We start from the raw sequence: 259,901 nt of genomic DNA on the forward strand, positions 1-259,901 counted from the left end.
AGGGTCAAGTTTCCCCACCATGGCTGTGGGCCAGGGCAGAACTGAGGGGATTATGGACCAGGAGCTCCACATCTGCCAGCCTTTTTGAGGAGCTGCCCACTTGGCCTTCATGGAGAGTGGCATCCTTCCTCCCTGCTCTCCCCCCTCACTGAACTACAGTGAAACTCAAGGGGATGCCTTGAGTTTCTCCCAGGTAGCCAAGGATCAACCTGCTTCTCCTAGTCATGGTCAGTACTTGAACTCAGAGGTCTAGGAACAGGTCTGTGTACTTGTTCCCATGCCCCCAGAAGACAGTCATGTTATTCAGGACCATAGAGGGAAGTTTTGTAAACTGATCCGAAGTGGGGAGGGAGCCCATGTGGGCAGAACTGAGAAGAGGTCATGGAGTGTATTTGTGCTGTGGCACACAGGACACCCATCCATCCTCAGAAATGGCAGCCATGCTTTTTATCCTGGCTGGGGAGGCTCAGTCTGGTCCTGCTGTGCTTCCTGAGTACAGTTGCCTTTTGACTAGCATGGCTGATTGGCCAGAAGCCAGAGGGAGCTCTGCCATGTCAGAGGATGGGGAGATACCTAAACCTCACTTAACAGCCACTAGACTGTGGATTCTGGACTATACAGCTTCCACAAGTAGGCTTTTTATTGTGGTGGGGGCAACTCTACTGCCTCATCCAGGCTTACCCCAGTGGCCTGGGAACTGACACCCCCATTGGGATGACAGTTGGGCAAGACTCTGAGAAGCCTGGATACAGATTTACCTGACCCAGCCCCATCCAGCTTTGTACCCCTATCAGCCTTGGAGGTAGATCCCAAGAAGGGCACCCCTGAGATTTTCAGGGTTCTGCCCAGCTCCTGGAATTTCTGATTGTTTCTTCTAATAGACTAGGGCTGGGCATATGTCCCATTAACAACAGCACACCTAGCCCTCTCCTGCCAGCACCACTTATTGGTAGGGAAGTCAATTTGTACAACCCATTTTATCAATTGCTGGTTCAATTGTACAGTGCTCAGCTGACTCTTACCTGCATGTGCCACCTACTGGTCTAGAGACAAAACTGGACACCCCAATATAATTCTTACTGTTAGAAGCACACAGTGCTAGCGAAAGAGGCAAGAATCCAGAGACCCCTCCTCTTTCTTGGCAGGAGGCAGGAAATCTGCCCACACATATAGTGCATCACCACTACAGCCTACAAATGATCAGCATTCGAGAAAACCACCACACTAAAGCTGTCTATTACTAAGGAATTAACTCAGAACTTTGGCCATCTGAATGCACCCACAAACAAATCCAAAGGTGCTTACCTAATATATACTACAGTAAAACCCTAAAAAGGGGTGAACAAAAGTCCCATCTAAATGAAAGTAAGTCAAAACCAAGAAGTGATAGCTTCTCCAGATGAGAAGGAGTTGGCACAAGATTTCTGGCAGTATGAAGAAACAGAATGTAACAACACTCCTAAAGGTACATACTAGCTCTCTAATAAGGGACCCCAACCACAAGGAAATTATTGAAACATCAGATAATGAACTCAAAATATGGATTGCAAGTAAATTCAATGAGATCCATGAGAAAGTTAAAATCTAACACAAAGAATTTGAAAAAATAATTCAGGACATGAATGGAAAATACACTAAAGAAATAGATTAAAAAAAACAGAACTTCTGGAATTGAGAGATTCATTTAGGGAAATACAAAATACAGTGGGAAGTTTTAATAATAGACTAAACCAAACAAAATAAAGAATTTCAAAGCATAAAGATAAAACTTTTAACCACTTTGGTATGAGTGTCAACTATAGTTGATAGCTACAGATGAACCGAGCGTCGACTTAAGCCGACAGCCATGATATGACTTTTCTAATTTTTATTTATCAAAATAAAATTGTGAACATTTAAATGTAACATAATAAAAACATATATGTATATGTTACCTATTCTGATTTACATTACAAGTAAAGCTGCCTGTAAAGTAAAACAAGCTTTCAGTGCTTTAAAGCTTTCCTCATCACACAAGAACAAAATGAATTCTTTGTCAATGCACAGCACAAACTATCATGCAGTCTATGAGTTCTGGCTGTGGGCAAGCTTTCATGGCCAGTGAGCGCCATACCCAAGTGGTTAAATTAACCCAGTCAGTTAAAAATAAAGAAAAAAGCATAAAAGTAATGAACAAGTCTTCAAGAAATATGGGACTATATAAGATGCCCAAACATAAGAAGTATAGGTATCCATGAGGGAGAAGAAGAAAAGCAAAAAACATGGAAAACATACTTGGTCTTGCTATAGATTGCTATTTGGATATTCACATAAAAGAAGGTAACAAAACTCCTGGCAGATTCATTGCAGGTAGAACATCTCCAAGGCACATAGTCATCAGACTAGTCAAAGTCAAAGTGAAGGAGAAAATAATGTAAGCTGGGAGACAGAAGTATCAAGTAACTTATAATGGAAAACCCATCAGACTAACAGCATACTTCTCAGCAGAAACTTTACAAACCACAAGGGATTGGGGTCCTATCTTTAGTGTTCTTAAATAGAGCAACTTCAGTCAAGAATTTTGTATAGTGCAAAACTAAGTATCATAAATGAAGGAGAAATAGTCTTTTCCAGACAATCAAACACTAAGGAAATTTGTCACCACTAGGCTTGCCCTATAAGAAATGCTGAAAAGTGCTCTAAACATTTTAAAAAAATCTTATACACTGTTGGTGGGAATGAAAATTAGCACAGCTTCTGTGGAAAACAGTATGGAGATTCCTTAAAGAACTAAACATACACTTACCATTCAATCTAGCAATCCCACTATTGGTGTCTACCCAAATGAAAAGAAGCCATCATATCATAAAGACATCTGCACTTGTCCTTTATCACAGCAGAATTCACAATTACAAATACAGAATCAATCTAAGTACTGATGAGTGGATGAAGAATATGTGGTGTGGTATATTTCACACATCATGGAATACTACTCAGCCATAAAAAGCAATGAAATGATGTCTTTTGTAGCAACTTGGAAGAAATTGGAGACCATTATCTTAAGTGAAGTATCTCAGGAACAGAAAAATAAATACCACATGTTCTCACTTATAGGTGGGAGCTAAATGATGAATATTATGGTTATAAAGTAGCATAATGGCCATTGGAAACTAGAAAGGGGAGAGTGGGTGGGGGTTGAGGGATCAAAAATTACCTATCAGGTACAATGTACACTATGTAGGTGATGGGTACACTTAAAACTCTGACTTCAGGCTGGGTGCAGTGGCTCACGCCTGTAATCCTAGCACTCTGGGAGGCTGAGGTGGGCAGATTGCTCGAGGTCAGGAGTTCGAAACCAGCCTGAGCAAGAGTGAGACCCCGTCTCTACTATAAATAGAAAGAAATTAATTGGCTAACTAATATATATAGAAAAAATTAGCTGGGCATGGTAGCACATGCCTGTAGTCCCAGCTACTTGGGAGGCTAAGGCAGAAGGATTGCTTGAGCCCAGGAGTTTGAGGTTGCTGTGAGCTAGGCTGATGCCACAGCACTCACTCTAGCCTGGGCAACAAAAGTGAGACTCTGTCTCAAAAAAACAAAATAATAATAATAAAAAAAACAACACCCTGACTTCACCACTATAAAATTCATCCATTTAACAAAACCAATCTGTACTCCCTAAATCTATTGAAATGAAAAAAAAAAAAATCCAGTCAAAAAATCGGCAGAATACTTGAACTGATATTTGACAAAATGTATTCAAATGGCTAAAAACATATGGGAAAGTACTCATTATCATTATTTGTCAGAGAAATGCAAATAAAAATCACAATAAAATACCACTATGCTCAAATAATAACTAAAATTTAAAAGACAGGCACAAACAAGTGTTGGTGGAAAGTTGGACTTAACTGGGTGGAGTTTAGTCAGTTGAGTATTACAGAGGGACAGAGGCATGGGGATTGATGCTATGGACCAATGACATAGAATCTAAGTAAGGAAGATGAGAATTGAGTACAGGTGGAGAATGACAGGTGAAAACATCCGTGGTAAGACTTCACGTGGTCAAAGAATTTTTGGAGTCTTAACTTACTGCTTGTACTTAGTATTAAAGAAACCTTCACTTCCCCATTTTGCTTCTATGAATTGCAGCTCAGAGAAGCAGACATAGTATAATCAAACTTTTTAGGATGTATGGGAGGAGATAGACATAAAATACTTTCTTGCCTTTGAGGGTACTTTTGTTCCCATTGAGGAGATGCATGCTTTTTCTATGTAAGTTAATCGATGTGAACACAGCCTTAATCTTATTGTACAGTCTTACATTTATGTAAGTTAAAGGCATTCATTTCATAGGAAAGCAGCTATGCAGTAACTTTTTTTTCCTGGTGAAGGTGTGACGAGTTAATGGAGGTGACTTTTGAAATGGCAAACCATCTTTAGTACTCATTTCATATAAGCAAAACATTTACCTGGTGTTAAAAGTGAATGAATAATTAATATAATAAAGAATGAGCTCCTTTCCTTATTGTTCTGAAGAGTCTCATGGTTGCTAGACAAGCTGCCAGGCTAACATATTGGCTTTTAAATTATTTCACCCATTTAGCCAAGAAAATGGTTTTATGTGTTTTTCTCTTCTCCAAATACAATAAAAAAATGAAAGATAGCCAACCTGGCTCATAAATACATAATGAATACTGACTAGAAGAGATGAGTCTGGTAGCACCTCGAAGAGTAAATCAACTGTAAACTATCCCCTCGTTAATTTTCTGTTCAGTAACATGCCATTGCTGTGAATTTTGGACAACATATAAAGACTCTCACTCTTTGGGCAGGATTTGTGCCCTGATAATGTACAGAAGAGAAGCAAATGGTGTTCTCATCTGCTGTGATCTATAGGGGGTACTCCGGCTGTAGTATTTTGCTCATTTACTATTTTCTCAAATTATTTTGTTCTGTCTGTCTAAGAAAAACTGTGTTTTTATTTTTTAGCAATGCAGTTGAAGTCTATTTTCTGTAAAAACATACAGGTTTTAAACATACAGGTCCCACACTATTTCCTTCTCAACATTTCATGCTGTTTTACTCTTTTAACTAAAAATCTATGACTGAGAATTAATCTTTTATAGTTGTTTTATTTCCAGGCTTCAATTTTATACCATTTGATTCTCTGGTTACATTGTAAAATCCTTGAGAGTTAGGGAATTGTCTTGAAACTTCCCCATTGTGCATATATAATGGTGCCTTGTATTCAGTGTCTTTAATAGTAGATACGTGGAAAGATGATGGACAAATGGACGATTGGTTGAATGAATCTATGGATTGCTGTATACTTAGTTTAATGAATGGTGGGTAAAAGAGGACAAAATATTAATTTACCAGGCCATATTCTATTTTCATTTTCACTTTTATGTATGGTAGTACAGTAGCCAATTTCCCAATGAATTAATGTTTTGTATCTAATAAGAGCTGTAAATCAGAAAAAGCAATATTCACAAAACACTAAATATTTTAATAAAAACAAGGCAGCTATCTGTATAGTTTCAATTACTTGGATCTTTGGTAATTCCAAATACCTTGATTCTTTGGTTTTACAATCGAAATTATCAGTTCAGTCAAACTCTCACAGCATAGACTAGTAACTCCTGCCTAAAACATATAAATAATACTCTTAGGAGCTTCAAGTTATTCTATATACTTTAGGAAAAATGAGATAAGCAGCCATAATATTTTATAAAATATTATTATTTTATTATAAAAGGAATACATGTTCATGAAATAAGTTTTAAATAATATAAAAATGTGAAAGAAGAAATAGTCAAGATCTGTAACTCCAAAACTAAAAGATAATTGTTTTAATGACCCCAAAAGCACAGGCAGCAAAAACAAAAATAGACAAATGGGATTGCATCAAACTAAAAAGCTTCCATACAGCAAAGGAAACAATCAACAGAGTGAAGACACAACCTATGGAATAGGAGAAAATATTGCAAACCATACTTGTCATAAGAGGTTAATATCCAAAATATATAAGGAGCCTAAACTACTCAATAGCAAGAACAAATAACCTGAGTAAAAAATGGCCAAAGGACCTTAATAGACATTTCTCCAAGGAAGACATACAAACGGCCAAAAGGTACATGAAAAAATGTTTAACATCTCTAATCAGGGAAATGCAAATCAAAACCACAGTGAGATTTTACCTCATTCCTGTTAGAATGACTATTATCAAAAATGCAAGAGATAATAAGTGTTGGTGAGGATGTGGAGAACAGGTAACTCTTGTACACCATTGATGAGAATGTAAATTAGTACAACCATTATGGAAAAAGTATAGAGGTTCCTCAAAAAACAAAAAATAGAACTGCCATAGATCCAGCAATCTCACTTCTGGATATATATCCAAAGGAAATGAAATCAATATGTCAACATTATTCAAAATAGACAAGATATAGAACCAAGCTAAGCATCTATTGATGGATAAATGGATAAAGAAGATGTAGTATATATGTATGTATACTCATACACAATGAAATACTATTTAGTCTTTAAAAAGATGGAAATCCTGTCATTTGCAACAACATGGATGAACCTAGAAGAAATTCTAAGTGAAATAAGCCAGGCACAGAAAGACAAACACTGCATGATCATACTTTTAAGTAAAATCTAAAAATATAGACCTCACAGAAGGAGAGAATAAATGGTGGTTAGCAGGGGCTGGCCAAGGAGGTGAGGGGGGTTGAGTAGATGTTGATCAAAGGGTATAAAATTTCAGTTAAACAGGATGGGGGAGTTCTGAGATCTATTGTACAGTGTGGTGAGTACAATAATAGTTAATAATAATGTATTGAAACTTGAAAATCATTAAGAGAGTATACCTTAAATGTTTCCACTGCAAAAACATACTCAGTGTGTGAGGTGATGGATATGTTAATTAGCTTGATTCAATCATTTCACAATATGTGTGTGTATATATGTATGTACATGCACAGCATATAAAATCATGCTGTATACCATAAATATGTATTAATACAATTTGTTATCTGTCAATTTTATCCTAATAAAGCTGGGTGAGGGGAAAGGCAAACCACAGCCTGGAAGAAAATATTTACAAATCTGATAAATATCCAAAATACATAAAGAACTATTAATGATAAGAATACAAGCAACGCAATGAAAATGGGCAATTTGAACAGATACTTCGCCAAAGACGACATATGGGTGGCAAAATAGCACATGTTCAACATCACTAATAGTTAGGGAAATAAAAATTAAAACCACAGTGACATGCTACTACATACCTATTTAGTGGCTAGAATTAAATAGATTGAGCATATCAAGTGATAGTGAGGATATGGAGCAATTGGAACAATCATATACTTCTAGTGGGAATGTGAAAAGTACAATTGCTATGGAAAACAACTCGACAGTTTTTTAAATAGTTAAATATATACCCACCATGTGATCCAACCATTACCTTCCTAAGTATTTACCCAGGAGAACTAAAGGCATATGTCTCTAGAAAAACATGAACAGGAATGTTCATAGCAGCTTTATTGTAATAGCCCCAACCTGAAAACAGCTCAAATACCCATCAATGAAATGAATAGGTGAACAGTCTGTGATATACCTATACAATGGAATATTACTCAGTGGTAAAATAGGGCAAACCACAGATTTATTCAGTAACATGAATAAATTTCAAAATTATTATTCTGAGTGTAAGGAGCCAAACTCCCCCCAAAACAAGGGTACAAACAGTACGACTCTATTTACATAAAATTCAAGAAAATACTAACCAAACTATAATGACAGAAAGCAGATCGGTGGTTGCCTGGAGACGGTGGAATGGGAGGATTACAAAAAGACGTGAGAAACCTTTTGGGAGTGCTGGATATGCACACCCTCTTGGTTGTGATGATGGAGTCACAGGGGTATATGTGTTATACATGTCAAAATGTGTCAAATTGTATGCTTTCAATATGTGCAGATTATTGTTTATCAGTCATACTTTGACAAAGCTTTTCAAATAAAACTGAAAAGAGAAAAGATATAAAGATATTGCTCCATATCTGAAAAAATTTTCTCTCTTTCTGAGTGTGCGTGCGTGTGTGTGTGTGTGTGTGTGTGTGAGTGTGTACTATTTTGAAATGGAGGTTGGGTGCAGGGGTTCGAGTCCCTGTAAACTGAACCAGATCAAGGGCTGAGAGCTGAGGCAGAAGGCTTTGCCTCTGCTGTAGGCCTGCAGCAAAGACTGTTTGCAGATGCTGCTCTTTGCACAGTCATCTACTGTCATCTGCCTGCAGTTTTCCCAAAGGGCCCCAAAGGGAGTTTTAAAACTTGTGATTTGCACCTCAGAATTATTGGTGAGGGAACTTTCTCCTTTAGTGTTCTTTGCTGCTTCTCAGAGCCAAGAAGACTGCAGCCTCATTCAAGATCTCTCCTAAATGCACAGCAAGGTCCAAAGACAGAAGATTTCAGACTAAGGTACCCACACTGCCATCTTTCAGAAACCCTGCTTCAGGGAGAATGTCTTCTCTGCTTTTTATCAGGTGGGCTGAGACATTAGTACATTAGTGCCCCTTATCCACAGTTTCAGTTACCTGTGGTCAACCAAGGTCCAAAGATATTAAATGACAAATTCCAGCCAGATGTGGTGGCTCATGCATGTAATTTTAGTGCTTTGGGAGGCTGAGATAGGAAGTTGCTTGAGGCTAGGAGTTCGAGACCAGCCTGGACAACATCATGAGACCCCATTTCTAAAAACATCAGCCCAGATTGTTCACGTATGCATGTGTCTTTTATTTTCTGGATGAATCCTGACAGGTTTTTTTAAACTAGGCTTTTCAAAGCACAAACTTTGATTTTGTTGATCTTATTTATTATGTATTTGTAATTTATTTTACTTATTTCTGATCATGTTTTATTCCATTCCTTCTACCTCATTTAGGCTTTTTCTGTTCTTTCTTTAACTTCTGCTGCTTTTTTCTAATATAAGCAATTGCAACTATATATTTCCCTTTGAAAAGTACTTTTTAAAAGTTTTGCCACATTTGTATTTTGTCTCTTTCTCTCAATGTCTCTTAATTTTTCTTTCTCTCTTTTAATAAATATATATATATATACATACACATACACACACATACATATATGTACACACACAGAGCACACCAGCAGTTCCTCCTTGTTCGACCACAATATGTACAAATGTTACATATCATCTGTCATAGAATCTTTTTTTTTACTTTTGCATTGACATTGGTTGAATTGCTAAGAGCGCATCTGAAACCCTCTTTGAGTTGAGTGTGAGGGTATATGTTCTTCATATAAGCTCACTTCCTTTTATAATGATAAAAATATTTTTGTTTGCTTGCACTGGTTTCAGATTTACTTTTGAGATTGACATTGTTTTGCCAATTTGGATTTTAGAACAGCTTCTGATTTCATCTAAGAATATTTCTAAACATTCACATATTTTCATTTCCTCTAACGATAGTATAGTAAATACTCAAATGGTGGAAAAGCCAGCAAACATTATCAGATAGTATTAAAAAAAAAAAAAAGGTAACATTTGGCTCTCCTAGCAAAGTTAACAGTACTTCACAGAATCATGAGTCAACATTGCCAATTTAAGGACTATTTTGCTACCAAAACTTATTTTTTAGAACACCACTCAGAGAATTTTGTTAGAGTATATTATGCAGATAAATTTATTAGTCTTAATTTTATTTGCAAGATTGAATCATTGCTGGCAGCAGATAGGGATACAAATGCAGGTACAACACAACACTATAACATTTACAAGCAAGACTGAGTGATATAGTGATGACTTCTCCCTACATACTCCTCCACCTGTCAGTGTTTCCTGACCCTGCTTTCAGGATTTTGTGATTTTTTTCACAATATGTGTGTGTGTATATGTATGCACATGTACAGCATGGAAAATCATGCTGTATACCATTTTGTGATTTTTCAGGATTTTTCAAAATTTTTCAGGATTTTGTGGATTCTTTTGAACCTGTAATGTGTTTATATTGATTAAGCTTTAAGCCTCAAAGAATAATTATGATACTTTTTCCCATTTTTTCAATTTCTCCACTGATTTTTCTTGGAATTTGAGATTTGGAAAAACATTCATTTCTCCCAGGAAATGATGCAGTGTTTCCCACATAGAAACTCCTTTTATGTTTATTATTCTTTGCATTCTACGTCATCCTACATTGCTGATCTTCCTTCTGGGGTCATTATTTTTTCTTTGCCCTAGAGCATTCTTTACAAGTTTCTTTAGTTAGGGGCTATAGCTAGTGAAAGATAATTTTAGTGAGTTTCCAATTTTCAATCCCAGTTTGATGACTATTTTCTCTCATCATTTTATGGGCATTATTACTCTGTCTTTGGACTTCTGCTATTGGGAAATCAACTCCTCTTAGTGTTAAGACTTCTCTTGGTAGAGTAACCTGCCCTGGTTTAGACAAAGAAAGGGTTGCAACATAGTTTTAGCTGATTCAAAGAATTACTCTTTCAAGGACTCTGGTTCAGTTCCTGGACATATAAGAAAAATCTCCTGTGTCTCTGACTTTTATCTCATTGTAAGCAGCTAATTGTAGGGGCCCGATATCAAACTTCAAATTGTATGCAAAATTCAAACAATGTAGTTATTTAAAGACAATGCAACTAGTAAGTGCTAGATTTAGATGCTTATAGGAAATTGTATTACTGTTTTTCTATAACTATAGGTACTCATTTATATGTTAGAGAGGGATTTTTATTTGTGTTTCTTTAAAATTTTAAATTCTGTGTTCTTTATTTCTTTAGTCAGAAGTGCATTAAAAAAGGAAAAACCAGAATAAAATTTTGTGTCAAATCAGACAAAACATATAGCAAATGTTCTTAAATTTCCATGTACTTTATTATATTGTATAAAATGTGGATTCAAAGTGAGCTTGGCTTACTGTTATACTATGGCATAATAGATCTAGGAATAGCTCCAACATTTGAATTCAATTATCAAAATACAAGTTGACCAACAGGCTAATAAAACATAACCTTGTCAAAGCAAATTCGCTAAGTATAAATTAAATACCTTCCATCTCTCTATTTTAATCAATTGGCAAGGCTACATTGACTATATTTTAGATAAAACAGTCATTAAATAATACATTAATAACATTTCGTGTGTTAGTACACCATGTGTTAGTCTTATTGTAGCCCTAATACTTTTCAAAATCAATCACTGTTTTCTAGAAAGTATAATTTTCATGTGGGTTTGCAATGGATGTTTGCAGAGTGTGATTTGCTCTATGCTGTATGTTTTATACTTGCTGGGGTATGTTTTATACTTGTTTCTTTTGGTAAGGGTGAAATTTTTAATTTTATTTCACAGTCTATTACAGTTTGTGTGTACGGCATGTGAAAGTATGACATCGATAGTAAGTCATCTAACATTAAAAAAAAAAAGGGAAAAATCACTACACACAACTTCCCCTTTGTTTACTTAACCACCTATGGCTTAACTTGTTTTTTTAAGAGCTTGTTTTACAGAACTGGAACAGTACTCAGCAGATAGACTCTTCCACATCTGCCAGACCACATTTCGAGAAGTCCAATAAAGCCAGCCTAGCAGAGAAAAAGAAACATGTTATCATTTTTCAGCAATAATTACATTTTTACCCTTTATAACCCCAATAAAAAGCCTAAACCCCTCACCCTCCAGGCTGACACTTCTTTTTTCTTTCGTGCCATATCCTTTCCTCTCTTGGAAAGTAAAATAAACTTCTTACTCCAAATCTATCCTAATCTTTGAGTTGAGAATTCTTTCTCATCCTGAGGTACAAATTCCCACCCTAACAGTATGTTTATTATTTATTTGCAGGATAGACTTAGTATCTAAAATGAAAAATACTGGCATTGTAAATGTTTTTAAGATATGGATGATTTTGATCTACGAAAGTAGCAATAATCTTTATTTATAGCACTATAGGAATAGAAACAAGCTATTATTCTGAGGCTATAAAATAGAGTACAATAGCATTAATTTTTTATGTTCAGTCATCCTCTGATTCTTTTTAAAAATAAATATTCAAAGCCTATGTTATCTTAGGTACTTTGGAGGTACAGAAATACATATGATAGAGAATCCCTACCCTCATGAGGTTTGCAGTCTATCAAGGAAGACAGGTAATAAGCATTACCGAATCATTGTATGTGGTCCAGTTGTGTCTTCTATAGTTTGGTATTAGAGTTCTAAATAATCTCACATTCTCATTATACAGAATCACTTAGTTAAACGGGGCTGTATTAGTTATGATAAGCAAAGTTATGAGCTAGCAACAAAAACAACAAGCAATTCCAGTGACTTAAAACAACAATTTGCATTTTTCACTTATACTCCATATCGAGAGTTGATTGGCAAGGACATCTGTTTATCATAGTCTAATAGAGGCAACACTGTCTTATGATACTGCCATTTCAACTGGGGTCTTGTCATTGATGGTCAAACCCCATAGAGGATGAGATTGGCAAGTAAAAGTTGTATATACTTATGGTGTACAACATGATGTTTTGATATATGTATACATTGTGAAATGGCTAAATTGAGCTAATTAACATATATATTACCTCATATACTTATTTTACTTAATTTTTTGTGGTCAGAACACTTAAAATCTAATTTCATAGCAATTTTCATATATATAATATATTATTACTAATTGTAGTCTCCATGATGCACAACAGATCTCTTGAACTTATTTCTTCAGTCTACCTGAAATTATGTGCCTGTTGACATCTCCCCAACCCTCCATTCTCCATCCTCCAGGTTTTCATAACCACCATTTTATTCTCTGTTTATGTGATTTGACCTTTTACATTCCACATATAGAATATACAACTCAATAAGAAGACAAATGACCCAATATAATATGAGCCAAAGATTTGAAGATTATACTTCACAAAAGAAGGTAAACAAATGGTCAATAAGGAGATGAAACAATGTTCACTATCTTTAGTCGTCAAAGAAATGCAAATTAAATTCATGAGATACCACTACATACTAACTTGAATGGCTAAAATTAAAAGACTGACAACACCAAATGTTGGTGAGTATGTGGAGCAACTGGAACTCATATATCTTGCTGGTGGGAAGGTAAAATGTGCAACCATATTGGAAAACTGTTTGGTATTTTCTTTTTAAGGTAAACATAAACATATCCTATGACCAAGCAATTCTACATCTAGATATTTACACAAGGGAAATAAAAACATGTCTAAACAAAGACTCGTATATGATTATTCACAGTAATTTTACTCATAATAGCAAAAAACTAGATACAATTCAAATTTTCACTAACGTATAAACAGCTCAACAAATTGTGGAAGGTTAATACAATAGAATACTACAAATTAGCAAAAGATAAGATGACGACGTTCTGCCACAAATACCAATATGAATAAAATTTTAAAATATAATAAGCAAAAGGAAGCAGAGGACACAGAGGAGTATATACCATGTGATTTTATTATATAAAGTTCTAGGGGAGACATATCTATAGTGACAGAAAGCAGATCAGTTATTGATTGGGGCCAAGGGTGAAGACAGATTAGGAAGGGGTACAAAGGAAACCCTTTGAGGAGATCAAAATGTTCTATATTTTGATTGGATTGATTGGATGGTAGTAACATGCTGTATATATTAGTAGTTGTCAAAACTCATCAAATTGTATATTTAAAATACATACATTTTATTTGTAAATTATATCTCAATAAAGTTGGTTTTAAAAAATATTGTCATTTGTCTCTTAAAGGCATACTCAAGCTTACCTTTTATTCTCCAAGGTCAAGAAAAGGTTGCCATTTAACTCTGTAAGACCCTGAATGTTTTCATATCGCTCTACTTCACTCTACTTTTACTTGCCAACCAGCCAATTCTTTTATAGCTCAATTCTTTTATGTTATACCGTGTGAAATGCAGCCAAACATGAGTAATATCTGCTACTAACATTGCTGCTTGTTCATTAGTGCATAAGCTAACCCCCAGGTTTTTGTAGACAACAGAGTTATCAAGTATTTTGCCATCATGTAACATGGACATTACCCTTTTAGCTTCCATTGTCAGTTTCCTCCTTATCCACAGAACCACCTCTTAGGCCAGTGGCACATATTTTAAGATTTTGTTATGGCATCATCCTACTGCTCATAACAAATTTTATATTAATCAGGTTAGTCCATGAACAATTTCACGGGCTCAAAGGAGAAAATATCAGTGTCTCACATTGCATGCCCAAAATGAGTCCACAGTAGGGCTTTGGTCAGCAGTGTTGCTCAGGGACTCAGGCTGACCTGAGAGACATGGCTTCAAGGTGAGAGAGGGTTAGAAAGTTTTACATTGGCAAGGTGATGGAGAAGTAGGATCCTTTTCTGTACTCAGAGGAAATCTGGATATTGGTGCATTTTAGTATTGTTTTCCTTAAGAGCACAAAGTTAGACATTAAAATTCAATACTTCTTCCCAATCACTAAAAACCTATAGCAACTCTGTAACCTGAGCACCAACAAAAGCAATTAAGAACGCTATTATTACAAGGCCGGGTGTGGTGGCTCACGCCTGAATTCCTAGCACTCTGGGAGGCCGAGGCGGGAAGATGCCTCAAGGTCAGGAGTTTGAAACCAGCCTGAGCAAGAGTGAGACCCCAGCTCTACTAAAAATAGAAAGAAATTAATTGCCCAACTAAAAATATATAGAAAAAAATGAGCCGGGCATGGTGGCGCATGCCTGTAGTCCCAGCTACTTGGGAGGCTGAGGCAGAAGGATTGCTTGAGCCCAGGAGTTTGAGGTTGCTGTGAGCTAGCCCGATGCCACAGCACTCTGGCCCGGGCAACAGAGTGAGACTCTGTCTCAAAAAAAAAAAAAAAAATGGAATGGTATTACAAATTCTTGCACAGATAAAAGGCACAAACAAACTATAAGCTTTTATCTTGAAAAATAAAAAGATAAGTATGGCTTGAGGGAGTCAGGGTAAGGAATTGAATTGAATCAGGGAGACAAAAGCAAAATTCACATAGTTTGGGGAGAATCAATCAATAGCCCTTCCAGGAGAGAACACTTGGCTAAACTGAACCTAAGTTTATGTGTTTGAATGGGTTTCATGTACATTGGCCTTGGTTTTTCAAGGCCAAGCTGCTGTACAGATACATACTCCTTTTTGGCTTGCTATATTCTATATTTTTATTTTCAAAATGCATGTATTTTGTTTTCAGCTGCTATTATTTGTGTAAAACATGAATATACTGGAGAGAGAAGACCATACATGAACCAATGTGATCTCAGTGGTACACTATTCCCTATTTACCAATCACATACATGCTTATTTATATTGCAGAAATATGCATTATGGCAGAAAGGTTGTATTAAATAGAAAGGCAGTAGGATGTCATAGAAGCTACGCCCATCAGCCTTTCATAGTCTAATCTGTAGGAATCAGGGAAAGCTTTCTGGAGGAAGCAATTGAAGCTAACACCTGAGAGGTTTTTCAAGGCCAAGCTGCTGCACAGGATAAGAGGAAAGCATTTCAAACAGACAGAAAATTTTGGAGAAATGCTCAGAGGCAAAAAGACAAAAAGCAAAAGAAAAGAAACAAAAATCCAGGACTTTTGCAAGGAGCTAAAAGAAGTTCAGTGTTTGGGGAGGTGAGAAAGCAACGGGTGTGAGATGAAACTAGAGAGTTGGAACAGGGCCCGATCATGCAGGCGCTCTAGGCTATGTGAGGAATTTTTTCTTTTCTCGGTAAAAATGTAAAGAAGTGACAAGACAAAATTGGGCTAGTAAGCATAAAGAACAGATTATTACAGGGGTAAGAGTGGTAGCAGGGAGACCAATGAGAAGGTTATTGCAGTTGTCTAAGAGAAGTTGGTCATGGATAATTATGGTGAGAACTGGAGCAAATGGATCCAAAAGCTAGCAAGGGGGTAAAACAAGTGACAGTGTTTGAGTGGAGTGGGGTGGGACTACAAAGCATGAAGAATCAAGAACATAAAGTTAGTTTTGGACCTGTTGAGTCTGAAACATCAGAGATACTGTCCAGTGGAGAAATATATGAGTCTGGATTTCAGAAAACCAGTATGGGCTGAGGCATAAATTGATGGTTATTAAAACTATGCAGTGAATATGAGAATTTGAAAAGAGAGTTTATGGGAGGAAAGAAATTGAGCTTGGACTGTGCCTGTTTTATAATTTGTTCTTGCAACTCAGGAAAATTTCTCTGGCTTTCTGCTCTCTCACTAAATATAGCTTAACCCCTGAGGAAACATGGTGGCAGTGGTGGAATGGGTCAAAAGGCAAGTTTTGCTGCAATTAGAAACAGGGCTGCACATTCAGGGATGTTTATCTATACTGGCCGCTCAGTGGTGGAGTGCCAGAAAGAACAGGAGGCAACCAGCATTCTCCCTTTTCAGTCCCCAGGAGACCCAGGTTGGCTAAGCTGCTGTCAGTGGTAACTGTTGGGACCACTCCAAGGCGCTGGGCTACCATAAGTCTCACAAAATAATACATATGCAGTATTATAGGCAAGTGCAAGGAATTGGTTTTACCACTTACTAATCAAGGGAACTTGAGCAACTTCTCGGAGCCTCAGTTTACTTACATCTAAAATGGGTATCATTATTATCCCATTGAGTTATTGTGAGGATTAAATAATTTAATACATGGAAAGTGCTTAGAACAGTGCTTTAAATAAATATAAACTAGCACTCTTACTTGTGTTTAGGTTCGGCATGCACAAAGAGGTAGAGATCCCAGAAAGACCAGTAGGTAAATGGTGGAGGATGGAGTCTGAGTGCTGCCCTCCGTGAGCACCGGCAGGAAACAGTAAGAGGTAGTTGGGTATAATACTAAGTTTGCCCATTCTCCTTTACAGTTATGTAGCCACCTGCTAAGTGGTTTAATGCCTCTAGTGCCAGGCACTGTGCTGAGTGTGCTGCCTACCGTAGCTTACAGAGTGAGTCAGGAACTCCCATGAAATGACCTTTTCTTTAACCACTTTATAGATTACCATTCAGATTGGGAAATTGCAGTTCATGAATCAGTTTTCCTGAGCTGAAAGTAAAACAAATGTTTAATGAGACAGAGTTTACTGAGCTGGATGTTGGCAGGACTCGAATCTCTAATTTGCATTCCTGTTTTAGTCAGTAAGTCTGAAGTCCTATGTACCAAACATAGGTGGAATACCCGCATCATTCATTCAATCAACAACTATTTACTGAGATCCCACATTGTGCGGGGAACCACTCTAGATTCTTGGGATATAGCAGGGATGAAAACATGCCAAAATGCCACCCATTTCTATATTATGAGGCATAGAAAAGGTGTGGATAATTCATGTAAATCAATTTGCACAGATTTTCTGCAAACTAAATTTCCAACCTGAATGGTAAAATTTTTCATGAGTTCATCTTCACTTTCTGACAAACTTCAGTCTTCGTAAGTGCCACTTCTCTCTGGCACCCGCTACATTCACAATTAATACACACTTCAGACCTGTAAGTATACTGGAAACGATCTGATCCAAACTTCTTATTTTATAGATATGACAGCTGAGCCCCCCCACAAATTAAATTAACTTGAGCTTCAGAGTGAGTGGTTGCCTTAGGCAAACATGTGATTATCTGTAATAGCTTTCCCCAGGGAATTAGGTAAAAGGAAATAAATAGTTCAGTGACTCCCCCCACCATCACTCTAATGCATGATGCTTTCACTCTTGAGTCTTCTAAATAATGTTTATTTATAATGTATTTCTATGTAGAAGACATAGTGCTTGGTCAGAAATGGGTTTGATAAAGGCAACAGTAAAGATCAACATAGCAGCGACTTAAATGAGATAGAAGTTGATCTCTCTGTCATGTGAAATAAATATGGACACACGCAGCTCAGGGGTGATGTGGTAGCTCTGCAATCTTCAGGACCCAGGTCCTTGCAGGTCACCTCCCCACCACCCCTGGATGTAGCCATAGTCTTCGTGTCCAGGTTGGTTTCTCTAGCCATCCTATCTGTGTGCTAGACAGCAGGGTAGTGGAAAGGAAAGAAAGGGGCAAAGGATGTGTGTCATTGTATCGGTAACAGGGTGGATCAGAGAAATAGATCCCCTAGAAAGGAAATAGAATAAGGGACTTGATCTTCCACAAATGTGGGTACCAGTTAATTTGTTTATGTTTTCCTGCATCGGTTCTGTGTGTGGTGATAGGCCTGAAAACAGCAGGACAGGCAGGTGGGAAGGAAAGATGGGCATCGTCATGGTCCGTGTTATGTCACCTTGGCTAGGTTATAGCCCCCTGTCATTCAGTCAAACACTAATCTAGGGCTTGCTGTGAAAATATTTTGTAGATGTAATTAAGGAATATGATCAATTTACTTTAAGCAAGGAACAATATCTCAGATGATCTGGGTGGGCCTGACTCCATCAGTTGAAAAACCTTGAATGTAGAACTGGGGCTTCCCAGAAGAAAAAATTTTACTTGTGGACAACAGCGTCAGCTTATTCCTGAGAGTCCCAGTCTGGTCTTTCTGGCAGCCTGCCCTGCAGGTATCAAACTTGCCTAGCCCACCCCCACAATCACATAGCCTATTCTTATCTATCTATCTAGAGATATACACAGGTAGTCAGCCCTCTGTATCCTGGGCTCTGCATCTGTGCATTCAACCAACTGCAGATCAAAAATATTAAAAAAATGGTGGTATCTTACTAAACATGCATAGACTTTTTTTCTTGTCATTATTCTGTAAATAATTCAGTATAACAACTATTTACATAGCATTTATATTATATTAGTAATATAAATAATCTAGAGATGATTTAAAGCATATAGGAGGATATATATAGGCTATATGCAAATATTATGCCATTTTATATAAGGGACTTAAGCAAATCCATAAATGTTGGGTTCTGTGGGGGTATTCTCCAACCAATTCCCCATGGATACCCAGGGATAACTGTATGTGTGTGCACAGATATCCCCTACTGGTTCTGTCTCTCTGGTAGAACCTTGCCTGGCACAGACATGATGCGAGAACCCACAAGGACAAAGTAGAACCTGCATCAATCTCAAACTACCTCCAAGCCTCCAACTCTGGTGATGCTGGTGACCCATAGGAGAGGCTGGCGACTTTCCTCATGAGCTAACATGAGCCTTGTCCAGGAGTTGGAGAAGCTGAAGGAATTGCTGCGAACTGGCTGCGACTTCATGCTGACAATGTGAGCCAGCAGATCTGTGACAAGGTGCACGAGCTGTTGCTTCACTTCTAGCTTCCAATATTGTGCAGATTTCTCTTGTGGCCCGTGCTAATTCAGGACCATATGGGGAAGGTAATTACTGGACATATTGCTCCAGCATAGGCCGACACGGTACAAAGCCATCACAGCCAGGTATCTTTGGAGAGGTTTCTTGGAATCTACCACATGACACTTTCTTTTATAGTTTATAGTTCTATAGCCAGAACATAGTTATATAACCACACCTGGCTGCAAGGCTAAAAATCAGGGGTTTGCTTCTAAAGAAGGGGGGAGTGAATATTGGAGTAGATAAGCAGCCTTCTCTGCTGGTACTACTCTTCACAGAACCCAGTTCATACCTTCTAGAGCCTAATTCTTTAGGAGGAGAAATCAGACACTGTATGAACCAATACTGAGTTTGAGTTTTTAGCTAACTAGAAATATTTCCCCTTCATAGTCCCTTGGAAAACTTCATGGCATGTTTTTATGTTTAAAGAACTTTTCATATATCAAAGTGTTACCCTCAGGACAGCGGTGAGCCACAGTAAGTGTGTGATTCTTTACTGTGGGTGTCAGAGTGTGCTTTATATGGATTAGCAGCAAGACTTTTTTAAGGTCTTGTGAGGAGCTGTTTTCTTTCACTGAGAGAAGAAAATGCAGGGTCAATGACCAGGGGCCTCCCTTACACATGGAATGCCTTCGGGCATCTGCTTTAATACAATGAAAAGGGATTAATTTATAGCATGGATTTACTTAGAGAAAATAGATTTTATTTCATTGCCCCTTTGTCTGTGCAAATTTAGCTAAATCAACTCCATCTCAAATTTGTACAGTAATAATAACATTTAATGTTTATTAAGCTTTACCAGGGGCCAGGCACTAGCCTAAACAATTTATGTAGATTACCACATTGAATCTCACAGGAACTCCATGAGGTGTCTACCATTACTATCATTCACATTTGACAGATAACGAATTGAATGAAGCACAGATAGTAAATTGAACAAGATCACATAAACAGCCCAGGATGAACTCAGGACAAGGGCTCTAGGGCCTTTCCCTTGCGTCTGCCTGATGCATCCTGGGACCCATCCCAGGAACAGTATGTTCAGTAGCCTTTCCTTGCTAGGACAGGAAAGTGCATACAAGGGGAAAGTGCTTCAGCAATGAGGAACTAAACCACAGAGGGCTTCTACCTAGCCTATAGAATGCGGCAAAGCCAAATTAACTAGAACCCCCCACTCTAGGATCATTCTGATTAAACACAGTTAAAGAAATAATAACCTCATACTATATTGGAAGCAGCCCCCAAAAAAACCTGGAGGCTGGAAGGTAGAGGACATGGAAGGAGGGGCGGAGGTGGGCGTCTTAGCACCACTATTCAGACCTTTGGGAATGGGAGTGTCTCTTTGGTGGTCTGCTAGCCTCTACAGCTCCCAGGGGGCCTGCAGGGCCTTTGCACGGCACAGAGGCTCAATACTGTTACAGGAAGGTGTGTTTGAAGGAAGGGGCTTGGGAACAAGGCATCAGTTTGGAAGCTTCCAGTCTGGTACAAGGTGCTCCATTTAATACTGAAGATAAGACTCCAGTGAACAGATTTTGTTTTTTCCTGAGTCACCAGCATCCACTGGGGCGGGGAACCCATGTGTGGCTCTGTACCCAGCCCAATTTCTTTGTGGCTTTGGTGGGAGGTTTGACATAGAGACCACCCAGCTGTGCTTTTCATGCAGACACCCCTGAGACCCCTAGTAAACGGGCAATCAATCAGATGCCAGAGGATGTGGTTTTTCATTGCCCTTGAATTCGCTTGGTACCTCTTTTTGGCCACATGACTGACGGGCCAAACCTCAGGCTGAGTGTTGCAGAGAACGTGAAATGAGCCCGCAGCCAAGTAAATGCATGGAGGATTGTTTTCCTCTTTCAGGCACCTGCTAACAAAGGGGTCCCCAGCATAACAAACAGCCTGTCCGCATTCACCTCTCGTCTCAAAAAGGGCTCCCGTTTTCTGTTTTTTTGTTTTTTTTTTTTTCAACTTGAAAACAGAACGTATGAAAGACAGATTGAACCGTGGCAATCAAAATCCAGAAGGCTAGGGAGACATTTCTGCCATTCACAGAATTTATGAAAATCCCCAGTCTCTGGAAGGCTCCGGGAGCTCGGAACGCTCCGCGCGGCTTGCGAGCTCCCTGCGGCAGCTGGAAGAGGAGCTATAAATAGCGCGGGGCGGGGAGCGCCCTCCGCAGGGGGAGCGGGCGGGAGATTCCGGGCTCTCCCCTCCGCCCGCGCCGGCGTGCGGGGCCGGGGAAGCCTGCGGGCGGGCGGGCGGGCGGGCGCCGCCTTAACCCCTGCCGCGCCGGGCCGCTGCGCGCGGCGGCCGGGAGCGCGCGGCGGAGGACGCGCTGGGCATGGAAACCAAGACTCGTTTCTCACCTTGTATCGGAGCCACCACCGTGTGTGACTTCTCTCCCTCCCTCTCCGGCTCAGGCTGACACCCGAAGTGCGACCTTAAAACATGCACATACACACGAGATGGAATTTGTCCCAAGTCTTTTTCCCTCCTCCCCCTTTGACAGGCTTAAATCGACACCTTAAAATTAAAATCATGCCCACATTTGGTTTCGGGAGTGATGCTGGCTTTCATTCTGCAGCGCCGGGCGTCCTCCCCCGTGCTTTGCTGCTAGGGGACTGTTACTTTCTTCGCGAGGGAACTGCCAAGTGGATCCGCGGGTGTGTGCGCGCGCGCGCGTTTATTTTTGGCGCATGCACACCCCTCGGTAGCCTCAAGGTCGGCAATCCCCCGAGCGTGCGGGGGGGCCCCCGCCCCTGGCCGACAGAGCTCGTTCCTGCCAGCCCAGACCGCAGAAGGAGGGAGTCCCCAGTCCCCGCAGGGCATCCAGTGACTCGGTTCAGTGTTCAGAACGGTCAGTGCCGAGGCGGGGACGGGCAGGTGGGAGCTGGCTTCCCCAGAGGGGGACCCGGACCGGCCGCGGGCGGGCAGCAGGGGCCCGGCTCGCCCCCCGCCGCGCCCGGCCGCTCCCGCCGCTCTGCGCCCCGAGGCCGGGCGGAGGGGGCGCGCGGGGCTCTCCCCGGCCGCGGGCAGTCGCGGAATTTGACACCCGGAGAGGCAGCTGGTCCCGGCCAGGACTCCTGATCCTTCTCAGATGGAAACAGTTTCTGCCAGGGAACCCGCCGGAATTCTCAGTGAAACCGCACTGGGGCTTTGCCCCCCTGGCGCGGTTAACCAAGGCCGCATTTACCACTCAGAGGCAAGGGGAGCTTCAAATGGAGCGGGGCTCCCGGGTGCAGAACAAGGTAAGCTCGCGCGACTAAGGTGACATTGACTGGGGCCACAGATTTAAAAGGGACCAGCCTCCCCCAGGCGAGATGATAAAGTGAAGTTTGCCTGGGTTTCCTCGCCTCCGCTCCCCATTCCCAGGGCCCAGGTCCCTTGCCCCGCCTCTTCCTGCTTACCTTTCCCTGCCCCCACTCAGGCCTAAAAAAGAAAAGCTCCCCTGGGTGGGCACACTCCCTTGTGCTATTTTCAGTGTCCCAACGTTCTGCGCCAGAGGCCAATGCCACAGCGGCGACCGACCTAAAGTTTCCCGTCTCCTCCTTCATCTCTTCCATCTCCATCCTTTCTCCCTCGCTCCTGTTCTCTGTTCCCCTCTTTCCTGATCCAATCTGCTTTTATTTTTTTGCTGCCCATTTTCTAACTTCCCTTTCCCTTCTATGAACATATGAGGCAAAATAAAGGGAGAGAGGGGAGGGTGCGGAGGTTTTGTGTGCATGTGACCCTGGGGTTGCGGGGTGTACGGACTGATGGTTTCCGAGTCATCATTCATCAGGTGTCGTCGAGCACCTTCCCTGCGCTGCTCTTTACCTTCTTCAGGGTTGGGGCGACTAGGCCGTTTTCTAGAAAACAAACTGCCCCAAGAACTTTTTCCTTTGTGCTTCTCTACTTCTTTTGCTAGACTGGGGAAGTGAGTATCTGCTGGAGCAGAGGGACACAGCAGCTGAGGGGCAGGAGGAAGCTCTAGGCCAGGCTGGCTCAGTTTCTTTATGCTTTCAAGCCATGTCGTAGTAAAAACAAAAACCACACCTTAATAGTAATGACACGTTTTTGAGCACTTGTTGTGTTTGTGGTATTGGTCTAAGAACTTTATAACTATTAACTCATTTAAACCATATAACTTAATCCATGAAGTAAGGACTACTATTACCTCCTTTTTACAGATGGAGCAAGTCAGGAACAGATGATTTAGGTCATTTGTTCATGATCATACAGCTAGCAAGTGGGAGAGCTGAGATTGAAACTCAGAGCTTCTGAGTCTAGAGCATAGCTCTTAATGCGGTGTGTACCTCTGTCACTCACGTATTCCATCTGCTCTGTATTGGCACTTGCTGCTGGGCACTGAAGATGGAACCCGTGAACAAGGCGACCAAGATTTTTGGAGCTTGTATTTTATGAAAGTTGAAGGAGACAGACCATGGATCAGTAAACAAACTAGATAATTTCAGGTGGTGGTAGACGCCATAAAGAAAAGAGAACCGAGTAGTGTACTCAAGAGTGGCTACCTTCACAGGGAGAGTGGGCAGGAAGGTTCTCTTGGTGTTGGGGACATTCAGGCTGAGACCCTGAAGAGTTAAGGAGAAAGAAAAATAGCCAAGGAACATATCAAGTGATGGTTGTTACCTTTAGTAATCATGGAAATGCAAATCAAGATCACATTGAGATATCCTTTTACCCACATTTCACACATTTGGTTGGCTCCAAAGGAAAAAGATTGACACTATGAAGTGGTAGAAGAGGATGTAGGGGCCGGCGCGGTGGCTCACGCCTGTAATCCTAGCACTCTGGGAGGCCGAGGTGGGTGGATTGCTCGAGGTCAGGAGTTTGAAACCACCCTGAGCAAGAGCGAGAGCCCATCTCTACTATAAATGGAAAGAAATTAATTGGCCAACTAATATATATAGAAAAAAATGAGCCGGGCATGGTGGCACATGCCTGTAGTCCCAGCTACTCGGGAGGCTGAGGCAGGAGGATCACTTGAGCCCAGGAGTTTGAGGTTGCTGTGAGCTAGGCTGATGCCGCGGCACTCACTCTAGCCTGTGCAACAAAGCGAGACTCTGTCTCAAAAAAACAAAAAAAAAAAAAAAAGAAGAGGATGTAGGTCCAAAGAATCTTCAAATATTGCTGGTGGGAGTATGAATTGGTACAATGACTTTGGAAAACAGTTTGGCATTACATCCCAATTTGAACATTCATACACCTGTGATCTAACACTTCACCTCATTTCTAAGTTTATACCTATAAGAAACTCTTGCACATGTCCTACAAGAGACATGCACATGAATATGCATAACAGTCTGGTTCCCAGTAAGGAACTCCAAGTCATGGTACCTTGAGTGGTTGATAAATAGTGCAGCATTTATCACAGAAGATACAGCAAAGATCAATAAACTAAGTGATGCAACAATTTGATTGCATCTTAGCAATATAATATGTGAAAAATTGTCTAAAAGATTGCATATAGCATGAGAATCTTGAATAGTTTTAAAAACTACTAAAATAAAAAACCCAAAATTATAACATTTAGGAATGTGTAAATGCAATAACATTATATAAATAGGAAAGCAAGAGAATGATGAGCATGAGATTTGTGATTATGGTTATCTTGGGTGGGGATAAACAAGGTCACCATATAGCTCAGGAATGGGGAACCTATGGTGTTAAGGCCACATGTGGCCTTCTAGATCCTTAAGTACTTGCCTTTTGACCAAATCCAAATTTTACAGAACAAATCCTTTTATTTTTATTAATACATTTTGTTCATCTTTCATTTTTAAAATAAACATATTTAAAATACCAATGAATAAAATAAGTTTCAATGAAATCATTCTCCCAGATTGACTGACACAATTAGAACATTAGTAAGCCATAAGGGCTAAATTGATGGCTGCTCATGATTTAGTTCTAACTTCCTCTGCCTGACTGGCACCACTACCGCATGAGGCTAGTTGACAAGAGTTTATGGGGGTCGAGTACACCAGTGTGTTACCAGCTTTTGACAATGGTGCACTGTGTTTCTGTTTGATGTGGGATTTGTGAATAGTTGCACAATTCGACAGTATTTTTAAATTCTGTCTGCTTAACAGCCCATCATCTCAAAGAAAGACCAAGAGAACACTAAAGGAAGAAAACAGATTTTTTAATGAGGATCGGGAATTGCAATATTATCTTGTTTCTGCTAAAGATAAGATGATTTGCTTGCTTTGTGAGACTGGAATATCATCATTAAAGAAATTCAATGCTCATCAGCATTATAACACTCATAAGGACCACAAATATTTTAAATTAGAGAGAGAGAGAGACGCAAAAGGTTGTATTGCAGAGATTAAAAGATGAAAAGCAAAAGGAAAGAATTATTTAAAGCAGCACTAACACCTGGAAATAATGCCACTGAAGCAACTTATAAAATAGCTTATATACTTGGGGGGAAAGGGAAGCCATTAGGTGATGTAGAAATTGTGAAAGAATGCATTGCCAAAGTTGTAGGATGCTTAGATACTGATAATGTTTCAAAGTACGAATGACTGCTTCTTTCAAGGAGAACCATAACCAATTGGCAGCATGAATTAGCTTTCAACTTAACAGAATAATTTCATGCAATACTTCAGAAGGAAAATATATATTATTCAGTCACTTTGGATGGATTAACTGATACTGCTGACTTGATGTAGGCGTTGTACTTCGTTTGGGTCATAACAGAAGATTTTCTTTGCTCTGAAGAGTTATTCGCTTTGGGCACTCTTGTGAACAGAACATGGGGAATAGATATCTTCAACAGCTTTCAAGATACATGTCATGAAGTTAGACTGAATTTTATAAATTTAGTGAGTGTGTGTATAGATGATGCACCTTCCATGACAGGAAAATACAAAGGGTTTATTGTACAGATAAAAAAAGTATTAACAGATCCAGATGTTCTCATTTCTTTTCATTGTATCTTGCATCAGCAAAATCTCCTTGCTAAAGCTACTATTTTGAGTGACACTTTGCAACAAGTTATAAGCATTGTTAACTATATTTTTGCTAATGCAACATGGTATCATCAGTTTTGTAACATGCTGAAGTTGAACTATGATACGAGATATTCAGTGTGGATTTGCCATATCATTCTAAAGTGCATTGGGACAGGTGTGAGCCAAAATTTTATCTCTGTGAGAACAGTAAATTGTATGAAGAACAGAATCAGCAATGTGAATTATTGAAAGAAGATTTCTGTAGGAATGCAGCATTTCTGTGTGATATGCCAAATCAAAACAACTTGAATATTTTTTTGCAAGGTAAAACTAAGTCTATGTGTGAAATGCAGCTAAAAGTCCAAGCATTTTGAAAAAAGCTGTCTTTTTCCAAAACACATCTTCTTCAAAAGGAAATTTCAGGTGAACATTGTCCCTAGTTAGCAAAGGTCACTGATGAGCAGGATGATATATGTGAATCATTTGAAGAATATGCAGCTGTTATAGAACTATTAATTGGAGAATACAGTGACAGGTTTCACTGACTTGGAGAATCACGACATCACACTCAAATTAGCATTTCACCTCACCTAGTTGATATCACCAAGGCTCCTAAAGAACTACAGATGGAATTGATTGAGCTTTCAGTAGATGACATTTCAAAGTCATTGCTCGATGCTAAGGAAGATCCGATAGAAATATGGAAAAATGCAGTAGAATACCCACGCCTTTGGCAACATACCCAAAAAATGCTTTCTTGCTTTTTAACCACTTATTGCTGCAAATCTACATTCTCCTACCTAACCCAAGTGAAGATGCCCTTAAGGTCACAAATGGCTGATACCCATCTAGAGGACCAACTGAAACTGTGGACCTCCATGCTGCAACCAAATATTCAAATGCTTTCCAAAAAAAGGCAGACATAACAAAGTCATTGAAAGGTTAGTTGTCTTTAAAATAACAAATACTTTTCATTTTATTGAAATTATCAATTACATAATAGTTAGATTTTTACAAAATAATGTACATTTTTAAGTGTATCTAATTGAAGTTTCTTGAATGTGGCTTTATTTGATTACAGCTAAATTAAGGCAGTCTTCCAAAATGAAAAGATTCCCCACCCCTGATATAGTTAGAGGCAAGTCAGTGGCTATGTTCTGGCAGGTTCCAGCTGTCTATTGTCTGTTAGGGGCAGGTGTGTTTATCATAGTATTAAAAATAACTAGTAAATAAAATATGACAGGCCATGCATGGACTACTGATGAGAGTATATGATGGACCAATTTTTGTTGTTGTTGTTGTTGTTTGAGACTGGATCTTGCTAAAACTCCTGGACTCAAGTGATCTTCCCATCTTAGCCTCCTGAATAGTTGGGACTAAAGGCATGTGCCACCATGCTTGGATTGATGAACCAAATATTAGGATTAACCCAATTCTTTATACTGTGGTCCAAAGTGGAAGGTAGGAAAGACAAGCAGGTAGACACTACAGTTGGGGAAGGAAGGCTTTCACGGGGGAAAGGAAGGAGCTTGGTGTTTTTAAGGAAGAAAGAGGTGGCCCAGAGTGGAGCTTGGTCTTTTTCAGGAAGGAAGAGGTGGCCCAGAGTGAGGGGTGGGCCAGCAGATCAGAGAGGTGGATTGGCACGAGATCTTGCATGGCCTCATAAGTCAAGGTAAAGGATGGAAGAGTTTTAAGCAGAGAGATGACATGATTGGTTTAGAATTTTAAAATATAGCTCAGGAGCTGCGTGGGGCATGGGCTGTGGGGGGAGGGGCAGTCGGGAAGCCTATGCAGTGGTAGAGGAGAGAAGACCTTGGCTGCACTGTGACTGTGTTTCTGCAGGTCGTTTGCTGCACAGGGTGTCAGCCTGGGGGTCAAATCACTGAAATGCAGTCCATGCTCCTTTTGCCTGCAAATGTCCTGGCGCCAGGCTGTGAAGGCCTGGTGGAAGGCACATTTTCCACACTGCAGAGAGGGCTCTGGGGCCCAGCAGTAGCCCGTCAGTGGATCAGGGGAGGGAGAATGGACTTGAGGAGAAATGGATAGCTTCAGTACATATTTTGGAGGTAGAATGGAAAAGACTTGCTGATGGATTAGGTATAGGCGTTAGTAAGGGAAATAGAAAAATCAAAAGTAACTCCTAGGTTTTTTATTTGACTGCAGGGATATTTATGCTGTGTATAGAGAGGAGGAAGAGCAGAGAAGATTCACATTCAAAGAAGAAAATAACATTTTGGACATATTATTTTAAAAATGCTATTAGACAGCCAAGTACAAATGTTGGCTTGGGCATTAGACATGAGTCTGAAGCTAGAGGTAGATTTTAGGGCAAGAGGCATAACTCTGGGAACTATAAGCATATAGATGGTGTAGTTGAAGGTCCTTCACTTAGTTGTCATTGTCAGATTGTGAATTCCTTTAAGGCAGAACGATTTTAGTTGTCTTTTATTTTATCCCCAGCAAAGTGTAAAGGATAATATGTTGTCAGTAAATATTTGTTGAATAGATGAAATGAACAAGGGGAAGTGGAGGGAATGTCCTAGGTTTCTGACCCTGGTAGTGTCTGAAGGCTGAGGCTGTGTAGTTGTCAATCCTTCTTGAGGCTGAAACAAGTCTAATGGTAGTGTCAGCCCCTTAGGAGGATGTCAGCCAGGGGTCTTGGGGCCAGCATCTCACGTGGATCCCCAGAGCTATTCAGGGCAGCCAGAAATGTCAGGGACTAGAGAGTGCAGGCCCAGCATGGCTGAGAGAGCCCTGTGGGTCAAACAAAGAAGAGGAGGGAGTGCCAATCCAGAAACAGGATACAGCCAAGAACACAGCAGACCTCATGGAGGATGGGAGAGGGTGAAGTCAGCAAGAGAAGACAGGGCTGAGTGGGTGAATGAAAGGGTCCAAGATAGTTGGTAAAAATGGAGCCATGAAGTTCAGTTTGAAGGGCAGGTATTGCAGGCATTTCTGATAGTCACCAGGTAAGTAGCTGGGGTCCGGCTGCAGCATTCCCTCCCAGCCCTCGCCCCACAGTCCCTCAGGCTGTGTGTTGTCCTCTGCAACACCTCATTTAGGAAATGGGTGCCAAGGCCTTCCCACACCAGATATCCCATCCCATCACCCTGCTGTCAGGATGCAGCTCTTGGCCTGCATGTTGGTTTCTAGTGCCTTCACAATACCCTTCTGGTGCCAGGACTGAGGGGCTGGCCCTGCCCTACCACATTTGGGCCAGACAGCGTCCTCCCACGCCATCACCCTGGGGATATCCAGCTTCCCAGCTGCCACCCCTCATCACAGCTCACATCTCTATTGGCCAACTCTTTCCTCAAATGGATGCCCCTTGTTTCTTATTCACTGATGTACCTCTAGTGCCCAGCACAGAGCCTGGAATATGATGTGTGAGCCGTAATGGGGGAGGAAGGGAGAGAGGGAGGTAGGGAGAGAAAAGGAAGAATTATTTTTTTTGCTTGGCTTTGAGATGGCTCAGATGAGACCATCCCATTCTCATGAATGATAAGGGCACAAAAACCTCTCTTTCCTCAGACAGCCGAGTACGGTGTTGCATCAGAATTTAGGCTTTGGAATACAATAGACCTACAGTTCCATTCTGGCTCTACCGCATATTGCTTGGTTAGGTCACTGCATTTTTCTTCTTCTGTAAAGTGTGGACAATAACAAAACCTTCTGTATAGTGTAGTAGTAGTGAGTTTTAAATAAGATAATGATTTGAAGCTTCTATCTAGTGCAGTGCCTGTCATGTAAGAAGGGCAGGGTGAAGTTTAGCTATTATTCTTTTAAAAGGCATTTCATTGTCATTGCTTCCTTGGTTGACCAACTTCAAGGACTGCTTCTAATTCTGAGACTTTAGGCTCTTTGTCCAGTGGAGCCAGTGCTCCGGCAGTGGGGAAGTAGCCACTCTTGGCAGATGGGGAGCTATTCCTGAGCACATGGGCATTTGCTGTTCCATTTCTCACAGTATGCCACATAGTATTCCACTGCACATAATTCACGGCCAGCTGGGAGTCTGAATAATAGTGAGGATTCAGAATTTATTCATTCAACATTCCATAAACAGTGATTGAATGTCTTACTATGCAAATGGAGATGCAATGATGACTAAGACATAGTCCCTGCTTTCAAGGAAATCACGGTCTAGTTAGGGACCGACAAATAAACAGACGATGACAATATACAGATCCATGGGATCACTTCCTGTGGATGCCCCCAACTCCAAGTCACCCCCATTCCCTCCCGATGCTGGGAAGAATGGTATGGACATAGTGATAGTGATGGTCCCTTGTATTTGCAGTTATATTTACAGTTTGCAAATCATGTTCACTTTGAATTATTTCATTTGATTTTCACAACTTTATGACATAAATAGATATTGTTACTCCTATTTTATGATTAAAATATAAGCCTCCATTGAGCAGATGGCTTTCAATAAGGTAAAAGTGAGCTGGGTGCATCTTAGGAAGCTGAGGCGGGAAGATCACTGGAGCCCAGGAGTTCAAGGTTGTAGTGAGCTATGATTGTGTCAGTACACTCCAGCCTGGGCAGTAGAGCAAGACCCCATCTTTAAAGAAAAATAAACAGACAAAAATGTCTCATGCAGGACACTGCCTTGATCTGTCCTTCCAGCCTCTTTGCACATTGTTCCCACTCAGGGGTCTGTCAGGCTTGCCACCCTGTGGGGGTGAGGTTTGATTTTGATTCTGAGCTTTTTCCCCTTGGGCCTGATGGCCAAGTTTAGCTTTCCTGTTGGTTCCTGTGCTCTCTGCGGACACTGACAACTCATCCATTCAGGTGGCTTTGTGCAACCATGTGATCTCTGGGCCTCCATTTCTGTACTGGCAAGAAGGCAAACCCCAGGGTCATGATGGTTCTCCTGAGAAAAGATTAGAAATAGATTAATTATCTATACTTGTGCCACTGGGAAGTGGGAAGTGCAGGAACTGGTAGAAGAACCTTTCAGTTGCTCAGTTTTACAAAGCTTGTCCAGTTAGCTGGATGTTTCTCTTGAACAGGGAAAAAATATGGGAGACACTTTATCCTCCTTATAAAGGGAATGACTTGTTTGCACCTTCCCCAAGATGTTTTAACTGCGTTTGGCCATTAATGAAATACTTCGATGTCTTCTGATACAGAATACATCATCGATTCCAGTCTGCATATGGATATTTACATAAGGAATATGGGTTCTTTTCTTTTTTAAAATTTTGTCAAGGAAAGTAAACCTCATGTATTTGTCATGTGATTGTAACATGAGAAAATGAGTTTATTGTGCAGAACATGTGATTTTTGAAACTACTGTGTTTTTATTTTTGTGGAAAATATTATAATAATAAATATTTTTGCTGCCCACGGAATGTCTGGGCGGGGCAGCTCAGATGCTTCCTGCCAGACCTGCAGTGCAGCAAGAAGATGACTCTGACAGTAGCAGTTCAGGAGTCCTGAAGGTGCACCTCCTTCCACAGAGCCTTCACCTCTACCGTAATAACTCTGATCATATTATCTTATGTAGGAGGATAGGTTAAGTGGTCATTTTCTTTGACTTTAAATATAAGGTTTGAAACACATGAGAAATAAGAGCAATAATTTATCAAAGGTGAGTTTTGAAAAGGGCTTTTTAATTTCCATTTGTTTCAGTTATGTGTTAATTGACTGGTAGAGAAATCATACTAAAATTTTATTCTACATATAGGGAGACAGGTCCGAATTAGTAAAAAGTCTGAATTACAGTATATGTAAGTTTAAGAAATATCTTTGCTTTACTTTCAATTCATGCATTACTATACCAAAAAAGTGTTTTGCATTAGTTTCTTCTTTTATGTATAGATAAGACTCACATATAGTTATTAACATCCTTTGAGTGTAAATAGGTGTATCCTTAAAAAAAAAAAACCCTTTTTTCCTTTTAAGGAAGTTAACATTTTAGAGAATAATTTGCTTGGCAGAACTCTTCAGTGCAGTTAGGTAAACTTCAGCCCAAGCTGGTTCCAAAGAGCATAATTTCCAGATTTTTACTGTAAATTCACATAAAAACCAAGCATCCAGTCAAAGGCAAGGGTTTATTTTCTGCATAACTTTAAGGGAGAGATTATTTTCCTTCCAGGTCAGAGAAAAAATGTATCTGACTTGTACTGAAGGTTTTGCTGTGACTCAAAGAGATGGGCCTTCCCCACTGCAGACAGCTGTGCTCAGCTCAGCCTTCTCTCCACAGTCCAGCTCCAATTGTGGATGGAAAACATTTTTATACAGCCCCTAGATAAATAAATGACTGACAAAAACTAAGCTCCAATATGACGATTATCCTGTGTCTAAAGCTGTGGGCTGCTCTTTGTCAAGGCATCTCTTGGCCAATTAGCATTGATTGACTCTTCTGCTCTGCTTTTGTACCTCTATTGCAAAACAGAAATCTGATTTTGACTTATGTGGGATGCTAGAGACAGATGAAGATGAAAGCATGGCAGGCCAGACCAGTGCTTAAATTCATGCTTTTCAAAACCCAGATGCCTTCGGTCCCACCCCCTGAGACTCTGACTCTGTCTAGGGCAAAATCTCCAAATTTCCATTTCTAACATGCTCCAAGGTATGCTGATGCTGCTGGTCTGTGGAACATAATTCAAGCAACACTGGCCTAGATTGTTAATTTAGAGGAAACTCAGGTGGTGCTTATGGAACTGCATTTTAGGAACAAAAGTCACCAGAACACGACCAGTCTAGCAGAGAGAGAGATGAGGCAATGCGGGGATGACCAGCTGCCCCAGTGTGACCCAGACCTTCCTGGTTTTAGTATTGATAGTCTTGTATCCTGGGAAACCACTCAGTCCCAGATAAACTGGAAAGTTGATCACCCTACAAGGCATACTAAGCTAGTTAATGGCAACTGTGTTGTGCTTTAAAGTGATTGATGTGTAGCTAAAATTTTAAACCCCCAAAACACACTGTGAAATGACAGGTAACCACATTTCATTGAGGCAGGCTAGATCCTTCAGCTTTTCTAAATCTCTTTTCTTACATATTATGCTAGAGTGGAGTTTCCCAGACTTGTCCACAGATTGGAATCACCTGGGGAGCTTACCAAAAAAAAAAAAAAAAAAAAAAAAAGAAAAGAAATGCTTGCTTTCTACCTCTAGAGATTGTGAATTAATTGGTTTTGGGTGTGGCCTGGGCATTTGTGGGTTTAAACAAACCCCAGATGATTCTAATTTGTAGACAGGTTTAGGAACCTCTATGGTAGGTCTTCTCTAAAGATGGCAGCCATTAATAAATACCTCCTACTTTGTGTGGACGTGCTATTCATTGCGTCAAGAAGTGGGTTGTATTTTCCATCCCTCTGAGTCACCCTGCTTTTTGGCTTGCTTTGAACAAAAATGGTGATGTTCTGGGTCTTCGGAGCCCAGGCCTGAAGAGGACTGGTAGTTTTTGTTTCCTCCTCCTGGGAAGCCAGTCTCCATGGTAGAAGACTGACTGTCCTACGTTCACAGCGCTGTGAGGAAGCTCAAGCCAGCCTCAAAGGGAGAGAAACCATATGAAGGAGCAGAAGGCATCAGATCTGTGAGAGAATTTACTTGGCTTTCTTGGACCTTTTAGCCCAGCCTAGCTAATAGCTAAATTTGGCCAAAAGTGACCCTGGGTAGTGACACCAGGAGCAGAACTAAATCATTTAGCTTTGGGGGGGTTTGTTACAGACCGGTACAGAGCTGAAGCACAAGTGGCTTCCTAGCACTCGTTGGTAATAATAATATAAAGAGGGTGTTTTGAAAGGCCATGTATGAATGAGGAATGTTTCGTCATCTTCAACTCCAAGTTCAAAGCAAATTTAACACCATATTGCTGCATATTAGAAGGGCAAAATTATTAATTTTATTAATAAAATTATTAGCAAAGACATAATAGCTTCAACAGTGCCTTCTCTTGCATTGTCTAGAAAGCAAAGCCCAAGGCAGTGCTTAGGGTGTTGTCAATTTATTTGGGCTGTGCAACTCCAGAGCGTGAGGGTGAACAAGGCAAGAGAAAATGTGATGTGATATAATGGAATGCCTTGTATTACCACGCTAGCTACTGTGTAACAACAAGCTGGAATGGACACACTGTGTCACTCTACAGACATGCTTACTTGGCATTTGGGACTTTTCCAGAAGGGTTGCAAGGTGGAACTATATACCTTGGAGTAGTTCATAGGAAAGAAAAAGAAAGAAGGACTTAGCTTCCTAGCTACCTCTTATTTCATTTCCCATTGATGAAGTTTGATCCCATGGGAAGTTAACTCCTCATCTGGCTCCTTAGTGGCTGCTAGAAATCCAGGCACCATGCCATATAATATGCTGTTTACCCAAGCCCAAAAGTGGAAGGGCATCTGTGTGTAGATGAGACACTGATCAAGAGAGACAGAAAGGAAGAAGTTGAGGGAATATGAGAAGGTACATAAGTTTTTGGTGTTTTTTTGTTTACTTGATTATTTATTGGTTTCTGCAAATACAAGCACTGCAGCTATGCCTTAATTTGCTGTTTTTGCCAACTACATTCTAAGGCCAAGAGAATCCATTAGTACAGAATCTTATTCTGCTTTTAGCCATATGCTTAGTATCAATTCCAAAATAAATGCAATATTAGTCTTGACTGGTCTTTTCCCTTTCAATAATTGCACAAAAGAAAACACTTTCCCTGGACATTGCAAAAGTAATAGTAGCAGTTCTGCTTGCATCTTCAGCTCTAAGGGTTTGATTCTTTATTATTTTGCAGAGCCAAGTCTTTTCTGGTATAGGGTAGAATGTGCATGCTTTATGGCCTTGAGAGAGAAGCAAGACACCAATGAGCTGTTGCTCCTGAACATCTGTCGTCTTTGATGAGCCATTAACTCTTCTCCTAGACAGGTCTATTTTTTGCAATGGGGAAAATGATTTTGAGTGTAAACATTATGCCAGGTTTAGTTATTTCTTGAGGCTGGGTGGTACCTAAATGTCAGTGGCTTTATATGACTATCATTATATTTGCAACCCAGTCCCAATCTGATCGTAGGTGCCATAGTATAAGAGAATCAAAAATCTATTTAACATATTGGAAGGTTCCTTGCTCAGTGCCTCATTTTTCTGGAAAAATGTTGTTTGCACTGGTTTGTCAGCAATCTATTGATCAAATTTTTTTCCTTTTAGTTGTCTCGTATAAAAGCAGTGAAGATTGCCTAACTAACTTAGAGAGGGCGGGCAAGAATGAATATATATATATTGCAATTAAGGCCCATGAGTACAATCTGTCCATTGTTTTTCCTGTGGACCAGCTAGCCTTCCCTCCTATTTAATAACTAAGGGGACTGATTGTGGTTATATCCAGTTCTCAATTTTCCTTCCCTACTTGGAGCACTGAGAGGGAGATGGGCTCCTTCTCATTTTTATAAAAATATTCCCAAATAATAAGCATGGAAAGACTATTATGACCAAGAGTGAAATGTAAAGATTTGTAAAACACCTCATGCTTTTGTCCCTCCCCATGTTGTAACATGTGAATGGTCTTTGGAAAAGCAAAGCCATAAGTCTTTGGTATCATTGCTTTCTAGTGACAATTATTAGGTTCACTTTATTCTTTAGTAAAGGAGGTTTTGCATGCAGTTGATGCCCACAAAGTCCTTGTTTCTATGAGCATGGATTTTCTAAATGTCCCCTCAACAAGTAGTAGATCTTTGGACCCAAATGTTACTCTTTTAGAAGAAGGTATACTCTGTATGTGGAGGTATAGAGGTGTGGTTTCATTTAGGTTTCATTTTCCACTTGGCTCAAACAAAAAAGGGACTTGGTTGGCTCATGTTGTGCAAAGGCCGTGGGTAGAACAGCTGTATCCAGGATTCAACAATGATATCTCTCCCTTTATCTTTCTCCATCTCTAATTTTATCTCAATCTTTTGGTTCTTCTTTTGTTCATGATGGCTTTCTTCTCAACCACGTTTTTCTCTTTTGGCTCCATGACACCCATCAACAGCTCTAAGCTTTACTTCTTAGAATAGTTTTGTTTTAACCATAACCCTAGTGTTGAGTTTAAGTGAACAGTCCTGGGGTAAGTGGCCATTTTCAGTTTTAGGAGAAATCTGAGTAATTCCCCAGAGTAAACTCAAGATGCTGTATAAGAAAAATGGAAAAGGATGCCAGGATGCCAGTAATAACATATATACCCTACTATGGGGAAGGGGCTCACTAACTCTCAGTTAAGAGACTTTAGTTTGAGAATGCACATGCCTATCTGGAAATGGACCCATGTTTCAGGGAGTCCAGTTATGTAGGCTCACATAACTGAGCGCAGAGAGCCTGATGTCCAAACTGAGTTCCAATTTATTATTTCACAATGAGGACCTTCAAACAACCTCAACTGCCAACGTTGACAGAACAATGCATTTTCTCCCCTGAGGCAAACCACAGGGAAAGCCAATCATAAGAAATCTGCTAAAAGAGGATGGATGGGAAAAAGAGGAGATAGTGTCAGGGTCCACCGTGGGATCTGCCACAGGGACCAGATGCCTGGGATTCTCTGGGTCAGAGTAACATTGTTCCAAAATGGTATGTGGAGAATTTCTGAAATTTTGATGCTTTTGGGCTTCTCTTTTGGCCGAAATTTATCAAATTGTGGCCCCAACCAGCTGCATTAAAATCTCCTGGGAACTTGATAAAATGCAGATTTCTGGTCTTATCCCAGACTTGTTAAATTGGAATCGATGAAATGAGTCTACACTTTCAACAAGTTTTCCTGGTTTTGCCTCTGTAGTATGAGAGTTATTCCTCTAAGCTAACCAAATCTCTTTGCTCATGCAATCTTTATTCTAACAGGATACAAGTAATTTAGTTTCTGCTTAAATTATTAAATATTTTGCTTTTGAATACCTATCATAGTTCTCAGTGAAGGGTATTTTTAGATTCATTTTAAATATAAAATTATGATTAGGAATTAATATAAATAAATATAAAAAATTTGGAAACAATGGAAATATGTAAGGGATTGATCAAAATCACCTATAAAGTCATGATGATTTGCTTTTTTTAATGTTTTGGGTGTGTGTATCCATACCCACTCATCCCAGAGGGGTCTCTGTGTACTATATATAGAATTTGATTTCTGCTTTATCTGCTCCAATTTAATTTGAGAGCATCTCCTCATATCATTAATCTTCACTTACATGATATTAATGGCTAATCTCAAAATTTCCTTTCATATATTTATAGAATTTTACCCCCATAAATCATTAATCTGATCATGCATACTTTGTGTAGTTTTTTTTTTACAAGTATGGAGAAGAATGGTATGTTGTATTTTACTTTAAAATTAAATGGATAGAGTTACATATTTATTTTGCTAATGAAAACTTTTTCTAGGAGGGAGGCTTTTGGATATGTTCCCCCAAAGGGGATATTATAACAAAATTACAGAAGTCATGGTTGATGGTTAATTGTCACAATATTGGTAAGTGCATTTAACCTCCTGTTACTGACATAGTTAGCAAGTTTAACTGTTAAAATTAATTTCTACACCAAATATTCTAACAAATGCACTTTTCTACAACAGATATACTTAGCCTTAAGGTTATGGGTCAATAGTCCTTGGAAGATATCTATTAAATAAATTTCTGAATATTACAAAAAGGTTTGCCCCTTTTAGGAAACAGATTTGAGCAGAAACTCAACTTTGAGCTTGTAAGATATAGAATAAATATGTGTTTATTAGAAAATTTAGTGGCCACATAAAAATTGTATGGCCACACATGGCCTGCAGTTCTACTGGACCCAGTTGATTCACCACTCCAGGTCAGCTTGGCTCTGCCTGTACCCTGGGCCCCAAATTTACCGCCATACCTGCCCCAGTGACAGCTTGTGTTCTCTCCATAGGTGGAAAGCCCAGGCTGCTGTCACTTCTGCTGACATACGTTTTGGAGTCCCTGCACATAGCACCCACTGACAGGGACAGACTTCTGCACCTGTGCCTGCCTGCACAGCAGAGGCTCTGCCTTTCCGAGTGCTGCCCAGGGGGACCAGGGAACATACTCCAGAGTGCAGGGCATTTACCGCATCATGGAGTGGACTTCGTCAAAGAAAGATAGGAGAGGAAGAGCCAAGCGGTGGCTAAATTGTTTGCCTTTTTTCTTCCACCTGCAGATTATTCCAGGCTGTAGGGGTTTATGCAGCCTACGTGGAGATGGCTTTGAAGACTGAGCAACCGGCTCTGTCTGTGATGGAGCTCTTGCCAGCTCCGTCGCACACTCCTGATATTTGCTGCCCTTCCTTGCCTGACTCGGTCTTGCTTCCCTTGGGATGGCATCCACTACTACCACGCTCCATCAGAAAACACTTGGCATGAATCCTTTTGCTTCTCATCTTTTTATGGTAATGGATAAACTAGTGAATTGCCCTCTCAACAGCACTTGTGCCAACAACATCTCTAGTTTTTTATTAAGTATCATTAAAGCCTAAAACCCTTCAACTATAGATTTCTGAGGCTTTTAAACCATTTGAGACTCATGATAAATTTTTTTTTTTTTTATCACTAGTAAGATTCTAAAGATAGCCTTATTTTGCTTTTCTCTTAAATTCTTGTGGGCCTCCCCACTGGCCAAATGCATCACCAACAATGTCATTTTCCAGGTACAGAGTGAAAATCTCAAAATTAGTGAAGATTATTCTGGAAAGCTGATTGCCTACTTTTGGTTTCCCAGTCCTGCCTCTCGAGGTCTCAAAATACGTTTTGGCTAGACCCCCCTGGGCATCCAGCATGGCCACCTCCTTCTCTCCTGCCTGCCCGATAGAGGCCAGTCTCATCAGGGTCGTCATTCCTTTGTCAGTTAATCTCAGTTAAAAGTCTGAGGGGGAGCAAAGGGAGTGCAGGTGGTATTGAATGTCCCAGGTGTTTATGGGTGTCACAAGGATGCAAGTAAGAAAAAAATTTATTACAGCCGTACTTAATAACTATCTGTAGATTTACTGAAAGTTTAATGTGACCCTGCTTTTCCTACGTATGTTTTCAATTCTGGGCAAATTCTGGGGAGACAGCTCAGACATTTTACATGGCACCCAGATGCCTTTAATTTTCACTGTGTCACTGCTGAATTTTGTAGAGGAGCAATCTGATTAGGCTCTACTACCTTAACCATGTACGCATCTGTTCCTGTTTCTCTCTTCCCCTCTTACTCTGATTGTTCAGGCTGTCACAATGGTAAGTCTGGGCTTAAGTAATTATCTCCTAACTGGTTTCTCTGCCAGTCTTAGCGGTTCCCCACCTCTGGGACATATCTCACCGCTACCATCTTTTAAAATAGGAACCTGGCCATGCACTCTTCTGTTTCAGCCTTTCAAACGGCCCCCTGGGGTCAGTCCTGACTCCCCAGGAGTGGATCTGAGATCTTTCCTGAGCTTTTCATTTGCTGCTCTCTGATGTTCTTCCTTTGTTCACCTAGCATGTTTTTGATGTTTCAGCTATGCTTTATTACTTTCTATTTTTCCAATGAGCCACGCCTTTACCTGTGCTTTTATCTTTCTTATTTCCCTCCATCCTGCTAATGCCCATTATTCAAGCAAGAGCTAGTTCTCTTTTCTCTCACAGAGGCCCGGTCGCTGTCAGGCGGGGTCTCCACAAGTTAACCCGGAGAACTTCCCACCTACCAGGAGGGGGCTCTTGTTTCTGCAGGTCCAGAAACACGTGTTTGGCAAGTGCCCTCAGTGATTGTCAGCATCCTTGGGACTGGCCCAAACTAATCAAACTCATGACTCTTGGAGACAAAGGTTTAAGCCCTAGTGATATTTTATCCATTTTATTTGTGAATTATAATTACGGGAAGTGTGGGGCTACAGATATGTGACACCGATTAAACCAGACCTGAGTTCATGCTCACCAGAATGTGAAGTTGGGCAGTCACCAGAGCTCTCTAAACTTTAGCATATTTATGTGTAGAATTGCGGGAATTATACTTACTGAAGAGTGTGGGGAATTAATGGCCTTTTTAGATTGCATTCATTCACTTACTACTTTACAACTTTCAACATATTTGTGTACAAGCTGTCCTGAATAGTATTCTTTAAATCGACTGCATTTTTTAAAAAAAAACATTGGCTTCATGTAAAGTAATGACTTTTGTGAAATCACAGGGTTCAATGTGTTAGGCACATACATATGTATGTGTGTATTATACATATAAGTAAAGATAATTAGTTGCAAAGAGTGGAATCCGCTGTAGCTAATTTAAGCAGGAAGAATTTTTACTGAAGGATGTTAGGTAATACCTAGAACTTCTGGAAGGGCCAGAGAAGCAGCCTTTGGGTGCAGTAATCCAGGAGCACCGGAAGCTAAGAAGCACACAACCGGGAAAGTGACTCCAAACCACTGAGACTGCTGTGGTTGCACCACGGTGGCCCTGTGACAGCTGCCTCACAAGGGCCTTCACCATCCTCCCCTTGTTCAGGAAATCTGAACTCCTGCTCTCAGCTGCCAGATTGCATTGTTCATTCCTGCAGGGAAATATTGTGAAGGCACATTTCTTTGAAAAAAATTAGGTCACATGCATACACCATAGATACAGGGGGTTTTCAGGAATCCTGTTTGCATTTCCAACCTCTATAGTAGAGGAAGGTGACTATAAGGGGACTGAAATAGCGGTTAAGGCACTGTACAGTATCTGCCACAGGCATTAGAAGTTTTAAAAAGTTCCTTGGTATATCACCGAATGTCTTCACATGTACAGAGTATACGTATCACACTTTGGGAAAAAGAATGCATGGGCGTGTACATGGTGCTAAGTATGTAAAGCTCTCAGTAGGTCTTCCCCCTTGAAGACACAGCGCAAAGGCCCTTACCTGATACTGATGCCATGATCTTGAACTTCCCAGCCTCTGGAACTGTGAGCCAAAAAAATTTCCGTTCATTATAAACGAGTGGCATTCTGTTACAGCAACACAGAATGGACAAAGACACTGTGTATGGCACAGTGATGAAGCACATGGACTTTGGAGCCAAACTGTTTGGTTTCCATTCCTGGATTTACCATTAACTGGCTTTTTGAACTTGGAAAATGTAATGCATTTCTCTGTACCTCAGTTCACGCATCTGTAACATGGAAGTAAGAGTACCCACTTTATAAGATAGCTATGAAGATTCATGCGTTAATATTTTAAAGCATTGAAAAGTAGTACTTTTACTTTGCTTAAAAGTGCTATAGAAATGTTAAATTATCTGCTAATATCTGTTTTTAGATAATATTAACAGCAGTTTTTAATCCCTTGCTTGCCACTTTATGCGTGGATAATGCACAGTGACCATGGTTTACTCTCAGTGATCTTTTTCTGTGGTCACTCATGAACAGGCGGCAACTGTTCTTATAGTTTATGTAGATTGGCTCTCAGGTTTGCCGCGTTATATAAAACTGAAGATTGTATTCGTAGCATCTCTGCTCCTTTATCTAGTGTTACTGCTTTTTCTCTTTTGTGTTCTGGGTGACACTGGTCTCACTGGAACATCCCCATGAGTTGTTTCCTAGAGACTTAGACTGAGGGGCACTGCATACCCTCTCCTGCAGACCCACGGATGAGCCTGTGGATGTCTTTCAGTGGCTTGATAGTATTGTCCATAATTCATTCTCAAAATATCTCTTCCTTTAAGAAACTTCTTACATGCTTGTTCTATTGATGTATTCTCTCTTCCCTTCTAAATCTGTATTCTAGACTTTATCCTGGTTGTTCAGTTAGCATAGACTTTACTGATGGCGCCTTGTTAGTATTATTGCTGTTATAGTTTATTGTTGTAATAATCATCTTTTCAGCACCTGCTTCAGTGTAGATTCCAAAGAGCCTTGTCATTTACAGTCCCACAGTCCTGAATGACACCCTGTGTCTAGAGTTTATGCCTACCCTTACCTCTCCCTCTCCTCATTCCACAGCCTTTTCCCTGGAAAATAAACACACGTGTCAGTGGAACATCACATGTAAGACTGTTTGCAACTTACACTTGTCCTTGAGACCCTTTGAGAGCTGATTCCAAGGCTGTACTCATCATTGTGGTCCTATTGCCTAGCACAGTGCCTGTCTCATGGTAGATGTTTAATAATTATTAAATTGCTACATACAAATAAAGCTATTTCAGGATGAAAGAGAGTGATATTGAGTATCCACCTCAAGTGATAGAAATTAAACTACACTTAATACTTGCTTGAGCAAACAATTAAAAATAGACAAAACATAGTTCCTTCATTTTGTACACTGTAACATAGGGCTTAATATTAATATGTTTGGATGCTAAATGAGTATTTTCTGTACTTCAAGTTTCTCAGGATGGTATTATAACTATTTTTGTTATTGTTGTTGTTTTATTCTTCTTTCAGGGAAGTAGGGCTAAAAATTCTAACTATAAAATCTACAACTTTCAGGGTTTTTCCTGAGACTTACTGGGACTTCTATTCCCTGCCCTCATTTTATTCTATGTGAAAAGTTATCTTCTTATTAAAAAATACTATTTTTGTTTTCATTGAGAATTAAAAGAAAGGAATTTTAAACTGATTAGCCAAACTAGGTAAAACTCTCTTCCTCTGGGCATCTGTGTTGATGAGATCTGTCTTGGAAGTAGGCAAGCTTCACCAAAGTCTCCCTCTTACCATGTCATCTAAAATTTCATCAATAGGGCTGATCTCTTATGAATTCTAAAGGCTGTATGTGTCAGAGAGAGAGAGGGGGAGAGAAAGGGAGAGGGAGAGAGAGGGAGGTAAGATCTTTAAGATAGCCTGTTAAAATGAAACTTTCCACAAGGAGGCAAATTTCAGGAGCTACCCCCATAATTTATGCAGTTAAAGTAGAGAGGAAAACACTTGTACAAGAGGGAACACTTGTACAAGAACAGATCAGTACCAATAGGGTACCTTGCTCATTTCAGATTTGTTGAGGACCAGCCTTTGTGGATTTTTAAAGAAAAGCATCAGTGACAATGAGACTGGCCCCTGTTCAGCCCCTCCACACTGCTCCAGCCCCATGTGGTGGAGCAAGCTTCCTTTGAAGTATTATCTAAGTGAGAGGCTGGTGCTGTGTAAGAGGAAATTGACTTGGACTTTTTTCCAACTGCCCAGAGAGATTAATATCCTTAGAAAGAGCTTGAGGACACTGTCAAAATTAAACATAACTTGGTGACAGTTGAACAATGCAAAGAAGAAACTCACTTTTAAACCTTCTTCAGAGGAGTCAGGCCCTATCAAAATTACAAGTGATCCAAGGGAGGTTATTTAAAAATGCAAAATTCACTTTAGTTTTGAAAGTGATTTGAAGTTCTCGAAATTCATTTCTTGCAAAAGTTACTGGTATATATCCCGCTGAACTACAAGACATAAGAAGACAGCTTCATTTCCTCCCTTCTTCCTTTCCATTCCTTGACATCCGTACCCCTTAGTATGGGGCCCAATACCCAGTTAATTTGTAAAAAATACATATTGAATGAGCGATTGTTGAAAGAATCTGGCATAATGCTCAGTTTAATTGCCAAACACAGATTGGAGATTAGAAGAAATGGTATGCATTTCAGAGATTTAAAAATTTCAACTGTCTGTGATTACTCATGAATTTCTTAAAGGTGTCATTGAGTGACTTGCCTGTAGGCAGGGGAACAGCACAGATGGTTGGGTTTTAGAAGAGCAAGAATAATATATATAAAAGGCACAGTAGCAGACCATCTATGAGGAATTCCCTAAATTCTCATTTCCATGTATAACTTTGGATGAAGTCCCAAAGGTTAAGTGAGGCTAATAATTTGCTAAGCACGAATTTCATTTCTTACTGAAATTTTACTGTAAAATACGATGCTGTATAAAGCGCAAGACCAATTTTACCTATTTACTTGGCAATTTGAACCTAGGAATAAAAATGAGGTCACAGTGACAGGCACAAATATGTGTGTGTCTGTATGGTAGTTTGTAAAATTGGATGCAAATTATTCCCACCCTTCCATTCATACACTTACAAGGGTACATTATAAATCCACTTATCAAGGGGTACAGCCATGTCCTTACCCCTTGAATCTGGGTTGGCCATGTGACTTGCCTTTGAGCGAGAGGGGCATTAGCAAATACATCTCACGCAGAGGGCTGACAAGTGTTTGCACGGTGAGGCTTGTATGTCGCTGCTTCGGAGACCTTTCTGCTACTTCTATGTGAAGAAGCCTGAACTAGCCCACTGGATGTTGGAACAAGGCATGGCCTGGCTGGCAGCCAGAAGTAGAGCCACTTAGCCCAGCACAGGTGCATGGTCGAACCCTTGTGAGGCCAGCGGAAGAAACATCCAGCTGTGCCAGCACAAATTGTGAACAAAATAGTTGTTTTAAGCCACCAGGTATGGAATGATTTGTTATGTAGCAATAGATAACTAATATGCACTGGTACTCCCGTGCAGGGATTCCATCCTTCCTTAGATTCCTCCTCAGTAATTCTAGGAGTCCCAAGTGGATATCGTGGATAGTCTCTGAGGTATGGAACTCTTGGCCTCCAGGCCTCACCTCCCTCCCTCCCTCTTTGGCTCAGGTTCCTGTGCTATTGGTATCTTTGATGGTTGTCGAAACCCAGAGGGGCAGCTCCACTGCTGGTTGTGCTGGATATGACATCCTCCTGCTGTCTACCAGATATGCCCACACTGTCATCTGCAATCCAAGTCATGTGGGATCTTTGCCATAATGAGAACTAACTGACACAATTAGTATGTGGAATGAGTGGAAAGAGAAATAATAACAAAAACAGAAGAGATGTGATTTGAGAGCTGAAGGGACCTTAGAGATCATCTACTCCAACTCTTCATTTTTATAGAAGAGGACCCTTGCACAGAAAACTTATGTCACTGGCCCAAGGTCCCATGATATATGAGTGTCAGATCTAGGACGAGAACAGGATCTCCTCACTCCAAATCTAAGACTTACTTCTATTTCATTTACATCAGTTTTGGTTTTCCTAGGTCACTTAAGATTTTACAAAAGAGAAATGTAGGTTTTTGGAAAACTTAGAGTACTAAAAAAGTCTGGAGTATGATGAATCACCATTAGAAAATAATTTGAATGCAGTGATGAAAAGATGCCCATTTCCCCTTTTAAGTTTGTATCATTCTATTTAAATGGCTCTTTCATTTGAGAAGTGTTTTGCAGACAGAGCTACCACTTAGGCCCTGCAACATTTGGACACCTGAGCATCCTCTTCTCCCAGCCAGCCAAGGTTCCAAGCAACTGGAATGGTACCCTCAGCGGAAATTTACACCAGTGCTGGTGAGATCTGCCTTAGCTCAGATACTGTTGGCTGGAGCACACTAGGAAGGGCCTCAGAACCATTCCAACATTGCTGAGATCTCAGGCTGAGGTGGGGCTCAGTTGGCAGAGAGATGTCTGGGGTGCCAACAGCCACAGTTGCCACGCTGGATCCTATGTTGTGGGGCCAAGGTACTGTAGGGGCAGCAGGCCATACAGGATGTGAGGTGCTAACAACACTGGGTGCTCATCTGCCAGTGTGAAAAGGTGAAAGACATTGTCCTGGGTCTCCAGGGATTGTAGCTCTTCTCTCCTGTTCTGCATATTCTCATTAGGTGACAGGCGGTCCTTTTGTAACTGGCTTTCACTTGCAATGCTGGGGGAATTGCAGACCAGTAGGGAACTGGAACCACACAAAGGACGAAGGACGAGCACAGGCCTGTGCTTTGCAGAAGGCCCCAAGCTCACAGAGTGCTGGGGCAGTGGGGCAGTCACTCCCAGGCAGAGAGAAAGCAAGCCTGTGAAACTTGGAGAACATTTCTCTGCTCCACCTAGGGGGAGGTCTCACTGAGGCAGAGGATCAGAGAAGAGGGCTGGTGAAGGCTTGCTCTCCTCCTCCTCCTCATCCGCCTTATTTGTGCAATTGAGAACAGACCAGGGATAATTTATTTAGTTAGACAAATGTATTTGTCATATATACGTTTTTGAAATATTCCCAAGCTTTTCTTTCTGGGCATATTCTTTGATCTGTGTTATTGGTTTAATAATGTTGCAAAAAAATATGACTTGAAGAAAATGATCAGTGCAGTAACAGAGCACTTCTGAGAAGACCATCCACTGTGCAAATGTAGTACAGAAAAATCAGGGCAGTCTAGTCATAACATTTCAATTTCAAGCTTCTGATGGGTATTAAAAACGATTAAAAGGGATTTAAAAAATAATGAAAAATACCTTGAGGGTGTCACTTTAAATTAGGAAACCCAAATTGAGAATCACATCAATGATTTAAGGTAAATTAGAGTACAGGACACAGATAACCTACAAAGCAATGACCTTGATGGGAAATTGAGAATGAAGAGCTGTCTCATTCTTGTCCTGTTGACACACAAACTAGTGGAGCTTTGTTTCTTGGCTGATTTCCTGTTTATATACATCAGTCCATGGGTTTGATATTTATTCAGTGCCTTTCTTGTGCCATCATTGTGCTCAGGACCAGGACTCTAAGAAGAGAGGACTCCATCCAGGGTCCTTCCACCATGCCCTGAGCCCCAGTGAGCCCCAGTGAGGAGGGAACCAGAAGTGTAACCTTCTCTGACATCAGAGTGGAGGGGCAAACCAATTCCTGTGGGTGTGGCATTTCATATAGGGGAAGGTAGTCTGATTTCTTACGAACTGCTGAAAGGTGGATATATCTCTTACAGGGGACAGGCTGAAGAATGTTTGGAGGCTTAGAGGAATATTTGGAGAGTGGTTTGTTTTCTGTTATGGCTGAAGTGGGAGGAAAAAGGGATGTGGCAGCAAGGGAGGCAAGAAGATGCAGAATTAGGCCATATTGTCAGGTGGTTGGGATTCTAAATCAGGAATTTCAACTTGACACATCATACACCATTACCTACAGTCTGTAGAGCAACTGCTGATATCATGTGCAGATGAGAGATTTACCGGAATTATTAGCAAGAAAAACCAGCACCACATGTACTCACCAGCAAATTGGTATTAACGGATCAACACTTAAGTGGACATATAGGAGTAACATTTATCGGGTGTCGGGAGGGTGGGAAGGGGGGAGGAGGGGATGGGTATATGCAACCACAATGAGTAAGATGTGCAACGTTTGGGGGATATACATGTTTGAAGCTCTTACTCGAGGGGAGAGGGGGGCATGGGCAATATGTGTAAGCTTAACACTTGTACCCCCATAATACGCAAAAATGAAAAAAAAAAGAAAGAATGTGTCATTTGTGTGTGTGTGTGTGTGTATGTGTAAATGTCTATTGACCTTAAGACCTGACCTAAGATGTTCAGTTGGAAGTTCTCTTTGCAGTGTGGAGATTTGGGTTAGGATTTAATTTTTATAACCCAAGTATACTTATTTCTCCCCACTACCTTCAGCCTCCTATATATGCTCAAACCCCTAACAGCTGCTGTAAAAACCTATCCACTCACCAAGTTTCAGGGTAAAGTCAAGGACAGTTACTGTTCTGAATAAAGCTAAGTTTATTTCTACTTCATGAATTGAGGGAAAAAGAGTTTTTAGGATTTTTGCAATTCAGACAATCTAGAAGAATTTTGAATGTATTCTAATAAAAACTTTGAATCCAAAATCAGTCATTCACAAACATAAGCTTATGTTGCAAGGAGTGAATATAATACAGCACTGTTACTCATGGTAAAATATAAATCAATTACTTCACTAGTGAGATATAAAAAAATCAGGATCAAATTAAGCTCTTTCTTAATTAAGCAGCATGGCAGAGTGGAAATATAGCATGAGCTTTGGGGTAGAATAGGCCTAGGCTCAAATGCTAGCTCTTTTCCTTTCTAGCTCTATGAACATCAACAATGTATTTGCTCTCTAAGGCTCAGCTACCTCAGGTATAAGATGAGGATAATGACAGCTAGTGTATAGGGTTGCTCAGGAAGAGTTTTTCTTTTTTAATCCAGCCTATAATGCCTTAGAACATAAACCAATATGTCACAGGGACAAATATCATGCTTGATTTCATTTACTTCAGTGTCTTGCAGCTAGTAGGCTCTCAGTATTTAGTGGAGGGAAGAAGTCTTAAAGATCCTCTACTGTAGCAGTTCCAAAATGTTGCTTACCACAACCAAAAGTCTAAGAGGAAAATCGATGAATAATAAGTATTTAATGTGTATGTGCGTGTATGAGTGAGTGAGTGAGAGAGAGAGAGAAAAGGTGGGGATGGGAGAGAGAAAAATAGGAAATTCTTCTATAACTTAGATTGCCCCACATCCATTCTCTCTTCTCTGATGCATGCACTCATTTCCAGCCTGCTTCCTTCTTGCTCTCCTGAGTTTCATAACTTGGAATTTGCCTATTTTGTGAAGATAAGAGCTAGAAGGAAGGAACTCCAGTGGATTCACACTCACCTGCTGTTGCCTGGAAGTGGTATTGACCATCTCTTCTGAAGTCCTGGGCAGGAAATTATCCAGATGCTGGTCTTTCCTCCTGGCTCTTTTGCACAGTGCCACAATCCAAGCAAGAGTGTTGCACTGGATGGTAGTGGATGAGAAACTTGAAAGCTAGAGAGATAATGCAACTTGTTCAAGCTCATGCATTTAACTGACAGCAGAATGTATTGCACGTTCTTGTTCTGATTTTGCTATCAAGGGAATCCTAGCCACACAAAATGAATTTAAAATTTTTTCTTCCTCATCTGCTTTTTGAAATAATTTGCATGAGATCTTCAACATATGTTTGATAGAATTTACTAGTGAAGCCTTTCTGGCCTGGGGATATTTGTGTGGTAATTTTTTGGTAGCTGTAGGGCTATTAAGATTATCTGTTTATTTTGTGTAAGTTTTTAATCTTTCAAGAAATTTGGTCATTTTGTCTATTTTGACAAATTTATTGGTATAAAATTATAATTATAATTACAATTCAATTGATTTAGGAAAGTATTTGATAACATTCAAAATCCTTTCATGATAAAAATACTCAACAAACTAAGAATAATAGGGAACTACCTCAACATAATAAAAGCCATATCTGAAAAACCCAGTGAATATCATACTCAGTAATGAAAGACTGAAAACTTTTCTTCTAAGATCAGGAACAGGCAAGGAGCTCACTTTAGATACTTCTATTCAACATAGTATTGAAAGTTCTAGTAAGGTCAATTAGGCAAGAAAAGGAAAAAAGGTCATCCAAATTGGAAAGGAATAAGTAAAATTATCACTATTCACAGATAGGATATGCTCTTATATGTAAAAAACCTTAAATATTACATATACACATATACACACAAATCAGAGCAAATAAATGAATTCAGCAGAGTAGTAGGACATGAAGTGAAAATGCAAAAATTAATCGCATTTCTGTATACAACAATGAACGATCTGAAAAGAAATCACAAAAAATAGTTCAATTTACAATAGCATCAAGAAATATAGAAAACTTAGGAATTAACTAATGAGGGAAAGACCTATACGATGAAAGTTACAAATCATGAACTGTGTACTTAGGAATGGTTAAGATTGTAAGGTGTATTTTATCACAATAAAAATTCCAAAAAAATTATTTTTAATATAGTCTCATTGTCCATTTGATTCTGTAGGATCTATAGTAATGTATCCTCTTTTAAAATTCTTAATTCTTAATTAGTCTATCTAAAGATTTTTTTTGAAAAAATGATATTTCATTTCATTGTTTCTTCTCTTATTTTTTATTTTGTTGATTTTTGTGTATCTTTATTATATCTCCTTTCTACTTTGTGTTTAATTTGCCCTAATAGCTTCTTAAGATAGTAGCTTAGATCATTGATTTTAGACATATTTTTCATTTCTTGTATAAGGGTTTAAAGCTGTAAACTTCCCCTTTAGTACTGCTTTAATTGAATCTCTCAAGTTTTGAAATTTTGCATTTTTATTTTCATTCAATTCAGAATATTTTCTAATTTTCTTTATTTCCTTGTTTACTTGAGTTTGGAAGTTGGTTTAAAAAAAATTAAGAGGCTATTTTTTAGAACAATTTTAGGTTTTCAGAAAATTGAATAGATCATACAGAACTCCCATACCCCTCTCTTTCCTACTCATGGTTTCCCCTATTAACATCTTGCATTAAGTGGTACATTTATGTCAGTTGATGAACCAACATTCATAGGTTAATAGTAACTAAAATACGTGGTTTAAATTAGGTTCCACTCTGTTTTATACAGTTCTATAGATTTTAACAAATATATAATGTCATTTTCCCACTATTATAGTATTACACAGAATAGTTTCACTGCTCTAAAAGTCCTCTGTACTCCACCTAGCCATCCCTGTCACTCCACCCCAACCCCTTGGTAACCACATATACAATGTATCGTTGCCTTTTTGAATGTTGAAATTATGTACGTAAGTTTTTAAGTCAGGATTCTTTCACTTAGCAATATGCATTTTAAATTGCTGGTGTGAAAGCCATGCCTTTTCATGGTTTGGTAACACATTTCTTTTTATTGCTGAATAAAACTCATATGGATATACCACAGTCTTCTTAAATCCATTTACCTTATGAAGGATATTTTAGTTGTTTCCTGTTTTTGACAACTGTGAATTAACCTTCATGTGAAGCTTTTTGTGTGAACATATATTTTCAAGTCAGGTGGGTAGATATCTAGGAGCATGATTGCTGGATGGCATTGTATGACTATGCTTAGCTTTAAGAAAAACTGCCAAAATGTCTTTTGGTTTTGCTGTAACATTTTGCACGACACCAGCAATGAATAGGAGTTCTCATTGCTCCACATCCTCATCAGCATTTGGTATTGTCCGTTTTTTATTTTAGCTGTTCTATTATTAGGTACATTGCTTTAATATGCAATTCCCTAGTGGCAAAGGATTTTGAGCTTCTTTACAAGTGCTTATTTGCCATCTGTATATCTCCTTTGGTGAGGGTCAGTTCAGATATTTTTCCCATTTTTTTTTTTATTGGGTTGTTTTCTTACCATTGAGTTTTAAGAGTTCTTTGTATATTTTTGATACAGGTTCTTTATCAAGTATTTTCTCCCAGTGTGTGCTTTCATTTTAATTCATTTAAAAGTGTCATTCAATGAACAGGCAATTTTAATTTTTTTAGATACCGAGTTTTGCTCTGTTGCCTAGGCTGGAGTGTAATAGCGTAATCATAGCTCACTGTAGCCTTGAACTTCTGGGCTCAAGCAGTCTTTCTGCCTCACCCTCCTCAGTAGCTGAGACTACAGGCAATACTTTTAATTTTAATGAAGTGCTACTTACCAAGTTTTTCTATTATGGATCATGTATTTGGGGTTTATCTAAAAAGTTATCACAACATTAGTTCACCTAGATTTTCTCCTATGTTTTCTCTTAGAAGTTTTATAGTTTGGGATTTTTACATCCAAGTCTGTGATCCATTTTGAGTTAATATTTAGGAAAGGTGTAAAGTCTATGTCTAGATTTATTTGTTTTTGCATGCAGATGCCCAATTGTTCTAGCATCATTTTTGAAAAGACCATCTTCTCCATTGAATTGTCTTTGCTCCTTTGTCAATAATCAGTTCACTCTACTTGGGTAGATCTATTTCTGATCTGTTCTATTGACATATGTGTCTGTTCTGTAGCCAATACCATGCTGTCTTTTTTTACTATAGTTTTATAGTAAAGTTTGAAGTCAAATGATGTCTGTGCTCCAGTCTTCTTTTTCCTTCTTCCTCTTTCCTCTACCTCCTCCTTCCTCTTCTCCTTCTTCTTCCTCCTCCTCCTTTTCCCTTCCTCTCTTCCTCTCTTTTCTCTTTTCTTCTCTCTCCTGCCTCCCTGCCTTCCTCCCTCCTCCTTTCTCTTTCTCCTCCTTCTCCTTCTTCCCCTCCCTTCTCCTTCTCCCTTTCTTCTTCTCTTTCTCCTTTTCTTCTTCCTCCTTTCCTTTCTTCCTCTCTTCTTTCTTCTCTCCCTCTCCCTACCTTTCATCCTCTTCCTCCTCTTCTCTTTTCTTCTTCTTCCTGTTTCTTCTCTTTTCTTCTTTCTTCTTTACTGTGCTGGTTACTCTGGGTCTTTTGCCTTTCCATATAAACCTTAGCATCAGTTTGTTGATTTCCACAAAGTAGCTTCCTGGGATTTCGATTTGGATTGTATTGAATCTATGAGACAAGCTAGGAAAAACTGACATCTTAACAATAATGAGTCTTTCTACTAATTTAGATCTTTCATTGCTCCTTTTGGAGGTCTATTGTTTTCTCTATATAGATCTTGTACGTGTTTTATTGGATTTTTGCTTAAGTATTGTTTTTTGGGTGTTTGTTTGCAACTTCAGATTCCAATTGTTCGTTGCTGCTATAGAGGGAAGAGATTGACTTTTGCATATTAAACTTATATCCTGTAACTGTAATATAATTCCAGATTTTAAAAATTGATTCCCAGTCAAATTCTGTTATATAAGAGAACACACTGTAAAATTTCATCCTTTTAAGTTTATGGAGAGATGTTTTATGTTATAAGTTGGTAATTGTTCCAAGTACATTGGAAAATAATTTTATTTTGCAATTATTCTGTAAATGTCAATTAAGTCAGTTGGGTCATAGTGGTTTCTTTTTTTAAGTCTTCTTTATCTTTGTCGATTTATTATGTCTTTGGTTTCATCAATTACAAAAAAAGAATTGTTGAGACCTCTATCAATAGTTATTGATTTATTTGTTCCTGTGTTCAGTTCTGTTTGTTTACTTCATGTATTTTGAAGCACTGTTATCTGGTGCATACACACTGAGGATTCTTACCTATTTTTGATAAATTGATCTTTTTTCAGTATAAATGTCAGTCTTTATCTCTGGTACTATAGTCCTGAAATCTACTTTGTGTGATACTAGTATAGCAACTACAGCTTTACTTTGGTTAGTATTTGCATTGTGTATTCTTTTTTCCTTTTTTTTCTTTCACTCTTTCTCCCTCCTTCTCTTCCTGTTTATTTTTAACCTCTTGCTGTGTTTATATTTAAAGTGTGTTTCTTGTGCTGTGTTTTGCTTTTAAACTTAGTGTAAGAAATGTTCACGTTTTGACTGGAATGATTGGCTTATTCTTATTTACATAATTTTTGGTATGGTTGGGTTTAAGTCTACCACTTTACTTTTTAAAATTCTTATTTTCTATTTCTTTTTTCTTACTTTTGGATTAATTGAATAAATTTAGTATTCCACTTTATCTCCTTTCTTGGCTTAAATTCCTTATTTTATTTTTTAGTGTTGGCTCTAGAGATTATAATATTATCTTTAACTTATTGCAGTCTGCCTTCAAATAATTTTATATTGCTTCTTATATAAGAACCACGCAATAATATACTTTCATTTTTTTCTCATTCCTTGTGCTATTGTAATTATGTATTGTACTTCTGCATAGTTTATAAATCTCATGTTTCTTAAAATTTTTTATTTGTAATTTGAAGATTCTATCTGGTATTTTTTTTTATATAAGTAAGGGCTTCTTTAATCTATCTTTAGTGCAGATCTACTGGCAATGGATTCTTTCAGCTTTTATTTATTTACTTTTTAAATCTTATTTCACTTTCATTTTGAAGGACATTTTCACTAGATATAAAATCTAGGTTTATAGTTTTTATCTTTAAGAATTTTAAAAACATAGTTTCATTGTCTTATGGCTTGCATTGATTCTGAAATTATGTTGTCATTTTTTGTTCCCCTAAAAATATGTCTTGTTTCCCTAGATTATATTAAGATCTTTTTCTATATCATTTATTGTCAGCAATCTCATTATGATGTGCTTTGGTAGTTTTCTTTGTGTTTATCTTGCTTGTGTCTTGTTGACCTTCTTGGATCTATATTTTTAATCAAATTTGGGAAATATTCAGTTATTATTTCTTCCAATATTACTGCCCTAATTTCTCAATTCTATTCTTCTGGTACTTCAATTACATCTGTTAGGTGTCTTGATACTGTCCCACAAGTCACTTAAGCTCTGTCCATTTTGTCAACTTTTTTGTTTCTTTGAAAACATTTGGTTAGTATCTACTATCTTTTTCCAAGCATTCTTTTCATTTCATTTTCAGTGTCTAATCTGCTGTTAGGCTCATCTAGTTCATTTTAAATTTTAAGTATTATAATATCAATTTTTTTTTATTCATCTCACTATACTCAGATTTTCCTATAAATCCTTGAATATACTTATAATAGATGCTTTAAAGTTTTTGTCTGCTAATTCCATCATCTATCATTTTGGGGCCTGCTTTTCCTGGCTGGAATTTGTGTCAGTTATCAGTGATAGTTGTCAGCTGTTTCTCATATCTTGTAATTTTTTATTGGATGCTAGATATTGTAAATGCTGTGATGCCAAGTGTCTGGATTTTGTTATCTTCCTTTCAAAACAGTTGAATTTTTTTCCAGCAGTTAACTACTAGTGGATAAGCTTGATACTTTTGAGGCTTGTCCTTAAGCTTTGTTTGGATGGGTCTAGAATAGCCCTTATCCCAGAGATAGTTTACCTGTGGGATTCTAGTCCTGGTTTAGTTCTTTTTCTAAGATGAGTGCTCCAGGTGCTCAGCATGATCTCTTCATTGTGGCTCACCAACATTGGAATATCTCCCAATTCAGTGGGAGCTCCAGTACTTGTTCAGCTTAAAGCCTAGGTTTTTAAAAATCCATGATTGTTCTTTGGCAGGCTTTATGGAATTTCATCCTACACATATGCAGTTTGGTAGTCAGGCAGAAACTCAGGAGAACTCTTATGCTCTTGTGCAAATTTATAGAACTCTTTTCTTGCAAATTCCAAATTGCCAATTCCAGCTGCCTGTGCCACCCTAAATTTAAATCTCTGTTTCCTTGGCTTAGAGAAATTACTGTTTTATTCTTGTATTTCTCCTCCTTGGAATAGGGTCAGAAAATTGCTTTAGGCAGAAAGATGAGGCAACAATATTTCCAATTTTTATTTTAATCTGTAGCTTGTACTTATTGGGGCATAATATGCATTAAACCACTTGTTCTGGGTAATAGAGTAGTAGAAGACTTTAAGATTGAGAAAAGTCCAGAATTTTTTAACCTTCCCTTTATATACTTTAGGTATAAATCAAAGATCTGAGTATCTTAATTTGTTTAAAATGTTTCTTAATACTTTTGTTGTTTTAATGAATGTCTTACAATATTTTCTATGTGAGGTTTAGGGTTGAATGGACATTTATTCCCATGATTAGGCCTCGGGGAAAACTGGAGGGCTTGAATCATGCCAAATTTCAGAATATGAACTCTCCTATGCTGTCACTCTAAGTATCTTTTCATGTATTTAGAGCAAAGGCAATTTTATAATTTTTAATGACCTAAAATTTAAGAAGTAGTATTTCTTATAGTGCTGTATGACTTGATAAGGACTCAGGAAAATTTCCAAGTAAAGTTTTGTAATCATGAAAAAGCCTTAAGGGTAAGAAAAAATATCAGGATATTTTGATTCTTTTATGGTATCCTTTGTTGGCCTACTCGGATATCACAACAATGAGTTAAAATGCCCAGGAAAAAAAAAGGTATCAGTATATTTAAAACTTAAGAGGGGAAGTGGTTTGGTTCCTTTGCTGAGAATAGAAATGAATAACTATCTCAAATTGGAGGGCTAGACAACCCTTGCCAGGTTTATGAGTTCTACAGGAAAGACCTCGTCTATAATCATTGTTGTATATGTATGTGCCTCCTCTTATCAAGTGTCTTCAATAAAGAAAGTCTAGAATTTATCTTGCTGCTTTTAAACCTTTTCTCAGAAGGAATTCTTTCTTTAGTCAATTAGGGGTAGGGAACTTGTGGCCTTGGCCTTAAGGCAACATGTGGCCTTCTAGGTCCTTAAGTGTGGCATCTAAATTTTATAGAACAAATCCTTTTATTAAAAGAGGGACAGCAGAGAAAGATGAAAGTTTTCTTGCCTCCTTTGGTGCTTAAAAAAGAATAATCTTGAAATCAGAAGGAGGCAGTTTCCCTGAGCCTGTGTCAGGCATTGTGACAAATTAAAAAACTGTCTCATAATATATCTTCCTTTTATGCTACACTTGGTATATCTTTACAGTTTTCGAATGTAGATATACTATATTTAAATTGAACAAGGAACATTTGAATAGAGTTTTATGGCTTGCAAACTACTTTTCACTTTATTATTTTAATCCTCATATTACCATCAGGAGAAAGATACTGTAGCGACAACTCAGTATTTTCTTCTATTCCTGTTCTTCTAATATAGTAACCAACTTCCAGCTTTCCTTGGGGGAATCTCTGCCCTATTCATATGGTTCCAGGAGGGCTATTAATCACAGTCCTTTGTTGTCCCCTGGCTATTGTCCTCTCTGGTGGTCAGTCAAAATTAACATCCTTGCCTGCCTACTCAGTGGTTGGTTCAGAAATTGCTTGTGATCCTAGTGGGCCCTATAAAAGCGGTCCTTGGCAGTTTCCTGCTGAAATTAATGTGGGGAACATGTCCTCTTGCTTTGGGATCCTGTGACTAGAGGGATATAAATTTGGAGCTGCTTGGAATATCCAGTTGTTTAGAGTAGCAGAGAATGAGATTAATATACTGAGATGAGTATAGATGAAATTAAAAAATGAAAGAATTTCCCAGTGGGTTGAACTCCTGGATCCAGCCATACGTCTGTGTTTCATGAGTGGATACATTTCTTTTCCCTTAAGCTAGTTTGCAACCTAAAGAATTTTCCCTATTATAGATATTTTCACTTCAGTTACCAGGTGAAAAACTCAGGTTCTGTGAAGTTATGGACATCTTTATCTATACAGCGTGGGAAAGTTAGATAAAACCTGTTCTCATTGTAGTTAACCATTTTGCCTGCTAATTACCATGCAGTTCAAGAGTAAATATCTGTGATGTTGTGTTTGTTTTGTTTTGGTTTTTGTTTGCTTTGTGTGGTCTTATTTTTTTTGTGGGTGACCTTGTTTTTTTCCTCAAAAAGAATTTGCAGCTCTGACTACATAATCTTTTCTGCTCGCACCCTAGCAGATGGGTATATGTGTGGCTCTTTCCCTGCCCTGCCTCCTTAAGCCCAGATTCCCATGCCTCAGGTCTTCAGCTCAGAATACAGTATCTATAGGACCACACCCACCACACTCGAGTCATTTATTTATTGGGATAGACTACATAATTTTAAAAAATTGTATTTTTTAATTATTATGGGCACATATTAGTATATACTAGTTGGATATATTTATGTGATGTTTTGATATAGGCATACTATGTAAATTAATCAAATCAGGGTAATTGGGGTTCACATCACCTCAGGCATTTATCATTTCTTTGTGTTAACATTCTGATTCTACTCTTTTATTTCAAAGTATACCCTAACTTATTGTTGATTATAGTCACTGTGTTGTGCTATTAAATGTTGTTTATCATGTCTAACTATCTAACTTTTTTTTTTTTGCACTCATTAACTGTCCCCTCTTTACCCTGCCTCACTGCTACTCTTCCCAGCCTCTGGTAACCATCATTTTGCCCTCTGTCTCCATGAGATTAATTATTTTTGATATTTAGCTCCCACGTCTGAGTGAAAAACATGAGAAATTTGCCTTTCTGTCTTGGCTTATTTCACTTCACATAATGTTCTCCAGTTCCATCCATGTTGTTGCAAATGGCAGGATTTCATTCTCCTTTTTTGTGGTTATGTAATATTCCATCATGTGTATGGACCACAATTTCTTTGTTCATCTGCTGATGGACAATGTAGGTTGATTCCGAATATTGGCTATTGTGAATAATGCTTCCATAAATACGGGAGTGCAGATGTCTTTCTGATAAACTAGATTCCCTTCTTTCATATACATACATAGCAGTGGGATTGCAGGGTCATATGGTAGTTCTATTTTTAGTTTTTTGAGTAACCTCTGTACTACTTCCCATAGTGGTTGCACTAACTTACACTCTCACCAACAGTGTATGAGGGTTCCCCTTTCTCCACATCCTTGCCTGGGAATTTATCCATTTCTTCTAGGTTTTCATTTTTGGCATACAGTTGCTCATAGTAGTCTCAAGTCTAATGATTCTTTGGATTTCTGCAGTATCAGTTGTAATGTCTCCTTTTTCATCTCTGATTTTATTTATTTGAGTCTTCTCTCTTTTATTCTTAGTCTTGCTAAAAAGGTGTGTCAATTGTATATCTTTTCATGAAAACCAACTTTTCATTTTGTCGGGTTTTTTTATTTTTGTGGTTTCTATTTATTTCTGCTCTGATCTTCATTATTTTCTTCTACTGATGTTGGGTTTGGTTTTCTTTTGTTTTTCTAGTCCTTTGAGATGCATTGTTAGGTTGTTTATTTGAAGCTTTTCTACTTTTTTGATGTAGCTATACACTTTCCTTTTAGCATTGCTTTCTTCTTATCCCATAGGTTTTGATATGTTGTGTTTTCATTTTCATTTGTTTTGAGAAATTTTTAAATTTCCTTCTTAATCTCTTCATTGACCCCCTGGTCATTCAGAAGCATATTATTTAATTTCCATGTGTTTGTATAATGTCCAATGTTATTCTTGCTATTGATTTCTAGTTTTATTCCATTGTAGTCAGAGAAAATACTGGATATGATTTCATTTTTTTTTTGAAATTTTTAATACTTGTTTTGTGGCCTAATCTATGGTGTATCCTTGACAATGATTCATGGGCTGAGAAGAACATATATTCTGCAGCTGTTAGATGAAATGTTCTGTAAATATCTGTTAATATTGGGTCCATTGGTCTATAGTGCAGATTAAGTCCAATGTTTCTTTGTTGATTTTCTTTCTGGATGATCTGTCTGATACTGCATTAGGGTATATCTCTCTCTAGAATTCTGATAATACTTGCTGCTCCAGTGTTGGGTGTGTATATATTTAGAATTGTTATATCCTCTAGCTGAATCCACCCCTTTATTGTTATATACTGACCTCCTTTATCTCTGTTTATAGTTTTTGCCTAAAATCTATTTTATATGATAGAAGTATAGCTACTCCTGCTCTTTTTTGGTTTCCATTGGCACGGAATAGCTTTTTCCATTCCTTTATTTTCAGTCTATGTGTGTTTTTATAGGTTAAGTGTGTTTTTAGTAGACAATGTACAGTTGAGTCTTGTTTTTGTATCCATTCTGCCACTCTGTCTTTCGATGGGAGAATTTAGTCCATTCACATTCAATGCCATAATTGATAGGTAAGGACTTACTATTGCCACGTTGTTACTTGATTTCTGGTTGTTTTGCAATCCTCTCTTTCTTCCTTCCTTCCTGTCTTCCTTTGTTCAAAGTGATTTTCTCTGGTAGTGTATTTTAATTCCTTGCTTTTTATTTTTTGTGTATCTGTTGTAGGTTTTTTGATTTGAAGTTACCATGAGGCTTGCAAAAAACATTTTATAACCAATTATTATATTTTAAATATAAGACAATTCTGCTTACAGAAAAACAAGCAAATAGAAATTTAATAAAAATTCCACCCTTTAACTCCTCCCCCCCCCCCCGTGTTTTTGGTGTTTCCGTTTACATCTTTTTATCTATCTCTCTCTCCAAAAGTTGTTGTAGTTATTTTTAGTAGTTTTGTCTTTTAGTGTTCCTACTCAAGATAAAAGTCATTTATGGACTGCAGTTACAGCAATAGAGTATTCTATATTTGTGTACTTACTGTTACCAGTGAGTTATATATCTTCAAATGATTTCTTATTATTCATTAATACTTTTTTTTTTCCTACCGAAGAATTCCTTTCAGCATTTCTTATAGGTCTGGTGTTAATGAAATCCCTCAGCTTTTGTTTGTCTTGGAAAGTTTTTATTCCTCCTTCATGTTTGAAGGGTATTTTTGCAGGATATAATATGCTAGGGTTAAGTGTTTTTTTTCCTTCAGTGCTTTGAATATGTCATAACACTGTCTCCTGGCCTGTAAGATTTCCATTGAGAAGTTTGCTGCCAGATGTATCAGAGCTCCTTAGTGTGTTATTTTGCTCTGTTTTTTTCTTCCTTTAGAACCTTTTCTTTATCTGTGACCTTTGGGAGCTTAATTATTAAATGCCTTAAGATAGTCTTGTTTGGGTTAAATCTGCTTGGTGTTCTATGACCTTCTTGTAGTTGAATATTGATATCTTTCTCTAGGTTTGGAAAGTTTGGTGTTATTATTTCTTTTAATAAACTTTCTACCCCAATCTCTATCTCCTCATTAAGGCCAGGAACTCCTAGATGTGCCCTGTTGATGCTGTTTCCTAGATCTCGTAGGCATACTTTATTCTTTTTCATTCTGTTTTTTCCCTGACTGTGTATTTGTAAATGTCCTGTCTTCAAGCTCACTGATTCTTTCTTCTGCATGGTAAATTCTGTTATTGAGAGACTCTGATGCATTTCTCAGTTTGTTAATTGAATTTTTTTAGCTGGAGAATTTCTGATTGACTTTTTTTTATTATTTCAATCTCTTTGTTAAATTTCTCTGATAGTCTTTTGAATTCCTTCTCTATGTTGTTTTGAAGTTCACTGAGCTTCTTCAGTGTAGCTGTTTTGAATTGTTTAAAAAGTTATATGTCTCCCTCACTCTGGGATTGGTCACTGGTTCCTTATTTAGTTCATTTTGTGAGGTCATGTTTTCCTGGATGTTCATTGACGTCTAGCCATTGAAGAGTTCAGTGTTTATTTTAATCTTCATAGTCTGGGCTTGTTTGAACCCATTCTTCTTGAGAAGGTTCTCCAAGTATTCAAAGGGAATTGAGTTTTGTGATATAAGTCTTTGGTCACTATAGCTATTTCATCACCCCAAGCCCAGTAATGCTGTGAGTCTTACAGACTCATGGTATTACTGACTTGGTGGACTTGGATAAGATTCAGGAGAAATTCCCAGGATTACCAGGCGAAGTCTTTCACTCTCATCCCTCACACTCTGTGCTGGGCTGCTGGAGTTGGAGGAGGAGTGGTGTGGGCACTCCCTCATGGTCACTCATGGACTGCTCCAGGTCACACCTGAAGCCTGGCTAGTCTCACCCAAAGCACATGGTGACTGTTGCCTGGCTACCTCTGATGTTTATTCAAAGCCCAGGGGCTGTTTAGTCAGCAGGTGGTGAATCCTGCCAGGACTGTGTCCTTCTCTTCAGAGCAGTGTGTTTCCTTCTGGCCCAGGGTGGCTCTAGAAATCCTCTCCAGAAGTAAGTCCTAGAATCAGGGGCCTCAGGATTCTGCTTGGTACTCTATTTTACTGTGGCTGAGCTGGTGCCCATGTTGCAAAACAAAGTCCTCTGAGCTCTTCCCTGTCCTTTCCCCGAGCTGAAGAAGACTCCCTGAGCTGCACTGCCTAGAGTTGGGGGAGGGGTTACATAGCACTGGCTTGGCCACCCCTCTTTAGTGTCTCACTGGGTCACATGCACCCCAATTCCACTGGCTCTGAGCCAGCACAGCCAAAGGTATTGGCCAAGGGCTACAGCCTTTGTGGCCTGACTGCCTTACAAATTTATTCCAGGCCCCAGGCTGCTTTTTGCCAGGTGGTGTTGGGACTAGCTGGAACTCAGGTTTGGGGGCGGAGGATTTCCCTCTGGTAGGACTGGTGTAAATGCTCCCTTGGTGGGCACCGGCAGCGTTCTGCCCTGTGCTGTGTTCCCCTGTGACAGGCTACACCTGAGTTCCATTGCAAAGTCCTGTAATCATTTCCTTCTCCCTCCCCTGGGCACACAGATTGTCTCTCTATTTGGTGCACTGGTGGGTGTGGCGCTGCCGGGGGACTTCGGAGGGGTGGAATAGGCAATTCTAGATTGTCTTTTCTGCCCTCTTCAGTGCCTCCTCCCTTGATACAGTGCTAAAACCAGGCACTGTGATAAGTCTCCTGATTTTTTTTTTTTGTTTTTGTGAAGGTGCTTCCTTGCATGGATAGTTGTTGAATTTGGTGTTTGTACAGAGAGATGATCGCTGGACGTTTCTGTTCAGCCGTCTTGTTCCCCTGAGTTATTTTATAACTGACTCTGGAAATGACTGGGAAGGATCCAAGCTGAGCATCCCATCTTACACCATGGCAGAACCTTTCAAAAGATACCACGTGGTGGTCTAGTGGCGGGGAGAAAAGGAATCTCCCCATTTGTTTGGTGTGTGTTGGCAGGTCTACACGTCCCTAGACAGGCCCCTGCCCTGGTAGACCAAATGGCAGAGAAATTTGCTTAGAATTTAGGAAGAAAATACTTCCATACTTTGGGAACAATAAGAGAAGAAAAGAAACACATAATGTGATTTTCCAAAGGTTAAATACAGTAACACCTCCCAATTCAGCTTTGCTGGAGAAAGAGCTGCTCCATAAGTGAATTTTGAAGAAACACTTTAAACACCAAAAACTGTTTATAAATACCTATTTTGACTGTTATAAGCGTGAAATCTTTTTAAGATATATTGCATACTGCCCTGCTTTGCTCTTTGAATCAGAGCTCTCCTAATGTAATCTATCTCCTTAGAGACTTAGGGTCCTCAGTGTTGGTTTGGGATGACCACACAATGGAGTACTTTCTGCTTCTTTGTAATCCCATCCTGATTTTTTAATACTCACCTTCCTATACATTTTTTAAATGAAAACTTTTCTCTATCAATTGCTTTTCCTTATGGCTGTTAGTATATTCTTTGCTGTTGTTTTAACTCTTCCGTCTTATTTTATACTTGGTCTGCATGAGGCCTGCCTCCAGCCCTCTCCCACAGAGTAGAGGGTGAAGAATCTGTGGCATCTTCTCTCTAACCACATAGATGTATCTTCCATTTACATCTCTCGTCTCCACGTGGGCTTGAGCACAAAGCATCCCTGGATCCCAGGGAGAGAAAGGAAGCAGAACTTGGTTAAATACCTGCCCAATAGTGATAACTGTCATTTTGCTGACCACTTGTGAGGTCTCTGGCACTGTGCCTCATCTCATTTATACCTCACAACAAGGCTTAGAGGACCTGCATTACAGATTAGGCATTGTGCTAAATGCTTTACGCATACCATCTTATTTAATGCTCATGCACCCCTGTGAACCTCAGGGGAGGAAGATAACATGAACTTAAAACAGGGTGCAGATTTGGTACACTGGATCCTGGGGAAGATTTGCCACCACAGTGGAATTGAAAATAGAACATAAGGTTCTATTTAACAGAACTGCCCAGGGCCACAGAGCAAATGAAAGAACTGAAATTTAATTCTGATTATTCCAGAGGACATGTTCTTACCACCATTCTCTTGGCCTGAGTCTGTACCTTCTGCCTTGTTTTCCTGCTTAGTATAGCAGCCTTCCTCCAGGGAGTGGACTCCTAATGCCTTCTATCTCTTCTTTCCTAGGATGGGATTCTTCTCCCCTTATATTCTACTTACCTATAGACAAATCTCCTTGTGTCCCTAATAACTTCTTCCTGACTTCCAAATCAGGCCCTCTGTATGCACCTGTTGTATCCTTTGTTCACTATGTTGAGAACAGTCCACTTGCCAGGAATTTAAATTTACATTATATGTGTCTGTCTGTTTTCAAGCATGTCAGTACTACATATGTTTGAAAACAGGTTACGTATAAATCTGGCCTATAGAAAATGCAAATATGGATTTGCAGACCTTTTACCATAACTGGATGTCCACGGGTGGAGATCATTGTGTAGGGACAGTGTAACTTCGTGTCAGAGAGTCATGCTCAGCAGTCAAACCGACTTGGATTCGCACCATGACTCTTTCTCTCTAGGCTCAGTGATCTTGCCTGTGAATCTCAACCACCAGCCAGTGTGGCTACTGTTTGTTCAGGCTTGTTGTAATCCTTCAATACATCAGGCATTTAAAGTGCTTAACACATATAATCAAGCCAGCAACTCATTCCTGTATGGGAGGCCCTGGTTTGGAGGTTAAAAAGAAGTAAAACAGAACTATGCATCAGCTTTGACCATGCTGCACTGGGTCCTGGGCTCATTCAGTAACACAGTCTGGGAAATCAAAATATAAGGGCTTGTCTAAGTGGTGAAGAGACTTGTAACCAAGTTATGTGATGATGGCCCATCATCACAGAGTCCTTCTCCTCCCACATGTCTGTCAGGGGCTATGGTGCAGAATCCAGGCCTGGACTTTCAGTTCTTTCCCATCTTCTACAGATCTGGGAAGTATCACTGTAGCCTCAGGGCAATCCCTCTCTCGCCCTCAGTACTGCCCCTGTGTTCTGCTCTTCCCCCACAGACCTTCTCTTCCCCACGGGCTTCATTCTTCTTTGTCAGGAAGTCTCTACCACAGAAACTTTAGGGATCAACCAAGCCTATTGAAAACCATGGATACAGAGGAAGGAAGGCTCAAGGAGACAGAGTATTCATCTTTAATTCTTTAGAGGGTGGCTAAAATAATAGCAACTGTACTAAACAGTCTTTTTATGCCATGTCCTACTTAATCTTTCCATTGCTCCAATAAAACAAGTTCTTCTGTTGCCTACATTCTACAGATGGGCACACTGAGGCAGAGACACCATGTAACTGGCCCAGCGTTACCCAGCTAATAAGTGGAGGAGCAGAGATTTGAACCCAGGTCTATTTGACTCTGAGCTCTAGGCAATTACATCTCTTTCCATAAAGGTATTCTGAAAGTATTAAGTCCAAATAGTAGACCTAAGTTAATGGTTAGACTTAATAGACGTTGTTTTGGCAAAAAGCTTTTTATGAAAGATTTTTCTTCTAGGTGGCATTACAAATTAAATGTAGGTCCAAGCTTAGTTTTTGAATGATGGAAAGTAACCATGGTTGAGCACGTGATTCTCACAGGATTCAGTCAATTTTAGTCTGTTTAGATTACAAACCGTATGACCTGCAAGTGAGTGCCAGTTTTTAAAAGGAGAGTTAGAGCAAAGAGTGTTGTTATATCTGTGCAAATCCATTAGCACTGCTGGAAAACTGTGTCCTATAGTTGGTGAGTCGCTAGTGTCCTGAGTATGTGTTTAGCATTCATTCGTTCATACCTCATGGATTCCAGTAGACCTGAAGCAGCCTGAAGATGGTGCTAAGTTTCATTCACTGTAGCTGGTCCACCGAGCTGAATGCCAGAGATACTAACATACTCTCCTTCTCACAGTCCTGCCACTGTTGAAGGTAGCAACAATTCAAGAGGAATATTTCTTTTTGGTTTCTTGTTTTCTTTTGCTCTTATTTTCTTCAGAGGGCAAACAAAGCACATAAAGTTCCCCATTTCCTTAAAACATTGGAGTACAAACTCTTTGATTAGCACTTGTATTTTATCTTAAGCTCTGAAACTGGCCACTAACTCCACCGAGATTGATCAAGTGAGCTGCCATTGTCAAACACTGGGTCCACCTCTTCCCTGCTACTTCCTCTCAATCCTCTGCTAATTTGTCTCCTGTGCCCTGGGTTTCCTCCAACTTCCTTTTTGTTTTTGTTTTCTTTTGCTGCTATAACAAATAACCACAAACTTAGTGGCTTAAAACTGCATGTTGGTTTTCTTATAGTTCTATTTTTTTTTTGAGACAGAGTCTTGCTTTGTTGCCCAGGCTAGAGTGAGTATCATGGCGTCAGCCTAGCTCACAGCAACCTCAAACTCCTGGGCTCAAGCAATCCTGCTGCTTCAGCCTCCCGAGTAGCTGGGACTACAGGCATGCGCCACCATGCCCCACTAATTTTTTCTATATATATTAGTTGGCCAATTAATTTCTTTCTATTTATAGTAGAGACAGGTCTCACTCTTGCTCAGGCTGGTTTCGAACTCCTGACCTTGAGCAATCCGCCCGCCTCGGCCTCCCAGAGTGCTAGGATTACAAGCGTGAGCCACCGCGCCGGCCTTCTTATAGTTCTTGAGGTCATAGTCTGAAATGAGTTCTGTATGGCTAAAATCAAGGTGTCGGCAGGGCTTTCCCTTCTGCAGGCTCTAGGGGAGAGTCGGTCCCATTGCCTTTTCCAGACTTAAGACGCTGTCCTCATTCCTTAGCTCATCATCTTTTTTTCCCTCTCTTTCTCTCATCAGATGGCCTTCCTCTCTGGCCTTTCTGTGTCCCTATTTTAAAGACCCTTTGGACCCACCTGGATTATCTTCCTATATCAAGGTCCTTAATTTATTCACACCTGCAAAATCCCTTTTACCTTGTAAGGGAACACATTCAAACATTTACACTCTCTCTCACTGGTTCTGGGAATTAGGACTTGGACATGTTTAGGAGCCATTATTCAGTCTACCACCCCTCCTTCTTATGGAGGACTGCTCAAAGAAAAAGAAAGGTTCTATGGTATCATAGAATTGACATGAAGCTTGCAGCAAAGGGATTTTGGTCCAATCTTGACTTAGACATTATGCTCACTGTCAGACCGTGAACCAAGTACTTCACTTCTCTGAGAGAAGGATTAGTCCACCAGTATCCCTCCCAGCTATAAAATTATATAACTTGACAAATATTTTTATAATAACATATAAATGATTTGAAGCAATTTTACCAGGGGTTAGTAAAATTACTTTTCTCCAAAGGATTGACTTTATTCTAAAAATAATAGTTCATCAAATTTGATGTGAGAAGTATTTTCTTCTGGCAAATAAACATATTCAGAACTCCGAGAACCACACCACATAGGCAGCCAGGTTCCTCCTCCAGTATTAAGGGTGTCCAACTTGGGGACAGTCACAGACGTAAATATATAGGCCAAGGTTTCTCAGCATGTGGTCCGTGGACCACCTGCATTAGTGTCATCTGTGACGCTTGTTACAAATGGACATTTCTGGGCTCTATCTCAGACCTATACTATACTGATGATAACTGGCAAATATTGGGTGGCTCGAAGTGAATCATTTAGTGAACAATAAACATAATTACTGATTATACATGTAGCATCATAAAAATCACAAATTGTTAGGAACTGAAAGGGTTACCCTCATTCCTTTTTTCCACCTTAGAAAGCTGAAACTTCTTCTTGCTCAAGTCCCAGCAACTACTTTGAGGCAGAGTCAAGACTATAGAGTCATGTTTTGTTTTTTTTTAGAGATGGGATCTTGCTATGTTGCCCAGGCTGGACTTCAGTGGTTATTCACAGGTGCAATCATGGCAACGGTAACCTTGAACTCCTGGGTTCAAGCGATCCTCTTCCCTCAGCCGCCCAAATAGTTGGAACTGCAGGTGTGTGCCCCCATGCCTGGGTTAGAGTCTTTTGACTTCATGTTTAGAGTTCTTTGGCAGTTATGCTATTTATGTTTTTTTTCTGATGGAAAAAAAATTTTTTTTGAACAGTTTACTTTTCTTTAGATATAGTAGCTCCTACATTTCAAAGGCATCTTAGTCAAAAGGACTGTCCATGGAATGACCATAGATATTATTTTCTAATTGATTTATGTTATTGACATTAGAGAGGTGCTCACACAACAAAGATTTCTTTTAAATAACATATTTAAAGAAAAATTTGACTTATAAAATACTAAAAATAATATTCAAATAAGTCATTAAATTTATTTGTTTTAAAATATAAAGTATCATACTTGAAATGTACTTCTTTGATAGAACTCCAAAGGAAAATGAGATGACCTATGCATTACTTCGCCAATTATAATCTATCATGTTATCTTATTCCTAATTTAAACATCCCTATAAATCTCAATCTTGGAGATTAGAAATTAATAAAATTAATTATATAAAAGCAGTGATGAAAATAGAGTAGAAAGGAATGAGACATCTGAGTGTAGATTTTACTTCTGAACCATGTTAATATTTCACATATTTCAAAAGGAAAAATAAATTTAAAAGGATGGAGCAAAACCCCAAAGTTAAATGGCTCTAATTTTACATCAAATTTATGAAATAATAACAAAGAAGAAAAAAAGATAGTCCAAGTAACTTTTATATATGACACTCTGACTTTATCTTCTTAGTGGGATATATTCTAAAAGCAAAAGGTAAAGGAAGGGGACCCCCACTCCCCCGACCAAAATTGGATCATTTGAATATGGAAAGAATAGTGAAATAATGGATTATCAAACATTTAATAAAAAAGAATATAAGTACACATTGGTATGAAACCTTGCATATAGAATATACATAATTATAAACATATTGATCTTATAGATCTCATCAAAATATTTGTATGATATCCTTATTGTACACATAGCAGAAGTAGCTACTTATATTAAATGCTTTAATAACTACCTTTCACTATTATAACTAATATTTCATACAGTTGGATATTAAAGCTGAGTATGTCTGTAAATTCTAAACTGAATATTATGTGGTATGTGGAAGTAGATGTGATTTACTTGGCAGTTTTTGTAATTTATACCCAACTGTGATCTATTTTTAAAATTTTGTTAGTAGTCGTAGAATTTTAGAATTCGGAAGGATTTTTGAGAATATTTGGCGTAATGGTCATTCATCCCACAAATATTACTCAGATTTTTTACACGTTAGGCACAGTCCTGCACGGGATTGTAGTGGACCTGGTGCGGTTTGTATAATACACGTCTCTAGGTGGCGCCATTCACACAGTTGTTTATGCCAACGGCACCATAAATGGTTTTCAAAGCACTAAGTGCAGCACATTTGTTTGCAACACCCCGATTCCTGGATATACAATAACAAAAAAGACAAACTTCAGGACCTATGAAACTACTCGTTATAGAGAAGAAAGCATACACGTGAATTGGCAAATATACAACAGTGATAACAGCAACGTGACAGGTTGCTATGGGAGCGCATGGGAGGGGCGCCCACCTCAGAACTGGGGGCTGAGGGGAGATTTCCTGAGAATATAAGTTACATTTCTGCTGAAATCTGCATGACAAAGACAGGCTGGTGAAAGGAGGGGAGGGAAAGAGAGGCAGATGAAGAATGTTCAAGCGGGATTCCTTGCAAGTTCTTCAAGGTGAAGAGAGAGGTTGGTGCTCGCTCGGGAAATGGCAATAGTCCTGTTGCAAGAGCAGAAAAGTGCTCAGAAAAGCTGACGGGTCACAAGAGGTTAAGTGGCTTGCCCAGTGTCACCTACTCGATCTTAGTCTTTTGATTCGTTAATGATTGTGTTAAATTGCAACAGATTTATTCATCTCAAGGATGATTATTTACTGTGGAAATGCTCTGTCAATAACTATACTGCAGCATACTCTCAGATAAATCCTCTCCCTGAACTAGAGCTTGTTGGTTCTCAGATGCCAGCAACTATTCCTGCACATCTTTGCACACCCCACAGAGCCAACGTGTTGCCTCGCACACAGTTGAGATTCAGAGAGGATATTTTAGCTGTTGAGGTCTCCATCAATGTAAATAACTGAAATATAAATAACTATTACAGGAAGATGTTTGATCCTGCTATGAGGGTATTTTTATATCCAAAAGCTCAATGCACAAACACATAAAACAGCTTAAGAGCAAAATCATACCAGCTTCTTTGACAGCGTCTGTTTGCTAGTCTCATTGCTTCTGATAGTCTTCCTGTTAGAAGTCAATGCAAGTATCTGTAGGTCAAACAAAATTGAGTTGATAAAATGACATGAGTCAATCTTAAGGGAGTCTTAAAAATAGTAAGATATGCTTTGCTCCCATTTATAGCAATGTTTATGCAATACTACATTCATATATAATCACATTACCTTGTAATTTTATTTTGAAAAATCAAATATATTTCACATTATTTTTTCTGCCAAAATATAAGGGTAATTTGTTGCTAATGGATTATCATATTTGCTTTCTTCTTTCATTAGGTTCATGAAATTTTCAGGAATTAAAGTTAGTCCTGAGAGAAGTTCATGAATGTCTAATGCTGGACTGTGGTAAGTCCTTAGTCTTCAGCTACTTTTGCTTGGCAATATATACTTACTTTCTTTGTCTTGGTTGGTTAAAAGTAGAATTTGTAATTTTTGCTTATATTATGATTTCTTGTTATAGTTATTCTGTGATATATTATTTCTATCAAATATATAATTATTTATCCAATATTTTTCTAACTTATTGTGGTTTTAGTATAATTATTTGACTTATGGTTTTCTTCTAAACTAGTTATGTTGCTGAAATACATCATTAGTTCTAATCTATTTCTCCTACATTTAACTATAAAAATTTTCAAACGTTTTGAAAAGTTGAAAGCATTTTACAGTGAATAGCCATGTACCCAATATCTGGTGCCTACCATTAACAGTTTACTTGTTAATCCTTTTAAGCTAATTTTTCTTGCTTCATTCTCCTGCCATATACTATACCATTGTTTGAATTTTACAGTTTATCCATTCTATAGTCGTAAACGTTTGGGTAGTTTTCAATTTTTGTCTATTCTTAAAAGGGCTATGCTAAACATTGTACAAGTACTTTGTTGCACGTTTACATTCATTGCTGAAACTTATGTATCTAGGAGTGGAATTGCTGGCTCATAGGATTTACATATGTACAGCTTTAGTATATACTGCTGAAGGGTTTTCCAAAAAGTTCTTATATTAATTCTAATATAGTTATATTAATTTAAAGTCACAACAGCAGCATATGAGGGTTATAGTTGCTTCTCATCCTCACTAATACTTGCTATTGTTATTTTTGGTGTTATTTTTGTATGTTTTAATCTATTTTGCTGGGTGTATATCACGTTTTATTATTGCTCTAATTTGGATTTCCCTGAGGACTAATGCCATTGAGGATTTTTACATTTTTTATTAGCCACTTGGATGTCTTTTTCTGTGAAATGCTTGTTGCATACTTTTACTCATTTTTAAAAATTAGGCTGCCTGCTTTTTCTCATTGATTTGCATAAAATCTTTATAAATTCTGTGAGTCTTCTGTCAGTGTATGCATTGAAAACCTGTTCCTCTCAGTGGTTTGTCTTCTTACTGTTTTAATAACTTTTTATGAACAGAAGTTTTACATTTTAATGAAATCCCATTGACCAACCTTTTTGTTTATGCTTGATTCTATGTCTTATTTAAGAAATCTTTGGTAATTGGAAGATCATGAAGATATTCTCCTATGTAATCTTTTACAAGCTTTATAGTTTTACCTTTCTCATTTAAGTCTTTTTTTATAGTCCCATTTTTTTTTTTAAAATTTCAGAATAGTACAGGGGTACACACGTTTTGGTTACATAATTTGCCTTTGTATAGTTTGAACTAAAGTTGTAAGTGTGCCTTTCACCTAGATAGTGTGTATTGTACCCATTAGGTGTGAATTACCCATCCCATCCTCCTTTCCCCCCTACTTGATTTCCCCCCCATTGAGTTGTACTTCCATACATGCACCATGGAGTACTACTCGTTTGAGTCTTGAAGTCACATTAAGTCAATTCATCTGGAACTGATTTTTACGCATCAAGTCTAAGGGTCAAGCTTCTTTTTTTTCCACCTTCCATATGATTATCCAGTTAATTAGCACCATTTATTGAGGAAACTATTATTTCCTACTGTACTATAGTGGCATCTTTATTATAAAGTAGATAACCATACATACAGGCTCACCATACATGTAGGCCATACACCATACATGTGTGAGCCACCAACCATACATACATACATACACCATACATGTGTGAGCCTGCTTCAGAACTCTCTATTTTGTTCCAGGAAGTCTGTTTGTCTATTCTTGTTCTAATACTATGGTACTTTTATTATTGTATCTTTGTAATAAACTTGTTATCTGATAGTGTAAATTTTTCAAGTTTGTTCTCCTTTAAGATGGCCTTTCCTAGTGTTCATTCTAGGAATATCTAGTGGACTTGCTGAAGATTAATGTGTATCTTAACATGTTATCTAAAAATAATGATAGTTTTTTTGTTTCTTACCTTTATATCTTTTATTTCTTTTTCTTGATAAGCTCTCCAGAACAGTGCTGGATAGAACTGGGTTTAGCAGACCTTCACATGTAATGATAGGGGAAAAGCTCAAAGGGAAATATTTCTAAATTTCACAAGTAAAATCTCTACTGTAGGCTTTAAAGTTTTTTTATCTACACTTTATTAGATTCTTCTATTTCTAGTTTGGTAAGAATTTGTTTCCCATAAGATGGAAGAAATTGTTAATTTTATCAAAACTGTCAAATTTATCTTCATAAAATTATTCACGGTGTCTTGTCTTTTTCTTAATTGAGGCAAAATTTATGCACAGTGAATTGCACAGACCTTAACTTTATAATTTGGTAAGTTTTGCCTACATATTTGACAACACTATCAAGATTTAGAATATTTTCATCTCTAAAAATTTTCCTTATGTCCCCTTCTAATCATGCCTTTGACTTCTTTCACATGTAAGTTTTTCTTTTTCTTGAACTTCAACAAAAAAGGAATAATACAATTGTATTTATTGGGAGGGAAAATTCTGACTTCCTTGTCTCAACATGATATCCCTGAGATTCTTACATATTGTTGCATAATATCAGTAATTTGTTTTTATTATTGTTGAGTCATATACCATTGAATGAATAGGCCAACATTTGTGTATCAATCCTATCAGTTGACAGTTGGATTGTTTTCAGTAGGGAGCTTTTATGGTTAAAGTTGCAATAAGGAGTCTTATAAAAGTTATTTTATGGACATATGTGTTCATTTTTCTTGGGAAAGTAGGAGTGGAACTATTGGATCACAAGATGGATGTACACTCAAAGTTATAAGAACTTGCCAAAGCATTTTCCACAGTGGTTTATTTTACATTCCCATTAGCAGTTTATGGGAGTTGTAGTTGCTGCACTTTCTCACCAACATTTGGTGTTGTACCAAGCTAATCTGGGCAGAGATTAATTTAGGGCTCCAGGTGTCACCTAGGGTTGGGGTCTCATTTGCTGCTCGAGTGGGGAAGGATCTGCTTCCAAGCTTGTGGTTGGCAGGATTCAATTCCTTGGGGGTTGTGGGACAGACGGCCTCAGCTCCTTGCTCCAGTTGGCCGACGGCTGCTCTGAGGTCTTCGCCATGCAGCCTTCTCCGTAGGGGAGCTTACTTCATCCAAGCTGGCAACGGAGAGATGTTACACTTCTATGTAACATCATCAGGGAAGTAACTTCTCATCAACTTTGCCTTATTCTCTTGGTTAGAAACAAGTCACAGGTTCTGCCAACATGCCAGGGGAGGGGATTGCAGGATGGCATGGATTCCAGGAGGCTGGCATAAGTAGGGCCATCTGAGCGTTTGTCCCCCACAACTGTTAATAGTTTCAGAGATCCTTTCTCCAGAGGTGCGCATTTCTGTTGTTGTTTTAGCCACGTTACCCTGGAGAGTAATGACATAACTGAATATGACCAAATAAATGTGACAGGGTTTGTAATTAGACTTGTTCATTCATGTGGAGCAGAGACTCTCAGGAAGACGGGTTTGAATAATGGACAACCAACTGGTAACAGTCCAGTTACAGTCCAAGAAGGGGTTCAAAACCGTGCCTCCTCAATGCCCTAACAGCCAGAGAGCACAGGGGTAGGGATCCTGGCAAATAAGGGAGGTTCACCATCGCAAGATTTGTCAGCAGGTGGCATGTCCTTGTCCTGTCAAGGTGTGGGGATTTCTGGCAGTACTCCCGTTCCTGAAAGGGATTTGCAAGAGCACGGGTGATGCTGTGGCGTGAGTGTGTACCCTCCAGATTGCAGGTGTTGCTGATGTGATAGTGTTAAGAGGTGGGGCCTTTTAAAAGAGGCTTCACACAGCATTCATCTCTTGTTCTTCTGCCTTCTGCCAAGGTCAAGACCATCTCAGGTGTGAATCCCTTAGCACTTAGCATCCTTAACTCCATACATTTCTCTTGCCCTCAGACAGGATTGACTCTAGGGAATGGAATTAAATTTATAGCTAGGGAGAGAGAGTTCTAGAAACAGAAAATCTTGCAGGATCTACTGTCAGGGGACTCCTCTGAGGCCTCGGGAGCTGGCAACATAAGCAGCCTTACTTTCAGCTTCCTTTTTTTCTCTCCTCTTTGACATACCATCTCCAGGGCCCAAATATTCCAGCTCTCAAGGATATTTCTATTTTAAGGTTCTTTCTAATAGTGGAATGAAAAGGAATAAAAAGGACTTATACCTCACTCTTGGAATTTCAAATATCCTGGGATAGGTAGAAGTGTTACATAGGGAAGTGGCGTCATGTATCTATGTCTTCCTGAAATCTCACCTACAGATAGCTGCTTATCCTTCGAAAAAGATCATCTGTTCATTCATTTATTGAATGACTATTTGCTGGGGAGTGACTGGTGCTAAGAACTATATACTGTGCTGGAATAAATTTCAAACTTAAAAAAATGCACATTATTCCTGCCTTCAAGATCTTTTAGTCCAGTGAGATGTTAGACTTATTAGAGATTTGCATACATGGTAAAGTTACACCTGTAGTCAGGGCATAGAAAAAGGGCTGCAGAATGTTCTACTCGTGTACATTGTAGAGGAATGGGCTTGGCCTTGAGGATCCTTTTATGTTGGGTTAAGGATTTGGTTTTCTCCTTTTTAAACTTTATCAGAATGGCTGGGGGAATATTTGAGTTTTAAAAGATTACTTTGGTTGCATAGTCAAGAATGGATTGAAGAGGGGCAGGAATGAATTCGGGAAGACCAGTAGGATGAATATTGCAGTGAAGGATTATGTGGCCTGGACTAGGGTGATGCTACTAGAAATACAGGAAATAAATAGATTTTAAAGATACTTTAGGAGGTAAAAGTCGGCAGACCTTAATGAGATGGTGCTTGCACAATTGAATGGATGGTAGTTTCATTCGCGCGGGCAGATAACACTGGAAGAGACCAATTTGTTCTGGGGGAAGGGAATTTAGGAGCAGATGATGACTTTAGATGCGAATCTGTGGATTTTGAGAGGTGTTTGAAATGTTGAAAAGAGAATGTCATGGGCAGTTGCTTCTCAGAGTAAAGGCTTGGGTTAGAGGTAATTCTGATAATAGTTGGCAATTCCTGGTCGTGGATGATATCACCCAGTGAAGGACATAAAATGAGAAATAAAGGGGGAAAGAAAAAAGAAAAAAATGGACCAGAGTGCCATATCTATCTTAAAAAGGCTCCTGGGTCACACATGGGCTTTGGCAAAAACACATTGATCCAATTTGATATTTTTCACCAATTATTTATGTTGACTTTGGCTTGAGATATTTTTCTGGGGATAGTCTGGTAAGTATATAAAGAGAATAAAGCAGTTAATCTCAAAGGGATGTAAATTTAAAGAGCATCTTTTATATTACAAACCTAATTAAAAGCTGAAAATGCAAATAAGTATGTGGGTGGAGAAACAGGAAGTATCTATATTCAATTCTGTTTTATTTTTCAGACTTGATTTAAAATAATTTTAGAGAAGATGAATGACACCAGTTATGCACATGGGGGTGAGGTCATATTACTTTAAGATGTATTATGTCTGTACTTGGTAATGGGATCTTTTTCTGTCTTCTTAGTTCAGAGAGAATAATTCCTTCTATTGAATAATTATTAATATCTGGAAATTTGAAAGGCAGACATTAATTTAATCAAATAGCCAGTGTCTGAATTGCTTCACGTTTTGCCTTCAAATAGTGAGACAGGAATGTACTTATTAAGGACGGATAGTGAATCAGACAAGAACCTTATGAAACCATTAAAGACTCCTTAGAGGATCCATCTCCTTAGAGGATTTTTTAAAACTTCAAGAAAAGTTTTGCTTTCTCTGCTTTCAAGGTCTCTAAATAAGACCACCCTTATTTGGGAGATTTTCAATGTCTAATCAGTCTGGAGTTCTTTCTCGTGTCTAATCAAAATCTCTCTTGCTACACTTCTAGGCTATTTCTTCTTACTCAGGACGATTGGGAGCTGCCTAGAATCTTTCATGTAATTATTTTTCATATGAGTGAAGGAGGGAGTAAAGAAGTCAGGTATCAGCCTCATCATCCAAGTTAAAATCACCAAGTCAAGGAGCAGTGTGAAATTACATACTTAATGTGTAAAAGAAAAGGTAAAAGGGCCGGGCGCTGTGGCTCACGCCTGTAATCCTAGCTCTTGGGAGGCCGAGGCGGGCGGATTGCTCAAGGTCAGGAGTTCAAAACCAGCCTGAGCAAGAGTGAGACCCCATCTCTACTATAAATACAAAGAAATTAATTGGCCAACTGATATATATATAAAAAATTAGCCGGGCATGGTGGCGCATGCCTGTAGTCCCAGCTACCCGGGAGGCTGAGGCAGAAGGATCACTCGAGCCCAGGAGTTTGAGGTTGCTGTGAGCTAGGCTGACGCCACGGCACTCACTCTAGCCTGGGCAACAAAGTGAGACTCTGTCTCAAAAAAAAAAAAAAAAAAAAAAAAGAAAAGGTAAAAGGTGTAGTATGGGGGGGGGGAGAAATACCTTTTCTTCTGCCCTCTTAGGTTTATTAGTTGGAGCCCTGAAAAACAGACTGAGAAATGGCATGCGAATTTTATTCTATGTTAGTTTTTGGTGACCCTTCCTAGAAAAGAAGTGAAGATTCAAAGAAATGCAGAGGCCTGAGATTTTATATACCATTTTTAACAAAGAGTGATAAATTATGGAGACATAAGACAAAGGAATGGATTTTGAGCTTCTGTGGGGTGGCAAATTATGGGAAGGTAGATATATGGGGGAAACTAATGGAAGATGAGGGTTATTTTAGGATGGTTTGTTTACGCAGGTTAATCTCAGTGCCAATTTTGTGTCCCCTTTGTGGCCACAAACTTCCCTGGAAGAGGAGATCTATAGCAGTCCTCATTTCTCAGGAGCCTCTGCTTTTAGCCAGATAAAGGAAGTTCCAGGAAGGCTTCTTTCTATATCTGTTCAATCTCAAATCATTTAGCTCAAAATAATCCTTATGCTAAAATGACACACTTTGGGGTGGCATATTTTGATCCCTTTCAGTAACAGAGACAACCAATGAGTGACAACCCTCAGGGCAAACAACTCTAGCCAACTCTCCCTTTTCTCATAAGTCCCTTTTCCAAACGTTTAATATACATTTTTATTCTTTTGGTTTTTCTATTGAAAACCAATACATTTACACATTTTTATTCTTTTGGTTTTTCTAATTTATTGAGATTGTAAGTGGATCTGTAGAAGGATGGTTCTGTGTGTGAAAAGTTAAATTGATGCAGACTCTTTTTAGCAAATGCTCATTTGCGCCAGGCACTGTTAAAGGTTCTACTGTACAACTGAGAAAATGAAATAAACAACCAAAACTGGCCAGTCTCATGGACCATGAGTAAAATGGAATGATTTCCAGGTTATCCTGGAAATTGAAAACTGGCTTGTTCCTTGCTAATCTGTCTTCAGTCAGCACATCAGTGTTGCTAGTTTTGTAATCAATCATTCAACCAATATTCACTAAGTGTCCACTCCTGCCAAGCATTAGGCTCTCTTGGAGATTATAATCTAGCTAGGACAAGGAAATCAAAAGGGATCATTACATGACAGCCCAAGGCAATCAAAAGATTTCACAAGGCAACATAGGATTAATAGCTTGGCACAGACCATACATGCAATTCTAAGATTTCCGAGGAGGTGTTTGCTAAATGATGCCACAAAGTATTTTCTTTTCCCTTCATGATGTTAGTTGGTGGAATCTACATAATGTAAAAATAATTTGATGTTTGCTTGCATTCCTATCTATTAATAGAATCTTTGTGGTAACATTGTGCAGAGAAGTTCTAATTCTCCTTCATTCTGGGAATCTCTTTGCTCTGAATCAATTTAGTAGGATGCCAGGATTTTGCTAAATTCACTAAACCTAATGATTATTCCCTATGGTTAAGTTTATTAAAAATATGCTTCCGAGCAGCAAAATGCAGACAATAATTTAGATGTTTCAGGAAACTTCCAACTTTTCTAATTTATGCAAAAAAACTTTTCTCCTTGTTAACTTGCCTTTTAGCATTGTATTATACCAACCATTTGGTATTTATATAACTGCTAGAAAACTTGCATAAAGGCATCTGATTATTTAATGCTGGTCGACCTAACAGGGAGAGGCTGTGGCACAAAATATAAATTGAAGAGTTTACCTGAGCCAAAGTGAGGACAGTTGCCTGGAAGACTCAGACCTAAGTAACTCTGGATCTAACATCTGTTCCACCTTTTTTACAAGCAGGTTTGCAAAAACAAAAACGGGGGACAGGGAGTGGGCTGATACAAAGTTGTTTGAAAGGAATTCTCATTGGTTTACAGAAATAAGATCGATTAGTGATTGGCTATACATTGCTAAGCTATAGGGTGTGGGTTGTAAGTGTCTGGTACAGCATTATTAGGTGAATTTATAGCTACTTGGAGTTTCAAGAGATGAATACATAGCTCAAATAGGGGAGTAGGATGTGATTGCTGTCCCATTTTAATGTCTCTGTGAGCCTGATAATTTAAAAGGACTCAGCTTCCTCAGATGAAAGTTCTTTTCTCAGGCTGATGATTTAGTGTTGTGAAAATCCTGCTTTATAATCTGGGTAACTTTCATCACCCTTCATAGAAGAAGATGACACCAATGCCAATAGTGATAGGGCAATGTCAGATTCTCTTTCTAGTAGCTGTTTGCACTCAAACTTCCAAAGTTTTGCAACCCTGTTTGAATCCTGATAAGCTCATTGCACTTGAGAAATGGCTATTCTGGGTGATTTGGGAAATATTGGCTCACTGAGAAGAATAAAGGTATGATTAAAGGGAAGAAAGAGGTTGTAGTAGACAACCTGTAGGGTATCATTTGGCTAAAGAACCTGCCCTTTCCATGGTGTTTGATCCTAGGTTTATGAGGAATGAACCACCCAGCTTTCTACTAATATAAGCTCCTATACTTTTGGCAATAACTTCTTGGTTCCTTGTTAGATAAATATATGCTAGTCAGAATTTCTTTCTTGGGCTTTTGAAATCAGGGTTCAAAGACAACTGGCAGGCATTTAAATAAGAATGGGATTGTAACAACATTTAGGAGCTGTAAATAAAAACTTCTGTCATATGAATAAAGGAGTGGAGAATGCAGGTCTATAGATAATGAGGGGAATGAAGCAAAGCTTTAGAGAATAGGAGAGATAAGAGAGGAGGAGTCTGAGGGGTTCTTGTGCCTCCCAGGTGACTTGGCTGTGGAAGGCAGGAGCCAAGATGGAAAGTTACACTGCCCCAAGCCACAGAGAGAGACAGTGGGAGAGAGGGGGATCTCCATGGGAAAGCCAGAGAGTCATTGCCAGAGGAGGGGAGAATGAGTGTCAGGAAAACAAAACAATGGGGGTTTTCTGCAGTCAAAGAGGCAAAGGGAGCCTGGGTGCGATGGCTCACGCCTGTAATCCTAGTACTCTGGGAGGCCGAGGCGGGAGGATTGCTTGAGGTCAGGAGTTCGAAACCAGCCTGAGCAAGAGCGAGACCCCGTCTCCACTATAAATAGAAAGAAATTAATTGGCCAACTAATACACATAGAAAAAATTAGCTGGGCATGGTGGCGCATGCCTGTAGTCCCAGCTATTCGGGAGGCTGAGGCAGCAGGATTGCTTGAGCCCAGGAGTTTGAGGTTGCTGTGAGCTAGGCTGACGCTGATGGAAGTTACAAATTATATGAGGAATCAGTTATAAAATTTGGATTTAAAAAAAAAATATTGAATGTAATGGATGAATTTTCTTTACCTACATTAACATTGGTTTTGTGATCATTTGACCAGGGTTAGGTTGATATTTGGCTCATGTAGGGTATGAAGAAAGGGTTCTTTCTAATTAGCTGAGGAATTGTATCATAAGAGGGTTGCTGTTTACCCACCTAAGCAAAAGCTTCAGGAGACGGTTTAACAATATTCATTATTTCATGCAACCATTGCTAATGATTACAAATGTGTTTTTTACTGCTCACTTTGAAAGTTAAAACAATGTTTAGAAACTCAAACCTATAGGTGGCATTTCCTTTAGGTATTTGGATTTGGTAAATTTCTACTTGGCCTTCATTCCTTTTTGATTCTCTAGCAAGTTGTAGGAGACTTTGGTTTTGAACAACTGTCAGATAATTTATTTATGGTGTTCAAAGAATTATTCTTGGATTTCGGAGATGAGGACATGTCCTCATCTTTTGCTTCCCTGGACAATTACCCATTTCGATTCATCATAAAATTACCATCTGCTTCCATGAGTATGAAAAGTCATGCAGGAGAGGGGCAGACAGCTCTTGTTTGATAATGGTCTTTTATTGCCTTCTCTGCTGATGAGAAGGTCAGGAGGGCTCTGTGACCTTCACAGTTCTAGACATTCAGCCACAGACACAATGGCGTAGAAAGCATAAGTGCATAGAACCAAGAGGGGAATTTAACTTATGGCTTAATTTTTATAGGCGAGATCAGGACATGACTAAGCATATTGGTAGAGCTTCCATATAAGTAGACCGATAGCTGCACACTCAGGATCCAGCTGGGGGTTTTCTTAGCTGATCACTTTTGACCTTATACTGGTGTGACTACTCTGAGAACCTCAGTAGCTGTTTTTACCCAGGCTTAAGAAGGGAAGCCTGTATCTTATCCCTTCTCCTGCCTAAACCACTCCAACTCTCAGTAATCCTCTGAGTACTGTCAGGTTCATGCATTTCCTGGTTTTTATCTCAGTATCAAGAATAGTTACTGAGACTAAGTTGGTGGAACAAGTGAGCAGGCCAAATGGATGCAAGCAAGCCAAGCACCGAGATTTATTAAGCACTGTACATTCCAGAGAGGGAACGGGTCTATCTCCATGAGTGGAGACGACCCTGGGTTTTTAACACACACATGTTTTTTATATGATAAATGACCTGCCCTTCATTTTTTAGGTGGAGTTCCCCTTTCCTGCCCTGGTGTGATTGACAGGTTTCCTTACATAACTCTTAGTTTGTATGCATTGTCCTCCCAGAACCCTTCACAAAAATCCATTGGGCAGGGGGTGAGTGTGTGTCAAAACTGTAATGCTAATTAGATGGCAGTGAACCCTAGGTCAGTTGAGGACAGCTAAAACCCTCTAATGCACATGCTCTAGTTTACCCCATTTGTGGCATTGATCATATCTCCAGTTTGCAGTTTCTCTACCTCTTTCTCCTTGGTCAGTTCTTATGTCCTCTTATCATAGACAAAACATGTTCCTCTCCCGTCCTCCTTAATCCTACTTAACGGAACTTCAGCCTTCCTTTTCCTAATAAACATAGTAGCTGTCATGGCTTAGTGCCTTACAGGGGTCTTGCCTGAGGGGCCACCTGGGAGTGCCCAGCACCAGGGCCTGGGGCACAATTTCTTCAGCAATGGTAAAATGTACTTGAGGACAAAAATCTGCCTATGAAATGACTGGAGAACAGTGAAGTACTTGAGCCAGTGGACAGTCTGTACGCATGTGTGGACCCAGGGATCCAGAGAAGAGACAGACAAGAGATCTGGAGGAAATAAGACTTGACCTGTTTTGAAAAGAGCAGGGCCATTGAGAGGGAGATCACACAGGAGAGGTGGGAAGAACCGCATGAACCAATACAGAACTGGGAATAGTAACATTATTAATATTCCTTGAGCCCTCATGTCGTGCAAGGCACTGCACCACGCATTCGATGTGCATCATCTCATTTACTCCCCACAGATCGGTACTGCCATCGTTCCCATTCCAGCATGGAGGAAGGAGGCTCAGGGAGGAGAATTGGTTTGCCCAAAGTCACAAAGCTCGTAAGCAGCAAAGGCTGGAGTACATCTAACAGAGGTACAACAAAGAGGAGGAGAGGCTGGCCATGCTGTAGCGATAGTTTGTGTCATATAGAGCTGCTCTGCACTGGCAGCTGGCACAACTGTTCAGCTACAGAAGAGTAGAGCTATAAAAAGAAGGGTTTTCTTTGTAGCATTTCCCCAGCCTGGTGAAAACGCAAATCTTTGACTCTCGTGATTTCCAGGAGCCACAGTGCTATGTTATGAAGCCACTCGAAATTCATTACCCATGCCTTTCCCTAAACAACCACAGCAATAGCAACCTATCAACAATAACACACACATTGACATTCACATGCACACACATTTATTATACTAGAAACATTGATATGTGAGGGAAAGTCACCTATATGTATTAGTATTCCAGAGAAATAAAACCAACGAGATGTGTATGTATGTGTTTATATATGGGGAGAGTTACTGAGAGGGATTGGCTCATACCAATTATGGAGTCTGAGAAGCTCCACGACCTGCCCTCTGTGAGCAGGAGACCCAGGAAAGCCAACGGTGTGGTTCAGTTCAAGTCCAAAGGCCTGAGAATCAGAGGTGTAAATCCCAGTTCAGGGGTGGGGGAAGATGAAATGAGTTTGTCCCAGCTTGACCAGTGAGGCAGGAAAAGTAAGAGGGGGCAAATTCCTCCTTCTTCCATCTTTTGTTCCACTGGGTTCCTCAGTGATGCAATGATGACCGCCCACTTTGGGGAGGGCAGTCTACTGAGTCTACCAATTCACATGCTCACCTCATTTGGAAACACCCTCACAGACATATCCAGAAATGTTCCCTGGGCACCTTGTGCTTCAGTCAAGTTGACACATGAAAACAACCCTAAACTCATATACCTACTGGGTGCCCTTGTTTGGTTACGCAAACCCCAGACTACATTCTCCAGGGCACAGATGGTGGTGTCCCTCTCACTCTCTCACACTCAGGAACATCTGAAGGAGGAGGCACCTCCAGGGACAAGCTGGAGGCAGGGTGGTAGAGAGCATGAGGATACAGGCCATAGGGTCTGAAAGACCCAGGTCTGATCCCAGTGCCTCAGTTTCTTCATATATAAGATGAGGATAATAGTGCTGATCTTGTGGGGTGGTTGTGCTAAGAGTTATAACAAGCAAAACTCCCAGAGGTGTTGATGCCTTGACATGCAGCGCATTAAGTGCTAAGTAAATAGTACTGAAAGCCATATCGGCAGGACAATCAATTTACTCCTCTCTGAGTTTGGTTAGAGTCGTTTTCCAGATTTAGCCAAAGCAATCCCAGTAGGTTGGCCCAGGACCGGTCCCAGAGCTGAGCGTTGCAGACCATTAACTGCTCTCACTGCCTTGTGCTCCATTATTAAAGAGGACCACAGAGGGTTGCTGTGTTCTAACAATCAAATCATATGTAAAGCTGATATATCATATAAAAATCTGATGAATTAGGGAAAGATTATGAATTCTTATTTTACAAACATTTTCTCTTGGCTACCTTTTGATAAAAGGCTTTCTTTGTTTTTTAAAAACAGTTTTTGTGCTTTAAAAACAGTTAAAAAGCTGTTTTTCTACTCAAAGAGCACATGTTTATGCCTACCACTTTCCAAATCTGCCCTCATTCTATCTAAGCCAACGCTATTTTTAACCACTGTTATTTTACACACCGTCTAATGGAGGTAGGCTCCTTATCTGCCAGGCCCCTGTGTTTTCTGTGAAGTTCTTTTATGCCTTTAGCATTCTAATTCCTCCTCTTGGAACACTCTTCTTCCTCTCTGATCACATCCTTCCCTTTTCTTCAAGCCATTGTTTACGATCTGTGTGTTCTAAAAAGCCCTAGTGTGGGCCCCAGTCCTCTCTGCTTGCTCTGGTCTTTGAAAATAAAAATAAATGATCTTTAAATCTATAGAGTTCCAAAAAGCCTTCATCACTAAGATGACTGTAGCCCAAACACTCTGACTGTCTGGGTGGCCACGCAGATAGAAAAAGACTGAGACAGGTTTACTATGCCTTGGTGTCTGGCGTAGGTTTTGAGGACAACTGAGATGCCAGAGACCAGCAGTGTCATGCCATTAGGGAATGGAAAGTCACCAAGAGCAAAAAGACACACACACACACACACACACACACGCAGAATTGTTTATTTACTCAGTGAAGGGCATATAAGAAATATCTGACAAGGAAGGTCATCTATAGTTCTTTTAAAATGAACTTCATTTAGGGGGAGTCCTGCACACGTTGATTGTCATTTATCCAGGAAGGTCTTGATTTTTCTAAAAAAAAAATAAAATAAATATAGCCCTAAATATTATGGAAATGTACCTGTTTTCTGAGGTTTCATTAAATTATACTTAAGTTCATTTTTCATGTGGAAAATGAGCTTCGGGCTTCAGTAAGATGAATCGGTTCCTCTTGTGTGACAGCGGTGGAGGAAGTTAATTTAGTGCTGCTGCCGTGGTCTCGGTTGCCTCCTATTTTATTCTGGGGCTCTTGTGATTAATAGGATTACACTGGAGTGATTACAGCTGCCTGTTTGTTTATCCCCCCCCCCCCGCCCCCCCACGGGGGTCAGCGCTGAGGCTCTTACTCCGGGTTTCTCTGGTTTTGAAACCTAGTCTGTCATGTTCATCATGTAATAAACTTCCGCTGTATTATCTATCGCCCTATGCTGTGTTGAACTAAGTGAGCTCTCAGAGCCATCCGCGCTGTGGGAATTTGGGTCATTTGTTCACAGAGTATTGACTGAGCACCGGTGGTGAGGGATGTCCTGTACTGTGCTCAGAAAATCAAGGCCATTGCCCTCGATGGAGTGGGGGAGGCCACTTCATACTTTGGTAACCCAATCGGTGGCCTCATGTGAGCAGTAAGGGGTGAGGGAGGTGAAATGGCAAGTTATTGATACCTTTCCGGGCTCCAGCATCTTTAATAATTAAGTCAATAATCAGACTAAATGATAAGTATTTTTTATATTTGTGCAGATTGTGGAACATCTGGATGTTTTGTGGGGTGTCAAGAAATACACTTAGTTCCACTATGTAAACTGGGAAACATATTTTGTATGTATGCGTATGCTGTATGATTCCGGGCGTGCCATATGTAGAAATATGAGCTGCTGTGTTTGGGGAGCAGTAGTACTCTTGGGCATGTGGGGCCTCTGCCCTAGGCCTCACGAATTGGGGTGCTGTGTGCCTTGACTGTACCATCCTTGAAATTTTCTAAGTTCCCCTCTAATGCCTGGCATTGTCCAGGGGCTAATATTGCTATCCCGCAGGGTGTCCTGAGCCTGCATTGGGACTTGCATGGGCCCCAGTCCCATTTTCTCCTTTTTGGGGTGTCTGGAGCTTTCCATTCTACATGGCAGATTGACCAGATGTCCTGAGGAACTGTGGAATTTGCTCCTATGGGAGCATCCTGGGCCTCCGTGGCTGGACTCATATGTCTGGACCTTGCATCAAGAAGGGCAGCCTGGTAAGCTGATCACGCCTGCTAGCCCATGCAGTGTTTCTTTTGTGAACTCACACGAGATTGGGCTGCCAGAATGGTGCTCACATAATCACTCTGGGTGACTTTCACACATGTTGTACACAGCATGAGTTCAGGGGTCCTAGGGGCACCCCCAACCCACTATTATCCCTTGGACTCGAGCCATGTATATATATGGACCCGATGTATTGGCTCTGGCTTATCCAAGTTTTTTTTTTTTTCTTTTCTTTTTTTTCTTTTTTATTTATTTATTTTTTATCAAGATTTTGTAAGATATTGAAATTGAGTGTCTTATCCAAGTTGTGACTGCAGGGTCATCTCCAGTTTGTCACACCTGAGGGCAGCAAGATTGGAGGCAGGTGTCCTCTACCCATAATGCCCCTGCAGCTGGCAGCCAAGGCAGTTGCCCTGTCCTCTCCCAGGGCCCATACCTCATATGGGGCTACCCCTGGGAAGGGCTGTGCTTATTTCCTCTCAAGTATTTTTGGACTGTTGCTCTGCAGTGCCAACGGGCTCTCCCAACTGATGTCCTCTCTTGCCTCTGGTCAGTGTGGTGACATCATGCTCTCCCAGCTTGGTCTCAAGGTGTGCTGGATAAGGGAGAGGCAATAATGGGGGAGTGTTCCTTTTATCCTCTGCGCTGGTGGTGGTGTGTGGAAGGCCAGGGTGTGGCAAACACTGAAAGGATCACATTCTAGGAATGCCAGGATTAGGTTCTGAAGAGTTTAAGGGAGACATGGGATTGGAGGATGTGTTGTTTTAATCTTTATACCATACAGTTCTCAACAGTAAATTTAACATGACCAGAAAACAAATTATCATTTATCTTTTTGTACATCCCCTATGGAGCACAATTACAACTTTTGTGAGAGTCACTAGAAACCAGTGTTTATGGGTGGTACAACGAATGATGCAGTGTCAGGAGTAATGATATAGCCAGCATTAAATCAACGGAATCGGGGAACTGAAGAGAGATGAAGGCCTATGTTTTTTAAAAATACAAACAAGTTCTAAAAAGCATTGTGAACAATAATAGCAACGCCACCTTTTTCTTACAGTGGGCAACATGAAATTGGCAGGAATGATGCATATGACAATAAAGAATGTGAACTAATGATTCCTGGACTGGAAGAAATGGTACTTGGACAAGAGAAGAATCTTCACATGCACTGATTGGAAAATCAACCAGTGTATGTCTCTTCTCTACCCATTATCCTATCTGTCCACCAAAAAATCACTCTACCTTATACGAGCCCATGAATTCTATTTTACATTTTAAAGATAAAATTGCTAGTATTAGACAAGGCCCTGCAAAATTATTTGCCAATGGCCCCTCATGCCCTAGAGATGGCCCTATTGGAGAGGGTACTTATTAGTGGTACTCAGGAAATAAGATGCTCTCTGTGCTGCTTGTTGGATTTGTTTGGGGCTCAGACCCGAAGATGGAATTCATTCCCCCGCGTGAAAATGGAGAGGACTGTGAAGCACTCATTTCTCAGCAGAAAAAGAATACGAAGGAGGGAGAGGAGGAGACACATGGAAGAGAAGCCCACTGAGCTGCAGACAGAAAGAGAAATCACTCTCGGAGTGAGGAGTTATTGGGGGGAGATATTTAGTTAAGAACATTGGAGGAAAGCAAATTCTTTTATGAAGAAGATGAAGACCCTGTATTTTAAAACATGTGTGGTATATAGTTGGGGACACAGATATTCAACATTTTCTGCAACTAGTAACCAAGAGCTTTTGGAGAAGGACTTACTCATCCATTCTAGAGCAGGCTGATAGGTGACAGATGACAATGTGAGAGGTGGAATAAGTACGGAAGAAAATGAGCAAGCAGTACAAAGATAAATCCCTATTATAAGTGAACCAGGCACCATTCTCATTGAGGCAATGTTTTCTTTTGTCCAGATACCTGTTATATCTCTAATTCACTTTTCCAAGTAATTACTGACAGGTTCTTTAATCACATTTGCTGCTGTTATTGTATCTTTTTTTTTTTTCTGTGCTCCGAAGTTTGCATTTATTCAAAGCTAGCAAGTGGACCCTTAGTGTATAGCCTCATCTCCTTTGAGTTCTAATACTCTGTGAGGTGCACTTTCTTAATGTTTTTTGTCAGATCAAATTAAAAGTTCCCTCTTGTTGTCTTCAGCCTTTTTCTTAAGCTTCAGCCCATTTTAGACTTTGATCTTCTGGACACTGTTAGGGATTTATGCCACTCCGTTGTATTTTTCCTAGACTATATGCAGCTACTTCCTTTTTAAAAATACATTCCTGTAAAACTTTGTCCCCTCAGGGACCACCTGTGCAGCTACCCTGGTTTCTTGACATTCTTTCTCTTTTTCTTACCAATTGGAATTATTGGCTATACCAGGTCTTGTCAGTCACAAAGATGCATGTTCGTCTTTGTCTGATCTTCACTGCTTTCTTTTCCTTCCCAGGTTTTTGCAATAGGAATGTTCTCTTATATTGAAAAGGCTAAATCTCAATAATCAAGGCATCATGAATACCACGTGCTTGTTGTAGTTTATAAAATATATATTATGGGTACATATTTCAGCGAATTCCCCAATTTTATGCAAGTTTGATCAGACGAGATGTTTGTCATAAAAAGGCAGCACTGAGTCTAGAATAAGTAGATTGAAATTACCAAAGTATCCAAGGTATTGGACATTTCACATGAAAGAAAAAGAGCTTCAGGTGATCTTTCATAAAACAAGTTCTTTCCCAATATCACAAATAATTCTTGAATATTGGTTACTTTTCTTCAGAGATCTAGAAAAGAAAAATCACAGAACAAATGATATGGGTGTTTATAAAACTGGATTCACCGTGGGCAGTGAGGTAAGAGACACTGTGTAGACTTTGGAGAATCTCAGTTATTGCAAGTAGAAACCCTAGCCTCCAAAATATGATCTTCCGCCTGGAATTTACTGTGGGCGGTAAGTGCCATTGTATGTGCCTTGGGAACATCAGCATTGTTACAAGTAGAAACTATGACCTCATTAACTCCCCACCTGCAGTTACCTGTGTGACCGCATCTCCCGTGACTCTCCCCCTTGTCCCTGCTCCAGTCAAGGAGGCCTCTTCCCTGGTCTTTGGAGAACCCTCTGGCCTCAGGATGGTGCAATTGCAGTTTCTGCTGTTCTGAATGTCTATTTTTCTCCCAGAAATCTGCATAGCTTTTGCCTCCTCGCTTCCTTAAAAGTCTTCTATGAGATCTCTTTATCTTGATATGGATTCTTTTCCTGGCTACTTTATATGAATTAGAACACACCTTCAACACACACACACTTTCTATTTTTCTTCTCCCCGCTTTTTTTTCTCAGCATTATCACATCTATTATTATAAATATTTTATTTATTTATCTTGTTAATTTTTCTTTCCCCTTCACCAGCTGTAAGCTTTGGAGGATGAAGAGTTTTTCTGCTGATCATTGCCGTGTCCTCAGCACTACAATAGTGACCGAGACAGAGTAGGCCCTCAGGAAATGTTTGTTGAGTGAATCAATGAAAAGGGACAGTTTGTTACCTGGAATTTTGCTCTAATCTGTATGTATTGCAGAAATAGTATCATAATAGAATACGTTAAACTCAGGGATTTGTTACCAAAAACCATAAACTTTTTATACCCTCATGGTGGGTGTTAGACTAAAACTTTAAACAAAGAACTAAACTGCCAAAAAATCCAGCTTTTAGCCACTTTCTTTAAAAGTCTTGCTGAAAGGATCTAGCACCTTATTTGGAGGGTCAGACTACTTTCCCCTGTGGTCTTGGGGTCTCAGCTGAAATCAAGGTAGAAAATTCCATTATATATCCTGTTGAATTAGCATTAACATATTTTAAAATTCATTCTAACCAGCATTCCTGGTATTAAACTGGATAAAACAGTAAAAATAAAGTTATAGGGAATGTTGCTCCCAAATATATTCTAAAACAAATAGGAAAGATAAATGCAGAGACCCTCAGTGCATGTATGTATGCGTATATGACAAACACTGTTTATCTATAGATGTATAAGGTTTTTATATAGGTCTGTGCACAGCAATCATTCAAGAAGATCGGTGTTTTAATCTGAGTACAACTGCACTCAGTAGCTCAGAGAGTTTAGCCTGAGTCTGGGACAAACTTCAAACTATGGTAAATGAACAAACTTAATTTTCTAGGTCAAAAATAAAATGTGAACATCTAAAAATAAATGGAAAAACCTTTATGGTTTCCCAGGTAGGATTCTTAAAAACGACAGATTCAAATAATCCTAATGCACTTTACTTTTATTTTTATAAAATTAAGGAAAATAGGTATGGATGAGAATACATATAATTTTTAACCTCTAATGTCTTGGTTTATAGAGAAGCATAGACTTCAATGTTTCATAATTATTTTAAATTGTTTTGATGGAGCTTAGCAACATAAATTGAATTGACTGAACGATCACAAAGAAAGCATAATAGTCATTAGTAAAATCATCAAATGCCATAGAAAGTAGTTTTAGGAAAGGTCTTGCTTAACGTTTTTATTTATGCTATAGGTAGGAGAAATGGCTTGCTAGAGAAATTAACCCAAACTGGTGCATTTTGCATCATGAATAAGTATAAGAATTGACCATAACTGCAGAAGGTCAGACTTAATTTATGATCAGACTTAATTTATGTTCTTTCATTCTGAAAGATATTTCCAGATATGAGCACTGATGCTTCATTGTATAAAGGCAGCAGTTAATGCCTGTCCACCTTCCCTGCCCCTCCTTCCCACCAATCAAGTGATGCAATACAAACAGGATTATTGAGTGAGGTAAACACTAAAACATACGGTGCAAAGACTAATAGATAGTTAACTCTGTGGAGTTGGTGATGGTGGATGGTAGATCCATAAAAGACTAATAGTTTTCATTATATGACTTTTAGAATAATTTAATCCTTAAAACTCTGTATATCATTGATTAAAAAAATTAAAAACAGAAGTAGCATGAGATTGGGAATAAGACAAAACTATGCTTCAATCACAAGTCGATTGTTTTCTTACTATGTGACTTAACTTCTCTGAGCCTTTTCTTTCTTCATAAGAAAAAGCATTACTAAAAGTGATAGTTGTTATAAAGCACTTAATTATGCTAAGTGCGAACCTTACATAAGCTCTAGTAAGTGGCAGTCTTCGTTTTATGTGTATTCCAAGCCTCTGATAAGGAAGCTTGGGGTTAGTGAGTTTCAGTACATTATCAAAATCACACGGCTAAACAGCATAAAGGCTACATTTGACTCAGGGAATCTGAGCTCTAATTCCACATTTAACCACCATATTGCCTTCTCTTTCCTATTACTTGTAGGTAGAAACTTCTTCTTTCTTCCTTATCTGAAATATCTAGTACAGTGTCAAACTCATAACAGGCAATCAATCACTATATGGATGAGCACTGTTAGACTGTGTGAGTTAAATAGTCCTCCAGCTCAATTTAATCTTGGCTCTTTTTATTATGTCCAGGTCATGATGTTCACATGTTTTAGTTTACATACTAGAGATAAAAATGTCTCCAATGTGTATTGCAGTACACTTTATTTTTTAAAATAAGTAATTGTCAACCCATCCCAAGCTTGTAAACATATACCAAAAATATTTCTTAAAACTCTATGGCGGGGCCGGGCGTGGTGGCTCACGCCTGTAATCCTAGCACTCTGGGAGGCCGAGGCAGGCGGATTGCTCGAGGTAAGGAGTTCAAAACCAGCCTAGCAAGAGTGAGACTCTGTCTCTACTATAAATAGAAACAAATTAATTGGCCAACTAATATATATAGAAAAAGAAAAAATTAGCCGGGCATGGTGGCGCATGCCTGAGGCAGGAGGATTGCTTGAGCCCAGGAGTTTGAGGTTGCTGTGAGCTGGGCCAACACCATGGTACTCACTCTAGCCTGGGCAACAAAGCGAGACTCTGTCTCAAAAATTAAAAACAAACAAACAAACAAAAACAACTCTATGGCAATTCTTCTTGAGAAAAGGACTCAGAATGGGTCGACCCTCATTCCTCTGTCCCTTCCCTAAGTATATATAGTCCTTCTCACGCACATCACAGAGGGAGGGTATAGTAGATACTCGATACATAATCTTAAGTAGAGTTCACTTGAAATAAACCCATCACATAGACACTATCATGTGTGAGAAAGTTACCAAAAAGGACCTAAGAGAAAATTAAATAATAAAGCACTTTTCATAGCATTATGAAGCCTAAATATGATGATTTGTTTTATATACAAAAGTAGCATGGCACAGGATAGGGTGACAATAATTCTTATCTAAGGCATGGAGAAGTGCAGTTTAGTATGTACTGTTAAATCCTGACTACCTCATTAGCTCTAGAAATCTAAAAGGACTCAGAAAGTAGCGACAAGAATGATAAGTAGCTGGCAAAATGATTTATGAAAAGAACTAAACAAGAATAACTTGGATAAATCGTGACAAGAAACATAATATATATATATATAAAATGGAAATGTTAGAAGAAAAATTGGGGTTAGGACAATAGGAAGAGTAATTACAATGCCAATACACAAGTTTTCGTTTTTTAAATTAGTTGCTATAAATGATATGTGGAAACATGAAAGAACATTTTAAACAGAATAAAGTTAATCTTATAAAGAACAGAATTTTAGGAAAATAACTTATCTAACTTAGACATCTACCAAGTGGTCAAAATTTGCAGTAATCTTTCCAGTTTACTTTTATTACTATTATTATTTTTCACCAGAAGTGGAGAAAATTTTGGATCAACCTTTGAAATTCTGCTGTTTATTGTTAAAAAAAAAAAATACCAAACAGATTCACAGTGAATCCAATGAATGTTCTATTGTTAAATTTATTTAAAGGAATGTTGTTAATGTATTCTCTATCCCTAGAGAATATTCCATAGGTATATGTGTTGTCTTTAGGCAGTTAATATTTTATCCATGACAAAACACAACAAAGAATCTGTGCTCTAGGAGGGCAGGGCACATGTCAATTTTATTTGCCATCCTATTTCCAGCATTTAGCACAATGCTTGGTACCTAGAGGGGTTCAATATTTTTGAGTAAATGAATGAGTTATAATGGTTCTGTAGTTGACATTCCATCTCTGTACATTTTTTATCAATACCTGTAATCCAAATATTTGTACGCCCATAAAAATTTTGAAAAAAAAAATAAATAAAAATTTAATTTAAAAAAGCCAGAAGAAGTTTCATTAAGGTTATATATATTTCTCCTTCAATTAGGTGGAGATCGTAGATTTAGTAGCCATTGTAGAATCCCAATTGCTGTTTCTCTTTGGAGGTAGAAGTTGTTTGTATTTTGTCCTTGAATGCCCAGTGATGCTACTGTTAACTTGATCTATTCATCCAAGCCACCTCCATTTAGAGCAGTGGTTCTCTCAAATGTGAATGAGCAACTGTAACATTTGCTGATACCCATTTCCACTCTGTAGTGAAACAGAATCTCTGGGTGTGGAAACTACGAATCCGTAAAGATGGGAGGGGAATGGAGGTGGGGTAAGAGGAGAGTTACATTGATGAGGCTAAAGCAAAGGCAAAAATGATAAAAATGGATTACAAACTACCAATTTTCAGTTTTCTCTGCAGATTTTCCTTTATGAACTTTGATTTGTTGGAAGTGTTGCTTATTTGATTTCTGGTCACATATCATGACAAGTTGTACTAGTGCTGAGGAGTGGTCCAAAAGTAAAGGAAATAAATATTATAGTTTCTACATCAGAAGTTATGCCTGCCACAATATATTTTATATGCTTTACCTAAGTAATTGGGCTGCTGTATTGTTAATTGATATGTATTTATACAACATCCCATTGTAGAGGGCAGCATAGTTAGTATCTATTCCTTTTACATAGCAAATTCTCTGTTATTTGATCCTTAACTTGTCATTTTCTCTTACCTGGCTGGAATATATGTTAAAATATTTTTCAAGAGGACATGTGGATAGTGCTTTTTCTATGCTCTTTGCTTACTTGAGAATTTTGTGGTGTTTTTTCATATGCATAAGAGATTTGATAGATATGAAATTTGGAGTAGAAACATTTTTACTGAGGACTCTGTAAATTTTTCATTGTATTCTGACATTATTTGTTACACAAAAGTCTGAAACTGGCCTGGCTTTCTCTCCAGCCCCTCCTTTTTTTTTGAAATTTAGAAAGCAAAGGAATACACACATAACACCTCCCCATAAGAAAAGGAAATATATTCATAATTCACACATCTTTTTATAAAACACAGCCCCTAGAGGTTATTATAGAGGGTAAATAGATATTTTAATAATATAATGCATAATATTTATATATTAAATGTAATATATAAAAATAAATATTATGGAGGTTAAATAATACAGTAGTTACTTTTCATTAACTTTCCCTATACTTACATAGACATATCTACATATTTGTACATACACTTGTACATTTTTTTTCAAAAATCAGAGTTGGCTCTATATGTTGATCAACCAGTTATTTTTTAATCTAACAATACATCATAAACTTTGTTTTCTATCAGTTCATATAGCTGTTTATGTAGAATATCTGCAATTAAATGAAAAGTCAATTAACATACTCCTGCTTTCCAACCTGTATCACATTTCTCAGTTATTAAATAAATAGGAAATGAACATACTAATGTTTGTGTTCATGCATTGCTAATATTGTAACTTCATACATAAAATGAAGAAATTAAAATGTCAGACCGGATTTTTTTCATATAGTCAATCAAAGTAACATATTTCAACAGATTTAATGCAGAAACATAAAGAATATATTTTTCTATTAAGCCAGGCATTAGATTTGCAAAACATGAACAACAATGGCACTCTTCTCACCAACTTGTTTTGTTTTACAAAACATTTGTTTTTTCATATAAAGATATAATTATATAATTTGTCTTCATATAACATGGTTTTTATATTATTTTGAAATTAGTACATATTTTAAAATTTTAATTTCCTACATGGTAAATGATGGTAGATATAACCCATATAAACAAAGGCTTTCTTGGGACTCCAAATAATTTTTAAAATTATAAAGGGATCCTGAGATTAAAAGTTTTGAGATTTGTTGGCATACAGTATGAGGCTTATTTTCAAGCAGCCAAACAACAGCTTGGTGCTGTGCTGTTCTGACAGCCTCTTGCGGATTTTGCTGAGTTACGGGCTGTCTTGCATTGCTTTCTACAACTTGTACCCACCTGCTGTTTCTGATCTGTTTGCCTCAGAAGGATACTTTGGAATAATAGCAGTCTATTATGAAGTGGAAATAATCCCTAAAAGATAACTTGAATAATTTGATTCAAATATTTAAGTCATTATTTATATAAATGCATATAGCATTTTACCACCTAAATTTAGATAAAAAATTCTAGTTTGATAACAAGCAAAATGACTCAAGGGAGAATTTTCTACAAAAATAATTCAAATTCTGTACATTGATATTGATTTGCGAGCATTTTAGAATTAGAATTTGTTTTTTTCTGTGTACTTATCAATGGTTTTTTTTTTTAAAAAAAAAAAGACCAAAAAATGTTTTGATTCCTGCAGATTAGTCTGTTGCAAAAAGTGACTGTCATCTTTATTATTATTATTATTGTTTTTAGTGTTTCAAAAAATAAAATTGTATTCACTTCCATTCTTTTGCCTTAAATAGAAAAGTAGAGAAAGTAAAAATGTTTTGTGTTTACAAAGATAAACAAACAGCCTCTTTACCCAGAGAAGAGCCAAACCTCAAGGACAACAGGGAAGACAAAAGTGCCCTCTCTGTACCTCCTGAGCTGACCCTGTCATCCTACAAAAAGCCTTCAGTCCACTGGCCAGAGGCCCTAGATGTGTCCAATTCAAGAGGAGGGCTAAGAAGTCAGACAGACCCACTGGTTCTCATGATATAAAGTCAAACAGAAACTACACCAAGGGTCAAGTACCTGTATTTTACAGGACATAGGAGCCAGGCAGCTACTTATAAAAAAAAAAAAAAACAAAAAAACCCCCAACAAAACAGGATTCCTTTTGGGCACAACTTTTTAATTTGTTTTATTTTTAAACTATCTTCAATATCTTTTAAAACCAAGTATCAGAAACTTTCAAGTGTAAAACACATCTGTTACACTTGGGTAGAGTTGAGAAAAGATGGTTCTTTTGGTGCTCTCTTTCTGGTAATAGAATCACAGAGCTTAGGGGACCTTGGAGTTAATCCTGTCACTTGTGATTTTGATTTTTGGAAACTGACTTAAAGAAAGATTAGCAACAGTCAGGGACAAACCCCAGCTAGGATGACCCGGGCCCCTCCTTTACTCCAGTGTGTGTTTCCTCTGCCCTCCTGTACTCCTGCTCCTTCCCTCCAGCTCCATGGGACAGCAAAGGGGGTCATGGTCAAAAGAGTCACAAAGTCCCTGGTGGGGGGTTGGATTGCTTATCTGCTTTTCCTATCCATGGCAGTTCCTTCCCCTTTCCCTTTCCTTCCCCTTTCCCTTCCCCTTTCCTTCCCTTTCCCCTTTCCTTCCCCTTTTCTTCCCCTTTCCTTCCTCTTTTTTCTCTCCCCTCTTCCTCTCCTCCTCCTTCCTCCTCCCCTCTTCTCTCTTTTCTTTCCCCTCCCTCCCTCCTTTCCTTCCCTCCCTCCCTCCCTCCTTTCCTTCCCTCCCTCCTTCCCTCCCTCCCTTCCTTCCTTCCTTCCTTCCTTTTCTTTTTTTCTCTCTCTCTTCCTCCCCTTCCTCTCCTTCTTCCCCTTCCTTTCCTTTCCTTTCTTTTTAAAACTTCAACCACAACAAAGAAAAATGTAAAAAGAGAGGAATGTCCTGAAAAACAAAATTGGTCAATTCAATGAACAGCCCAATCAAACTGAGCATATACTGTTACATAGACACCCTTTCCTCCAGATAAAACCTTACTGAAACTTTTTTACTTCTCAACTGGTGGGAAAGTTTTCCTAGACTCACTGCCTCAGCTGCTGCTGACACAGACTTAGAGTCTGAAGCAAGGTGGGAAGATGTATTTCCAATTAGTTATCCAGGTGTTTGACTTTGAAATTGGTGAGGCTGTCTAGAAAAATAAACTCTCTGTGTGGTACTATGTGGAATATGCTCTCTATCACATTTCTCAGTTATTAAATAAATAGGAAATGAAAATACTAATGTTTGTGTTCATGCATTCCTAATACTGTAACTTCATAGATAAAAATGAGGAAATTAAAATGTTCTTGTTCTTAGAGTGGTAAGATAGTGAAAGATAAATTATGTTGTGTTTTTACTAATGTGGAGCTAATACTCATTTTTCAGTTTATGCATTTCTTCTTAAATATTAAAAAATATATTAAAACTAGAAAGTCAAAGCTCAGATGTTACAGATGAGAATAAATGCTTTGGCATAGGAGTGAAAATGTCTCAGTTATAGTTCCAATTACCATTTTGTTTCTGCTACATTAATTTAGATTCCAATTTCTTTAGGGAAAACGTTACCCCTCTTTTTGCAAAAGTGGTGTTTTACGATTCAGAAAAATATTAATAAGATATGAAAAATATTTGGAGAGCAAAGCTTCATTTCAGCACAATGAACACTTAAAGGTTATTTTATCTAACCTTACACTATTCTTGAAAGTATTTCTTTGGTTATTTTCCCCTTTTGTTAAAAATCACCAAATAGCTCAAGAAAAAAATTATCTTACCCAATATTATGTTTAGTTATTTGCGCACATGAATATTTGTTAGTCTAGGAGCACCTGTCCAATAGGTGTGCCCTTCACTGGTGTTTTGATTTTGGAAACTGAGTTAAAGAAAGATTAACTGGCAACAGGTCAGGAACAAACCCCAGCTACCACCCCTGCCCCTCCTTTACTCCAGCATTGCGGCTTCTTTATAAATAGCTTCTTTTTTTTTTTTATTTCGGCATATTATGGGGGTACAGATTTTAAGGTTTCAATAAATGCCCATTTCCTCCCCTCCCCCCACAAGTCTGAGTCTCCATCATGACCATCCCCCAGATGGTGCACATCTCACTCTATAAATAGCTTCTTTATCCTACACCTTTCATGGTTTACTCCTGTCTTGAGTGTGCCACCTGTTTCCCATTGAGACCCAGGCTGATACTAAGTCACAGGAGTGGCTGAGATGGCAATGGGAGGCAGTCAGGAGTGGGAAGACCCTGAGATATGCCAGTGTCATGGGATGTGCAGAGAAACTGAGGCACGAAGATTTCAGTGACCACACAAATTTGCCTTTTAGAGATTGTAGTATAGCCTTCCTCTGGAGAGTTTTGACATGGAAGCTATTTCAGGGGTCTGTGTGAGATGGGGAGTGTGCAGTAAAGTGTGGGTGACACTAGAGGACCATCTGCAGAATAAAGACTCAGGTCTCTGTATTGATTTTGTTACTCACCTTGCAGGCTCAGAAATTTGATTTTGCTAGCATACTGCAAGTATGTCTGTTTTTAGAAATGCTGGAAATGCCCATTTACTTATTTTTAGTGAGAAATACTACTGTCATCCAGGTGAAATATATAAATCATCATGCTCTACTTGTAGGCATGTTTCTGGGTCACCAAAAGTTGCTATTTTGGGTTGCTTGTTAAACAAGATGTTTCCTAAGCCAGGCTCCTATGAGCTGGTGATCCATTTCTACTCTCTGGCTCTCATTTAAAAATGATGTCTTTATACCACCTCTTCTTCTGATCATCAAAGATATATTTGTTTTTAGATACATTGCTATATTTGATGAGAGTATGGCAATATTCTTATTTTTCCTGTTCATGGCAATAGGAGTATTTTGCTCTAGGGAATATTCTTGCATATTGGTTTAAAGTCCATTTTGTGTGGACTTTACTATTTACTCCTTTCACTGTTGAGAAACAACAGCCAGGGTTTTAGGGAGTTTGTTTCCTCTTGCACTTCATGGTGGCCCTGGTGTGCGTCTCCTGCTAGCATGGGCAGGCAGGATGTGGGTCCCCTCTTATACATGGTTCATCATGGATACAAGACAACCTATGTGCAGGTCAAAGGTGAAGAGACATATGAAGTGTTTTACAAAATACTTAACATAGGTGAGTGGTTATTAAATGGTTGTTATAACTATTGTTAATATTAATGAAATCATCAGAAGACATATCATTCTGGTAGGATATTAGAAGTTAGCACTTATTTTCTGGTTCTTATTCAGTATGTTTTTATCTTAGTTATGGGCATAGAATATTGAGATCAGAAGAAGATATTTTCATTATCCAAAGTGTGTGTGTGGGGGGGTCCTATCTTCTTTTGAAACTCATGAAATGAAGCTGATTCTTAGAATGAGTGAATTTCCAATTTCTAATGAATTGTGCTATGTTTTACAAAAAGGATTACAGAAGTTCAAAAGGGTACCTGGGCATGACTCTCTTGTGAAATATAATAATTATAATAAATCCAACTTGTAAGTAAGATATATTTAGAATAAATTAGTGGCCCAGAATCACCATTAGTTAGGAAATCTGTTTTTAATGTATATCATTTGGACTAGAATCATCCAAAAATTAAGGTAAGAACTATTTGTACCTTCTGGTATTAAGAGAAGAACTAGGCCGGGTGTGGTGTCTCACGCCTGTACTCCTAGCACTCTCGGAGGCCGAGGCAGGAGGATCGCTCAAGGTCAGGAGTTTGAGACCAGCCTGAGCAAGAGTGAGATCCTGTCTCTACTAAAAATAGAAAGAAATTAATTGGTCAACTAAAAATATATAGAAACAATTAGCTGGGCATGGTGGTGCATGCCTGTAGTCCCAGCTACTCAGGAGGCTGAGGCAGGAGGATCACTTTAGCCCAGGAGTCAGTTTCAATGGCTTATTTATCTTTCTCTGTGCTAATACCATGTTTTATTTTAATAAGGCAAGTCCCCCATCCTTAATCAAATACTTCAAAATGGTCTGGGATATTTTTGCCTAAAAGACACACTACTTTATCTCCTCAAAATTGTAAATCTCCAGTGGATTGAGCATTTCTTCCAATGACTAAGCCAATTCTATCCTTGACAAATCATAAGCCTGTTTCTCAGGCTAATATATTCTTCATGAGGAATAGGCATGAGTTATATCAGCTTGCTCCAGATTCCCTTGTAATAAATTTTGTTGAGAACAACCTAAAAGTATTTATAGTTTTTATTTATATTTGCTTTGTATTTTATTCTGTAGACAGGAATATTTTACTGGCTAAGTTCTGTGTCCTCAGCTTCAATGGTTTGGCACAATGATGTGTTGTGGTCAATTACGGAGTGTGTACGAAAGACCAGTTTCTGTCTCACACTTGCTGAAATTATGCCACTTATTTACAATTAGAATCAGATCTTAATTGATATATGGCCAATGGCCCCAAGAATTATGGCCTTATACACCACCACCATCACTCCTTATTCCCAAAAATATTTCTAGTAGAATTATATATAGAGGTACAAGGAACAATACCCTGTCATTGTCAAAAAGGAACTTTTCATTGGAACTCAGGTCACTCGGGTTGTAAGACAAGGCTAACCTAGAGGCTAAGGGTGGAACTCTGTAGCTCTATCAGACAAAATTCTAAGCCAACATGGAAGCCAGAGACCCAGAGTGGGAAAGAGTAGTATAGGACATACGAAAAAGAACGCTGAACTTACCATATGGAAACAGACATCCTGGCTGCAAAGGATGAAGCAGAGACAAATGGGATAAATGAGTGGACATGATCTGGGGGTTACATCCAGATTTCCTATCTCCTTTGAAGCTTGGGTATGAGATGGGAAGAATGCCAGAGGGCCATATCATGTGCTCTATCCTTTAATGCAGTAGTCCCCAACCTTTTGGGTACCAGGGACCAGTTTCATAGAAGACACTTTTTTCCTCTCCTTCCAGGGGCGGAGTAGGGGGGAGGCAGAGCTCAGGCTGTGATGCCAGTGATGGGGCTGTAAATATGATGGAGCTTGGCTAGCTCTACTGCCACTCACCTCCTGCTGTGCAGCCCCTGTTTTCTAAGTTTCATGGGAGATGGTTTTTCCATGGATGGTGCTTGGGGTTGGGGTCAGCGGAGGTCTGTGGCCCTGTCCCAAACAGGCTACAGACTGATACCACTCTGCAGCCCAGGGCTTGGGAGCCACAGTTTTCTTTTTTTTTAATTTTTAATTTTTTCATATTATGGGGGTACAAATATTGTTAGGGTTACATATATTGCCCCTGCCATTCCTCCCCCGCCCGCCCCCTCCCCCCACCCCCCCTTACCAAAACATCAAGCGTATCCTGCTCTCAGGTGGTGCGCATGGCACCTATTTTGTAAGTGTAAATTCTTCCCCTCCTCCCCCCTCCCATTTGCCCACCACCTGATAAAAGTTTGTTTGTTTGTTTTTTCCCATTTGACCTTTGGGTTACATTGTATATCTTAGCCTTTCCCTTGAAGGGTTAGATGTGTTCCCTCCCCCCCCCATTATGCTCACCACAACCCTAAGATGTGTATCTCCCCCTCCCCCAAACCCTAGTGGGCACTATCCCCATTTGAGCATCATAGTTTTAATCAGCCAGTACCAATTTGATGACGAGTAGATGTGGAGCCCGTTTTCTTGATCTTGTGTCACCTCACTTTGGATAATGGGTTTAAGCTTAATGCAGGATAGCATAAACGGTGCTAGCTCACTGTCATTTCTTAGAATTGAATAGTATTCCATTGTGAGCATATACCAAATTTTAGTTATCCACTCATGAATTGACGGACACTTGGGTTGTTTTCATGATCTTGCAATAGTGAATTATGCTGCCATAAATATTCGAGTGCAGATGTCTTTATAGTAGAATGTCTTATGCTCTTTTGGGTAAATGCCCAACAATGCTATTGCTGGGTCAAATGGTATTTCTATATCTAGCTGTTTGAGGTATCTCCATATTCTTTTCCTCAGAGGTTGCACTAATTTGCAGTCCCACCAGCAGTGTAGGAGTGTTCCTGTCTCTCCACATCCACGCCAGCATTTGTTGTCTGGGGATTTCTTGATACAAGCCATTCTCACTGGTGTTAGATGGTATCTCATTGTGGTTTTGATTTGTATTTCTCTGATGATTAGAGAAGTTGAGCATTTTTTTTATATGTTTGTAGGCCATTATTCTGTCTTCTTTGGAGAAATTTCTGTTCATTTCCATTGCCCATTTCTTGATGGGGTTGTTTGATTTTTTCTTGTTTATTCTTTTAAGTTCTAGATAGATTCTTGTTATTAGGCCTTTATCAGAAATGTAGAGAGCAAATATTTTCTCCCACTCTGTGGGTTGTCTATTTGCTCTAATGATGGTTTCCTTAGCTGTGCAGAAACTTTTTAATTTGATGAGATCCCATTTGTTTATTTTTGATGTAGCGGCAATTGCCTTGGGCCTCTTCCTTAAAAATTCTTTGCCTAGACCAATGTCTGACAGGGTTTTTCCAACGTCTTCTTTTAGGATTCTTAAGGTTTCATGCCTTAGGTTTAAGTCTGTTATCCATCTTGAGTGAATTTTTGTAAGACATGAGAGATATGGATCTTGTTTCAATCTTCTGCATGTAGCTAACCAGTTTTCCCAGCACCATTTATTGAAGAGGGATTCTTTTCCCCATTGTATATTTTTGTCTTCTTTATCAAATATTAGGTTGCCATATACTGATGGTTTCATCTCTGGTATCCCAGATCTATTCTAGATATTGATGCTTCTGTTCTTGTGCCAATACCAGGCTGACTTAAGTATTATTGCTTTATAGTAAAGTTTGAAGTCAGGAAGACTGATGCCACCCAGTTTGTTCTTCTTACTTAAGATTACTTTGGCTATACAAGGTTTTTTCTGGTTCCATACAAAGTGCAGAATTATTTTTTCTAGATCTGTAAAGAATGCTGGTGATATTTAATGGGGATTGCATTAATTCTGTAGATAACTTTAGGTAATATTGACATTTTAATGATATTGATTCTACCAATCCATGAACAAGGTAGATTTTTTCATCTGTTCAAATCTTCTGCAATTTCTTTTTTTAGTGTTTTATAGTTCTCCTTGTATAAATCTTTCGTATCTTTTGTTAAGTATATTCCTAGGTATTTAACTTTCCTTGGGGCTATAGTAAAGGGTATTGCATTTTTGATTTGAGTTTCTGTTTGATGGTTCTTGGCATATATGAATGCTTCTGATTTGTGTATATTGATTTTATGTCCTGAAATTTTACCAAATTTATTTATTAAGTCAAGGAGTCTCTTGGATGACTCCATGGGGTTTTCTAGGTATAATATCATATCATCAGCGAAGAGCGAGAGTTTGATCTCATCTGCCCCCACTTGGATACCCTTAATATCCCTCTCTTGTCTGATTGCTATAGCTAGGACTTCGAGTACTATTTTGAATAGGAGAGGAGACAGTGGGCATCCTTGTCTGGTTCCGGATCGAAGCGGGAATGATTTCAGTTTTTCCCCATTTAGGATGATATTAGCAGTGGGTTTGTCATAAATGGATTTGATAAGTTTAAGGTATGAACTGTCTATGCCTATTTTGTTAAGAGTTTTTATCATAAAGGTGTGTTGGACTTTATCAAATGCTTTTTCTGCATCTATTGTCAGAATCATATGGTTTTTGTTCTTGATTTTATTTATGAAGTGAATTGCATTTATAGACTTGTGTATGTTGAACCAGCCTTGTATCCCTGGAATAAAGCCCGCCTGGTCATGGTGAATTATTTTTTTGATGTGCTGCTGAATTCTGTTCGCTAAATTTTATTTAGGATTTTTGCATCTGTATTCATGAGGGATATTGGTCTATAATTTTCTTTTTTTGTTACGTCCTTTCCTGGCTTTGGTATCAAGGTGATATTGGCTTCGTAGAATAAGTTAGGAAGGATACCATCTTTCTCAGTGGTGTTGAATAGTTTCTGTAGTATAGGTGTGAGTTCATCTTTGTAGGTCTGGTAGAACTCTGAAGTGTAGCCATCGGGTCCGGGACTTTTCCATTTGGGGAGGTTTTTAATTACTGCTTCAATTTCTGAGCTTGAAATTGGTCTATTCAGGAGATCTATTACCTCCTGTGTGAACTTAGGGAGGTTGTATGTATCCAGGAATTTGTCCATTTCATCTTCGTTCTGTAGTTTTTGGGCATATAGATTTTTATGGTAATCAAATATAATGTTTTGTATTTCTGTGGTGTCTGTTGTAGGAGCCATAGTTTTAATGGACTCTAACCTCTCTTCCTTGCAGTATGGCCCGGTAAGAGCCTTGGAATCTGAACGATCATGTTGATTGTTCTGAACAATCTGAACAATCAAGTTTCATGCTCACCCCTCTTGGTGAAAAGTGAGGTAGAAAGAGATGTTAAGCAAGGACATAGATGTTCTCCTTTCCCCTGTTCTGAGAATAGCTGGGTGAAGTTACAGGAGCTTAATGTAGATTCCAGGTTATTGATTTTCTTATAGAACCCACTACTTAGGCCAGGTGCGGTGGCTCATGCCTGTAATCCTAGCACTCTGGGAGGCCGAAGCAGGCGGATTGCTTGAGGTCAGGAGTTCGAAACCAGCCTGACCAAGAGCGAGACCCCGTCTCTACTATAAATAGAAAGAAATTAATTGGCCAACTGATACACATAGAAAAAATTAGCCGGGCATAGAGGTGCATGCCTGTGTTCCCAGCTACTCAGAGGCTGAGGCAGCAGGATTGCTTGAGCCCAGGAGTTTGAGGTTGCTGTGAGCTAGGCTGACACCGCAGCACTCACTCTAGCCTGGGCAACAAAGCGAGACTCTGTCTCAAAAAAAAAAAAAGAAAAAGAAAAAGAACCCATTACTTAATATGTCAAAGAAGACAAAGATTGATGAAATTGTTTCAGATAAGATAATAGTTTTGATCGGTGTGAAACAAGAATATAGTTTAGGCTCCTTTCTTATTAACCAGCATCTAATCAGTGACTTAAATTTTTTCAGAATTGGTTCGACACACACTCTCCTGTTGCTGTGAAAAGAAAGATGATTATTCTTCTTTCCTACTCAGTATATTATATTGTCAGTTACTAGGAATCACCTCAATAGATAATTGATTGTTATTTAGTAGTTGTCAAAAATTTTCCCTTGTGCTCAGCTGTCCTGATTCAAAAGCATCATTTTTGGCAATTATTCTTCATCACTCAATTAACTTACATGTGACACTTTTACAGAGCAGGTCGAGTCATTCATTTACCTGGCAATACTTTTTATAACTAAACGATTTAAAAAGATTCATCTAGAAGCTACTTTGTATCAAATGAGATGTTATATGGGTTTTATTGAAAATGTTTTAAGACAATAGTGGAATCATATTAATGGCCGTATTGAAATTTTCCATGATAAAATCACTTTGGCTAAGCTCTGTGGTATGGAACACTGAGCCTTATTTTCATCTGCTGGAACAGACCAGAACTTTTTTCAAAGGACTGACTTAGCCCTATCTGCAGATGTCTATGTGTCACAACTCTGTATAAAGTTGGGGAGCCACACTTTAAAAGAGGATGCCAACAATATCCAACTGGCCATGTGTTAAAAGTTGAAGCTTATGGTTCCTCTCTCAACTGATAACATAAAATATTTGCAACCAGTGTCTTATCAGAGAATATAAATTCAAAATCTGTCAATTTTTTCTTAAAAACCTAGTTATAGATCTGTATTTATGGATCTTTTTGTAACTTTATATATCTTTTGATGTCCTGAATTACATTCTTAAATTCAGTCAGACCTTTAGAAACCAGCTTACTTGGACTACATTATGGTTCCTTTTATGAAAATCTGCAAAAAATATTTCTCTATTTTTTTTTTTTTAAAGCCAGTCAAAAAAATATTTCTCTATGATCTCAAGCTATGCTTTTCCTGAGAATTAATTTGTTTTGTTTTCATATAGGTACTGTAAGTGTATTTTGCATTTGCTTCAGCCTAGGAAAGTCAAAGCCATATTTGTCACCCAGCTTTACCAATTGAATGAGATTTGTGGTCTAACTTTTGAGTGCTGAATTTCATTCTGACGTTCCATTGGTCTCTAAATTTTCATTTTTTTAAATTTAATATTCTTATATTACATTCATCAGTGACCATGTCTAAAAGTACCAAACAAAAAGCCATTTTTTTTGCAAGGAAGTAAGCACTCTAGTAGCTTTGGCTTCAGCTGGGAAGCTATATCAGGTATGAAAAGATATCAACAACAACTCAAGAAAACCTTTCACAATTCTCTTATAAATGACACACACCCCACAGGGGAAATGATCTCTGAATGGAAGCAGAAACACCCAAATAGTTGATACTTTAATATGTTTCTTATTGCCTTGAAAAATACCAATATTGTTCCTTTGACTAAAATATTTTAGAAAATCAGTAGAGAAATTCAATGAGATTTAATAATTATTAAACTAATAATTACTTTCAAAGAGAGCATTCAGTTCCCCTTTACTTCTTCTTCTCCTTGGGGGCAGAGCACAAACAACCTACAGTATACATTTAGGTCTTTAACACTCTCTTCATTGTATATATGGGCATATACTATTACCACTTATAGGCTTACCTCTCTTTAAATAAAAATTTAAACTTATCTAAAATTGTGGAATTCCAGAGTCTTGCTCTTCTTATATGCTTCTTTTTAGAACCATATTCTCTCTACTTTCATATTTTTTTCCTTGATGCCTAACTCTAATTATGAATTGATGCCTCAAGGGCTACTCACTAATGATTTTGCATGGTGATTATAAATGTACTCTCTGACCTATAGAATGTCATTTCATGGCTGCTTGACCCTGTCTTTATGACTTTGAACTCATGTAGTCAGAAAGTGAGCTAAATGTGTGTGTGTATGGGTGGGAATTTATCAATATAATAATCTCAATTTTCAGGGTGTGATGGGACCTCTAGTTGTGGTAAAATAGTAAAGATGAAAACATGGAAATCTGATCTGGGTTTTAGGAACTCAGGAACTTTTATTGAACCTACCATGCTTTCTCATGCCCAGCCTGACCAAGGGAATGGAACTGTTTACAAAGGCATTATATGTGAGCCCTTGGAGATGACCATGTGGTTTTTCCAAATGATTCAATTTTACACAACCCTTAGTTTCACCCCAACATAACAATTTACACCACAAAGTGAACTACCAGTATTGTTCAGTAATTCAACAATATTTTTTAGTGTCTATTACAGGCAAGATATCATGCAAATCTCTTAATAAATATTAACAAGGAAGGTAGGAGACATATTTCCATTTCTGGAGTTCTTATCTTATTTTTGACACTCTAAGACTTACAATATTACCTATCAAGCCAACATCTTCAATTATTCCAGCCTTCTTATCCCCCACCAACATATTTCAATTCTTAATTCTCCCAATAACCAATATCTATTCATCAAAACCCACAAATTACAAAGGTTATCCTAGAACAGAAAGAGTAGGCTGTACTCTCTCACCTCTATTCTATTTATCACTGGAATGTTGACAAGTTATTAACAATTAGAGAAAGACCCTGGCCTTCTGGAGATCAGGAAAAGTATAGTGTGTGGGAAACTTACATTCCATCATTGCAACTTTTAAGTGGGAAAATATAGAGGGCTGATTCATAATAGTTTCATATATTATACACATATATATTTTACACAGATGTATATTACATATACATAACACAGATATATTACATATACATCACATATTACATATATATCATACATATATTACACATATCACATGTATAACATGTATAATATACATATCACATATATAGTACATATATACACACAGTGCATTTATATGTAATTTCCCACTTAGTAATTTCACTTTGATACATAATATTTTTCTGTGTTGGTACATGTGACTTTACTTAGGCCCTTTACGTGGCTGTTTCAATGACTTTCCAGTTTATGGGTATCATCTATTTAAATATTTTGCTGTTATCATTTGAATTACTTCTATTTTTTCTATTACAAATAGTGCTGCAATTAACAGCTTATACATTCTCTTAGTGAACATGTGCAAAAACATTTCCAGGACTTACAGGTTTAACCAGAAGATTGAAGGCCCATCTACACATACCCTATTTTGTATGAATTTCTTTAGATCTTGCACTGACTGGTCTCTGAAATTACAGCATACTGACTTCCAGAGACTGGTATTTAATATGCCACAAATTTAAAATAGAGACCTTGAAGGATTCCAGTGAAAACATTGTCACCTTCACAGAGGAGAGATTTTTCTTTTCTTTGTGCTACCTTCAAATATTAACACTTCACTTTGTATGGATTGGTGAGCGCTCGGAATGTTATAGAATATTTTTATTAAATTATTCTTCATTTCCCATGAATGACCATGTTTAAAAATACCAAAGCAGAAAATGTCTAAGAAAATCATCTGATGGCAGATTCAATAAAAATTTAGTTATAAAATATTTCTTATTGTAACTCTTCTGAAATGTCTCCATGACAAAGTATGATAACTAAAAAGCATTCACACATATCTGATTTTCACAAATTATAAATGGGTGCATTTTTCCTAAACTGCCTTTTTGGTGAAATTTTTCTTCCAATGCAAATGTGATTCTTCATCTCCTCAAGTGGCTCAAAATTAATTATAGTTAAAATAAAACTGTTGAAAAGAAAATGAATTTAGAAAACCCAAGGACAGCTGGCAAATTTTATAGCCAATGTAGCCTGTTGGTAGAGGTCTGCACAAGATATATGGACTTTGTTGGAGAGTTTCTGCTATCTTAGAAAACAACACAGAAAATGTTTCTGAAGAATTGCCTTCTACGGTAAGCTTGCTTTTTGGCTAAACAGTGACATAAAAGACCTATTACAGATGTGTAATGATTGCTCTATAGAGTTTAGTATTAGTTTAGACATGAGCATTTAGGGTAGACAATGGAAATTGACCTGCCTGTTGTCTCATTTTAACTTTGTAAAGCATACGGTATTCTAGTATTGCTTACTTCACTTCTGAACTGAACTTCGCCTGAAATGGAAGATCCTCTATCCCACAAGACTGGAAGAATTTATTCTGTGTTGCATGTGCTTTGATGTATATTTCAAAGATTTCAGTTACAGTAAGACATGCTGTGTTTGCTCAGGTGCAAGGGAAAACCTCCGCGTTTGGCATACCCTTGTAGATGAATTTGTCTATTTCCCTTCGCAATGAAACAGTATTTCGGTGAAATTTAATTCCTGATTAATTCCAAAAGGCCTGCCTCCTCAGGTTATGGATTAAAATGTAATATTCTATCCTTGAGATCATTTTGGATGCCCTAACAGCTGCAAAATGTCAATTAAATTAACTGGATTCTCTGTCCAAGGCAAGGCAGGAAATGGGAAGTTATTATTTGAGCCCTCAGTATATGTGAAATCAAAGCTTCCTCCGATAGGCTATATGGGCTGTGCTGTGTCCTCACTTCAAGAAATGACTAAAATCCTCAGGAAATAATTAGAATCCTCAGTTTCTGTAGCACTGCTTCACTCTTAACCTCTGATACTATTTATTTGCTGGGGCCTTTTCCTCTTTATTCTTAGCACGTAATGTCAGCTTGGGCATGTTTAGTGAGAGGCAGTTATAAGCTATAGTTTTAGAAGCGTTTTTCTAAAAAGATTAGAATTATTAGCACTGTAATGTTAACAATTGCTATCTCTTTAGGCTAGGATTACGAGGAATTCTTACATTTAATATTCTTCTAACCCCAGGTTATAACCTGACACTTATCTGTATTACAAAGTTTCTTTCCCAGGGTTGGAGGTCTGTTTCTGCCAATAACTACTTATATAGACATTGAATCTCTGCAACATTAAGTTGTGCTTTCTCTGAACATAGAGACTTCTGTTTGTTCTCTTTAAAATGATGTACTCATAAATCTCTGAATAGATTCGTGTACTTCAGGTGTAGATATTAAAGGTGAATAGCATTTATAATCAGATATGGTGGGATCTGCATCATTTTAGAAGGGTGATGATTTTGTTGGTATACTCAAAGAGAAAGTCCTGGTAAAATTCTTTTAAAGAAGAAAACCCCGAAAAAATAGCTCCATTAATAGTTCTATAAGTGAAACAATTTCTGAAATTCTAATAGCAAATGATGGAGAGAGACATAATATATAGGCATACTCAAGGATACATATTTTTCAGAGGGAAAATAGATACTTTGCATAAAATTTCAGATAATAAATAACCAAAAATGAAATTAAATCTATGAACTATTTCATTTCTTTTGAGAGATAACATAGCCCATAAAACTAGTGGCAATTGCCTGTTAGTTGAATTGCTATATAATTTGCCATTTTGCCAATGTTATTGTGAAAAATGAATTTTATATTCTTAATGTTGTACATCAATTCTGAAATGAATTGCAAGTTATATCACCTGAAAATAGTAAATCTCAAAGGTAATTGCTATACTGTTATTTGTTAGATTAAAATAGTATACATATTTTTTATTGGAGAGAACATTTCATCTATAATTGTCTTCCTCTTTGTTTTTGCCTGATAATTTCTCAACTCACATTTCTTTGTTACTAGAGACCAGTGTTTCTCGACGTTAGCACTAGTGAGTGACATTTAAGCTGGATAATTCTTTGTCATTGGGCCTGTCATATGCAATGTAGGATCTTTAGGAGCATCCTTGGTCTCTAGCCACAAGATACCAGTAGCGCCTTCCCTGTAGTTGTGGTAATCAAAAACATCTTCCAACATTGCCAGGTGTCCCCTGGAGGGAAAAATTGATCCTGGTTGAGAATCTCTGCAGCCAAAGCAATAACACCATTTCTGATCCTAATTTTTTTTGTGTGTGTATTACATCCTTAATTCTTTGCAAACAATTATTCACTCATGTCAACAAAATTATAAAATATACATTGAGCCTGCTTTTTCTAGGGCTCAAAAGACTTAGTAAGGTTGAACATCTAAGTTTATAAAGCATTTTACACATAGATCAGAGTTCCTCAAACACTTTACATTCTAATATCATTAAGATAACATCACAAGAATGACCGAGAGGAATAGAATTGCTTTTGATGATGCATTAATAAAGGATGCTATTATCATTATTACTAGAGGCCGTTAGTAATTAGTCATGACTTTCATGCAAATATAAAATAAACACATGCCAAAGATTTTATTCTATATATTAGTTAATGAGGGAATCAGTAAAATGTTAAACTGATCCAAAGAGCATTTGAGAAACTAGGTATTCATAGGCAATTTAATGAAGGAATATTAGACACAGAACTGGTTCATATTTAATGAGGGCAATAAATAATAACTTTTGGGTATTTGCTTTTTGTCAAATGAAATTATTTGCATCTCTACAAGATAAAAATCTATGAGTTAACATAGAATTTTATTAAGTCTTGGACTATTAATTAACATCGTTTATAGTATTTAAACCTTTCCTGTTCATAGAGATATCTATTCTTTTTAAGGTAAACCATTCACTTCTAGTACATCTCTCTCTCTCTCTCTCTCTCTCTCTCTCTCTCTCTCTCTCTCTCTCTTTCTCTCTCACCAATGTATAATCTTTTCTTCATTTTCCCTTTCTTCCTTCTTTAAGGAGAAACAGGGTTTTTTTGAACCATGATTCTCTACCCATCTCTGAAAAACTCACTGAGTAAATGGTCTATAATCACAGCGTCCATTTTTTTTTAAATCAGGCATCCAACATATTTGAGTTATTTAATACTAGATATCAAGTGACAGTGATGACAGTAACACTGCCAACGTTCTGTTTGGTATGTCATAGATCACACAAACAAATTAATATGTATGATATTTTTACCAGGCTTGGAGAACTCATGTAAAATAATCACATACTATTGTTGGTGACCTAAGGTAAAATTTGTTGAGTTGATTAGTTTATATAAAATAAACCATACAAAATATTAATGTAGTTCCTGAAACATAGTCATTTAATAAATATAGCATATTAACAATAAAGATAAGGCTATTTATTCATAAAGTGCTTAAATTAAAATTGTGCTAACTCTATGAACACTTAGAGTTACTCACAAAGTTAAAGTATGAAGTAATTAATCAAGACACAGTAATCCTAGCATTCTGTTTTTTTATATTTTATTTAAAATATCTTCTTCTACATTAAGGAAAAGAGGAAAGACAAGAAAAGAAACAATTCTGATAAATTAGACATTGGATTAAATCAAATAATATAGAAATAGATTTGAGGTCTTTGGAAGACAGCATATGTTATGACCCAAATTCAGAAACCTGTCCATGTTAGATAAGCCTGTCTTAAACTGCCCGTGCAGTTTTAATGCATTGTTTTTCATTCAGTCATGAAAGACAATAATCCTCTCCTTAAATGTGACTTCTTTTGTATTCTTCCTCCTCACTACCCCTTCCCCTCCACCTAGGAAGAAAATGAAGGTAATAAACATGCTAAGATAAATCAGTAAAATGTTATTTATATTTTCATCAGTATTTAAATAGGAAATATATGGACGTTTTGCTGTGTGTGTCTTCTGACTTCTGTAGAGACTCAACTTTCCCCACTACTTGAAAATTATAATAAATAGATGGAAAGAGGCCAAATGACAGTTCCATAAACTATTTGCCATCTGGTAGTTGCTTTCCACTTTGGTCTGATTTGCTTCATCTGGCGGTAGAATGTGTCTATCTGAAGATAAATTCATGCGCAGCACAGCTATTTAATCATATTACACTTCAGGAGAAACTGTATGTGGTCAGGCTTGTTAAAGATAGTTTCTGTGGAAGTACAAAAATGTTTAAATCTGTTGATTATCAGAAACTGTAGGTGACAAATTCCAGACACAATTACCCTTTCCCTCTCCAAAGCCTGATCTGTTTATTTCCCTTGGAGTAGGAACTTCTCCAATGCATAATCTTCCCCCTCCAAGTCATTTAGTCTTTTAGTGAGGTTCCTTTTGGTTTTTTTTTTTTAATTTTTATTTATTTTTTTAATTTCAGCATATTATGGGGAGGGTATAAATGTTTAGGTTATATATTTTGCCTTTGCTTCTTGGTGTTATGTAACACTATTATTTAGATATTTTTAAGTGCTGTTTTTTTAACAGTTCCAGGAATACAGCAGTTAATTTCCCATTGCACTTTATCTCACTCTAAAATTTAGGTTAGTTGCGTTAGGGTTTCATTTGTCATTTTGCTAAGGAGGCCACTTCATGTGGCTATATTCAATTTAGGTTGCACTTTGATGTCTGGGTTGACATATTTTCTCAGTTAAGACCAGAAATACCTAGCAGGTGAATTATCTTTTCTGTGACCTTCCATCTTCTCTAATTCTGGTAATAGTTTAAGAGGGACAGTGGTTATGATTAGCCCTGGAGACTTTGAATGCAAAGACGATAGCATCAGTAGGCTTATAGAGATTCCTCCGAGAGAAATCATTTGAGGAAACATAGACTTGGGGAACTGTATTATTTATCCATTGCTATGCAACATATTGGCCCCAAACTCCGCAGCTTAAAAACACAAGCATTTATTATCTTACAGTTTTTTAGGGTCAGCAGTATGGGCATGGCCTAACTGGGTGATTCTGGCTCAGGTTCTCTCTCAAGGCTTGAGTTAAGCTGTAGGTTGGGGCTGCAGTCTTCCTGTGGCTTAACTGGAGCTAGAAAGTCTATCTGTAAGCTCAGTCAGGTGGTTGTTCTCACGCCTCTGCTCGGTGCTGGGTTTGGCTGGAGACTTCAGTTTCCTTTCATGAGTGCTTCTTCATAGGGCTGGTAACCAGTAAGTAGGGAGCTTACTTCCCCCACAGAGAAACGAGAGAAGAGAGGAGAGAACATGTCCAAGACAGGAGCTAGAGTCTTTTATAACCTAATACTAGAAGTGACATACCATCATTTCTGCCACATGACATTGGTCACACAGACTGACGCTTGTGCAGTGTAGATGGGGGGTGCACAAGGGAAGGGCTCTTTGACATGGACTGAAAATATTATGGCTCTCATTTAACGAATGTCTCCTAAGTGCTCAGTGAAAGTACCTCCTCCTTTCCTTCCCTTGATGCTTTCAAACAGTGGTTAGTATCTGTGTTTAGAAATAGAGGCACAAAGAAGATCAATAACCACTAGCCTGAGTTCACAGAGCCAGTCAGTAGGGAAAGAGCCCATGCTCCTTTCGTTACACTCTACTTTCTTTACCTTGGGAATCTGCCCTGTCTACTTTTAGACAAGCATTGGGACTTCTGAAAGAAAATGTCAAACATTTTTCTCTAAAGCTTTTTTTGGCTTATTTTTACCACCCGTGGCACAATCATCCCTCCTACAGCAACACTAGCCACCCATTTCCTCGCGGTGGAGCATTTAAAACCTTAAAATAAGGCTCAGCCACATAGTAGTTTTTAAAATTTTCATCTTAATTAAACACATTTTTGAAATCAAATACCACATTCTCACACTGTGATGGAGACTGTGCAAAGAAATAGAAAGTATGGATTTCGTCTTCAAGGAGCTTAAAATATTTAGAGAGATAAAACACAAGGAACAGTTATAACCATTCACATTTGTTCATTTTATTAAGCCAAGGTGACCCCCTTTCCTTCCACCTGTTAAATATATTTTTTCAGAAAACCGAATGCGACTTCTACAGGTCAAAGAATATTGGCCGTATGTCTCTTCCCTAAAGCACCAGGGCGGGTGCACTCTGTGGACAAATATAACGAGACCAAATGGAATATAAGTTAAATGTTGACTAAGAAGTGGCAAGATAGTTTGAGTTGACAAATTCATCATACTTATGCCAGTGTTCCCACCTCCCAAACCCATATGGCCCCTTTTTTTCCCCTTTGAATTTCAATTTAAGCTCATGATCTTCTCTACACAGAACTTCGGTCAGTCCCTGCTATGCAAGTCTCATTTTGTGTAAAACTGAAACTTTGCTATATTTAAGATTTAATCTATTCCCTTATTGTCACAATTACAGCTGGCAGTACATTTTGGACAATATTTATAACCCTAACAAATATATTCCTCTTTAAATCCCTTGCTTCTATGTTTATGGCTAACACTATAAAAGCACTGAATTTTGGTTGCTTTGCTATTAATCAAATTCTTTTGTTATTTTGATAGAAATTTAAAAAAGAAAAATATAAGAATACTCTAACTTTTTCTATAAAAGCTGTTTCCTGCAAAAAAATCCCTTTTAATAAGTTATTACTGTGTAAATGTCAAAGGATAATTTGGCTATGTATATACATATGTATGTTGTATATATAATATACACAGACATAGTTCATTTTATTGCCTTTTGCTTTATTGCACTTTGCAGATACTGTGTTTTTTGATAAATTGAATGTTTGTGGCAACCCTGTATTGAGCAAGCTATTGATGTCATTTTTCTAATAGCATGGGATTGCTTCATGTCTGTGCCACATTTTGGTAATTCTCATAATATTTCAAACTTTATTATTATACTTGTTCTAGTGATCTATAATCAGTGATCTTTGATGTTACTATTGTAATTGTTTGGGGTTGCCACGAACTGTGCCTATATAAATTGGCAAACTTAATCAATATAGTTGTGTTTGTTCTGACTGCTTCACTGACCTGCCATTCCACTCTCTCTCCCTCTCTCCTTGGGCCTCCTTATTCCTTCAGACACAACAATACTGAAATGAGGCCAATTAATATCCCTACAATCTCCTCTAAACATTCAGGTGAAAGGAAGAGCCATATATCTCTCACTTCAAATCAAAAGCTAGAAATGTAACTTTTGATTTAAAGTGAGAGATGTGGGATTTCAACTGAATTTTTAATGTTTTATTTCTTAAATTGAATAATGGGTATATAGACCTTCATCATTATACTTTATATCTTTATATGTGATGGAAATATTACACAATAAATTGAAATATATATGTATTACTTAGAGCAATATGTATAGCCATTGTTTTTGATTTTAAATAAGAATGTGTGATAAATTTTGCTAAATGCCCTTTTAATGAAAAACAAACAGAAAATAGAAATGATTAAGCTTAGTGAAGAAGGCATGTCAGAAAAGCTGACACAGGCCAAAAGCTAGGCCTCTTGTGCCAGTTAGCCATGTTATGAATGCAAAGGAAAAGTTCTTGAAGGAAAATTAACATATGAATGATAAGAAAGCAAAACAGCCTTATTGCTAATACAGACAGAGTTTGAGTGGTTTGGATAGATGATTAAATCAGCCACATTTCCTTAAGCCAAAGCCTAATCCAGAGGAAGGCCCTAGCTCTCCTCTGTTCTATGAAGCTGCACAAGAAAAGTGTGAAGCCAGCAGAAGTTGCTTGAGGAGGTTGAAGGAAAGCAGACATCTCCATGACCTAAAAGTGCAAGGTGAAGCAGCAAGTGCTGAAGGAGAAGCTGCACCAGGTTATCCAGAAGATGCAGTTAAGATCAGCAGTGAAGGTGGCTGCACTAAACAATAGATTATCTATGTAGTTGAAACAGCCTTTTTTTTTGGAAGAAAATGTCATTTGGTACTTTTGTAGCTTGAGAAAAGTCAATGCCTGGCTTCAGAGGACAGGATGACTGTCTTGTTAGGGGCTAATGCAGCTGATGATTTTAAGTTGAAGCCAAGTTAATTGAGCATTCTGAAAATCTTAAGGATCCTTAAGAATTATGCTAAATCTACTCTGCCTGTGCTCTATAAATGGAACAAAAGAACCTGGATGACAGCACAACTCTTTACAGTGTGTTTTACTGACTCTTTTCAGCCCACTGTTGAGACCTACTACTCAGAAAAAAAAGATTTCTTTCAAAATATTACTAATCATTTGCAATGCACCTAGTCACCCAAGAGCTCTTACGGAGATGGACAAGGAGTTTGATGTTGTTTTCATGTCTGCTAACACAAAATTCATTCTGTAGCCCAGGGATCAAGGAATAATTTTGAATTTCAGGTCTTATTACTTAAGAAATACATTTTGTAAGGCTATAGCTGCCATAGATAGTGATTCCTTTGATGGATCTGGGCAAGGTAAGTTGAGAACCTTCTGGAAAGGATTCACCATTCAAAATGCCATTAAGGACATTTGTGATACATGGGAGGAGGTCAAAATAGCAACATGAACCGGAGTTTGGAAGAAGTTGATTCCAACACTTCTGAAAGACTTTAAGGGGTTCAAAGACTTCAGTGGAAGATGTAACTGCAGATGTTGTAGAAATAGCAAGAGAACTAGAATTAGAAGTGGAGCCTAAAGATGTGACTGAATTGCTGTGGTCTTGTGATAAAACTTGAATGGGTGAGAAATTGCTTCTTATGGATGAGCAAAGAATGTAGTTTCTTCAGATGGAATCTACTCCTAGTGAAGATGCCATGAACATTGTTAAAATGACAAGAAAGGATTAAGAATAATACATAAACTGAGTTGGTAAAGCAGCGACAGTATTTGAGAGGATTGACTCCAATTTTAAAAGAAGTTCTTTGGGTAAAATGCTATCAAACAGCATCACATGCTACAGAGAAATCTTTCATGGAAGGAAAAGTCTGTCAGTATGGCAGATTGCACTGTTGTCTGTCTTGTTTTACAAATTTGTCACAGCCAGCTCAACCTTCAGCAGTCGCCATCCTGCTTGATCAGCAGCCATCAGTGTCAAGACAAGACCCTCTATCAGCAAAAAGAGTATGATTCGCTGAAGGCTCAGATGATCATTAGCATTTTTTAACAATGAAGTTTTTTTAATTAAGGTATATACATTGACATAAGACTATTGCATTTACTAGACTGTAAATGTACCTTTTATGTGTATTGGGAAATAAACAAATTTGTGTGACTTGCTTTATCGTGATACTGGCAGTATTGCAGTGACCTGGAACCAAACCTGCAGTATCTCTGAGGTTTGCCTGTATATATTTATGTGGCCTCCATCAAAGTTTGAAGGGACAAATCTGTGAAGCAAGCATAGTAAACAGAGTACTTGCATTTGAATCCATCTTTATGGATGAATTTCTCAAAAAAATAATATTGGAGGTTTGGACCAAAAGAAAGATCAGGTTTGAAGTTTTGTTGCAATTGAGAGTCTTTACGGAAAAGTTCTCTGGTATTTACACTTTCCCTGTGCCTCTTAGATCAATCCCTATGGTTGTTTTTAAATGGCTCTCAAGGTTTTTATGATTTTCTTTTCCAGCTGTTCATATTCCAGGTTGAATGATCAGTAAAATGAGTTAACTTGTTGCATAGGAGAAATTTTGTTCACTCCTCTTTATGAAAATGTTCAGAACTCATTAAATAGTATGTGATAGTAGAAAAATTAACATAAATTATAAGGATATAAAATGAACAATTTAGAGCTTTGCATTCCTAAAGGCCTAAGAGGGTGACAGCAGGATTGGTCTGTATGTGGCCAGAGGCCACCTGGTCATTTTCTGGGGACTCTGTGCTGAAGCAGAGAGATGATTGGTATCTGTCCAAATGTGCATGTAGAAATAATAATAAAAGTCTCTTTAATTGATTAGTCTTTGGACAATATTTTTAGTATTTTGGATCAAATCAGAAATTGTTAAAATTATACACTCCAAAAATTATTGCACTCATTGGCCATAGTTAATGTTAGAACATTTTTTACAATTTTAATGAATTTGACACAAATAAATTCTGGAAGGGATTCCCAAACATTAGAACAAAGTTGCTACCAACAGGAATGATTTCTCAGTTAATGATAAAGAAATTGCAAAGAGTTTGCTTTAAGTTCTAAATATATATGCCTGCATCTCTAGATAAAAAAGTAATAATGAGAATATATTCTATCATTATGAGGGAAACATAAAGTCATGATAAAATATTATAATACTAAAATTAATATAAATTACTTTATTAATAGAAAATAGAAATACCATTTTGTTCTAGTCAAAAAGTAAGTTATAGCAAATTTTAATTTCCAGTTTTTGTTTTTTGCTTTTTATAGACGATGAAAACCTTTGTGTTAACTATATTTCTTGATATTTCTATACTTAATGTTGAAATATTGTTAACTTCTAGATAATATGTGGAAAGAGAGAGGGACAAGTGAGTATACCTTCTAGATTTAAAATAGCTTCACATACTTGTGTTTTCTTAAAAAGCCTAAAAATTATATGTAATGTTTTCGCCTCCTTCAGTTTTACCTGACTGCTATGCACACTACTATTATACTTAGTATATATGACAATGTAGGTATTCTTTTTGAAACATGACGTGGAATACCTAGAAAATAATATGTATAAGAGGCTTTTTGATTCAATGAAGGAAAGAACAAATTTTTAATCTTTTTACAAAATGTTTTATATTTCTCTGAATAAATCAATTTAAATAAAATGTTTTGTAATTGTTAGAATAAATTTCATTATATATGTGAATAAAATAAAGTAGGGAAATGAGAAATGTTGAAGAATGTTGAATAAGGTGTGTGTGTGTGTATAATATAGACAGATAATGAAAGCTTTCACATATAGATAATGAAAGTCTTTCCATAAATAAGTCTTAATTGAATTTACAGATTGAGCTAGAAAACTCCAGCTGGGGATGGGGAAAGCTGGTCAGGAAACTCTGAGAAAACTGTGTGAGAGTGATGACACTTTTCAAATATTCAAGTTTTCACATTTATTATTTTATTAAATAGGTATTTCTTTTTGAGATAAAATCTATTTACATTGCAGTGCACAAATATTAGCTTTACAGTTTTAACAAATGGATTCATCCCATTCATTTGAGAAGTTTTTAAATTGGTGAATATGATTTATGATTTTCTTCTTTTACGGTTATTACTTCCTGTGTTTTGACTAGGAAATGTTTTCCTACTTCTCGTTTTCATTTAAAGGCTATATAGGCTTAGTTTTCTCATTTAAGCCTATTATGCACCATGTATTAATATTTTGTGATGGTGTGAGGTAGGGATCAAAGTTTGTTTTTTATCCATATATATTCCAATTGTTCTTACATCATTTGTTGAAAGGACTTTGCTTTGGCTCTTTACTATTAAGTCTGCATGTATGTCTGCACTCTCCTGTTTCATTGATCTTTTTGTCACTCCTCCTATAACTATCCCACTTTTTGATTACTGGCACTTTATAGATAGTTTTGAATTCAAACTGTAAAAGTCCTCCAGTTTTGTTTTTTCTTTTCAAGATTATTTTTAACTTTTTATATCCCTTGAATTTCTATATCCATTTTGAACCAGCTTATTAATTTCCATAGAAAATATCCACTGGGATATTGATTGGGAGGAGTTACATCTGAATAGCATCAAATTTACCAAGCCATGAACATAATGTATTTCTCTATTTATTTATGTCTTCTTTAATTTTTTAACAATGTGTAGAGGTATTGTATTACCTTATTACATTTATTTCTCAGTATTTTATGTTTTTGGTGCTATTCTAAATGGAATGTATTTCTCACTTCATTTGTTAATTGTTACTAGCATGTAGACATACTACTGATTTTTGTACAGTGACCTTATATCCTGTGACTTTGCTATATTCACTTATTTGTTGTATGTTTTTGTAGATTTTGTAGGATCTACATATGTGATCATGTCTTATAAAAATCAAAAAAATAATTTTATTTCTGAAATTATTTTTATGTTGACATGATGCTAAAACTATAATATGATAGAAAAACAGAAGAACCTATGTGAAACATACTTTAAAAAAACAGGCACACTATAAGATATTTAAATAAAAAAGTAAGAGGTGGTATTTTTACAAAAGACTAGAGTTCTAATTAACCAATGGAAGTAAGAGCCTCTGCCTCGCATCCCTTTGTCTATGCTAGTTGCCCCTGATCTTCCAGTGTAAGATTTTGGGCAGAAGATGGAGAAGCACAATTGGCCTAGAGTGGTCCACAGAATATATCTTGAATCCTGAAAGAAGTGGAGATTGGAGGTTTGCTCAGGCTTGCCACGAACTTTGACATTCCTCTACTCCAGTCAGCTTGACCATCCTTCCCTTGGCCCTTGAAGCTAAAGATGTCTCACTGTGGTGTCGGAAGAAGCTAAGGAACATCGACTGGTCTTAGAACTGGGCATAAGATCAGGGAAACATCCCAGATGCTTATCTGTGACCATGAAGAGGTAATTCAATGACTTTTGGCAGCTGGGATTGCTGCAGTTAAAAGGCCTTAGTACTGTGATGATTATGGCTGATGGTGGGTAGGAGAGAGTCATCACAGCCAAAAGGGAAGAATTTTTTTGTTGGAAATCATTCTTGGAGTAACACTTTTGTAGCCTATCTTAGGCTACCCTAGAAAGAGACTCTTAAAGAGACTATGAGATGGAGATTTGCATCCTTATTTACATATTTACATATGCACATTTACAGTATGGCTTGAGAGCAACAGTTTTAAAGGAGTGAGAGAAGAAGGACTAGGCAGGGGGAGAAGTCGAACTTAGATGAGGCTGTAACAGAAGCCAAGCCAATCATGGAGGGGGCACTAATCTGAGCTGACCTTTCAGAATTGTCTCTAATGTAAGTAAGGTGATGAACTTTGTATTCCATCATCAATCATTGAATGCCATGCAAAATAACTATTTGACATGTAATTTCTAATGATGCTGCTACTGCTTAAAGTATTTCACCAAAACTAATGATTTGTTGTTTTTATATAGAAATAATAAGACCTTAACTTTGATGGAAATGTTCTGGACGGAGTACCATTTCATTTTTTTATTTCAAAGTATCTGGTTTTTAAACTACTTCTATCCGTTGCATCATTTTCAATAAAGTCATTGTATATTCCCAAAATATTGTGATTGTTGTTCCCTAAGAAGGTCATTGGGTTATTATCTGGCATCATTCTTTGTTTTATACCCTGAAACATTATCTACAGAATTTGTGGAACCCAAATGGCTGGATATGGGTCATTGATATTTAAATGGAGAAAATCAAATATGTGAACAGGGCTGAAAAATTGAAATTAATACCTGTGCATTCTGAAAGCTGACATCTCTTAATAATTAATGTTACTGTAAATCTTTTGAAGAAAAATTATACTAGGAGATGAAAGAGTTCTTAAAAATTTATCAAATTCATCATTATACCTTCTATGTCAAGTACATCTTAACTATATTTTGTCCAACATTCTCTTAAAATTTTTTCAATTGTAGAGAGAAGTTGACTTTTTCCAGTGAAAACACATTAATTATAAAATTATAATTATACCGCCTTTATCATATAACTATCCATCTATCCATATTTCAATATGTCCATCAATCTAATATATAAAGTAAATACAGACATCAGCACAGCCCCCACCACCATACGTCAGTGTGCTTATTGATACCCTGTCATGGTTCTTTTTTTCTGAAGGTTAAGTTTATATATAATTAAGTGCACAAAGCTTAAGAGTATCAAATGTACATAGTTTAAATGTAGTATTAAATAATTTTCAACAGTGCATGTACCTCTGCCACCAAATCCCTAGTAAGATACAGAATAGTACTATCACCCCAAAAAGTTCCCTCAGACCCCCTCCCAGTCAGTTCTCCCACAGACTTCTCAGAGATAGCCACTGATCTGATTTTGTCCTACTACTCTTACCTAGAACTTCCTATCAATGAAGTCACAGTATCTACTCTTTTGTGTAATGCTCCCTTCACTCCGCATAATGTTTTTAAGATTCATACATGTTACTTGTATCAGTAGTTAGTTCTGTTTTACTCTCGAGTAGTATTCCATTGTGTGAATTTATCAGTTTATCTAATTTCTTATTAATAGAGCCCTTCACTGTTTCCAGTTTTGGATTCTATGAATAAACTTGCTATGAATACTTTGACTCAAGTCTTCTTGTGGACATACGTTTTCTCTTGGGTAAATACTTAGTACTGAAATTGCTTGGTCATAGGGTAGATGTATGTTTAGTTTTCCAGAAACTGCCAACCATTTCTCCAAAGTGGTTGTACCATTTGTATGACAGTTGCAGGTGATCCACTTTGTTGCTAACATTTGATCTTGTGAGTCTTTAATTTTAGACACTCTGGTTATATGTGTTGGTATCTCCTGTGGTTTAAATTTGCATTTCCCTGATGGATAAAGATATTGAGTACTTTTTAATGTGTTTATTAACTATTTATATATCTTTTTTTATGAAGTCTTTCAAATAATTTTTTGTTAGATTGGTTATCTTTGTATTATTGAATTATTATTGAGTTCTTTTACATTCTGAATAGCAGTTGTTTGTGCATTAATTTTCCCTCAGTGTCTGTATTCATTTTCCTTATGATATCTTTTGCTGAGTCAGTTTTTAATTTTATTAAAATATAATTTATCAATTTTTCTTTTATGATTATTATTCTCTGCCTCTGTTTAAGAAATCTTTGCCCAACTCTAAGTTACAAAGATATTCTTCCATGTTTTCTTGAAAATATTTTATAGTTTTAACTTTTATATTTAGGTCTATTATCTACCTCAAATTAATTTTGTATATGTGTGTGGTATGGCATAGAATTGATATATGTTTTTAAAAATATGGATGCCCATTTGTTTCAAGATCCTTTACTGAAAAGACTTTGTTTTCTGCCATTGAACTGCTTGGGAATCATTGTTGAAAATCAAATGTTCTTAGAATTATGGGACTGCTTTTAGGTTCTCTACTTTGTTCCATTGATCTAGTAATTGATCCTACTTATTTATTTGTCTTTATTACTCTAGCTTTATAGTAAGCCTGAAAATTAGGTAGTGTAAATCCTTGAACTTTGTCTTTTTAAATGTGGCTATGATATTTATAGTTCTTTATACTTACATACAAGTTTCAAAATCATGTATTCCATTTTACAAAAATAGCTATAAAATGATTATGGGGATTGTATTAACATTATAGAGAGGGAATTACATCTTAAAAATATTGAGGCTTCCAACAACTAACATTATATATTTCTTCATTTATTTATGTTTACATTAATTTCCTCCAGAAATATTTTTGTAGTTTTTAGTGTAGTGGATTTTAATGCTCTCCCTTAAAATTATTCCTAAATATTGTACGTGTTGTTGCACAATTGTAAGTGGAATTGTTTTTCAAATTTCATAGTCCAACTGTTAGCTACTATTGAATAACAATGCAACTAATTTTTATATATTAGCCTGGTATCTTCCAAACTTCTAAATTCATTTATTAGTTTCTAGTAGTTTTTAAATTCTGTAAAATTTTCTATGTAAACAATTATACTGTATATACTGACAGTTTTACCTCTTTATTTCTGATTGTTATGCTTTTTATTACTTTTTCTTACCTTATTGCAATGGATACAACTTTCAGTACAATGTTGGAGAGATGTTTTGAAAGTGGGTATTATTGCCTAAGTTTCATAACTTAGGAAGAAAGCATAAATATGACACCATTAAATATGATGTTAGCTATAGGTTTTTTGTGGATGCCTTAATCGCATTGAGGAACTTACTTTCTATTCTTAGTTTATTTTTAACCATGAATAGATGACGAATTTGGTGAGATATTTTTTGTCTGTCTATTGAAATGATTATAAAGTTTTTATCCTTTATAATCTTAATGGAGTGAATCATATAGATTTATTTTTAAGTGCTACATCCGTCTGGTATTTCTGGAATAAACCTCACTTGACATGATGTCTTATTTTTATGTATGCTAATATCTTCATCTTCAAGACTTTTTATCACTAAGTTCATGAGTGCTATTGGTCTGTAGTTTTCTTTTTGGAGTTAATTTGTCACTTTTTAGTATTGGGATTATGTTGCCTTTATAAACTAAATTTGGAAATGTTCCCTCCTTCCTTATTTCATGAAGGTGTTTATAACATTATTGTTACATCTTTTTTAAATATTTGAGAAAATTATTGAGTAAAACTATTTTGGCATGGAGTTTTTCTTCTATGGAAAAACTTTTAACTCTGAACCCAATTTTTCATAGATATAAAAATATGCAGATTTTCTGCTTCATCTTTTGTCAATTTTAGTAAGCTGTATTTTTGAATAATCTGTCCATTTCATCTAAGTGTTGAATTTGCTGTATAAAATTGTTCATAATATACTCTTACCATGTTATTTCTTATAGGATCTGGAGTGTTAACTACTTTCATTATTGATGTTGGTAATTTGTTCTTCCCCTTTTTTATTTGGTCAGACTAGTTGGGGATTTAGAATTTTGTTGGTCTTTTCAAAGAACCAACTTTTAGGTTTTTAAACTTTTTCTGTTGTTTTCTTGTTTTTAATTATAGTGATTTTTTTCCTGATTTTTATATTTTTTTCTTCCTACCTATTTTGAATTCACTTTACTCTTCTTTTTTTTTTTATTTCGGCATATTATGGGGGTACAGATTTTAAGGTTTCAATAAATGCCCTTTACCCCCCTCATGCCACAAGTCTGAGTTTCCAGCATGACCATCCCCCAGATGGTGCACATCTCACTCATTATGTATGTATATACCCGCCCCCCTCCACTTTACTCTTCTTTTTATAGATTCCAAGAATGGAAAGTCAACATCATTGATTTTAAGGATTAAGTCCTAGAAAAGTAAAATAACATGCCAAAGGGTATACACCTTGATAATGTGAGAGTTCGGACTTAGACATATGCTAATAGCTTTCAGTCAAGTGTTCCTTTCACAGGATCATATTGTCCACTCCCTCTTCCATATTCTTTTCTACATCATTTTGAGATACTTAGATTTTTAGTTTGCTCCTAAGGATTGTGAAAAGTGAAGTGCTTATCTTAACTATTACCAATGACTCAGTACCATAGTTCTCTCAAAAAAAAAAAATGCCTAGTTGATTAACCAGTGCCATAAGTAAGACTGCCCTAGAGCCCTGGAAATGCTTTGATTGGTGAAGAATTCAAACTGGAGTCCATAACTTAAAACCCCAAAATGTTATCAGATTGGCAGCAATGTTGATAAATTCCTGGCAGTGTTGGGCAAATAAAGTGACTTAGATCAAAATATCATAAATAGATATTTACAAAGAAAAATGGAACCAAATGATGTTTTGATTGCAAATGCTACAGTCATGAATAGAGAAACTATATACCATTTCTTCATAATTATTAATAAAAATTCACCATGCCCATTAAGAGTTATATATTAGTATATTATTGTAGCATGGCTCTCTGCTATGACAGTTTCGTCAGATTTGCCTGTGGCTGTAATGTTAAGAATGCTTGTTCATATTTAAGAAAATATGCTGATGTTTTAAAACTCTAGTCAGAATAGCAAACTAGTGAAGTTATAGTAATTCTCTTTAATTTTAGAATTAACTGAGATAAATGGTACAAAATGTGTACCACTCTCCTGGCACAATGTAGGCATTCAAGAAATGTTAGTTGATTACTCCCTTCCTCCTTACCATGTTAACTTTATTTCTAAGGTTTCAATTATCCCTAAGATAAATCATTCTGGATTTGATTTTATAAGAGGTATTATATTCGTCGGGTATACATTTGTTCTGTTTTTGTATCATGTCTGCGCATCATTTAGCAGTAATCATTTTAGCTCTCTTGTTTACAGCAGAAAGTTTTAATTATAAGGAACCATAAATCTACTCAATTCTAGCAAGGTTGTTTTTGATGTTTAAATTAAGTGATGCAATGTAAGACTTTATTTCAGTTTTTAGAAAGATTAGTGGTTGTCGATGAATAAATACAGCTTTTAACTCTAATGAGCAAGTTGTAATGTCTTCTAGGTGATTCAGAATGCTGAGTTTATAAAGATAAAACAGAAAAAATGGAAAACATGACGCAGTGGGAAAAGTGTAGGACTAGGAGTATGTAGAACTGAGTTCAAGGTCTGCTCTGCAATTGTCTAGATGTATTGTGTTCTAGTGCAAATTATTTAACCTTTCTTGGCTTATATTTCCTGTTTTAAAAAAAGTTAAGCAAAATGTATCAGATCTAAGATTCTATCTATCCTTATATACAAATACTATTATAGAATATATGAAAATCTTGAAACATAAGATAATAAGTGATTTAGTAGGAAGGTGAAACTTGTATTTTATCCATCAACAAAATTTGGATGATTGTGCAGAATTCAAGGAATTTGACTAAGACAAGAAGGAGACAAAGCAAAGGGATCATGTTAACAAATGTTTATCAGCTAGTTTGGTTAAAACACTTGGTTTGATCTGGTTGAACACCATTGTGTGTGAATAGGCTGAAATATAATGGTCATTGGATTAAGAAGACAACTGAAAATTTTGATTTGTGTGTGATAGTTCAGATGAACTCTGTAGGTGATGACTAAGTTTTTAAAGCAGAATGTGTGCAATCTGATTTATGTTGCTTATTTCTCTTTCATGTTATTGATTATTCAGCTACCAAATGTAATGTAAGTTTCCTTCCTCCTGCCTTTGAGTGAGGAATTGCAGAATTTCTGCAGTCTTAAACATTGTCTCTTAGTAGAAAATTATAGTTTAATTCTATGACCAGTTATACTAAATAAGTCCGTATTTATAAACATTTTTTGCCTAACAATTTGGTAGCATCAGATAGTCCTGGTAACATGAGTGCAGTATGACAACCATAGCATATCCAGATATAAAATTGTTGGATTGTACTGGAAAATACTTAGAAAGGTATTTTCTCACATTAGCTCATCAGAAATTAGAATAAAAAGCTGGGGAAAAGTGCTAAAAAACAGAGTAATTATAGAAAAATGAGATGCAGTTTTCTAGTCAATAAAGAAGGGTGACTTGTTACCAGAAGTATCATGTTCCATACATATTAGAGGCTGGATAAAGTAGAATGAATTAATGAATAAATAAATAAGGCATAGCTCAAAATCACAAGATGAAAGATCCTAGGTACAAAAATTATTGCAAAGAGAAGAAGGTGCCTATGCGCTGAAGTTAGAAATTCACAAGAATAATCATATTGGTCTTAGAGCCTGCCCTAAAACTTTATGACAACAATTTTGAAAGTATAAATGAAATGGACCATTGATTTGGAAATTATATATGATAAAAATTGACTTAACAAATTTTGAACCAGTTGCTCTTTCAGCTCCTCCATCAAGCCACCAGGCTCAGGTGGTGTTACGGAATATATTAAACAATCCTTCAAGGGAGCAATGAAATTTATTTTGTACAGACTGACACAAGGAAGCTAAAGTTACCTAACCATTTATAAAGCCGGTATAATCTTAATACCAAACTTGATAGACTACAGAAGTAAAAATCCTAAGACAAACTCCATCTGAACATTGGTAAAGAAGTCCTAAACATAATGTTGGTACAGCACCAGCACCCCAGAAATGCTTCGAATTAAATATTAAGGCTTATCTCAGAAAGGCAAGAGTGATAGAACATTAGAAAAATCTATTCGTGCAGTGGGTTTTTAATATTAATGCTTATTAATTTTATCCTAAATGGTGGATGAAGTATTCTGGATGGGATTTATTATTAATTCCCTTGCAGAAAATAATAAGTGCATTCCTCTCCCCCACTCTTGCCCTGATAAGGGAAACCCCCATCTATTACTTGGTGTACCAGGCACTGGAGACCCCCACTTTTCTGGAAGACCCACATCAGCATAATACTAACCTGTTTCCTGGCCCATCAACTAGTCTATTGCTTGGCATCAGCATAACACTAAATCTAATGCCTGGTGCATCAACATAATATTGACCTATTGGTGACACACCAACTAACCTACACCTGGTACCCCAGCCCTTGGACCACCCCAACTTAATAAAAGTGGGAAAATTGGGTAGAGGGTGCTCAGAATTTGGTGGTGAGCCGAGCCTGCAGCTGATAAACTTTGATTCTCTAACTCTCCGTTTGCCTTTGGGTTTGTCCCGCTGTAACAATTGCCATAACAGCCCCAGGCCTTACCCCTGGGGTGACATAGTTAAAACCAGTTGGAAAAACCTCCTACTTGAGTAGGTAGGCTAGGGATAGAGAACACTGGATTTTTTTTTCTTTTTATTTACAGGAGAGATAGCCACCCTCTTCCTTCCTGAGAGGAGACAAAAATATTTTTACTCATTTGATGGAAAGTATCCTAGATTCTCAGCCTAACATTTGGAATGTATTAATATAAATAAATGTCTTTCTAAGGACTAGATAAATGGCTGGTGTATCTGGCTTTTAAGACTTAGAGAAGTCTTCAAGTTCTGGCCTTCCTACCATTTGAAATGTAAATGCCTCAGGAGATGGTCCTTCCCTCTTGCTGGCACTTTTGGACCTGACTTAGCTTCCTACTCTAGGCTGTAACCATTGGGCCTCTTGAGAACGTAAGAGAAGTTGTATTATTCTTTCAGGTCAAAACAGTTAGACAAATGGGTACAGATTTATTTCTTGTGGTGTGGTCCCATGATTGCTGAAGACAAATATTATCTTTATAGCATGTACATTTCCATGTCTCAAAAGGCTAGAGCATTGGTAATAAGCCAGGATTAAAATATTACTGGAAGTCTTAGACAATGCAAGAAGACAAAAATAATGAAAGCTTGTAGGATTAAAAAAAAAGAGGTAAGCTTGCTATCATCTGCACTCTAAACAATGTATCCAGAACATTCAGAGGACCATATAAATAAATTTTTAACACTAATAAATAATTCAAGCTTTTTGAATACAAGATTCATATGTAAAACCTGAGAGAATTCTTATGCAATGGCAAATTAAAAATGAAATTGTAGGAAAAAGTTTCTTTCATAATGGTGACAAAACTATCTAGCATTGGGAAAAAATGTATACAAATTGTGTAAGTTTATCAGGCTGAAAATTAGATTATTTTATTGAAAAAACTTAAAGACTAAAAAGGGGGGCATATAACCTGTTCATGAAGGGCAGATTCAGTACTGTAAAATCTCAGTTTTCCCAAACCCATGAACTCAATGCATTTCTGATTCAAATCCCCTAGGAGTTTTTAAGGAGTTTGAAAAGCTGATTTCAAATATCATATGAAGGAATGAAGATTCAAGGATGTGCAGAAAATTTTAAAGAAGAGGAGAAACTTGCTGTATCAGAAAGCAAGTATGCAAAGTCTAATCTTTGGAACATTGTGGTGTTGGCAAATGAATAAACATTTATTAATAATGGCTGCCTTAGGGTTCTCCAGAGAAATAGAAGCAATACAGTGTGTGTGTGTGTGTGTGTGTGTGTGTGTGTGTGTGTAAAGATTTATTGTAAGAAATTAGCTTATATGATTGTGCAGGCTGAGAAGTCCCAAGATCTACAGTCTGCAAGCTAGAGACCCAGGAGAGTCAATGGTGTAAATCCATTCTATGTCTGCAGGTCTGAGAACTAGGAGAGCCATTGGTGTCAGTTCCAGTTTGAGCACAGGAGAAGACTGCTGTCCTACTTCAAACAGTCAGGCAGAAGAAGTTCCCTCTTAGCCTTTTTGTTCTATGCATGTCTTCAACTGATTATATGACAGCTACCCACATTAGGGGGGGCAATCTGATTTACTCAGTCTACCATGAATTCAAATGTTCGTCTTGTCCAAAAACAGCTTCACAGACACACCTGGAATAATGTTTTATCAAATGCCTGGACACCCTGCGACCCAATCAAATGAACGCATAAAACTAACCATCACAAAAGCTAACTTGTATATTTTATAACATGTACTATATACCATGCACTGCTCTAAACACTTTGTATATGTTAGTTTATTTAGTTCTCACAGCAACCTATGAAATAGGTATGATCTTGTCTTCATTCTATAAATGGAATGGAGTCTCAATGAGAACCTAAACATTTATACTAATGACAAAGAACAAAGAGCACAGAAAGATACCTACACATACATGAAATCTTGGGCTATGATCAAGATAGCATTGCCAGTCAATTGGGGATAAAATGGTGTTGGGATAATTGCTTATCCAAATTAAAAAAGCTAATATTTTACCTCATAGCACAAACCAAGATAAATTCTATACGAATTAAAGATCTCAAAGTAAAAAGCAAAGGTTCAAAAACTTAGCAAAAGAAAAAGAAAATGTAGGAGAATATCTTTATAACATCATAGTAGGGAAGACTTCTGTAAAATAAGATTAAAAATGGAAAAGATTGATAATTTGGCTTCATTAAAATATAAAATATTTGTAGCCAGCATACCTTGAATGTTTATTAGGCTCTTGCTCCCTGGCATGCATTGCTAATCACTTTAATACATTAACGTACTTAATCCTCAGTAAAGACACTGAAGATATACATACTCTGTTACTTAGCAAGTCCTCTTCTAAGGTAGGTACATTAGAGAAATTCTTGCATATCTTCACTGCTATTATAATAGTCAAAATGGAAAGCAACCTAAATTTAACAACAGAAATCTAAGTAATGAATAGATAAGTAGTGGTGTATTTATATAAAGGAATATTATACATATTTAAAATTAATAAACTTAATCTATATGACTCAACATAGATATAGCCCCATAAATAATGCTGAGTGGAAAAAAGCAAGTTGTAGAGACATATATATGGTATAATATTGTTTATTTACATTTATAAACACACACAACTATTTAGTATATTGTTTATTAATATGTACAATTTTAAAAGGATAAAATATGAAAGAAAATTTAAAGTTGTATATAGTATCTTCTGCATCTTCAGTATATTTTTTAAATGAGACTAAATGTGATCAAATTTTAATGTTTGTTAATTCTGGGAGATATGTGCATAGATTTAAAAAGTTTTATCTTTTATTTGTAGTTTTTAAGTATTTAATAATAATTGAAATAAAATAAAAAACATTTGCATGAACACAAAGAGTAGAATAGTCATACTTTTACACATTTGCAGTGATTTTGATTAGATACTGATTATAAGAAGGTGATAAGTTAAGAACCTGCAATTCTCCATTGCCTCCTTCCACACTCTTAAAACCTAAGGTTATTGACTCTCAAAGTAGCTTATTAGACTATTTTAGGATGAGATTATAAAACTAAGAACAGAGTCCTCATGGAGATTATAGGGTGGAGCTGAAATGGTCTAAACACATCCATCGTGGCAGTTCTTGACTCTTTGAGTGTGAACATATCAAGACATACATGTAAAGAACTTAGCAGAGTATCTGCCACACTATAAATGCTCATTAAGTGTTAGTAATTATTATTATTATATGAGTTATTGGTAAATGCAAATTTTGTTTTATCAGTAGTGTATATAAGGTATGAAGCTTCCATAAGCCTTTGGAGTTTGGGTGAAGGGTGAAGATCAAGAGTTAGAAAAGTTCAGAAACTACTGTTGGAGATGTTTACCTCTCTGCCAGCAGCAATCTGTTGTTTAAGAGGCATTTATTCTTTCACCCAAAGCATTCCCATATCTTATTTATGTCTTGGCATGTCTGCCTGCAATAATTGGAGAACTTAGGCATCTAAAATAAAAAATACTTGTCTAACTCTTCTCTGATAACCTGCTGTTGCCACTTTGTAGTTTTTGACAAGAGCCATTCACAAGAGGTCTGCTTGCAACCAGACAGAAGCTCTTATGTAGCATAAGATGTGTAGGAGGAAGTGGTTCATTTAAGTAATCAAAAAATATATAAGCCACGAGCATTTACAAATGAAACACAGATGGAGATATGGATAATCTGTGTTAAGTATTGGGCCAGTACAGCCATCAGAACACTGGAATATTAGTTCTAGATCCTGAGTTACTGGATAATCCATATTGGACATGCTATTGGCCAAAAGTGGAGGAGCACTGAGCAATGTTATATGAAGACCATATTATGTGAACGTAGGGGATGATTTTGGCCTGGGAACTCTGCGTTTCCATTTGAAGGAGGTAGGCAGTGAACCCAGACACATTGCCCTGGAAAGGCTGCCTGGTTGTCTGGACCAGTGACCAGAGGCTTCCCTGGAGCCATTCACCACAGTCCAGAAGTTGGCCTTCAGCAGTCCAGACTGAGAAACCTGGTTGGTTTATTAATATGGTGAGTGTGGCTGTGCCTCGTAGGGATGGCCTCACATTTGACCAAGCCCACAGGAGCTAAGGTAGTCAATCCAGAAAGTAGGCTATTGACTGACCGGCACATTTGTGCCCTTTCCACAATGCTTGTGGAAAAAAATTTACTAGCCAAATAAATCATAATGCTTCTGTCTGCTTAATCATGATACACAGTTTTAGGACATTGCTCTGTTGGACATGGCCAGCTTTTCCCTTTGAATTTATTTATTCAGGCATCCACGTTTGACAATTCCATTATATTTACATCACTAAGTCACACTAACATTCCATGTCTACTTCTTTAAGATCTTACCCACAACAGAGTTCTTTTGGTCACCCCCTAATGCTTCAGTGACACATTATAAGCTGTATCTTGTTTTACTACCCTCAGTGACAAATCACTCTGAATTAGAGTAGAATGTGCTAGTTTAAGAGCATCCACTCTTATTTCCAAGTTCTTGGGGACGACTCACTCTCTGCATATGCATGGGCAATGCTAGCATTTCCTTTTCTCATTCTCTTGTTTTTGAGAAACTTCAGCTGGCAATGGAAGTATCATTTCTCTTCTGTTTCTTTGAGGAAAATTTCATGGAATAGCTGGATTAGAGATACCTCAGGGTCATTAGAGGTAGGTATGTGGAACATTAGGCTTTTGAGAGGTCCACCAAAAAGTGTCATAATTTTGGAATCTCTGAAGGGAGCTTGTTCTTGCAACTCTTACATATGATCATATGTCAGCCCGGAAATAATCTTCATATGGCTCAGGAAGGTTCCTGAATGTTTACAAGATGTGAAATGTAAAGAAGTGAAATCTCATATTCTTCCTGTAGTGGATATGTATTTTTAATGATTGCTTTACCTGAAGCTACACAACTGAGCTACAAAATCCTCTAAATAGCTTCTGCTGTGGGCCCTTCTATCCTTTACCCTAGCCTTCCTCTTCTTGGAGACTCTCCCTCCCCTGGAACCCCTCCCTGTCTTCCCACTTCTTTTTATTGCTAACTGATTTTCCAGATTTTGTTTTAACTAACTTTGCCTATTGGATCAGAGTTGTCATATTTAGCAAATATAAAAACAAATAAAGATACAAATTTAGCAAATAAAAATACATTTCCTAAAATACTAAAAAAAAAAAAATGTTTGTGGTTTATGTGAAATTCCAATTTAACTGGGTGTCCTGTCTTATCTGGCAAACCTATTTTGGATCCTTCCCCCTTCATCCAGCTTTCCAAATTTCCCCCCTACTTGACTAGCCACATTTTCTGAGATTCTGTGCTCTAGCTCAGCTCAGTATGTGGCCTTTGATGATTCCCCAGAAGACGGAACTGGAATGTTTTGCTCCAAACATGCCCTCATGTTTTGCTCTAACATGAATTGTCTCTGGGCAAATAGAAACAGGCTATGAAGAACGCATCCTGAATACCAAGACACTCAGATACTTAGTACCTACGCTCCTCATCTGTTTTCTTTTGCCCTGAAGTCCTCAACTCACCCCACTCTGTGGAGCGAGAGCCCAGGCGTTCACACAGATAATTGTGTTGCAGCATAACAAGGCAATCCTTTTAGTTAGTGCTGTTCAGATTCCTCTCTTAACAGCATCCCCCGGCTGATTAAAAAGAGTGATGCAAAGTATTTTGAGATCCCTCCAAACCAAAGCTGTAACCAAGGAACTTTCCACAGAAATATGTGGTGTTGTCATTGGTTTTTGTTTGTTTGTTGTTTTTGTCTGTAGTGGAGGAAAATGAGCTTATTCCGTTAAAGATGCACATATCGGTCCCTGAATGTTAAAAACCTAATTCTCCCTCCAGCTACTAGCCTTTCTATTTCAGGTCTGCCCCTGTCCTGGGATCTAAGCTCTAAAAACACAGTAATGAGAGAAGATATTTTGTTTTTAGGAGTGAGTTGCAGCATGCGTGTGTGTGTGTTTAATTTCTTTATAAGATTTTAACAGCTCTGTTGAGATATAATTCACATGCCGTACAATTCACCTGTTTAAAGAGTAAAATTCAATGTTTTTAGTATATCCACAGGGCTGTGTAACCATTACAACAACATAATTTTAGACCATTTTCATCTCCCCTAAAAGAAACCTGTATCTATTAGCAGTCACTCCCCATATATCCCTTTCTTCCCCTTCCCCTGTTCTAGGCAACCACTAATTTACTTTCTGTCTCTATGGATTTGTCTATTCTGGGTATTTCAAATGAATAGAATCATATGATATGTGGCCTTTTGTAACTGGCTCCTTTCCCTTGGCATGATGCTTTCAAGTTGCATTTCTGTTATAGCATATACGAACACTTCATTCCTTTATATGGCCAAATAATATTCCATTGTATGAATATACCACACTTTATTTATTTATTCATCTGTTGATGGTCATTTGGGTGTTTCTACCTTTCAGTTCATATGAATAATACTGCTTTGAGGATTCATGCACAAGTTTTTGTGTAGACCTATGTTTTCATTTCTCTTGGCTTGATACCTAGGAATGGAATGGCTTATAGTAACTCTCTGTTTAATCATTTGAGGACTTGCTAAACTGTTTACCAAAATGTCTGTATCATTTTACATTCCTACCAGCAATGTAGGAAGATTCCTGTTTCTCCACATGTTTACCAACCCTTAATGTTGTATGTCTTTTTTATTATAGTCGTCCTAGTGAAGTGGTATCTCAGTGTAATTTTGATTTGCATTTCTCTGATGATGAATGATGTTGAACATTGTTTCATGTTTAAATGTTGCTGGATTCACTTTGTTATTAGTATTTAGGTTTGGATTTGGATATTTATATTCCCTTCATTTCTTGTTCTATCTTTTACTAATACTAGTATCATAGAAAGAGTTGCAAAGTGTTTCCTCCCAGTTTTTGGAACAGATTATAAAGGATTGGTGTTCATTTTTTAAAAAAATGTTTAGTGGAATTCACCAATGAGCCAAATGAGTATGGACTTTTCTTTTGGGAAGTTTTAAAATTACTAATTTTGCCTTTTAATTTATTATTGGCCTATTAAGATTTTCTCTTTTTTCTGGAGTGATTCCAGAAAATTTGTGTCTTTCTAGGAATTTGTCCATTTCACCTAAGTTATCTGATTTGTTGGCATACAGTTATTCATTGTATTCCCTTATAATCCTTTGTGTTTCAGTAAGGTCGGTAGCAGCATCCTGGTTTTCTTTTTAATTTTAGCAATTTGCATCTACCCTCTTTTTTTGTTTATCATTCCTTGAAAGATTTGTCAATTTTGTTGATCTTTTCAGAGGACCAACTTTTGGGTTTATTGATGTTATCTATTATATTTTTATTTTCTATGTCATTTATTTCTGCTCTAATCTTTATTATTTCCTTCCTTCTGCTTGCTTTATGTTTGTTTTTCCCCCCCCTGGTTTCTTAAATGGAAGGTAAGGTTATTGACTGAGACTTTTCTTTTTTTTTTTTTAATAGAGGCGTTTACAGTTACAAATTTTACTCTGAACGTTGATTTAGCTGCAGCCCATAGTTTTGTTACATTCTATTTCCATTTTCATTCACTGTGAAATATTTTCTAATATCCCTTATGATTTCTTCTTTGGCCAATTTGCTATTAGTGTGTTTCCACTATTTCTAGATATTTGTCTATTTCCCAAATTTCCTTTAGTTATTGATTTCTAATTTAATTCCTTTGTGGCCTTCAAGCATCCTTTCTATTATTTCAATTATTTTAGATGTATTGAGGCTTGTTTTATGGCTTAGCACATTGTCTACCCTGAGCATGTTTATTGTGTTCTGGAGAAGAATGTGTATTCTACTGTTGTTTAATGGAATGTTCTAGAGATATTTATTAGTTCTAGTTGATTTATAGAATTGTTCAAATCTCTTTCGTTGTGGATCTTCTGCCAGGTTTTTTTTTTCCCCTTATTGCAAGTGGGATATTGAAGTCTCCAATTACCATTGTTGAATTGCCCATTTCTCCCTTCAATTCTGTCAGTTTTGTTCCTTCTCACCTTGCCTGTCTCATTGTGAAACTTATATCCTTTGAGTGAGTTGGGGCAGGAGTTATCAGGGTCCCAGTATTTTCAGCCTTCAGCACCTGGGGTAGAGCTTTCTCCCTAAAGTGGCAGCTGGACGGGTGACTACAAATGTGGTCTTTTTGGTTTCACCTGCCTGGAATAAAACTTTTGCAGCATGGGATTGGGAGGCAGAGAAGGGGAGGGGATGAGAAATGCCAGCAGCCTACCCTTCCTGGGGTGAAACTGTAGCTTCAGACTGGCAGCTGCAGGGAGAGGGGCCTCCTGTCTTCTTGCCTGAATGTGTCCGGGATAGATCTGGGAAGCAGGTGTAATGGACGGAGTCATGGCTCAAATGCCACAGACTCTCACTCTTTTTACTGAGATTCCATAGATTTTCTTGAATGAATGTTCCTTCATTTGCTGTATGTATATAGGACAATTTCCAGAGAATATGTGTGATTAATGATCATTTTTTATCATTTCCTCTCAATTCTTATTTTTTTGCTTGGGAGAGGGTCTGCTAAGCTAATTTCCTTCCTCCTCCATTCCCAAAGTCCTGCTCCTTCTTCCCCTTTTTTAAGATCCTGAAATACAATGACTTTTTTTATAGTTTTTTTTCTCTGTAGGATCTGCAGGTGCCATTTCTTAAGTAGTCCATAAATACAGATGGCCTCATTGAGATTTATGTTGAATCTGATAAAAATGTTAGATAACATAATACTTTAGTCTCTTCTGGTTCCTATATAATATTGATATACTACCCTCTAAGAGCTTCTTCAGACAGCACTTTTGGAACAGAATCTTGAAACTGTATTCAGGAAAACCATCACATCCTTTGGTATGCTTGTGCAATGTCTTATTACCATGGTATGAAGTTTCAGCAAACCTAATACTGGCTTCTGATTCTTACCTGGATTTAATACTGGAGCTAAGAAATCACCCTTAATTCAGAACTAGCTTTATAATAGTAGTAACTAACCAATTATATTTCCCTCCAGTAAACATGGCCTCTATGGTCCTGATACAATTAAAATTAAAGCAGAAATCATTCGCATGACAGATTTGATTTCACTGGATACAGGCTTCCCCTATACCATGAGAGTCAAGCAATGACCAGGCTAATTATGCCTCAGATAAAAAGGTATTCTCAACTGTTTTATAAACGTCCAAATTAAGGCAATTTTATGGGTCTTTACTATTAATTCCAGTCATCTTTGACACAGGTTTACATACATTGATATTACGGCAGTAGGCATGATTGAGGGTTGAAACCTAACCAAGAGAAAGAGCTTAATGGAACCCCTTTGCCATTTTATCCTGAGAGTTCTGTAGAATCAACTTGTCACTGTGAGTTGTTGGCATTTTATGTTGTTCAGTTCCGACCCCAAAACACTGAAGAATCTTGGTTTTATTAAACATTGTAACACTTCATGCTTGGTATTAAGAAACCATAAGTATCAGATGAAAATCAAATAAGGAAGATACATTATTCACTTTTCCTATTTATTTTTAGAGAGCTCTAATTGGGTCCAACCTCTAGAATTACCCTTGCTTAACAGAGGAATTCTAATTTTAACAAGAAAGGAAAGCCATTACCGGTTTGCCTTGTCATTCAAGGTTATTTTGCTGGTGGGAAATGCTCCAGAGCAGGGAATGGAGGAGAGAGGAAAGTTTGAAAATGTTTTGGCTCTTTTGGATCTAATGTCCAATTATATTTTAATATTAGACCTCTTTTGCTTATTATTGTAATTCAATTTTTTTTTTTTTTTGAGACAGAGTCTCGCTTTGTTGCCCAGGCTAGAGTGAGTGCCGTGGCGTCAGCCTAGCTCACAGCAACCTCAAACTCCTGGGCTCAAGCAATCCTGCTTCAGCCTCCCAAGTAGCTGGGACTACAGGCATGCGCCACTATGCCTGGCTAATTTTTTCTATATATATTAGTTGGCCAATTACTTTCTATTTATAGTAGAGACGGGTCTCGCTCTTGCTCAGGCTGGTTTCAAACTCCTGACCTTGAGCAATCCACCCTCCTCGGCCTCCTAGAGTGCCAGGATTACAGGCGTGAGCCACCGAGCCTGGCCTAATGTAATTCAATTCTTATAACATGGTGAAACTCACTGTCTAAAGTCTACTGAACTTTGCGTGACAGGACAAAATTCTAATGTCTTAATGTTCCTTGTGGGAAACCCACAATCTCATCTAAATTTCTCATTTTGCATATTCAGACCCAGAAAAGCCAAGTGACTCATTCAAAATGAGACAGATTTCTTGCCTTGAAGTCTGGTGATCTTTTTAGCTCACACTGCTGCCTCCTAGGAGAAGTAACTTCTCCTGACCTAAAGACAGTGCGTGCTGTTCACCACTCCTTTTCCTCTTCCTGCATTTCCCAGAGTGAAAATGAGGGTGAGAGTTCTTCATGTTCTACCTTCCTTGACAGAGCATACCCTGCAGCCACTTTTCTTTTTTTTTTTTGTTCGTCTTGTCCAGTGCAGACTTACAGGTGTTTTTTTTTTTTATTTCAGCATATTCTGGGGGTACAGATGTTTAGGTTATGTGTGTTGCTTTGCTTCCCTCTCCCCCCAAGCAGTCAGAGCTTCAAGCATGTCCATCCCCCAGTTAGTGCACATCGCACTCATTATGTATGTATATACCCATACGCTCCTCCCCCACCCCGCCTGACACCCGATAAATGTTATTCCTATATGTCCACTGAGGTGTTGATCCGTTAATACCAATTTGCTGGTGAGTACATGTGGTGCTTTTTTTCCCCATTCTTGGGATACTTCACTTAGTAGAATGTGCTCCAGCTCTATCCGGGAATATACAAGAGGTGCTATATCACCATTGTCTCTTATAGCTGAATAGTACTCCATGGTATACATATACCACACTTTATTAATCCACTTGTGTATTGATAGGCACTTAGGTTGTTTCCACATCTTTGCAATTGTGAATTATGCTGCTATAAAAATTTGAGTGCAGATGTCTTTTTTATAGAGTGACTTTTGTTCTTTTGGGTAGATGCCCAGTAATGGGATTGCTGGATTAAATGGTAGATCTGCTTGTATCTCTTTAAGGTGTATCTCTGTAGCTCACTGCTATAATCCCAGTACTGTGGGAGGCTGAGGAGGAAGGATTGTTTGAGGCCAGGAGTTTGAGACTAGCCTGGGCAACATAGTGAGACCACAGAGACCACATCTCTACAAAAAAAAAAAAAAATTAGCTGAGTTTGGTGGTGTACTCCTATACTCCCACATTATGGTGTAGAGCCTCCAAAAACCTGAGTGACTTTGTGGAGCAGAGATCTGAGCTGATTGATTTCAGACATATAGGGTGACAAAGATATACTTTGTTGTGTTAATCCATTGAGATTTGGGGCTCCATTTGTTACCACAGCATAACATACCATTTTGTTATTAATATAATTCCCCCAACTCAGTATCAAGAGGTCACATCAAGAGATTGTAGCTTAAAAGACTCACTTTGCAAATGACTTGCTGAATGCCTGGGTAATGAGAACGGAGAAAGACACAGTATGTGTTCAGCCAGCTGATGAATAGTAAGAAGAAGCAAGCTTAAATGAAGCAAAATCACTGGGAAGATTCTTCAGGGTTTTTTCCTCCTAATTCAATAGGTCACCCCTGTGTTTTGGTCAAACACTGTCCATCTTTGTGTATGCATAAAATTGACTAAATCCTAGTTGCTGTGCAACACAAAAAGCTAATAGAACATCCATTTAAAGTTGAGGTTCTTCGAATGTTTATAGCAGCACAATTCATAATTGCAAGGCTGTGGAAACAGCCCAAGTGCCCATCAATCAAAGAATGGATTAATAAAATGTGGTATATGTACACCATGGAGTACTATTCAGCTCTAAGAAACAATGGTGATATAGCACACCTTATATTTTCCTGGTTAGAGCTGGAACCCATACTACTAAGTGAAGTATCCCAAGAATGGAAAAACAAGCACCAGATATATTCTCCAGCAAACTGGTATTAACTGAGTAGCACCTAAGTGGACACATAGGTGCTACAGTAATAGGGTATTGGGCAGGTGGGAGGGGGGAGGGGGGCGGGTATATACATACATAGTGAGTGAGATGTGCACCATCTGGGGGATGGTCATGATGGAGACTCAGACTTTTGGGGGGAGGGGGGAAATGGGCATTTATTGAATCCTTAAAATCTGTACCCCCATAATATACCAAAATAAAAAAAATAATTAAAAAAAAAATAAAATAAAGTTGAGGTTCTGTCTTTTTAAAAAATATTTTAAAATGTTTTTGCAAATAGTCTGATAAAAATCACACAGTGTGAAAGACACTGAGGATATTAAGTTTGCTGGACTACTTTATAGTGGATTTTAATGACACCAAAGTATTTATCAGTGATCTGATTTCTTTAATACGCTGCACTGTCATTTTTATGTTACATTAACTTTATTTTGTCTTTTTTGGATCATTCCCATGCTGCTTAGAGTGCACTGGGTCGTGGCCTAATTGCCTTATTATGCAGTATTAAATAACCTATAAAAGAATAGAAGTGTGAATTAAAAAGAATGGGCCTTGGCCACCATAGATGGTATAGGAGAGAGCAAAACAATAGAATCATGACAAATGGAAATGAAATATTAAGCAGAAAATGTCATTAGTATGAAGACCTTTCAGAAGATTTTTTTCCCTAAAGAAACCAAAAAAAAAAACCAAAAACAAAAAAAAACAAAGGACCAAGGGGAGCTTATTTAAATACAAATGCAGTGAATAACTAAATATAAATTTCCACTTAAGGATAATACAGCAATCTCTATTTTGCAGACAATACTTCTTTCTAAATATTTTACACCTGATTTAAAATGTCCAGACCCTACCTATTCTCAATAGAATATTAAAAATCATAAGTGATAAAATCTTTTTAAAAATTACCTAAGTCATTCCTTTTCAAAGACATCTGCTTCCTACTATAATAAGATAGGAGAGGGTGTGAAAAGGATAAATTTATCCTGTTATTTTTTGAAAGTAGGATAGTTAATGTGCTAAATAGTACTAAAGAGTAATTTCCCACTGTAACTGTTCTTTACATTCCATTCAAGGAAAGACTTCAAGTCCAAAGCTCATAATAACTGACATAGTTCTCATAAATGCTAGTTAGCTGGGGGGTTTTTTTCCCTCTTATTTTTTGATTGTGGTTTTTTGTTTGGTTGCTTTTTATTTTTTTCATTTTTACGAAGTAAAATAACTCTGAAAAACGACTTAAATTCAGTCTGAAACAGGAATATTCTTATTATATTTATTTGCTAACCTGCCTAAGCAAGCTACCTGTTTCTGTGACTCCAGCTATCAGCTCCAAATACTTGAACTCCCATCTCATGTCTAGAGTTCTTAAACTTTTCCTCCTTCTTCCAAAATTAGTTCTTCATCTCTAATCCCCCTCTGAGTATTTCCATTTGCCAGATAAGAGGCGCCTAAATTCCGTGTGTCTTAAAACCAGATTCCTCAGTAGTAGCTCCTGAATGCATGATTTCTGGAAGTGACGCCATCTTTCATCACTGTTTCAGGCTCTGAATCTCCAAATCACTTTTTATTCCTCCTTTTTCTTTACTTTGATCTCCATATTTTTTCAGCACCAAATCCAGGTCATTCTTCCCTTTGAATTTCTCTGAATGCATCCATCCTTCCTTCTCTCCTGTGATCACTCTCCTCAGCCTTTTCAGACCCTCAAAATGGCTCCCAACACTGGGGTAGCGGCTCCTTCACTGGTCTCCTGCTCTCCCCCTCCTGACTCCGGTTCCTCCTCCACACAGCCAGAGCAGCCCTCCCGAAACACTCCTCTCATCGTGGTTTTAACCTGTGTAATGCTCGCGTGCCTCTCTTTTGCCTATGGAGGAGAGTAAAATGGTCACAGCCTCAGGCCCAAGGATTTACACAGTTCTGGCTGCACTCTGTGTTTTCACTCTCGCCTTGTATTGCTTCTTGCAACTCTTCGGCCAAGCTAATCTGTTGACTAGCCAGCAAAATCATATTCCCCCTTTCTGATTCTGAGCCTCTTCTTCCTCATTTCTCACACTTAGAATTCCCTACTCCCTGGCCACCTAGATAGGTCTTAGTGTGTACCGACCACACTCCTCTCCTTTTACAGACTCCTCCCTTTATTCAACATGTATTTTGTGGGCATCTACAGTGGATTATCTCTGAAGCCACTCTTGAAGTGTCTTTGTGCCCAACTCCCTCGCGACTAGCTCCTGCTTTGGGGTGTTCTAGAAAGAACACTGGACTGTGAGGTGCTCTCTCATAACTGCTCTCTGAACATATAGAGAATCTCTTGGGGTTCATTTTCCCCTCCTCTCTCACAGTGTCTCTAGATAAAATAGTTTTTTTGGTTGCATTTTTATTGATGAGTAAACTGTGCCTTGGACAAGACACAGTATCCTCGTTTTTGAAAGGAAAACAGAAAACAGTGTATCACTGAGGAAATTTCATGACTCAGTCATTGCACACATGTGTTTCCTTTGGCCATGCATTGTTGGCTGGCTTTCTATACATATACCTTTTATGAGACATGATCTTTGCAGAAACACCTGTAAATTCTCAGTAGATGTTTTCATTATAGATCTTGTTTGAGGGAATTCTTGTCTATGGTCTACCCCTGCTTTTGAACATTGTAGGAACTCTTCCTTGTCCTTGAAATAAAGAAAATCGGGAGCATTTCTAACACATCGCACCTGTCTCAGGATGACTGTCAGGCACGTTGCGTCTGCCTATGCGTACCTCTTGAGGGCAGTTTTAGGAAAGAAAACATTAGACTCTTTCTTAAATGTTATTCATCTCTCCAGTGATACTCAATCCACCAAAGTTGCCCATCCCAGCCGTCTGTATGCTGAGAGGCATGCTGCCGCAGAGTGGGAATGTCTCCTCACAGACAATCAAAGTGATAGCAAATTCAGTCATTGAGCTGAACATCCCATCTCAGCCACAAGTGACTTAAATATACGTAACCACAGAAGAAGCTGTTGTGTAGGCAACGTGTTCAGAACTACCTACCATGATGGGAGCACACTAGTCTGGGACTGGCACTGTGTCCCAGGCCTTTTTGTGCTACTTACTGAGTCTCTGCAGATAAGCATCACACCATGGGCTCAGGCATTAAAACAAAAATAAGAATGAATTCTCAATTTTGTGGTAAGATAAATCATACACACTTCTCTCATGTGTGACAAAACCAAGAATATATGTGAATAAGTGCTGCTACAGATTCAAGATTTCTAACTTCGTCTGGGTCCTCAAATCAGACTGAGTGTGTATGTGTGTCAACTTCACTCCCGTTCTCTGTGGTAATCAGTCCAGACTCTCGTGCCTTTCCTAAGTTTCCCTCTATTCCTCTTTCTCAGTGAATGATTTTACTCTTAAATTAACAGAGAGAAAAGAGGCCACCATGTGGTAATTCCTTAAATTCCAATGTTCCATCCACTCCATGCTGACATCTTTCACTCCTGTTTAAATGGCTGAGGGTGGTACCCAAGGCCAGGGGTGCTGAGCGGCCCTGCGGTGTATCTGTCAGCCCGTCTGTCTCTCTAGAACAGCGGATCTTAACCCTGCCTGCATGTTACAGGGACCTGCAATGTTTTTATAAAACTGATGCTCAGGCCCAGCCTCTGGCCAATGAAATCAGAATCTCTGAGGGCAACACTTTGGGTATCAAGACTTCTTAAAAGCTGCACATTTTTCTGATCTTGTGTCACCTCACTTTGGATAATGGGCTTAAGCTTAATCCAGGATAATATAAGCGGTGCTAGCTTGCTGTCGTTTCTTAGAATTCGATAATATTCCCTTGTGAACATATACCAGATTTTAATAATCCGCTCATGAATTGACGGGCACTTGGGTTGTTTCCACGTCCTTGCAATATTGAATTGTGCTGCCATAAACATTCGGGTGCAGATGTCTTTATAATAGAATGTCTTATGCTCTTTTGGGTAGGTACTTGCCCTCAAATTGGTACTGACTGATTAACACTATGGTGCTCAAAAGTTGGTGGTGTTCACCAGGGATTTGGGGGTTGGGGGGGTAAGCCCACATTTGAGGGATGTGGTGAGCAGTGTGGAGGGGAAGGGCATACCTCTAACCCTTGCTAGGGAGAGGCAAAGATATACAATGTAACCAAAATGTTCGTACTTTCTTATTTTCTTGAAAAAAAGGAAGCTGCCCAGGTGTTTCTATGAGAAAACAGGTGTATAAACCTGTTCTTAGCCTAAAACCTCCACAGGGGCAGACATCTTAAATCTGTGTTCAAAACCTTTCCACTTCAGTGCTCCGTGGAGCACCTGACTCAGAGTAGATGCCTGATATATATTTTTTATCTGGCTGCATCACCAACCCCTCCTCCTCTATTGACTTTGTACCCTCGGTCTTTATAGGATCTCTCTCAACATCATCTTCTCTCCTATCTCTGCTTCCCTCTGCGGTCTCACCCAGTCCTTGTTTCATTTGTGAAAACTGGCTTCTGCTCTCACTGATTGGGGACTGATCCCACTTGAGTCACCCATGACCACTTTCACTCCTTACATTTTTTAACCTTTGCTGCACTTGCGACACTGCTGATGACTTCTGCCTCCGAAAACCCTCCTGCTCCCCTGACTTGAGGGTCATCAATGGATTTGCTCCCTTCCCCTGTCTCCTCTAGTTTCCATCCCTCTGCTTGCTCCTTACATGTTTCTATTCCCTTGAATTCCATTTCCTTTTCTTTTTACTCTTCACCTCCTTTTCAAAGCAGTTTTATTGGTTCTTGAGCTCCTTTGAAAATATGGGGAAATCCATGGGCCCTTTCCCCAGGGAAATCAAATTTGGATGTAAGCATAAAAGTTGGCACACAATTTCAGTAGGTTTGTGGACTCCTGTTGTCCTCTATGTTTATGAACAGGACACATATGTAAATAAACCTAAGAAAACTAGAAAAAGTTACAGGATTACTGGCAAAATTTCCTGAGGAATGGGGATGTGGGTTTAAGAAAATTCTTGAAGTTATAATTGTATGAAGATGTTATATTTATCAAGTCAAATGTAGGAACTTTATATCCGGGATTCCAAAAAAGATAACTTCTAAAATCACTGTTCAGCTTTCTTTCTCCTAAAATTATAAGATTTCCCTATAATTCCCAGTTGCTTATTGCTGAAATATGAAATGCCACATCTAATTTCTTATCTTGGGTGGACTCATTCTCGAATTTAACTACATTCAATGCTCATTATTCACAGATTCCTTATTGCAAATTTGCCTACTGACTAAAATTCTTACAATCCTAAAATCATTTCTCTCGAGGCTTTCACAGTTGTTCACCGACAGGTGAAAAGCAGCAAAAAGTTGAAGTCACCTGATGTGAATGTTTCTAGCTGAGGTCAAGGTGATGCTTTGCTTCCTTTTTTTTTAGCCGTCATACTGTAAATAAGTGATCATTTCACAGTATCATTAGTGCCATATTTTTCATATATTTTTCCTTTTGTTGGTGATTTTGCTGTCTAAAACAGCCTATAAGCATGCTGTGTAATGTTCCTAAGGGCTAGAAGGCGGCAATATGCCTTATGGAGAAAATACATGTATTGGATATGCTTTGTTCAGGCATGAGTTATAGCTCTATTTGCCTTGAATTCAAAGCTAATCAACAACATTTATTAAATAAGATATCTTGAAACAAACTCACATAACGCAAGGTATGTATTGATCGATGGAAGAACGTGTGACCAGAGGCTTGCAGGAACCTAACCCCGCGTTTCCTCTAGAGGCAGTGCTTTCCTATTCACTGATTCCGCATTCATGGTGACTTTGTAGAACAAACCTACTGAAAGTGGTGAGAATCAATTGTATGTGAAAGCACGTCAGATTGGCTTTTATGGCAAGCTAACCTTTACCCAATCAACACCATATAATGCTTCTTTTCACATACATACCATTATGACTATATCTGACTTGAATGAATTTTGCTATGCATATAACCAAAGTGAAAAAATTAATCTATAAATGCTACAGTAATTTTTAAAGTCTAGACTATAGAGAGGCATCCAAATACCTACCAAACCAAACTGTAGTTATCAGTGATGTCGAAAAGCACAAAGAGGTAAAATGTTTTGCCTTAATTATTAGAATTGAATTGAATTTATTAGAATTGATATGTTGACTATTTCTCCGGAGTATACCTGAGCTCAGGAGTTTTAACCATTTATCATTCAGAAACCTAGAAGCCCAGTGCTTTGTTTCCTGAATGTGAGGGCCTGCACCCTGGCAAAACTGGAACTGAGTTCATTAATAAATATGTTAAGCTTTGTATGTCGTACAGTCTCTGTTGCAATTATTCAAATCAGCCGTTGCAGCATGAAAACAGCCGTAGACAGTGTGTAAAGAATAAGTATGCTTATATTCCAAAAAAACCTTTGTTTACAAAAGTGGTTGATGGGCTGGATTTGGCCTGTGAACCACAGTTTGTCCACCCTTACCTTAGATAATAATTAAACACAGAAATAATGAATACTTGGTAATAAAGCTCAATTCTGCTCCAGCCAGATAGAGTATTGTAATAATCTCTTGGTACTAGGCACACTCAAGAAAAGCACAGGTGTTTCAAAGCCTCAGAGGAGATAGTTAGGTATAGAAAGTTGACTAAGGAAGAAAAAAATAAGAAAGGTAAGGGCAGATTTTAGTAGCACTGGTGCTTGAATAAGAGGTGGGGAACTCTCCACAACTCCTGAGGTTTCTTCCTGTGCTCATTACATTTTGGGATCTCCCATATGGCTTAGATGCCTGTTTTCAAAGAACTAAATGATGAAAAAGAATTAATGGCACCCAAAATCAATAGTTGTGATTTGGATAGGGTAAAGCTGCAACTTGAGTTGTCTCTCAATCCCCTAATACCTTAAATGAAAAAAACCTTTTTTTCTGAAGAAAATTTTAAAAGCAACCTCGATGTCAACCGAAAGAGATAATTCAGTAAAGCCACCCATGACTAACTTTTAGGGTACAGCCACAGGGTTCTAGTAACAAGAAACAGGTGGCATCATTGGTTGCGAATGAATAATGTGGTTTTCTATTATTCATTTGAAACCAAGATCAGAGAAAACATTTGCTTATCACCCCCATATAACAGGGCTTAGGAGGGAGGAGGAATGTACTGGTTTGGTGACAGAAAGATTTTGCTTTGCCAAGAGTATAACTTGGATAAACTTAATGACATACTTTCATTTTTCAAAAGGACTTGGTTCACAGTTTGTCTTTGTATTGTATAAGAAGCCAGCAAGATAGCAATCATTTAAGATTTTATTCCTACTAGAATATAGACTTGTCAGCTGTAACCAGCATCTGAGGCTCAGGATAGAAACTATAATCACTTTTTATCTTCTCTGCTACAGCGAATAAGAAGAAAATTTCTAAAGGGTGATTTTAAAGTGGAAAATGTACTTTATATTCAGCTGGGGGAAAGAAACTGGAAGCTAGATAAAAAATAACAAAGGAGAGCTACTTTTCTTCTTTGTGAAACATTTTCCTCATACTCAGCAACACAAAACCCTTTCAGCACGATTATGGGCTAACACTCTAAGGCAGGAAGGGATCATGCGTGTCTCCAGGCTTTGAAAAATAGTCTAGTCTCTTTGCTACAGTTAAATCAATAAATCAGTTTAGAATCCAAGACACAAAATTATGTTAACAGTCAGATCTCCCTTTGCATTCCCTCCCTGAAGCACTTTCTGTACACGCCAAAATTTTCACCATGTGTTACTGCATCGATTAGTCCCTGGATCCGTGCCTCTGGGGAGAGACAAGATAAGATGGCAAGAATGGATTGTTCTCTCATCATCAATTGAAAGTCACCAGTAGCCTCCACATTATTTGCAGATTATCTCTGTAAGGAATTTTAGAAGCTCTTTTTGCACCTTTATGTTAGAAAGTTGACATAAATTTGCCCTTTAAAATTTCTGTACGAGCCAAAAATTTATCAGCAGTTTTTACTTCCTAAAATAAAATTAAGAGATAAGTAATGTTTGAGGACTCTATCACCTAGAATTGGAAGCATTTTTGTTAATTAGCCAGTTATCGAAACTATCTTCAGGTCCAAATGTGGTGCTTTGTTTGTTTGTTTGTTTTATTTTTATTTTTTGTAATTTTAATGTAGAACTCACTTATTTTACTGAAAAGAATGTCAAGTTTGGTCTGATAATTTCAAATGCAATTCTCCTCTCTATGGTTTTCAAATGTTTTTGATTTTATAACTCATTTTTTGTCATCCAATAATTTTCTATTTCTCTCATCAGTCCAACATTACTATACCAAGAAATAAAAATAGTTTGGAATTTTCATAAGATGAGAAAAATGGAAAACAAAAGGTAACTTATTTCCTCATTTTTAGTCTGAGAGAGAAGACTATGCTTATATGTGGTATTTTGGGTTGGGCTAACACAGAAAATATTTGACATTAGCACCAGGCTCTGTCATCAAATGACAGCTATGGATGCTTAATTGATTTAATCAGATATTAACACTTTGGGAAAACTTAGGTTGGTGGATTTTAAAATGCTGTCCCTGAAAACCAGTAAGTACCCTGGGACCAGGTATGGTGGTCTTTGGACCATGTGAATCAGAATTGTCTCAGGTTCTTATGTAAAAAGTAAATTCCTGAGTTTTACTCAAGATTTTTTTTTTAAGTAAAATCATTGGGATGGTATATCAGTAGATGCAAAAAAAGCATCTGAGTAAGCCCAATACCCATTTATGATAAAAATTCTCAGTAAACTAGAAATATAAAGGGTTTCCTCAACTTGATAGAGAATATGTACAAAAACCCTAAAGCTAACACTACTCAAAGCTTTCCCACTAAGATCAGAAATGAGGCAAGAGTATCTCTTCTCAGCATTTCTTTTCAATATTTTAATGGAGGTTCTAGCCAATTCAATAAGAAAAGAAAATAAAAATCATGCAAATTGGGAAGAAAGAAATAAAGCTGTCTTTGTTCATGCATGACGTGATCATTTGTGCAGAGAATTTCAAAAAGGTCAGTTGCTTTCCCATAGACCAGCAATGAACAGGTGAATTTAAATTTTAAAGTAAATATTTATGTTAGCACATAGAAAATGAAATACTTAGGTATAAATCTAACAAAATATGTGTAAGACATATATGAGGAAAGCTACAAAACTCTGATGAAAGAAATCAAAGAAGAACTAAGTATTAATAAATAGAGAGATACTCTATGTTCATGGATGGGAAGACTCAGTATTGACAATATGTCAGTCAACTTGACCTAGAGATTCAATGCAATGTCAATCAAAATACCAGCAAGTTATGTTGTGGATACCAACAAACTGATTCTAAAGTTTATACGAAGAGTCAAAAGATTCAGAACAGACAGCACAATACTGAAGAAGAGCAAAGTTGCAGGATTTATATTACCTTATTTCAAGACTTACTATAAATCTATAGTAATCAAGACAGTTTAGTATTGGCACAACAACAGACAAATAAGTCAATGAAATAGACTAGAGAGCCCATAAATAGACCCACATAAATATAGTCAGCTGATCTTTGACAATAGAGCAAAGGTGATATGATGAAGCAAAGATAGTCTTTTCAATAAGTCATGGTGGAACATCTGGACATTCACAGCAAAAAAATGAATCTAAACACAGACCTTACACTCTTTACCAAAATTACCTAAAAATGGACCATGGGCCTAAATTTGAAATGCAAAAGTATAAAATCCCTAGAAGATAACATAAGAGAAAAGTGACATGACTTTGGGTATGATGATGGCTTTTTAGGTCCAACACTAAGGGCATTCTCCATGAAAGAAAGTATTGATAAGCTGGACTTTATTAAAATTAAAAATTTCTGCTGTGTGCAAGACAGTCAAGAGAATAAAAGAAGCAGCTACAGACTGGAAGAAAATATTTGCAAAAGACACATCTGATAAAGGACCGTTATATAAAATATGCAAAGAACACTTAAAACTCAAAAAAAGAATCAAATTAAAAAATGGGAAAAAGACCTGAACAGACACCTCACCAATGAAGATACAGATGGCAAATAAGCATATGAAAAGATGCTGCATATCACGTATCATAAGGGAAATTGAAACAATGATGAGATACCACTACACAACTATTAGAATGGTTAAAATTCAGAATGCTGACATCACCTAATGCTGACAAGGATGGGGAGCAACAGGAACGCTTATTCGTTGCTGTGTGAATGCAAAATGGTGTAGCTGCTTTGGAAGACCGTTTAGTGGTTTCGTACAAAACTAAACATAGTCTTACCATGTGATTAAGTAATAGCCCTTCTTGGTATTTACCCAAAGGAGTTGAAAACTTCTATTCACACAAAAACCTGCATGTGGGTGTTTATAGCAGCTTTATTCATGATTGCTAAAATTTGGAAGCAACGAAGATGTCCTTCAGAAGGTGAGTAGGTAAGTAAACTTTGATACATCCAGACAATGGAGTATTATTCAGCACTACAAATATTAATAAATGACCTATCAAGATAGGAAAAGGAATAGAAGAAACTTAAATGCATATTACTAAATGAAAGAAGCTGATCTGAAAAGGCTGCATCCTGTAGAATTCCAGGTATGTGACATAATGGAAAAGGCAAAACTATAGTGACAGCAAAAAGGTCAGTGATGTCAGGATTCAGGGAAGGGACAGATGAATAGGCAGAGCCGAGAGGATTATTAGGGCAGTGAAATTACTCTGTTTAATAATATAATGATGGGGATATGTCATTATACATGTGTCCAAACCCATAGAATGTTCAATGCCAATAGTAAAACTATGGACTTCGTTTTGCTTTGTGTCCTTGTGTACACATCTATTAGCTCCCACTTATTAGGGAGATCATATGGTGTTTGGTTTTCCATTCCTGAGATACTTCACTTAGGATAATGGTCTCCATTTCTATCCATGTACCTGCAAATGGTGTTATTTCATTCCTTTTTATGGCTGAGTAGTACTCCATGGTATAGGGGTGATAATGATTTGTCAGTGTAGGTTCATTGGTTGTAACTAATGTACCACTCTGGTGCGGATATTGATAATGGGGGAGGCTATGCTTGTCTGGGGCTGGGGATATATGAGAAATCTCTGTACCGTCTTCTCGATTTTTCTGTAAACCTAAAACTACTCTAAAAAAAGAATGTCTATTGAAAATAATCAGAAAATAATAATCATTCAGGTGTCAGCAATTTTTTCTGTAAAGTAAATAGTTTAGGCTTTGCAGGCCACAAATGGTCTCTGTTGCATGTTATTCTATTTTTTTTTTTTTTTAACAATCCTCTAAAAATGAGAATACAAGTTTTAGTTGACTGGTCTTAATAAAACAGGTAGCAGGTTGGATTAGGTCTCTGGGTCATACTTTGCTAATCTCTGGACTGTGTAATTATAAATACTGGTCTTGCAAAAAAAAAAAAGTTCTGAATGCTAACCTTGTAAATCAAACCTATAAAATATGTTTGGGAACTTCTTGGTTTAGCAAATAATAGATTAGAAATGTGTATTTGTAATTTCTAATCAAAATGGTATTGCTAATTGATACATTAACAACCACCTCATCCCTTGACACCCTCAACATAGCCATGCTGGACAAAATATTTTAAAATATGTCTTTGAAATAAACTAGATGCTACCTCACCATGGCAGTAAGCAGGAGGAGAGAGGAAAAAATCTTACCGAAGAAGATGAAAGCAAAACTTTATAAAATGGCCAATAAACTCAATAAACAAGTGAATTATCATCCAAAGAAATACAAATACTAACGTCTTCCAAAACAGATTTTTAAAATGAGTATTTTTGAAATCCCAAAAGGGATACAGGTATAAGTAACATTCATAAAAAAGAAAAAGGATTATATCTAACCAACATGTTTGTATTCCCATAATATTCTGAAATTAAAAAAAAGAAGAAAAAGGAATTATGAAATACAAACAGACAAATGAGACTCAGTAACAGGGAAAACGAAAAATAACAAGTATGAAATCCGTGGCATTGAAAATTATGGCCATTTTTTAAATTAACAGGTGAACATAGCTAAAGAGATAATCAACAAATTGTGAGACCCAGAACGAAACACTGAGAACTTAAATAAAAGCGAAAGTCAAGTTAAAGACCCAGATCAGAAGACAGGTTGAAAGTTCCAGCATATGCCTAATGTGTGTTCCAAAAAGGAGACATATAACAATGGGAAAGAGGCAAGATTTGAAGAATTAATGAGAGTTTCTTCTGAATTGAAGGGAAATGTGATCCTCATATAGTGACCCAGGCAGTCAATTTTAGAAATAAAAATAAATTCAATGTTATACACATTATAATGCCACCACTATTCTACATGACACTTATGTGAAAAAGGAGACAGTGCCCTCTGACAGATGCTGTCCTTTAATTTCATGCCTTAATAAATGGCCCATGGCCTGGTTTTCAGCCCCCACTTGCTTCTTTAGCCACATTCCTTTCTACAGAGCAAGAATTATACAACTGTACATGGGGTGGCCCTAAGTGAAAAATTAGAGACTCTAGGAATTGTTTTCCAGATTTCCTGCAAAGTAGCAAGAACTAAGCAGACTGTTGATTTTTTTTTTATTATTAAGGATAACATATGCTAAGAGGTAATAGAATAAAATTTTTAAGTGCTGAAGGAAAAGAACCCAACCTGAGACTATATAACACTAAATTATCATTTAAGAGTAAGGATGGAACAAAGAAAGTTTTGGAGAAAGACTAATAGAATCGACCTCTTACAGATTCTTACTGAAAAATCTACAAAAGGATGGACTCCAGCGAGAGGAAAAGTGAATCCAAGGAATGGAGTAGGATATAAGCAATAGCGGTGAGTAAAAATAGTAGTAAAATATGTGTATTTAGTTCTAATGTGAAACCGTGATTTTTATTGAAAAAAATGTTAAACTTAAGTTAGTTGACTTGACTTCAACTGGACTCTCTCCTTTGCCCATGGTTTTAACTATTTTCAGTTTAGTGACTTATTCTTTTTTAAGCATTAATTGCCTGTTTCTCTCACTAGCCAACAACTGCTTTACTAAGAAAACATAACAGGTACTCAAAAAACATTTTTTGAGTGAATAAATGTATTCTCACTTAAATATTGAGAATCATTTTTTGATGAGAGATGGCATTTTGGTAGGATTAAGTATCAGAAAATGTGTTTAAATTTTAACTCTGCCTTTAATCAACCTGTGCTCTCGAACAAGATACTTCAGCTTCTTTAGACTTGGTTTTCTATCTGAAACTGAGGATGATGATACACACACCCTGTTAATTCATCAGAAAGTTGAGATTAAAACAGGATAAAGTGCATGGCTGGATATGTTTGAAATGTTTTTTTGTTTTTTTTTCCCCTACTCATCAGCTAATAGCCAGATAAGCATTTAATGCTTCATTGAAAGTATACGCAAGGCAGAAGAACACAAAAGTAGTTTGTAAAACCCCCTGGATTTCCTTTCAAAAACGTAAGCAAGGAATAAAAGGGGAGTAGATGAGAGAGACCGGGGAAAATCTAAGAACCCAGGCAGCGGCCTCTCACCAGGAAGCTGTAAGACCCCAGAAACAATATCTGCAGGGTATACCTAGACACGCTATACCAAAGGCAGCCTCAAAAATATTTTTTTGACTTGGTTATCACCTAGAAATAAACCAGAAGGGGCCACATAGACAGGCAATGGACATCAAACGGAAAATGGGACCAAGTGTTTGAGGGCCTTCCCAGAATGCTTTGGGGCTACATTTGTCAAACCATGAATGAAGTCATTAGGTGGTTGAAATGTGAAGGACAATCTTCAAGAATGACAAAATTGATTCTTCTCAGTGTGTAAATAAGTTGATTCATTTTTTGCAAAATTGTGAAATATGCAATATTCTGGGATAGAGATGTCAATTCTTACTGAATTATGGGATTTATGGGTTCAGCACAATTACAGTACAGAGAATCATATCCTTAGCTTGTTTTATTGGTTTTGTTTGTTTGTTTGTTTGTTTACCACAAAACAGTGATAAAAGAAAAGCTGAGTGAAACATTCATGTTAAAAGCCAGACTTTTCGTGAAAGGGGACCCTGGTCTCAAAATAGGTATTTACTTGGTACTTCCTAATAGCACTTCCTCAGTTGTGAAAAAGTCCACATCTTGTGTATGTTGTGTTATCATTTCATCTGTGTATGTTGTGTTATCATTTCATCTGGAATTTGGTTATTAAAACGTGGTGTGGCTACTTACTGAGAGTGAGCTGCCATGGAGAGTATGTATTTGGATACAAAAGTTTAATTGCTTAGGGAAGCAGGGTGAATGCCAGAGATCATAATACATATTGGGATCTCTTCTGTTTCATACCTCCTATCTTTCTGACTACTAATAGTCAGTAGCAACAATTATATTTTTTATAAAAATAAAGGATAAATCTAATAAATGTCATTTGTTGCTCTATTTTGCTATATATTTAAAAGAAGATATTAATTCATAGTTTAAGTCAAGAGTTAAAAAATATAGAGTATTGAGCATAGTTATACTTCAATTGATAGCATCCATTGTTTGACATTAACAATTTTGAAAGTCTGGATAGAAAAGGAACCCATAATTAATTAATCCAGTGGAAAAAACGATTTCCAGATATACACAGTGAGGATGCTGGTGCTTTGCAGCTTCAGAAAAACCTGGTTGGAGAAGAATCTCATGGAAATGCCTTTACTTACCCTTTCAAAGTCATCTTGAACTAACTGCTTTGAAATTATGAGATGTCCATTTTCTTTAAGCATATTTTAAAGCATTTCAATAAAATATATAAATAGTAATTTTCACATCTAATAAAATTAATAGTATAATTTTGACAGTAAGACAGGAGTCTTATTGGTCACTCAAAGACAGCCATTGCACCTAGGAAAGTGTATAATTCAGAGTCCACTTAGGAAATAGAAACCACAGAAATTGTTTTAACAGGAGAAGTTAATACAAAGAATTGTCAGGCAGGAATTGGAAACCTGAAAAAGAGAACACTAAGTGTTTCACAGAGTACCCATCGGGCTGAGGGAATAAAAAGGAGAGGTTAGGCTTCTTAAAATTTACATGCATGGATGAGGGACTCAAAGAGCTAGGACTAAACTTCCGAGGAGGGAGTGTTGCTGTGTTGTATTGCTGTCTCTGGAATGCCACAGAGCTGCGGCATGGGGCTAGGAGTCAGTCCTTTGAAGAGGAGCTGCCAGTTGGCTGCAGCCAAGGTCTGTGAGGGGCGCAGTGCTGTTGGCTGTATGAGTGTTGGAAAAAGCAAAGTGGAATCTACTGTGCTACTGGGACAACCAGCCACTGCCAGAGTGAAGCAGAGTTGGGCAATTCCGAGAACAAGAAAAAAAAAAAACAGGAACAGGAAACAGACCAGAATTCCTTCCCTCTCTTCTAGCCTTCAAATCCCTCTCTCTAGTGCCCCCTATTGGTAGGCCATTATCTAGCTGGCAAGAGAACTGTGTTTTTCAGAATCTCAACCCCAAAATCACAAGAAATGAAGTATGGAAGAATCGATTTGAAACTAAGAGAAAATAGCTTAACAACGATTGTGTGTGTGTGAGGAAACCAAAAATAAAACAAAACATATTTGTTTTTCTTGCCTTCTATAGGATTATTTCATGAAGGATATGTTCAATACTTTTGACTTTCCATATTCTAGAAAAAAGCATATTTGGAAAATATTTTTCTTACTGAATTTAATGCAGTATGAAAAGAAAGTAATTGAATAAAGATGGTTGGCTAAACACATGCATGTACTTGCCACAACTCTGTTAAAATAGTTTAAAAGGTATTTTTTTAAAATAATAAATCTTAATTATATAATAAAATAATAATTCATGACAGAAAGTAAAGAATTAGGGGAAAAAAGGACATGGATTTTGTTCATGCAGAAGAACACTTTAGAAAAGGCACGGCACAAAAGAAAGCGGGAGAAGGCCACTGGAGATGTGGGAGTGATTCCCAGGGAGGTCAAGTTCAAAGTCAGTGAATTCAAGGAGCAGGTAAGGTTTCTGGGGCATTGGGATCAGTAGTAGTGTAATTGTTTTCTGAGCCCGAGAACCAGTCAGTCCCCTTTTTTTTCTTCAGTGATACTGAGCATGGGTGTTAGTAGTTTGTCATCAAGATAAAGTGATGCGTGTAGGCTGCGAGGACAGGAGAGGTAGTCACTTGGGAAGCTAGTGATGTCTGGGAGAGGTATGGAGCCAGGAAGCAGAGGACTAGGTATAAACTCACCTGGCTTGCAATGTACTCTGCTCTCTTCCCACGAGCACCTGGGGTAATGATCCAAGAAAGGAACAGGCATTCCAAAGAGTCAAACAGTGACTCAGGAACACAAAGATGACCAGACAGCCAGCAGTTGCTTGAGAAAATATATCCGTATGAGAAAGAGTCACCAAAGAATCACAAATAGAAGACTTTATACTCAAAAACGTTATTTATCTGAATAATAAATGAAAAAGTTTTATAGAAACTTTAATTGATATCGAACATAAGATAGAATATCTATTAATATAAAAAAGCAACCCATTATGAGAAGAAAATAAATGTCTTTGTAATTAAAATATGATGGTAGAAATTTAAAGATCTCATTAGTTAGATTAATGGCAGAGTAGACACAGCTGATGAATAACAAGGGTTTCTCCAATATGGAGAGCAAGCCAGATATTTGAAAATGACAGAAAATTTATATTCTATAGAAGTGTATCAACAATGTGCAGTGTTTCTGTCTTCTAAGCATTCTAAGCATGTTGAACATAAAAGGTAGGAGTAGAAGAGATAGACACAAATTATTTATGAAATATTTCATAGCAGAGTAAAACACTTATTACAAATAGCCAGTAGATTAAATAATAAAAGACACATACTTTTGTCTGTTGTGTTCAATAATATATCCCCAGCACACAAAACAGTGCTCAGCACATAGTAGGTGCTCAATAAATATTTGTCAAATGAATGAATTAATCTAAACATACAAAGGTAGATTTTCAAAACATCAAGGATAAAGAGAAAAATCTAGAGTATCCACAGAGGAAAAAAAAAATCACAGGGATAAGAATCAAATTCCATAAGACTTATCAACAATAAGAGATTTTAAGTGGGACAAAATTTCAGATTTTAGGGGAAATTGATTTTGGTCCTAAATTCTTGTAGCCATCCACATTAACCTTTAAGTGTGGATATTAAATAAAACATTAACATACATGCTAAGACTCAGAAGTATCATCTACAGACTTTGTAAAATAAATATTACTATTTAAGCTTGTGTTCTGATGAAACAAGAATTGAAGAAGGACACAGATTGGTGAGCAAATAAATCAATAAAGCATGTAGTGAATTCCATACAATTATGGTTAGTTAAGAAACAACAATCTGGGACTAAAATCCCCAAAGAGCTTATCACAAGAAATTGTCAAGAAATGGAGGAAGCATAGAGTTTGGGATACCAGGTAGGAAGAAGAGAAAGCATTCCTGTTTTCTTTAGCAGGTGAATATACAAATATATTTCATTTTTAAAAAATATATGTTTTAACATATGGAAAACCATGGATTAAATGCTTTTAAAATGCAGAGTATATAAGACTCCTTTAGAGTATTTTAGTTTTAAAAATGTTGGATCAAATAATATGAGCATTCTTAACATTGATAGATACTGGCAAATTCTTTACAGCAAAGTTTACCAATTTATATTCTAACAACAGGTTTTCGAAGTGACATTTTCTACCCCTTCATAACACTGATATAATCAAGTTTTTCCCCCCTCAGTGTGATCATATTTATGCACACAATTTTTCAATCTGCTATTTACTTGTATTTTAACAATGCATAATGGCTATCTCTTATAGTCAATAAAAATAGGTGTCTAATGTTTCATAGTAGCTGATATTTATTCAGATTACGCCCATTTTATTGTTGTTGCTATTGTTAATACTAAAAGTTATTAAATGACTATGTAGAGAAAGATTGGTGGGTCGAATCACAAATGAGTATCTAATTTTATCAGACATTATTGGGTTTCTTTCACATTAAGTTATTCATTTTCCTGACCACTGAACCCAAAAAATCTGTTTTTCATTGATTCATAATTCTTATTACTTCCCCCAAATTTGTGTTCACTTATCTGTTGTTTTTTTTTTTTGGATATTTTACTCTGTTCACCTCTAAAATATAAGTTCTTTTAGACAGGGACCTTGTCCAACTTGCTCTGTGACCAACATTTATAGTAGTTAATAAGTTAATGAGTGAAAGAAAAAATGAATGAATTACCTCTAAATGATAAATATACTGTGCCTTCTTATCTTCTTACCTTTGTTTCTGCTATTCCCTCTGCTAAAGATATTACCTGTCAAGTTGTAATTACTCTTCAAGACCTAGTTCCAATTCCTTTTTATTCATGAAGCATCCTTAGCCCTCAGAAGTAGCTTTCTCCTTTACTCATGCCCCTACAGGACTGTAGTGCTCTGACTTAAGGCTTAACCTATTCTGGCTTTCACCATAATAACATTAGATGTCCACACAACTTTTCTCCTTAGTAGATTGTAAACTCCTTGAGAGCAGAGCCCATTTCTATTCATTTTTCTGCCCTCTGGAGCACCATCATTGTGTATTGCACTTGATAGAATTTTTAACTGAATTGAATAATTAATGTAAGTACCTTACTACCTTTAATAGTAGGCTTAGTGGAAAAGTAATGAAATTTGGAGCCAGACAAAAAAAGTAAGAACCATAGTTATTTCACTCTTAGCTATGTAATATTGTTTTTGAATTAACTTCTATAAACCTAATTCCTCACCTATAAAGGAGGATTTAATCCCTAATTTGTAAAATTACAGTGAAGAGTAACATGAAACATACGCATATGAGGTACACATGAAGAATATACACAATACTTAGTTCATGGAACACAGTAGGCAAAGATTTGTTGATTCATGCATTTGATAAACATTTGAGTACCCACTGTATGCCAGATGCATGATGATGATGATGATGATATAATAGTACTACTACTAGTAGTAATAGTAGTACTAGTCTCAAGTAGTAATCTCAAGCCTTAGTATTATAGATTTCACATCGATTAATACTTGGAATTTGGAAAAGGAGAAAAATATGACATACATTCTCATTTCAGTGCTTAAAAGAAGGATATACGTTTTCTTTTAATTAATTTGAAGTTCAGGTATATACAGTATGTAGAAACAACAGAATTGTAGTCTGGAGATGTCATTTTAATTAGAATCAAATTCTATTTTGATTGAAAAATTAGTAAATATAGAATGCCTTTTTAATATAAACCTCAACATAAAAAGACTGTCTCAGTTACTTTTGAGATTCTGTTAGGTGAAGTACACAAAATAGGTACAAAAGAAAATCTGAAATATTACATTTACCAAATTAATAAAATGAAACTAAGTTTGGTAACTGTATTTCAAGTTTAAAAATGTTCTCAACCAAACAAATTTAGAAAGCCAGCTTAAAATGTACAACCTTTAACCATCTATCTAATTTCTTGAAATAAAAATGTGATACTGTATTCTGCTTCTAAGAGAAAATGCTGTAACTATCAGTAGTTGAAAAGAGTTGGAATTCTTTTTAATCAGAACACAGACCAAAATGATGTCTAAAATTGAAATTGCGGTAATTTTCTTTATGTTGCTCTATCTATGGTATGCAAATGGGGCTTTATCACTCACCCCATACTTGAAAAGTATATATATTCATGATTTTCAGACTGCTACTTCTTTATTATTTTATTAGGAATTGAGAAAGTTCAGGATGTTTTCAATCACATACAAGATTTTTTAAAACTGGGTTCTGGGTTCATATGATTTAAAGTTCATATTATGGCTTTCCTTTTAACATGTTAAATTTTTCATTTATATTTTTTTCTTTACAAGTGTTTTAATTTTTTATTTTCCAAAATAAAAGACAATGACAACAATAAATTATCAATTTCATGACATATTATCTAATGTCCCTTGTATTTTAAAAACTTTACAATAGATTGTTTTTGAATATAACACTAAAAGAAAATAGTTCAAAGAGAAATTAATTTGCTTATTTAAATATTTATATTGATTATTTAATTAGGTTAAATTAAATAGTGGAAATAGTGAAGCTTCAAAAATGTATGATTGTCCTAAAAATGAAAAAAATTGATCCTTTTTTCAGAACTTTAGGCATATTTTCTACTATATTACTTAGGACTCACTTTTATAGAGATTCACATGATAATGATGATTTCCCTCCAGAATTTTAACTTCTAGAAAATGTTTTTATTTCCTGAACTACTAGTTTGTTCTCTTTTATCATCTAGTAAGATCTCTGAAATGTTTGTTGTTTTTTGTTTTTTTGTTTTTGCATTTCTGTTTTGCTTTTGATATCAAAGAGCTCTCAGTTTAACTTGATATTCAGATACAACAATTATATACCACTGGCAGTTATTTCTTCCATTTTCCTAAAAGGACTTTGCTTATGTTTTTATGTTAACTGCATGTGTGTTCTTACATTTCACATGTAAGTTCCTGAGGTTCGTTCAAATGAATTAAAATTACAAAACGTTTTTCCTAAAAAGATTCTATTTATGATTATTTGATTTAGGAGATGAAGATATGAGAGTAACTGATTCATATGTATATTTAAATATATGTTAAAATCTATATAATTTTTAGAGAAAGCAAAAATAACCTTGTTTTGTTCAGGTTTAATTATTGGAAAAATGACTATTGTGGTGCTAATAAGATAAACAGAAGCAACTGGACCCTTGAAAAAAATGGCAATCTGGTGAAAATGGGACAGAGAGAAATAAATCCCCATTTTAGAGCCAGAAATGAGAATATGCAAGGAGAGGCTGAAGGAGAACTGAGCCCTAGAAATGGCCTTGAGCCTGTCCTAGATGCATCTTCCCAACTGGAACACACCTAACAAAACCCTTTTCTTTTTGCTTGGATTAAGTGCCTGGTACATTAGATACATCAAACTGTTATAACAAATAGACCTAGAAGTAAAAAATGGCTTAAACACACAATAGAAGTTAAGGAGTTAAGACTTACAACAAGGAGACGGTATTATTTCTCAACCTCAACATAAAAAGACTGTCTCAGTTACTTTTGAGATTCTGTTAGGTGAAGTACACAAAATAGGTACAAAAGAAAATCTGAAATATTACATTTACCAAATTAATAAAATGAAACTAAGTTTAGTGACTGTATTTCAAGTTTAAAAATGTTCTCAACCAAACAAATTTAGAAAGCCAGCTTAAAATGTATAACCTTTAACCATCTATCTAATTTCTTGAAATAAAAATGTGATATTGTATTCTGCTTCTAAGAGAAAATGCTGTAACTATCAGTAGTTGAAAAGAGTCAGAATTCTTTTTAATCAGAACACAGACCAAAATGATGCCTAAAATTGAAATTGTGGTAATTTTCTTTATGTTGCTCTATCTATGGTATGCAAATAGGGTTTATCACTCACCCCATACTTGAAAAGTATATATATTCATGATTTTCAGACTGTTACTTCTTTATTATTTTATTAGAAATTGAGAAAGTGGGCAATTGGGCAAAAAGTGAGGAATTGGGCAATTAATTTTCTCTTTTAAGTGTATTTATTTATGAAACAGAAATATGAATAGTATACTTACTGCTAAAGTAATATTCTTCATTTCTGAGAGATATTGAAAATGATAGACACAAGAAGTAGTAATAAGCTTAAGGTTACTTGGAGAAACTGGTTTATTCTTTGATTTTTAAGTGTCTTCACGTGATAGTAGATGACATTGCAATCAGTTATAATGATAGTGACCGCCATGGCAACATTTGTTAGTCCTTTACTTCTAAGATTTTTCTAACCCAAGTGCAAATTAAGTTTGCCAGTTATGGTTTAAAAACTATGACAGGCAATTAAGGGAAAATATAGGCTGTGCTGTGTGGCTGAATTTTATATAATTAGGAAAGGTGAATCTTCCAGAACCGTGTCCATCACTCGATGACTTAATCACTTCTGTCGTCTTCTTCAATTTCTGTCTTCTCATAAAATGCCTTGTTTTTTTCTGTTGAAACCTGCTACTTGGCAGGTTTCAGTTAAGCTGCTACAGATAAATCTGTAGGATAATTGGATTTGAGGCTATTAGCATCTGACTTTACAAAAATCGTTTTAATTGAATTGAGTTCAAAGTATTGAATTCATTTAAAAAATACACTTTTAATATATTGATTATAACTTTTAAACTTTAGAGACTTCATACTGATATTTTAAAGATAAGTAATATTGCAAAGATTGGGGGAATTTCAGCGTCCCTATCCCACTGCTTGCGCCTAAGAATCTATGACTTGGCTACACTTTTTATTGTTTCGAGTTGAAATAAAATGTGGCACATAGGAGTGAATTATTAAGCTGAGAGGCTCCGTTGAATAGAGAATTAATGGTCTAATGTGAATTGGAAATAGGATCAGAACACACGTCATCAATACTATTTACTTCACAAGTTATTACATGAAATTTAATTCTAAATTAGTGTTATAAAAATGTGTAAAAGTTATTGACCCATCTTAAATCATGTAGTACTTTCTTCTTTCCATTTCTAAATTACAAAAATGACATTAAAAAGTGAAAACTAAATAGTCATTGGTAACCATCAATAATTTCTTAAAATTTGCCTGTGGCCTTTTCGGTCTGTCCACATGTACTCCAGCCTCCTAACTTCCTAGTTACAGCAGGCCTTTTACCTGTTCATGAGAACACATGACTGTATTCACAATAATGAACATTTCACAATAAATCAGGCTTAACCAAAAGTTTTTCTGAATCTTTTTTATTTTCATCTTTTGATGATCTCATTTCTTAAACTTTTTAATAAAGAATTCCCATTGAATTCTTTTCTTTGGGCCATAATCCTCTCTTCTGATCATCTACACGTTTCTCCCTTGACTCTTTTATTTCATAATATGGTGCAAAAGTCTGAAGCCAGCTTAGCTTGGGTCCTTTGTGAGAAACCATTTTCTTTTTTTCTGAATAGACGTATACAGAATTATTTTTTAACTTTATTGTTATAGTTCCAAAATATAGAATTTTCTCTATTATAGTTCAAAAATTTACCGGGAAGAGTATTTTAATCAATCATAATTAACCACTATGGGAACACAATGGCATTTTTACAATTTGCTCAGAAAATAGTGAATGTGATTTATCTTTGATTGCTTTTGTTCTGATTCTTCTTACCTTTAAGAAAACCACTTGTGTGTTTCTTCTCTGTTCTGCATCCTCTGTATCACTCATCTTCTCTTGCATTATTCTAATACTGTCTCATTCTTATGAATTCTGAGAAACATGAGTTTTTTATACACTTCACTAATTTACTTTTTCTTAGAATTGGCACTTCTTGCTATAGTCTCCAACATGAATTTTAACTTGGCTATAGCATTTTTTGTTTTCTAACAATCCATCCTTATTTATTTTTTTCCCTCACCTACTTATTTATCAGTCTCCTTTTATTTCACAGTGACCATGTCTTTTCAACTTTACTGAGGATGTAAAACAGTTGGGGAAGTTTTCTTCCGAATCCTACTCTAGGTTATTTTCATATCACTTATCTTCTGAATCTTTCCCTTATTTGACAATATTTTTCATAAGTCACATGTAGTTTTTCTCTATCTGATCACCAAACAATATAAGATCAGCATTTTCAACAGAGAAAGAAGACTGACCTTGGTCTTGCTCTTTGTGATGTGGCCTGATTACGGGATGGGGGATGAACATAGAACATAAAATAACGACACAGACGCACATGGACGTGACAATGACTCGAGTGTCCAATACACCGGTCGCTTTATTTTTATACCCCCCCCCAGACCCAAGGTTAGTTCCTCGTACATGAGCATCTGAGCATAGCAGCGATATCAGTCAATTCCGGAGTTGTATCACAAGGGAACAATGGTCCCATGTTCTTAGACCTCAAATGGTTACTAAAGTTAAGATGCCGTACAGAGCTCAAAAGCCAAGGCTAAGATAGGCAACATAAAACAATGCAGCCATTTGAAGTGCTTCTTGGTTTCAATCCCAGGTGGTGGCTCCTCCCTGGCCCCCCACGGCTGTGCCTGTCTTAGGTCGCCCCCTCCATGGGGAGTCTTACCCGTCATTGACTACCAACCATCAATCGGGGGCCAGTTCTTGGGAGAGTTCTTCTTGTTCTTGTTCTCATGGCCTCCAGACTCCCACCAGGGTGGCCCTCCATGTGGGAGTTGTGAGCATTTGCTTATGTGCAACAACTCAGGCCTCTTATCATGTCACGAGGCAGCAACCGTATCTGGAGAAAATGCTGACTACTGCTGCGTCAGGCAGCACACGTACAATACAGACTACAGTGAATGATTAGTATAAAGCATAACACCAGAATCAGCCCCCAACACTTTGTCCACATGTATGATGGAAAGTTTTCCCTCTCAGATGCACAGATCAGACTGAGAGACAGACATGCACAGTTTCCACTTAATTTCTAAGTTTCAATTAGAATTTCATATAGCATATTGTGCTTTGCTCAGGTGCCATTTTCCTTTGTTCTCCAGGGTCTTGTTATCCCTATTATATTGAACTCATGCAGTATATCAAACATAACATATTCCAGACACACGGGGTTATTTCTTTACTCATAAATCCTCGACCCAAGAAGACAATGATTGTTTGGAGGAACACTGCTCCCCAAATGCTCTGTGCTGTCCTTCACAGTCATTGAGGATCCATGTTTTCAGACGTATATGTGTAAGGGGCAGGGTGCCAGGGTGCAGGAGAAGGCAGTGAGGTCGAGTGGCCAAAGACAGCATTCTGTTTGCCTTGGGGGGAACATCTAGGGAACAACCTATTGTGATGAGGGCCTCCCTGGAACTGACTTAGGCAATGGCCTCTTTCACTTCTTTTGAAGATACTTTTTGTTTCATGAAGCAAGTTTAGTGAATTTTATGAGCAAAAGCTCAGAGGAGATTTTCTCAATCTATCCCCATGAGCACTTGGTACATTAAACATATTTATGTCCCATTTTGGAGGCTGTGGGAAAACTTCTTTAATGGTTTCACAGTTAACTTCTCTGTGAACGTGGATGCTCTTTTGAAAGCTTTGTTTTCTCATCTTCGCCCACATGAGAGCAAAGGAGGACACCCAGGACATCATTTCAAAGTCACCTCTCATAGCACCTCCCTGCCCCAAGGAAATTGGGCACTCTCTTTCATAAACACATGATTAACCTAACTACCATTCCAAGTAAAGTAGCACAGTTACTCTCCTGAGCATGTTTATAAAATATGCAAAATCAACTTGTCCTTTGCTTCATTATTGCATCCATTATTTAGTTTCATTATAAAACATTTGAGGGTGAGAAAGGATAATTAATGCAATTAAACTTCCATGGTTTAAAAATTTCCTAATTTTAGTAAATGTTTTAATGGAACTCCAGCGCAAAAAAAAAAATGAAGATGAAATTCATTACCTTAATTATAACAGTGTTAGATAAAACAATAACTCTGAAAACTCAAAATATTCTATAAGTGAACATTGATAATTTAATAGAAAGCCTATACACTGGTAAACTATATGTATAATTTAGACCTATACACTGGTATTGCTTTGGAAACTACACGTATAGATTACCAATGTGTATAAATTTTGTGTTTCTCAGTGGACAGATTTAGGAAAAGGGATAGGAGTGAGGCTGAACTATTCATTTTCAAAGGGCTTCAATTCATTTAATATGTTATCACAATGTAGCTTGCTTTCAATATCACTGAAAATCCATCACAACACTCTTCCTTATTATCTTTGAGATTAAAATTCAATCAACGTCCAGAAGAGTAATAAGTATCAGATTTTGTACTAATATTTTAATTTGTTTCCTAATGCTCACAACTGATGAGGAACAGTATAAAAACCAGTTGGGTGATTTGCTCAAGATCACCCAGCTGGTCAGAAGAGAACACTAGTCAGTGACAGTATGCTGTACTAGTACTGGGATGTGAAGTGGGAAGTGAGATGCATTTGAAGGCTGCCTAATTTAAACTATTCTGGTTCTGTTTTATCCTTGGGTGAGGAGTATATGAATATATGTATTTGTATATATATGTGTCAACACACATAACTGAGTGTGTCATATATATTTTTCTCCTTCTTGGTGTGTGGTAGTCCATTGTTCTTCTTAAATTGGGCACCATTTGCTATTTGCATTCTTAGTTCTCCTAGAATAGTTTTTCATCTGTCTTTCTAAAAACTACTAGAGATATTAGATATTGGAAGTTTTCCCTTTAATAATTAAACCAAGAGTGGCTAGTTGTGTAGTTGGTGTGCTTTGGAGGGAGAGGGAAACAAGTTTTCCCATTATTCTTTTTGTTCTAAAATATGTTTGGGTTCTTTAACATCATTTTTTCCTTCAGACTTCAGGCCTAAAATTGAATAAATCTTATTCCTGGGTTTGGATCAGAAGTTCATTGTTGGTCCACATCTATCTCTCTAAAAATAATGAGCACTTATGAATCCATAACTTAAAGTAGAAGCTAAGATCTTGGAAATGATAAATATACATTTAGCCATATGCCCTTCGTCTTATCCTGCTGCTTCGCTTCATCCATGTTAACATCAGCCTGAATCATGTGTTCATCACCAACCTGGTTTCCTTTCTATATATGAAATATATATTCATTGTTTATACCTACATTACATATAAACATTTATATGCACTCATAGACACATACTTGTTTTATTTGTTTATTAAAAAGGATATCATGCAATATGTAGTCTTCTGGGAATTAATTTTTCACAGTATTACATGTCATTATAGTTTGTTCATTTTTAGCTTCTGTAAAAGGTACCACATCATAGTCATCAAAGTCAGCCATGGACAAGCACTGTTCGCAATAGGTTCTTTCTATAGTGAACCATGCTGTTAAAATTTTTCTTGAATGTGAATCTTGTTGTACATGTGTGTTTCTCTTTACGAGCAGAATTTCTGGATCACAGGAGGTATGTGTAAAAATAATGCCAAACTGAGCATTTCCTGTTTCTATTTTAAATTGTTCATTAGTTTCTTGAATAGTTCCAAATGTGATGTGTCCTTTGATCCATATCCAATCAGTGAATGTTCACTGAGCATCAGCAGGTGGGCAGTGCCTGGACTTCATGCTACCGCCCACCAAACTATTGTTACAGTACTTTCTCTCAAACACTGGACCATATGATAAATTCAAATCTCTGTCTCCTGATGGTGTTGAGAAAATTTACACACACACACACACACACACAGAGGATAGCCCTGGTTCTACTCTCTGTGCGTGAACAAGAACCTGGGCAAATCTTGTAAGCCCTGGAACCTCCGCAAATTGAGGGAGTTGGAGTACATTGGTGTCTTTCAAGCTATGTTCTGTAGTAGCCTCACTCTATGTATCTGCGGCGGTGTGGACATTGGAGATTATTTGATACCTGAAGGTGGAGGTAAAGGAGTGGGAGAGGCCAGGCTGGGACTCTAGGAGATCCACCAACACTGGTAGAAGGAGCTTCACTTTTATTTCGAAGTATTTTTTTTTTAACAAAAATGAAGTAGATTTAAAAGAGGCTTTAATAATGGGTAATGTCTATGAATTAAAATCAATAGTTCAAATAAGAACATAAATACATTTCAATGAGAGACTCAACAAAATTCAATGTCAGTGTCCTATTTATTTCAAAGTATTACAGGGGGATAAATATTTTTGATTACATGGATCACTTTTATAATGCTTGAGTCGTGGTTATAGGTGTGCCCATTACCCAGATAGTGTTCATTGTACCCATTAGATAGGTTTTTGCCCATCTCCTCTCTCCTCTTCCCTCCTGCTGGATTTCTTTGGGTTCTTTAACATCATTTTTTCCTTTTAGACCTCAGGCCTGAAATTGAATAAATCCTAATCCTAGGTTTAAATAAGTTCATTGTTGGTCCACATCTATCTCTCTAAAAATAATGAGCACTTATTAATCCATAACTTAAAGTAGAAGCTGAGATCTTGGAAATGATAAACAGCCATATGCCCTCATTTGATCCTGCTGCTTCTCTTCATCCATGTTAATATCAGCCTTCTTTTTATTTCCCTCTATGCACATGTGTGCTCATCAGCTAGTTCTAATTTAATAGTGAGTACAATTTTCTATTTTTAGTAGAGACAGGATCTCGCTCTTATTCAGGCTGGTCTCAAACGCCTGAACTCAAGCAATCCTCCCCCCTCAGACTCCCAGAGTGCTAGGATTACAGGTGTGAGCCACTGCACCCAGCCCATTGGTCTCCAGTTCTATCCAAATTATTGCAAAAGGCATTAAGTCATCCTTCTTCATGGCTGAATAGCATTCTATGGTGTGTGTGTGTGTGTGTGTGTGTGTGTGTGTGTGTGTGTACCACATTTTATTAATCCACTCATAAATTGATGGGTACTTGGTAGATTCCCTATCTTTGCAATTGTGAATTGTGCTGCAGCATTTGAGGGCAGGTGTCTTTTTGATAAAATGACTTTTATTCCTTTGGGCAAATACCTAGTAGTGGGATTGATGGATCAAATCATAGGTCTACTTTTAGTTCTTTGAGGTATTTCCATATTGTTTTCCATAGAAAACATGGGTTGTACTAATTTGTAGTCCCACCAACACTGTAGAAGCATTCCTTTCTCTCTGAGGCCACACCAACATTTATTATTTTTGGACTTTAATAAAAGCCATTCTAACAGGGGTAAGGTGATATCTCATTGTGGTTTCAATTTGCATTTCCCTGATGATTACGGATGTTGAGCATTTTTTCTTGTGTTTATTGGCCATTTGTTTATCTTCTTTTGAAAAGCTTCTGTTCATGTCTTTTGCCCACTTTTTGGTGGGGTGGTTTGATTTTATTCTTGATGATTTTCTTGAGGTTTTTTTTTTTTTGTAGATTCTGGTTATTAGCCCTTTGTTGGATGTATATCTTGTGAATATTTTCTCCCATTCTGTAAGTTATCTATTTGCTCTGTTGATTATTTCCTTGGGTGTGCAGAAGCTTTTGCATTTTAATTTAATCAAGTCCCATTTATTTATTTATTTATTTTTTGTTGTTGCTGTGACTGCCATTGAGCTCTTCTTCATACATTCTTTGCCTAGGCTGATATCTAGAGGAGTTTTTCCAACATTTTCTTCTAGTATTCCTATGGTTTCATGCCTCACATTTAAGTCTTTTACGCATCTTGAATTGATTGTTCTGAGTCGTTGAGAGGTATGGATTCTGTTTCATTCTTCTGCAATATGAAGAAAGTCTTCCTTTGATAAACCCAATCACAAGTATGAAACACACTGGAATAGGTGATGACCTCTGAGGCCCCTTCTGCCCTAATGTTCTGTGATTATGTATTGTATTATTTAGGGTAATTAATGCTAGCTTCTACAACTGATAAAGTCCCAAATCTCAGTGGCTTAGCCAATGAAGGTTTATTTGTAACTCACACACAGCCTGCTGTGGGTTGAGTCATCAAGGGACTCAGGAAACACAATCTTGTGGTGCTGTGCTCTCACCTGGAGGCCTCTGAGGTTGTAGCAGCAAAGGAAGAGATGGATGTAAGAAATGTACCAGCCTTTATTGACTTAGCTCAGAAGTGACTCTTGAGCTCATAGTCCATTCATGAGACCAAGTCACGTGGCCTCCACTGCAAAAGAGGCTGAGGTATGTGGGTGAACACTTTGAATATTTGGAACACAGTAAATCTCTCTAGCACATGTGCCAAGTGCCGGAAGCATAGTTCAAATGCAAAAGGGCAGAATGATCAGAGTGAAGGCAAGATATAGTTAAATATTAATAGCAGAGATTTCCTAAGAAACACACTTTGCTATTCTCTTGTAAGTTATTCTTTTCAAAAGATTTCCAATGTGGTCTCTTTGTTTGTTTTCTGGAAAATATACATTTACACAAGGATTCCTAAATTTTCTTCTTTTAGAGTTAAAAGCTAAGATATACAAATTGTATTGTTAGTCTGTATTATACTGAAATTAAATTTTAAAAAATATCTCATGTTCTACCATAGGGAGTAGGTACAGCAATTCATGCAACTTAAAATGTGATTCCAATAATCCATGGCCTGTCATATCAGCCCGAGCAGTCTGTCTTTTCACGTATATCAGCATGCAAATACTTCTCATGAAGTATGTGCCTGTTTTTCTATGCTGTGCTGAAATGAAGGAGAACACAGGCTACCAACAGTGTTCCTGATAATCTTTGATGTGACTTGATTGCATTTTTGAGCTTGGTGGTAATGTCTTTATCATCTAGTTACTGTTGTGCATCTCATCTCCTGGTGGTTCAGCATGCTCAATGTGGTTCATTTTCTGAAACAACAACAGATTTAATTTTTATGTTGATGAGGATAGGGAGAGGTTCAAAGATTGCATCAGAAGCAATTAAATCATTTTGGGAAGAGGCCACTGCTGAGTTAGTGTGCTCTTTGGGGGGTGATTCTGGTGACTCAAAGTAACAGGAAGAGCATAATGGAAAGAAGCCCATGCCTGGTGTGGGTGTGTAGCTGAAAGGAGAATTGGGAAGACAGTTCAGCTAGAGGAGCAAAAATAAAATTATAAACCCAGAGATGTAGGAAACGACTGACTATTAGGGGATACATTTCAGCTGCCTGATTTAAAAAAAAAAAGCCACTGGAGACTATGAGAAGAAAAAGAGGAAGAGTTAACTGGTATGAGGAATAGAGGCCAGAGAGGAGGTGCTTATTTAGAGAAATATATTTAGGAGCTAAATACTGGCACGAGACGCTTTACAAAATCACTTCTACAAAAGAAAGGACTATTTTATTCCTGATTTTGTTTTAAAATGAATCCTAACTGGGGCAAAGCAGATTTGGGGACAAAGGAGATGGGATAGGACCCTTTTAATTCTTCTATTCTCTCAGTTGAAGGAACACTTGAGGAGATAGCAAATGAATGTTATTTTTTGGGTTCAACAATTTGGATTCTTTAGTTGTGTGTCCTGCTGCTTCCAGTGTTTGCTCACATCCATGTATGGAAGGTGGTGCCTCGTGGTATGAATTAATGAAGTGACTCTAATGGTGGTTTTCTCGTAGCACTTTGCCTTCCCTCTCATTTATTTTACCAATTTTCTTGAGGAGACTTTCTGAGACCTTCATTTGATGTCACAGGTGTTAAAATCTTTGAAGTATCAGATGTAAACAGAAAATAACTAATAACCCTAGGAAATAATTAAAAAGGAAATTAAAATCTAAAATTTTGATGCATTAGACTGAGATGACTTTATAGCTAAATTCTAATGAAACATTTAAAAAGGTAATTCTTATATTATTGAAATAATCCAAGGGATAGGAAAAAATCGACACCTTCCTAATTTATTTTAAGAAATGTGCATAACTTTAATACCAAAACCTTATAGAGATAGTACTCCCTAAAAGAACTAAAGATCATTTTTGCTTATGAATATTGATTTGAAATTGAAAATAAAATGTTGGTTAACCCAATATGGCCATGTTTTACAGTAATAATAAGCTGCAATTAAGTGGGACTTATTCAGGCGTGCAGGCATTGTTCAACAGTAATAAATCATATATAAATGTACTATATTAAAAATTTTAACTTATAATTATTTATTATATTGTAAGATGCCAAATAGGCAATGATAAAATTCATCATTCCTCATAAAAACCCATAAAATTAGGAGGAAATTACTTAGACATGAAACAAATATTTACAGAAATATATAGTTAATATAGTAAAAAACATAATGCATACCATTTTAAAAAATAATACATAGATATCTTCTTTTTTATTTTTTATTTTTTAATTGATTTTGAGACAGAGTCTCACTGTGTTGTTCAGGCTACAGTGCTGTGGTGTCAGCCTAGCTCACAGCAACCTCAAACTCCTGGGCTCAAGCAATCCTCCTGCCTCAGCCTCCCAAGTAGCTCGGACTACAGGCAGGCGCCACCATGCCAGCTAATTTTTTTCTATATATATATTTTTAGTTGGCCAATTAATTTCTTTCTACTTTTAGTAGAGATGCGACGCACTCTTGCTCAGGCTGGTTTCGAACTCCTGACCTTGAGCCATCTGCCCACCTCAGCCTCCCAGAGTGCTAGGATTATAGGCGTGAGACACTGTGCCTGGCCTATAGATATCTTCTTATCACTGTTATTATTCAATGGTATTTTGAAGATTTTAGCTAATGTAATCACATAAAAATAGTTTTCTAAATCCTTGAAAGATCAGTATAAATATGAGAAAAGAATAAAAAAGTTTACTAATAATATAATTATACCTATAATCTCAAGAGGATGTATTAAAAACTCTTAGACTGAATAAGGAAATTGGTAAAATGAATGAATAAAAAATAAAAATAGCTTTTATGTAAACTAGCAATATTATGTTAGGACGGATTACTTTGAGTAAGAAAAACTTGTATATGTATCTTGATCCAAAGAAAAATGAACCATAAAACAATTAGCTATAGAAGATACTTGATTATTAAAGGAAATTATGGGAGGCCAAGGCGGGAGGATTGCTTGAGTTCAAGAGCTCGAGACCAGTCTGAGTAAGAGCAAGAGCAAGAGCAAGTCTCTACTAAAAATAGAAAAAATCAGCCAAGAGTTGTGGTGTTCTCCTGTAGTACCAGCTACTCAGAAGGCTAAGGCAGTAGGATTGCTTGAGCCCAGGAGTTTGAGATTGGTGTGAGCTAGGCTGACACCATGGCACTGTAGCCTGGGCAACAGAGTGAGACTCTGTCTCAAAAAAAAAAAGGAAAATTATGCAATATTACAAAAATAATTAAATAAGAGCTAAATAGTGTCTAGATAAAAACTCTAATGTCAATAGTGATCATTCCAAAAATATTATGTAATCTAATGCAATTCCACTCAGCATTTTAATTTATTTCTTTTGGGATAGCTAAAATTTATTTTAAATAATTCATATACTGGGATAAATGTTTGAGAATAGCCAAAACATCTTCAATAAAATAGCAATGATGGTCATGTCTTGACAAAAATTAAAATGTATACACAGTTGCTATAATAAAAATACTGCTCTATTTCAGAAGAATCTAAATAAGTAGACTGGCGCCACTTAAAATATTCCAAAATAGATTCAAGTGTATATGGGAAGTGAGTATATAATATGAATAAACTTTTATTCAATGGGTAAAGAATATTTAATAAAGATTGCTGTCATGTGGAAAGAGAAAAAGCTATGTCCTTTGTCTTTCACCATATATAACTGTAATCTATTTTGAATATTCAAGTATAAAAATTAAAATATTAGAAGAAAATTTGTCAGAATATTTATGTAATGAGGGAATGTGAAAGACCATCAAAATAAGACATGATCCCCAGAAGACTTAAAGATGTACATATTGGACTATTAACTTTTAAAAGCATGAATAGCTGTCTAGAACCATAAAGTGGCTGAAATTTTATTCACTTACAATCTAAAGAATTAGCCTGCCATAGTTTCACAGATGCTGGTATAATATATGACTTCTGGTTCAGAGAGAAAGGGCTTTATTACTTACAGCAGTAGCAGTAGCAGTAGCAGTAGCAGTAGCAGTAGCAGTAGCAAGAGTATCAGCATTTTCTTATGCCTGTTTCTTGAGGCCAAATTCCTACATAGTAAAGCAGAAAGTGTCAGATAACACCTGGAAACACAGTGGGTTACAGAAGAGGTACCCTGAGCTTAGAGAACCTGAATGTTTTGTAAGGCACAATAAAGCATACCTGCCTTTTACTCCAGAGGGAAGCACTATCTCTGTTTTCCATGGCTGTTCCCTGTACAAACATCCTTGTAAAGATAGTACAGAGCAAAGCCAGTCAGAGCCTCTGCTCGGGAAACATACAGAAAGTCAAGAGACCCATGGAGAGTTGTCCCCAATAATACCATGAGCAAAGTTCGTAAAAATACTTGCAACTCATATAATAAATAGACAATAAGTTCATGTGTTATACATAACACATAAATGTGCATAGTTATACATGCATAGTTTTGACCTTTAAATCCTGTCTTAGTGTTATATCCAACAGACAAAATCCAATTCTCTGTAGATATCTCTTTACAAGGATGCTTATATAAGCATTGTTTCTAGTGACACCATTTGAAACACAATCTGAATGCCCATCAAAAGTAGAATGTGTTAATTCAAATTTTTCTCTATTTGGTCCTTAGGAAGAAGAGAGTTAGATCTATTTCCATTGAACTGAAGGGAAATCCATGTTACGATAGTAAATGGGGAAGAAAAAACTTCAGAGTAAATGTTAGAAAGAGAGGGAGGGAAGCAAAGAAGAAAGAAAATCTGTCTCTATGTATTTGCATATATTTTTGTGAATATGGAGAAAGGGGTAGAAAAATATATTGCTATTGGATTCCTTGGGGGGAATACAGTATAGAAAGGGTAGGTTATTAACTTTGTGAAAATACTGTTCATCTTTGTGTTACTTACCCTATTACAGATTATTTAATGAAAGAAAAAGAAAAGAAAAACATTATGTTGACCATTACTTTGCCAATAAATGAATCTCAACACGCCTTGTTTGAAACTCATTCATTCATCTGTTCATTGAACAAATATTATTTAGTATTTTCTTTGTGTCAAAAACTGATTAGGCACCAGGGAATACACCAGTGAACAAAAGAAATTCTCTGACCTTGTGGAACTTATGAGCTAGTGGGGGATGTCAGAAATTAAAAAATAAACACATAATATTCATACAAAATTCATGGTACATAATATATTTTATACTGGACAAAAAAGACCCCTCTAAATCTAAGTCATTTGGATTGTGGCTTAGAAGAAAGGCATTTTAAGTTCTAAGGATTAAAATGAAAGAAAAAGATGAATGATATCTACAATGATGTGTGATCTCAACAAAACCATATAATATAACAACTCACACATGTTTACAGTGGGGCCCCCTTCTCTGCGGTTTCACTTTCTGTGGTTTCAGTTATAGTTAACCATGGTCTGAAAATATGAGATGGAAATTTCCAGAAATATGTAATTCATAAGTTTTACATTATGCATTGTCCTGAGTAGCATGATGAAATCCTGTGGTGTTCTGCTCCACCCCACCCAATGCTCCCTTTATCCAGGGTATCCACCATGTCAACATTACTGGAACATTAGTCACTTAGTAGCCACCTGAGTTGTCAGACTGACTGTCATGGCTTGTGTTCAGGTCACCCCTGTTTGACTTAATAATGGCCCCAAAGTGCAAGAGTAGTATTCCTGGCATATTGTTACAATCGTCTTATTTTATTATTGTTGTTGTTAATCTATTACTGTGCCTAGTTTATAAATTAAGCTTTATCATAGGTATGTATGTATAGGAAAAAAATAGTATATATAGGGTTCGGTACTCTTTGTGGTTTTAGGCATGCACTGAGAATCTTGGGGTGTATCCCTGAAGATAGGGGGAGACTACTATACTTACATTACAGGCAACCAAAGCAGGTTTACTTTGGACAAAGAGTAAATAGGAGATAAGCAGACTTCAACCCAGAATCCTTTATTGGAATAAAAACATTCTGAAACCCCTGTGTGCAAACACTGTACCATGTCCCAAAATGAAGGATTCACTGAAAGTAACTATAAGACAATAGCTATAGTAAATTTTGACTCCAAGAGACATGTGGCAAACCTAACCTCAGCAATTGGTCAACTGATAGACAGAGCATGTGAAAATGCTTGTAAAAGATGTGGTTCCTTAAATCTAGAACCAAAAGGCAGCTAGCTCTTAAAGGTGCTTCATTCATATCTTGTTAGGGCTCTCTCTAAATCCCAGAATTTCCTGAAAATAAGAAGGGGAAGTTAAAGTAGTTGTACAGTTTTCCTGTTGGAACAGGGACTCCCAAAGGTAGTAGCATCAGTAGAATTGTTGGACTTCAGACAGATTTTTTGCTTGCTTGTATAGGAAAGGCAGAGAGAAAGAAAAAGGTTTGTAGACTTCTCTAGACACAAGTCCAGCTGTGTTTCCTTGCTGAAGTTTGTGAGCACAGCAACAGCTTCCTGGTTTCTTATTTATGTCAATTAATGGTGGTATCTGACTTTACTCATTGAACCTCATATGTAGTTACAAGTCTCTAAAGTTATAAATACAAATTCATTTTCTTAGTAGATTTGCTTATTATTTAAAATTGTGCTTTTATTTTGGAGCTCCTAAAACTACTAGATTATTCTGTAATTCAGTGATAACTATGCAGGTGAAACCTTTCCATAAACTAAAGCAAAAAAAAAATGTTAATGGCTGTCAAATTACTCAGTATAGGAGCCAAGAAATAATGGGTTTACAATGCATTAGCTGTTTGAAAAGAATTGTCAATTAAAGTGCTTAGCCATTTGCAAACAAATTCATCAGACAAAAGCAGGTACTGATAAAATATTTAAATCCTTAACATAATAAAAGAAGATTAAAGTGTCAAAGTTAAAACAAATATCCCATAGTAAAAGCAGGAAAATTTTCTTCCTTAATAAAAAACTCTGTTGTTTCATTGTGTTGAAGAACATTAAAAAAAAAAAAAGATAAAAATCAAAAATATCAAAACTCTGGTATTGGCATCACTATAGTTGCATTTGGTATGTGGGTGAGGAAGGTGGAGAGGAATTTAGGTGTCTGGTTAGACTCAAAATGGCCTGAATATTAGCAGATTATTGATAAATGTACCATCTCTCTAGGCATCTAATAAAACACTTGGCATTTGTGTAGCATTTTTATACTTTACTAAATGCTTTTGGATGCAGTATTTCACTTAGTCTTTTCAAGGCTGTTATTACTAACGAAGAAACTGAAGTTCAGAGAGGGAAAATGAATTGCCCAAGTTTACACAGCAGCGATATCAAAAAGACTTTCTAATTTCTCTCACAGCATACTTCAGTCCCACTATAGCTGTCTTTTTGTTTAAAGTAGATCTGATGAGCTGCTTGCCCATCTGCTCTAGAACAATTTGTCTGACTGTAAAATAACAATATAGGCAATTTTCTTGACAAATTGCAATATCTTTCTCAAAAGGAAAAAAGAAGAAACCATAGTATTTCTGACAGTTTTTCTGTCAGAAAGACAGTTTTTCTTCAACAGTTTTTCTTTTCTTTCCATCTCTCCCTGAGATTGTCTAGGTCAAGCCCTTTGTTTCACAGATGAGGAAAGCAAGATCCGGGAAGACCCAACAGCTTTCCCAAGGGTATTTAGGAAGTGGGGGAAGAGTTCTGGGAGTAAGTGGAGGTGTCTTACATACTAAGCCAGTGAGTGTTCTTTTGTGTTCTCCTGTGCTGTCTTGTTCAATTACCCTATTTGTCCTCACTGCCTCCACTAAAACTCATACAGAATTCACTCTGAAGGTCAGTGGAATTGATATAACCTCAAATCCCACCCGGATATTAGACATATAAACAGATTTTTCTCTAGGATAGAAATTTCTATTTCTTGGAGGATCAGGATGGTCTTCAGACTTCAGTGTAGTATCATGATTTTGATCTCCCACTTAACTGTTAGTAGAATTGTCCCTCATTTTATTTATTTATTTATTGATTGATTGATTGATTGATTGAGACAGAGTCTTGCTTTGTTGCCCAGGCTAGAGTGAGTGCCATGGCATCAGCCCAGCTCACAGCAACCTCAAACTCCTGGGCTCAAGCAATCCTCCTGCCTCAGCCTCCCGAGTAGCTGGGACTACAGGCATGTGCCACCATGCTCAGCTAATTTTTTCTATATATATTAGTTTCCCAATTAATTTCTTTCTATTTATAGTAGAGACGGGGTCTCACTCTTGCTCAGGCTGGTTTGAACTCCTGACCTCGAGCAATCTGCCCGCCACAGGCGTGAGCCACCGTGCCCAGCCTGTCCCTCATTTTAATACCTGCCTTCATGAATGTGAGTAACTCTATGTATAAGATTACCTCAGTAAATACTCAAGTCCTTCTTTGAGATATAAATATATCTATGATAATACTAAAGAGGCCAAGAAATACTTGTTTCTGTTTCATTTTGTTTATTTGTCCACATAAAAAATACCTAACAAATGTAATTTGGAGTGATTGTATGTCTTATTTGGTAAGATTATTTGTGATTCCTTTGGGCAAAAAAAGCAATCTACACTTTTAGGTAGAGAAATCATTGTGTTTTTGAAATTTTAGAAAAGGAACATAATGTCAAGGTTATTTTTCATGACTACGAATTTCTACCTATTATAATGATGTATTTTGATCTGTGAACTAAGTTGCTTAGAATTCAGAGTAGAATCATTGAAAATCCAGAAAAGTTATAAAATGATCAATAGTTATGCCATGTCAAATTAACATTATCATTATATAAAAGTAAAAAATATAATATTTTGTATCATACTTTTGAGTCTTATTATGCATTTATTTTAAGGCCAATTACAAAGGTATTTTTGATAGTCATAATCCCAAGGAGATTTCTAAACCTGGTTGGTTTTTAGCTTTCAAACGAACAATACAGTTTTATTCTTATTCCATAAGCCTCAATAAATAATGCTTTTATTATCTAACATAATTTAAGGGTAGTTTCTAAAGCCTAAATTTATGACTTATTGGAATTGTTTTAATTGAGAAGGTAGAAGAAAATAATGCTTTTTATAAAAGCATTATTTAAAATAAAAGCATTTTATAAAATAAAAAGCATTATTTTCTTCTACCTTCTCAATACCTTTGTTCCATTATTGGCAAGTCCCCCAAAGTCAGCAAAATACTGAACATGTGGCCCAAAATGTCTTGTTGAATAATATCTAAAGACTATTTTAATGAAAGAACCAGGAATGAAAATAGATTCGGTATCCACTTTCAACTTACCTATTGAATCATTTGATCAACTACAAAGAAGAGTTAACTTGCCTAGTCGTTTTTGGGAGGGACTGAACTGGATAAGAACATGCCTAAACACCTTCCTTCCATGATGGAATTTGGCAGACTATTTTGAGTAGTAGCTTAGATTTAATGAAATCCAGTCAATGAGTTATTCCATGGAAATTGCTAACAACAGTGTCTGAAGCATAGCAAACACTCAAAGAGTAGCTATTATTGATATAGTTTTTTTTTCTTCAGAGGAGACATTATGTTTCAGGTGGTTTTCTGGATTTTATAATATTTGCCTCTTTTTAGTTTAATTGGGAGAACTCTTTGTGCATCTCAGTACAGTTATTCTCAGAATTCAATATTAATCGTTTATATGTTTTTCACTTGAGACTTTGTACTTTCTCTTTCCATGCTACTTAGAGCAGAAATCTACACTCTTCTTACCAGTTGGATGATTGCTGTGGGCAAGAATGTTCAACATGTTTCCTGCATTATTTGAATCGGGCCATATTGTTCTATGAGAGGCTCTCAGATGCAGGCCACCTTGTATAGTAATGCTCCTTGTGCCTTCCAGATTCTTACATGGACAGGAAAGGGGTTTAAGATATTTAAATACACCTGACATGATTTCAGCTGGACACTTGGTATTATCCTCATGTCACTAGGGAAACTCATCATCCTTTGTAGAGCATTGACCAAAGGTAGTTCTACCACTAAATGGTACCCATAGTATCTCTTTTAATGTCTCTCACTTAGGACTAACAAGGCTAATGAGAAGTTTAGTTGTTTGGGAAATAGTACTTAATTTAAAATGTATACTTGACCAGCTTCCCAAAGAATATGTGAGATGGATGAAAATAAAAGGCAAGGCACTTATGGATCAAAGAGCACTAAGTATATCTGAAGGAAGCAGAGGGAGTGGATGTTTCCAGGTACTTTTTTGTAAGATTGTGTTACTTTTGCAATAAGTTAGGCTTTATTTCCTGGTAGCCAAAGCAAAAAATAAGTGGATTTCTGATCCTGGAGAGACATACTGTACATTACTTAACGCAAGCATTTCCAAATAATTTTTCTGACTCATTTGTATTATAATGAGCATATTTGTAACAAATTTAAGTTGCTCCCATTAACCTGCAAGTTACAGAGCACTCTGAAGAAGAGAGTCACAGGGTACAGTAACCATTTAATGAATCATTTGAACTGAAACACTTCAGGGTGTGAAAGGGGTCCTGGTGGCAGTTATGCCAGGATAGCAGGTGAAAACCAGAACTGTCCTGGCGAAAACTGCAGCGTATGGTCATCCTAGTTCAGAGTGTTGCCACAACATTGCTTTCAAATGTAAGTTGGTAGGAAATTTTCAGGAGTAAAATGCTACAAAAAGAATGAATGGGAAGCATTTTATTTTGTTTTTCAGCAAGAGGTATGCAAAGCTGGTTTCCTGCAAAAATGTAATGGATCTGAATATGAAGAGAAGAAGATTTGCAGGTAAGAATACAAATGTTGAAATTTGGTACCCCGTCTTACATATTATGGCAGTGGCTTAGTATCTGGGTGACTTATGATACACATAGTGCTCTCATTATGTGGGCTTTTCTAATAACTCAAATAGACTTGCCTAGATTCCCTGGTTCCTTGTGGCTTCCATCGTGCTATATAAATAAAGTTAGAGATGTACATTCCTAGTAAGATCATGCTAAGAGTAGAAGAAAATTGGAAGAAATCTTTTAATGACAGTGTGGATCTATATCTTCCTTTGTCTATAGTCTTGTAAAGAGACAGGAAATACCAAGTCTGGGATGAGCATTTTTAATAAACCTTTAGTGAAAGGAATATTATTTTATATTATAAACAAGTCATGTTGTTGTTTAACAAATGTGTATCCCCAAAGTCAGCGTGGTTCTCTGTTATCCTGGAAGATTTGGGTTTAGGATTGGTGAACTGGACAGAGCTTCTTCATTGTGATGGGAATCTTGTTGGGTTTCTAAGCCCACTCATGTAGGGTCTTGGGAGAATTGGGAGTGTCCCTTTTGTTGAGGAGCAGTGAGTGCTTGCCTAGTGTTGAGTTCATTTTCAAAGGTTCTCTGAGACCGCAGGTTTAAAAATGCAAGTCTGGTGTATCTGCTTTGATGTGTCAGAACAAAACTAGAGACATTTCCAGTACTTGGATGGAAATGTCAGCTGATAATAGGAGAAGGTAGAGTGCACAGGGCACACCTCAGTGAGTTTGATAAAAACAGCATCCAGGAGACGGTTAGTAATTGGATCCTATACATGATATCATGAAGTCTATGTGCCCTGAAGGAATGCAGGCAAGAGTTTGTGAAATGCACAAGCAAGATTCAGAGTGAGCCGCCGTGGTCTATTTGGGGCCGCACTTAGAGCCACATTGGTCTGAGTTTTCTGCTGCCCGTGTGTGAGCCAAGTACTAATTGAAAGGAGTTACTACTACTTTCCAGCTGAGAGTAGTAGTAACTCCTGAGACCTTTCACTGGCCAACCATAGTGTTGAGAAGATTGTGACTCCCCAACCAGCAGGTTGACTCTGGTGTTTAAAGGACATGTCTAGGCAACGTGGTGCCCAGGGTGCTGATGTGGTTTGATTGACAGGGTACATTTACACCAATATTTTAAAATAGACTGGCTTCCAGGGATTTCCAAGTTCTCTGAATAATTGAAAGCTCCTGTAATACCAGGTCCACATTGCATTCTACCAACTATCAGGTGAAGCTGAGTAGCATCGAGTCGATGTAAAAGGGGTGCTAGTGTTTTCTGCTTGGCCACTGGCCTCTCGCCAGTGCTGAATTGTGGTGCCAATTGCCATTGCAGCCGGCCTGCTTCCCCTATTTTTATTGCCTGCTTTCATGTTAGTATTAACATTTGATTTTGTAACCCTGATATAGACTAATGGTAAGTTACTGGTTTTAATGAAAGATCCAAAGGCTTACAAAATAGAGCTTGTTTTGAATCCTACTATGCTATTTATTAGACGTATAATTTTGAACAAGTTACTGAACTTCTGTGAGTATCAGTTTACATATTTGGGAAATGAGCATAGTAATATTTACCCTGCAAAGTTGTTTTAAGGATTCAAGAACGTATATGGTATGATGCCTGGCACAAAGCAGTACTAAATAAGTGCTAGTTATTATATTGTTGTTGTTGTTTTGGGTTCTTTCTAAACACTGTTTAACAGAATAAATGACTTCATTAACTCTTTTCTTTGGTAACATTCAGTAAATTATTGACTTAAAAATAAAAACTATGCACTAGAGGCAGTAACATTTGCCTTCCACCTGCACTGTTATAATTTGTGTCTTCTAACAATTACATTGTGCCTAATTGGTTGCTTTGTTCTTTTCCTCAGAAAGTATAGATTTGCTTAATTCTTTTGACTCTGAGTTTCTTTTCTTATATATTAAATGGCAAAATAGAAGAATAGTGTAATGTAGTTTATTTTGTGTTTTATATAGTCTTTCTCTGTTTCTTATGCTTTAAAACATTTTCTGCTAGCATTTATTTCTTTATGCCCTGTCTACTTATGAGTCATCAAACAAATGCAACAAAAATTAATACAATGAACCTATAGTTATGTGAAAGAATGAGATAGATATGAAGAGATTCCTTCAGATGAAATAGCACTTTGAGATGACAGAGAATTTCTTTTTCCATTTGCTCACAGCTGAGGCAATGTGGGAACTCCACTGGGAGAGGGAGAACTCACGTTCCAGAGACTAGGATAAGCAGTTCAGCATTTGTATATTGTGCCTTCCCTGTTTCTTTCTCAACAGTAAATGCGATATAAGATGGAGCTCACAATGGTGAGAGAAAAGGGCAATGAGGCCCTTAGTTTCATCCCATTTGAGAATTTCTTTTCTGTTTAGTGAACAGAGAAGAGCAGAACCAAACAATCAAAATCAGTGGTTTATGGAAGTCAGTGTCCTAGGAAATATCACCCAAATTTTTATTCTCTATTTTTATTATAGCTTGATAGCCAGAACAAGCTTATTCCGAACAAGTTTGGTGTTTTCTTGGCACTGTGTGAGTGTGTGTGTGTGAGAGAGAGAGAGGTGATGAAATGACACATATGGATGATGGTCACACAGGGAGAGGACAAAGGCTGAAGAAAGAAGTGGCAGTCAGGGCTGTCAATTTTGCTGGATGTTTCCTTGGCCCACCATGCACTTCAACAAGCAGCTTTGCTGCTACCCCCATCTCTTTTATTAAATTTAAGCATGCTCTTTCCCCTGGGTTGGTAAAAACTGCTTTCATCCTCATAAGTTCTGCTTCTCTTTGTGGGGTAGACCTCTTCGATAGCCTTTCTGTATATCTAAAGTCATCAAGAAGATCCTTTCAATTTTTGCTCATAGAGGAAAGTAAAGGTTTCTTTTCTTTTCTTTCTTTTTTTTTTTTTTTTTGCCCTGAGTAAAACCCAATGACCGCCTTCTATTCCTTCTGGGATGCTGGGGCAATGGACCCAGATATTTTTCCTAGGGCTTTCAATTCCTAACTAAGAAAGGTCTAGAATTAATCATCTGATGGGAGAGGAGGGCTGCTTTATGGGAATGTGTGTCAGATGAGAAGAGCAGAGCACCTGGTGAGATGGCATTAGCATTCTACCTGGGCAGAGCAGGAGGAGAGAAAAGAAGTGCAAGAGGTAAAAAGAAAGATATTTTATCCAGACTTTCACATAAAGCTTCCAGAAAGAAGCACTAACAACACAGTTTTTCCTTATTTGTTGGGAAGCGTTTGGAAGTGATACTTTAAAAGAAGGAGAAGATTAATCCTTATTTTTATAATTGTTTCTTCTTGTTGTGGCTATTCCATTTCTACCCTATTTGTGCCATGGGCTTTTTATAGATTATGAATCTTTTATAACTATTTTTAGAAGAAGTTTTATGGTTGTATTAGATTTTTTGAATGCTTATTAAATCTTTATCAAGTCTTTACTATGCAATTAATATATGAATCTTGTTTGCATTTTGCTTTAAGGATGTTTATTTCATAAACCAATACATGCCAAGTGTAGTTTATCAACATGGTCATTAGGAGAGGGCTGAATTTGCTCACCAAGAGAAACTTGACAGCACACATATTTTTTATATAATAGTTTATAGACCTTTTATTCTGAGATTCACTGACAAAAAAGATCTTTATGTGATAAAAATATTTCTGGAAAAGAAATGAAACCTTTAACATATATTGGCAATGTTTTGTTGTAGACTGTTTAGAAGTTCTGTCTTCATGAAAAACAATCCAAAAAGATAGTAAATATAAAAATATACTCAGTATTTCTCTCTATTTTTTTTTTGTTAAATTAGCAAATGGATTATAAAAGACTTTTGGATGTTTCTACATGAAGAGGAAAAGATCTTCTAAAGTGCAATGTCTGAATCCTGTGTATGCATAGATTAGAAACGTTTATTTTACTGATTTTAAGATTATAGGGAGCAGATATCTGCTTCTCTGAAATGACAAATAGTTTTCATTTCTTTAAAACTGATATTCAGGCAGATACAAGAAAATACGCCCTAGTATAGGTCATCTAATTTCTGTAGAAAGGTCTTCCCCAAAACTCTTTGGTAGAGCAGAATGTTTGAGCTGAAGCAGTACCCACTATCTGCAGAATGAGGCTTAAAAAGAAGTTATCACAGTAAATATTTCAGGAAAAAAAAAACCAAGCAGTTCTAATAAGTATTAGATCAAAAGATCTAATAGCTTATAGTGTTTTTATGTATTTTAATAGATCAGTTGGATTAAGCCTTTTTAAAAACATGTTCGTGCCTTAAAACAGTTTTACTCTGCCTTATAAGTACATTGCCTGTGCTTATTCCTGTATTCCTTAATCTTCTAAAGCAGTATCTTAAAAGAAAAATTTAAATTAAATCTGTTCATTTACTTGCAGAAAAAAAGATTGCTAATGTTTTCAACTAACTCTAGAAAACCCATACACAATTATATTGGACAATTTGATCTTACTATCCAGTAACTATCTATAGGTTTGGGTTTACTTTCAAAAAAAAAAAAGAATCTTAAGTAACCTGATGAATTTATAAATTTGGATTTCTGGCAATCCAATAAGAATTCACTGGCAAGCCACTTTAGAAAAGTGATTCATTTCACAAGCAAGGCTTACCAAATGACAGAGCTCTGTATGGTTGGGGAAATTGCTTTGAGTTTGTCCCGTCTCAAAGGCTAGGTGGAGGGGTGGTGCAGAGTGGAAGGTGTTGAGAGGAAAGACTCAGATGAAGAAGGCCACAGACGTATGGTGTTTAAGGATCTTCTTCCTCTACAGAAGGTTCTAGAAAGGAGGCAGAAAACTCAGACAGCCAGTGGGAATGCTGCAGCCCTGGCGATATGGAAAGGTCCCGTGTGCCTCTCCCAGCATGTGTCACCGACCTATGCTATTACAAGAATCATTTCCACGGGCATCTGCTCTCCTCGGAAACCAAAGCCAAATGGTCAAAATTAGAAAATAGCTTCATCAAATCCCAAATGCTGCTTTCTTCCCCCCACACTTGCATTTCCTAGACTTGCTGTGTCTCCTATTAGCACATCCATTGTTTCCTTAAGTCCCCCATGAAAGGTGAGAATTTGATATTCATATGGACTTATAAAATGCAAAAGTACTTCAATTCACCAACAGGAAGATCAGGGTAAATCCTCTCCCTTTTTCAATTAAAGATCTAAATAGCGTTTTCTTCTCTCGTAAGAATACTGGGTCATAGTTTGAACCAGTGCTAGCCCTTTGGGCCTACTTCTGTCTAATGAATTCAATGGTTAATTCAAACATAGAGGCTTTGAGTATGGATAGGAAGGAGAAAGACAAGAAGATGGAGGGAGCAGAGAGTGCCTGGGTGATGGAGTGAATTTAATGAGGAGAATTTAACATAGGTAAATGTGAAGTCCTGCTCTTAGCTTTAATAAATTAATGGTATAAGTGGAGGATAGTCTCTATGTTGACTAAGAGTTCAATAGGTTTTCATAGGGTCTTTTGGATTCCAGGAAAGTTAATGTGGTGGTAATGGCTGCATAACAGAACATTGCAGCAGAACATTGCAGAAGAACATTGTCCAGGCTAAGGGAGAAAAAAGTCTTAGAACCCCAGTTGAGGAAGACTTCCAGGGCCAGTTGGAGATCACATTGTCCTAAAAATAAGAGCAGCATATTTGGCTTTGCAATAAAATGACTCCTCTGTATGAAAGGCTCCTCCCAGGCTTCCCCATCTTTGCTAATGCTGGCTCTGCCTCCAAAAGGTATTAGGATTTATTTACTTCTGTCTGCATTACTACTACTCTTTACTTCCCTGTGATTCAGTCTCTTCACAGCAGCCAAAGTGCCCCTTTAAACATGTAATTCAGGTCACACAGCTATCCTGATTATAGCCCTCCAATTGCATTCCATGTACTTAGAATAAAATCCAAGCTCCATACCATGCCTTCAGCATTCTACATGATCCAGCTCCTGCCCACCCCTCTATGCTCACCTTTACCTTCTGCCACACTCTTTTCTTGGCTCGTGATTCGGTATCCAACATAGCCTTTCCTTCCTTGAACATCCTGGTGTATATTCCTACCCTAGAGCCCTTGAAGTAGCTATCCCTTGGGTCTGGAATCCTCTTTCCCCAATCTTCCTAAGACTGGATTCTTTTTTTGAAATCACTGAAATGTCAGTTTAAATGTTATCTCCTCAAAGAGGCATTCCCTGAACACCCAATTTAGTACCTCTGTTGTATTTATCAACTCAACCTGTATCACTTTCTTTATAGGACTTAACTACACTTAATTTCCTTGTTTATGCATTTTCTGCCTCTCCTTCACATGTCATGAAAACAGAGATACTGTCTAGTTTGTTGACTCCTTCTACCATGGAATTTAATAAATATGTGAAAAACTAGAAAAGCAAGGAGACTCTAGGACAAGTGGATGAAGAAAGATGGACGGAAACATAGAATGTGTGTATTGACAGGTCCTGAGTTCACAGTCAGTAAAGGTGCAGTTATTTAGGCAGAGGGTAGATGGCTCCTTGATGAAAATGATGTAGATGTGTTCGTGTAATTGATCAATTAATATTTATTGATCATTTGGTGTGTCTCCTCCCATCCAGGGAGGAGAAAGCTATGTGAACAAAACCTTACATGGGCAATGCTATGCTATATTAGAGCTATACATGAATACATACAAGGTGCAATGGCAACTAAAACTTGACTGAAGGAGACAAGATATGAGGAAATTCAATGGACTCTTAAAAGAAAAAGAGGGATTTTCCAGATGGATTAGGTACTAAGAAGGGCTTTCTAAGTAAGATTGCAATGTAACGAGAGCATGGTATATTCTGGGAAGTGTACAGAGCTTGCTGTGGCCTTAGTGAGGGGTGTGGAGAGGTGGGGGAAAGGAGAAACACATGAGAGAGACTGGGAGGTAGGCAGAAGCCAGATCAACCAGGGCCTTGCATGTGTTATAAAGAATTCGGATTTCATCTTGTGATGAAATGGCAGAGAGGAGCCATTGTACAAAGATCAGATTTTCACTTTGGAATGACGACTGCAACAGCAGGGGAGGGGTTGGAGTAGGGTAAGGTTGGAGGCAGTTTGGGGTTATTTTAATAGCCAGGTCACAGGTGACAGAGGCATAAATTAGAGCATTCAGAGGCCATGTAATACATAGAAATTTAGTGAAAGCAGGGCTTAGCTTGGCTTCTATCCATGCAATTTAAGAATTGTTCAAAATTTTAGAAGAAGAAAAAGAAAATACTTAGAAATCATCCAAGTTTCCTCTTTTTTGCCTCCCAGCCCACGTCTAATTCACTAGCAAGTCTTTTCAGTTCTACCTCAAGTGTTATCCTAAAGGTGTCCCTGTACACCATCTCCACTCCCGCCACCTGCTCCAAGAAACCCCCATCTTTTGTCCAAACAATGCAGTCGCTCCTGGCTGTCTCCTTCCTTTCGCTCTAGCCCGGCAGTCATCCATTCTCCGCACAGCAGCGGGAGTGATCTTTCTGCAAAGTCAGTCGCCATATCACTTTCCTGCTTACAGCGTCACTTAGAATGAAATGCCTGTGCCATCCCCTGGTCTATAACAAGGCAGCCTTTGCCTACCTCTGTCACCTCATCTTTAAATTACTCTACAACTCAGCCTCATTGTCTTTATCTCATTTCTTTTGTCTGGAATGTTCTTCTCCAGATCTTTTTATAGTTTTACTCCTTCTCATCAATCAGGTCTAAAACTTAAATAATAGGGCTAATCAGAATCCACAATTATTTTTGTGTATGCAGAAATTTGTGTAAATATTGTCTTTCCCCACTATAGTGCATAATCTCTTTGAGAGCAAAGATCTGAAATATTTTTTCCTCTGCTGTATCCCAGCACCTAACACAGTGCCTGGAACATAGTGGAATATGAATAACTATTTTTAGAATAAGTAAATAGATGGAAGGAAAGAAATGAACTGTCCTTGTGCCTTTAGCCCCCTTTTTTCTGAGAGCAATTTAGGGTTATTTCTTTCTCTTCTTTGGTTTACTTTCATCTTATAGCCCAAAGTCTCCTCTTATAGATAAGTGTTCCACTAGATGCAGGTGGTTTTTGTTTGCAAATGGAAAAACGGGCAGTTCTCCCACCTTTCTGTATTTATAATGTTTGCATGGAGTGAGGCAAGGCAAAAATCTGCTTTAAGCCTTACCAGGTAAGATTGGGGAGCAGAAGGAAGGGGTAAAAGAGGGAAATTGTTTTCCTTTAAGACCATGTGGCATAAGTCTACAGCCATTATAGTTTCCTTGACCATTGATTTCTCCAGTGTGGTTATATTGTCTGTAATTTACCTTTGAACACTTCAGTGTAAACATGATATATATATACACACTGTGTAAACTAATAATACACTCTGAGGCATTTTGTTAACATTTGAAGTGCCCATTCAAGAATCCACTCTCCAGAGATCTCTAGGAAAATGATTCTGATATCACTAATTAGCAGCAAAGAAGTCCTTTTTCACTGTTGAAATGAGTAGTACACAAGACATTCGGTTGGCCAGAAAGTTTGCCCAGGCATCTCTGCCCTTTCATGTTGAGAGCAGGGACCTTGAATTTCTGTCCTTCCTTGAACCATGCACATAGCAAGCCCACAGACCAACAGGTGTAGACCTCAGTTTCGTCCTATTCCTACTGCCTGCTCATCCCTTAATTCAGGCACTGGGTACATGATTCAGTGAGATACAAGGCTGATTTTGCCATCAGGATATTGTCTGCTGGCCTCAGAGTGAATCTTTCATGCAAAGAACTAACTGGAGTTTCCCAAAAGGCAGAGGGCCAGGGTATCACTACACTTAAAGGAACGGGATGTATGATATTTTTGCTCCTACAACCTAAGAAATTTTTGCATAATACTTGTGGTGGCATTTTCTCTGAGAATTATTTTCACTGCAATATACTATTAATCATGAGGTTGTAGGGTGATCAGGCTGGTAACTCCACAGCCACTATCAGATGCTGTCTACATTTACTAAAGAGTCGGATCGTTGTAAATGGCTAGTTGAGTTGGGTGATTTTGCAGGCCATGCTCAGCAACCGTGTTACCCAGCGACTGGCAGCCCAAGGCCGTCAGCTTTCAGGCAGGCCTGACGGGGCAGGGCAGTTACCTTTCAAGAGAGCACCTAGGGAGAGCTGGGCCAAGGGTCCTGATTTGGTCTCCTTGGTTGATCACCAATAAACTGAACAATCTGAAAACCTTGCTTTGGAAAATCAGGGAGGCTAGTTGAAAATGAGTGAAATGCTGTCTGTGTACCACTTTGTTATACTTTTAAATTCTCCTGGTGATGCGGCTTCATTGAAATAAATCTCAGTGTGGGACTGTAGCAGTATATACTCCAAACCTAAGGAGAGACCTGTCTCAATTTATAATTTCCTAGCATCAACACCTTGTTTATGCTGATCTGTATTTTCCAATTTGGCTTCATTCCTATACTTATCCAGTTTTTCTGAACCATCCTTTTCAGATTGCAGCATTTTAAACAGTTATCTTTTCAAGAAAGCAGCCTCCTTCCATTAATAACTTGTTTTCTTCATTGCTAATCCTGAAAAAGTATAAGTTTTCGGTAGCCTCAGACTCTGAAAAGGGAGAATTATATCTAAAGTCTAGCAATTTAGCAAGTTAATGTTATGGTTCATTAAAGGAACTTGCAGTTATTAATAAAATACAGAAATATTATATGACTTCCAAAGTTTTATATAAGCCTTACCAATATATTTCAAGAATGTCTATTAAGCAGCGTGGACATGAACATGGTTCCTGGGCCAGATTGCCTGCGAGTGAATCCCTGCTGTGGCTTCGGCTAGGCGAATGATCTCGCAGGAAATTTACTCAACTGTGCTGCAGTTTCCCTACCTTTAAAGTTGCAATAATAGTAGTAACTACTACATGGGGTGATTTAAAATTAAATTCTGTAGGGCCTTAGACTTAGGATACTAGCTGAAACTTGTGTTTTTAAAATTTAGCTATTACCAACGTTTTCAAGGTCATTCTTAATTATAACTTAGGAAACTTGCAGTGAGAAAAACTTGCCTGGATTCTCCTTGTACCTGAACTACTGACTAGCTCTGTGACCTGCAAATATAAAAAAAAAAAAGATTTGCCCTTTCTGAGCTTCAGTTCTCTTATTTATAAAAATAGGGATTGGCCTAGATAATTTCCAAGTTCCCCTATAATACTAAAATGTGATGATCCTGTGATAGCATTACCTAATGTGGAATTTAAGGAAAATACTTTAAAAGAGAGTATGAAAAAAACATAATGAAAATAAATGGAAATGAGAGATTGCGTTTAAATTTCTTTTGACTTGGAGTTAGGACAGCTGGGTCCAGGCCCGGCCACTTTGTTGTCCTTCCTAACTTGGCCCGCCCTTCACTTTTTCTTTTTCTTTTTCTTTTTGGTCCAGTCTCGCTCTTGGCAAGCACGTTGGTAGGCAGATGAAAAAGGAAATAAAGTTTTGATTGGAGATAAACACTCTACAGATGGGGGTTGGACGTGTGCACAGGGTGGGGTGTGTGGTTACCTCTTGTCTCAAGAAACCTTAGAGTAATTTGACATCTAGAGAAATTGCATGAAGCCAAACTAGTGGTCTCATGTAAAAGGAGACCAACTCCTGTAATTCATGGGACTTGGACTAGGAAAGTTATTCACATTCTTGTTTATTTAAAAATATGTAACACATGTTAGTCAATCACCCAGATTTACTCAGTATTTAACAAAGAGCTCTCTCTCCTCTCCCCCAAGGATGGTATTGCCCCCTTCAGCCTGAGCTCTCCTCTCGACCCCTTTCCAACCTGGCTCTTCCTCAGTGGCCAGCATGATCTAAAACTCAGCCTCTCCCAACAAGATAGCCTATTTCTGGTTCTTAAAAAATTTTATTTATAAAATACAGAATATTCAGAATACAGAAGATTCAGTCTTTAAGCTTTATCTCATATGAGAAATCCTCCCTTTTCTGAACAGGGATTCCATCTGCTAAAATATTAAAGTGATCAAATAATAAAACGGCCAACTTGACCATCACCTTACAGCCTGTACGTTTACTCTGCCTCTCGCAGGGGCTGTTGGGAACTCCTGGGAGTTTCTCAGCAAAGGGGCCGTTGTCCAAACAGTGTACGACGTGCAGAGCTCCAGGTGGAAGGCTCATTTGGATCCCCTCATCCTGAGCTGACCCAGTGCAGGTGAGGCCCTCGGAGCTCCCACTTTCTGGAGCACATGGTGAGAACATGTCTACCACCCAGCTGTATAGAGCAGTTTAATGAGGAAGTGCGTGTGCACCTGATTTGCGGACTACAGAACATCCCTCCAATTAGGTGATTATTTTAAGCTCCCAGCTGAAGATGCCTTAATGATCAATTCTGTCTTTGTAGTTGGAAACAGTTCATCTTCTCCCCAACAGCTTCCAGTTTTCCCATTCTTTTCATCATTTCTGTGACTGTATGTATTTTCTTCATAATTGAGACATGATTATTAAAAATACTCATCCTGTGACCTTCTCTATATGTGAGTTACAATCTGTGCTTTTTATTATTATCCTTTCATGTTCCATACTTCCAGTACTCCCTAGCTTTGCTTTTCATAGCACTTGGTTCATATAAGTGGAAAACATCAGGGACACTACAGAAATCAACTCATTGCTTTATATAAAGCAAAATTTCGTGAAATATAAATTAAAAAGACATGGTGCTTTTGTTATAAATCTACAAACTGTTGAATAACAGCAACATGAAAGAGAGCAGGGAGGCAAGTCTTCCCCATTGACGGCACAATGAAAGCTCTTCTCAGGGGGATCAGTGCATCTCTGTCCATCATGGCTGCAGTCTTACTGCTAAAGCTGGAAAGAATACTGTAGGTAATTATTTGAGAATACTAAAGATTGTAAGAGCTGGAGACTGCAAAGAGTTGGCATCCTAAGCAGATGGCCAAGAGCCCTGTAGGCCTGGAATTGGGTGCCCAGCTAACTTGTTGCTGGTAGCCTCACCATGCATGAATCCTCCCACACTAATGGCCTTCTGGGCCAGCACCTCCCCAGGAGACCCCTTTTGCTTTTTTGCTATGTAGGTGACATGACCTGCCTTCCAGTCCCAGAAGTGTGCTGTCCTCCTGATGATAAAAATGTTCAATGTCCCCAGGGACATAATAATATGAAGTGAATTTCCTATTGCTTAAAAACCTAACTCAACATATGAGTTCTTTAATGAGAATATATCTTTTCATTGTGTCCATCATTTGGATTTTTGTTTCATTGTTTGAAAAACAAGAGAAGATTAGGTGACTTTGAAGTAGAGATTGTAGAAGGCTTGATAGGGACCAAGGCATCGTCTCCTTTAACTCTCACAACGTCCTTGTGAGGGAGGTACTATATTTACAATGAGCAAATAGAGACTCAGCGTGACTTTCTTGTATGCCTAAACTAGCCATTCATAAAGCTAGTGGTAAAATATATTCAGAAAACTGATCTCCTCTTCATTACCTTAAAATTGTGATATTGTGGAAGATTCTATTTTACAATTATCCAATTTCATATGTGTTGTGTTAGTCAGGGTTCGGCTGAGACAGAGAACCCAATAGGAGGAGGTGTGTGCATGTTTGTGTGTGTGTCTGTGTGTGTGTGTGTAAAGAGATTTATTATAAGAAATTGACTCACGTTGTCACACAAGCTGAGAAGTCCCAAGGTCTGCAGTCAGGAAGTGGGAGACCCAGGATTGCTGGTGAGGTTGGTTCCAGGCTGGCAGGCTCTAGACCCAAGGAGAGCTGATGTTTTAGTCTGAATCTAAAAGCCAGGAGAGGCCAATGTCCCAGCTCACCAGTCAGGCAGGAGTTCCCTCTGACTCAGCCTTTTATCCTCCAGGTCTTCAACTGCCTGATGAAGCCACCCACATTAGGGAGGACAGTTTATAGTTCCTAATGCTAACCTTACCCCAAACCACCCTCACGGACATACCCAGAATGACATTTGGCCAACTATCTGGGCACATCATGGCCCAGACAAATTGACACATAAAATTTCACACACGTGGTATATGGTTCTTAGGCATCAGCACTGGTGTCTGTTGGCTACTCACTCTGTGCTTATCTCCCTGCCAGGCACTGGAAAAGATTTAAACAAAGCAAATCGTATCACATCTGTGAGGTTAGAGAAGACATCATTGACCTCACCATCATGAGGAAATATTCTTTGGGGCCTCAAAGAGAGGGTTGAGCCACAAATGCAGACCATTCACATGTGTGATTTTAGATTTTCTAGTAGCCACATTTAAAAAGTTAGATTTTTAATAGCATATTTTATTTAATCCAGTATTCCAAAATATCACTACAACATGTAATCAACATAAAAATTATTAATGAAATTTTTACACTCTGTTTTGTTTTGTACTAAGTCTTTAGTCCGTGTGTATTTTTGCAGCTACAGCACATCCCAGTTCAGGCCAGCCACGCTTCAAGTGCTCAGGGGCCACCTCTGACTGGTGGCTGCTGTGTCGGGCTGTGCAGCCACCAGCATCTGTTGCGGAATGGGCTGTCTTATGTACCTTATCTCATTCTGTTTGTGGGTCTTAGACACAAATAACAGGGCTTGGGGGAAAGAGCAACTGTTTGGAGCATTTGATGTAACATGGGAGAGTCTAAGTGACATTTATCAGAACAAACTGCCTGGGCAGAACAGACCTAAATGATGGGCAATTACTCTCCATGTTTTCTCTCTGGACCAGATTAAGCTCATTCTTGGGCCCTGCTCCTGGTTGTCACTTCTTACCCCGAGTTATTCATGTACTTTCCCTCCAGGGCCACAGTACTGCTCCATGCTACATGAGGAACTCTTGGGACCAGGAGTGTATAGGTTGATGTACAAGAGAGTGAGTCAAAGCACACTTCACACAAGTTTTTTTCTGTTGCAAACCAATCAAGGGTAGCATACTCTAGCTTCACAACATTTTGCTAGTGTTCCCATTAAATGTACGTAACGTTATATATTCTACTCACAGTTCCTACCAGCAGCCCCTTCTCAGGAAAATTCTACAGTTTTCCCTGAGATCTCTTCTGCTTCCCCACCCTGTATTCTTAAGGTGATATAAGAATTCCTTTTCCCATCACTCTCTCCTTGTCCTGTTTGGGTTACTGATATTAAAATGCTTCGTGAACACTCTTTCCTCTTCCTTTCTAATTGAAGCTCTCCTAGGCAGGCTTTCCCAGGAGAAGATCTCTGACTCAGTTTGCTACCCACTCCCATCCTTCACAACCTGAGAGTCTCCCGCTCACAGAACTGCCCCAGGTGAGGGTGTTTTTTTAAGTATCAGTTTGAGGGTGGACAATGTCACTGATGCTATATATCAAGGGAAAGAATCATCTCAACTCTCAGGAAACCAGGGCCATAGAAAGGTAGTGGTTGACCTCTGAATTTTGAGATAGAATGTATTTAGAATCCATTCCTTATTGTTCTACAGTGGTGTTTTTCTTAGAACAGAGTTTTGCTTCATGAAGAAGAAAAGTATATTATTTCTGTTTTGTGTTTGAATCGCCTTTGTCCTCTTAGAAAAAGATTGTTTTATTTTCCCTGAGGAAATAATGTTCCCTCAATAGTGAATAAAGGGTTTTTCCCTTGAAAAGGAAAAAGAATTTCATATCACGTTAATATTTATAATAAAGTCAGACTTAATTAAGTTATGGGAATTGTACTTAATTCAGACACTTCATTCTGGATGCAGAGGTTTTGAATCAGGCTAAAGTTAAATTATTTTCTCTCCATGTGGGAAACCAGTGTTTCTTTTTCTTTCTTCAGAGGGTTTTATGACTGCTGTTTCTTTCTGGGAGAATGTGATTTCTTTTGCAGGGAGCTTCCTCCCCAGCTTTGCCAAAACTCCTTAAATGCCACTTCCTTGGGATCCCACCTGATGCTTCCCACATCATTGGCTGCCTGAGTTGCACACAAGGGACACCTGTATACACTGACACCAAAGCTCATGCTTCTTGGCAAACCATCCAAGCCAAATTAGAGGAAAGCGCAAAGAACCAATGAGTGGAGAGAAGTGTCCAGTCCAATGCAACAATTCATCTGTCATGCATTAGCTTCCCTTTCTACCTTCATTGTCCTAATCTCTGTCGTCAGCCTTTATTATTAATATGCACTTTTATGATTATTCTCCTTTCAACACAGAATTTCTAGAATTGGGTTCAAGTTCTCCATTCCCAAGATTATACAACATTTTATATAAAAACAAGAAACACAGCCTGCGAAGCTGCAAAGCTAGTTATGATAGTGTCTCTCATGTTCTGCCTCACTAGACTTCTATTTCTGCAGTTTGCACTTTCATGGTTACCATGAAGCCTCTTTTGTGCAGAGACCAACTGACTCCTTTTACTTTCCCGTGGGAGGCATCAGGGCTTTTGTAGGTGACCTCTGAACTAAAGAGCAGGGAAAGAGAGTCATTAACAGAGGTGCCTCCTGGGAAGATGGGGACTTGGAAGACAAGAACCACTCTCGAGAATCCAGCTCGGAGTTCTAACACAGGTCTCAGGGTCATTTCTGTGCCCAGATAGAACCATTTTATCTAGTCCCTATGAGTTGGCTTTTGGTAATGGTGGTGCCAAGCTAGACAGCACTGGTTTATTTTATTTTATTTTTATCATTCTAGAGCTCAAGGAGACATTCCAACTCACAAATGTGATTGAGTGCCTCACAAAAGGGCTATTTTAGTTGACAGGCAGCAGGTACAGAGAGAGAGATGAGCAACAGACTCTCCCAGCCCTCTGTGGGGAGCTCTCTGAGGATCCTGAGACTGGAAGGTACATGGGACCCTGCAGTTGACAAGGTTTACCCTCAAATCATGAGCTGGCCCTTAACCCTTGAAAACCTTACAGCCTCTTCCTCCAACCTGCTGTTCCATGATACAACTTCACACACACAGTGCCCTGTCCTCCTTACTATGTCTCTTCTTGTCTTTATAAAAGCCAATTTTCTCCAAGCAATTAGAAGCTGTTTTCTATAAGTATATAAATTGAGTCTCAAATGCTCAGTTTCCTACTCATTTATTCTGATTATCTTGAATTGTCTTGGACTATTTGACCGAAAACTAAGGCCTACACTTAACTATGTAAGCTACCCTAAAGGCACTTGACATGATAAAGGTTTCACTGAATTCCTCTGGTCTCCTCTCCTAACTTCCAAACCAACTCTTTGTTATAACCTAACACATAGACTGTCCTGAAGAGAACACAAATAAAGAGGTTTCTCTAAAGTTCTTAGCTCTGACTTCACTTTCCAGCAGATTGGTAAAGTCACAGGTTTCTCGCAGTAGTTCTTAACTTTTTTTTTTTTTTTTTTTGCAAGTGGGTGGGGTGTCATGGATCCATTCTAGATCTACTGAATGCTATAGATCTCTTCCTCAGACACTTGCACATGCAAACTCCCACTAGTTGCAGGTTATTTCAAAACCCTGTAGTATCCATCCATGAGGCCTAGGCCCATCTGTTAATAAACTCCAGAGTTTATTACGTGACTGACTGTAAGAAAGTCTTACTCCTTAATAAAAATGAAAGACTGATAAAATAGAGAAGATTCACAGCAGAAAATAATTTGATTGTTTCAGGTCTTATTTTTAGTCACAATGAAATAGTTATTCTTAATACTTGATCAGTTTGGATTCAGGATTCAGAGGAATATCGTGAGCCACTACGCCCGACCTCTACAGCCTAATTTTTATTTCTATTGAGACAGAAATGATTTTATAGTAATTATTGGTTATGTGAAGGACCATAATAAATAATCATATGAGCTTGTATTCAAATTGTGAGATGCTTTTACTGTCTAATAACGTCAAGCAAATCAACCGGTACAGAGCACTTTGCTTTAGCTACATAACATGTTGAAAATAAGGATAATAGTCCTGACATTTACATCCAATTTCCATCTTCAGGACATGAATGTGCTAACATACTATAAAAGCTGATTTATCTGGCATCTGCTCAGGATTCTCTCTGCTTCTTAATACTTTTGAAACCACTAAGACAAAAATGTTGATATACCAAGCTGAAACCCAACAAGAATCATTAAGGTTTAAATTATTATCACAAACTTTATTTTGATGTTTCATATTTTACTCCCATGATATGAAAGTTGGTCATTTATATTTGATAGATCCGATAAATCAGTCACTCAGAACACTTTGTAGTCATTTTACTATTACATAAATCGCATAGACAGTGTAAAAACTTTAAAAATATACAGAAAAACCCAAAGAAGAAAATAATAAGTATGAAATAAAAATGAAAAGTACTTCTCTTTAGAGAAGTATTGTCTGACTGCTTCATCTATTATACAGTAGCACTTCATCTACTGCTCTTTGACCTTTCACTCAGGTTTTAATTGTCTAACAACTAAGATACTTGATATTATAATAATTCATTTATTTGTTGTATGTTTCTACTATTAAGATATAAACTCTTTGATTGTTTGTTTTTAATTTGCTTGTTGCTTTATTCTTGAAGATCATGTCAGTGCCTAGGACATGGTAGGTACTCAATACATACTATTTTTAGGATGAATAAATCAATGGCTGCATTATTTACTAAATGCCCCTCCTGGAAAGTCACACTTAAACCAGCATTTTAAAGACTCTGAGAAGCCCAGAAATTCTGTTTAACCTTGTTTAAGGCCTTCATGTTTCATATGATCATTTTAGCATAATTTTTTTTCTTAATACATTGCTATTAAGACCTTGTAGAATATTCTGTTCAACCTAGGCTCGGGAACTGCTCCTTCCCCCACCCCCTTTGTGATATTCTTCTTGGATTTTGAAATGAGGATCTTCTAGCTTTAAAACTAAGTAAACTTTAAGCTTATACTATGATCTGAGACAGTTATTAAAATAAGATAATAAAATATTTCCTTGAAGGCTCGAGTGAAATTTAAAATATGTGGATCTGGTGTCTATGGTCAGGATTGTAATTTTGACAATTTTCTGTGTTTTCTATGGTCCATTAAGATTTTATATCTCCTTATAAATTATTAAATTTAAATACTTTTAATTATTCATTTAACATTATTCATTTAATAGGAAAATTATTCATTTAATGGGGATTATCTAGTTTGGGTGCTATAATTTTTTAATATGTGTCCTTGTTTTAAAAAATCCTGTGTGTACATACTTTTATCATATTTTACTTTAGAAGAATTATAGCAAAAAAAAAGTCTAGGATTCTGCATTTCGGATTTAATGAAATTCCTATGTGATAGAGCATGTTCTACTTTGTAAATGTTCGTTTTATAAATGTTCCGGAGAATTTTTGCAACACATTTTATTTTTATTTATAATCAAGCCAGATAATTACATTATGAATGTCCTCTTTAATTTCTGAGGGTATTTTAAATTACCAAAACAATCATATTGATTATGTCTTTATTCCTACAATTTTTGATTTATGCATCTTTATGACATATGAACTGAAGTATAAAGATTTATAGCTGTTATATCAACTTTGTGAGATTTATTTGCAGCTATAGTTGTGTCCTTTTTGTACTGATTTTGTTGGCTTTTGATAACAAGATTATGCTGATACCATAAAATAAGGAGGAACCAGAAAGAGGTATGTTTTCTTTTTTCTGTTTTCTGGAAGACTGTATAACATTAGATTTTTAAAAATATCTTTGACAGAATTTGCTGGAGAAGCCATATGAACTCATAGTTTTCTTTGTGGAAAAACTTTTATTGCATTTAATAAATGATTTCAATTCTATTTTTAATTGTGCTTTCTTGAAGAAGTATTTATCCTTGCTTCTGGCTTCTAATATTGCTACTAAGAATTCAGTTGTAGTCTGTGCTGTGCCTATGAATTTAATCTATTTCTCTGCTATATTAAAGGTTTTCTTGTTGTCTTCTATTTTCTGCTATTCCACTATGATGTATCTAGATGTGAATTTGTTTTTACTCCTCCTCCAAGTGCTTTTTTAAGGCCTATTGAATAGTGTCATTTTCTTTCATCAATGTAAGTTTGAATATCAGTTCTCTTCAAACATTACTTCTGCTTCATTTATCTTTCCTTCTGGAACTCAAATTTAATGTATGTTAAGCTGTGTCTTTTAATGTCCCTTATCTTCTCCTATGTATGCCCTATATTTTTGTCTCTCTATGATGCATTCCAGATCGTTTCTTCTTATCTGTCTTCTAGTTTATTAATGTTCTCTTCAGCAGTATTAAACCTACCTCTTGTGCTCTTAATTTTCATCATTGTATTTTTCAGTTCCATAATTTCTGATTTAGCATTTTTCAAATCTTCTGTTGTGACATTTCACTTATTCCAAATGCTTGTTATAATCTTAAATTCAGCGTATAGCTCCTTGATTGTAGTAACTAACTACAGTAGTTTCTATATCTGATGATTTATAAATATGGATTTTCTGTTTCTATTCCTATTGTCTATTGTTTGCACTGATTTTGACTATTGTTTTCTTTTTTGTACTTTATAGTTTTTTTTACTGTTGCCTGAAAATTTCAAGAAATTATTTTTGAGAAATAATTTGAGACTTAGAATATATCTTCTTCCAGGGAGAGATTTTCTTTTTTTAGTGCCAAGTACCTAGAAGTGAAAGTAGTCTTGGATTAAGGCATGATGGTTTTCTGAGCCACCTAGATGATCTGCTAAGATACCCCAACTTAAGAATACAGCCCCTGAGTGTCCCTACCATAAATAGAGTGTATGTTACATTAAATTTTTACCTTCGTTGGGCATTCAATTCACACCCATCCTTCTAGCTCCTGAAATTTACTTGAAATGTCTACTTGCCTTTAAGCCCTTTCTACAAGAATAGGCAAATTGGCCAGAGTGAAAGTGACACCCAGGGAAGAGGGGATAGTCTTCAGGTTCTCATTCCTGGTGCTTTCAGGACCCCAAACCTCACCTATTCCTCACTTTAAAGAACTCCACCTCTCAGGTACTTCTATATGGGCAAATATTCCCTGAAAAGGAAGACTGTAGTTCCACTCTTTTTATTATATTCTTTCAGCAAGAAATTCCCTAATATCTTGTTGGGTCTTTGATGTTAATTAAGATCTTTTCTGGATTTCACCAAGTTTGTTAGTGGTCTTCAACACAAGAGTCATGTGTTATTACCTGGTCTGCCATTACCACGGTGGGAGCCTATGTGTATGACTATGCCTGTGTGTGTGCCTGTGTGTGTATAATAATTAGATTTTTTAAATTCCATTTTAGTAGGAAATATTTATTCTGTAAATTGCTATTCTTTCGAATTGTGAATTTCCATCTTATGTCTGATAATTTTTCATTGGCTAGTCACATTGAAAACTAATCCAGATAGTTGAATGCTGCTACACAATGAAATTTCCATTTTCAATCTTGTTGGCCTTCACCACTGTGCGGTTTGAAATCTTCCTGCATGTACTGGATGAAAATAGATAGACTTCCAGCCTCCAGAACTGTGAAAAAATGAATTTCTGTTGTTTAAGCCACACAGTCTGTGGGATTTTGTTATGGTAGCCTGAGCAGACTAAGACAGTTGGCAAGAAGATATAGGTAATTTTAATTAAGGGAGAAAATCTGAACAACCACATGGAAGGAAGAATGAGTTTAGTCTGTGAGGGTATCTACAAGTGGTTTAGAATTTCTGGAACATAAAATCAATACTGTGATAAATGAGGAAGAATGGCAGAAGTGGAAAATAATGATAAGTAGATGAATCAATTTCATGGAAATCCTTAGATGCCATACCAAGGAATCGGGATTTCCTCCTAAAACTATAGATGAGAATTAAGTAGCAAATTCACAAGGTAATATTTATGAGCTCTTAAAACTTATTTTTATTCAATAATTGTGGATTATGTGAAGGATGAATTTGATGTGAATATAAATTGAGAGTAGGGAGATCACTAGGCAGTTCTTTCAGTCTTTCAGGTTACAAATGCCGAAGGCTTAAACTGCTACTGTAGAGGTGAACATGGAAAGGGCTGAAATGGGTCTAAAAATTCTTGTCCAGGTAAAATAACTCAAAGTTCTTTTTGAGGTAAGATTTAAGAGAAAGAGAAATGTAAGGAATCACTTGCAGGCAGAAATGGATCCAGATTTTTAAAGTTGTTAAAGCACTTACAATTTTGGGGGGGGGGGGCTTCTTTAAGAAAAGTAATACAAAATTATTAAAAATTAAAACTTGATAGTCTCCTACCTAGTTTATTTAATAGCTTCATGATACATTCACCTCCACTGGCTGGTTTTAAGCTTGAATGACAGGGTAGATCATGTACCCCCACTCTAAATGACAATCTAAAGGAAGGGCAGATTAGGGAGGAAGATGATGGCTCTAGTTTTAGATGTGCCATCGTTGACATCAGAGAAACAGTTAGATGTTTGAAAGGGTGCTCCAGATATTTGTCTGAAGATTTTGATATATGGATTTCTAGGATAAGTGTGTTAATTTAGGAGTTATCAAACAAGTGAAGTTGAAACTAAGAAAAATAATTAGATCATCCAGAGAAGATAAGAAGACTGATGGAGAAAAATGAGTATGAAATTGCGAGGAAAACTAACATTTTAGTGTAATCAGAGACTCAGTGGCAAAGGGAAGTGAGGGGAGGGGTGCTGTTGCTGAGATTTTAGTTGACTAAGAAGACAAGGAGACTTTGAAGGGATGAAAGACAAGAGAGAAATAAAGGTGACAATGAGTTTCTAGTGTGTAGATAAAATTGCTTGGACAAAATAGTGGTTATATAAAATGGCTGTTTACCGATATGGGAAGTCAGACAGAAGAACAGATTTAGGAAGAATGGTTGATTTGAAGTGCCCTAGAAATGTCTAATATGCAGTTGGAAATAGATGTAGCAATTGCAGATTTTGAGGTAGATATTATTTTTCTCTTCATTTTTCAATGTAAAAAAAGTCTCAAAATGTTATGTCACTTGTCTAGGATTGCATAGTAACTCATGCTGCCATAGATAGTGAGCTCAGAATTATCAGCCGATCAGTGGTATCCTAAGCTTTTAAGAATGGGGATAGTTTCCAGGAGTGCATATGCAGAAGAAGGCCAAAAGGGTGGAGGGTGAAAAGTCAGCATAAAGCAATTGCTTACTCCCTGGCAACCTCCAATCCGCTTTTTGTCTTTATAGATTTACCTATCTTAGATATTTCATGCAAATTTTATCATACAGTGTGTGCCCTTTTATGTCTGGCTTCTTTTACCTAGCGTGTTTCTAAGGTTCATTCAGGTTGTAGCACATATCAGTACTTCATTCCTTTTCATGGCTGGATAATATTCCATTCTGTGCATGTACCACAATTTTTGTTTATCCATTCATCGTTGACAGACATTTGGGTGGTTTTACATTTTTGCAAATCATGCTGCTGTGAACATGTATTGGTTTGAATACCTCTTTTCATTTATTTTGTGTATAATTGAATGGAATTGCTAGGAATGGAATTGCTAGATCATATAGAAATTCTATGTTTAACTTTTTGGGGACTCCCCAGACTGTTTTCCACAGGAATGTTTTACATTCCCACCAGTAATATGTGAGGGTTCCAATTTCTTTACATCGTTGCCAACACTTCTTATATCTTTTTTTTTTTTTTTTTTTTGGATAGCCATCCTTGTGTGTCTAAAGTGGTATCTCACTGTGGTTTTGACCTGCATTTCTCTAATGACTAACAATGTTGAGCATCTTTTCATGTGCTTGTTGTCAATTGTATATTTTCTTTGGAGAAATATCTATTCAGCTCCTTTGTTTATTTTTAAATTGGGTTGTTTATATTTTGTTATTGAGTTGTAGGTATGCTTTAAACTCTGAAGACTAAACCCTTGTCAGGTATATATATGATTTGGAAATACTTTCACCCATTCTGTGGGTTATCTTTTTACTTTCTTGATAATGTCTTTTCATGCACAAAAGTTTGTAAATTTTATAAAATTCAGTTTATCTATTTTTATTTCATTGTTGCTTGTGCTTTTGGTGTCATATCTCAGAATCTATTGCCAAATCCAAGTTCATGAAGATTTACTCCTAGATCTTTTTCTATGAGTTTTATCATTTTAGCTCTTTCTTAGGTCATTGATCCATTCTGAGTTAATTTTTGTATGTGTTATAAGATAGAGGCCCAACTTCATTCATTTGCATGTGGATGTACAGTTTTCCCAACACTATTTGTTAAAAAGACTAATTTTCCCCCCATTGAATTGTCTTGGTACCCTTGCTGAAAATCAGTTAGTCATAGAAGTATGGGTTTATATCTGGACCCTTAATTCTATTTCACTGGTCAGTATGTCTATTCCTATGCCAATACCATACTGTTTTTATCACTATAGCTTTTTTGTAAGTTTTGAAATCATAAATTTGGGTCTTCCAACTTTGTTCTTCATTTTCAAGATTGTTTTGGCTATTTGACCAGTTCCAAGGTTGTTTGGTTTACCATATAAACATAAGAATAAGATTTTCTATTTCTGAAAAAACAAAAAAGGCTGATGAATCTTGATAGAATTGCATTGGCTCTACAAATCACTTTGTGTAGCATTGCCATCTTAACAAAATTAAGTCTTCCAGTACATAGATATGGGGTATCTTTTCATTTATTTAGGTCTTTCTAAATTTCCTTCAGCAATGTCTTACAGTTTGCAATGTACAAGTCTTTCATTTCCTTGGTTAAATTCATTCCCAGGGATTTTATTCTTTTGAATGCTATTATAAAGGGAATTATTTTATTAATTTCCTTTTAGGTTTAATTTCCTTTGGGGCATTTGTGTGTGTGTGTGTGTGTGTGTGTGTGTGTAAAAAACACAACTGTATTGTGTGTTGATCTGGTACTCTTGCAACTTTGCTGAATTTATTATTCTTAAGGGATATTGGCCAAAGGTTTTCTTTTCTTGTTGTATCTTTTTCTGGCTTTAGAATCAGGGTAATACTGGCGTTATAGACTGAGTTAGGAAATGTTCCCTCTTATTCTGTTATTTTGAAATAGTTTAAGAAAGATTGCTGTTAAATCTTTTTATATGTTTGGTGGAATTCACCAGTGAAGTTTGGTGCTGAACTTTTCTTTGTGGAAAGGTTGATTATTGATTAAATCTCTTTGGTATAGACATGTTCAGATTTTCTATTTCTTCGCTAATCAGTTTTAGTAATTTGTGTATTTCTAGCAATTCTATTCATCTAGGTTATCTAATTTGTTGGTTGTTCACTCTACTTTCTATAATCCTTTTGATCTCTGTCAGATCAGTAGTTTTGTCCCCACTTTAATTTATGGTGTTAGTTATTTGCATCTCTTTTTTTCTTTGTCAGTCTAGCTAAAGTTTTATCAATTTTATTGATTTTTTTAGAGAGTCAACTTTTGCTTTCATTTTTTTTCTACTCACTGTTTAATTTCTCTCTAATCTTTACCATTTTTTTCCTCCTAGTTTTGGCTTTAGTTTGCTCTTCTTTTCTATCTCCTTAAGGTATAGTTAGGTTATTGATTTGAGATGCTTGTCTTTGTTAATGGAAGCATTTATACTCTAAATTTACCCTGAGCACTGCTTTTGCTACATCCTGTAAGTTTTGATAATGCTATGGCTTTGTTTTCATTTGTCTCTAAACATTTTCTAATTTTCCTTGTGGTTTTTTTCTGACCTGTTGTTTAAGAATGTGTAGTTTAATTTCCACATATTTGTGAATTTTCCAGTTTTCCTTCTGTTGTTGATTTCTAGCTTCAGTCCATTGTTATTGGAGAAGATCATTTGTATGGTTGTAATCCTTTTGAATTTATTTATTTATTTTTTTTGTGGCCTGTGACTTGTTTTGTGGCCTAACAGTGTTCCATGTGCACTTCAGAAGAATGTGTATCTGCTAGAATTATGTTTTATGCATAAAGTACATAGGATTATAAAGGAAAACTATTACATTGAAACATAGTTTAAAAAATATTCTTAAATGTGTGTTATAACATATCCTTTTTAATTAAAACCTGAAATAAGCTACCATAATCTCAAAGTAGTACTGTGTATAAGCAATATTTCAAGATACCTGCATAAACTAGAGTGCTATGAAATTACCTATAATTTCTGTTGATAACAAAGTCATAAGTACTACTAACACTACTATGGGATTAGTAGTTAAAGTAAATGATAAATTTCAGTTAAAGGTTAGTAAAAATAAAGATGCTGTTTTTTTCCCATCCAAGCTTATATTGTATTCTGTGCCCAGATCCTTTAGGTAACCTGCGGACCCTAGGTTAAGAGCCCTTGCTTAATGAGTTTGTCTTTCAGTTTGAAAAAACATTGCTTTGAGCTCTCAGATAAATAGAAATTCTGGAGTTAAAGGAGGGAAAATGGGCAATCCCATATAGCCCCCTACCATAATTCATTTCCAACCTGGAAAAGAGACCAAGTGATCCCTTCTGGTGGCATCTTGGGCCCAAACTGCTATCAGACAACATGCATTCATACTGAAGACCATCCTGATGGAAGGAGGAAGCTAAAACTCTTGCCTCTGCTGTTGAAGTCATTGCTTATGCTTAGGAAATAGCTTTAGAGACAAACCCTTAGGCATTTAGTAAGACTAGAAGAGAAAGTCTCATTTCTGAGGCTTAATTAGTATTTATGAAGCACCAAGAGGCCTCTGTAGAAATGGCCTTGGGTAAGAGAAAATTAGTATATTTAATTATTATCATTTAAAATGAATATTTACAAGAAATTGGGCTGAAGGCTATCCGGCCCAAACACATTCCTAAGGGAGACCATAAAGCTCTGAAAGAGGGAAACAGGAGCATGGCACAGAATGGATGGAACTATTTATAGCTTTTCAAGGCTCTCTTTTAGGTCATCAGCTGGAAAGGACATTTAAAAGTTAAACTGAGCACCAAAAGACTCAATGGGAACAATAAGTGAATATCGTTTGTTTCTAATTTTTGAGAAACATCTTCATATTTTTACATTAAAATATGGCAATATGTATTTCTTCCTTTTTCCCATATATATATATATATATATATATATATATATATATATACTTTTTGTTTAATTGAGAGTTATAAAGCAAGCATTTTAGAAATAATTCCATTTATATACAGTCTTGGAAGGTCATTTTATTTCAGTGGCTCTCCTTGAATATTTCCTCCTTAGCTACTTCCTTAGTATTATACTGATGAAAAGAGTTAGTATTTGTGTAGTTGTACAGTGTTTGGATTCTTTTAAATTATAACTAATTTATTATTTCAGTAATTCAAAATGTTCTAAATATAGAATTGAATTTTTAGTTGTTAACTTTATTCAGATCATTTATTTTATCTAAATTTCTTAACTATTAAATATTACTTATAAAAAGCAAATTAGAAGGAGAATGGTTGAATATTATTCTTTACTATTCATAACAGAAAAGAATATTGTAAGATCGAATGATAGAGTTTGTTGAAAGAGGAATCTCTTCTACTTCTCTGTTGGGGATGTAAATTGGTACAATAGTTTTGGGAAGTAATATTCAATATATCTCAAGAGTTTTAAAATTGTTATATCACAAACTTCATAATTCTACTTCTGAGAATATATCCCCCTCAAAAATCCTAAATACAGAAAAATCCTTCTGTGCAAATATATTCATCACAGCATTATTTATAAAATTCAAGATTGGGACCATCAAAATATTTCATAATACAGACTCGGTTATGTACAGGATATAGTATTTATTTGGTCTTTAAAATAATATCTATTAGGAGTTTGTAATAGCATGAAAAATGTGCAAATAATTACGAAGTATGTAACAAATTTTATAGCATATAACAGGGTGTGTAACACAGTGGTAAAGCATACGCTTTTAACTGTGTACTGGGACAAGTTATCTAATCTCTCTGTGTCTCAGTTTCCCTGTATGTAAAATGGGAATGATAGAACTGTAAAATGACAGCACCCTTCTTTATACAATTACCATGAAAGTTAGAAGCCGGTATATGTCAGTTGCCTGGCACTGAGCAAGTGCTCCAGAGATGCTGCGGTTACCATCATCATTTACTGCAGGGTTGTCACTACAGACTCAGGTAAAGAGGCCATCAGACACTGGCAACGAATGTAAGTTCTTTAATGTGGACAAAAGAAGCCACCTACTGCACAGAGATATGGCTCTGCTGGACAAGAGACTCGGAAGTACTTCAAGTTAGAGAAACAAGCTCCGCCTCCATTCTGCCTCCACAGAGACACCCGGCTCCACCGATGCCACCGAGCAGGAAGAGGAACCTCCTGGTCATTCAGCAGCCTGAGGTCCCCACCTGCCCCCCTCCCACCACTCTTCTGACCGCTGGGCACGTGCCCGCTGGCTCGCCAACTGCAAACAGTGGTAGCTATCCCAGCACAGCCCTAAGTGATCACCAGGGTTCAAACGCTGAGTTTGGGTCAACTTTCCAAGATTTAGGATTGTGAAGTTTATTCCTGCAATTAAATGTTAAAATACTGGGGTCCAAAATTGTGATATAAAACATCATCATAAATATGCTATGAGAAATAATCCTGAATGGGAACCAAGCGTCAGATTAAAGAAGCCAAAATGTATCCAGAACTTACTTTCAGGTGGTAATATCATGGGTGACTTATTTTGTTCTCTTCCAAATTTTCTGTTTTACAAAATTCTGTAATTTACATATACTATTTTATAAACTAAAATGTAAAAAGGAATAATGATGTATCTGTAACATGTGTGATGTCCCTCTTTTGTTGACTCACTTCAGGTGTGTAGTGTTTTTAATGGGGAATTGCTGTAATAGACTGGTAGATGTAGCCAAGCCAAATTTGAGCAGTATCGGTATAAATTACGATATTTTTATTGATATTTGAAAGTATCAGAAATACCTGATTAAACCTGAGGAACAAATAAAATAAATTTATTAGCAATTAATCCAGAGGTGGGGCTGCTTTCAGGGGGAAGGTGAATTCAATGGCTTAATAATGTCATTAAGAATTCTCCCCCTTCCTCCCTCCCTCCCTCTCTCCCTTCCTCTTTCCCTTCCTCTCATTCTCATATTCTTTCTTTGTCTGTTTTGTTGTTGTTGTTAAGTATTCAGGCTACAGGCCTCCTCATTCACACATACACAGATGTCCTGATTGGGGCAATTTATGTCACCTGGTCATTCCTGAACCAGTCACTTTGGTTCAGAGAATGCCAAACGCTGATTGTCTTAGGCCTGAGTTTCAGGCTTATTCCCAAGTCAGTTAATGAACTAAAAGAGAGAGGATTATCCTGCTTGGTTCAGAGTGCAGCCCTAATTCCAAATGTTTGAAAACTTGAATATTGGAAAAGCAAAAAGCTTAAACCCAATTCTTAGAGTTTTCTCTTTTCCTTTGTCCTTCTGCTACTCTTCCTTAGGATTCGGTTTAAATTCTGGGAGGACAGGTACTAATGTGTCCTCCCATCCTTTGGAAAGGATGTGACATCTGTGTCCACTGTCCTCTCTGGCCTGCTCAGAGGCACAACCTATCTCATCTAGTCCCATCCCTGTGCCGTGGCAGCCACTGCTGATGTCTCTGGTCTCACTCCACGCCTCCAGTCATGAGGTCCTGTGCTCTGCTTCCACTTCAGCTTATTTAAGTCTTCCTGTTTATCCTCCACCACTTCTGTGCCCCTTTAAGGAGGTCATGGTAGCCTGGTGACATTGTGTGGGTCTTGGTGAAGCTGTCTCCAGACCCATCTCCCCAGTCACCTGCCCCTCTCAGTCATTACTGCACACATGGCCATGTTGGGAAATAGCATCCGCTATGAGACTTTGGTTTCCTGGCTTAAACCCTGAAAAGCCTGGAGATGGTTCATCCAAAAATGTTTTGTTTTTATTCACCCCTGCTGGGTACTTAGCCTTCCTGCTTTCTTCATAGTCAAACATTCCTTTTTCTTTTACATCCCCATGAATTCTCTTTCTAACATTTTACTTTTGGGCAAACTTTATGACTTCTTCTTTCAGGCTTTGGCTGTTGGTTTCCAAGCAAAGTTTTGAAAATTCCCCAAACCTTTTCATGGTTTTACTCTTGCCTCTTGCATAAAAGTGACTTTCAAGATTATTTTCTCTGCTATATGTTTTTAACAGTCTACTTTGGAGTTAAAAAGCCTTGGAATCAACTCCTGGTTCTGATTGATGTTTTTTTCTTTGCTTTCCTAGGGCAATAGACCTCAGTCCCCAGGCCTACTTTTAATTGCAGAAGGGCTTTAGTGTAAAATACAGAATTAAAGCAATTACATTAGGGAACATTTCAAAACATTGTCTTGCTATTATAATAAATGCCAAGAATGATGCATACATTAAACTCTAGAGGTTTAAAGAAAAGAGAAATTAAGTTCTAGGAAGAGAAATCAGATATTATGCGTGAAAGTAGGGAAACTTCTACTTAAAGAATAAGTAGAAGTTTGATAAGAAGAAGAGAGGAAGAGAGAAATGAACTTATTTTTGGTGGTTTTCTTTTGTTGTAATGGATTATATAGTAGAATATTTTCTGTGATGAGCTAGGAGCAAGTCCACATATTTGTAGATAGAAATGTTGATTACAAATATCATTTCCTTCAAGAAGGCACTGCACACAATTCTCATCAACTTCAGAAAATATTTACAAAGCACATATTTGCCTGTCTAAGGTCAGTTAACTCTCCTAAATTTCAATCCTCCTTTTCTCCAGCACTGTGTGCATGGCTGTTTGGACTGCCTCGGTGTCTTTCAAAATGGGGGGTTACAAGAGATTTTTTTCATTTTCTTTTAGATAATAATGTAAAAAAATACATGTGAAAGGTAAAATTCTTTATTTTTAGTGATGATTTACAATGGAAAATCTTTTTCAAAAAGTAAAACTCTAGTAAATCATTGGGTTTTTTAAAAATTTACTTTGTTTTAGAACTGGGATTAATCTGTGGACTGTTCTTTTTTTCTTCCAGTTCTTTCTTTCTCTTTCTTTCTTTCTTTCTTTCTTTCTTTCTTTCTTTCTTTCTTTCTGTCTGTCTGTCTGTCTGTCTGTCTGTCTGTCTTTCTGTCTTTCTTGTCTTTCTTGTCTTTCTTTTCTTTCTTTCCTCCTTCTTGAGATGGAGTCTCACTCTGTCACCCAGGTTAGAGTGCAATGGCGCAACCATGGCCCACTGTAGCCTTTAACTCCTGGCCTCAAGACATGTAGCTGGGGGCCGGGCATGGTGGCTCACACCTGTAATCCTATCACTCTGGGAGGCCCAGCAGGCAGATCGCTCAGGAGTTCAAAACCAGCCTGAGCAAGAGCGAGACCCCGTCTCTACTAAACATAGAAAGAAATTAATTGGCCAACTAAAAAATTATATAGAACAAATTAGCCAGGCATGGTGGCACATGCCTGTAGTCCCAGCTACTTGGGAGGCTGAGGCAGTAGGATTGCTTGAGCCCAAGAGTTTGAGGTTGTTGTGAGCTAGGCTGATGCCATGACACTCTAGCCTGGGCAACAGAGTGAGACTCTGTCTAAAAAAATAGAAGACATGTAGCTGGGACTACAGGTGTGTGCCCCCACACCTGGCTGTGGACTATGGACTGCTCTTGAGTGTCCTTAAATTACTATGTAAGTAAGGTCTCCAATAAGTATTATTTTCTCCCAGGAACTGTTCTTAGTGCTTGAATGATAGCTTTACTGTTTATTAGCTCTATAACCTTGGACATTGATTTAATCTCTATCATTGTTTCCTCTTCTGTAAAATGGGAATGATAAACTCTATCTCACTATTTCTTGTGAAGTCTAATATGAGAAAACCATGTAAGCCCTGGTAGCTACTTTCATTACACTTAGAATTACTTGATAACATAAGTTAAATATCCTTATTGTCATATCTCTCATCCTATGATTCCTGAGGGCAAATTTCTTGGACCTTTTCTGTATCTACAAAAAGCTCTCTTGTAACCTGTCTCTAACCTAATGCTGGTGTCATGAGACACCATTTTGGTGTCTGTACGTAGGCCTGCCCTTGTCCTGGTCTTGCTGACAGTCACCTTGTCAGAGAAGTGGGATCTGTGTCCAGCTATCCATACACATCTGCACTGAGGTCTGAGGGGCAAGCCAGCGTGGGAGCCAAACTTACACATTGGCCCAGGCAGCACCCTAGCCTGATAGGAGTCCAAGTCCCAGTTAGTGTCTTGGCTGAGAAGTTATGCGATAGAAACCTGTAGAAGATAGTAGAACTGACCCACTCAGCACTAGGCAGAGTCGAGCCCACAGGGTAGGAAAGTTTTTATGTTGGAGTAAAATCAAGTTGGCTTATTTGATTAAAGCAATGTAATATAAGTTTTGTTAAATGACTAGTAAATGAAAAGCACTTTACTTACATAGTCTCTAATACTGCCTTCAAGAAATCCTTGTGAGATGTGAATTACTCTTCCTATTTTAGATTTAAAAATACTGATACTTGGCATTAAGTGATACCACACAATACTACTGTCTGTATCTGTAAAACTTCAAAGAATAGTCTCTTTTTATCCTACCATTCCACCTTCCTAAGAGTTAGAAAGTATCTATTAGAAATTGCTTTGGATAGAGGTCAGGCTGCTGATTAAAAGTACTTTTAGCTGGATTGCTGACCTCTCCCACAATACCTCCTTTTCATACTATTGAACTTGTCATCATACTTGACCTTGCTTGGTTATTAACAGTTTATTTGTAAATAACTTATGTCTCTGCCTGGAAGATAAATTCGTATCTTGTGTATATTTCTCTACATACCCGACCATATCTAGCCTATTACAATGAACTTTTGTTCATTCCAAAAACATTTATTTAGAACCTACTACAAGGTACTATATTAGACAGATGCTACTAAAAACAAAATATGAAAATACGATACTAGTCTTGAGATTCTTCATTTAGTACAGGAGCTAAGATAACTAGAATAATAGTTGTAATGGAAGAAATAGAAGAAAATAATAGGTATTAGTGCTTTGGAAGTAATTAGAAAAAAGTGATAATGGGTGGTTGGCAAAAGAAAAGCAAAGTAAATGACAGGCTGTGAATAGAATTTTTATTTTATTTTACTTTACATTGCATCCATCTGCGAGAAAGGAAAGTAAAACGAAGTTTTTCTAGGTCTTGTGATTCTACCCTTTACTTTGAGAGTTCTGGGGCAGTTAGACTGAAGCAGAGCTATTTGAAGGATTTGATGCAATCTGGCACAAGGTCATTACAGATAGTTATAGCCAGGCTAGGTTTAGAATAAGGTGTCTCTGAGGTGTCTCAGTGGTACAACTGCCGTAAGAAGGTAAATAAGTTACCCAAGCAGGTGTTACTCTGCATTTCAGGGACCACATTGGTTGCACTCAGGAGGTGAAAGATAACGCAGACAAGCCACTGTGGAAGTTCAAGTGCGAGACAGAAGACTTTTGGATGGGAAGGACAAGACGAGGCTCTGTAGACAAGAACATGCAGGCAGATAAAACAATCTTAGCAAAGCACAGAGGCAGTAAACCTGGATATGTGTCAATGTACTGAAACCAATTTGCCAAAAAAGCAATTTAATTTGGCATAGTGGCCAGTGGGCAACTTGACTTTTGGGCAATTAGCCTGCTTCTGGAAATCTTGGGAGATATATATATATATATATATATATATATATATATATATATATATATGTAGATATATATATATATATATGTAGATATATATATATGTAGATATATATATGTAAAGAGAGAAGAGATCAGTAAAACACTATTTATTGTTCTACTAGGCATCATACTTGGTATTTTGTATATATTATTTCACCTTTTCAGTATGGCTTTATGGTAGGTATTAATTATACCAATTTTTAGATGAGAAACACTGAAAATCACAGTCAGAGCATAAGGGTGGCCCAAGATCTCACAATTACTTAGCTGAAGGGCTATGATTGGAACACAGATTTGCTTGGCTTTTCTGCGGTTTCTGCTTCAATGCTCAGTCCAAGTTTCTACTAAAGTAGAGTTTATGGAGGGAAATTGGTAGAGGTAGGTTTATAAAGGCAGACAGTGCCCAGAGCTTGAATGAAAACCATGGATCTTGAACCTGACAGCTGGGAACCACAGCTTCATTGAAAGAAAGAGTGTGGAAGTGTCTTATTTGTGCCTTTTGAAAATTAATCTTATAATCATGTCCATAGGGTCAGGGAGACCACACAAAAAGCCTATTACAATGGGTCCAGTAGTAATACAAATCTAACTAGGGTTGCAATGCAAATTGATAGAATAAAACAGATTTAAGAGAGGTAGATGGCAAGATAACAGATATTGGGGATTGATGGAATCTAGGGCACTAGAAAAAGAGAAGGTAGCATGACGAAAGTATTACTACTGAGGACATTCGGAAGCCACTCTGAAGAACAGATTCAGGAGGAAGAATGATGTTATATTCTGATGTTTGGAATTTGCAGGATCAATTGTATACACAGCAGAGGCATCCTTTTGGCAGATGGAAATTTGTGACTTGCCCTTGGAAAACGTTTTGGCTGAGTTATAATTTAGAAGTTATTTACATAAAAAGGAAGTAGCTGTTATATACTTCATTTTGAATAAAGTTCTTTATAGAGAAGGAAGGTACAGTTAGAAAACAGAGTTGACCAAGAGCTAAACCTTTAAGTAGAGTCAGATACATGAAGAAGATCCATAGGGAAAGAAGAGTAGAGAGCACTGATTTTCAGCAAAAAAAGGGAGGAAGTGGTTCATTAGCAGAGCTAAGAATTCAGAGAGTTTGAGTAAGCTAAGACTGAACATCATTCAACATTTTAGTGGATGGAGAAGTCATTGGTAAGATGTTAAAACAAGGTGATAGAGAATGACGGCCAAGAAGGATGCAAGCCAGAGGTTAGGGAGTGGGTGGATGAGTGGCTCTGAGCATGGGTCAACCACTGTAAACTCATTTTTCCAGGAGGTTGGTTGTAAAGGAAAAATACGAGAAAGGACAGGAATCTAGAGTCAAAGAAAAGTACAGGAGAGGTCTGAGAATGTAGCTTGCAGGGAAGAATCACGTGGAGAGGAGAAACCGAAGCTGTAAGACAGAGAAGGGAGGCTGGATGGAGCAGGCTTCTGAGGGTGTTGGAAGGTAATGGGATCAAAGGTGCAAATGGGAAACTCAGTCTTGGACGCAGGACAGAACTCTGCCATCTGAGAAAATAAAAATTGTAAGTTGGGTTACGATATTAAGATAATTTGAGATGGAAAATAAGGAAGCCAAGTGTCTTGGGCAGTTTGCTTCTGAAAACAGGGCCAGAGATGGGTTGTGTGCAGATATATGATTTGGAAGATAATCCCAGGAATGAAGATTGAGGAGAGATTAGACAAGAAGGAAGGGCAGCAAGTATGAAGACACATGACCAAGTTGGCCACCAGTGCTCCATCCTGTTGCGTACGTTCTGAGGAGTCTTATGAGATGATCTAAGAAATATTACCATTGGTCAAAGGTTGGCCTCGTGGGTGTTGGTTCCTCCACACCTTGGGTTTGTATACATGTGAGTGTTGATTGGGTTTCCACTCCTTGGCATCAGAGAAACCCCAGAGCAGGATATGAAAGGGCACAGGTAAGGTGAGGCACTGTCATAAAACACCTGTGCACAGCCGGTCAAAGTCTGTGTGGAACCGGTCTCCACATTTGTGACTGAGAGAATGTGAAGTGGTGCATGAAAAACATTCAGTACAGTTCACCCTTTTCTTCACTTAGATCCCCTCATGACCCCCGTAAGATCTCTCACAGAATCGTAGTTGAGGTGATAGCTAGCCTTAGTCTCTACAAAGACATCATCCCATAGGGTTAGTGAAATAGTGCTAGTGACCCTCAGGCTATCATTGATATTAATCCTCACCTTCCTATTTCCCTCACCCTAAACCTCACTTTGGTGCTTATGGAGAGATAAGCCTTTATTTCCAAAGTATCTAAGCCTTTGGTTACCTTGTCATTGTCAGGCTGTGTTTGCCACAATTGGCCATTCACTATTGTCACCAGGTAAGGAAGAAACAAAAGCCCCACTGAATTCTCTTGATCCAGACATACTCTCTCTGCCCACACTATGCAGCAGCAATCCTGTAAGCAGGGAAAATTAACCCACCAGCTCACCAGTTCCTTCCTTTGCCTTCCATTGACATTAGGAGTCCAAAGTAACAAGGTATGAGTCATAATTTTAGTTTTGGTGAATCTTTACCATGTTTCTGTTTTTTACATATGGAAGATATTTTAACACAAATGTATATATATATAAAACAAACTTTAAAGGGGCATAGTAAACATTTAACAACAAAAAAACAAAATCGTGCAATTCCTCAGGGTTAATTTCTAACATACTTACTATGCATTCATAAGAGTGTGATATATAGTAGACAGAGGAAGTCTTTTACATTGAAACCAACAAGTCATTTGAAACCAAGAAAGTATATATTTAGTAAAGTTCTTTTACTTTAGATTTAAAAAGCTAGAGAAATGAAATTTAGTGTTTTTATATAAATTAAAATATTTAAGAGATGAATTACAATTAGACTTTTTAATAATATTTATTTCAAAATGTTAGGGGGTAAAAGTGTTCTTGTTAAATGGATGAATTGTATAATGCTGAAGTCAGGGCTTTTAGTGTGCCTGTCACCAGAGTAGTGTACTACCATGTTTCTTGGTAAAAGTATTCCCCTACCCCTACTGAGAACCAAGACCCTGATCCACAGAACTCAGGTTTTCTGCATGTGGAGCACATCCCCTACAGGTAGGTCGTTGGGAGTCATGGTGAGTGGGCAAGTCCTTTAATTCTGGTTTTGTGTATTCAAGCTATTGGGGATACAACTCCATTTATTATCTATCGACTCAACAATATATATTTCATCTTAAAGTACAATGCCCAGTGCTGCAGGATATTCTTCGTGAGCTGGGTTCTTGCTGAGCATTTAATGGCCATTCCACTATTCCATTTGGCCAGCTGCTTTGGGAGATGAGGTTTGTAGTAAGACCCATGGATTCTTTGATTGGACATGTGGTTGCCCTGCTTAACCCTGAAATGGTTTTCTCGGTCAGAGTGAATGTTGTGTGTGATTCCATGTGATAGATACTTCAGGCCTTTTTGTAAGTCCCAGTTGATGGCACCTGCAGAAGAATTGAAGTAGAGAAGATAAACTCTTATCTGGAGATCAGGTATCAATACTGGTAATGAAGAATCTCTCTACCTCACGGTGGAAGGAGTCCAATGTACTGATCTCATGACCATGTGGCTAGTAAGTCTTCTTAAAAGCATGGTACCAAGGTTTAGCACTGGCCTTTGCTACTGACAAGTGGGCATTAGCAGGAGCAGTCACTAGGTCAGTCCTGGTGAAAGGGAAGCCTATGTTAGGGCCAAGACTAGCCTCTAGTTTCTTCTACCATGGCTATTTCATTCATGGATCCATTGGGCCAGCATTGGAGTATCTGTGCAAAGATGCTCATTGACAAGTCATCCTGGACATTTAGTTGTTAAGTTCTGCTTCTATAAGAAATATTCTCTGGTAGAAATTAAGAAATCTATTCCCCAGAATTTCTTGTCTACGGTTTTATATATAATAATGCCCAATGTCCATTTTGGGCCCCTGCCCAATTAGACAAGTCATTCACTATTGCACAGAAGACCATGAATGTCTATATTCAAGCCACATTTTCACATACAAAATGGAAAACCAAGTATACTGATCAAAGGTCTGCCCACTGGAAGAATTTCCCTTCATTATTATTTTTAGGGTCACTCCTAGGAGGAGATGTAGACAGCAGCAGCCTGTTTTTCAGCTAGAGCCAACATAGTAAGACACACCATCTGCAAACAGGCTTAAGGCTTTTCTCCTCCATCCGTTGTTTGTAGGAAACACCTCATGAGGTAAGAGGTATAAGTTAGCAGAGAGGAGTTGGTAGAGTCTGGGCCATTTTATCATGTAATTTCTTTAGGCATGTTGTGCCCACTCCAACTCAACCATGAATATACCATTTCTATAATACAATAGATTGCTACTAAACTTACCCAAAGTTATGATTTGGTGAATCTTATAATATCCAGTTCAAGATAGGAACTTTGGTCACACAGTCACTTGGTGAATCAAGTGCTTCATCTTAACTTGGGGCCACATAGCATGCTAGAAGCTGTTTTTCAAATAACAAGTAGTTCTCTGCCTTAAGAGGGTATAGCCTTGCTCGAAAGTCTTAGTGGTCTATGCTGCACCTCTCCTTTGGGGGCTGAGACCCCACACAGCACCCTTAGCTCTGGCAGTAGAACTGTCACTGAAATGGAAGAAAGTTTAAACCACAGCCTGGACCTGAAGTAGAACTCAGTCTTCTCTGGGCCCCTCTCAAAACTCATAGGTTTTCACGTCTTCAGATAAATAGATCGGAAAGATTTTCCCAAGTAGTAAATAGGTTACCTTCAAAACCTAATGAAACCCACCCAGTGCTATGCCTGCTTTTTAGTGGTGAGGCTTTTGAGGTGCAGCACTTTCTCTTTTACCATAGGGAGGACGTCCTGGCGTGCCATTTGATCTTTGGACTCCGAAAGTATTGACCCAAATTATAGATACCTCAGTTGTAGATAGAAACCATATACCTTGAACAGGGAAAGGTTAATATCAGAAATTCTTAGCTATAACAGGAGAATGACTATAAGGATTTAAAGAGAATTCTCAAGAATGCCTTAGGTTAAGGGAGACTATGTAAGTAAAGAACAAACCTGTAGGGTGGGGGAGGGGATGGTCACCTCACCAAGGCTGGTATTTGAATTCTTAGAAAAGGAATAGTGGCAGCCCCCTGGATGGCAAAGAAATTCACTGGTATGCCCAGGCTAGAGATGGTCTACAATCTCTGAGCAAACAGGAAATGCCTCTCTGGATGCAGGCAGGCCAGGGCAGGCTGCTGGATGGGCTCACAGGGGGTGTCCGGCTCAGGAACCTGCTCCACATCAGGACAGGTGCCTGGATGTACGTCGTGTGGGCCCCCAGGCTGTAGATGAGTTGAGGCTGGGGGGTGGGCTGACATAGGGAGTCAGGGCATCAGCAGCTTGCTCACCAAGTACATAGCATAAGGCCCACATGGTCCTGTGTCCACATCTGGAGGGCCTCAGCCAGGTTGTCATTGGGCCAGGGTTGAGGGTGCAAGCTCCCTAAGGGATTGTGTGCTCTGGGGGCACAGCTATGACAAGACACTGCTGGATGTTCACACATTCTCTCTCTTTCTCTCTCTCTCTCTCTCTCTCTCTCTCTCTCTCTCTCTCTCTCTCTCTCTCTCTCTCTCTCTCTCTCTCTCCCCCTCTCCCTCCCTCTCCCCCTCTCCCTCCCTCCCTCCCTCCCTCCCTCCTGCTAGTTGCATATTAGCAGCAAAAAGAACCCAAACAGCAGTACAACTGAACCGGGTAGAGCTGTGGTCCCCAACCCGCAGGCAGTGGACTGGTACCGGTCTGTGACCTGTTAGGAACTGGGCCACACAGCAGGAGGTGAGTGGTGGGCCAGCGAAGCTTCATCTGTATTTACAGCCACTCCCCATTGCTTCCATCATCGCCTAAGCTCCGCTTCCTGTCAGACCAGTGGTGGCATTACATTCTCATAGGAGCGCAAACCCTACTGTAAACTGAGCGTGCGAGGGATCTGGGTTGTGGTTCCTTATGGGAATCTAATGCCTGATGAGCTGAGGTGGAGCTGAGGCGGTGATGCTAGTGCCGGGTAGTGGCTGCAAATACAGATTATCATAAGCAGAGAGGTTCAACTGCACAATAAGTGTAATGAGCTTGAGTCATCCTGAAACCATCGTCCCCTCCCCCTGGGTCCGTGGAAAATTGTCTTCTGTGAAACCGGTCCTTGGTGTCAAAAAGGCAAAAAAGTTGGGGACCACCGAGAAAAGCCCCTTTCTCCTGCAATATCCCTCTAGTGCCCTATACTGACGAAGATTAACATTATGCTCACTGTAAAGAAGAGATGCTTAAATGTTTCCAGACCATTACCAAAAAATAGGTTATAAAGGGTGGATAGATAAAGTGGCAGAGGGATTCAGTCTCTACCCTGTGGCCTACATGTTTCTTATTAAGGTGATTGTTGTCTCTGGATCATCAGGTCTAATAGCATGATGTCATCAATTGGAGTGAAACAGCATAATGTTCTTTGGTATGTCAAGGTGATCAAAGTCTCTATAGATTGTATTGTGACAGAGAGCAGTAGAGTTGTCAGAGCCCTGGAGCAAGGCAGTGAGTGTGAACTGGTATCTTTACTACTTAACGGCAAACTGCTTTTGATTGTCTTTACTGAAGGGCTGCTGTATAGCATTACCAGATCTATGACTGCATGCTGAGTGCTCCGGTCTGTGTTGATCTCTCCAGTGAGGATAGCACATTCGGCACAGGAGCTGTGATTAGGGCTTCTATTAGGTTACTTTTATGGGTGTCCCTATCATGCATCATGCTCTAACTGGTTTTGCAGAGGCTAAACAGATAAATCGAATGGACTGTGATGGGGAGTGTCTTTGATCCTTTGAGTCTTTGCTAGTGGTACTAATCTCTGCAGTTCCTTCTGGAATAAGGCATTGTTTCCAATTTTCTATTTTAATGGGGGTGGCAGTTTCTGAGGCTTACACTTGGACCTTTCTACAAAAATGGTTCATACTTCACTGATCAGAGAACAAAAGTAAGAGTTCTACTAGCCACTAATCATTTGTAGCCCAATTATATCCTCAGGGATCAGGAGAATAACAACAGGATGGGTCTGAGGACCTAAAGGAAATGTGCTTGGGGCAGAAATACATTTGGCTTCTGCCTTCTATCAGTCCACACTTTAATAAAGGAGCTGTGATCATGTTTTGGTTCCCCTAGTATCTGTGTTAGACTCTGTGTCCAACAGTCCTTGCAAAGTCTGGGTATTATCTTTTACCTAGTGCAAAATGACTGCAAATGGCCTTAGGTACCCTTGAGGAGGGATAATGAGAATATTTTATTTACACATTTATGGGCACTGCAGGGTTATCTCTCCAGTTTTCCCAGCTTCATCAGCCAGTGGGTTCTGGGACTGTGAACTAACTTAGATCCGGAGACTAAATGAGGAATCCCGATTTATTCCTGCAGCAACTGACATCAGAATTCTGCTTGCCAGTTCCTGATTTTGTTTTTTTTTTTAAAAAAAATAAGTATCACAGTAGTTACTGTATATATACACATTGTTCCTAACAGTGCTAGATCCTGTGGGTCTGATTGCCACCTGGTCTGGCTTTGTTGCCTATGATGATAATTATGTCAACCTTGCATCTGATGCTTAAATGCCACCCACCCTTGCTTCTAAAATCGTGTCATTCTCTTGGATACTACAGAACCCAGTCCTGTGTTTGCATCTCTTATTATAAACTGTGTCCTATTAGGGGATAGCTGCCACTGTCCTAATAGGGGACAGCTGCCACTGTGGTTCTCAAAGATAGCAGGGTTCCTTCACCAGTGCATTCCAGACTGCTTTCAAGAAAGGGAAATTCTCTGGGTCTTTCTGGAAAAATAGGAGATGAGTTCTCCGATTGTATATACTAAATACATTCTAACACTCCTGCCTCCCCCAGCATCTAATCTCAGCACTCTGCCAAGACAGTTTCACCTCATTTAATGTTGGCCATCATTGAGGCCAAGCTCCAAGGAGCCATCCAGGAGCATATTAGAGCTGGATACGGGTGTGCCTGCCAGGACCTTGACCGCCAGTCAGCTTTATTCCTCCCCACGCCCCAGTCCAAAATCCTCATGATCCACTCCCACATGCATTCTCCCCATTCCTCCTGATGTGTATGTGTGTTTATATGTAAGTATACATGTATGTATGTATGTACATTAGCCAATCTCTTTGCTGTTATTTCTTCTCTGAGAGGGAAGTGTGTTTCCCCTTATCAGCCTTTGCTGAGATTTCCTCCTATCCCATCCTGATCTATAGCAGCTGAGCATAATTGTGATGCCACCTCATGCTGGGAATCACCGCCACCACCTCACCACAAGCAGCAGGGTCCTTATTGCTATTTGACTATTAAATGACCCAGCTTTAAAAGCCCATCCTAATATCCTTCTGTAGCCAGTCCTGCTTCCAACCATTGTATCCTTGATTCCCCTGAAGGTCCAGCTTGAGGTGAAGACTTGGAGGCAGGTAGTCTAATTTGGGAAGCGATCCTGGGGAGTGGCAGTAAGGGACTTGGGAAGTGATGCAGGGAATAATGCAACTTGATGATATTGCGTTTTCGAGTTGGCCGCGTCGGCAGATGACTGATGTGTGCTTGATCCCGTATTTGTCAAGAGTAGCCTCGTGGTTGTTAACTCTCCTGAACTTGTAGATTACATATGTGTTTCAAGCGTGTTAACACACGCCAGTGTCAGAGAACCACCAGCACAGGAAGCGGGAGCACACGGTTCAGGCGGAGTGACTGTCACAGCGTGTGTGAAGCTGGCCAAAGCCAGTGTGAAAGGTGGGGTGATGATAATGGCTCTAGTGAGAGTTGGGGCTGAAAGGACGTGAATCACTGCGTAATCGTTGCCTGGATCACTAAGGCAGCGCACAGCAAGAGGCTCACACCAGGATGGACGGGTGGATGGGTTAGTAGTCAATGAAAAATTAACAAATCTCTATTGCTTTGCTTCAAGTCTTGATTTACAAAACCCAAGGTTTATGCGACATTGTTTCTTATCTGAAGCGGAAAGTGAAATTTTGCAAATGATTATAATTTATAGAAAACCTATTTTCATGTTCTAACAATTCTATCAAAGGAATTCGTTATTATACAGCTTTATTTACTCCAGGACTCAAAATTATTAAAGAAACTAGAATATTTAATTTGAGCACTTGATTTAGGCCTGAAGGAATTGAACATTAAATTAGTCTTATTGTCTGATTCATATTCTTACCACTAGTGAACTAGCTGCAAATATATTTAATTTGGGGGATACCAGCAATTACATTCATTCACTTGTGTCTACCGAGAGCCATATCACCTCTAAAATGCTTTCTGTGGGCCAACAGTTTTACCTGAGGCAGACAAAATTGGGACAGAATATTTCAGAGGTAAATAGCAATTCAAAGCTAAAATCAAGGTCTGTAACATAACTAGGACTCAATTATCAAGGTCAAGGCCAGCTTTCAGCGTTATCGCTCATGAGAAACAGTGTCATAACATGACATCAAGGTTTTTAGACTAGATTTTCCTCTCACATTACATATAATCCTGCTAGAAACCAACCTGAAAGTTACAGGCTCATGCTCTGGGTTCAACTTGCATTGTGTATAAGGTGAAGCTTCTTAATGTATTTTCCCCAAATATTAGAAAAAATGGAACAAGAATTGATTAAATTATTGCTTTGTGGGAAGGGCAGGCAAGTGACACTACAGGTCAGCAGATGTAACAAAGAGAAGGGAGGTGAAGTCATTCGTAAGAGAGACCGACTGGGACCCACAGTGCACGCCAGGCTAGGTGCTAACAGGGATGTGGAAAGCTGGGAAGAACTAGCTGCCTAGGAGAGTCGGCCGTAAAACACGCAGACAAGTGTAATACAAGCAAGAATGTGATGGGTGCCGCAGAGGAGTGCAAAGGGACGCCTGCTTCAAAGAATGGAAAGAAAATATGAACATGTGCTGGTGTGGCATCGGGAATGGCTTTACAGCTAGGCTAGAGTCCACAGTGAACCTCCAAGTCCAAACTGACAGGTTGGATTTTGAAAGGTGAGAACTGAGGGTGGAATGGCATCCAGGGGGAGGGAACAGCTCTGCTGAGAGGCGCAACCCAAATGCAGCCTCTTTCACAAAGACTCTCCTTATTCCTCTCAAGTTGCAGGAACGACCTCTATTAAAGCTTTTTGTATCTCTTCTCTAGCACTTGTAACTTACTGTTTGAGATTATTTTCGCATGTATGTCATAGTGCCCCTGCCAGAGCCTGAAAGCTGGATTCCTGTCTGACTCTTTTGTGGAGCACCAGGACCCATCGAACTACTCCAGAGAAACTAAAATCAATGCATAAATAAGAAAGGCAATGAGGCGTACAGACAACAGATTTTGTCCTAGTCTGATTTTGCAAATTTTTATTCTGTTCCCCTTATGAGATTTTTTTCACCAGTGAAATCCTCCTTTCTGCTCTTTGCCAATATGCCTGACTGTGTTTGCACACTAAACACCAGAGAGAAAAGGGAGGGTGGGAGAGAGACAGAACCACCATAACCACAGAAACACAGGGCTCTGGCCACAAGGCTCCACATGATAAATAGAGCAACGTGCACAAACACAAGGTTACCTTTCAAAGATGGCTTGATGGAAGAGCAGTTCAGCAGTGCAGAAGTGATAAGTTTAATTTTCTCTTCTCTACTGAAAAAAAATTTTAAAAACACATTAAAGTGAAGACCAGATAAAAACCTGTTACTTTAATAACAAACAGTTCAACATTTGTAGAATGTCATTTTCTTAGAAAGTCAGCTTCCAGGGGGGCTGTGCAGATCCCCACTGAAATACTCCAAAGGTTACATTTTTTTCAAAAGACTGTTTATTAAAATACATTCAGAGAAAACTGGAAAATTACAAGCAGAGAGAGAGAGAGGACATAGCAACTGTGACTATATTAGACATGAATATTTCATAAATTATAAGTTCTTTAAAAGGTGACACTATGAAAATGGGCAGTTAAAAAAAAATTGCAGTTTCCTATTTATTAAGCACAGTTGGAAGCAGAGGGCAAAGTGGGACACAGGAAACAGGAGTCTGTGTTCTTCAACTCTGCTGCCTGTGTCTAGTAAAATGTCCTGTTTTTAAAGCAAAACTCATCTCCCTTTCCCTGAAGGTGAGTGGCCACACACCAGGAAATGAGGTGCAGTGCTATCTAAGGTACAATATATTGTGGAATTTGAGTTTATTCATCAAAGTCTACCCTCTTCCTGCCACTTGACAGTTTCCTGCCTCACACAGACCTAGGTACAGGGAAATTTCCTTGCGGGAAAGTCAGCTTATCTGCAAACTTGGGCAGTGACTGGCTGAGGAAAGCTCATATTAACATTGAGCCTAAGTGGACTTTGTGTAAAGTGACCTTGTGTCTCTCTGCATCAAGCACATTATTATTATATTTTTTGATATTAGCCATTGGTAAATTTCCTCCTAAAAAATATAATGGCCCCGATCCAAACGGACTTAGTCCAGACATATTTTCTGTGCTTGAAGTAAGAGGTAAAAATGTAAGTAAAATAGCCTTTCATTTACTGTCTCATTTGTGGTTGATGAAGGGACTTTTTGGATTTCAATACTTGAAGTGATTCTATTAGCAATGACTGATTTATAAAACAAGCAGCTCAGCAGTTTAATAGCCATGACCGTGAATGTGGAACCTATCCAAGGAGAGGCTTCATTTGGCTAAGGCCCCTTGGCAGAGTCTTTTTCATTTATAGTTGGATGAAATTAAAATTTTCCTTTTAAAAAGTTTATTTTCACTGCTTTTGGCAGGCTCCCTCTTCTCTTGGGAAATTGTTCTCATGTCAACTGTGCCCACCTTGTGCCTTCTTTGACCTGAAGATTTTTCTCTTTTACAGTGTTGTGTTTTATCAGGATTCCTGTGCTGAATACCTAGCACGGGGCCATTTATTAGGTGTTCCATTTATTACTGTTATAACTAATAAGGTCTTTTTGTGTGGATTCGAGATGAGACTTTGGTCTCATTTTCAAAATGCTTGACTTGGATTTTCAAGTTCTGGTTCTTCCATTTACTATATTTGATAGGTTGGGCCAGTTACAATGTCTCTGAACCGCAGTTCCTCATCTAGAAATGGGCAAAATCGTACCGTCTCACAGGGTGCCATGAGGTTTAATAAAATGATGGATGCAGTATTGTTTTGGATTCTGAAAGTGCGGTATACACAGTAGCTATTAGTATTGAGAGAAAGAAAAGTCTAAATGTCACTATGAATTATTTTCCAGTGTTATCTACTCCTTTTTGTATCAGTGAATCAAGGATCCACCTCTAGTGAGTTGATAGAATGAATGGAAAGAAAAATCTTAGGAGCCACTGTGAGAGAAATCTCTCTGGCTTTCTCAGCCCCCTGGTGAGTAGGACCATTGAAATGCTAATTCACAGGAGGGGTGCTGCCCCAGCTGTCTCACTGCTTTTTGGCAAGAGTTTCTGGAACAATCTCTTCTCTTCCTGCTGCTGGCTCTTTGAACAGGCTGTCCAGGCATTTTCAGTTTGGCAACCAGTGCAATGAATTGCTTCTTCTTAAAATAACTCCAGTCACTTGGTTTGGCTTGCCCCTAAGCCTTTTCTCCTTTGATTCATCCTGTAGAAATAAAATAAAGAAAAAAAAAATATATATATATATAAATGTCCACATGGACCCAGCCTAGTTCCATTGTCTCCTGTCGTGTACAAACCCCCATATGGTCAGGAACCCAAGTCTTACCCTTTTCCAGAACAGCTGATCCTGCCCCAAATTCTTAGCACTAATGCCCAGATAGAATGGAGCCATAGGAAAATTTATATTTGCAGAGGTATGTAAGCTATCTTTGTGTAGATTCTGGTAGGTGTTAAGCCCTAATGCTTGAGGAAGATATAAAATGGAAAAATCAGATATAACTGGAGAAGATTGCACTTGACATAATTTCCTAGCAACCTCCTAGTTTTCAAGGCAATGTTTGTTTTACATAGTGCTTTTCAAAGTGATACCTTTAATGTTATTGCTATGTAACATGGCTAATTTTCTCAGTAACATATGTACCCCAAGGAAGATCTATGATAAGACAGGAAAATGCAAATTGTCAAATAATTGCACAGTGCCTAGTTACTTATATTTTAAGCTAGAAATGTGTTTTTCCCCATTTGCTGTATTGCTATATTTATAAGCTACCTTGCCTCTCTGGAATCTTGTTTTGACCTCTTTAGAAAAGAGGATGTTAGCCTGAGTTGCTATTAGATTTTTCCTTTGTTTTTGTTCATTTAGCTTCCACTTACATCACTCCTGTACGTTTAGCTTTATCATTCAAACATTTATTCTAAAAAGCCGTAGAATTTTCACTTTCCTTCTGCTGGGACACTAAATGTCGTCACTTCCTTCAAATTAAAGTAGACCTTCCCATTCACAAGGGAACCTTCCCCAATCCTTCAAGAATCCCCAGTTGATTAGTTTCAGGGAACATTTAATTTCCCCTCTCTACAAAACAGTTAACTACAGATGAAAATGTTAACTGAACTCTTCAGATCCTTAACAATTCTAGATATATAAATGTGTCATTTGCATTAATATCATATAGCTATAAAAACAAAGCCAGCCACCAAAATAAGCCCAATAAATTCAACAATGTCTTACATTATGTTCTGTTGCTAGTAACCTAAATCGGCAAAACTGTTACAATGATGATGAAATGTGCTGACTTGTGGACAAAGGTGAAGATGAAGGTGAAATGTACTACACAGAGGCATGAAGTTTGGTCACAGCAGCTCACTTAGGAAGGTGAACTTGAGATCTGGGTCAATCTGCAAGGCAACTGAGGACATGGGCTGCCCTCAGACTTTTTAGACTCTAAATCATTTTCCCTCATGGACATGCACATTTGCAAAGAAAGGCATCCTCCAGTAGTATTGTATGTCAATTTTCTCTCCTCATATCTGAAGACATGTTTTTGCAGCTAAGTGGCCCTCTCCTATTAATTTGATAGCATGGAGCACTCCCTAAAATTGGAACACTTGTTAAAATTTACTCACGGAAAGAGTCAGTGCAGTAATCTCACTGGTTGCTTCATGAAGTGTTTGTACAGCCTTTTAGCTTCTTCTGAATTCACTTTGCATTTAAAAGTCATTTTTGTGGCTGGGCATGATGGCTTACTCCTATAATGCTAGGAGGATTGCTTGAGGTCAGGAGTTCAAGATTAGCCTGAGCAAGAGCAATATCTCATCTCTACCAAAAAAAAAAAAAAAAAGAAAAGAAAAAAAAAAAAAGATAAAAAATTAGCTAGGCATGGTAGCATAGGCCTGTAGCCTATAGTCCCAGCTACTTGGGAGGCTGAGGCAGGGGGATTACTGGAGCCCAGAAGTTTGAGGTTGCTGTGAGCTATGATGATGCCATGCACTCTAGCCCAGGCAACAGAGTGAGACCCTATCTCAAAAACAAAAAAAAATAAAAATACAAGTATCTTTTTGTTGTTATTCATATAACCAGAGAACTACTTACTCAACTTTGACAAACGCTTCATTTTTCAGCTGATGTCCAGCTTTTGCACAGGGGGTGCAGCTCATTGAAATAGTTTCATGGGTCACTTTCCTTGTTTCTATAGTTTTTGTGTAGCTGTTTATGTTGTATAGGACATGAACAACATGAGGCAAGAGCACTTCCTAACACACCTTTTTAAAAAATTAACAGACTTTATTTTTAGAGCATTCTTAGGCTTATAGAAAAATTGAGCAGAAAGCACAGGGCTCTCATGTGCTGCCTTTCCTTGCATGGTTTCCCTGCTAACACTGTGCACTGGTGGGAAACTCTTGTTACGGTTGATGGCCTGGTACTGATGCATTATTATCAACTAAAGTCCATAATTTGCATTAGTGTTCCTCCTTTGTGTTTTAAGGTTCTGTGGCTTTTGACAAGTACATAATGTCATATATCTACCTGGGTGTATTTTACAGAGATATCAAAAAGAGAAGTTTAATGCATGTTATGGAATACTGCTAAAATAAACAGTGTGATATAGAATAGTTTCACTAGCCTAAAAATACCCTGTGCTTTATATATTTATTTTTTTCCCCTTCTGTTCCCTCCCCTGAAGTCCTGGCAATCACTGATCTTTCTACCCTCTCTGTAGTTGTGCTGTTTCTAATACAACTTTTCACTCTTCAAACTTTTTTACTTTTTGGCTAAGAACCATGTCTCTGACTTATGTTATTTTCCCTTCATTTTCTTCACTGAACTAGCAGAAGATTTTCTTTTCAAGAAGAATATGAATTTTACCACCAAAAAGTTATTATGAAGGCAGCCAAAGTGTAGCACAGCAATAGCCAGCCTGACGTGTAGGTGTTTCAGGACAACCCAGGCCCACTCGCTTGCTGAGTGACTCCTGCTTGCATGTTACACTTTGAAGCATAAGCTGCAAACTTATTCCTTTACAAAATGATAAATTGCTGCATGGCATGGACCTCCTGGTACTCTAGAGGATGCTCCAAACCATGAAGGAAACCAGTATATTTGAACAAGTCATTGAGGCTAGTTTCTCCTGCAAGATCAGACAGGTTTGGCTGCTGCCTCATTCACCCACAGCTTTGCTTGATTCGTAGGCTACTAAATCAACAAGATTAAATGGCAACGGTGACCTCAACCTGGGTGTCTTAGAATGGGAGCAAATAGGAATCAGAATCCACCCAACCATGCTTCAACTGCTCTCAACCATCCTTGCACCAGGAAGACTTAAATTCCTTCCAGTCTCCTGTTCTGTTGCCTTTTATGTCGTATTGTGGGTTATGTTTATCATAAACTACTATACCTGATGAGTTCTGTTAATTCAAGCAACAGTCTCACCAGTTACAGGCACCTAATAATACAGTTTCTTTGGGTGTCTGGTTAAATGTCATGCCAGCATGTATTTTACAGAGAGATCAAAAAGACAAGTTTAATGCATATTATGGAATACTACTAAAATAAACAGCCTTAGATTGTACCACCCATGGAAGGTTGAAACAATCTTTTATTTTTTTTTCAGTTCTATGTCTAAAAGGGGGACTATTTTCATTATCTGTGATTTATATTCATGTTTTATTGCTTCTTTTAGTTCTCATATGATTTTAAAATATTCTCTTATATTTTCACCTTTCATGAAATGAATAACATTGATTAAATATAGACACAGTTGTTAGCTCCTATGACTGCAAATTTAGAGAACTATCCATATTTCCTTTATTTTGTTATATGTGGATTAATCAAATATTTTGACTAAAAAATAAGATTTTTTGGATTAATCAAATATATTGAAATAATGTGTTTATGGAAATAAAGTAATCCTGGTACACACTTATTGAGGTTGTGTCAGAGAAGATGTAATAGAAACAGATAAGGAACACTTAGGAGTTCTCTGGGCCCTTGATAGAGGAGCCTTTCTTTGGCTTTACTGGAACATTCAAATCCTAGAAATAAGAGTTATCTAAGACACACAGATACATGGATTAGGGAAGCTGACAGGACAGGGTATTATTCTGAGGATGGGAGTTGGGAGAAGGCAAGAAAGCCATTTGGCCTGGGCCCTGTATTTACCAAGGACCTCAAGTTGAGAGGCTGTCTCCAAATAAGTTTACTCATGAAGCCATGAGAAACACTGACAGTGCTAAAAGACACTCATCACATACCTTGTATAGCTTGTGTTTTGTGACTTGTTTTGGCATCCCCTCATCTATCAGGAACCCTCAAAATGAAAGCAGCCAGAAGCTCTTGTCACTTATAAGAGGTACAGCATCGTACCTTACAGAATTTATAGATCATTATAAATTTCTTTGTAGTAATAAACGTTTTCCCCATGACATCCTATAAAGCAGATAGAAACAAAACTACTATCCCAGAATCAGAGGTCACTGACCTCAGCCTCCTCCTGGCTCCTCAGGTGGTCCCTAAGATACCTCCGAGGATACGTAGGCCATCAAAAAACAAGATTTGGAAACCACTGGACTGGGTGAACCTCTTTGATTTATAGATACCAAAATCTAGGCTCAGAGGGGTTAGGTATCCTACTCAAGATTGCCCAGGTGGGGGAAAGTAGACCTATAGATACTCAATTGAACACTTTTCCACCAGTAGGAATTGCCAAATAGTAGTTTCACTTTGATCCCATGTAATTCTGGTTCAGAGGCCCAGGGTCCTCAGGAATGATGGTGTTGGTAAGCTGTTAACACTGGCCCAGAAATGAATCTATATGGAAAATGTGACACAACAAGTCACATTATAGAACCATGTGTCTAACTTTTTAATACATATCACTATCTAGTCCAACTGTCATTTAAAACATACTTCAGTGAAGTTATAATAGTAAGAAATATGTGTGTGTATGTGTGTGTGTGTGTGTGTGTGTGTACTCTGGTATAAGTCCACTCATGCACAAATATGTGTAGGTAGTCACACCTGAGCTCATATGCACACATGCTCAAAAAGAAAGCAAGGAAAGGAGTAGTCCAGGGTGCTCTTTGAAACATTGCAGTCATTTAGTAAATGTTTATGGAATAAATTCCAGATTCTGGACTCATGCTAAAGCCCTTGGAGACCAGTAAGTGCTTTCCAGAGGGGGCTTTTCAGAACTGCGGCAACCTTGCAACTTCTTCCCAGATGTCTTTTTTCTTTTTTTTCACTTCCTTTAATTCCTTCATCTCTCTTCTTAGTGAACCCCAACTGGCTCTTTGCTATTACCATAACTTTCTACTTTTGAGCCATAGTCCCTTGAGATCTTGGAGAAATAAAAAGAAAATAGAGGCTTATCTGGACTGTAGAAATTTGGAAGTTTATTGATCTTATTTTTTTCCCCCAAGAAGCTAGCTCTGTACTGCCTCTAGCCTCACTTAAGGAAATAATACACTTTTTAGAAAGCTTATATCATCTGGCATGCAGTTTCTTGCTGGCACATCTTTTTTCAATTCATTTTCGGTTAGGCAACTCCACATAAGGTAATTTTGACTTCAGAGCCCCTTAATCAAAATGCCCCAAATGGCTCATGCCAATTATATTAGCCATTATTTAAAGCATGCAGCAACAGCAAAAATCATTCATTTTCCCTTAGGCTGTGGTTGTCGGGCTGAAACCTATTTTGTCTTGAAATTAACCTGTTTCTGACTTAGATGCTTTTGGGGATTTTTTTGACACCACCGCCTCTTCTGCTTCTGGCTTTATCTTCCCCATGGTGGTGGTGACCATTCTGAAGAGGCCTCCTCTACCATGAGTTATGTGCTATATACAACACATCTTAGAGTGAGCAGGAATTTTGAAAGTAGATCCATCGTCAGAGTCCTGAGGTGGTGATTCAGAGCAAAAAGGAGAAATACTAATAGAAATAAAAGTAGCTTACCCATTGGCTATTATACTCAATTCCATAATACTCTTATAAATTAAGCAAAATGCACATGATGTTTTTTTAGCAACTGCTGGCCACAGGCAGTGTGCCTGTCTATCTTCAGGGCAGCACAGGTGTGATCATGAACTGGGTTGTAAAGCACAGAAAGGACAAGAGGAAAAGGGACCAGGAGGGGGCAGAGCTAATGGGCAGACCAAAGCAACAGACCAAGAGTACTCTTTGATGTGTGTTGTGGTGTATTAGACGTACAAATCAACACATACCCCACTGCATTTTTTGTTCCATCTTTGTGTTGCTGCATCAGCAACCAATCAGCATTATACTTCACCTGACAGTGTCCTTCTCATCACCTGTCTGCCTTCAGTTCCACTTACTATATTTCTACTTTCTAGAAATGCTTATTATTTTAGTTTCCTTTTTGCCTGGGCAGGATAAAACTGTGTTTTGGGGAAAATTGTGCAATACAGTTAAAGACAGGTTTTCTGAGTACTCTATCTTCAGATTTAGCCTAGATTTCATTTTGGAATATTTGAAGTCCATTGTCAAATCAGTACCACCACTCATTATTTTTCGTTTGATGTTTTCATGTAACATCTTTTATTTCCTAGTAAAATCTAAATTTACATAGATATAACTTGCTTAAGGTATTTATTAATATATATAACTCCAGATCTGAAAAAGTTGAAACTTCCAATAATACATTGACTGTATCTATTGTGCTATATTATCATATTACTATATGTAATTATATACTTATAATAATAATTACATCATAATATAATTCTGTATTATATAAGAATACCTAATTACATATGATAATTCACATAATGTAAATTATATATAATTTGTTATACCATATCATTGCCAGCTGACAGGCACTGTAATTACATTATTTCTATAATCTAAATTTGCTCAGGGTTCATTGACTAAATTTATACACTGTGGATATAAATCATAGTGAAATTTTAAATTCTCTTCCTTCGTAAGCCCTCTTCCATATAACCCCTGTCTTATGCTCCTTGGAAGGAAAGTCTTGTTTCTACATAAGCATGTATTATTTTAATGTTTAGGTTGTATTCCTTATAACCATTATTTCTGAAAGATTGAAGTGTTAGAGCTAGAAGAGACATTGAAGAATGGTTTGTTAACTGTGGACAAACTGAGGCTCAAAGATACCGAGTGAGGCATCAGTCATGCCACTCTCATTGTTACCATTCTGTTCTGCTTTCCTAGGTGCCCTCAACGGATCTAATATATTCAGGGATGTCCCTCTTCCCACCCAGAGATGGGGTGACTTGCCAAGAATAGGGAGGATGACATAGGTTAAGGGTGACCTTCACATTCCTGGTGGGAAAGCAGCTAAGCCCACTGACCCCTTCCTAGTCTGTCTCCCAACCATGATATTCTCTGCATACTGGTTGCTTCCATCCCTCTCCATTGCTGTGCCCACTCTGAGTCCTTGCAGGGAGGCTCCTAAGGGGATGAGGTGTTCCCTGGAAGAGCCTTGTGAAGAGAGAGTAGGCAGGAGCTGCACAGGTGCATCGCCATGCAGTTCAGACCCAGCTTTGGAGGCTGCTCTTCTGATATCAGTGGGCTGCTTGCCTCTGCAGAGGGAAATTCGTCATAGAAAGGAACTCTCTCATATATAGCAATTTAGAACACAGCTTGAAGCTTAGAGAGGTAAAGGAGAATGGTTTTATACCCACAAATGCATTTAAAGCTGAGGTGAGTTGCTAGGTAGAAGCCATTGTTTTATATGAAAATCTCTACTCTTTTGCCATGTTTATTATATTCCTTTTTCTTTATAAATAAATCTTTATACATTCAGACAAAAGTCTGACTTACTTTGCATCCAGGTTAAACAGAATGTAGTATAACACAATTATTCCTTGCTCCTAAATCAAGCACTACAAAATATAATGTTTTACAATGTTCTATTATCATACCCAAATGTGCGAATTCTTTTCTTTTATTAAGGAAATTTAAATCAAAGATGCTTTGTACCAAAGATGCTCTGTCTCATTCTGTACTATTTTAAGTTCTAATTATGATACATATAATCTGCTTATAGAAACTCTCCATCCTCCTCCTGGTTATTAGTCAAAGGAAAGAATCAAGTGTTTCCTTTGACATAGAGCCTTTAGGGAAAGACTTCTCTCATTTTCAATCCAGACTGTTTCTCTTCCTTGAAGCTCATAGGAATGGTGGAGAAAATGTTCAACCATTGACACTCCATTGTTTTCTCTTTAAATGTAAGTTTTAACTCATAAATAGAAACAGATTCCTTTCTTCACACCCCCAAATATGAATGAGTAACCATAAAAGAGGAAAAGATTCAAGTATAGTTATGTAACTGATGTATTGAATGAGTGAACTTCACAGGGAAAAATCAGCTAATACTGCTATTTTCCTGTCATATTCTTTAAATACACCTCTCCTTCTTTGGATCTAGATACTAGATGCCATCACAGTGAGATCCTAATTTATTTATTCATTCATTCATTCATTTAGGTACTATAGAGTATTAGACTAGTGAGGGTTTTTTTTAAAAAAAAAACAAACAAAAAACAAACTCAGTCCAATTTAAATAGGAAGTTATGAAGCATTCATCCAATTCCAAGCTTCCCCCTCTCCACTGGATATGGCTCAAGTAGTGAGCCACAGCCAAGGATGCAGTGGAGGGGAGCATGTTTTTTCCTCTCTGTATTTGATGTGTCTCTTTCTTCACTCATTCAAGAGGAGATGTAAGGGTAGAGATAGTGACAGGTAGCGGAACAGAGTCATTTCCACAGGATCCCCACGTTGTACAAGTGCCTGATGGGGGAAGATAGGCTCCAGCTGAGCCATTAGGGTCCTTCTCCAGCTCCCACTGTCCCACTGGGTGCATCTCTGTGTTCCCCACATCTTTGCACAGAGAGGTCCTTTCAGTCTGCCTTGAACTTAGCTACCTTCTTCAGCAGTGTGTTGATAGCTGGGAAACTCTTGCTTTTCCAGACTAAAGAAGTACAATTTGCTCCCATTATTGTCCTTTCTCCTCATTTTATATTGAAGGTTTGTTCCCCTCATTTTCCCACCCTCATCTTCCCCAGATAAGGAGTCTTGTGTTCACACGTGCTCCCAAACTCCAAGACTTCCCAAGCTCTGCCAAGAATTCTATTATGCTCTTCTTCTCTGGTAGGATCATGGGGCAGGACTGTATGGTTTCACTGTGGGGCAGGGTTGTGCATGAAGGAGATACAAATCTCCTCATCTGGAAAACAACTGTCTATGAGGAGCTCCTAGATCCCCCTCACTGGTCTTGGTGGCAGAGAATTAAAAGCACAGGGAGGAATGCTAAATTCCAAACTGTTCTCAACTCTGAAAAAACCCTTCATATGTCACTTTCCATTTTGATAGCAATGTGTTTAGAAACAACAAAATGATAAAATTCTTATGCTTCTTTTAAGTGAGTCCATGCTCTGACTGGACAATGAGGAACCCAGCTTACATTTACCTAATTATAAAACTAGGAAACTTGAAAAGCGTAATAGTTAAAAGCTAAGAACTAAGATTCTAGAGTCACATTTCCTGTGTTGAAACCTGTCTTTGTTACTAATCAGCTGTCAGACTTCAGTAAAGTTGCTTGAAGTCCGTATGCCACCCAGAGTTTTCGCATCTATAAATTAGAAATAATAAGATTGTGTCCATTTAATTTTGATACCATCATAATCACCAAATACTGCATTTGCCTTGAGTTAACATTTAAAGTTCAACTACTTGGGTTTAAATCTTTAAAGATAATAAAACTAAAGGTAACATGATAAGCAAAATATTTATTTGTCATTCATGGTATAAGTTGTATGAATTTAATAAAAAAATAATTTCACGTTCACTGTAAGATATAGTGTGGTTTGTTTTTCCTGCATGGAAAACATGACAGAAAACATGTTGAGAATAGAGAATAAGTATCATGAGATAACATATCAAAAGTTTTAGCCCATTAAACAGTGGTATGTTAAAGTATATTATGTTCTATAAGGTCCTATGAAATATAAAATATTATAAACCCAGTATTGCTAGAATCTAAGTTAACAGATTAACAAGTGTTCACAGAATATGAGCTAAAAAGCAATGAATGAAAATGATTGTTAATGTGACCATCTTTTTCTCTCCTTTAAAGACTGACTTTTATTATGATATATTTTCTTCATATGTTGTACCAAGTCCTATGATATATAAATTGTGTAGTACGGTGGTAAAGAGAATAATGGTCCCCCATTGGTTTAATCACTGGAACATGTGAATATGTTACCTTATATGAAAAAATGGTCTTTGCAGATGTAGTTAAAGTTAAGAACCTTGAGATGTGGAGGTTGTTCTAGAGTCTATGAGTAGGCCTAACTCATGTGAATACATGAGTCCTTAAATGTGGACAACCTTGGTGACTACAGTTAGTTAGAGTCAAAAGCAGATGTGACTATGGAAGAAGGGAAAAAGAATGCAATGTTGCTGACTTTGAAGGTGGAGGAAAGGTTTCAAAGCCAAGGATTGTGGATGCCCTCTAGAAGCTGGAAAAAGCAAGGAAACAGAGTCTCCCCTAAAGCTTCCAGAAAGGAATACAACAGCCCTACTGATAGCTTGATTTTAGCCAGTGAAACCCATGCTGGACTTGTAACCTACAGAACTTTACTATGAGAAAAGGGATGGAAGCCACTGAGATTGTTATTATCTATTGCAGCAGCAATGGACACTAGTGCAGATGTTGGTACCTGGAAGTGGGATGCTACTGTAACAGACACCTGAAATATGGAAGAGGCTGTGGAATTGAGTGGTGGGCAGAAACCAGGAGAATCCTAAGGAGTGTAATAGGAAAAACATAGGTTGCCGTTAGCAGGTTGTTAGTAGAATATGGATGTTAATGGCTCTGCTAGTGAGGACTCGGAAGTGAGGTATGGGGTAAAGACAACATAAATTGCCTTAGAGAATACCTGAATCATCACGAACAGACTGTTAGTAGAAATATAGATGTTAAAGTCACTGTTGGGGATAGCTCAAAAAGAACTGAGGAACTTGTTATTGCAAACTGAAGGAAAGGAGATTTATAGTGGCGGAAAACTTAGCAGGCAGAATGGTGTCCTACAGTTATGTGGAAGGCAGATTTTGCAAATGATCGAGTTGGGTATTTAACTAAGCAGACTTCCAAATAAAGGGTTGAAGGTACAGCCTGATTTTTTTTTTCTTGCTACTTATAGTAAAATACAAGAAAAAGATAAGTAAAGAAAGAAAAAGGAATCAGGATATAATGATTTTAGAAATTCTCAGCCTGTCCAGATTGTAAAAGACACTAAAATTAAGTGATTTACTGTCAGAAAAGCATGCTATAGAGAAAAAGCCGAGGATGTGGTTATATAACACTTTGCTAATACTTCAGAAAACCTTCAGAGTAAGAGTATTCAGTCACACAAAAGGCTCTTTGAAGGGCATGACTTACAGATGACTTACAGATACCCTCAATGAAACTAGGAAGCTTAAGAGCCTTGACTGTCAGCCGTCTCGGCAGAAGCCAAAGCAAAGATGGAACTATCTAGAAAAGACTTGTGGACAAGCTTCTTAAGTCATGGAGTGAGCCCCTGTGACAGACATTCTTGGGCCATCTGGTAGACTCCATGGTACTTCAAAGAAGAGAAAAAGGAACCAGAGCTCAAGTGGGTCTAGGCCTGTGCCAGGGCTCCAGGCGCACCGAAATTCTCCGCTGGAATTGCCTCCCCAACTGGTTCTGTGCACCCAAGGGGAGGAGGTATGTAGACATTTTCCAGGAGCAGTTTTGGTTTCAGGAGTCCATGTGGGGTTAGGGCAATATTGCATATGCCAAATATTATCTTGTACTTCCTGTAGGGTCTGGGGCGGTAGCCTGTACTCAAATGCTTTAGTTTTTTTGCAGTTATAAACTCATGAATTCTCATAATGGTGGGATAAATCAAGACTATAAGTAACTTTAGTTCAGGTTTTGCCACCAGATGAATTACAAAAAAAACCAAAACGTTAAGTTTTCAAAATTTGGAAGATTAAAATTTGGGGATTACAGGCACGTGTGTGAGTGTGTGTGTGTGTGTGTGTGTGTGTGTAAAGAAAAATGTGGGGAGGCCAGGCATGGTGGCTCACGCCTGTAATCCTAGCATTCTGGGAGGCTGAGGTGGGCAGATTACTCGAGGTCAGGAGTTCAAAACCAGCCTGAACAAGAGCGAGACCCTGTCTCTACTATAAATAGAAAGAAATTAATTGGCCAACTAACATATATATAGAAAAAATGAGCCGGGCATGGTGGTGCATGCCTGTAGTCCCAGCTACTCGGGAGGCTGAGGCAGAAGGATTGCTTGAGCCCAGGAGTTTGAGGTTGCTGTGAGCTAGGCTGACACCATGGCACTCACTCTAGCCTGGGCAACAAAGCGAGACTCTGTCTCAAAAAAAAAAAAAAAAAAAAAAAAAAGAAAAATGTGGGGAGAGGGGGAGAGGAAGAAAGAAAGAGGAGATTGAAACAGACTGGAGAAGATGGAGGGAATATTTTAGAGGACAGATTAATTCTGCGTACATATGTCTGAGCTGGACCCAAAATAGTGGATGTATTTTTACGGAGAGGCCATGGGGTAAGGGAACATTCCCAAGGGAGGAAACAACGTAGACAAAGTGGCTGAAGACTGGGTTGGCGATCTGAGGTCAGTGAGACCAAACCTTGCCACACCATGGTTAGAATTCCCTTTGGGTTCAGCTCTCTCCATACATCTGGTTGCCTTCATAGACTTCTGGCCACACTAAGGCATCCCAATAAAGGATTTTTATGAAGGAGATTCTGTTTGAAATAAATTATGTTTTTCCCCCCATCTCTTGTGTATTCCAAGTCCTTGGTCCTGTTCTTGCTTTTTCATTTGCTATGTGGAAATAGGGCCATAGCAGCCATTTCTGCCCCTGGAATATACCGAATTCGGTTCTGCTAGCAACAGTGGACTCTGTGTCTTGGAACAGAGAGAAGATGCTGTTTAAAGGCTCAAGGAACATAGCTAAAATGAGGTCCTCTTCTACCTCCTCCACCTAGTTCCTCCTAACAGATATTGTTCACAAAGCAGGTAGATTAAAGGGGCCAAGAACAGATTATACACACACACACACACACACACACACAAACACAAATGAGAAGTGAGGTGAGATTAAAGCAGGAAAGATATGAAAGCAATGTGTTTTACTGTCAATAAAATGTCACATTTTCCCTGAGCCCAGATGAAAATAATTCTTAGTTTTCAGACTGTGAGAAGTAGACAAATGATCCCAGGATTTACCCTGAAAGACAAATTGTGAACAGTCAATTGAAACAAAGCCTTGATGTGTATGAAAGCATCATTAGTTTTAATTTTCTCATCTGCCTCACTTGAAATAGATGTTTAAAAGTTGGGCTTAGTCAGACGGACTTATGAAAGAGCAGAATGCTGCAGATTCCCAGAACCAAGCTGCCCTTCTGGAATGCCCTTCGCTGTACAATGGGATTTGGGTAAACACTTTTGGTGCAGTGCTTTTCAATCTATTAACACAGATGCCATAATTACATCTCTTCAAAGCACAGACCAAAGGCACAAGTCTATTCTGAAAAAAAAATTTTTTTCTGAGTTGATCTTAACTATACTGCAAGAGCTAAGAAATAACTGGCCAGGAAAATAAAAGTATGTAAGACACAGAAGGTTAGAATTAGATAAATTATTAAAATCCATGTCACACTACGTTTGTAGAATCAAAGGGGCAATTTTCTGATATTGGCAGTGAGTCAGTTGTCATTGCCAATTGCAGGGTTTCTATCTGTGCTTTCTTTTTCTACGATTATGTCTCTTTTTTGGACCAAAGATGAGGCAGAACTTGGGCACAGACATTTTTGTTTTTCACTTCTAAATGGAGTATTCAGCTAGTCCAATTTAGTAAATCAAAGAGATATATGTAAATATAATAAGGACATGACAAGCAGTTAGTACTCTTATAATTTTAATTCCCTTCTAGAAATACTACTACCTGCATCTATTTGCTTGACTTCTGACTTTACTTTCTAGAAAACCTGTGGTTATTATTATACTAATTGAAGAAGCAAAGGACCTTTTATATAGATATAGGTCCTGGGAACTCTGGGCATGTTAATAAACATGATGTACTTCCTTAAAGCTCATCCTGATTTGTGTGGGAATTCTTAGAACCTTTTATTCTCTATCATTGTTAATGTGATGGTCACATTAACAATGTGTGGGTGGCTTTTGTTTTTTTGGTGATTCCCTAGCCTAGAAGCAGTCCTAATCATGCGGTATGCTCTCACTATAATTTGTAACTCCAGGATGTGCCAGCTGCACCTGAATCATTCCTAAGACTCTCACCTAGGTCATGCTAGGTGGGTTCCTTAATGGCCACCATCTGTCACACTCCAGGGTCTGAGACAAATTCTACAGTGGCACACATGGCATGGGTTAAAGAATCGACTTTACTGAGGACAGGAGAAAGTGATGAGGACACAAAGTAGGGAAAGAAGAGAAGGCACAGCCACCACCCCGTCTCCCCATCTTCCTGCCATCCTTGGGTGCTTTGCCAAACATGCAGGCAAGTGTCTATTCGTGCCCTTCTCCATATTCATTCTCCCTTGTTATGGTGCAAGTGTGAGTGCACCTCTGTCAGTGGGACGGTAAATAGAGATCTTGGTGTCAAGTAGTCTGTTTGAGTGACAGCTGTTTACAAGCATGATCCGGGAATAGAGTGGCCCAGTGCCTGGTCATCTTGAGGCCCAGGGGAAAGTGCAGTCTCCTTATGTAGGGAAGAAGGTCCTGTTCCTGTGGGAAACTGAGCTTTGTGCAGCCCATCCTATAGGGAGCACCTCTCCCTCACCCACAACTCGTCCCAGCTCAGTCACTGTTTGGGTAACCTTGAGTAAGAACCAGGGATCCCTTCAGATAGTTCTGATCATTGCTTCTCGCACTGCCAGTCCTAGGATAGCACATGCCAAAAGACAGTCATGAAAAGTTTCTTCAACTGGCCCAAAAGGTATATATTTCTGCCTTATGTAGTCCTGATGATGTGCCATATAGCCCTATTCCCAATTCATGCCTGTGCTCATTAGTCCTAGCTTAGAATGTTCTAACAGCCTTGCAAACGATATTTGTGCCTACATCTCCTTCTCTGTATTACCAGCTAAATGTGCTTTCCGTAGCTAAATTTCCCTAATGACTCTGTTCTTCATGGATACAAGTGGTATTTATTCTTGAATGTTCTTGGCACATTACACTCATCTGCTGATGCACAACTCTCAGCCCCTGCCAAGTCCATCTCCCTCAAAAAATTGGAATCCCCAAAAGTTCTCTTCCATGTGCTTTTCTCCCTCAGCCCCTGCCTACTTCTGCTTCTCTGCTGGGTATGACAGGGCCCTGATGCTGCTGTGTTCTGCTCTTATGGTACCATCCTTTCTCCTGCTGCTCTGCTGAGCAGTCTTTCTCTGCAGGCCACAATCCTGAGCCCCTGGGTGAGCATCACCCTCTGTCTAGGTTTGTCACAGAGAAGGGGAAATCATCTCTCTCCCCTTTGAGCCTGGCTCTCTTAGATACCAAGGTCTCAGTGTGTTACAGAGTGTGTTCAATCAACCCATTCAGTGACTTGGTACTGCTCATGCTCCTATTAGGACCTTAGCCTTTATCTAGTTGCCTGGAATAGAAGTGAATTCCAGCATGAGCTACAATGCTAATCCTGCACTCAGATTCCTCTCCATCTAAGGAGTGGCCATTGTGTCGAGCTTATTGAGCCTCGTGTAGGTACTCCTGGGATGAGTTACATATTAAGATACTCCTTATCAATAACCCCCACCATCTCACACACACACATGCATACATACATGGACATTTCTAATGGAGGACTCCACACATGTTCCATTTATGCCCCAGACCAATTTTGAATGTCCAGCAATTTCCAGGCTTAGCTTAGACATTTGTTACATTTCAAAAGTTGGGCTATGTGATCACCCTAATTTAAAGACATTTAAATTACCCTAATTTAATGTCACATTATACAAACATGACATTCAGAGCTCTTAAAATGGCCCCTGTGATCCTACATAAAATTCTTTTTCCTTCATTTCTTGCTACCTTCTAGATAACAGTTTAATCTAAGTGCACAACCTTTCCTCAACATATTATGCTTCTCACACCTCCAAGCCTCTAGAAAGATTATCCCCTTCCTCAAACATACTGCCCTCAATTTATCCATTTGACAAATTCCTACTCAAGCATTGGGGTGCAGTTCAAAAGCCACTTTTTGCAAAGCATTCTTCGACAGCTGTAGTTACTTTCTTCTCTGGCTCCTGTGGGCACATACCACACTGAAAGACTTGACACTCATGTGGTAATTACCTGTGTGCAGAATCTCTCATTAAACCATAGCTCCCTGCCAGATGGAATGACCTTGACTAACTCAATTTCATATCTCAATTGAGTGCAGAGAAAATTAGCAGGTGTTCAATGTTTATTAAATAGATGGCAAAGTGTGAAGAAAACAACTATACACGCATCTTTGTTTACAAAGCAGACCTGTCTTAGCATCCTGAATTAACTTGCCACCAAATTTTCAGATACTCTAGCGGATTATTTGTTCTTTTTCTATCACTGGTTGAAGTGCTGCAGAGCCATCAGGCAGTTTGACGGCTGTGTTGTAACAGTTGAAGGAACAGCCCAGTTTCTGAGTGTAAGCAGATCGTAAACAAGGCAGAATTTTGAGCCATGGATAAAAACCAAAGGTAGACTTGGAAGGAAGAAAATGGAAAAATGGCTGAAGGAGAAGTTTAAGAGGAAAAAAGAGCCAAAAAAAAAAAAAAAAAAAGCTCACAGTTTGGAGGTGTAAGAAGAAAGATCAATGGCTGAGCTGGAAGTGGAAGACATGGGGCTATAGGCAAGCACTTGCTGAGTGATGGAAACTGAGCTGCTCCCCGAAAGTTCTGTTCTCTCCTCTCATTGGGAAGAAGGCAGCATGGAATGGGGTCAGGCTCACCCAGCAGTGGATCAGCCATGTGAAGACCTGCAGAGACATCTTGGTATTTCATTAATATTAGCAAAATATTAGGAAACAAAGTAATCTCATTAATTTGGATCTTAGTAATATAGAATTTGTAACATTAATAGGATGTGATAAAATGTAGCTTTACACCCCACGCAGAATTCACTATGCAGATTTATAGTATAAATAATCTACTTAAGAAAACCAACAGCTCTCAAGTACCCTCAAGTATTTTCGAAGCACTGATCACATAAAAGCAATGATTAATTTTCTTCTTTAACAAGTGACTCAGTATGTTCTGTATAAACATATCTATCAGTCTATAGTTGGTTGACTTATTTTAAATTATAAATGCATCTGTAAGTAACAGGACTGATTTTCTTGGAAAAAAGTATTCATTTTCTTTTCTCGAATGCAGAAATGGTCTTCTAATCAGATAACGCCGATTGGTAGTTTTAAACCCTGTTCATTGTTTAAATATGTGTTGAACACCCGCAGTATTCCAAGGCTTGTGCTACCAGCTGGGGCTGCAAAAGAACCAAGCTCAGATCTTCCCTCAAGATGCTGAGAGTTTAGTTGGGAATTTTAATGTATGCAAAAATATCTATAACAGAAAAGGTGAAAACCAAAAAGTTCCATGAGCAAGGGGTACATGCGAATTCTTTGGGAGTTCAGACGAGACAAAGATTACATTCGTTCATTCACTTGCTTATTATTTTAATTTCAGGATTTTTTTTAACTTCAGAGGTCATGTAGATTAAAAGGATAGAACACTCTCTGCCCTCAAGGAGTTTACAGTTACTAGCAGAGTTGACAGAGAGCGTGGGACAGAAACACACTGAGAACTGATTCATGCAGAAAGTGGATGACCCTGCCTGTGTGGGATACACCAAGTTCCTCAGTCGCCACAAGCTGTGTCAATTAGGAGTTCATTAGACAAAAGAGAAGTCCCCACTGCCATCTCCAACCCCTGCAAGGAACAAAAACCTAGTGAAAGGAAACAGCATAAAAGATTGTGGAAAAACCAGAAGCTGGTAAGGTTAAATGATAGGGAAATGCTTAGAGTGGGGATTTGGCAAGCAAAGCTGGGGATGGATTTATGAAGTGGCTTAATTGTCATGATAAGGTATATGCAATATGTTTTGGGTTGGTATTCAACTAAATCTGAGGAAAATAAGATCTTGAGGCGATCCTGGGCTCCTGTGCAGCTACCCACCCCATGGTTACAGAACCGCCTGTACCCAGCAAGCCAAGAGCACTGGCTGTTTTATCACCACACGTGCCGAAGTAACTACTCACACACCTGCTCTTGGCGAGAGAGTAAGGACATCAGCTGAAAACCACGGGGGAGTAACTAATAACTAGTTTGAACTGCTTTGATATGTTGAATTAAACATTCCCAGAGTTCAAAGAATCCTTCTTGCCTACATTTCCCTCTCCTTATTCAGATGTTACCCTTTTTTGCCTGCTTTCACTGGTGTTTAACCCCAAACATAAATTGGGAAGGAATCCTCTCAATGTCAGATTCACCTTACTCCTCTTTGGGGAAATTCCATTTCTCCCTGCCTGGGTTTATATAATACTTGGTGTCGCCTCACAATAATGCAGGCCTTGTTAATCTTAGTGGGTAATTTTTTTACTCATAAAAGTCATGTTTATGTGGCAGCATGTGGTGATTCATGCCCTCTAAAAGTTTATAATCTGAAAAAAGAAATACTGATATGAGTAAGGACAAAGAGATCACCTTAAGGTAGAAGCAGAACAATTGTTTATTTTAAACTGAGTGGGATGGAGAAACTGAGAAGGAAAAGGAGAAAAGGGATATGATGGAAAAGCGTGGAGGGGAAACATGGCCCACTGGCCACCACATGAAAATTGGAATAAGAATGGGACAAGTGAAAAAGTTAAAAGAGGGATAAAGATGGATAGGAACACACATGAGATTTCTTTTTCTTTTTGCTCGTTTATGCCTGACTTATGTTGTGTGTTTCATTCTGACATGTTCTGTCTTGTTGTTTATATCGAAAGTTATCATTGACCAATATTTCCTTGTCAAAATAATGTTTCTTGTAAAAGTTAAAAACTGCAGGCATCCTTTGCTTGTGTGGGCAATCTATTATGTATAAGCAAACTCTATCTGATTTGTGTGGGGTACCATAGGGGCTTAGCTTCTAATATTTTCCATGTAGGTGACTCTATAAACAGAGTTACCAACAGATGTAGTTCTAGTATTTCTGCAGATGACACCTGATATTGGGATGTGTTAGTAAAAAAAAAATTTGAATTTACCCCAAATTATGCAACGAATCCTTTAAAAAGAATTGTTATTTTATGTGATTTTCTATATGTATAAAAAAGAATATTTACAAATTTAAGGGGTTAAAACTACATTTAAAAATTAGTAATATAATAAATTCAATATTAATTTTAAATTCAAGAAACTAAATAGATGTTTCTGCACACAAAAAGTCCCCTTACACATAAGAATGCCATTGTGTCTTCTACTTGTAACCACATCAACTATACCCAAGCAAGACTGAACCCATCATTTTTTGCCACAGGCTGACTCCCCTTCCCAGCTTCTTTAACACATGGACTGCTACACTAGGAAAAAAAACCTTTTTCCTTGGGGCCACAGGGTTTCATTGCAAAAATAGAATAAAAACAAAATGATCCTTTGTAATTTAATGACAAATTTGTTATTTTTTTATTGTTTTCTGTGCATGAGTTATATGCAACTTGAAACATAGTTCTTGCAGCTTCCAAGGTGAAGAGACGTGTGAGTTACATATGCTTCATGAGGCGCCAGGCTCAAAACTAGCATGAGTTAAATACAACTCACATGGCAGTTAATGTGTTAAATGACCCTAATTTTATCCCACTCATTTAGAGTATATAACTTGGATTCCTAATTGATATCACTCCTTTTACCCTCTAATAGAGGAGTCAGTTTTTCTTTAAATTATTTCAAGGATTCAGTGTTTTCTTTTTTTTTATAATATTTTTTAATTTTGGCATATTATGGGGGTACACATTTTAAGGTTTCAAAAAATGCCCTTTCTTCCCCTCCCCTCACAAGTTTGAGTTTCCAGCATGACCATCCCTCAGATGGTGCACATCTCACTCATTATGTATGTATATACCCTCTCCTCACCCCCTCCCACTTGCCCAATACCCTATTACTGTAGTACCTATGTGTCCACTTAGGTGCTGCTCAGTTAATACCAGTTTGCTGGTGAGTATATGTGGTGCTTGTTTTTCCATTCTTGGGATACTTCACTTATATGTCCAAAACTTCTGCCATATTTAAAGCTCTCAGTACTTCACATTCTGGTCCAGTCTTCTCAATAACTCATAACAAGTGAATTACCATTTTCTCATTTCCCTTCTCAAATTAGAAAGGCTCACCACCTGGAAACATCCCGAGACAACTCTGACCCATTGTGTGGAATCTACTCCACACCCTTGGACACACACATAAACACACGCACACACACACATACACACACAGACACACACACACACACACACATATATAACAAGCCTTTTATTACATGTCAATAATTTTAGTAAAGAATCAATTTTATCATAAAGTTCCACTTAAAATTAGAACTCTAAAATCATTTTTAAACTTTAAATTGGATTTCATGGTTCATTTGTTACATTTTCTAACATTGCTAATCTGTATTGGAACCCAGGGCTGCGCAGGCACAGGGAACACAGCACAGGGCAGAATTCTGCCAGCGCCCATGGAGAGAGCATTTAGACCAGCCCAGCCCGAAGAACCCTCCACCCTGAAACCTGAGTTCTGGCTAGCCCCAGCACTGGCTGCAATAAATTTGTAAAGAAGTCAGTCCACAAAGGCTGCAGTCCTTGGGCAATTCCTGCTGGCTTTGTAAGCCAGGACTTGGGGTGTGTGTAATCAAATGAGACACCAGCGATAGTGGCCAAGCCAGTTCCTGTGTCACACCTCTCCCAACTCCAGGCAATGTGGCTCAGGAAGAGCCTTCTTCTGCTGGGGAAAGGAAAGGAAAGAGTTCAGAGGACTTTGCTTTGCAACTTGGGTACCTGCTTAGCTATAGTACAATAAAGTACCAAGGAGACTCCTGAAGGCCCTGATTCCAGCCCTTGGTTCCTGGGTGGCATTTCCAGACTCAGAATCATCTGAAGGTATACAACTTATTGGTAACAGGATACAAATATAGACTACCCTGTTGCTGTCATTACAGTGTTTAAACCACTTATATACAAAATATACACAAAATATACAAAGTATATATATTTTGTATACACAAAATATACAAAGTAAAGTAGGAAGACTAAAAGACCAACCTATCAAAAACAACTACAAAAACATTTTGAGAGATGAATAGTATAAAAAGATATAGATGAAAACAACAGGAGTTAAAATGTAGAATTTCTGTTAGATTTCTTTTTGCTTGTATATTTCTTTGTAAGCAGAGCTGTCATATGTTTAAAATAATTGATTATAAAATGTTTTTTGCAAGCCTCATAGTAACCTTGAAAGAAAAAAATCTACAACAGATACACAAAAAATAAAAAGCAAGAAACTAGAACACACTACCAGAGAAAATCATTTTTAATAAAGGAAGACAGGAAAGAAGGAAGAAATGGAGGATCACAAAACAACCAGAAATCAAATAACATGGCAGTGGTAAGTACTTACCTATCAATAATAACATTGAATTTGAATGGACTAAATCTCCAATCAAAAGACAGGCCTGGTGCAGTGGCTCATGCCTGTAATTCTAGCACTCTGGAAGGGCAAGAAAGGAGGTTTGCTTGAGGCCAGGAGTTTGAGACCAGTCTGAGAAAGAGCAAGACCCTGTTTCTACACAAATTAGAAAAAATTAGCCATGCATGGTAGCATATGTCTTTAACATACCTTTAGTCCCAGCTACTTGGGAGGCTGAAGCAGGAGAATTGCTTGAGCTCAGGAGTTTGAGGATATAGTAAACTATGATGATGCCACTGCACTCAAGCCCAAACAACAGAGTGAGACTTTGCCTCTAAAAACAAAAAAAAGGAGTGGCTGAATGGATATAAAAATAAGAGACAATAAGAAACCTACTTCACCTATGGAAACACAACATACACTGAAAGTAAAGGGATTGAAAAAGATATTCCATGCAAATGGAAACCAAAAGAGAGCAGGAGTAGCTATACTAATCACAGATAAAATAGATTTCAAGACAAAATACGTGAAAAGAGGCAAAGAAGGTCAAATCAGTAAGAGGATCTATCAAATATGTGTGTGTGTGTGTGTGTGTGTGTGTGTGTATCTCTAACACTGGAACACCAAAATATACAAAGTAAATATTGTCAGAGCTAAAGAGAGAGACAGACCCCAACACAATAATTATTGGAGACCTTAGCATTCTACTTTTTGCATTAGACAGATCATCCAAACAGAAAATCAAAAAAGAAACATTAGACTTAATTTACAATACAGACCAAATGAACCTAATAGATATTTACAGAATATTTCATCCAGCAGTTGCAGAATACACATTTTTCTCCTCAGCTCATGGATCATTTTCAAGGGTAGAGCATATATTAGCCACAAAACAAATCTTATAACAATTTAAAAAACATGAAATCACATCAAGTGTTTTGTCTGACCCAATAGAATAAAACTAGAAATCAATAACAAGAGGAACATTGGAAATTATACAAATACCTGGAAATTAAACAATATGTTCCTGAGTGACCAGTGAGTCAATGGAGAAATTAAGAAGGAAATTAAGAAATTTTTTGAAACAAATGAAAATGAAAACAGAACATATCAAAACCTGTGGGATACAGCAAAAGCAGTAATAAGAAGAAAGTTCATACCAGTAAGTGCCTGCATCAAAAAAAAATAGAAAAGCTCCAAATAAACAACATAGTGATGCATCTCAAAGAAATAGAAAAACAAAAACAAACCAAACCCAAAATTAGTAGAAGAAAATAAATAACAAAAATCAGAGCAGAAATAAATGAAATTGAAACCAAGAAATGAAAAATAAAAAAGATCAATGAAATGAAAAGTTGGTTTTTTGAAAAGATAAACAAAATTAACACACCTTTAGCCAGACTAAGAAAAAAAGAAAGAAGACCCAAATAAATAAAATCAGACATTACAGCTGATACTGTAGAAATTCAAAGGATTATTAGAAACTACTATGAGCAGCTATATGCCAATAAATTGGAAAACCTAGAAGAAATGGATAAATTCCTACATACATACAACCTACCAAGACTGAACAGGGGAAAAATTCAAAACCTGACTAAACCAATAACTAGTAACAAGATAAAAGCAATAATTAAAATTCTGCCATCAAAGAAAGCCCAGGACCTCGTGGCTTCACTGCTTAATTCTACCAAGTATTAAAAGAACTAATACCAATCCTACTTTTAAACTATTACAAAAAATTGAGGAGGAGGGAATACTCCTAAACTCAGTCTATGAGGCCTGTATCACCCTGATAACAAAACCAAAGACACAACAAAAAAAGAAAAGTATAGGGCAATATCTCTGATAAACATAGTTACAGAAGTCCTCAATGAAAAAACTGGCAGACCTAATTCAACAACACTAAAAAGATTATTCATCATGATCAAGTGGGATTTATTCCAGGGATGCAAGGATGGTTCAACACAACAGAGATCAATGTGTTCTATAATATCAACAGAATGAGGAACAAAAATCATGTGATTATTTTAATTGATGCTTAAAACCATTCCATAAAATTCAACATCCCTTCATGATAAAAATTCATAAGAAACTGGATATGGAAGAACTTACCTCAATGTGATAAAAGCCATATATGACAGAACCACAGCTAGTATCATACTGAATGGGGAAAAACTGAAAGCCTCTCCTCTAAGATCTGTAACAAGACAAGGATGTCCACTTTTATCACTGTTATTCAACATAGTTGAAGTTCTAGCTAAAACAATCAGATAAGAGAAAGAAATAAAGGGCATCTAATTTGGAAAGTAAGAAGTCAAATTATCCTTGTTTTCAGATGATATGATCTTATATCTAGAGAAACCTAAAGACTCCCCAAATAAAAACACCAACTATTAGAATTGACAAACAAATTTAGTAAAGTTGCAGGATACAAAATCAACATACAAAAATCAGTAGTATTTCTATATGCCAACAGTAAATAGTATGAAAAAGAAACCAAGAAAATAATTGCATTTATAATAGCTACAGATAAAATAAAATACCTAGGAATAAACTTAATCAAAGAAATGAAAGATCTCTATAATGACAACTATAAAGCATTGATGAAAGAAATGGAAAAGAACACAAAACAATGGAAAGATATTCCATACTCATGGATTGGATTGTTAAATGTTCATGCTACCTAAGGCAATCTACAGATTCAATGCAATCTCCATCAAGATACCAAAGGCATTCTTCACAGAAATAGAAAAAATAATCCTAAAATTTATATGGAACTGCAAAAGACCCAGAATACCCAAAGCCATCCTGAGCAAAAAAGAACAAAACTGGAGAAATCGCATTACCTGACTTCAAATTATACTACAGAGTTTTAGTAACCAAAATAGCATGGTACTTGCATTAAAAGAGACACAGACCAATGGAACCGACTGGAAAACCCAGAAATCTACACGTCTATAGTGAACTTATGTTTGATAAGGATGCCCAGAGCATCTGGTGGGGAAAGAACAGTCTCTTCAATAAATGATGCTAGGAAAACTGGATATCCATATGCAGAAGAATGAAACTAGACCCTTATCTCTGACCATTTACAATGGATTAAAGACTTTAATACCTGAAACTATGAAATTACTATAAGAAAACTTTGAAGAAATGTTTCAGGAAGAACACAGGAAATCATTATACATTTATGCATGTATATGTCAGTATGATCTGTTCAGGAAAGCAGAAAAGTGAAATGATGTCTAGGTTCTTTAAAAAGCCTTGTTATGAATTCCCATAAAGGAATTGAGTAATATATTTGAAATGCCAACGAGAATTCCTAGAACATGAAGAGTGCTCAAATAACATTACTCATCTTGTCACCAGCTCTAGATATTCACTCATTCATTTCAGAGTTTGTGTGCATCAGTGTACTAGGTATTAGGGATGAATCATTAAACAAGACACTATATCCACACTCAGGAGCCTTACATTCTATTAGGGAAGACAGGTGGAAAAAAGGAAACAGATATGAATAAAATAATTACAATTTGTTGTTATGAAGACACCAAATAAGGGATAGCAGTACAGAACACCTGGGGCTGACTACTTCAGAGAGATGCTGCCTAAGAATGCCTCTCTGACAATGAGGAGGAGGCCTGAATGATGAGGATACGACAGCCATTCAAAGAGTGATAGGAAGTGTTTTCCATGAAAGGGAAACAGCTTGTATGGTGATCTTGATACCGGAATGAAACTGGAGTTTTTAAGGAGATAGCTCTGTGCAAAGGGAAGAGAGACACAAGAAGGGACTCACTCAGTCCCAGACCATGGAGGACTTTCTGGACCTCGTCAGTGACTTCTGGACTTAGTTTGATTGAAAACCGTGGAAAGGTTTTAAGCAATGGAGTGATACAATCTGCTTTTCGGTAGTTTTAAAAAATGCCTTGCCTTATGTATAGTGAATATTTTGGAGAAAGGCAAGAGTGGAAGCAAGAAGACTAATTAAGAAGCTGTTGCAAGAGATCAAAGCAAGAGGGGATGGCCAGCAGAACAAAGATGGAGAGATTAGAGGTAGATTTTGGAGACCATATTGACAAGACATGCTGAAATCTTAGATATGATGGGTAAGGAAAAGAAGAGTTATACCGTAGGCACAGGGTATCATAAACTAACATCGGAAATTCAGGAGGTGGGCCAGGCCTAAGAGGAATCTTGGATGAGCAGCTGAGTTAGTATTTGAACCCATTGAGGTTGAGATGCCTTAAAGATATCCAAGTGGTGATATCAAAAAAGAAGCAAGGTGCCTTAGAGAAAATAACATTTGCATGCAGTTATAAAGCAACTTGCAGTTATTTATAGAACAACCTGTTGACATATGAACTAGATCTAACCTATTTAAGTGTCTAGAGCAGGGATCCTTAACTTTTTAAACAGGGGGCCAGTTCACTGTCCCTTAGACTGTTGGAGGGCCCTTGGAGAGTTCGGCGCACATTCCACACATGCGCACTGTGGGCCCGGGACTAGTCGACTGCTAAGCAGGACAGGCAGTGGTGGCAAAAACACCCGGTGGGCCAGATAAATATCCTCGGTCAGGCCATAGTTTGAAAACTCCTGATCTAGAGTATATAGGGTTTACCTTTCCTGGACTTAATCAGGAAAGGTTTCTCATTTTGCATGCGTTATGGTAGTATAGTTAGTTCCTTTGAATGAATATACAAAGTTCAAGAATGTAGCCAGAGTTCTCCTAATTGCCACAGGCTAGCTGATTTGTGGTAGTTTCAAGATGCTCTTGGTGAATGATCACAGTCAATATGTTTTCATCCAAGAAGAAAAATTCCCACTCTTGGTTTGTGTTGAATTTTAACATGTAGAGCCCAGCATGAATTTGTAACTTTCATACAACTAGATTTTTCTTTCAGGGACAAATAATCTCATATATTAAAAGCTTTTTTTTAACTTTTGGTTTGCTATCAGTCATTAGAAAAGTTAAGGCTACATGTCTGAATTGTCTGAATTACATCTTTGATAAAGCCAATCACTAGGAAAGAAAAATTAAATGTATTGAATTTGTCACCAGCTAGAAAGGCCGGTTATGTTTTCATTTTTCTCAAAAGCTTTAAAGTCATTTCCTTGAACAAAATCAACTAGCTATGCACTTTGAGTACCTTTTGAGGGACATTTTATGAGTAGGGTTTTTTTTAAGGTCCATTAAGCCAACATTGTACTTTTACATCTATATTTCAAGTTGTATTTTCCTTTTTACTTTTAATGCACAATTTGGTAGGTGAACACAAATTATTCAAATGCTGTTTCCATCTAAAATCTTAATACTGAAAACTGGTTAGAGATAAAAGGACTCTCATGAATTAGTAATGAGCACAGGGAAGTGATGATAAGGTAGATCTAAGCTGCCACTGATCTCTTCTAAATATGCACACGTATCTAGGGACAAGGAAATATAATATTGTTGTATATGTAAAAGAGCTTGAATATTCCAAGTCACATTTAACTTGTGTTCTAACAGTCCTTCTGGTACCCACTAAAGTTACTTACTTTTAACTTACCTTTTAACTTACCTTTAGCAACTACCTTTTAGTGAGTATAGGTCATTCTCAGAGACAGGTAGGCACTGCCCTCACTTTACATTTAAAAATATTGAAACTTAGACAGACTATGTAAGCTGCCAAGAGAATGGATGGAGCAGGATTTAAATCTAGGTCTTCCTTCCTCTACAGCTTTTTCTATCACTCTACATTACCATATAGGGAGGTTTGATACCAGAATCTACCTACAGAAGTGGATAAAATGCATGGGGAAGATAAAGAACAGTACTGTAGTTACAGCTTTGGAAAACTCAGCATTATTTTGGGGTATAGAATTCCCTCTGGGAGTGGGAACTTACCTCTCTTTGTCCCCAGGCCCTGTTGGTGACCTCACTAGTCTGGGACAGCACCTTTAGTGGGACTGAAAATAGGCTGACTAGTGAGATAGTAGGTACATATCTTTGATTCTCAGGTCACAACTTCCTTAGAAGTTGCCAAAGGCTGTATTCCAGGAAAATGAGGAAAACCAAGAAAGAGGACAATATGAATTCTAGGAATCAAGGAGGGTCTCCTTGGACTTTGGCTACTTAAGAACCCTGGGACTTATATGGACCAGTCTTTAATGCAGCCTTCGCTGTGGCTCTATGCCTAAGCACCTTGGCCTAATAATGGGTGGGCAACCCCACTGGTGGTTCTTCTCCTTCTCGGCCAAAGCCAGTAAAGGGAGTCAGCACCTAAGTGAGTGCCTTAAGCAGTAATTCTTGATGAGGTTTCTTGTGGTCACCTAGGCACAAACTTCTGCTGAGGTATTGCCACCCCCTAGTATTATATTTGTGAAGGCTGAGGTCCTGTCCACATCTAAAACCCAGGCTCCCTTCCCAGAATTCACTTCTGGTTAGTACCAACCTTTACACCCTTGCCAGATAATGCGGTTTTAGTTCCTCTTGGTCGTGGCCAGAATGTGCAAACTGGTAGTATTAGATGAGTGAGCTCTGAGCAGCAGACATGCCCTGCCTACAATTTCTTGTGTTTTATATAAAAAAGAAAAAGCTAAAAATATTTTTTAAATGGGAGAGTTAACATAAAATACTGGATTTTATGCTTGTCTTTAAAATGCAGGAAATCTGGCAATAGTGGGCCCACAGACCTTCACAACAACAGTCAGACAGAGCAGATTTGACTCAGTTTACTTTAGGTGCAGCAGACACTTCCAAGTTCCCACAACCCCTGCTGGTCTCTATTGTTTTTACCCAAAGGATTTTTACTCATTTGTTTCATACCAGGCCCTTGTAGGTACTTGAATTTTCAACCTATACCTAGACCACCAAACTGCAAAGCCTAGTTTATTAGCCACCCCCTACTAAATAGAGAGCTTCCATTTGGGGTACAAAGTCCTAGTTTCCTCTTAAAAGGGGCGAGGGAAGAGGGAAAACAACATGCTGGTTAATTTCTCACTTATCCTGCGGCATACAGCAGAAGAATGTTAGCTCGGAAAAGATGAGAAACTTGCTTAGAGATAACATGACTCAAGCAGGAGTTGAATTCAGGACTTTCTGTCTTTGGAGTCCAAAGGCTTTTTCTTAGAAAATGGGAACTAGCATTATGAAATAAAGTGGAGGTCAATGTATTTTCCCAAAAAGATTTTATTGACTCCACCCCCTAATATTTTCTACCTGTGAAAAGAGAAATCCAAATGATCACTTGACAAAAAATTGAGCAGATGGTCATTACTTAATTGTGTTCTGTTTAAGTTGCCCGGATCTCCCACTTGGCAACAAAACTACAATGTATTGTACAAATATTTTCATAATTTGTAGCCAATTGATTAGGTGCCAAATGACTGTGATTTGAAGATTGCTGTTACAAAGTGTGTGTATATATATTATATATTATATACACACTCACATGTTTGCCATAATTTGCTTTCTCAAGCAGCTGTCTTTCATTAAAGTTATCAAGAGTCAGAATATAACATAAACTTATAACAATAAAATTATATATTCATATATTTAAGATATACGATATGTTTTGATATATGTATACATTGTAAAATGGTTACTGTAGTCAAGCTATAATTAACATACCCATCACCTCACACAGTTACAATTTGTGTGTGTGTCTGTGTGTGTGTGAGATAAGAACATTTAAGATCTACTCTCCTAGCAGATTTCAAGTATGTGATACAATATTAACTACAGTCAGCATGCTATAGATTAGATCTCAAGAATTTATTCATCCTGCATAACTGAACTATTGCCAACATCTCTCCACTTTTCCCTACCCCCAGACCCTGGCAACTACCATCCTACTCTCTGTTTTTAGGAGTTTGACTTTTTTAGATTCCACATATGAGTGAGATCATGCACTGTTTGTTTTTCTGTGTATGGCTTATTTCACTAAGCATAATGTTCTCCAGGTTCATCCTTGTTGTCACAATGGCAGGATTTCTTTCTTTTTTAAGGCTGAATAATTGTCTATATGTATATATCACGTTTTCTTCATCCATTCATCCATTGGCAGACACTTAGGTCCTTTCTATATCTTGGTTATTATGAATAAAGGTGGAAAAAATCTTTACAATTAAAAAAAGACTGATGTTATATGTTAGTACAACCAAAGAGAATTAACTGTAAATCTCTAGCATTTGGAGTGCTAACCACATGCATGTAAAAGTTGTTCAGTGTCCTGTCAAGAAGGGAAATTGTTATTAATATTTAGATGCTTAATTCATGTAGGAAGATGGTTGTGGATCTAGTGTTCAGTTCTGAAAGTAAAAGTGTATCTATAAAAATGATGGTATAGAAAGTTTATAGGAGCTAAAAATAAAATGAAGATAAATGGAGATGAGTACTGGAAATGGAATTGTAAATTAAATTAGGAGAAGGGGGAAATTAGTGGTTTTCAGGTCCTGTACAACTAACTTGCTTAGCATATCACAACCAGATCATCACTAACTCCTGATTGGATAGCACTGTAATTTATACTGAAGTCTACTCTACTATGATTCAGAAAGACATTCACTCCAGCATTGAAAAACTCAGGATATGATGCCATTATCTCTGAAGCCAGAACAATTAGAAAAGAAAATATTCATGACTATAAAATTAAATATCATAGAAAATAAAAAATAAATACATTTCTATAAAAATATATCTAGCCAGAGAGATTTTACCCATAAAATACTAATGATGATGGTTTATAGACTTTTCTATTCTTAGGTTTGATTTTATGGCCAAATTATGAAGTTTTGAGAACTTTTAGTCCTTTCAATTTTACTTGATAATGACACAAAACTACTGTTGGTTAAAATAGGGCATAAAACAAACACTAGAAAGTTTTCATAATATTTTTTAAAAATTTTATTTCCAGAATTGTATTTTGCCAATCCTCTTAAACATTTAATCAAATGGCATATTAAAATGCCTCCTTAGGCAAGGTGCTGTGAGCAGAGTCATAAAAGCATGTTAAATTGACATATTCCCTGAAAATTTATGCTTGCAAGGCATCAGTGGATTGGTACAGATACACAGAATGTGAAGAATTACAGAAATTGTCTAATCTCATACAAGCTATGTGCTGTGGGTGTGGAGGTGGCTGATAATTGTGGAAAGTAGAGGAAGGATTCCCTCTAGAAAGATGTTTTCATTGACTTTAGGTCACCAATATTTGTGACCTGAAAGTAGTCTCTTCACAGTAAAGCCTTAACAAAATCAACTATAGTAAATTCTTGGATATCTAGAATTGTTCCTAGAAAATCAACAGTCTAAGATAAAGTTTATGGCTGCAGAATTTTTGTTATATTAATTTTGAAGGTATTTATTTTAAAAATGCATTACAAGTATATGCCTCCTTGTTTTATTGAACAGAATATGGTGAACATAATTTAAAGTTTTCTTGAGCACTAAGGATTACCATCAAAATATTTATTAGTGTCATCTTGAATTCAAGGATAGCATGAGGGCTTATTCAAGTATGAAGGACCACTTACCCTGATTGTGTTTCTTGAGTTCTGATATTGTAAATCTGAATGTGTGTTGAGGTCTATTTATAAATTCACCATTAGATAAGTTTCTCAAGCAATCAGTTGTCGTATTTCCATTTCTTGGTACTTTTAACTTATCAGACTCAGTAAGTCTTTCTTTTTAGTCTTATTTTAAGGTTTTGATGTGTGGTGGGTCAGGTAATCAATCAGGATTACTGAAAGTCTGAAGGTTTGCTTATGAATAACCAACATAGCCTTCTTGACATTGACTTTGTCTCCTAAGGGCTGTGATTTGTTCTTAGACTTTGGCTAAGTTATGGAAAGATGGGCTGCTTGGTAAGAGTGCTATATAGCTGAGTTCTTATGTGTATTGGGTTACTGGCATGTAATATTTCCCCAGTGCTAATAAATAGTAAAACATAAATGTGCATAGGTAGAAATGAATGAAAGGTAGCTTATGGCCCAAATATATCTTTCAACTGTGACTCAACTAAAATAAGACAGGTAGTGTCATAGTTCTGTTCACGGCTGAACTCTGAAGTGCTGCCCCAGTTCTTGGGCTCTGGACTCAGGGAATCACAAGCCTTGGCCCGCACAACGGAGAGAGATGACAAACACTCAGCGAGTATGCATGAAGAATTTATTGTAAAGAAAGTTTAAGGGTGCAAAGCGAAAGAGGTTTCCTAAGGGGAAACTGGTCTGTATCCGTGAGTGGATACAGACCCTAATTAACTCTAAAATTCCTCCTTTTATATGTGAGTAGTAGTATATGTTGATATAAAGGTCAGTTATAATTCCTTTGACTATATGTCATGGGTTTTGGGGGCTGGGTTTTTCCAGGTATAGACATAACTTAAAGGTTATGTTCCAGCCATTCCTTTCTCTTATATGTGTGATGGGGAAAGTCACCTTTTATGGTGTTCTATTTTCTGATTGGTGGTCACTGTTCCATGGTCTAATTACTCCATTCTTTAAGACTGAAATAACTGTTTCCCTGGTTATTTTTCTGTAACTACTTCCTTCTTACTGTTTTTCTTTAACTGTTTTCTCCTTCTTGTTTTTCTGCCTCTATCATTCCGTTACCCATTGTTTTTCTGTCCCTAACAGTAGGATTTGGAGGGAATTTCAGGTGCACAAGAGACCCTTGAATTTTCCATAGAAAAGAGTAAGTGTAGGGTTTTATGGTCTGCTTTACTAGGGGTTGGATGTAGGAAGGAGAGAGGGGAAAAGGAATGAAGTCAGAGTGGCAGGGAGAATGCTCCTCTCTCCAGGTGAACTGAGGACAAAGACTTGAATATCATGGCTCCTTGGGGACAAGGATGTTGGGGGGCCATGTCAGAAGGGGAATGGCACAATACACAGACATCAGTGAATCCCTGTGATGTGGAAAGTATCTATTCCCACCTGCTTTTTGTATAACATGTTTTAAGAGGCTGTCTGATCCCTCTGATGTCTTTTTCCTAGGAGTCTGCCTGCGAGTCTGAGTTTCTCCTATCCATGTGGTCATAGGGAGATTTTCTCCTCCTTGCCTATGCCTGGAGACATCTAGAATAGAGCAACTTTCTCCTCACTCTTCAGTAGAGGATTCTAGTTTACATCTAATTCTTCAACCATCCACTAGACCTAAAACTAACACTGCCTTCCAGTTCTCTCTCTGTTGTCCCAGAGATGTCAACAGTTTAGCCTGTACAAGTGCTGAAGCACCCAGAGTTAGCCAAACTGTGAGGTTGAGGGCATGGTCCTCCAGACCGCCAAGGGGGCCCCAACTTACAACACCAATGTCAAGGAGTTAGGATAACTACAAAGTAAGGGGCCCAGTCACGAAGACTGCCCTCATTTCTGACAATTATTACAAGTTTGAGGGTTTTCTAAAATCACCCTCAGGTGTGATAATTTTCTAGAAGGGCTTACATAACTCATTGAAAGCTGTATACTCACAGAAAGTCATTCAGATGGGAAGGAAGAGCATAGGGCAAGGTCTTGGAGGGCTGCAAATGCAAAGCTTCAGTGACTTCAGAATGCGTTACCTGTTCCAGCATCTATGTGTGACAATATGCATGAAGTATTACCAACCTGGGACGCTTTTCTGAGTTATGGTGTCCAGAGTCTTACTGGAGCTTCATTACATAGATATGATTGATTGATTGATTGCCTGTGTGGTTACACTCAGTCTTTAGCTGCCCCCTCCCCAGAGATTAGCTGATATGTTACCCAAGGGGCTGAGCACAAGTCACCTCTTTAGCCTCAATTGTCAGTATGGTCTGAGGAATCCATCGGGAATGACAAAGACAGTTCTACCACTTGGGAGATCCCCAGAGGGTTTAGAGTTTACCTCCCAGGAACAAAGAACAAAGGCCAGACCTTTTTTGGCCAAGGTCAGATTCTTTGGTACACATGAAGGAACACAGATTATAAATTGCCACAGAAAAATTACAGGCCATTTAAGGAGGCTTGGTGAATTGAGAAAGGAAAGCTGAGATGATCTATTAGACCAGGTACTACTTATTTAGGCAGAACTAATCAAGAGGCAATACATACACACTTACATTTTGACCCAGAAATCCCATGTCTAGGATGCCACCCTGAAGATATACCTTCACCAGTATGAAAATTCATATGCACAAAGTTATTCATTCCATCATTTTTTGTACTGTAAAACATTGGAAACTATTTAGATGCCCCAAAATAGAAGAGTAAATAAACAGTGGCACATCCACACAATGAAGTACTGTGTAGCTATATAAGAAGGGGGAGAAAGATCTCTATGGATTCATATGGAGACATTTCCAAAATATGTTGTTAAGTGCAAAAAGCAAAGTATATAGTATCTACTCTTTGTGAAAGAAAATATACATGTGTCAACTTCCTCCTGCAAAAGAAATTCAAGAAAGATAAATCAAACACTAAAGACCTCGGTTACCTCGTGGGGGCAGATGGCAATTAGGCACAAAGAATAACAGAATGGAAACAGGGAGTAGAAACTTGCTTGCTCCAGGTTCCTCTGAGTGTACCTTTTTGCATAACTCTGACTTTTAGAATCTTTGTAATATTTCACAAGCCCCAAAAGACAAATAAATACTAATTAAGATCAACCAGAGTGTAGGGGGACTAAAAATAGAATACAAATAGCAACAAATGAAACTTACTATATTACAGATAAGAAGCACATGAAAGGGTTGGGGGGGAGGGAAAGAACTGTCCTAAGTAACTTTGGAAAACATTAATTATGATATTAATATGTACGAAAGGCTAAGGAAACAGAACTGTACACAAACATCATACTCCAGTGAGTAAATTTATTTTCTATTTGGGAATAGATTAGCTATTCTGACACTACTTTATATTTAACTAAAATTGAGCAAATATATAAATATATTGTGAGTTATGAGGACCATATTTTTTACTGTTAGAGAAAAGAGTGACAAATAAGGAAAGGAGTAAAGCTAGACTGAACTCTGTGGTGCTAGATTAGAATTGGTTGTATTAATATGAATTCATTTTTAA

The 259,901-nt window shown here is 37.7% G+C and overlaps 1 long non-coding RNA gene across 2 annotated transcripts; it reads left to right on the forward strand.

Moving 5' to 3' along the window:
• Positions 1-22,336: 22,336 nt before the first annotated feature.
• On the forward strand, positions 22,337-180,906 carry LOC105870847 (uncharacterized). 2 transcript variants are annotated; one of them, XR_001153793.3, is made up of 4 exons: positions 22,337-22,549; positions 69,769-69,837; positions 152,619-152,704; positions 180,121-180,906. It is a non-coding gene; the product is annotated as an uncharacterized LOC105870847 (long non-coding RNA). The 2 variants fall into 2 exon arrangements; XR_012921721.1 differs by lacking the exon at positions 180,121-180,906 and having other exon boundaries at positions 152,619-155,206.
• The last annotated feature ends 78,995 nt before the right edge of the window (positions 180,907-259,901 follow it).

Source organism: Microcebus murinus, chromosome 11 (assembly GCF_040939455.1).
Source record: "Microcebus murinus isolate Inina chromosome 11, M.murinus_Inina_mat1.0, whole genome shotgun sequence".
NCBI lineage: Eukaryota > Metazoa > Chordata > Mammalia > Primates > Cheirogaleidae > Microcebus > Microcebus murinus.